General features: G+C 47.9%; 5 protein-coding genes and 1 pseudogene across 5 annotated transcripts; all 6 read left to right on the forward strand.

Annotated features, from left to right (window-relative positions):
- The first annotated feature begins 10,202 nt into the window (after positions 1-10,202).
- On the forward strand, positions 10,203-29,005 carry LOC115081580 (zinc finger protein 850-like). Its single transcript, XM_029586004.1, has 2 exons — positions 10,203-10,257; positions 23,531-29,005. The coding sequence occupies exons 1-2, from the start codon at positions 10,224-10,226 to the stop codon at positions 26,980-26,982; spliced, it is 3,486 nt and encodes a 1,161-aa protein (XP_029441864.1). The 5' UTR covers positions 10,203-10,223; the 3' UTR covers positions 26,983-29,005.
- A 24,077-nt stretch (positions 29,006-53,082) lies between these two features.
- Positions 53,083-74,035, forward strand: LOC115081583 (oocyte zinc finger protein XlCOF6-like). The gene is made up of 2 exons (XM_029586007.1): positions 53,083-53,137; positions 69,477-74,035. The coding sequence occupies exons 1-2, from the start codon at positions 53,104-53,106 to the stop codon at positions 72,086-72,088; spliced, it is 2,646 nt and encodes an 881-aa protein (XP_029441867.1). The 5' UTR covers positions 53,083-53,103; the 3' UTR covers positions 72,089-74,035.
- Positions 74,036-98,279: 24,244 nt separating this feature from the next.
- LOC115081586 lies at positions 98,280-102,314 on the forward strand. The gene is made up of 2 exons (XM_029586009.1): positions 98,280-101,912; positions 102,178-102,314. Exon 1 carries the CDS (start codon positions 99,421-99,423, stop codon positions 101,440-101,442), a length of 2,022 nt encoding a protein of 673 aa, XP_029441869.1. The 5' UTR covers positions 98,280-99,420; the 3' UTR covers positions 101,443-101,912; positions 102,178-102,314.
- LOC115081589 (zinc finger protein 850-like) lies at positions 102,087-241,393 on the forward strand. The gene is made up of 7 exons (XM_029586011.1): positions 102,087-102,372; positions 104,367-104,729; positions 125,706-125,838; positions 154,992-157,029; positions 239,865-239,939; positions 240,003-240,070; positions 240,134-241,393. Exons 1-7 carry the CDS (start codon positions 102,346-102,348, stop codon positions 241,258-241,260), a joined length of 3,831 nt encoding a protein of 1,276 aa, XP_029441871.1. The 5' UTR covers positions 102,087-102,345; the 3' UTR covers positions 241,261-241,393.
- A 207-nt stretch (positions 241,394-241,600) lies between these two features.
- LOC115081588 (zinc finger protein 501-like) lies at positions 241,601-243,159 on the forward strand. Its single transcript, XM_029586010.1, has one exon. The coding sequence runs from the start codon at positions 242,300-242,302 to the stop codon at positions 242,582-242,584; it is 285 nt and encodes a 94-aa protein (XP_029441870.1). The 5' UTR covers positions 241,601-242,299; the 3' UTR covers positions 242,585-243,159.
- Positions 243,160-272,470: 29,311 nt separating this feature from the next.
- The window catches only part of LOC115081584, a 34,345-nt pseudogene continuing 28,383 nt past the window's right edge, over positions 272,471-278,432 (forward strand).

The following is a 278,432-nucleotide window of genomic DNA, read 5'->3' on the forward strand; positions in this document are numbered from 1 at the left end:
GCAGGGAGGGAGCCGGGGCTGGAAATCCTGCTCTGGAGAAGGGGCAGGAGAATGGCTGCAGGGCTTTCTGCTCAGCAGGTAGGAGGGGGGCAGGGGATGCAGCCTGGGACTGATCCCATCCGCCCCCACCCCAGAAGCTGAATCCTTTCTCTGCTTCTCCTCCCTTCCATTGCAGTGGCTCCTCTGCTTCCTACAGATTTTCTTTCGCTTCCCCTCTACCCTTCCCTCACCTCTTTCCTTGTACACGGAGAGGTTTTGATTCACAGGGTTTGCCTGAATCGGAGATCTGAGTATTTCGCCCCTGCTGTCCCATTCTGCTCCGGACAGTGTAGCCAGATGCCAAACAGTTTTAGACCCCCAACCGAATCCCCAAATCTTGCCCAGACTGTAAAGCTTCTAGCACAGGCTATAACTGCTGTGCAGAAACTAAACAAATTCACATCACATTTTAAGGATGCAAGGTTCTGTGCAAAGTCCTGCATTGCACCCCAGGCAAACTGACAACATAGCCTGCGTCTAGTAACTATGGATATAAAACAAAAAAAAAAAGTCCCAAACAAGGCTAGAAGAGCCTAGAATAATCTATTCCTCTCATTGTTACTGCCTAAATTATTCCTCCTTCTCCTCTTCTCCTCCTAGTTCCCACTACCCCTGTTTTATTGGAACTTTTACTTCTTTGCCGCTCAACACCTGTTTATCGTTCAAAGTTATCACCCCCCCCCCCCTGTTTCCTGTAAACCGGCATGATGTGATTGTATCATGAATGCCGGGATAGGAAAAAAAGCTTTAAATACATAGATAGAAAGCTTGGTAGGTGAAATGTACTATTATCGCTATCATTCATTTTTCCTCCAGGCCAAACCCGGGTTCCAAAGGTCTCATTTGCAGGGTTTTCTGTAGGGCAAACGGGTGCCGGCCTCAGGGCCTGGCTGGCACCGATGTTATGTAAGCGGTAGGTGGGGCAGGAACACTTGGCAGTCGTTCCTGCACAGTTTAGGGACGTTGAACGCACGGATGGGGGTAAAATAGGTTCAGAGGCTGTGTCGGGTTTGAGTGTTTGGATTACCATAGGGAGCAGGGTGTTTTGTTTGTTTGTTTTTTTCAGTGGGTGAAAGGGGGCCCGGGCTAGAGAACGACAGTTTCTATTGTGTGCTGGTTATTGGGGGAAACCCCCAAAACTTTTGTGTTTACAAAAAAACCCCAAAAGCCAGAACAGAGGAAGGGAGCAGCACAAGGCAGCAAAAAATGCGATCACCGGCCCTGCTATCCTATAGATCTGGGTGGGCGACGGTCAGAGTTAGGATGCTGGGCTCGAGGCCTCCCAGCCCGCCTTAATTCTCAATCTTGCACAAGCTTTGCCATGGAAACGAAATCGTACGGGCCAGTCCCACCCAGGACCACTTCAGACGGTACTGCCCCCCGCCTACACTGGCTGGGCCCCCACCCGGGAAGATCTGAAACAGTCAAAAAAAACGAATACCGACACTGGCCAACCCGTGGAAGACGGAGGAGACGCGCCCACGCCACAGCCAGAAAACCAAGAAAAGCGGAGGCCTGGATGACAATTGAAAGCCGCGCCTTGTGTGTGCTTAAGGTTACCCCGTTACATTTCAAGAGGAGTGGGTCTCACGTGGAGTCGGCGTCGGTGCCGAGCCAATCCTTCCAGAGCCAGGAAGTGTCCGCTGACCACTCAGCATAAACGCTTCAGCAGAGCAGGTGGAAGTGACCTGGTGGAGAATAGCTGCATCTCTGCTTTACCAGCACCATCTGATTGATGCGTTTGAAAGCTTCAGAATGACACATTGCTCCCCAAAAAACACACACACACACATCCTTAAAAGTAGCCCAAAATACTGCAACTCACAAAAGCCCCAAACTTCTTGAAAACTAGCCTAACTGGGTGTGAAATCCACCCCGCTGGAAATAGGGTGCGGGCCGAGAAGCCTGAAACGTAGACAGCCTACAGTGTCCTCCTTGCTGGGGCTGTTGGGAGAAATAATGCAGATGAGCCTTCCAGTCCTCTGCTACAGGCGGGCGCCACTATCTGTAGATGCGCTTAGGAGGAAGTGGGGGGTCTGTAAGTCCGTCTGTAGCAGAGGACGGGAAGGCTGATCTGCATACTTTCTCCCAGCAGCCCCAGCAGAGCATTCCAGAGGACAGCACGAGCATCCTAGGCTTCAGCTTCCATAGCACTCAAACCGTTTCCAGTAGCAGAGCATTAGAAGGCTTATTTGCATTTCCTTCTGAGCAGCCCCATTGGAGAAATTGAGAGGGCACTGTAAACCATGGTGGTTTCAGTTTTCACAGCCTCTGTGCTCTTTTGCGCACCAAAGGATCTGTAGGCTTATTTGCGTGCTTTCCCCAGCACAGAATTCCGAAGAGTGCCACGAGCGGTTAATGCTTCACCTTCCTTAGCGCCCCAGAGTGTTTACACCTGCAGAAAATCTGAAGGCTCATTTGCATAGTTTTCTCAGAAGAGAAGAGGTTAAAGCTTTCACAGTCCTTAAGCTCTGTATAATCCAGAGGCCTTGAGGCTCATTTGCGTACTTGTCCCAGCAGCTCCAGCAGAGGACTCCAAAAGACACTGCGAGCTGTCTAGGTTTAAATTTCCAAAGCCCCTGCACTGTTGCCAGCAACAAAGAGCTGGAAGGTTCATGTGCATACTTTTCCCAGCAGAGAGCTCCAAGCCCTCTAAGTTTCAGCTTTCATAGTCCCCCACACACAGATATACACTTCTTGGTTGCAGAAGACAAGAAAGTTCATCTGTATGCTTTTCCCAGCAGATTAATTCAGGGGACATTATAAACCATCTAGGTTTCAGCTTTCACAGCCCCTGCACTCTTTCAAGCAACAGAGGACTTGAAGGCTCATCTGAATACTTCTCTCAGCAGCCCCAGCAGAGGATTCTACAGAACATCATGAGCCATCTAGACTTCAGCTCCCACAGTCCTGCTTCTACATCTCCTTTCTTTCCATGAACAGTTAACTGGAAGGCATGCAGAAAAACGCCACTTCCTAAACATTTTTAACCACGGATTTGTTTATTTGATATAATAACGGGAAAATGGGTAAATAAAAATGTGTAATTGGATACTTAGTAGATTCGTTGTCAGTGTCTGCTTCAGGATCACACTAACCCCTCCTCGAGGGGGAGGGGGGACAGAAGGGGAGGGTCTGGATTAGGGAGCAGAGCGGCTCTTTCTCTGCTCTGTCTCCTCCCTTCTTCCCTGCAGGATTCCTGGAAGGGGAGGGGCTGGATTAAGAAGCAGAGCGGCTCTTTCTCTGCTCTGTCTCCTCCCTTCTTCCCTGCAGGATTCCTGGAAGGGGAGGGGCTGGATTAGGGAGCAGAGCGGCTCTTTCTCTGCTCTGCCTCCTCCCTTCTTCCCTGTAGGATTCCTGGAAGGGGAGGGGCTGGATTAGGGAGCAGAGCGGCTCTTTCTCTGCTCTGTCTCCTCACTTCTTCCCTGCAGGATCCTGGAAGGGGAGGCTTGCAGCGGAATGCCCCAGCTGTTCTGCATCTTATATCTGAAAAGAAGTGGAGGAACTCCGTTCCAGGCCACTCCCCCAGAAATTAAGCTCTGATGCTCTGTTACTGTTGCGGTCCCAGTCGCGGCAGCCGCGACTAGGCCCTTACCTCCTTGGTCCCGGCCCATCTCCGAGGGTCTGCGGCCTGCTTCGCAGCATCCCGTGGGGGGGACGCCGCCGAGAAGCCCTGCCTGGACGCCTTCTCCCTAGGCGCGCGCGCACAAGCCACGCTTATGAAGGCCGTTTCCCCGCCACTGAAGGCTCCGCTCTATCTGTGACGTCAGACGCCGCGGCCTATGTAAGGCAGCCACGGAGCCCAGGACTTTGCCTTGCAACGGGGTTCCTTGCGGTTCTCTGTTGCGCCGTGCCCCGGAGTGTGCTATTGCGTTAGCAACTCCGTTCCTGCCTGAGACTTGCTTCGCTCCGTGCCCAAGTCTTGCTTCTGTCTGGCTTACTTGCAGTAACCTGTTCTGCTTCAGTTCCAGCTTGGTTCCAGTAGCCAGTCCTGCTTCAGCTCCTGTCTGGTTCCAGTAGCCAGTCCTGCTTCAGCTCCTGTCTGGTTCCAGTGGCCAGTCCTGCTTCAGCTCCTGTCTGGTTCCAGTGGCCGGTCCTGCTTCAGCTCCTGTCTGGTTCCAGTGGCCGGTCCTGCTTCAGCTCCTGTCTGGCTCCAGTGGCCAGTCCTGCTTCAGCTCCTGTCTGGTTCCAGTAGCCAGTCCTGCTTCAGCTCCTGTCTGGCTCCAGTGGCCGGTCCTGCTTCAGCTCCTGTCTGGCTCCAGTGGCCGGTCCTGCTTCAGCTCCTGTCTGGCTCCAGTGGCCGGTCCTGCTTCAGCTCCTGTCTGGCTCCAGTGGCCGGTCCTGCTTCAGCTCCTGTCTGGCTCCAGTGGCCGGTCCTGCTTCAGCTCCTGTCTGGCTCCAGTGGCCGGTCCTGCTTCAGCTCCTGTCTGGCTCCAGTGGCCGGTCCTGCTTCAGCTCCTGTCTGGCTCCAGTGGCCGGTCCTGCTTCAGCTCCTGTCTGGCTCCAGTGGCCGGTCCTGCTTCAGCTCCTGTCTGGCTCCAGTGGCCGGTCCTGCTTCAGCTCCTGTCTGGCTCCAGTGGCCGGTCCTGCTTCAGCTCCTGTCTGGCTCCAGTGGCCGGTCCTGCTTCAGCTCCTGTCTGGCTCCAGTGGCCGGTCCTGCTTCAGCTCCTGTCTGGCTCCAGTGGCTGGTCCTGCTTCAGCTCCTGCTTGCTTCAGTCCCAGTCTACTTCAGTCCCTGCCTGCCTGCCCGCTCCAGTTCCAGCTTCTGGGATCTCCTAAGTTCCAGCGGCCGGGCTCCTATGGGCTCCTCCCGGGGGAGTACCGGCTTCCAGGGTGAAGCTCACGTCCAGCTCCTGCCTGGTATCCGCCTCCCGACCTGTCATTCACTAGAGACTATAGTACACCTCTCCCCAGTCTCCCACAGGTCGGCCCAAGGGTCCATTAAACAGCTCATTCACAACAGATTGCAAGGCCATGGACTCGGCCAAGGTACCAGGACCCCAGGATCTTCCTGGGTTGGCTTTACGGCTACAACAGCAACAACAATACCTGGATGTCCTGGCCGGATCCGTTGGGCAACTGGCTGCCTGAATGGATGCCCATGATACTCGTCCTTCGCCTGCGGTGGGTTCGAGACCCGAGGATGCAGCCTCACCCGTGACTCAGCTGCCGCCGCCTGCTCGCTATGCTGGAGATGCTAGGATCTGCTGTGGGTTCTTGAACCAGTGCTTCATGCGCTTCTCTCTATTGCCCCGGCAGTTTCCCATGGATTCCGTCAAAGTAGCGTACATTCTGTCCCTTCTCGATGGAAAGGCCCTGGTGTGGGTCTCCCCCCTTTGGGAGCGTAATGACTCCTCCTTGGATGACTTGCAGCAGTTTGTCACCAACATTCGCCAAGCCTTTGACGAACCAGCCCGCCAGGCCTCTGCCACATTGGATTTACTACAGCTTCGCCAAGGATCCCGTTCTCTGGTGGACTTTGCTATGGACTTTAGAACTCTCACTCAGGAAGTAGGTTGGCAGGACGATAGCCTTAAAGACATTTTCTTGGAGGGGTTGTCAGGGCGCATCAAGGACGAGATTGCCGCCTGGGATCTCCCGGAAGATCTTAATGCCCTCATTAACAGGGCTGCCCGCATCGATCGCCGCCTGCAACAGCAAGCACGAGAGTTATGCACGACAAAGCACAGCCTTGCCCGCAGTTCTCCACGCCCGCTGCCTTCACCCAGGCCTGCCCGTCCTGAGGTTTCTGCCTCTGAACCCATGCAGTTGGGTCGTGCCCCGCTCTCCCTTTAGGAGAGACAACGCCGCCACTCGATGGGCTTGTGCCTTTACTGTGGTCAGAAAGGCCATTTCTTGGCACGCTGCCAGGAGCGTGCGGAAAACTCCAGAACCTAGGAGGTCGGGAGGAGCTCCTCCTAGGTTGTGCCACAGCTCCTCAGAGTATGATACCTATTACCTTGGAATTTCCCGGAGGGTCTTTGGAAACCTTCGCCTTCCTGGATTCTGGAGCCGGAGGCAATTTTATCCAGCAAGCTTGGTCTCTCAACTGCAGATTCCTACGCAGAAACGAGAGGTTCCGCTTCGAATTACCTCCATCCAGGGAACGCTCCTTCCAGGTTGCATAGTGACTGCCACAGCTCCCATCACAGTCCACACCGGGGCGATCCACTCGGAGGAGATAGCCTTCCTGATTCTCGAAAAGGCTGTCCACCCCGTGGTGCTAGGGCTGCCGTGGCTCCAAAAGCACTCGCCTGTGATCCAGTGGGATACTCTGCAAATCACTAAGTGGAGTCCCTATTGCCTCTCGCATTGTATGAAGGTTCCCAAGCCTCCAGCACTCCTGCTTTTGCACTCCGCCCTTGGACCTCCAGCTCCATACGAGGACTTTACCGATGTCTTCTCGAAGACGAAAGCAGAAATCCTTCCGCAACACCGTCCATATGACTATGCTATTGACTTGTTGCCCGGAACCATGCCATCTCGGGGTAGGGTGTATCCCTTGTCCCTGCCTGAGACACGGGCCATGTCCGAGTACATCACTGAGAATCTGGCGCAAGGATTCATTCGCCCATCAAAGTCGCCCGCCGGGGCAGGATTCTTTTTCGTCAGCAAAAAAGATGGCTCCCTGAGGCCCTGTATCGACTACCGAGGGCTCAACGCGATCACGAAATGGGACCGCTACCCTCTCCCGTTGATCACAGAGCTGCTTGATCAGCTCCAAGGCGCAAGAGTCTTTACTAAGTTGGATCTACGCGGGGCCTACAACTTAGAATCCATCCCGGAGACGAATGGAAGACCGCGTTCAATACCAGGGATGGGCATTACGAATACTTCGTAATGCCCTTTGGCCTTTGTAACGCCCCAGCGGTCTTCCAGCACCTGATGAAAGAGGTGCTATGGGATTTACTCAACATCTGTGTGATCGTCTACCTCGACGATGTCCTGATCTACTCCCGTGACCTGCCACCGCCAGCATGTTCGCCAGGTGCTCCAAATCCTCAGAGAGCACAGTTTATATGCTAAGCTTGAGAAATGCAGCTTTGAAAAAACTTCCTTGCCGTTCCTGGGGTATATTGTTTCGGCTGACGGCTTCCAGATGGATCCGGAGAAAGTCGCTGCAATTAGGAACTGGCCGCAGCCGAGGAGCCTCAAGGCGTTACAATGTTTCCTCGGCTTTGCTAACTTTTATCGGCATTTCATCCCCGGCTATTCCCACATAGTGGCTCCTCTGACTGCCCTCACCCGCAAGGGAGCCAATGCGGTGGACTGGCCTGCCCAAGCCTGCCAAGCCTTCGAAGATCTGAAAAGCTCTTTCCTACAAGACACATGCCTCCGCCATCCTGATCCCAGTTGGCCATTCGTAGTTGAGGTTGATGCCTCGAATGTGGCTGTTGGAGCAGTGTTGAGCCAGCACTCTGACATGGGACAGCTTCTCCCGTGCTCCTATTATTCAAGGAGGTTCTCCCCAGCTGAGAATAATTACGGGGTCGGCGACAAAGAACTCCTTGCCGTGAAACTCGCCCTGGAGGAATGGACGCAGTGGTTGGAGGGAGCCAATCACCCCTTCACCATTTACACGGATCATAAGAATCTCTCTTTCCTACGCCAAGCCCGGTGGTCTTTGTTCTTTGACCGGTTTGATTTCACTCTGCGATATCGCCCTGGCTCAAAAAATGTGCGAGCAGGCGCCCTGTCATGGTCCACCGAGGTTGAAGAGACTCCTGAGACACCCCAGTCTCGCCGCCACCTCTGTGTCTTCCGAAGAAAAGACCGTAGTCCCACGCCGCTCTCGAAGGGTCATGCTGGCATGGGCCCACGAATCCCTCACTGGAGGACATGCGGGCCACACCGGGACCCTAGACCTCCTCAACCGGTATTATTGGTGGCCAATGGTAAGACAAGATGTTCGTCTCTTCGTCGACTCCTGCCCCACCTGCGCATTGCAGAAACCGCTTGGCGGGAAACCTAGAGGATTGTTACACCCTTTGCCTATCCCAGTGGAGCCCTGGACGCACATCTCCACTGACTTTGTGGTGGACCTCCCAGCATCAGACGGGAACACGGTCATCTGGGTTGTTGTGGACTGGTTCTCCAAAATGGCACATTTTGTTCCCCTGTCGAAATTGCCTTCAGCGCCCGACTTGGCCAATCTGTTTGTTCAACATGTGTTCCAACTTCATGGTCTTCCCCAGGACATTGTATCAGACCGAGGACCACAATTCACCGCCTGCTACTAGAAGGCGTTATGTAAACGCTTCAAGGTCCAGTTGAGTCTCTCATCAGCCTTCCACCCTCAGAGTAACGGGCAGAGGAACGTACAAACCGGACTCTGAAGACCTTCCTGTGTTCCTTTGTAAACGAAAGACAAGATGATTGGGCCAAACTACTCCCATGGGCAGAATTTTCATACAACAATCAGACACACTCCGCTACAGGAAGTTCTCCCTTCCTAGCTGTCTTTGGGAAGCAACTTCGGCCGCACTTGCCCTCGCCTGAACCCAGCGCACTGCCAGCAGTGCAACTCTCTGCCCGTCAGCTACTTGCCGTCTGGACGTCCATCCAAAAGAAAATGCAAAGAGCTGCCCGCGCTGCCAAAAAATGGGCAGACAGCCACCGTCAGCTAGCACCAGTCTACCTCCCAGGGGACCGTGTTTGGCTGAGTACAAAGAATCTACAACTTCGGATTCCTTCCCACAGACTCGCCCCCAGATTCTGCGGACCATTCCGCATTGCCGAGCACGTAGGAGCTGTTTCCTTTCGCTTGCGCTTACCCTCCTCTATGCATGTGCACAATGTCTTCCATGTGTTGCTTTTGAAGCCTCTCATCCTCTCCAGGTACCATCCCCGAGCTCCCGAATCTACGGATCCTTCCGTGCCAGGAGATACCACCTACCAAGTTCGGGAGGTTCTAAATGTCAGATTTCATCAACGCCGCTGGGAGTACCTCATCGCCTGGGAAGGTTCTGGATCTGAGGATAACACGTGGGAGCCAGCCCGCAACATCCTTGATAAGGACTTACTGAAAGCCTTCCATCAAGACCATCCAGGTAAACCCGGGCCTGCTAAGAGGGGGCGTAAGAGGGGAGGTACTGTTGCGGTCCCAGTCACGGCAGCCGCGACTAGGCCCTTACCTCCTTGGTCCCGGCCCGTCTCCGAGTGTCTGCGGCCTGCTTCGCGGCATCCCCGCGGGGGGGGACCCGCCAAGAAGCCCTGCCTGGACGCCTTCTCCCTAGGTGCGCGTGCGGGCACAAGCCGCGCTTATGAAGGCCGTTTCCCGCCACTGAAGGCTCCGCTCTATCTGTGACGTCAGACGCCACGACCTATGTAAGGCCGCCGCGGAGCCCAGGACTTTGCCTTGCAACGGGGTTCCTTGCGGTTCTCTGTTGTGCCGTGCCCCGGAGTGTGCTATTGCGTTAGCAACTCTGTTCCTGCCTGAGACTTGCTTCGCTCCGTGCCCAAGTCTTGCTTCTGTCTGGCTTGCTTGCAGTAACCTGTTCTGCTTCAGTTCCAGCTTGGTTCCAGTGGCCAGTCCTGCTTCAGTTCCTGCTTGCTTCAGTCCCAGTCTACTTCAGTCCCTGCCTGCCCGCTCCAGTTCCAGCTTCCGAGATCTCCTAAGTCCCAGCGGCCGGGCTCCTACGGGCTCCTCCCGGGGGAGTACCGGCTTCCAGGGTGAAGCTCACATCCCACTCCTGCCTGGTATCCGCCTCCCGACCTGTCACTCACCAGAGACTATAGTACACCTCTCCCCAATCTCCCACAGGTCGGCCCAAGGGTCCACTAAGCAGCTCACTCACAACAGTTACAGCGTCTGTTTAATTTTACAGTGATTTATTCAGGCAATGACATTTGATATTCTGTGTTTCTGGTATTAGAGAATCTCTTTGAAATTTGATTGGCAGACCCTGGGGTCAATGGAGGAAAATGACTGTAGGGGCATAACCGGAGGGGAACGTGTGACAGTGCCTGGGGGAGAGGGGAGCTGGGATCCTCTCTTCCATGATAAAACGTGAGGAGAATAAATCCAGCTGAGATCTAATGCACGCTGAGCCCCTCCACGTGTCTCTGAGTGTTTCTGGTTTGTGTTTCAGGTGCCGGTGACGTTTGAGGACATCGCTGTCTCTTTCTCCCAGGAGGAGTGGGGGTATTTAGATGAAGGGCAGAAGGAGCTTTACAGGGAGGTGATGAAGGAGAATTATGAGACCCTGATCTCCCTCGGTAAGGATTGCATTATCTGCATTTTTAAGAGGCCCAGAAACTGATTTACTGAAGATTATTAGTCCTTTTTCTCCTGACTGCAGATCCTGCATTGCTCTGAGTCTGGGCCGGTACCTGAGATTGGTTATTTGGGTCTTTTTCACTTTGGAGCAGCCCCTGACTGTCACTCTGTTATTGATCCCATGTTTCTGCTGAGATAAGGACACTCAAAACACATTTAAATGTATTTTGATATCTCACCTGAGAATACTTGCTGCTGAGCTTCCATAAAGTTAAGAATATAAGAAGTGTCATGCTGGATCAGACCAAGGTCCATCGAACCCAGCATCCTGTCTCCGACGGTGGCCATTCTAGGTCACAAGAAGCAGGCAGATCCCCAATAGTTGAACTATATTTTTTATCTCACTCCCAGGGTTATATGATGGCTTTCCCAAGTCTACCTGATTAATAACTGATTATGGATTTTTGTTCAGTAATTTGTCCAATCCTCTTTTGAACTCCACTAGGTAAGCTGCCTCCCCCACGTCCTCTGGCAACAGATTCCATAGCTCGATTGTGCTCCGAGTGAAAACATTCTTCCTGCAATTTCTTTTAAATCTGCCAATTGCTAGGTTCATGGAATGTCCCCTAGTCCTAGTGTTTGAAAGGGTAAAAATCCATTCCCTATTTACCTATTCTGATGTGGGCTATTAATGTAACTCTTAATACCAAACACGAGGAAAGTCTTTTATTAAAAAAGCAAATAAAAACTTCTGGAGAGTATCTACAAGTTTAGCATGCAAGATGAACAGGAACAGTCTCTCTGTGATCACTTGTTGATACAAAGGGTTACATAGTTTGACACCTCTAATCCATACACCAATGAACCAGCTACTTCATAAGCAAAACATTTTTTGAAGTGGTTGATACGAATAACATTTATACAAGTGGCTAATGCAAATTTTCTTACCTTTAATGTGTAAATCTGGCCCTTACGGTTTTATCTCTGGAACGTCTTAACCTTGTTTTGCCACCCTTAAGACAGTTTTAACCTACATGTACTGTAACAGCAAGGGACCAATGAGAAACAGGCAAGGGAAAGCAGGCAGAGAAACAAAGCAAAACAGGACAGATGCAATAAGGAGCTAAGAATCATTCAAAAGACAACCCAGCGGGAGGGAGAGCTCTATAACAAGCACAGGACTGAAGCTGTGCAATAGCGATAAAACGACACAGAGTGACGGCATGATTAGGAAACGGATATACATACATTTAAGTACACTGCAGAGGCAGAACACTAGGTCAGCTTTTATTGGTATGCAGGCTGTATTTTCTTTTTCTTTTCCATTATGTGGTCTCTTTCTGCCTTTGTATAACTAATACATTTGTACTGATGTAATGTGAAATATCCTCCTTTGCACTGGTTGTAATGTCCAAAAACCTTTTTCAAAGTAAAGAGTTATAAAAAAAAAGGAAATATACAAAGCTGGCTGCAAGGCCCTCCCCACCCATAGTCCTGAACTTTAATTCCAATTTTCAGTACAATGACAGCTAACAAGCTTCTAAATAGCCATTTCCAGAAACTTCTGTTTCATATTGTCTTTGCCGTACAAATACTGTATTAATACGAAGCAAAATGCAATCCATTACTCATGAATGATGGCTCATACTGTGGCCTTTATATTGCTCCTCTGTGCTTCACTGCTTAGGGATGTACCTTTTACAGGTTTATTTATCATAAAATCTCTGCAGGGTACCTCTACATTCCTCCCTGTATCATATTTAATATTGTGACATAATGCAGTAAGCTCCAGAACCACTGCCCTCCCTCCTGTGTCCTAGGTTGGCCCTAAGCATGCCTGACCCATGGAGCTATTGGTAGGCTACGATCATAAGAACATAACATAAGCTATGCCATACTGAGCAGACTAAGGGTCCATCGAGCCCAGCATCCTGTTTCCAACAGTGGCCAATCCAAGTCACAAGCACCTGGCAAGTACCCAAACATTAGATAAATCTCAAGCTACTATTCCTTACTGATTAACAGCAGTTTAAGGATTTTTCCTCTAGGAACTTACCCAAACCTTTTTCAAACCCAGTTGCACTAACTGCTGTAACCACATCCTCTGGCAATGAATTCCAGAGCTTAACTATGCGCAGAGTGAAAAAGAATTTTCGATTTGTTTTAAATGAGCTACTTGCTAACTTCATGGAGTGCCCCCTGGTCCTTCTATTATCCGATTTACTATAACCGATTTACATTAACTTGTTCAAGTCCTTTCATGATTTTGTAGACTTCTATCATATCCCCCCTCAGTCGTCTCTTCTCCAAACTGAATAGCCCTAACTTCTTTAGCCTTTCCTCATAGGGGAGCTATTCCATTCCCCTTATCATTTTGGTAGCCCTTCTCTGTACCTTCTCCAGTGCACCTATATCCTTTCTGAGATGCGGCGACCAGAATTGTACACAGTATTCAAGGTGCAGTCACACCATGGAGCGATACAGAGGCATTATGACATTTTCCGTTGTATTCACCATTCCCTTCCTAATAATTCCTAACATTCTGTTTACTTTTTTGATTGCCACAGGACTCTGGGCTGACGTTTTCAATGTATTATCCACTCTGACACCTAGATCTCTTTCCTGGCTGGTAACTCTTAAGACAGAACCTAACATTGTGTAATTACAGGAAGGGTTATTTTTCCCTATATGCATCAATTTGTACTTGTCTATGTTAAATTTCATCTGCCATTTGGAAGCCCAATCTTCCTATCTCGCAAGATCCTCTTGCAATTCATTACAATCCACTTGAGATTGTGCATAATTGTGTGTCATCCACAAATTTGATCACCTCACTCATTGTACCCCTTTCCAGATCATTTATGAATATATTAAAAAGCACCAGTCCAAGTACAGATCCCTGAGGCACTCCACTGTTTACCTTTTTGCACTGCAAAAACTGACCATGTAATCCTATTTTCTGTTTCCTGTCTTTTAACTAACTTGCAAGCCACAAAAGGACATCACCTCCTATCCCATGACTTTTTAGTTTTCTAAGAAGCCTCTCATGTGGGACTTTGTCGAACGCCTTCTAAAAATCCAAATTCACCATCTACTGGTTCACCTTTGTCCACATGTTTATTCACCCTTTCAAAAAAAATGTAGGAGATTTGTGAGGCAAGACTTCCCTTTGGTAAATCCATGCAGGCTGTGTCCCAACAAACCATGTCTATCTAAATGTTTTGTGATTTTATTCTTTATACCAGTTTCTACAATTTTTCTCGCACTGAAGTCAGGCTCACTGGTCTATAGTTTCCTAGATCACCCCTAGATCCTTTTAAAATATCGGGATTACATTAGCCATCTTCCAATCTTCAGGTACATCGGATGATTTTAATGATAGTTTACACATTTTTACTAATAGATCTGAAATTTCATTTTTGAGCTCCTTCAGAACCCTGGGTATATACCATCTGGTCCAGGTGATTTATTACTCTTCAGTTTGTCAATCAGGCCTACCACATTTTCAGGTTCAACGTGATTTGATTCAGTCCATCTGAATCATTACCCATGAAAACCTTCTCCAGTACGGGTACCTCCCCAACATCCTCTTCAGTAGACACCGAAGCAAAGAAATCATTTAATCTTTCCGCGATGGCCTTATCTTCTCTAAGTGCCCCTTTAACCCCTCGATCATCTAACGGTCCAACTGACTCCCTCACAGGCTTTCTGCTTCGGATATATTTAAAAAGATTTTATTGTGAGTTTTTGCCTCTATGGCTAACTTCTTTTCAAATTCTCTCTTAGCCTGTCTTATCAATGTCTTTCATTTAACTAGCCAACGTTTATACATTATCCTATTTTCTTCTGTTGGATCCTTCTTCCAATTTTTGAATAAAGATCTTGTGGCTAAAATTGCTTCTTTCACCTCCCCTTTTAACCATGCCGGTAATCGTTTTGCCTTCTTTCCACCTTTTTTAATGTGTGGAATACATCTGGACTATGCTTCTAGGATGGTATTTTTTAACAATGTCCACGCCTCTTGCCCACTTTTTACCTTTGCAGGTGCACCTTTCAGGTTTTTTCTAACTAGTTTTCTCATTTTGTCAGTTTCCCTTTTGAAAGTTTAGTATGAGAGCTGTGGATTTGCATACTGTCTCCCTTCCAGTCATTAATTCAAATTTGATCATATTATGATCACTATTGCCAAGCAGCCCCACCACCATTACCTCTCTCACCAAATCCTGTGCTCCACTGAGAATTAGATCTGAAATTGCTCCCTCTCTCATCGGCTCCTGAACCAATTGCTCCATAAAACTGTCATTTATTCCATCCAGGAACTTTATCTCTCTAGCACAGCGATTCTCAACCAGTGTGTTGCCAAGCACCGGCAGGTATGTGGCGGCTCCCGGTGTCCCACTGCCCCAGTTGGGCTTCCCCGTTCCCTGCCCCCACGAGCCAATAGCAAGCCTCTTCCATTCTTTCTGCCTCCGCACAGGCCAATCGGAAGTGTCCTCCCTTCTACCAGCCAGTAGAAGTAGGAAAAAGAGAGGAAGCTTCTAATTGGCTAGTGAGGCAGGAAGAAGGGACATAGCATAGGCCGGGGGTGAGGGGTTGGGAAGAGTGGCAGTGTCGAAGTGAGGCTGCCACAGGAGCTCATCCCCATGGCAGCGAAGAAGAAACCCGACCCCCGACAAATCAAGGCTGCCACGGGATCCCATACCTGTGGCGGTGAAAAAGAGGTCCCGCTGGAGTAAAGCTGCAGTGAAACTGGAGCCCATCCCTGCAGCAAAGGAAGAAGAGGTTTGGCGGTGAGGCCTGGTACATGCATGTGTGAATGGGAGCTTGGGTGTGGGTGTGAATGGGAGCCTGGGTGAAGGCTGGTGTGTGTGGGTGTGAGTGGATGCCAGAGCATTTGTGTGTGATTGAGAGCTTGTATATAAGAGACCATGAGTGTGATTGAGAGAGAGACTGGTCAGGGAGGTGATGTGTTTGTGTGAGAGAGAGAGATTGGTCAGGAAGATGACTGGTGTGAGAGAGACCGAGACTGTTCGTGGGGGTCTAATTTGGAGGGGTGTGTGTCTGTGTGTGAGAGTGACTGGTTGTGGGCGCTAAGGAAGAGGACTGTGAGGACAGAGCTTCAGCAGCCCTTGCTGCTTCTGGTGAATGCTATTGGCCTGGAAGGGAAAGGAGTAGGAGAGTTGCTGGAGAGGGTAAGTAAAGGTGGCTTTTTTAATTTATTTTTCTTGATTGACTGGGTATTATGTAATCTGTCTGTTTTGAAATATTTACTTGGTATTTGGACAATTTTTAAATAATTTTTATGAGTTTTAATTGTTTGACCTTATTCTGTTCATCAGCTGTTTTGAAACATTTATTAGTATAACTTTACAATTATTTCTGCGTGGGGATCTATAGCAGCTTGGCTTGTTCTGTTTTCCTAATAGGAGGTGTATTGGTATTTAGGGCCTGATTTAATATTTGTAGTGTTGCCTTTTCATAGATAGGGTTGTTATTGTTGGAGTGCATGCCATAATGCAGATAACGTTGTGCAGATTAGTTTGTGTGCATTATTGCAGATCCTGACAGTCTGTTAGGTGCTATATTTCTCTTTCCATTTCTCCAGGTTCGCACTGCATGCAGAGTGGCTTTTTTGGTTTTCCATTCCAGTTTCTCTCTCCATATTTATAATTTGTGGTTTTTCTATACTTGGTGAAGGGTGTGTGACCGAGGAGAGGTATTTAACTAGCATGTAGGCATTTGTATCAATCTTATTTGTTGTATTTTCTCAATAGGATATGCATTAGTGGTAAATTACTGTCTTTTCATAAGGAAGGCTATTGTGCCTGGTAGTAAAGGGAGTTTGTTTTGCTTTTACTGAGATGTCACCAGAACCAGAATATCTTTTTTGTAGGGTGAGTTGTATGGATAATGACCTAGTTCCGTTCTGACCCATTGTTGGTAGTCGAGGGGGTTCCTGTGGATGCAGAGTGTATATTTACATTTAGCCCCATGTTGGTCACATGTTCAGTGTGTCACGCATGTGAGAACCATCTGTCCAGTGTGTCCCAGCCGAAAAAAGGTTGAGAACCACTTCTCTAGCATGCCCTGATGTTTCATTTACCCAGTGAATATTGGGGTAATTGAAATCTCCCATTATTACCGCACTGCCAGTTTGGTTAGCTTCCCCAATTTCTCTTAGCATTTCACTGTGCGTCTCACCATCTTGGCCTGGTGGATGGTACTATACTCCTATCGCTATACTCTTCCCCAACACATAAAGATTCGATTGTGCATATAGAGGTAGATTTTAAAAGGTGCGTTTGTGTCCATGTGCACACCGATTTTATAACGTGCATGCGCCAGCGTGTGCACGTTATAAAATCCGTGGGCCGTGTGCACATGCGTGCCGGATTTTATTATCCGCGCGCACAGGGGGGCCTAATTTTGTAAAAGTACATGTGGTGACGAGATTGGGCCTCTCCCAGTTCCGCCCCAGTCTGCTCCATTTAAGGTGCGGACTGGGAGAGAACTTTTCAACCCACCTAACTTACCTTCCTCCCTCTTCCCCTCTCCTCCCTGCCCCTATCCTATCTAACCCCCCAATTTTTTATTCATCTTTTGCTCCTCTTCATGAGCAGTAGCAACTTGCATGCGCCGGCAGCCTGCCGGCGCTCGCTTCCCCAGCACAGCGGCAAATGGCTGCTGTACCGGCTGCCTCCAGCCCTGCCCAGGACTGCCACTCCTCGCCCCCTCCCCGCCCCTTTCTCTGGGCCCGACACTTCTGCACGCAACAGGGGTTACACGCGCGGCCAAGCCCCTTTGAAAATGCATGCAGCGCTTGCAAGGGCCAGCCACGCCCATAACCCCCATTTTTTAAGCACATGGCCGTTTTAAAATTCGGCCGTTAGTCCCATGTTGGATCTTTATCCTGTTGGACTCTATGCCATCCCGGACATAAAGGGGTAGATTTTCAAAGGGTACTCCCCGAAAACCTACCCCAAACCCCCCCTGCGCACGCCGAGCCTATTTTGCAAAGGCTCGGCGGCGTGCGCAAGCCCCAGGACATGCGTAAGTCCTGGGGCTTGCATGGAGGAGCGTGTCGGGGGCATGCCGCGAGTGACGCAGCATTTCGGGGGCGGGCCTGGGGGTGTGGCGCCGGCCCAGGGGCGTGGTCGAGGCCTCCGGACCAGCCCCCGGGTCGGGTGAGGGCGTGCCAGCAGCCCGCTGGCGCGTGCAGATTTACACCTGCTTTCCGCAGGCGTGCGCAGGTTGCACAAATGTGCACCCCCTTGCGCGCGCCGACCCTGGATTTTATAAGATACGCGCGGCTACGCGCGTATCTTATAAAATCCAGCGTACTTTTGTTCACGCCTGGTGCACGAACAAAAGTACGCCCGTGCATACATTTATAAAATCTACCCCAAAGCGGCACACCGCCTCCCGGGTGCTCCTCTCTGTCATTGCGATATAATTTGTACCCCGGTATAGCACTGTCCCATTGGTTATCCTCTTTCCACCATGTCTCTGAGATGCCAATTAAGTCTATGTCATCATTTACTGCTATACATTCTAATTCTCCCATCTTACTTCTTAGACTTCTGGCATTAGCATACAAACATTTCAAAGTCTGTTTTTTGCTTGTGTTTTCATTCTGCTTTCTAATTGATAGGGATAAATTGGAATCTTTTAGCTCAGGTGAGTTTTTAATTATAGGCACTTGTGAGCAATAATGCCAATCGTTAAGGCTTCAAACCTGGTCTTGATGAATGGCACTACTGCCCACATCTTCAAAATGATGCTAATTCACCCCCTTTTTGTGTCCATTACTGAGGGGTTAATTTCTGGCAAAACAACCCAGAACAGTGTTCTGCCACCTTTTTTCTGGAGCCTGGAACAGACCCAGTAGTTGCATGTAGAACCCTGGTCTACATCAATTTTGCCGGCTACAAGATAACATGTGATCATTATGTATTTTAGTGTGCTAAATCCAAAAATCACATCCGTTTCCTCCAGTCACGTCCGTTTTTTCTGCAAAATGCTGTCTACTCATAAACTCTTATAGCAATAACGTAATATTATTATTTCGATATGCTGAATACGCAAAAAGATAATTAAGGCGCAGAAAGACCTGCTGAATTTCCAGATTTCCTGCTCTTTCACAGGAGAAGTTGAAAGCTGGCATATTTGATGGCCCGCATAATAGGCTTCTAATCAAAGACAGAGAATTCCTCAATACCATGAAAACCATAGCAAAGGATGCTTGGTCTGTTTTTTCTGACGTGATTACAGACTTTCTTGGCAACTTCAGGGCTGAAAATTATAACCTTTGAGTTCAAAATGTGTTGATTGCTTTTCAAAGACTGGGAGCAAACATGAGTGTCAAATTGCATTTCCTTGATAGCCACCTGAATTACATCCCCTCAAATCTTGGAGCTATGAGTGAAGAACAAGAAGAACGCTTCCACCAAGACGTCAAGACCATGGAACATAGATATCAAGGCAGATGGAACACAAACGTGATAGCAGACTACTGCTGGTGTTTACAGCGTGACAACTCTGATCATAACTATTCCAGTGTTGCGCCAGTAAGTGGACCCTTGGCCCGGTGCAGGGTTGGTAGACCCTCCGGTTGGACCCGGAGAGCGCCTGCCACCAGGAGGCGGAGCACAGGAGGAGACAGAGGCTAGCTGGAGTTTCACCAATAGCAACCCGGGGTTCCCTTGGGTTGAGCCCTCGGATACCCGGGCCGCCTGGTCTTAGGTGGGCCTTGCAGGGTCTCCCCGAGAGGAAGCGCAGGGGCTTGCCCACCAGCAACAAGGGTGCGCAATCAAGGCTCAGGTCAGAAAGTCCAGGAGCTGCAATAGGCCAGAATAGAGAGTCCAAGTGGATAGCGAGGTAAGGCCAGAGTAGAGAACAGGGAGGTCAGCCGAAGCAAGGGTCAATACCAGACTTCAGTCCAAGCATGGTCAGGTGAAGGCAGTGGTCAAGTTCCAGGCAGCGATCAGGCGTAGTCAGTATCCAAAAAATCACTAGTTGATGTAACCAATATTGACACAAAATTAAATCCCAGAGGTTGAAGTTATATTGTAAGAATAAAATATTCTTTTTATTATTGTGTGATTAAAACTGCTGTCTCATCTTTAATAATTTGTAATGATATCTATGGAAAAAAATCTTTTTATTTAGAAAGATAAGACCTCAGCACCGGCATAGAATCTGATATTTAACAGAAACTAATTGACCGGTCGGTACAATCACTGGTCTATTATCTTCCTTTTGTTTTTTCTTTTTTTTATAAAAACAGTCTCTCAATTTTCCATTAAAGTGCTGGAACTTGTGTTGAAGCTATATATTAAACAATAAGCAACTTCAAAATGTTGGTCTTGAGCTTTAAACTATAATAGTTTTGAGCTGTGCCGCCCGACTAAGCATTTGCAAAGTGAGCAAAATTACTTTCAATTTTCCTGTACTCCCGCATGGAGAGTTACTGTCCCGACATAAATACACTTATCTTAGCAACTTGTTCAATTTCTTATGAACTAGTTGTGTACTGTTGAGCCCAAGTGTGTTTCTTCGGCTAACACAACCGCTATGTTGTTTTCTTTTAGAACCGCCAAACTGCCGACGTTGTCAACGTTTCGTAACCTGCATCAGGGCGGGCTCTACGACATGAAAAAACAAGCGAATAGAATTCACATAACCTGTGACAGCCCTTATGCTTGATTTTCTAGTGAAATTTATTACTCCGAAATGCTGTCATGGATTTATGCCGTTACTACTTACTTTTTTTGCAGTGGACTTGCCGTCTCAGTAGTTGGGTTAAATCAAGGCATATCAACATGGCCGCCTCTATTTAAACAACAAACTTGCTTGAAGGTGACCAATCATTGTGCTCGTACAGACTTCACTACATGATGACGTATAAGGTTTAAATGTCCTTCAAACACTTCTTCTCCTGTCCTGTCAAAATACGCGTATCGGTGAAAAAGAATAAAATTGGATATTCTTCAAACAATTCTTTTTTGAATGTTGATTCAATTACATTCAGTGATGAATTAAACTGTTCTGAGGTGCTGAGGTCTTATCTTTCTATACAAAAAGATTTGTTCCATAGATATCATTACAAATTATTAAAGACTAGCCGTTTAAGCCCGTAACAACGGGCTACATTAACATTTTTTTTTTCGGTCCATTTCCTTACCCCTCCCTCCCCTCATTCTCCCCCTCACCCTCTAGTCTCCCTCCCCTCACTCCCTCCTCCCTCCCCTCTCTCAATCCCCTCCCAGCTCATTCACAACCCCTTCGGATGGCGCAGACGGAAGATCTCCGGGGGAGGTCCCTCCCTCGCACGCGCCGCTGCTACTGCTCCTCGCCGCGCCAGAGGTCCCTCCCTCCCTCGTGCGCGCCGCCGCCACTACTGCTACTGTTCCTCGCCACGCCAGAGGTCCCTCCCTCGCGCGTGCTGCCGCTACTGCTCCTCGCCGCGCCAGAGGTCCCTCCCTCTCTCCCTTGCACCGCCACCGCTACTGCTTGCCGCCGCCCCCGCTACTGCTCCTCGCTGCGCCATTTTTGTTACAGGCAAGCTCTGACCGACGTGCTGCCCGCGCATGCGTGGTAGAGTTGCTCTCTACTGCGCATTTGCAGCACGTCGATCAAGCTTCATTTATCTAGTAGATGAGACAGCAGTTTTAATCACACGATAATAAAAAGAATATTTTATTCTTACAATATAACTTCAACCTTTGGGATTTAGTTTTGTGTCAATATTGGTTACATCAACTAGTGATTTTTCGGTCTAATTATTAACTAGTTACTCCCTTATTTTCTTGCTGTAGTCAGTATCCAGGCAGAGGTCAGTTCCAAGCGGCGGTCAGGCAGGGTTAGTTTCCAGGCACAGGACGGTTCCAGGTGGCGGTCAAATGAGGTCGAGAAGCAGGCTAAGGTCAGTACCAAGAGATCAGTCTGGAACTGACCTTAGGGAGACAAGATGAGACGAAGGAACTGGAGACACAGAAGACCCAGGAACAGGAGATGCTGGAACTGAAGACAGAGGAGAAGCTGGAACTGAAGATATGGGAACTGAAGACACTGGAACAAGGATTCAGGAACGCAGAGACAAGGAATGCTGAGGCAAACTAGAGACACCGAGGTGCAGACCCGATTGCCAAGGCCCCAAGCTAGGGGCCGGGCCGTGGTATATATACCCGGAGCAGATGACGTCAGAATCGGGCACTGCCCGATGACTTCCCGCACTTGGCCCTTTAAATCAGCGGGAGTTCTGCGAGTGCGCACTAAGGGGCTGGACCGACATCAAGGAGGATGCCGAGCCCCAGCGCGAGGAGAGCTGAGACGAGGTAGGCTGCGAAGGAGCCGGTGAAACCCATGAATGTCGTGAGCCAGCAGCAGCAGAGGCAGGTGGAATGCCAGTGCTCGAGGAGGGGAGCGCGAGGTGAGCAGGTCCGGCCGCGGAGCGGACGCGGCCGGGACGCGCAACATCCAGAGCATCCAAAAAGAGAGAATTTCTCCCTAACAATTAAAATTTATACAACTGTTGCTCTCTTAGTTAAACGATACTCGTTTTTTTTGCATGAAACAAATATATTACGTGCTATTGCTTCTTCAGAACTTATTACGCTTGATATTCGACTTTACAATCTTTAATCAAACATTTCTCATTTGTGAAAAAATGTGACGTATTGCATATTTTTTGACTTCATATTTGGAATCAGCACATTTCATTTGGGTAAAACCAGCAAAAATAATTAGGTCAGCAGAAAACATTTTTTCAAATGTAGACCAGTGTAATTTATGGCCCTCTGCCCCATGGAGGAAGCAGACAAAGGCAGCCACATGGCTTTGATTCGGGGTCCTAGTCCCATCCCTTTGCACAGGTCTAACCTGGCCCTGGTCCCCTCTCCACATTTCCACTTATTTTTGTTTACAAATTAATCCCTGATAAAACCACTAATCTAGAGCCCAAAATAGACTACAATGCTTCACCTATTGACTTTAATGGAAAATTAATGAACAAATGAAACTTTTTTTTTTTGTTTTGAAACTAATGAAACGAATTTGGGTCCCAATGAAATGAATGAACAAACTGAAATGAATTTTTTTCATTCTGCACATCCTGAGGATGTGAATCAAACAGTGGCTAGTTGTCCAGGAATGAGTACTCTCGCCTTCTCATATCAAGTAAGTGACATTTGCAAATTCACAGTTCTAACAATGGCAAACAAATACTCACCTTAAAACTTGCACACAATATAAACATCCAATAATAGTTTAACTCTCCAACAATTTATTTGTCATGGTTTAAGTGCTGTTTCCCAGCAAGTCCAACTTACCAGCTGCAGATGAAGGTTCTGCTTTCAACACTCCCTCTAATCCCTGACTGAACCCACATCAGTAGAACCAGGACTACAGATCCCACAAGCCCAGATACAGAGTAGAATATGAACAGCAGGATACAAGAGGATAGACCTCCATAGTGGTCATTACCCCTGTGACATATTTAGCCATGCAGAAATACACTGGGGAGGTTGCAGCTTGTCTACATATCTCTAGCTGTCTCACTTATGGACTTCTGAGGACACAGAGACCACCTAGTACTTGGTTTTTTGCCACCCTGTACTCCTTTGACCATTAAGCCTGATACTAGGGAGGTTTGCAGCTCAGCTACATGTTGTGGACTCTCGTGGATCATTTTTCTCTTCTCTTTGGTTCTTAAGGCTCTATGACATTTCTTTTTCCTGATGCAAATCCTCCCCAACTGTATTCCCCAATGTAGTCCAATAGAAGCATCACATGCACAGTCCCCTTTCTCTATATTCTCAATCTCGCCAACCATTCTGTCTTCTGCCCTGTCTACTGTACTTTTTCCTCCTCTCATTCAGCCATCACCTCTCACCCTGAGAGCTTCTCAGCTTGTCACTGTCATCTCATCTCCCTGGTTCTTCTACCCTCTTTTCTCTTCTTCCTCTCAGCTGGGAGTATCAATCTCAGTCCTGTCCTTTTATGGTAACTCTTATTCTATCTGGGCACTTCAACTTGCTTCCACTCCAGGCTTATCCTATCCCCCGCTTTCCCCCTCTTCTATCTCTCTCTAATTTTCTCTATGGAATACCCACTCTGATTCCAAGAAGCTTGCCTACATTCATGACCTCTTTATCTCTCATTCTCTCCATCTCCTCACTTTTAGACTTTGTGACAATTCCAGAGCAATGATTATAGGTTCACAAACATTTATCTGGTCACTAATACTTGGTTAATTTTTTCTTTTTTCACCAGCAAGTGATAAGATCACACAGAATATAAAGGAGGAGAATGATGCAGAATATCCTGTGGAAGTAGGACTGATCCCAAGAGAATCAGGAAATGCCTGTGAGAATGCTTCACAGGGGACAGAGAGGGGGAACACAAGGAGTAGTCTACAGGAATTGGACAAGAAACTGAGATACTCTGCAGGAGACTCACCGGATGGAGTCACTGAGTGTGAGAGGGACAGCACAATCATCCCTATGCATCAGCGACACTTATGTGCAGAGAGAACTTTCCAGAGTAATAACCATGATCTAATGACTTCTGACCTCCAACCGAGGGAGGGAAAAGGGAAGAAATCCTTTCTGTGTGACTCATGTGGAAAAAGCTTTGATAAGGAATCACATTTAATATTATGCCAGAAATCACATATACTCAAAATTCCAATTCTATGCAATCAATATGAGAAAAGCATCAGTCAGAGGAACAATCTAAATGTCCACCTAAGTATTCACAGAAGAGAGCGAGCCTTTCCCTGCATTGAATGCAGCAAAAGCTTCATGTGCAAGGATGAGCTAAGACAACATAAAAAAATGCACAGTAGAGAGAGGCCATTCTCATGTTCTAAATGTACACAAAGCTTTTTTAGTGAGAACATGCTAATATCACATCAGAAAATCTGCACAGGGGACAGACCATTCTTATGTACTGAATGTGGAAAATGTTTCAGTAGAAAGACACACCTCTCCCAACATCAGAAAATCCACACAGGAGAGAAAAAATTCTCATGCACAGAATGCAGTAAAAGTTTCATTATGAGGACATACCTCTCACAACACCAGAAAATCCACATAGGAGAGAGACCATTTACATGTACTGAGTGTGGAAAATGTTTCAGTACAAAAACACACCTCTCAAGACACCAGAAAATGCACACAGGAGAGAAAAATTTCTCATGCACTGAATGTGGTAAAAGTTTCACTACGAAGACAAGCCTCTCACACCACCACAAAATACACACAGGCGAGAAACCATTTACATGTACTGAGTGTGGTAAAAGCTTCATTGCTAAGTATAAACTAATCTTGCACCAGAAAATCCATACAGGAGAGAGACCATTCTCATGTAGTGAATGTGGAAAATGTTTCAGTGTAAAGGCATACCTCTCTCGACATCAGAAAATGCACACAGGAGAGAAAAATTTCTCATGTACTGAATGCAGTAAAAGTTTCATTACAAAGACAGACTTCTCACGGCACCAGACAATACACACAGGAGAGAAACCATTTACATGTACTGAGTGTGGAAAATGTTTCAGTAGAAAGACATTCCTCTCACGACATCAGAAAATGCACACAGGAGAGAAAAATTTCTCATGCACTGAATGCAGGAAATGTTTCACTACAAAAGCAAGTCTCTTACAACACCACAAAATCCACACAGGAGAGAGGCCATTTATATGTACTGAGTGTGGGAAAAGCTTCATTATTAAGCATAAACTAATCTTGCACCAGAAAATTCACACAGGAGAACGACCATTCTCATGTACTAAATGTGGAAAATGTTTTATTAGGAAGAGAGACCTCTCACAACACCAGAAAATCCACACAGGAGAGAGACCATTTAAATGCACTGAGTGTGGGAAAAGCTTCAGTAGTAAGTATATACTTATCGCACATGAGAGAATCCACAAAGGAGAAAGACCCTTTACATGTACTGAGTGTGGGAAAAACTTCATTACTAAGTATATACTAATCTTGCACCAGAAAATCCACACAGGAGAGAGACGATTTAATTGTACTGAATGTGGAAATTGTTTCAGTACAAAGACACACCTCTCACAACATAAGAAAATGCACACAGGAGAGAAATATTTCTCATGCACTATATGCAGTAAAAGATTCACTATGAAGACAAACCTCTCACAACACCAGAAAATCCATACAGGGGAGAGACCATTTCTATGTACTGAGTGTGGGAAAAGCTTCATTACTAAGTACACACTAAACTTGCACCAGAAAATCCACACAGGAGAGAGACCATTCTCATGTTCCAAATGTGGAAAAAGGTTCATTAGGAAGGCACACCTCTCACAACACCAGAAAATCCACACAGGAGAGAAAAATTTCTCATGCACTGAATGCGGTAAAGGTTTCACTACGAAGACAAGCCTCTCACACCACCACAAAATACACACAGGCGAGAAACCATTTACATGTACTGAGTGTGGTAAAAACTTCATTGCTAAGTATAAACTTATCTTGCACCAGAAAATCCATACAGGAGAGAGACCATTCTCATGTAGTGAATGTGGAAAATGTTTCAGTGTAAAGGCATACCTCTCTCGACATCAGAAAATGCACACAGGAGAGAAAAATTTCTCATGTACTGAATGCAGTAAAAGTTTCATTACAAAGACAGACTTCTCACGACACCAGACAATCCACACAGGAGAGAGACCATTTATATGTACTGAGTGTGGAAAATGTTTCAGTAGAAAAACATTCCTCTCACGACATCAGAAAATGCACACAGGAGAGAAAAATTTTTCATGCACTGAATGCAGGAAATGTTTCACTACAAAAGCAAGTCTCTTACAACACCACAAAATCCACACAGGAGAGAGGCCATTTATATGTACTGAGTGTGGGAAAAGCTTCATTATTAAGCATAAACTAATCTTGCACCAGAAAATTCACACAGGAGAGCGACCATTCTCATGTACTAAATGTGGAAAATGTTTTATTAGGAAGAGAGACCTCTCACAACATCAGAAAAGCCACACAGGAGAGCGACCATTTAAATGCACTGAGTGTGGGAAAAGCTTCAGTAGTAAGTATATACTTATCTCACATGAGAGAATCCACAAAGGAGGAAGACCCTTTACATGTACTGAGTGTGGGAAAAGCTTCATTAGTAAGTATATATTAATCTTGCACCAGAAAATCCACACAGGAGAGAGACGATTTAATTGTACTGAATGTGGAAATTGTTTCAGTACAAAGACACACCTCTCACAACATAAGAAAATGCACACAGGAGAGAAATATTTCTCATGCACTATATGCAGTAAAAGATTCACTATGAAGACATACCTCTCAGAACACCGGAAAATCCATACAGGAGAGAGACCATTTCCATGTACTGAGTGTGGGAAAAGCTTCATTACTAAGTATACACTAAACTTGCACCAGAAAATCCACACAGGAGAGAGACCATTCTCATGTTCTAAATGTGGAAAAAGGTTCATTAGGAAGGCACACCTCTCACAACACCAGAAAATGCACACAGGAGAGAGACCATTCTCTTGTTCTGAATGTGGTAAAAGCTTTATTCGGAAGGATATGCTAATATCTCACCAGAAAATCCACACAGGAGAGAGACCATTTTCATGTTCTAAATGTAGTAAAAGCTTTATTCGGAAAGATATGCTACTATCTCATCAGAAAATCCACATGAGAGAGACCATTTACATGTATTGAGTGAGGGAAAAGCTTCATTAGTAATTATTTACTAATCTTGTACTAGGAAATCCGCCCAGGAGAGAACATTCTCATGTTCTAAATGTGCTAAAAGCTTTATTCAGAATGATAAGTTAATATCTCACCAGAAAATCCACCTAGGAGAGAGACCATTCTCATGTACTAAAAGTTTAGAGTGTTTCATTAGGAAGGGAGACTTCTCACGACATGAGAAATCTACAAAGGCAACAAACCATTTACATGCATGGAATGTGGGAAAAGCTTCCTTCAGAAGGCAAAGCTCCAATACACACTGGTGTGAGACTATTTTCCTGTTCTGAATGTGAAAAAAAAAAAGTTTCATCATGAAAGATAGGTTAATATCTCACCAGAAATTCCATACAAATCATGAAGTGATTATAATAAAGGCTTCCTTATGAAGAGCGACCTTACATGACATGAAGCAATGCATTCTATCGAGAGACCATTTTCATGTTGTGGAGATAAGAAAAGTTTCACAGGGGAGGAAGACCTCTCCCAGCACAAAAAAAACCCAAACAAATAGGCAAGAAGCTATTTAAATGCACTTAGGGTGGTAAAATACTATTTAAATTGCTATTTTGACTGTTTAAATGCACTTAGAGTGGTGAAATACTATTTAAATTGCTATTTTGACTATTTAAATGCACTTAGGTTGGTAAAAAAAGAAATTCACTCAACACCAAAATATTAACATTAATGAGCAATCATTCCCATTTACCAAATGTGGACAAGGTTTCATTAGGGCAAAACTCATAACTCCTAAGAAATCCACACAGGCGACAAATCATTTACATGTACTGACAGACCATTGTAGAAAGGAGCGTTCATTTGAACGCACAGGTTTACCTGCTCTTGAATGCACATTTTGTGAGATAAATCTTATTGACTATGCAGAAAGGAGTTTTACCTGTACAAAATAAGCATTCAAAAATGTGCAGTTAGTTCAGCGCCCACCCATGGCTGAGCATACATTTCTTAATGCTAGAAATGGTACAGAAGTGGAGTAAAGTTTCTAACGCTGGATCTGCCACTGGAGCTTCCCCCTACCCATGAGGAAAAGTGGAGAACCTCAATGCTGTGTTTATGTTTTAAGTCTAAATGAGGCCAGATAGTGGGCAAGGAGCACATGAAGAGATCTGTACCTATAACCTCTCTCCCATTCAACCCCTCCCCTCCCGAGTTAAAATATGTGCTCAATCTCTGTTGACCTCACACTTTACCTCAGTTTATGCACATTTTAACCCTAATGCATTAGCATAACATTAGCTTTGTTAATGGGACTTAAAAAAAAAATTAACCTGTGTGTTAAAACTGTGTGCTGAATTTCAGTGCATAGGCTCTTAACCCACATTAACCTCACAACACCAAAATATCCACACAGGAGAGTGACCATTCTCATGTACTGAGTGTGGGAAAACCTTCTGTTAGACTTAAAACCTCGCAAAACACCAAAATATCCACACCGGCGAGGAACCATTTTCATGTGTGAAAATAATAAGATCAGTAAAGAGTACTGTAGGAGAGTGAGGCGTGACATAAGACAAAGCAATTAAGCAGCTAGCAATCCCTGCATTATCATACAGTTTGAAACAATAGACTGGCCTCATCAATATCCTGAATAATTGGATGTAAAAATAAGAAAGCTCCTCCACCCCCCATCGGATAGATTATAAGAACCAGTGCGTGCTGAGATTGTGTGTCCCTAGTGCTGAAGTGGTAAATTGATTACACCCATAGAGCTATTGTAAAAGGCCTTCAGGCATACTTAGTGGCATCAGCGGACCCCTAATGCTCAAATAGTGCTGAAGTATGAAGGCAAGCAGGCATTGATAGATGGAATGTCTGAAGATCCAGCAGCACACAAAGGTAAAGAAGCTTCAGAATTAGCAAGACAAGAGAAGAAACTCTTTAAAAAAAAAAAAAAAAAAAATCAGACCAGCAAACAAGGAAGGATAATTGGCAGATATGCATCTGCTGCTTATGTTTTGTCCTCCGTAGATTTGGGATGTCACTCTTATGTTAATGGAGTCAAGTCTTTTGAGCGATGTTAAAAGTATGGTACATTACTAATTACAATTTTTTTTCCAAGGAATAGTGAGAGGATTCCAATTCATTGCTGCGAGAGAGCATTTACCATTAAAGGTGTAGTGACAGTATATGATACTAGGAACAATAGTACGGTTGAGCATTATCTGAAATACTCCGCCTACAGGTTGGGAAGCAGGAGCGCCCAGGCATGTCGCACATGTTCTATTCATCACTTTGTTTAGTGTCCCACTTCAGGGGGGCTGCATGACACAGAAAAGAAAGTTTATAAAGGGATATGTCAATGGGATGCATTACCACAGAAGATTTAGTAGGCAGAAGGGATTTTTTCAAATGTTGTTGGTACAATTGTAACTTTGTGCTCTTGTAGTTCAGTAAAGCTGAAGGAACGGAAGCTCGTTGCAACAGAGTTAAATGGTTACAAATAACATGATAATATCCTATGCATATGACTCTGTCGCATGTTTTACGTTGCAGGATGGAGTAAGAACTTTCATCAGTCAGTGCCTATACTAGGTGAAGAGCCTTTTGTGACTGTAAAGCTCAAAATCATGATAGAAATTAGTTAACTTTACACTTCTTGTATGTTCGTATTTTGTGTCTTGTGATAACTGTACAGTATATTTGTGATTTCATTCCAAATTTCCAAAAATACAGGGGAGAGTGTAGGGATCCTGTTAGTCCCCTACTAGAGTTAGGTCAAAGAATATACCCAATGGTATGGAGAGAGACTTAATGATAATATTAAGGGTACAGCTTCCCCCATGTGGAAGCTAGTGAATGGTATGTTCCTCTTGTTCTTGGAGCCAGTGCACCATTTTGATTGTGGATTTCCTTTTTGCTTTTGGAGAAGCAGCATGTTCTCTTATTTTACTATTGATTCATTTCTGTGTCCATGGCGCAAATAATTTGGATGAGAGTTTCTTTCCACCCTCCCTATCCACCTTAAAGTCTTTACTTAAAATTATTTAATTTTTTGGAGTTCCCAGTACTTTGAGACTCAGTTAGGCTAATCTAATTTTTGCTCTGCTATCAACTGGGAGAGGTTCATTTCTCACAAGATGGACCTGAGCTCATTAAGATCCAAGAAGAGGATGACTTTCAGCCATCCTATGGAGAGGAAGAAGGAGAGAGGGGAGAAAGCAGTTGGAGTGGACCTCAATCAGGCCCATGATTGAGGTCCATACAGCATATAAGGAGAAGAGGAGCGTTAGCTAGCGTCATGATACTGAACTGGAGAGGAAGGGGAGTGATGTGTGACTTTCAGGTACAGTGATGACATGAAAGAATTCAAAGAAGATTACAGGAAGGAGACAGGAGTTAAAATGTGTGTCTATCTATCTGTCTACATATATCTGTGTAATATAAATTCCATCCAATGATATTCCACCTACACTGGGAGGGAAGCCATTAACTTGCCCTATATCCAAATGGGAGGGAAAAGAGAAATCAACTTAAGATGTAACTTAAATTGCTTTAACATCTTGAACAAGAGAGACATCAATGACTTAAAGAACTGAATAAATTGGCTTTGCTATCTGAATGATTGGAAGACTAAATGAAGTCACACACTTACTAAAAAGCACTGGTAACATATAACAAGAGAACACATCAGCTATAAAGACTTTATTTCTTCAATTGTATCTTATCAGTAAAGAGAAATGTTGGAAACCATCAAAAACTCTCAAGTCTTTCTCCGAGTTGTGACTTTAGTGATTATCTATGCTGTGATTATCACTGCTGTGTACAAGTACTTAAAATTGTGACTGAAAGCTAAGCAATATGAAGGGCCTTTAACGAAGCTCACACACACACACGCAAGAAACCCTGGAAATCCCATCTTATGGCACCGGAACAGGGTTCCACTTAAAATATAAATTTGTGGAACTGTTACCCTGGTTCAACCATCACAGGGCTTAACAAAAGGTACAATCAAAGACCTAGAAAAGGTGACAGAAAGACACAGAAATTGTTTGAATTATATTGGAACACCATGGGCCTGATGTGAAATAAGTTCCAGGTGTACTGTGTGAGTGCAGAGCTTAAAGCGGTGATCGACTGGCATTTAGGGGATGGGAGGAAGAGACGGGTGTCTTTGGAACAGGCAATGCTGCAGGGGACAGCTCTGTCTGGGCTTGTTTGGCTCGTGTCAGAGAATGCCTAGAGTTCTGCCCCCCCACTGTCACCTCAACATTGAAAGTCTGCGAGAAATGGAAGGTCAAGTTGGTGGGGAATCGACAATATGTAAGAACATAAGAAAATGCTATACTGGGTCAGACCAAGGGTCCATCAAGCTCAGCATCCTGTTTCCAACAGTGGCCAATCCAGGCCATATGAACCTGGCAAGTACCCAAAAACTAAGTCTATTCCATGTTACCATTGCTAATGGCAGTGGCTATTCTCTAAGGGGCGGATTTTAAAAGGCCCGCGCGCGCTGGCGCGCCTATTTTGCATAGGCCTCCAGCGCGCGTAAAGCCCCGGGGTGCGCGTAAGTCCCGGGGCTTTCGAAAAGGGGTGGGAGGGGGCGTGTCCAGGGGCGTTCCCGAAACGATGCAGCGTCTCGGGGATGTGCCGCGGCGTTTCAGGGGTGGGCCTGGGGGCGTGGCGCCAGCCCGGGGGCGTGGTCGAGGCCTCCGGACCAGCCCCCAGGACCGGAGGACGGAGCGGGGCTGCCTGCCGACGTGCGCAAAGTTACGCCTGCTTTCAGCAGGCGTAACTTTGCCGACAAAGGTAAGGGGGGGTTTAGATAGGGCCGGGGGGGTGGGTTAGGTAGGGGAAGGGAAGGGAAGGTGGGGGGAGGGCGAAGGAAAGTTCCCTCCGAGGCCGCTCCGAAATTGGAGCGACCTCGGAGGGAACGGAGGCAGGCTGCGCGGCTCGGCGCGCGCAGGCTGCCGATTTTGCGCAGCCTTGCACGCGCCGACCCCGGATTTTATAAGATACGCACGCTACGCGCGTATCTTATAAAATCTGGTGTACTTTTGTTCGCGCCTGCTGCGCGAACAAAAGCGGCGCGAACAAAAGTACGCGCTCGCGTAGATTTTGAAAATCTACCTCTAAGTGAACTTAATAGCAGGTAATGGACTTCTCTTCCAAGAACTTATCCAATCCTTTTTTAAACACAGCTATACTAACTGCACTAACCACATCCTCTGGCAACAAATTCCAGAGTTTAATTGTGCGTTGAGTGAAAAAGAACTTTCTCCGATTAGTTTTAAATGTGCCCCATGCTAACTTCATGGAGAGCCCCCTAGTCTTTCTACTATCCAAAAGAGTAAATAACTGATTCACATCTACCCATTCTAAACCTCTCATGATTTTAAACACCTCTATCATATCCCCCCTCAGCCGTCTCTTCTCCAACACCTCTATCATATCCCCCCTCAGCCGTCTCTTCTCTAAGCTGAAAACTCCTAACCTCTTTAGTCTTTCCTCATAGGGAAGCTGTTCCATCCCCTTTATCATTTTGGTTGCCCTTCTCTGTACCTTCTCCATCGCAATTATATCTTTTTTGAGATGCGGCGACCAGAATTGTACACAGTATTCAACTCTAAGTTCCTACCAGGCTGTTCTAAAGGAGTGGCCAGCAGATGGGAGGGCAAGGGATGTGCAAGACTGGAACATGTCTGGGATGGTGTATATTTAAAGTCCTTTTCAGAAGTGGAATACTCTTTTCAGCCTGACTCTTCTGATTTTGATCTTTATTTTCAGCTGGGTCAGCTTTTAATCCAGAAGAGAGGTGAAGACTGATTTATATAAAGGGAGATCCTTATTTGAGGGTTACTGTGAGAGGGCCCACTCCATCACCAAGGGAATTTTCCAAGCTTTACATCATGATGAATAAAGAACTGGACCAACCTCCTCCACGTGTGGTGAAATGGGAATGCAACCTGAAAGTAGGGGATTGGGAGAAAAGTTATGGGATACTTGCTACCTTAATATAGCCAAGAGCTCTATATCAGCTGCTATTATAGAGATGGTGCCTCCCACCGATGAGACTAGCAAAAGGTCTATCCCAGTTTCAGCAAATTCTGCTGGCGAGGATGCGGGATGGAAGGTTCCTTTTACCACATGTGCTGGCAGCGCCCAAGGGTAAATCTTATTCTGGGTCACGGTGGTGGACCTGATTGTAGAAATCTTGGAAGTAAAAGATACCGAAGGATCCTGCTTCTTTTTTTTTCTTTTGAATGTACATCCTCGTGATGTGGAGCAGGAAGTGGTATTTCTGCTCAGCAAAGCAATCCCGGCTGCCAGAGGAGGAATGGCATTCGCTGGGAAAGAAACCCCAATTGCCATCAATGCAAAAAGTGATACAGAGGCTGCATAACGTTTATTACTTAAATCATCTCACAGCAATCAGGCATAAATGGACAGGCTGTGGCATCCTGATACTCGCTGGCCAACAATGTACATCAAGTAAACGTATAGGATGTATGGAGGGAGGTGGAATCTTCCCACGCTATGGACTTTGTCTTTTAAATTCAGGGGATAGAATTCGGAGGGGGTGTGGGAACGGGGGTAAGTTCATTAAGGATGAGGAATGATATTTCCAATGTGTCCTCCATACTATTATTTCTGGTTTGATGGGAAATATGTTGTTCTGAAGCTACGGGTGCTAGTAACCACAGTGCCTAGATGAGTCACAAACATAACAAGGCATTCTTGATTTCAAGAACTTTATGAAGACATTTCCTCAGAAATACTATTAAGACATTTGCAGAGACTAAGGTAATTTTGACAATGGCAAGGCTGTAAGTTTGTGACAAACCAAATCCAACTTGCATGGGACGACCAATCGTCCTGTGGGAACTGCCAACAGATTAGAACTCCCAACTCAAAATATCAATGATATTCCCGAAAAATCATACAGGATCATATCAGACGCCATTATTGACCGTCATACTAGGCATCATCGTCTAGTTCTGACAACTTTAACTCTCTGCCTTATATATAATCATTGGTCAGATAACAACACTTTTTTAAAAACTTTTATATCGCTGAAAGTGTAACACCTCCACCTTTTAAAATTTACAAATATGCCAGTTCATGTAATTACACATAATTTTACTTCTCTTTGGCATGTAGAAGTCAATTCATGCCCCAAAATTTGCAAGGTAACAATACCAATGCCCGACACGGGGCCGTGTTTCGGACAGCAAGGATCCTTTATCAAGGGCTCATATTAATCAGGGCAGTATCATGGCATTTCTTATATATAAGGCAGAGTATTAAAGTTGTCAGAACTAGACGATGATGCCTAGTATGACGGTCAATAATTGCATCTAATATGATCCTGTATGATTTTGGGGAATATCATTGATATTTTGAGTTGGAAGGCTGTAAGTTTGACAGATTGTACAAGTGTTGCCTATGCAATATGCAATTGGTTATTTTTGTAGATTGACACGTTTGTTATATTTGTTGAATTTAATAATACAATAAACTGCTAATTTAAAAAAAAAAAAGTTCCAGGGGCATGGAGACATGTTGCCTGTGCATAGAACTCCCCATGGACTCCAGCAGGAAATTCCCTTTCACACAATGCGAGTGCTAAGAGGGCATTAGCAGTGAATTGGAGAGACTAAGATCTGACTCGGCCAGGGCCACTTTCACCCAGCAGTCTCCTCCATCTCTTCTGCCCCATTAATCTGATGCTGCTGTAGCTTTACTCCTTGTTGGCTGATGGGAGGGCAGTCGCATGCTGCCTCCTCATTCTGGCCATGCTGACCAATGCACGTACATCTCTACTTTCTTCCAGCCCTCGCAGGACCATGCAAGAGCAGCATGAGGCTACTTCCACCTTCTGACCCTTGCAGGCTGCTGCCAGTGTGGTGATAAGGGCTTTGTGCTATGGGCAGAGCTGGTACAAGAGTATTAAATACCCTAAGTGAACCTTCAGCCTTGTACCCCTTTCTCCCAAAATAACTTCAGGTTCAAGGACCCTCCCCTGAGATAATTACATTCATTATGACCCCCAGCACCACCATCTCTGCACCCTCCTATAAAAACAGATACTTTAAAATATTAAACTCTGTATTTTATATATAAACTAGCCTTTAAGCCCGTAACAACGGGCTACATTACATTTTTTTTTCAGTCCATTTTCGAACACAGCACCCTCCTACACTTTTTCTCCCTCACTCCCCCTTCCCCTCGTTCACTCCTCCCCTTCCCTCCACTCAGTCTTACTCACCCTCTGTCTCCCACTGCCTCCTTCCCCTCACTCTCACCTCCCTCCCCTTCCCTCAGTCACTCCCACCTCTCTCCTCTTCCCTCAGTCACTCCCCACCCCCTCTCCCTCATCCCTCCTCCACTCCCTTTTTCTCTGCTCCACAACTTCTTACCCTTCCACTTACTCACATCCCTGTCTCTCACCTCTCCCTCATTCTCCCTCTCCCCTCACTCTTCCCCACCCCCTACCTCCCTCCCTCCCACACACTCACCCACTCCTCCCTCCCTCCCTCTCACTCAGTCCCTCCCCCTCCCTCAGTCCCTCCCTCCCACTCAGTCCCTCCCTCCCCCTCACTCAGTCCCGCCCTCTCACTCAGTCCCTCCCTCCCCCTCCCTCAGTCCCTCCCTCTCACTCAGTCCCTCCCCCTCCCTCCCTCTCACGCAGTCCCTCCCTCCACCTCCCCCAGTCCCTCCTTCCCACTCAGTCCCTCCCTCCCCCTCCCTCAGTCCCTCCTTCCCACTCAGTCCCTCCCTCTCACTCAGTCCCTCCCTCGCTACTGGCCGCCGCTGCCACCGCTCCTCGTCGTCGCCGCTCGCCGCTGCCGCCCGCCACTGCCGTTCACTGCCGCCCGCCGCCGCCCGTCACCGCCCGTCGCCACCACTGCTGTTCGCCGCTGCTCCCGTTCGCCGCCGCCCGCCGCTCCCGTTCGCTGCCGCCCGCCGCTCGCTGCCATTCGACGCCACCATGTTTTTTTTTTCCACTGATGCTTACCCGCACATGCGCAGTAGAGCTGCTCTCTACTGCGCATTTGCGGCACGTCGGTTCGGGCTCCCTTATAGGTATGATGTAATTAAAATATGTGTCGGAAATCATGTCTGATGAATGTGCAGCTGTGTTTTATTTTTTTTGGGGGGGAGAGGGGGTTAGATAAAGGTTACCAACTTTTCCATAGACCAGGGCTGGACACTTGGGGACCAGGTGCCTCCCCATATTTGCATACATTTACATATATTTGCCCCCAGCCCCTGATCTTCCCTCCTCTCTCAGGCTTCCATCTGTTCCTTCTGCAACCACTGCCTGTCTTCCCTCTCCTCTCTCCCATGTGCCTTCGCGCTCTCTCTCTTTCTCGTCTGTGTTTCTCTCCCTTCTCCATGCCCTGTCCCCCACTCTTTCTGTCTCCCCTCCATTTCCTGTGGAGGAAGCAGAAAAACAATCAAGAAATATAAGTCTCCCAGTCTCACGAGGTGAAACTTAATGACTCAGAACTGTTTTGTATCATCTGCAAATCTCGTTACCTCACTCCTTGATCCAGATCATTTATGAATATGCTAAATAGCACAGGTCCCAATACAGACCCCTGAGGCACTCCACTAACGACCTTTCTCCATTCAGAAAAGCTGTACATTTAGTCCTACCCTCTTTCTCCTCTGTTACACCCAGTTACTAATCCTCAATAGAACACTGCCTCCGACCCCCATGACCTCACAATTTTCTGAGGAGTCTCTTATGAGGGATTTTGTCAAATGCCTGAAGAATGCTGGGGTTACACAGAGAGAGGAATAACCAGTAAGAAAAAGGAGGTGATAATTAGGATTGTACATTTGTTTCAAACAAATTTAAAAAATGCGACGAATAAGGGCAGTTTGTTTCATTAGGGGAGGCCCCAAAACAATTGTGTCCCCCCCCCCCAAATGAAACAAACCTTATTCATTGCATTTGTTTGAAATGTATGCATTGAACCTAGGCCTAGGCCCAAAGCCTCAACTAGGGCATAGGCTGACGCCCAAAGCAGGGGGCCGTGTCTACACCAGAGTGCGATGCTGATAACTTAGCCTAGGCCCGAAGCCGGGGCCTCACCTAGGGCACAGGCCAAGGCCCAAAGCGGAAACAGTAGCCTAGGCCCAAGCATGATGCTAGGGTTTCGCCTAGGCACAAGCCAACACTGGGGTCTTGGCTGAGGCCCGAAACCTTGAACAGGTTCTACCTGATCCATAAAATATCTGATAGAGAGGCCAGGTCTTGGCTCAGACCTCACGCTGTGACAATGTGGCCCAAGTATCAGGTCCCAGCCTCCAGGCCAGGCCATGGTGATGGACCTGGGCCTGGTCTCCAGCCTAGGCCCAGGCTCAGGTGTCAGGACCCAGCCTCTAGGACAGGTCTGGGCCCTGGCCCTGACCTCGTCTGGGGCCCAGGCGTCGGAACCCAGCCTGGGCCCCAGACGGGCTGGGTCCTGACACCTAGGTCTTGGCCTAGGCTGGATTCCGGGCCCAGGCTCAAGACCACAGCCTGACTCAGAGGCTGGGTTCCGACGCCTGGGCCCCAGACGAGGTCAGGGCCAGGGCCCAGACCTGTCCTGGAGGCCGGGTCCTGACACCTGAGCCTGGGCCTAGGCTGGAGCCCAGGCCCAGGTCCATCACCATGGCCTGGCCTGGAGGCTGGGACCTGATACTTGGGCCACATTGTCAGGCCTGGTTCTGGGCTCCAACCTAGGCTGAGTCCCCGTTGTCGAGAACTGAGCCTGGATCCAGGCTGTGGCCTAGGCTAAAGCCCAGGCGTCAACCTCATGTAGGTCAAGGTCATGGCGATGTACCATGGCCTCGGCCTACGCAAGGCCAAGGCTTTAGCCTGGGCGTAGCCCTCACTAAATGGGTGCTGTATGGAGCCTGGGCCTGGCATTTTTCTAGATGGGTGGGAGACCGTAGGAGGCTCTGTTTTTGTTTTTTGGCAGGTTTTTTTTATGTTTGATTCGTTCTTTTCACTCAAATGAAACGAATCATACATTCTATGAACCAAAATTTGTGGGGAAAAAAAATCCTGAAAAGGAACCAAAAAACAAACAATTTTTTTTTTCCTTGCACATCCCTAGTGATAAGCCCTTGTATAGGTTCTTGGTGAGGCCTCACCTGGAGTACTTAGGGTGGCCAACTGGACACCCCACTAAACTTAAGACATTGGGATGGTGGGGGATGGGGGAGGTTCTGGACTACCATCAGATGTTGATCTACTCATTACTTGACTTTAAGCATGCCCCCTCAATATATTTGTTATTTCAACCATTCTCATAAACACATCAACCACAGCCTGCTCTCTAATAAAACTAAAGCCTTTTTAATACATATGCAAACTCACTTCAATACTCCCCATAAGCACAGAACCTCCTCTCATACACTTCCAAATGCACAACTTCCTCTCTCATACATACACACACTCCCAAACACACAGCCTCCTTTCATACACATATACATACTCCCAAACACAATACCTCCTCTCTCATACACACATGCACACTCCCAAACACACACACACACGCCCAAACACACAGCCTTCTCATATACACATGCACTCTCCCAAACACACAGCATCCTCTCATACACACACACTCCCAAACATACAGCCTCCTCTCTCAAACACACACATTCCCAAACACACAGCATCCTCTCTCATATACACACAGTCCCAAACACACAGCATCCTCTCTCATACACACACACACTCCCAAACAGCCTCCTCTCTCTGACGCAATCACATATACATTCCCAAAGTCACAGCCTTCTCATATACATATGCACACTCCCAAACACAATACCTCCTCTCTCATACATACACACACCCTCCCAAACACACAGCATCCTCTCTCATACACACACACACACACATACTCCCAAACACACAGACTCCTCTCTCAGAAAGGCCACAGACACAAACTTTTATTTATTTATTTATATTTTATTTTGCAGCCTCCTTTCTCATACAGTTGATTCTCTCTCCCTTTCCTTAAAACCTTCCCAGCCTTTCATCTGTCTCCCTTTTGCCACCTGTCTCTCAATATGCCCTCTTCCTCCTCTCTGTAGCCCTCTCTTGTACCGGCCTCCTGTCTCTAATCCCCCTCTCTCCCTCTCTCCCCATGCTCTTGTCTTTTTCTCCCTCTTCCTTCCCTCCTCTCTCCCTCTCCTCCCCAGTGCCTTCCACTTTCCTTATCTACTTCCCTCTTGTGTCCCCCTGACTCCTTTATGCCTCTTCTGTCTAGTCCTTCCTTTCCCCCATTGCTCCCTCCTTCCCTCATGCCTCCACTGTGCTTCTCTCCTGTGACCTTCCTTCCATCCATAGCACTTCTGTGTCTCTTTCCTCCCTTGCTCCACATGGGTCTATCTTCCGTCCCCTCCCCTTGTCTCTCCCCCTTTCCCCACCCTGTAACTCTGTTCCTGTCTCCCTAAGCTGGATCCCTGCAGCCCCTCTCTCGGGTATTGGGCCAGCACTCAGCGAGGGCGGGGGGAGGGTCCCAGAGCCCCGTAGCTGCAAAGAGTTGTGGAGCCACTTCGAAATGAGGGCTGTCCTCTTGCCCCGCCTCCTCTCCTCTCCCCATCCCACCCAGTCACAACACAGGAAAGGAGGTATGGGGGCAGGGACACAGCTCAGCTCTCGGCTTTGTCTTTCTCTCCCTATGGGAGAAAGGAGGAGCCTCCTGCAAAATTCGGATTTTCAGCACCCGGTCAGTACATCTGACCGGACACTGCACAGCATAACTGAAAACCGGTCAGTTGGCAACCCGTATCTCAAAAAGGACAGAGAAAGGATGGAGACGGTCTGGAGAAGGGCAACCAAAACGCTGTGTGAATGAAAGACAATAGCCCTGTGTGGGGGTGTGGTGTGTGTGTGTGTGAAAGGTGTAAGAGGTTGCGCTTGCGCCGACGGCCACCAGATGTCGCTGTTTTGTGTAAGCAATTTTTAAACTTGTATTACCTGTCACAGGTGTGACCTATATGTAATGTAAGTGTATAAGATCCTTCCCGTATGGGAAGTGAATGTTGTGTGCAAATTTGAATGCATTCGGTTAAGCGGTTGGTGAGATTAGCGACGACGTACAAACTATTTAACATTTTTATTTATATAGATGAAGGATATGTTGCTTTCATCAGTCTCTCAAGTTTGATTTATTGAATCCTTTAAAACTTGGATCCATGAACCTCTATAGTGCTATACTCTCTTCTATGGTGGTGAGAGACTTTGGCATATCTATCTATCTATTTATATACCTCTTCAGATCAAAACCAATACCTCCCTCAATAATTATTCAATCAGTATTAGACCTTTGTTACAATATTTTCAAAACAAATTTGACTAACTACGTTGATTTTTATAAAAACTAGTCTGTTGCCTTTTCTTGCATGTAGAGAATACTTCGATTTTGGTTTTATTTCAAACATCCCACAAATCACCCACTCACACATACACACACACACCCACTCACACATACACACACACACTCACACACACACTCTCTCACACACACACTCACTCACACACACTCTCTCACACACACACACACACATATTCTCACACACACATACTCACTCACACACTCACTCACACGCACACATATTCTCACACACACACAACCACACACTCACACACATACACACTCACACACTCGCATACTGTTTTGCTGGAGGTGGATTCTTGGGCTGAGGTGGGGTTGACGCAACCCGGGGGCAAGAACTCATGGGTCCCCACTGCCAGCAGGTGGAGTGGGTTAACGTTAGAAGCCACTGGAACTTCACCTATACCAGCCCACGTTCCCCTCGGGTTGAGCCTTTGGGTACAGGGGCCGGCAGGACTTAGGTGGGCCTCTGGATAACGCAGTAGAGATAAGCGGTTCAGCCCAGAGACAGCAGCCAGCAGGTGGCGTAGTTCTACGCTGGACGGGTTGTGGAACTGAAACTCAGGCACCAAGGGACCTGGGGTTACTGAGGGTGCATGAGCAAGGAAAGGCCGAAGCCTTAAGAGTCCACAGTTCTTTGGGTGCTGGAAGTGGTTGTAACAGTCCCCACGGTCGCCCGACCGGAGGTTTTTGTTGTGCACAAACAATACAGGATTCAACATAATCAAACTTAACAGTAATAACACCAAGAACTCAAACAAGAACCCTGCCTGTGAAAAAGCAGCGCTGTAAATATTACACTGGGCCCCAGAATACAAATGCACCACCTTCTGGGGAAATAAAACAAACCCGCTCGCTATAGATCCCTACACAGACAGTGCACACTAGCAGAATCTCTCACCTTAATCACACACGCACAAGGCAGAGACAGATCCTCACCAGATACAGAATAAAGGATCACAAATTAGAACCAGCGATATGCAGACAAAAACTGGAATGGAAACTCCAAGAAGCCAGACTCTTTGTGTAACTGTTACGATTCGGCCCTGGCCCGCCTCTCCATCTCTTTTTTTTCTCTTCTTTTGCAGCCCGGAGGATGCTGATGTCTGCCCCACCCGGCGGGAGCCGGGCTATTTTTAGCTCTCGCGGTCCGGAGACCGCCGAAGCTCCTTTACGTGGCTGGAGCTGCGCTGTTTCAACTGGCGCAGTCTGGAGGCCGCTGGCACTTCTCATGGCTGGGAGCCGCACTGCTGCCTTCTATGCGGTGGGGAGAACATAAGAGCATAAGAAATTGCCATGCTGGGTCAGACCAAGGGTCCATCAAGCCCAGCATCCTGTTTCCAACAGAGGCCAAAACCAGGCCACAAGAACCTGGCAAGTGCCCAAACACTAAGAAGATCCCATACTACTGATGCAATTAATAGCAGTGGCTATTCCCTAAGTAAAATTGATTAATAGCCATTAATGGACTTCTCCTCCAAGAACTTATCCAAACCTTTTTTGAACCCAGCTACACTAACTGCACTGACCACATCCTCTGGCAACAAATACCAGAGCTTTACTGTGCATTGAGTGAAAAAGAATTTTCTCCGATTAGTCTTAAATGTGCTACATGCTAACTTCATGGAGTGCCCCCTAGTCCTTCTATTATTCGAAAGTGTAAATAACCGAATCACATCTACTCGTTCAAGACCTCGCATGATTTTAAACACCTCTATCATGTCCCCCCTCAGCCGTCTCTTCTCCAAGCTGAACAGCCCTAACCTCTTCAGCCTTTCCTCATAGGGAAGCTGTTCCATCCCCTTTATCATTTTGGTTGCCCTTCTCTGTACCTTCTCCATCGCAACTATATCTTTTTTGAGATGCGGCGACCAGAATTGTACACAGTATTCAAGGTGTGGTCTCACCATGGAGCGATATAGAGGCATTATGACATTTTCCGTTCTATTAACCATTCCCTTCCTAATAATTCTTAACATTCTATTTGCTTTTTTGACTGCTGCAGCACACTGAGCCGACAATTTTAAAGTATTATCCACTATGATGCCTAGATCTTTTTCCTGGGTGGTAGCTACTAATATGGAACCTAACATCGTGTAACTACAGCAAGGGTTATTTTTCCCTATATGCAACACCTTGCACTTGTCCACATTAAATTTCATCTGCCATTTGGATGCCCAATCTTCCAGTAGTGCAAGGTCCTCCTGTAATGTATCACAGTCTGCTTGTGATTTAACTATTCTGAATAATTTTTATCATCCGCAGATTTGATAATCTCACTCGTCGTATTCCTTTCCAGATCATTTATATATATATTGAAAAACACCTGTCCAAGTACAGATCCCTGAGGCACTCCACTGTTTACCCTCTTCCACTGAGAAAATTGACCATTTAATCCTACTCTCTGTTTCCTGTCTTTTAACCAGTTTGTAATCCACGAAAGGACATCACCTCCTATCCCATGACTTTTTAGTTTTCATTGAAGCCTCTCATGAGGGACTTTGTCAAACGCCTTCTGAAAATCCAAATACACTACATCTACCGGTTCACCTTTATCCACATGTTTATTAACCCCTTCAAAAAAATGAAGCAGATTTGTTAGGCAAGACTTCCCTTGGGTAAATCCATGTTGACTGTGTCCCATTAAATCATGTCTTTCTATATGCTCTACGATTTTGATCTTGAGAATAGTTTTCATTATTTTTCCCGGCACTGAAGTCAGGCTCACTGGTCTATAGTTACCGGGATCACCCCTGGAGCCTTTTTTAAATATTGGGGTTACAATGGCCAACCTCCAGTCTTCAGGTACAATGAATGATTTTAATGATAGGTTACAAATTTTAACTAATAGATCAGAAATGTCATTTTTTAGTTCCTTCAGAACTCTGGGGTGTATACCATCCGGTCCAGGTGATTTGCTACTCTTTAGTTTGTCAATCTGGCCTACTACATCTTCCAGGTTCACAGTGATTTCATTCAGTTCCTCTGACTCATCACTCCTGAAAACCATCTCCGGAACTGGTATCTCCCCAACATCCTCATTAGTAAACACGGAGGCAAAGAATTCATTTAGTCTTTCTGCAATGGCCTTATCTTCTCTAACAGTCCCTTTAACCCCTCTGTCATCTAAAGGTCCAACCAACTCCCTCACAGGTTTCTTGCTTTGGATATATTTTAAAAAGTTTTTATTATGAGTTTTTGCCTCTATGGCCAACTTCATTTCAAATTCTCTCTTCGCCTGCCTTATCAATGTTTTACACTTACCTTGACAATGCTTATGTTTTATCCTATTTTCTTCAGATGGATCCTTCTTCCAATTTTTTAAGGATTTTTTTTGACTAAAATAGCCTCTTTCACCTCACCTTTTAACCATCACGGTAATCATTTTGTCTTCTTCCACCTTTCTTAAAGCACGGAATACATATGGACTGTGCCTCTAGGCTTGTATTTTTAAACAATGTCCAAGCCTGTTGAACACTTTTAACCTTTGCAGCTGCATCTTTCAGTTTTTTTCTAACTATTTTCCTCATTTTATCAAAGTTTCCCTTTTTAAAATTTAATGTTAGAGCTACAGATTTACTTATTGTCCCCCTTTCAGTTATTAGTTTAAATTTGATCATGTTATGATCACTGTTGCCAAGTGGCCCCACCACTGTTACTTCTCTCACCAAATCTTGTGTTCCACTAAGAATTAAATCTAAAATAGCTCCCTCTCTTGTTTGTTCCTGAACCAATTGCTCCTTGAAGCAATCATTTATTACATCCAGGAACTTTATGTCTCTAGCAAGTCCTGATGTTACATTTACCCAGTCAATATTGGGGTAATTGAAATCTAGGACCAAAAGTACATGCCAGAGCAGACTGCACTTTGAAGCAAAATCACATAGTACGAGAAGTGCAGATAAATTGTCAATCCTGACGGAGGACTCAAAGCTGGTTTCAAAGGTGATTTTGACAGGGAGCGCTCCCTGTCAAAATCAAGCACATTAGCTGTCAGTATTTCGTATGTGAATTCCTGCTGGCGTGCCCTCCCGATGCAGCCCTAGGCGAAACACGGGACCGTGTCGGGGGACGCCGTAAAGCTTCTTGCGATTTAAACCAGTGGAGCTGCCTAATGAATTAATAAAAACTTATTTCACCTTTGAAACCAGCTTTGAGTCCTCTGTCAGGATTGACAATTTATCTGCACTTCTCGTACTATGTGGTAATTGAAATCTCCCATTATTATTGAACTGCCAAATTGGTTTGCTTCCCTGATTTCTCTTAGCATTTCATCATCTGTCTGACCATATTGTCCAGGTGGATGGTAGTATACTCCTATCACTATACTCTTACCCAACACACATGGGATTTCTACCCATATAGATTCTACTGAGCATTTAGTCTCTTGTATGATCTTTATCCTGTTGGACTCTATACCCTCCCAGACATAAAAGTGCCACACCCTCACCAAGTTGATCCTCCCTATCATTGCGATATAATTTGTACCCTGATATAGCACTGTCCCATTGGTTATCCTCCTTCCACAAAGTCTCTGTGATGCCAATTATGTCAATCTCATCATTTGCTGCTATACACTCTAACTTTCCCATCTTACTTCTTAGACTTCTGGCATTACAACATCTTTGTGCGGCCCAGAAGCCGCCAACATTACCTTTTCCCCTCCGGGGGAGAGGGCCTGAAGCCCCGGGCTCCCCTGCGGCAAGGAGCCGTTCTTCCTCCACCTCCTGTGGCTGGGAGGCTGCCTACCAGCGTCGGGCCTGCTCCTCCTCCTGCGCTCAGAATCACAGCAGGGCCACTGGCCAAGGTCCTGGACTTCCTGCTTCCTCCTAGGGGGCGAGGCCGGCTCTTCTTCCCCTTCTTAAAGGGACAGCGAGGGAGAGGTCCACGAGGGATGTCATCAGGGAGTCGCCTCTTCTTCAGTATAAAAAGGTCCAGGCTTCATTTTAACCTTGCCTTCCAAAGGGGCCAGTCCTCCCTGGGACTTCTCTGTCATCCAGCTTCTCAAGGCTTATGGTTTTCATTGGAATTCCATGTCTGTCTTCATCGTCCTTGGTCTCACGCCTTCACGCATCCAGACCGTCTTCGTCTTCAGATGTCGTCTCATCCTTTCGTCCTCCTCCACGATGGACTTTCCTAACCTGCACCTTGGCATTCCCTTGCTTTGTCTTCACTGGCGGTGCAAGGCACGCTCCGGTTCAGGCCTCGTCTGAGTCATCGTTGGATCTCTCTCTTTTCTCTACCTGTTTGGGGAAACCACCTACGTGGTCCGCGACCAGCCATATCGGGCTGTGTAGGGCGCTCCGGCCGGCATGGTCCGCGATCAGCCTCTCATCAGTTGTGTAGAGCGCGTGTCATGGTAGTACCTTGTGACTCTTCGTGAAGTCCTCATGTTCGTGAAGTCCTCATGTACCTGGAGTCATCCTTTTAATTCTCCAAGCAACCTTGTCTGTGAAGCCCTCACATATCCGGTGTGTTGTTCATTCTATTCGTCTTCGTCTGATGTCTTCATCCTTCGACAATCCATTCGCCCTGTTGCAGTTGCTGCTCCATGCGGCAGGTCCGAAAGGGCTAGGAGTAGTCGGAGGACCACTCATGAGACCAAACATTGCGTTGTCTGGGTCTCTCTACTGCGTACAGGTGCGGCAGTGGTCAAGGTCTATCTTCTCCAGCCTGCACTCGGACGCCTCTCACCTGCCTCGGCGCTTGCTGGAGTTCCTCTTCAGTTGCATCATCGCCCAGGGGTACACGTATACCATCAGAGATGGGATCGCTCCCGCGCTCCCATAACAGTAACAATGACAGAACCACCATTCAAAACAATAAAATCAAGAAACATAAAACATCAGTTATAATAGTAGAATCATACTAATAAAAGAATAAATATTTCAAAACTACTGACAAATAGAACATTTATTAAAGTCATATACATCTTTTTACAATTTCCCAAGTACCAATAAAATATTTTAAAACAGCACACATATGAAATAACATCCAATAATTAAAACTAATGACTAGAACCATGCATTATAAAATTCAGATCCCAGCTAAAAATGTGGCTCTTTAAACAAGACTTCCCCCAAAACCCTTAACAATCCTTTAAATCGTATTGTTATAATGTGTTGTACTCGTATTGCTTTAATGTGTTGATCTGACCCTCCTTTGGCATTTAGGCTCTCAATCTCACATGTTGGTTATTATTCCTGCACCTTCTTTGCTTTCCTTTTGGTTCGTTTACCCCTGCCCCTCCCCCTGTTTATTGTAATTTCATTCACTTGGTTTTGATGTAAACTGATATGATGTTTCGACTAATATCGGTATATAAGTCTCTTTAAATAAATAAATAAATAAATAAATAAGCCCCTGCTGCCCATACCTGGGAACCTGATTTCCAGTCATCCTGAGATTGTTGAGGATTAGGGGACTAGGGGGACACCCAAACTTTATCCTCTCTCGCTCACATACACACCCACATGTTCAATCTCTCTCACACATATACATACTTACATGCTCTCATACATACCCACACACTCTCATACACAGGCTCTAAGTCCCTCTCCCTCCCCCATGCACACAAAAGCACTTACTCCCCCAGATTCCTTCATACACAGACAGACTCTCACCCACACAGACCCCCCAGGCAGGCACCCATTCTCTCTCACACATACATATACACAGACTGACCCCCAGGCAGGCACCCATTCACTCTTTCTCTCACACACACACAAGCTCCCATTTATACTCATACACTGAAGGCAGGCCCCCTCTGTTTTGCCAGCAGCCTCAGAGTCTCTCTCATTCCTGTAGCCGCTGCCACCGTGTGGCTGTTGGGGAGGAGCCGATTGCTCGTCACTCCTTCTGGTACTGAACCCATTCTGCTGCCTCCTCCTCTGTGCAGGCCCTGCGATATTAAACATTGGATGGACTTGCGCTTCCTCCATGCTGATCTCATGCATTGCGAGATCTGCTCAGAGAAAGTGCTACTCTCGCCAGATCTAATACATTATCTGCACAGACGGGGGGTCCTTCTCTGCTCAGCTGCCGGTGGGATGAGATCCACTGCCGGCTGCACAGCCTCTCTCTCTCTGTTTTTCGGCCACCGGTGGGATTGGGTCCACCAGCGACTGCATGCACCTTCCCCCGCGGTACCACATTTGCAGCCCCCCCGGAAACTCATCCTCAGTGCCCCTCGTTTGCACATCTCTGCCCTAGAGGAAAGGTAGAACGGGGAAAATATGACAGAGAAATTTAAATACCTCCAAGGTTTCCATGCAGAGAAGGATCTAAAATAAGGAGTCATGGGATGAGGTGAAAGGGGACAGACTCAGGAGTAATCTAAGGAAATATTTCTTTACAGAGAGGGAAGTGGATGCCTGGAGCAGCCTCCCTGTGCAAGTGGTGGAAATAAGGACAGGATCTGACTTCAGGAAAGCATGGGATACACACAGAGGATTTCTGAGGGAGGGGAAGGGATTGTAACTCTGAATAGTTGGTGTGGGTGGGCAGACTCCATAGGCTGTGGAGCCTTTTCCTGCTGTCAGGTTTCTATGATTCTCTGTTATTTCTATAAATCAGATAATGTATGAATCTGAGCTCCCAGTCTGCCAGTCCCAATATTCCTGAGAGTGCAGTCCCAGCTGATCCTGAATCCTGCAGCCTCGTGTGCAGCCTCAGCTCCTGCTGTCAGTGCTGGGCGGGGGAGGCAGAGGGCAGCAGTCACAGGCCGCTCAACCCCCAGGATCCCTCCCTCTCCTGCTTCACCTCTCCCTTCAGAGTTACCATTTTGCTTATTATAAATGAGACTTGGCTTACTATCAGCGAATTACAGCAAACCGTGCCCTGGGACTACACTTCCCACAATTCCCAACCTCGCCTTCCCCTTCCTCTTACTTGCACTTCTCCTTGCTTTGCTCTCCTCCTCTTCCTTCATCCATTAAGGGAGAAGCTGATGATTGAGAAGGGGCAGGAGAATGGCTGCAGGGCTTTCTGCTCAGCAGGTAGGAGGGGGGCAGGGGATGCAGCCTGGGACTGATCCCATCCCCCACCCCAGGGACCGTGCAGGGAGGGAGCCGGGGCTGGAAATCCTGCTCTGGAGAAGGGGCAGGAGAATGGCTGCAGGGCTTTCTGCTCAGCAGGTAGGAGGGGGGCAGGGGATGCAGCCTGGGACTGATCCCATCCCCCACCCCAGGGACCGTGCAGGGAGGGAGCCGGGGCTGGAAATCCTGCTCTGGAGAAGGGGCAGGAGAATGGCTGCAGGGCTTTCTGCTCAGCAGGTAGGAGGGGGGCAGGGGATGCAGCCTGGGACTGATCCCATCCCCCACCCCAGGGACCGTGCAGGGAGGGAGCCAGGGCTGGAAATCATCCTGACATACATAATATGCATTGACAAGTGCTATCACTTAATGTGTTCATATAACATACAATTTAAAGATCGACACATACGATGACTAAAGCTGGCTGGAGTTATCGGGGGTGAGCAGACAGGCAGGGAGGAGCTAGCATTTTTAACTCAAGGTACCAGAGGGATAGGAGGGTGGTGGAAAAGAAAAAGGTTTCAGTTTCAGGTTTATTTATTTGGGAGGGGTTGGGGAGTGATGCGATAATGAGGATTTGAAAGATCTGTGGTATCGAGTTCACGAGTCAGGATCTTCATGAATTTACCCATGATGGGGGAAGCATTGAGATCAGAAAAGGTTTAGGTTGGGTTGCAGGCATTTTAGGTCCCGTTTGAATTTTTTGTTTCTGGAGTCGGTCGTAAGGCCTCAGGTAGAGAGCTCCATGGTCTCGGGCCTGCAGTGAAGAACACGCGGGCTCTTATTTTTGATAGATGCGTATTCTGTGATGAGGGCACAGCTAGTAATCCTTTTGTTTTGAGATCTTAATGATCTCTGTGGCTCGTAGGGTTGTAACACTACCCCAACCAGACCAGTGTTGTTAGAGTGGAGGGCGGTATGTATTAAGGTTAGGACCTTGTAAGGGATTCGGGATTGCACAGATAGCCAATGAAGAGCTATCAGTGATTGCGAGATGGGATCACATTTTCTGGATCCTGGTAAGAGTCCAAGTGCGGCATTTTATAATATTTATAGGTTTGGGTTTTTTTTTAGAAAACAATTAGGTACTCTCAAGTAGGAGTGAGATGCACTAGTAGAGGTTTGAAGAAATGAGGATTTGCAGGACCGTGCAGAAGTCTGTGTGAGTCAGCAGCGGTTTCAGTCTGACCTAAGCTTCAGCTGGAGGTGGAACAGAAGGGGAGGGGCTGGATTAGGGAGCAGAGCGGCTCTTTCTCTGCTCTGTCTCCTCCCTTCTTCCCTGCAGGATTCCGGGAAGGGGAGGGGCTGGATTAGGGAGCAGGGCGGCTCTTTCTCTGCTCTGTCTCCTCCCTTCTTCCCTGCAGGATTCCTGGAAGGGGAGGGGCTGGATTAGGGAGCAGCGCGGCTCTTTCTCTGCTCTGTCTCCTCCCTTCTTCCCTGCAGGATTCCTGGAAGGGGAGGGGCTGGATTAAGGAGCAGAGCGGCTCTTTCTCTGCTCTGTCTCCTCCCTTCTTCCCTGCAGGATTCCTGGAAGGGGAGGGGCTGGATTAGGGAGCAGAGCGACTCTTTCTCTGCTCTGTCTCCTCCCTTCTTCCCTGCAGGATTCCGGGAAGGGGAGGGGCTGGATTAGGGAGCAGAGCGGCTCTTTCTCTGCTCTTTCTCTTCCCTGCAGGATTCCTGGAAGGGGAGGGGCTGGATTAGGGAGCAGAGCGGCTCTTTCTCTGCTCTGTCTCCTCCCTTCTTCCCTGCAGGATTCCTGAAAGGGGAGGGCTGGATTAGGGAGCAGAGCGGCTCTTTCTCTGCTCTGTCTCCTCCCTTCTTCCCTGCAGGATTCCTGGAAGGGGAGGGGCTGGATTAGGGAGCAGAGCGGCTCTTTCTCTGCTCTATCTCCTCCCTTCTTCCCTGCAGCATTCCTGGAAGGGGAGGGGCTGGATTACGGAGCAGAGCGGCTCTTTCTCTTCTCTGTCTCTTCCCTTCTTCCCTGCAGGATTCCTGGAAGGGGAGGGGCTGGATTAAGGAGCAGAGCGGCTCTTTCTCTGCTCTGTCTCCTCCCTTCTTCCCTGCAGGATTCCTGGAAGGGGAGGGGCTGGATTAAGGAGCAGAGCGGCTCTTTCTCTGCTCTGTCTCCTCCCTTCTTCCCTGCAGGATTCCTGGAAGGGGAGGGGCTGGATAAGGGAGCAGAGCGGCTCTTTCTCTGCTCTGTCTCCTCCCTTCTTCCCTGCAGGATTCCTGGAAGGGGAGGGGCTGGATTAGGGAGCAGAGCACCTCTTTCTCTGCTCTGTCTCCTCCCTTCTTCCCTGCAGGATTCCTGGAAGGGGAGGGGCTGGATTAAGGAGCAGAGCGGCTCTTTCTCTGCTCTGTCTCCTCCCTTCTTCCCTGCAGGATTCCTGGAAGGGGAGGGGCTGGATTAAGGAGCAGAGTGGCTCTTTCTCTGCTCTGTCTCCTCCCTTCTTCCCTGCAGGATTCCTGGAAGGGGAGGCGCTGGATAAGGGAGCAGAGCGGCTCTTTCTCTGCTCTGTCTCCTCCCTTCTTCCCTGCAGGATTCCTGGAAGGGGAGGGGCTGGATTAAGGAGCAGAGCGGCTCTTTCTCTGCTCTGTCTCCTCCCTTCTTCCCTGCAGGATTCCTGGAAGGGGAGGCGCTGGATAAGGGAGCAGAGCGGCTCTTTCTCTGCTCTGTCTCCTCCCTTCTTCCCTGCAGGATTCCTGGAGGGGAGGCGCTGGATTAGGGAGCAGCGCGGCTCTTTCTCTGCTCTGTCTCCTCCCTTCTTCCCTGCAGGATTCCTGGAAGGGGAGGGGCTGGATTAAGGAGCAGAGCGGCTCTTTCTCTGCTCTGTCTCCTCCCTTCTTCCCTGCAGGATTCCGGGAAGGGGAGGGGCTGGATTAGGGAGCAGGGCAGCTCTTTCTCTGCTCTGTCTCCTCCCTTCTTCCCTGCAGGATTCCTGGAAGGGGAGGGGCTGGATTAGGGAGCAGCGCGGCTCTTTCTCTGCTCTGTCTCCTCCCTTCTTCCCTGCAGGATTCCTGGAAGGGGAGGGGCTGGATTAAGGAGCAGAGCGGCTCTTTCTCTGCTCTGTCTCCTCCCTTCTTCCCTGCAGGATTCCTGGAAGGGGAGGGGCTGGATTAGGGAGCAGAGCGACTCTTTCTCTGCTCTGTCTCCTCCCTGCTTCCCTGCAGGATTCCGGGAAGGGGAGGGGCTGGATTAGGGAGCAGAGCGGCTCTTTCTCTGCTCTTTCTCTTCCCTGCAGGATTCCTGGAAGGGGAGGGGCTGGATTAGGGAGCAGAGCGGCTCTTTCTCTGCTCTGTCTCCTCCCTTCTTCCCTGCAGGATTCCTGAAAGGGGAGGGCTGGATTAGGGAGCAGAGCGGCTCTTTCTCTGCTCTGTCTCCTCCCTAATTCCCTGCAGGATTCCTGGAAGGGGAGGGGCTGGATTAGGGAGCAGAGCGGCTCTTTCTCTGCTCTATCTCCTCCCTTCTTCCCTGCAGCATTCCTGGAAGGGGAGGGGCTGGATTACGGAGCAGAGCGGCTCTTTCTCTTCTCTGTCTCTTCCCTTCTTCCCTGCAGGATTCCTGGAAGGGGAGGGGCTGGATTAAGGAGCAGAGCGGCTCTTTCTCTGCTCTGTCTCCTCCCTTCTTCCCTGCAGGATTCCTGGAAGGGGAGGGGCTGGATAAGGGAGCAGAGCGGCTCTTTCTCTGCTCTGTCTCCTCCCTTCTTCCCTGCAGGATTCCTGGAAGGGGAGGGGCTGGATTAGGGAGCAGAGCACCTCTTTCTCTGCTCTGTCTCCTCCCTTCTTCCCTGCAGGATTCCTGGAAGGGGAGGGGCTGGATTAAGGAGCAGAGCGGCTCTTTCTCTGCTCTGTCTCCTCCCTTCTTCCCTGCAGGATTCCTGGAAGGGGAGGGGCTGGATTAAGGAGCAGAGTGGCTCTTTCTCTGCTCTGTCTCCTCCCTTCTTCCCTGCAGGATTCCTGGAAGGGGAGGCGCTGGATAAGGGAGCAGAGCGGCTCTTTCTCTGCTCTGTCTCCTCCCTTCTTCCCTGCAGGATTCCTGGAAGGGGAGGGGCTGGATTAAGGAGCAGAGCGGCTCTTTCTCTGCTCTGTCTCCTCCCTTCTTCCCTGCAGGATTCCTGGAAGGGGAGGCGCTGGATAAGGGAGCAGAGCGGCTCTTTCTCTGCTCTGTCTCCTCCCTTCTTCCCTGCAGGATTCCTGGAGGGGAGGCGCTGGAGATTATTTTCCCTGCTTTTCTTGCTCTTATATCTGAAGAGAAAAATTATAGGGGCTCCGTTCCAGGCAATTCCCCCAGATATTAAGCTCTGATGCTCTCTTACAGCTTCGGTTTTATTATACAGTGATTTATTCAGGCAATGCCATTTCATATTCTGTCTTTCTGGTATTAGAGAATCTCTTTACAGTTTGATTTGCAGACCCTGGGGTCCATGGAGGAAAATGACTGTAGGGGCATAACCGGAGGGGAACGTGTGACAATGCCTGGGGGAGAGGGGAGCTGGGATCCTCTCTTCCATGATAAAATGTTAGGAGAATAAATCCAGCTGAGATCTAATGCACGCTGAGCCCCTCCTCGTGTCTCTGAGTGTTTCTGGTTTGTGTTTCAGGTGCGGGTGACGTTTGAGGACATCGCTGTCTATTTCTCCCAGGAGGAGTGGGGGTATTTAGATGAAGGGCAGAAGGAGCTTTACAGGGAGGTGATGAAGGAGAATTATGAGATCCTGAGCTCCCTCGGTAAGGATTGCATTATCTGCATGTTTAGCAGACCCTGGGACTGATTTATTGAAGGTCGTTTCTGACTTTTATCCTGAATGCAGCTCTTACATTGTTCTGGTCTGGCCTGGTACCTGAGATTGGTTATTTTGGTCTTTTCTCTTGAGCAAGTCCTTTCCAATCCGTCTGAAATGAATCCCATGTTTCTGCTGAGATAAGGAGCCTCAGAACAGATTTACATATATTTTGATATCTCACATGAGGACACTTGCTGGAGAGTTTCCACAAAGTTAAGAACATAAGAAATGCCATGCGGGGTCAGACCAAGGTCCATCAAGCCCAGCATCCCGAGTCTGACAGTGGCCATTCTAGGTCACAAGTAGCCGGCAGATCCCTAATAGTTTAACTATGTCTTGTATCTCAGTCTCAGGGATAAGCGATGGCTTTCCCAAGTCTACCTGATTAATAGCTGTTTCGGGGCTTTTCCTTCAGTAATTTGTCCGATCCTCTTTTGAAGTCCACTAGGTAAGCTGCCCCACCCACGTCCTCTGACAACAGATCCCATAGCTCGATTGTGCACCGAGTGAAAACATTCTTCTTGCAATTAGCTTTAAATCTGCAGGTTACTATTTTCATGGATTGCCCCCGAGTCCTAGTGGTGTTTGACGGGGTTAAAAACCGTTCCCTATTTACCCATTCTGATGAGGGCTATTAATGTAACTCTTAATACCGACGACATAGAAAAGAAAAATCTTTTATTAAAAAAGCAAATAAAAGCAAATTTGCTTACCATAAACGGCGTTTTCCGTAGATGGCAGGATGATTTATTCATGCTGTCTTTGTGACGTCATCCCACCGGCTCTTCACCCTTCCAAGTAGTATAGGGCAAGCAGCCCCCTCCCTCCCTCTGCCCGTTCCCGTGACCATCCCTTCACCGGCCGCCCAGCTGTCCTCCAGGGAACTGCATCGACTTTGCGCCTTCACACAACGAACTTTGCTCAAAGCCAGCCAGGCCGCCAAAAGATTTTGAGATCTCCACCAAACACCTATCCCCACCTCGTCGTCCCGGCCAGTTTATCCGCCTGAAACTACCGTCCATGCGCCTCGCTCCCCGCTTCATCGGTCCATTTCTGAATCTCTGCCGCGTAGATTCGGTACCTTTACCAGCTTCAACTCCCATCCTCCCTTAAAATTCTCAACACTTTTCATGTGTCGCTCTTAAAACCAGCGGTGCCGACATGGCCATCCGGGACTCTGCCCGAACCACAGCCTCCTCCGAGGACGACGCCACCTACCAAGCCCGGGAAGTTCTAGGTGTTAGAAAACGCAGGAGGAAGTGGGAGTACCTGCTGGCATGGGAAGGTTTCGGACCTGAGGAAAATACTTGGGAACCGATCACCAATATCCTGGACAAGGATCTCCTCGCTCAGTTTCATGCAGCGCACCCTTCCAAACCGAAACCCCTGGGGAGGCGCCATAAAAGGGGTGGATGCACTGGCTGAGGCCATCTGCAGCCGGCCCCTCTCACCCTCTCTGCAGGCATCAGGAGCGCAGTGGGGCGACGCCCCCACCGCTTGCAGCCGCCGCCATCAAGGCTGCACCATCTCCCGCGGCTGGAGAGCCGACGCCGGACCCTGTCTTCACGGCTCAAAGCCGCAGGCCAGCACCAATGGTAGCCCCTTCTGGGCCAGGCCCTCCCTAGGTGTGCGGCTGCACCTCCTGCAGGCTTAAAGGGCCAGTTACGAACATCTCCTGTCCAGCCCCCTAGATGACGTCAGAGACCGGGGCTATATGAAGAAGCTTCCTCTTCCTGTTCCTTGACTTGGCAATGAGTTTGCTTCACCTTGGTGAGGTTTCTGTGCTTCTTTTGGTACTCCAAGTCCTGTTCCTGTTCCTGCTCCATCCCTTGGCTCTCACAGACGGATCTTTTGGCTTTCGACGACTCCCTGGCTCCTGACCTCGGATTGGCTATCAGTGACTCTCTGCATCTGACCCCGGACTGGCTATCAGTGACCCTCTGGCTTCCGACCTTGGATGGTCAATTGGCGATACTTCTGGCTGTAATTCCACCATCTTTGCAGGGGCCCACCTAAGACCAGCCGGCCCTATGCACCCAAAGGCTCAACCCGTGGGGAATGGGGCTGGTATTAGTGAAGCTCCAGTCAGCCCCTGCGTCAGCTCAGCCTCGCCTCCCGACGGTGGAGACCTGTAGGGGTTCACCCTCTCAGGTAGCGTCAACTCCCCCTCGGGCAAGGGGTCCACACCCATCCTCGTCACCATAACAATACCCACAAAGTTGTGAGTTTAAAGCCCCGCCCAGTCCCTAGGGACATATACCAAGATACTTGAAACCCTCAGTGACCAACTGAAGTAACCCAAACAGTCAGGGAGACAAACCTTCCCCCCCCCCAAAAAAAACACCTTCGATTTGTCCCAATTGATCTTATAACCCCATGAATGTCAGGTCAGAAGCAAATTGCAGCAACCAGGGGTTCAATAGTCAAATCAAATAATAAGGGCAAAAGGGGGCCGCCCTGTCTAGTCCCACGCACTGTGGAAAAAAAAGGAAGTGAGTGAGCCATTAATCAAAAACCGAGCTCTCGGTTTAGCATGCATAGGTCAGACCCAACTGGCAAACCATTCGGGCAAAGCAACCTGTTGCAAAACCACAAATAAGAATGGCCACGAAATCCAGTCGAAGAACTTCTCCACATCTAAAGATAAAACAACCCCAGAAAGCTCTCGATGTTCAGCCAAGTGGAGAACATTAAACAATTGCCAGGTATTAAAGATGGAAACCCGCCCTTTAACGAAACCTATCTGTCCCTGTGCAACAGGGAGGGCAGAACCAACTCCAAATGAAGCTGCAGCACCTGTTACGTTCGTGGACCCTTGGACCGGTTGGAACAAATGATGGAATGCTGTAGAAGTCCACAGCAGGTGTCTCAACCGGAAGGCGGTTCGGGGAACTCGGAGCAAGCTGCGATACTGGACTACAGTGGAATCCTATGCGACCAAGGACTCGGTACCCAGAGGAAGGATGGATGACTTTGGGCCCTGGTGATTGAAGAGTCTTCACCCTGGAGACCGGCACTCCCCCGGGAGGAGCCCTTAGGAGTCCAGCCACTGGGACTTTTGGAGATTCACCCTGGAAGCCGGAGTCCCCCCAGGAGGAGCCCGTAGGGACACAGCCGCTGGGACTTAGGCGACTCCCTGAAGACTGAAGAGGGTCTGGATGCAGGCACCTTCTGCAGGTCGTAGGTTCCAGACGGCTGGCGCCTGCAGCAGGTCGTAGGTAGTCTCTGTAGAGAAGTTGAAGAAAATCCAAAAGCCGGTCCAGGAGTCTGAGTCCAAAGAGCGGTCCGCAGCCAATCCAGGGGTCAATGTCCAGAGAGCGGTCCAAAGCCAGTCCAGAGGACAGGGTCCAGAAGAATCAATCCAGCAAGGAGGACAGAGCAGAGGCGGGACGAAGAACCAGAACCAAGGATGAAGCGGAGGAGAGTCAGGAGACAAGCCGGGTCGAGACACAGAGCAATCCAGGAATGCAGCAACAGCAGACTGGAGACCAGGAACCTTGTTGCAAGGCGAAGATCTTCTCTGGGCTGCAGACCCTGCAGCGTCTGACGTCATCTGCCGGCAGTCCTTGGTTTTCCCGCACTGGCCCCTTTAAGAGAGGAGTCCCCGCGCGCCTGGGGGGCGGGGCCAGCGACGGGAGTCGGCGGCGTCTCCCTCGCGGTGGAGACGCCGCGGCAGGCAGCAGGACAGGCCCAGGGGGCTGAAGAGAGCGTTGCATGGGCCGGGCCGGCTCCGAGGTGAGTGGAGGGATAGGGGCACGGCCCGGTCCCGTAACAGTACCCCCCCTCCTACGCCCCCTCCCTGGAGGCCTGGGTTTACCTGGGTGGTCGAGATGGAACTGGCGGAGGAGGTTCTTGTCCAGGATATTGGAGGACGGCTCCCAGGAATTTTCCTCAGGGCCATACCCCTCCCACGAGAGGAGGTATTCCCACCGGCGGTGGTGGAATTGAACATCCAGGACATCTTTTACGGTGTAGATGACATCAGGATCCGCCGTGGCGGCAGCCAGCTCGGGCGGCTTCGTATGAAACTTTGAGAGGATCACAGGCTTGAGTAGGAAGACGTGGAACACATTGTGGATCCTCAAAGTGGAGGGCAGACGCAATCGATAGGAGACTGCCCCGACCCGCTCGAGTACTACGAATGGACCAATGTACTTAGGGGCTAGACGCATAGAGGGAGTCCGTAAGTGAATGTTTCTGGTACTTAACCACACCTTCTGCCCCGGAAGAAAGACCGGAGCAGGCCGTCGGGACTTATCCGCAAATTTCTTAGCTTTGGCTGCTGCCAGACGGAGCTTTTCCTGAGTGTTTTGCCATAAGTGGTGCAACTGCCGTGCTGTAAATTGGACCGCTGGAGACGGCACCGCCAGAGGCAGAGGTAGAGGAGGTCTCGGAACCTTCCCATAGACCAACTGAAATGGGGATTGGTCCGTCGCAGAGTGCCTGTGCCAGTTTTAGGAGAACTCCGCCCATGGTAGCAAGGACACCCAATCGTCCTGGAGATCTCCCACGAAGGAGCGAAGGAATGTCTTCAATGTCCTGTTGGTGCGCTCGCTTTGCCCATTGGCTTGGGGATGGAAGGCCGTGGTCAGATCAAGCTGCACACCAAACTTCCTGCAGAGAGCCTTCCAATACTTTGCAGTAAACTGCGGGCCACGGTCAGAGGTTATATGCGCCGGGAGACCATGGAGTCGGAAGACATGTTGAGTAAAGAGGGTGGCCAATTCTGGAGCCGATGGTAGTTTAGCGAGAGGCACGAAGTGGGCCATTTTAGAAAAACGGTCGACTGTGACCCAGATTACGGTCTTGCCGTCAGAAGCCGGTAAGTCGACGATGAAATCCGTGGACAAGTGAGTCCAAGGCTCGGTAGGAACTGCTAATGGCTGAAGAAGACCCCAGTGGTGTCCATGCAGAGGTTTTTGCCGTGCGCAGACGGGACATGACTGGCATAGAGTCGCACATCCTTCTTCAGTTGCGGCCACCAGTAGAATTCTGATAGAAGGTTCAAGGTTCTTGCTATTCCTGGGTGCCCGGCAGTCAGGGAATCGTGGGCCCAGGCTAATACTCTCCTCAGAGAGCAAACAGGAACTACAGTCCTCCCCGCGGGAGCCACCTCTGCGGCCGCTAAGAGGACCTTGGCTGGATCTAGGATGTACTGTGGCGGCGGGGAATCCTCTTCAGTTTCGGTAGTGCGCGAGAGGGCATCCGCCCGGATGTTCTTGGAGGCAGGTCGATAACGCAGACTAAAATCGAACCGGCTGAAGAAGAGGGACCAGCGTGCCTGCCGTGGGTTAAGGCGCTGGTCATGACATAGGTATTCCAGGTTCTTGTGATCGGTATAGACGGTTATCGGGTGTTGGGCCCCCTCCAGCCATTGCTGCCGTTCCTCAAAGGCGAGTTTGATGGCCAGCAGCTCCTTGTCCCCAATGCCATAGTTCCTCTCAGCTGGTAAGAATTTGCGGGAATAATAGGAGCATGGCAAGAGTCTCCCCTTCTCGGATAACTGACTCAAAACAGCCCCAACCGCTACGTCGGAAGCATTGACCTCCACGATGAATGGCCTTTGGGGATCTGGATGGTGAAGGCAGGTGACTTGGAGGAAGGTCTCCTTTAAGTCCTGGAAGGCTTGTATAGCCGTCTGCGGCCAGTGTTTAGCGTCGGCGCCCCTCCTGGTAAGAGCCGTCAGCGGAGCCACCCTTTGGGTGTAGTGCGGGATGAACTGCTGGTAGAAATTGGCAAAACCCAGGAAGCATTGGAGTGCCTTCACTCCCAGTGGTTGTGGCCAGTCCTTGATCGCGGAGACCTTCTCAGGGTCCATAAGAAACCCAGTGGAGGACACAATATACCCTAGGAATGGTAAAGAATCTTGCTCAAAAGTGCACTTTTCAAGCTTGGCGAATAGTCGATTATCTCGCAGCTTCTGTAGTACTCATCGAACATCCTGGCGGTGCGTCTCCAGATCCTTGGAGTAGATAAGGACATCGTCTAGGTAAACTATGACCGAAGAGTGAAGCATGTCTCTGAGGACCTCATTCATGAGGTTTTGAAAAACCGCCGGGGAGTTACAGAGGCCGAAGGGTATAACCAAGTATTCATAATGACCGTCCCGTGTGTTGAATGCGGTCTTCCATTCGTCTCCAGGACGGATCCACACCAGGTTATAGGCTCCTCGGAGATCCAGTTTAGTAAATATCTTGGCCCCTTGTAACCTGTCCAGGAGTTCCGGTATCAGAGGCAGAGGGTACCGATCACGGCGGGTAATGCTATTCAAGCCACGGTAGTCTATGCAGGGGCGGAGTGACCCATCTTTCTTGGCCACGAAGAAAAAACCTGCTCCCGCCGGGGACTTGGATGGCCGAATGAACCCTCGTTCCAGGTTCTCCCGGATATATGCAGACATGGCTTGGGTCTCAGGAAGAGACAAGGGATATACCCGACCACGTGGGGGTGTGGTACCGGGCAGAAGGTTTATCGCACAATCGAATGGGCGATGTTCGGGAAGAATCTCGGCTTTCTCCTTGGAGAAGACATCATGGAACTCCTGATAAGGCGGAGGCAGCGCCAAGGAAGTCGTCAGGAGCGGCACCGGGGCCCGAAGCACCTTAGACAGGCAGGAGCGAAAACAGGTTGGCCCCCAGGAAGTTACCTGGAGGGAGTCCCAAGCAATGACAGGCGAGTGTCTCCGAAGCCAGGGCATTCCTAGAATGATTGGGTGCATAGATCTCTCTAAAATGAGAAAGGAGATCTCCTCCTGGTGCAGGACGCCAGTATGTAGGATGAGCGGTTGGGTGCGGGTAGAAATGGTACCTGGAAGAAGTCCTCCCTGGATGGAGGAAATGCGAAGCGGAGGATTTTGGGGTCGCACCACAATCCGAAGTTGCCGAGCTAGCTCCTGAAGGATGAAGTTCTCTCCTGCGCCAGAGTCAATTAGGGCCTGAGTCTCAAACTCTCCCTCCGGAAGAAGCAAGGTCACTGGAACGAAGCATGGGGAGTCAGTAGTGGTATGACCTAGGGGGAGCTCCCCAATATTTCCTAGGTCCGAGCGTTTCCTGGGAGCTCGCTACACTGGGCAAGGAAGTGGTCCCTTCCACCGCAGTACAGGCAAAGACCCAGCGAGCGACGTCTCCTTCTTTCTTGCTGGGAGAGAGGTCCTCGACCCACCTGCATGGGTTCAACCTCTTGAGCCCCAGAAGGGGCTGGCGGGGAACTTCCCCGGTGTGACGGAGCAGGTCCAGGGGCAGCAGATCTATGAACCGCCCTCTTCTCTCGAAAGCGACGCTGGATGCGGTGGTCCACCCTGCCGGCTAAGTCAATAAGTTCGTTCAGATCATCAGGAAGATCGCAGACTGCCAGTTCGTCCTGTAATCTCGGGAAGAGACTCTCCAAGAAGATACCATGTAAACTGTCGCTTCCCCAGTTTAGCTCCGCAGCGAGAGTCTGAAACTCCATGGCATGTTCTGCTAGGGGCCGATTGCCCTGTCGCAGCTGAAGCAACTCGGAGGCAGCAGTGGGTTTGCGAGCGGCTTCATCGAAGACCTGCCTAAATGCAGAAACAAACTGGACCAGATTGTTCAGGCGGGAATCCTGGCGTTCCAGGAGATTGGAGGCCCAGGCCAAAGGTCTCCCATCCAGTAAGGAAATAATATAGCTGGTCTTGACTCTGTCGGTAGGAAACTGAAGCGGGAGAAGATCGAACCGAATATAACACTGGTTTAGGAATCCTCGGCAGCGCCCTGCATCTCCTGAGAACCGTGAAGGTGCCGGCATCTTGACCTGGACTGTAGCTGCAGGAGAGGGCCCAGCTCCAGACGACGAAGAACTGGCAGCAGTGGCTCCACCAACGCGTTCGGCTAAGGCTTGTACCATTGCCGTCAAGGTGTCAAGACATGCTTGCTGTTGTTGTAGCCTCTGAGCTATACCGGGAATGGCCTTCAAGCCTGCAAGGTCCGCCGGGTCCATGGCCTTGCAAACTGTTACGTTCATGGACCCTTGGACCGGTTGGAACAAAGGATGGAGTGCTGTAGAAGTCCACAGCAGGTGTCCCAACCGGGAGGCGGTTTGGGGAACTTGGAGCAAGCTGCGATACTGGACTACGGTGGAATCCTATGCAACCAAGGACTCGGTACCCAGAGGAAGGACGGACGACGATGGGCCCTGGTGATTGAAGAGTCTTCACCCTGGAGACCGGCACTCCCCCGGGAGGAGCCCTTAGGAGTCCAGCCGCTGGGACTTTTGGAGATTCACCCTGGAAGCCGGAGTCCCCCCAGGAGGAGCCCGTAGGGACACGGCCGCTGGGACTTAGGCGACTCCCTGAAGACTGAAGAGGGTCTGGATGCAGGTGCCTCCTGCAGGTCGTAGGTTCCAGATGGCTGGCGCCTCCAGCAGGTTGTAGGTAGTCTCTGTAGAGAAGTTGAAGAAAATCCAAAAGCCAGTCCAGGAGTCTGAGTCCAAAGAGCGGTCCGCAGCCAATCCAGGGGTCGATGTCCAGAGAACGGTCCAAAGCCAGTCCAGAGGTCGGAGTCCAGAGAGCGGTCCAAAGCCAGTCCAGAGGTCGGGGTCCAGAAGAATCAATCCAGCAAGGAGGACAGAGCAGAGGCGGGACGAAGAACCAGAACCAAGGATGAAGCGGAGGAGAGTCAGGAGACAAGCCGGGTCAAGACACAGAGCAATCCAGGAACGCAGCAACAGCAGACTGGAGACCAGGAACCTTGTTGCAAGGCGAAGATCTTCTCTGGGCTGCAGGGTGATATACCCTGCAGCGTCTGACGTCATCTGCCGGCAGTCCTTGATTTTACCGCGCTGGCCCCTTTAAGAGAGGAGTCCCCCGCGCGCGCGCCTGGGGGGCGGGGCCAGCGACGGGAGTCTGCGGCATCTCCCTCGCGGTGGAGACGCCGCGGCAGGCAGCAGGACAGGCCCAGGGGGCTGAAGAGAGCGTCGCACGGGCCAGGCCGGCCCCGAGATGAGTGGAGGGACTGGGGCATGGCCCGGTCCCGTAACAGCACCTTAGCTAAGATCTTCACGTCGGAATTAAGGAGGGAGATAGGCCTATAAGACCCACGCTCCGAGGGATCACGCCCGGGTTTGAAAATGAGAGACATAGTGGCATCAGCGAGAGTCCCCAGACCAGCAATATTAAACACAGGTACTAAAAAGGGTACAATCTCTAGCAAGTATTTTCTGAAAAAGTCAATAGAATAGCCATCCAGGCCCGGACACTTCATTCCAGGCAACAACTTAATCACATTCTGTACCTCAAGGGAGGTAATGGGGGCCAGCAACATATCCTTCTGGGCTGCTGAAACTTGCGGGAGCCCTAAAGGCTCAAAAAACTGACTAATTTCTTCAGAGGAAGCCGGAGTTGAGGGCAGCTTAATAAGCTCATGTCCAAGCCCTACCAGAGGGATCCCACTGTGAAAGCGTAAAACAGAAGCCCTTTCAAAAGTTACAAGAAATTTAAACCCTGCGCCAACCTTGCAAGTCTCAACAGAAATCTTCCAACAACAATACCCCCCAACCCTGAACCTACCCGACAAAAACACCCATCAGAAAACTCCAGGGAAATCCCACCTACCCACCCAAACCAGGACCGAAACAGAACCTCAGCCCACCCCCAGAAATGGCTTACACTTCGGTGAGATAACCATCCAGACCATAGAGGAACAGCCACAACCCTAGTAACGACCAACTGCCCATCCAAGCACATTCCATCCCCATCCCCTCCCAACTCAAAATACCCTGGCAGGGATACAACCCACCCAATGCCTAAAGCAACCAAACCCAGATACTCCTGCTCCCTCCCAGCATGACCAGCTTCATAGAAAACCTTCCAGAGAAAGGAGACCAAAGAAAAAGTAAGAGATTGTAAGGTAAAGGAACATTGCACAGGAAAAGAAAAGTGCGCATGAGAAGCAGGCATAATCCCCAATGTCCCAATGATTGAAAACAATAATAAAAAAAAATCATCGAGGCCATCATGTGCGCACAGTCCCTCCTAGTCCAAGACATAGAAATCAGGGCCAAGAAAAACCATAGCAGTGGGCAAAAATTGGAAGTTGCAGAACAAGTTCGCAAATCTGCGCTATCAGGGTAAATGATCCACAAAAAATAAAATAGAATACTATCCCCAAAATAGAGAGTCAACCAAAAGGCAACAGATCAGAAAAGAAAAAATGAGATAAGGCTTAGGCGCACTGGAGAGGGAAATGGAGCTGAAACCTCCACTCAGTGTCGATAAGAAAAGCGCCAACTGAAGCTCCTACAAAAATTGTAACTCATTGCCATGAAAAATAAACTCTGAAGAGCACAGCAAACAGTATCTACCGGTTGGAATGAGAAGTGTTGTAATCCTGCAGCCATTTCTCAACGTCCTTCACCATGTTCATAAGAGAGGATTTGCCATTAGGAACAATCTTCAACTTCGCTGGGTAGAGTAAAGCATACTTCAAATTCAGCTTTTGTAAATCCTTTTTAACATCGGCAAACACTTGCCACTTGCACTGAAGCTCCACAGAGCAGTCTGGGAAAAACATAACCTTGCTGCCCAGAAACGATAAATCCTTCAGTTCCCGTGCCGCTGTAAGAACCTTCTTCTTATCAGTATAATTATGGAGCATGACGATTACTGCTCTTGGGTGATTCCCATTTGCCGGGATGGGCACCAAGGCGCGATGATCCCCTGTCAAGCTTAAGAGCCGCCCCATTAGCCTCATGACGCAGGATAGTCGGCAGCCATGTGGAGAAAAACACTACTGTGTCGGGATCCCTCTGCTCGCTTGGGCGCACCAATAATACGAATATTGCATCATCATCACCTATTTTACAGGTGGTCACGTTTATAAAAAATGTGTTTATAATTGGGGTCCACTTTACCCATTTTTGCACTCACTGTCGACATCATCTCCAGGTCCACCATCTTGGTTTCTTGCTCCTCAAGACGAGCCGCGTTGTCCTGTCCTAGTTTCACCAGATCAGCCACCTTTTCTACAATCATGCCCAAGCGCGAGTCCCATTTATGGGACATTTTCTCTGCAAATTGTTCCAGCAGATCCTGTATGAACGTTTCCTGCTCTGGCAAGACCACTGGTGGAAGGTCAGTGTTGCTCTCTGAGACCGAGTCCTCCGCCTCTGACTGCTAATGCCGTTGCAGCTTCAAGCAGATTTAGGACTCTTAGAGAGTTTATCAGCTCATAATTCTGAAATAAAGCATTTGCCCGTCTCCTTGGAGCATGACATTGCGACAGCAGAAACTAAATTTGGCACTTATTCAGGGAAATTAGGGCAGCTTCCGGGTATAACCGGAAGGATGTTTTCTTAAGCTTTAATGGCCGAGCACGGTAACAAGAAAAGAGAAAATTCAAGTATTTCCCTCAAACGCAGGCCATCTAGCAGACCTGATGTGGGATTCAGCGGGTTCTCCTGGGAGAGAGGAAAATGGAGCAGCAGCTATCAGCCCCATGGTGAAGAGTGAGGCAACAAAAGGGTCACCAACCCCCCTGCTCCTCCACCTCAAACCAGAGAGGATGGCTCCACCAGTACCTAACAACTCCCTGGGAGGAATCCTGAAGACTATATATATATATATATATATATATATATATATACACACACTCCAGACTGCAGGTTTTACACCTCTATCACCACCTCTATCATCTGCTGGAGACAGAGAAATACTGAGAGACTACAGGTGGTACAGTAGGTTATATGCAGTGACACTTTATTTCTCTGTTTCTATCTGCTGGCGGTGGGGGGCGCAATATCCAGGGGTCTGGACTGATCTGGGTAGGAACAGGAACAGACTTGCAGACACACTCAGACTTTACACCTTGGGTTCCTTTCTGCCACACACCAGACTTTACACCTTGAGGAGTTCCAGGCACTCTGGGGGGGCTGCTTTGCACCTCTCATATTGTGCTGCTTGGCCCATTTATCAGAGGCTTGGGGTTGTTTCTGCCACATTTTATGCTTCATTCCCCCTTCATGGTGCCTTAGGGTGCTGATGCCACTTTTGGTGCCACTCTGCCTCTCATGATGTCATCAAGGCTTCACGTCACTATTGCTGGGGTCCTCTTTTTGCACCTTGCAGTGTTCTTCCTCCTCTTTTTGCTTCGTTGCTGCTCTCATGGTGCCTTGGAGAACTCCTGGCAATGCTGGTACCCCCTTTGCAGAGCCTTAGGCTATTTATGCAACTTTTGGTGCCACTTTGCCACAATCTAAGTACCTTGTGTTATATCCGTGAGGAGCGGTGGATCCTTGGGCCGGCTTGGAGAAAGGAGATATCCTTAGGATAGGCCGGGAGGCGGATAGTCTGATGGCCTGGTGGTGTCTTCACCCAGGAGACCCTGGATCCCCCCAGGAGGAGCCCGTAGGGATCGGGACCGCTGGGACTTACAAGGCTGGAACGGGAGAAGCAAGGGCCGGTCCGAAGTCAAGGCAGGCGGAAGCAAGGAGTGTCAGGAGCAGGCTGGAGTCAGGAACCAGGAATCAGCAGAAGAGTAGAAGACTGAAGCGGAAGAAGACTGGAGCGGGTCCGAGGTCAAGGCAGGCAGCGAGCAGGAGCGTCAGGAGCAAACCGGAGTCAGGAACCAGGAGTCGGCAGAAGAGTGGATGGCTGAAGCAGAAGAAGTCAGGAGCAAGTCCGAGGTCAAGGCAGGCAGCGAGCAGGAACGTCAGGAGCAAACCGAAGTCAGGAACCAGGAATCAACAGCAGACAGGAACAGGAAGGCAACTAAAGTCTCAGAAGAGGAACCTCGTTGCAAGGCGAAGTACTGGAGTCAGACGCCGGCCTATATACTCTGCCGGCGTCTGACGTCATCCCGGGGGCTGTCCAGCACTTCCGGGTGCTGGACCTTTAAATGCCCCGTTCTCGCACGCACTGTGGGCGGAGTCAGCAAGGGACTCGGCGGCATCTCCCACATGGAGAAGCCGCGGCTGTGCAGCCTACCGAGCCGGGAACCTGGCGTTTCTTCCCGCGGCCCGGAGCGGAGGTAAGAGGCCTGACCCCGGTCGTTGGGGAGGCGGTCGGGGCCGCAACACCTTGCAGTTCTTTTCACCTTCTGTTGATTTCTTCCCACAAGTTTCAAGAGAATTAATAAGAAAACCACTATTCTGGAGCCCAAAATAGATTGCAATGTTTCATCTGTTGACTTTAAAGGAAAACCAATAAACAAAATTTTTTTTTTTTCATTTTGAATCTAATAAAACAAACTTGAGTCCCAACGAAATGGATTAATGAATCAAAATGAATTGTTTTGTTCTGCACATCCAGACGGTGAGAATCAAACCAGTGGCTTGTTCCCCACGAATGAGTACTTTCACCATTTCATATCATGTAAGTACCCTTTGCAAATTCACAATTCTAACAATGGCAAACAGATTATAATCTGAAAACTTGCACACAGTACATACAGCCAATATATAATAGTTAAATCCTCCAACAATTTTTTTTTCTCAAGATTTAAGTGCTTTACCTCAGCAAGTCCAACTTACCATCTGCAGATGAAGATTCTGTTTCTGACTGAGTGTACATCAGTAGAACCAGGACTACAGATCCCACAAGCCCAGATACAGAGCAGAATATGAACAGCAGGATAGAAGAGGCCTGAGATTCCTCTATAATGTTCATTACCCCTGTGACATATTTAGCCATGCACAAACACACTGGGGAGGTTGCAGCTTGTCTGCATACTTCTAGTTGTCTCACTTATGGACTCCTGAGGACACAGAGACCACCTGGTATTTGGGTTTTTTGCCAACCTGTGCTCCTTTGACTAGTGAGCCTGGTATTATGGAGGTTGCAGCTCAGCTACATATTGTGGACTCCAAAGGATTATTTTTCTCTTCTCTTTGCGATGGAGAAGGTACAGAGAAGAGCAACCAAAATGATAAAGGGGATGGAACAGCTCCCCTATGAGGAAAAGCTGAAGAGGTTAGGGCTGTTCAGCTTGGAGAAGAGACAGCTGAGAGTGGATATGATAGAGGTCTTTAAGATCATGAGAGGTCTTGAACGAGTAGATGTGAATCGGTTATTTACACTTTCGAATAATAGAAGGACTAGGGGGCATTCCATGAAGTTAGCAAGTAGCACATTTAAGACTAATTGGAGAAAATTCTTTTTCACTCAATGCACAATAAAGCTCTGAAATTTGTTGCCAGAGGATGTGGTAGTGCAGTTACTGTAGCTGGGTTCAAAAAAGGTTTGGATAAGTTCTTGGAGGAGAAGTCCATTAACGGCTATTAATCAAGTTTACTTAGGGAATAGCCACTGCTATTAATTGCATCAGTAGCATGGGATCTTCTTAGTGTTTGGGTAATTGCCAGGTTCTTGTGGCCTGGTTTGGCCTCTGTTGGAAACAGGATGCTGGGCTTGATGGACCTGTTGCGGTCCCGGGCCGTGCCCCGGTCCCTCCACCTACCTCGGGGGTGGCCCGGGCCATTTCCACCCTTACCCGGGCCGTTTCCAGCCTTCTTTGGGCCTGCAGGCCCTCCAGCACGTCTCTCCCTCCTCGGGAGAGATGTCGACGCTCCGGCGCGGCTGGCCCCACCCCCTGACGCGCGTGCGCAGGGAGGAGCCCCATTGAAAGGGGCCAGCACGGGAAAATTTCACTCTGGCTCTGGATGACGTCAGACACCCTCAGGGGATAAGTACCCTGCAGCTAGATCTCTCCAGTGCCTTGCAACAAGGTTCCTGGTCTTCGGCCTGCTGTTGCTGTGTTCCTGGTTTGCTCTTCGTCCCGCTTCTGCTCTGCCCTCCTCGCTGGATTGATTCTTCTGGACTCTGACCCCTGGACTGGCTTTGGACCGCTCTCTGGACTTCGACCCCTGGACTGGCTTTGGACCGCTCTCTAGACTTCAACCCCTGGACTGGCTGTGGACCGCTCTCTGGACACCGACCCCTGGCCTGGCTGCGGACCACCCTTTGGACTCAGACTCCTGAACCGACCTTTGGATTAACTACGACCTGCTGGAGGCGCCAGCCGTCTGGAACCCACGACCTACAGGAGGCGCCTGCATCCGGACCATCTTCCACCTTCAGGGAGTCGCCTAAGTCCCAGTGGCCGTGTCCCTACGGGCTCCTCCTGGGGGGACTTCGGCTTCCAGGATGAATCTCCAAAAGTCCCAGCGGCTGGACTCCTAAGGGCTCCTCCCAGGGGAGTGCTGGTCTCCAGGGCGAAGATTCTTCTATCACCAGGGTCCGACGTCAGCCATCCTTCCAGTGGGTACCGAGTCCTTTGTCACATAGGACTCCACCGTAGTTCAGTATCTCAGCTTGATCCGGGTCTCCGAACCGCCTCCTGGTTGGGACACTTGCTGTGGGCCCTCACAGCACTCCATCCTCTGTCCCAACCGGCCCAAGGGTCCACAAACGTAACAGGACCCTTGGTCTGACCCAGCACAGCAATTTCTTATGTTCTTATGTTCTCCATGACATTTCCTTTTTCTGATGCAAATCCTCCCCAAACTTATTCCCCACTACTGACCATTAGGAACATCACATGCACAGTCCTCGTTCTATATTTCCCATCTCTCCAAACATTCTGTCTACTGCCCTTTCCTCTGCTCTTCAACTTTCTCCTCCTGTCCTTCAGCCATCACTTCTCATCCTCAGAGCTTCTCACCTAGTCACTGTTATCATATCTCCACGTCTCTTGTATCCTCTCTTCTGATCTTCCTCTCAGCTGGAAATATCAATCTCATCCTTGGCTCTTTATGGTAACTCACATCCTATCTGGGCACATCAACTCGTGTCTCCTCCAAACTTATTCTATCCCCCTCTTTCCTCTCTATCTCTCCTCTACCTTTTTCTCTATGGAAAACCTGCTCTGTTTCCAACAAGCTCGCCTACATTCAAGACGACTTTATCTCTCATTCTCTCCATCTTCTCACTTTTAAACTTTGTGACAATTCCTCTGAGAAAGTTCTTTTTCACTCAACGCACTCTGGAATTTGTTGTCAGAGGATGTGGTTAGTGCAGTTGGTATAGCTGTGTTTAAAACAGGTTTGGATAAGTTCTTGGAGGAGAAGTCTATTACCTGCTTTTAATTAAGATGACTTAGAAAATAGCCACTGCTATTATTAGCAACAGTAACATGGAATAGACTTAGTTTTTGGGTACTTACCAAGTTCTTAAGGCCTGGATTGGCCACTGTTGGAAACAGGATGCTGGGCTTTATGGACCCTTGATCTGACCCAGTATGGCATATACTTATGTTTCAGAGCAATGATTATAGGATCACAACCATTTATCTGGTCACTAATAGTTCATTAATGTTTTCTTTTATCACCAGCAAATGAGATCACACAGAATATAAAGGAGGAAAAGAAGAATGAAAAAGAACATCATGTGGAAGTAGGACTGATCCCAAGAGACTCAGGAAATGACTCAGAGAATGTTTTCCAGGGGCCAGAGTGGAGAAACACAATAAATATTCAGCAGGAATCAGAGAAGAAGCAGCAAGACCTTGCAGGAGACTCGCCGGATGGAGTCACTGAGTGTGAGAGGGAGAGCACAGTCACCCCTGAGCATCAGAGATACCTAAGAGCAGAGAGACCCTTCCAGTGTAATAACCATGATCAAATGACTGCAGACCTCAACCAGAGGGAGGGGAACGGGAAGAAATCCTTTATGTGTGACTCCAGTGGGAAAAGCTTTGATAAGAAATCACATTTAATATTGCACCAGAAATCGCACATAATCAAACCAACATTTCTATGCAATAGATATAAGAAAAGTATCAGTCAGGGAAACAATCTAAATATCCCCCTGAGAACACATAGAAGAGAGAAACCCTTTCCATGCACTGAATGCAGGAAAAGCTTCATGAGCAAGGATGCTCTAAGACAACATAAAATAATACACACTAGAGAGAGGCTATTCTCATGTTCTCAATGTACAAAAACTTTTTTAAATAAGCATATGCTCATATCACATCAGAAAATCTGCACAGGGGAGAGATCATTCTCATGTACTGAATGTGGAAAATGTTTCAATAAAAAGACAAACCTCTCACAACATCACAAAATGCACAAAGGAGAGAGAGATTTCTCGTGCACTGAATGCAGTAAAAGTTTCACAACAAAGAAAGACCTCTCACGACATCAGAAAATCCACACAGGAGAGAAATGCTTTACATGTACTGAGTGTGGAAAAAGCTTCATTACTAAGTATCTACTAATTGTACACGAGAAAGTCCACACAGGAGAGAGACCATTCTCATGTACTAAATGTGGAAAATGTTTCAGCATAAAGACAAGCCTCTCACAACATCAAAAAATCCACACAGGAGAAAAAAATTTCTCATGCACTGAATGTAGTAAAAGTTTCACTATGAAGAAATACCTCTCAAGACATCAGAAAATCCACACAGGAGAGAAACCATTTACATGTACTGAATGTGGAAAATGTTTCCTTAGAAAGTCACACCTCTCACAACACCAGAAAACCCACACAGGAGAGAAACATTTCTCATGCACTGAATGCAGTAAAAGTTTCACTACGAAGACAAGCCTCTCTCAACACCAGAAAATCCACACAGGAGATAGACCATTCTCATGTAATGAGTGTGGGAAAAGCTTCATTAGTAAGCATATACTAACTTTGCACAGGAAAATCCACACAGGAGAGAGACCATTCTCATGTACTAAATGTGGAAAATGTTTCATTTGGAAGGGAGACCTTTCACAACATGAGAAAATCCACACAGGAGAGAAAAATTTCTCATGCACTGAATGCAGTAAAAGTTTCATTGCAAAAAAAGACCTCTCACGACACCAGAAAATCCACACAGGAGAGAGACCATTTTCATGTATTAAATGTGGAAAATGTTTTATTAGGAAGACATGCCTCTCAGAACACCAGAAAATCCACACAGGAGAAAGACCATTTTCATGTACTGAGTGCGAGAAAACCTTCATTACCAAGTATATGCTAATATCTCACCAGCAAATCCACAAAAAAGAGAAACCATTCTCATGTACTAAATGTGGAAAATGTTTTATTAGGAAGACATGCCTCTCACGGCACCAGAAACTCCACACAGGAGAGAGACCATTCTCATGTACTAAATGTGGAAAATGTTTTATTGGGAAGAGATGCCTCTCAGAACACCAGAAAATCCACACAGGAGAGAGACCATTCTCATGTACTAAATGTGGAAAATGTTTCATTAGGAAGACATGCCTCTCACAACACCAGAAAATCCACACAGGCATCAAACCATTTACATGCTCTGAGTGTGGAAAAAGCTTCATTACTAAGTATAAACTAGTCTTGCACCAGAGAAACCACACAGGGGAGAGACCATTCTCATGTACTAAATGTGGAAAATGTTTCATGACGAAGACACACCTCTCACAACACCAGAAAATCCACACAGGAGAGAGACCATTCTCATGTACTGAATGTGGGAAATGTTTTATTAGGAAGACATACCTCTCAAGACATGAGAAAATCCACACAGGCATCAAACCATTTACATGCTCTGAGTGTGGAAAAAGCTTTCTTCAGAAGGCAAAACTGAAAGAACATCAAATGATACACACTGGCGAGAGACCATTCTCTTGTTCTGAATGTGAGAAACGCTTCATTAGTAAATATTTGCTAATATCTCACCAGTACATCCACACAGGCAGGAGACCATTCTCATGTGCTAAATGTGGAAAACATTTCCTTAGGGAGACAGACGTCTCAAAACATGAGAAAATCCACACAGGCATCAAATCATTTACATGCTCTGTGTGTGGGAAAAGCTTCCTTTGGAAGGCATGGCTTAAGCGTCACCAACAAATACACAATGGTGAGAGACCATTTTCCTATTCTGAATGTGAAAAAAGTTCCATTATGTACGATATGTTAATATCGCACCAGAAAATCCACACAGGAGAGGAATTGTTTTCATGAAGAGATTGTAATAAAAGTGTTCTCAGACAGCTGGGGTTAAAAAACCCATTACCGAGATTCTCACCCTGTTAAAGGGGATGGTCAGGGGGAAAGCAGCATTCCAAAGGGCGTGGGAGAAGGACCTAGGGATGACTTTGGATGACGGGGAATGGGCCCAAATCTTCTGTCCTGTGAGCAGAAGCTCAGTATCCACCTCTTTAAAGGAGGAACGGGTACAAGGTTAGGTACCGCTGGTACCTGACTCCAGCTAAACTAAGTAAAATGTTTCGGGGCATGCACAATTTGTGTTGGAAGGGCTGCGGTCAGGACGGGGCTTATCTGCACCTGTGGTGGGGGTGTCCGTATGTTCCCAGTTTGTGGGGGGTTATTATTGATTTTATTTATAAGGTCACTCACATTATGGTGCCCACAGACCCTAACGTTTGCCTCTGATATGCCCACATCGAGGAGGGTGACACTCATACTTGGCGATGGGTCCATCGGGTATTTACTGCTGTCAGATGTGAGCTAGCCCCGTGGTGGCGTAAAGCCGAAACCCCTTCCCTGACACAAGTACTAGGTAGATTAGATACTGTATTCCTCGTGGGAAAGCTAACCGCTATCCGAAATGACAGTTTCCATATCTTTGAAAAAATATGGGGCCCCTATGTAACCTGGAAGGCCGGTAATACACACCCTCTCGTCTGCTGTATGTGATGTCTGCTATCAACAAAAGGTATATATCATAGGGAACCCCTCTAATCTGTTCTGGGTACGCTGAGGGAGGGGACCTGAGTTCTGTTCAGAGGTTTCCTTCCATTTCTCACTGTAGGCCCAGTCTTGTTGGACTCCTGTATGTAGCCTACTTCCAGGTGAGACCCAACCAGGCGACCCGAGTCAGCTCTAGTGGACACACCTGGGGGGGGGGGGGGAGGGTGAGGGTGGATGGATGGGGAGATGGTGGGGGAGAGTTATGTATTTACATTTGTTTACTTACATTTGCTTATAAAAGGAAACAAACACACACTATATAGTGCGGATGGCAACGAAGATTAAGAAATGAGCAAGCCACACTACAGCTCTGTTATTGTTCAATTCACGCACTTTCTTTCTTTCGTTTTATTGTAATGTATCTTGTCTCATGCCTCACCATTGCTAGGATCAATGTCATGTTGTTTAGCCACACCAGTTACGTGATTTCAAGAAATTGATTCGGTACGGTAACATTCTGTAAGTGATGCTAATTTAGCGTGTAATGACCACCCTGTATATGGTTTCAACTCGTTCAGTTGATTGTATGACGTTCTTATCCATGGTTGTGTCAATAAACAATAAATTATAAAAAAAATAAAAATAAAAAAGCTTCCTTATAAAGAGCAGGATGAAAGCAAACAAGCATCCTTCTCAGTCCTTAAGCTAGGACAGTTGTTCCAGCGAATGGAGGGAATGAGTGAAGATCCACCAGTACATGAAAGCAAAGAAGCTGCAGAATTAGCAAGACAAGAGAAGAAACTTTAAAGAATCAGACCAGCAAACAAGGAAGGATAATTGGCAGAAGCATAAATACAATACGAAATACAAAGAGCTACTTCAGCAATCCCATGTGGATCAAGATCAAGATGCACTGGAACACTCTACCCCTTAACCTTCGTCTGGAGCCATGCCCTCTTAAGTTCAGAAAAATGCTAAAAACCTGGTGCTTTCACCAGGCTTTCCCTGATTAATTTTCCTCATTTGGCTACTATACACCTTCCCTGCACCTCTTATTCCTCTCGTCGATCCATTACACCTCTCAATTGCTCTCTGATGACTCCATGTAGCCACATACTACTGCTTGTATATTTGTAGATATGTTTTTTACATTTTGCCTACTGTTTCTGTTTAGTTTTCATTTTTCATTTTGCTAAATTTCGCCTCTGTGCTTCCTTTTGTATTTATCAGTTGCCCCGTTCCCTGTTTATTGTAACTTTCCACCTTTTTTACATTAAAATGTAAACCAATATGATGTGTATTTTAATGTCGGTATAGAAAAGCTGTTAAATACATAAATAAATAAATAAATTGACACAGCAGAGGTTAAGGAGAGGTGAATTCAGACCTAAGGATGAGAGATTGCTAACTGCAGCTCAGGAGAGTGGACTATGGACGAGGTAGTTTGCAGCCAGCATAGAAAACACTGGTGAAACGAACAAAAACAGATTCTGCAGAACAGACCTGGAAACCGTTACACATCTTGTTGCTGGATGTGATGTGCTGTATACAGAGAGACACAACAAGGTAGCATGGCCTAGTCATTGGGAGCTGTGTAAATATTATAACATCAACGTTCCAAACTAACATTGGGAGCACAAAGAAGTCGTGATCACCTGGGACATTCCGATTCCCACAGACAGGAAGACTGAGGCAAAAACCAGAGATTGTGGTGAAGGGGAGAAACGGACGAATGGCATTTGTAATAAAAATATATACACTGTGGATCCTATTGAGAAAGCAAAGATCCTTCTTAAGTACAAAGAGATGCAATCAGAGACCAAGAAAATGTGGCAGAAAGCTACAGAAATAGTCCCAATCATAGTGGGTACCACTGGTCTGATTAAGAAGAATTTCCTAGCATGTAGCAGATAGACTCAGGACCAATGGGTATAGTGTACTCCTGTTAGCAGTTGGAGATGGATCAGATTTCAATCTGACGTCAGCCCTAGTACATATACCCCTGCAGGAAGTGCAGCTCCTCAGTATTTTCTGTCTCCATAGCAGTTAGGGACTCTATGAACGCTCTCACAGCGTTAGAACCAAATCCAAAGAAGAAACCCAAATTTAAAGGGGAAAGAACCTACCTGAGGACGAGTCCCGCTCTCCTGCGGTGATACCCTCAGGTCCCTCCCCCAGTTGAGATTCCCGAGGTGATTTCCGTGGTCCCTCGGAGGTGAGCCTCAGTCCGGCGGCTGAATCGCGGCGAGGACCTAGCCCCTGATCTGGGAGATCCACTCGGGCGAGGCTGAGAGGCAGCGGGTGCAACCTCGAGCGCAGCATTGAAGGTATTTGTCCTCTCCCCCCACAGCCAGAGACCGCCCAGGACGAAACCGGGAAGCGCCGAAGACAAGGTAAGGTAGAAATATTTTTCTTGAACCGGTCTCCGAGGATCGAGGAGGAGCACAGGTCACCGATCGGAACCAGTGCCACCGGGTTGATCCGCCTAGCAGGGCCAGGCCCTGGCCATTTCCTAGGGTCTGCCCACATGGAGACCCTCCGAGGAGGTTGCCATATTACCCGCATGCTCACCGTCACCATCTTGGCCCTATTCGCTGCGTCACCCACCGCCCGAGCCGAGCGCACAAATCGACCTAAGTGCACAAGAAGCCTTGTGCGCATAAACTTACGCGCACATAAAACCTTGCGCGCATAAGTTGCACGCACAGATCCGGGCGCATATCTACGGCTAGGCACATATCTATGCGCACATCTCAGGTGCGCTGGAGCGCACAAGAGCTTACGCGTCCACAAGAGCTTACGCGTCCACAGACGCGTCCTGTTTCTGGAGCTTATGCGTCCAGAAACAGGAATTAAAGCTCAAGGCCTCTGCCCTGCATGCCACATCAGAGCCACATAGAGCGAGGAGGCCGACGCCCTGTGCACACACTGAGGAGGCCGTGGGAGATCCAGGTCAGGGCAAGTCCCACCCAGGGCACAGCGCTAGCTCCTCAGGGGGTACCCCAGACCTAGCAGGCCCCAGTGGGTCCGCCCCTCAGTCGGGGACCCCCAGGGAACCTGCGCCCCTCAACTTAGACCCAGCATCGATATCTTGGGTGGAATTATTCAAGGGGATTCACGCCTTTGTCAAAATGCAAACTGAGCCTCTGACTGATCAGCCACATGCTCCACTGGAGGACCCTCATGCCCCAGGACCCTCGAGGCCCAGGCACAGACTCCCACCACCCAGAAGCCCCATCTACGGGGACACGGATTTCTCCGAAGAGGAAGTCGAGCCCCTGGAAGAGGGGGAACTCCCCTCGGGGACAGAGCCACACCGAACCATGAGATGCTTCTTCACAAAGGACGAGCTCCCGGACCTCGTATCCCAATGTCTATCGGAACTCTCTATCCCGGGCCAAGGCACCTCGGAGGAACTTAGAACGAACCCCTGCTGGAGGGCCTTCGCCAGACTTTCCACCATTTTCCTCTCCTACAGGCGGCACAACAGGTAATTGACCTGGATGCTCCGGAATCCACATTCAAAGGGGGACGAGCCTTGTCAGCCATGTACCCCCTGGACCCAGCGACCAAGGAGCTTCTGGCATGCCCCAGAGTGGACGCCATAGTCTGTGCGGTCGCCAAACGCACTACCATCCCAGTGGAGGGAGGAGCGGCGCTCAAGGATGCACATGACCGGCGCCTTGAAGCCATCCTAAAACAGTCATTTGAAGTTGCAGCCATGTCCCTGTATATTGCAGCCTGCTGCACCGTGGTGACACGTGCCTGCTTATCCCAAGCCAGGAACAACATCCCGGGAGAAGACATGGAACCAGCAGTATCATTCCTCACTGACGCTGCCTCCGACCTAGTGCGCACAGCAGCCAGAGGAGTGGCGTCCGCAGTGGCGGCCAGGAGACAACTCTGGCTTCGAAGCTGGTTGGCTGATGCCTCTTCCAAGACGCGCCTCACGAGGATGCCCTTCAAAGGATCCCTCCTGTTCAGCAGCGAACTAGAGAAACTGGCCAACAAATGGGGCGACTCCCCATTACCACGCCTGCTGGAAGACAAGACGAAGAGAAACCAACATCCCTTCCACAGGTCCTCCAGGGGCAGAAGCTCGCAGCGCTTCAACCCTTACAAGAGCAACTACCAAGCCCCCCGCCCTGCGGGCAGGAACCAGTCCTTTCGGAATAAGCACAACAAGAGGGGAACCAGCTTGGGGACAGGCCCCAGCCGCACCCCACAATGAGAATCAGCCGACCCATCCAAGGAAAGAAGCCATAGGAGGCAGACTAGCCTTATTCTACCGCAGATGGGTCGAGATAACTTCGGACAAGTGGGTGCTAGCCATCATCCGAGAGGGGTATTACCTGGATTTCCTTCGAACCCTGCCAGACAGATTTGTAGAATCCCCCTGCCACGACCTCCTCAAGAGGGCGGCAGTGGAAGCTACCCTATCCAGACTTCAGGACCTCGAGGCCGTAACACCGGTGCCTACACAGGAAATGAATACTGGACATTACTCCATCTACTTTGTCGTACCCAAGAAAGAGGGTACATTCAGGCCTATCCTGGACCTCAAGTCGGTCAACTGCCACTTAAGGATCCCCCGCTTCCGCATGGAAACCCTACGATCCGTCATATGTGCAATACAACCAGGGGAGTTCCTCACATCCCTGGATCTTTCAGAGGCCTACTTACACATCTCAATTCATCGGGAACAACAGCGCTACCTACGCTTCAAGGTCCTGGATCGTCACAGCACCGAGGACGTTCACCAAGGTGATAGTAGTGGTGGCGGCAACACTGAGGAGGGAAGGGATCCTCGTTCACCCTTACCTAGACGATTGGCTGATCAGGGCAAAGTCACCGGAGGAAAGCCACCAAGCAACCAGCAGAGTCATAACACTACTGGAAAGCCTAGGATGGGTGGTCAACACAAACAAAAGCTCCCTACAACCCTCACAGTCACTGGAATACCTAGGAGTCCAATTCGACACCAAGGAAGACAAGGTCAGCCTGACACCCTCAAGGAGATCAAAACTGTGGAACCGGCTGCAGACCTTGCTGAACGCTCCTCGTCCCACAACATGGGACTACTTGGAAGTCCTCTGGCTGATGGCATCCACACTGGAAGTGGTGCCATGGGCGCGAGCCCACTTGAGGCCCCTACAATGCTCACTCCTATCGCGATGGAGCCCACAGTCCCAGAACTACACCGTACGTCTGCCACTCCCGGGCAGAATCCGGACCCCACTACGGTGGTGGCTGCAGACCAGCCCCATGAGCCGGGGATCAAGACTATCTTCCCCAACCTGGACCCTGCTCACCACAGATGCCAGTCTACACGGATGGGGAGCACACTGCGAAGAGTTAACCACCCAAGGACGGTGGAACGCAGAAGAGGCGGGATGGAACATCAACCGCCTAGAAGCGCGGGCAGTCAGACTAGCCTGCCTGCGGTTTGCTCACAGACTCCGAGACAAAGTGGTCAGGGTGATGTCAGACAACGCCACGACTGTGGCCTACATCAACTGACAGGGCGGAACCAGAAGCCAACAGGTGTCCCTAGAAATAGAACCCCTGATGGTGTGGGCGGAAGCAAATCTCCAGGAGATCTCTGCCGTCCACATCGCCGGGAAAGACAACATCATGGCAGACTTGCTCAGCAGGGAAAGTCTAAACCCAGGAGAATGGAAGCTGTCGTCCACCGCCTTCCAGATGATAGTGAGTCGGTGGGGGACCCCAGACATGGACATCCTAGCAAGCAGATCCAACGCTCAAGTACCCAGATACTTCAGCCACAGGCGAGATCTGCAGTCCCAGGGGATCGATGCCCTGGTACAGACCTGGCCACCGGGGACCCTGCTATACGCCTTCCTGCCGTGGCCCTTGCTGGGCGCAATCATACACAAGATACAGCAACACAGGGGACTAGTTCTTCTGGTAGCTCCAGATTGGCCAAGAAGACCCTGGTACACAGACATGAGAAGACTACTGGCAGGGAATCCACTACCCCTGCCCCCACACAGAGACCTACTACAACAAGGCCCGATCCTTGACAAGGACCCAGCTCAATTCTCTCTTACGGTCTGGCCATTGAGAGGGCCCGCCTGAAAAAGAGAAGATACTCGGGGGCGGTAATAGATACTCTCCTCTGAGCACGCATGTTCTCCACATCTCTAACGTACATAAGGATCTGGAGAGTTTTTGAGGCCTGGTGCGAAGATCACAACGTCAAACCACGCTCCTCTAATGTTCCCATAAACCTGGAATTCTTACAGAACGGACTACAGAAGGGTCTGTCCCTCAACTCCATCAAGGTACAAGTGGCAGCATTGTCATGCTACGGCTCCGGGAGCGAGGTCGACAGCATAGCCTCGCACTCAGATGTATCACGCTTCCTGAAAGGAGTCAAGCACATCCGCCCACCACTAAAGTGGCCAGTACCTCTATGGAACCTCAACCTCATCTTGGAGTTCCTAGCGGGATCCTCCTTCAGACCCCTCCAAGGACTGTCCCTCCATCTGTTAACCTTAAAGACGGTGTTCTTGCTGGCCGTGTGTTCGGCCCGCCGCATCTCAGAACTACAAGCACTGTCCTGCCATGAGCTGTTCTTCGGACTCACCCCGGGGTCCATCCAACTACGCACGGTGCCCTCCTTCCTCCCCAAAGTGGTCTCACACTTCCACCTTAACCAAACCATCTCACTACCAACATTGGATGGTTTGAAGAATTCGGAAGAAGCCCGTAGTCTACGCCACCTCAACATCGGCAGACTCCTATCCAGATACCTGGAAATGTCAGAACCAGTACGAAAGACGGACCACCTTTTCGTCCTTCACAGCGGAAAGAGGCAAGGAGAAGCAGCCTCGCAGGCAACCATTGCCCGCTGGATCAAAGAAGTCATCAAGGCGGCCTACGGAGAAACGGGAAAACCACCACCTCTTCAGGTCAAGGCCCATTCTACCAGAGCCCATGCGGTATCCTGGGCAGAAACTAGAATGCTGTCACCTGCCGAGATCTGCAAGGCGGCAACGTGGTCCTCCATCCATACCTTCTCCAGATTCTACCATCTGGATGTGCAGGCTCAGGAGGACATGGCATTTGCAAGGGCAATTCTAAGTGGACCACGGGCAGCCTCCCACCCGGTTCGGGAGTAGCTTTTATACATCCCATTGGTCCTGAGTCCATCTGCTACACGCTAGGAAATGGAAAAATTACTTACCTGATAATTTCGTTTTCCTTAGTGTAGACAGATGGACTCAGCATCCCACCCTTGGCTGCCGTTTTACATGGAATTTGTCAAGGAATCAAGGGTAAGCCATGTTTCATCTACCCAGGGCATCCACCCTGCTGAGTGTCGACGCCTTCCGGTTGAGTGCAAGGGCGGTCTCCAGCTATAGTCAATCAACCAATTCAAGTTAATCAAGTTTAAACGTTCTAACAAGTTATGAAGTTATTTAAGTTACTCATATTATTAAGTTAATCAATCAGTCAGTCACACATATATCCACAATGCTTTTCGAGGAGAATACTGAAGAGCTGCACTTCCTGCAGGGGTATATGTACTAGGGGCTGATGTCAGATTGAAATCTGATCCGTCTCCAACTGCTAACAGGAGTACACTATACCCATTGGTCCTGAGTCCATCTGTCTACACTAAGGAAAACGAAATTATCAGGTAAGTAATTTCTCCATTTCGAAGCGCATCTTGATATATTGCCTTTTAAGATTACATCTTATGAACTCCAGAAGGAGACTCTCTTTGGCACAATGCAAGTACCAAGAAGAGTATTAGCAGTAAATACACGTGATTGAGATCATTCCCCGTATACCTGGTTACGAATGAGGTTCATGCCTGTCAAGGTATACTGTGTGCAAAGCAAACTCATCTGAGGACCCTGCCCCAGGAGAGCCCATTCTCATGCATTAATTGTAGAATATGCATCATTAGGAACGCTCACCTCTCACCGTGCCAGAAAATGCTCACAGGTGACATGTGATGACATTTAACAAATGATGCAATCAAACACCAAGAAAATATGCCAGAATGATACAGAAATTGTTTGCATTATACTGAGTGCTACGGGTCTGATGTAAAAGAACGTCCAGGTGCACCGAGATGCTCCCTGTGCATAGAACAATCCATGGACTCCAGCAGGAAATTCCCTTTCACACAATGTGAATGCTAAGAGGGCATTAGCAGTGAATTGGAGAGACTAAGATCAGACTCAGCAGGGCCACTTTAACCACTTGAGGGCCATGGGAAACCTTTAGTAGATGGGGGTCCCCTTTATTTTTAACTTATTGACCAGCATGCTCCCTCTCCTCCCCAATCCCAGCACCCTCCTCCATCTCTCCTGCACCATTAATTTGATGCTGCTGCAGCTTTTCTCCTCTGTGCCGGCTGATGGGAAGGAAGTTGCATACTGCCTCCTCGTTCTGGCCATGCTGACCAATGCACGCACATCTCTACCTTCTTCCAGCCCTCGCAGGACCATGCAAGAGCAGCATGAGGCTACTTCCACCTTCTGACCCTTGCAGGCTGGTGCCAGTGTGGTGTTAAGGGCTTTGTACTATGGGCAGAGCTGGTACAAGGGTATTAAATACCCTAAGTGAACCTTCAGCCTTGTACCCCTTTCTCCCAAAATAACTTCAGGTTCATAGACCCTCCCCTGAGATAAATACATTCATAATTCATTATGACCCACAGCACCACCATCTCTGCACCTGTTGCGTTCGTGCCTGTTCTCGCCCTCGCTCCACCCTCTCTACCTCTGTGGCAACTCCCTCCGGGTCTGACGGAGAGATGCTGCCGCGGCTTCTCCTTGCCACTTCTCCCCGGAGTCCCCGGGCTGGCCTGACTCTGCGGATCCGCCATGTTTCCAATGACGTAGGGCACGCACGCGCTCCAGAGTTTGTACCAGCATGGGTGCGAACCTCGGGGGCATCCCCCCGTAGTGACGTCATCTGCTTCCAACATAAAAGGTCTTTGCTTGCGCTCACAAATTGAGTTAGCAAGGGGAATTCTTTCTCCGCTGCTCTGCCTCCACAAACTTACCAAGGGGTACCCACTCCTCGGGGGCCCTGCTCTCTTCTTGATTTCAGATTGCTAAGACGGGATTCGGTACTCGCTCCTCGAAGGCCTACGTCCCTGAATGCTCAGAAGACTCCCTATTGCCTGGAAGTGATCGCAGACGTGAACACTGTGAGTTCTATTACAGATAGGAACTGGTACTCGCTCCACGAGGGCCCATGTTCCTAAATCCCTCCAAGACTCTCTTCTATTTCAGAAGCCATTGCATACACAGATATTGTAAGTTCATATTCCAGATTGCATAGGAACCAGTGCTCGCCTGGAGGCTCCTGTTCCTGAATATTCTGAAGACTCTCTGTTGCATAGAGAAGCCATTACAGATATCTACAATTGTGAGTGTATCATCTACTATTGGTTATGTAACCAGCATACCCTGTCTACTCACTACCTATAGTCTCTCTCTACAGCTCAGCAACCCAGAGATCACAGTTCCAGTATCTGAGGGACTTCAGCCCTGCCGGGCACATCAGCTCACTACTGCCACCTCTGGTGGTTCTATTACCTGTCTAATAAAGAACTATCTGTGTCTGTCTCCATTCTCCAGCCTAGCCGGTGGTCCCTCTCAGGATATCCTCCTGGGAGCACTGTCATCTGCCATCGGCCCAGGGATTCATCAATTCACATTCAGTGTTCATTCCTTACACTACAAGAGCGGTATTATAACAGACTACCACTCTGTGGGAAGCCAACCCACAACAGATTGCTAGCTCCGCTTGCGGAGTATTATAGATTGTCAGCTCCTCCCCTCTGGAGGAGCTAGTCCGAACATATTGCTAACTCCTTACCAGAGAAGTAACAGATTGCTAACTTCTCCCCTCTGGAGGAGTGGATCGCTAACAACACCCTCCTGTAAAAACAGATACTTTTAAATATTAAACTCTGTATCTTATATATAAATGTAATTAAAATGTGTTGGAAATCATATCTGATAAATGTGCATCTGTGTTTTATTTTTTTGGGGGGAGAGGGGGTTATATAAAGGTTACCAACTTTTCCATAGACCAGGGCTGGACACTTGGGGACCAGGTGCCTCCCCATATTTGCATACATTTACATATATTTGCCCCTCAGCCCCTGATCTTCCCTCCTCTCTCAGGCTTCCATCTGTTCCTTCTGCAACCACTGCCTGTCTTTCTTTCTTTATTTATTTTTTTTTATTTTTATATACCGAGGTTCTTGTATGAAATACAAATCACTCCGGTTTACATAAAACAGTGAAACGCCCAAAAAGGGGGGGGAGGGGCTTTACATAGAACAACAGAACAAAGTACAAATTGAATGTAGTATAGTTACAAGGAAACATTCGAACTCGGTATAATGGTACAGTTACAGAGAACATTTTGACTCGGTAATGAGAACGCCCAAGAAAGGAGGGGGGCTTTACATTGAACAATATAACAAAGTACAAGACTGAACATAGCATGGTTACAGGGAACATTTGAACTCGGTGTAATAGTAAAGATTGCAAAGAGCATATGAACTCAGGATAATGGTACAGATTACAAAAAACAATTGAGCAAAGTAGCTTAAAAAGGGGAGCATGGGAAAAGACAACGTGACAGACTATGGACTAAATGGAGTGCGAGTACACGAGCTTGCGTAAATCGCTCTGTGCTGAAATTTGTTATAGGCATAGGATATAGGATAAGCATAGTGATGTAACATAGTCTTGTGATCTGAAAGAGAATATATCAATGAATTAAGTGGAAGACTGACCAATAGCAGCGAACGAGCGAGAGAGACCGAATAAGATAACTCAGTGAGGAAGTTCATGATTGAGTTTATCAAGACATCTGGGCGGTATTAAGTGTCTGGGAAGGCTTGGCGGAAGAGCCAGGTTTTTAGCTTTTTTTTTTAAATCCTGATGACTTGGTTCCAGTCGTAGATCTGGGGGGAGCGAGTTCCATTGGTGGGGGCCTGCTGAGGATAGTGCTCGTGTCCTTAGTGATGTTTTTGCAGGCGGGGCATACAGTGTGCCTTTGTATGCGCTTCTTATGGGTCTGGAGGATGTATGAGGTTGAAGTTGTGTGCTTAACATGATGGGAGCGAGGTTGTGTGTCGCTTTGTGGATGATTGTAAGAACTTTAAAGAGGATCCTGTGTTTGATAGGGAGCCAGTGAAGGTTCCGGAGGATTGGAGTGATATGTTCTCTTTTGTTGGAGTTTGTGAGGATTTTGGCGGCGGCATTCTGAACCATCTGTAAGGGTTTGATAGAGTTAGAGGGGAGTCCGAGTAGAAGAGAGTTGCAGTAATCGATCTTAGATAGTATGATGGATTGAAGTACTAGCCTGAAGTAATTGAAGTGAAGGAGGGATTTTAGCTTTCTGGGGACTTGCAATTGGTAATGTTTATAAACTTTTTTAGGTTTAGATTGCTGCTAGCCAGGCTCCTAGATTCCTGATGTCAGGTGAGAAATTGATATTTGAGCTTGTTGGTTACGAGGAGCTTGATGAGATGGTGGTAGGGTCATGGGAGATAATGAGCATTTCCGTTTTATCGGTGTTCAAAACTAAGTTGAGGCTAGAGAGTAGGTCTTTAATTGGCTGAAGGCAGTCATTCCAATATGAGATCTTTTTTGAAGGGATTCTGTAATCGGGATAAGGATTTGTATGTCATCCGCATAGAGGTAATGGGTAAGGTTAAGGTTTGCGAGTACGTGGCAGAGGAGGAGGAGGTAGATATTGAAGAGGGTGAGTGAAAGTGAAGCTCCTTGAGGGACACCTTGGTCTGTGAGGATGGGATGAGATTCCTTGTTGTTTATCCTGACTTTGTAGAACCTGTTGCTCAAGAAGGACTGAAACCAACTGAGAGCTGAGCCTTTGATGCCAATGTTGGCTAGTTGTTCTATAAGTATTGTGTGTTTTACCGTGTCAAAAGCTGCGAGGACGACCGCAGCTGCCCGCGAAGATGGACGCCTGCACAGGCAAAAGCGGCTCCTGTTCGTGCAATTGGGCCGCTCAAGGCGTGACGTCACGACGTTAGGCGTCCATCTTCGCGGGCAGCTGCGGTCGCCTCGCCGATGTCCATCTCCGGAGGGGGGCTGCAAAAAAAGTAAGTCGCTTCGTCGCTTTACACTGCCAGTCCTCTCTCCCCTCCTCCCAGAGCAAGGCTGCTTTTCGTGCCTTGCCTCGGGAGGAGGGGAGAGGGGATTGGCAGTCCCGAGCGTAGGATTGCCCGTCCTCTCTCCCCTCTCTCTCTTGCAACTTTTTTTTTCGCTTTTTTTCGCTTTTGTTGCTGCAGGAGGAGGGGAGAGAGGGCTGACAATCCCAAGCGTCAGAGAACTGTCCACTTCCTGGTACCTGTCATTTCAAATGTCATTTGAAATGACAGATACCAGCGTGTCCATGAAGCGTTAGGCCCGCGCACCCAGGTTACTGTATAGGCGCTGTATAGTGCTCTATACAGTAAAACGGGTTGCGCGGGCCTAACACTTCACGGATGCTTTTTAGACGCAGCTTGCATTAGCAAGCTATTTACATACAGGATCGAGCGGTAGGTGAGCTGGACTGTGCATGCGGCAACCGCGGGTGCGCTGGGCACTTAAGCAGCTCTTCCTACCGCTCGTTACTGGATTGACCTGTAAGTGAACTTAATAGCAGGTAATGGACTTCTCCTCCAAGAACTTATCCAATCCTTTTTTAACCACAGCTATACTAAATGCATTAACCACATCCTCTGGCAACAAATTCCAGAGTATAATTGTGCGTTGAGTAAAAAAGAACTTTCTCCGATTAGTTTTAAATGTGCCCCATGTTTACGAGGATGGTGTCTGTGAGTGATAGTAGGATAGATTCGGTGTTTAAGGATTTGCGAAAGCCATACTGAGCCAGAGACAGAATGTTATGGTCTTCAGGTATTCTGATAGTTGCTTGTTGACAACTTTTTCCATCAATTTGGCAATGAGAGGTAAGTTTGCGATTGGTCGGAAGTTGGCTGGATCCGATGGAGAGGCGTTTGGTTTTTTTAGCAGAGGTTTGAGGATTGCTAATTTTAACTGGTTGGGTACTAAGCCTTGAGATAGAGATGTGTTAATAATTTCAGAAATAGGTTTTGAGATGGTGTTCGGGATGGCGGTGAGCAGGTTTGTCGGTAATGGGTCTGATGGGTGGAAGGATGGTTTGAGTTTCTTGAGGGTATTTTCTATCGCTAGCGAAGAGGTGGGCTCAAATGACTAGAGACAAGAGTTTTGATGAGGCAGGGTTATGAGATGGTGAATTGTGGGAAGGTTGTTGGTTGAGAGAGAATAGGTAAGGTTGGAGATTTTAGCCTTGAAATAATCGGCGAGTTCATTGGCTTTGTTGAGTGCTTGGTGGTCTGGAATGGTGGGAGGAGATGGTTTGGTAAGTGAAGAGATGTAGGAGAAAAGCGCCTTTGAGTCAAAAATGAAGTTGTGGATTTTTTTTGCATAGAAATCTTTCTTGGTTCTAAGGATGGCATTCCTGTATGTGTTTAGAAGGGATTTGTAGATGGTATGTGACGCAGTGGTCGGGTTTTTTCTCCAGCTTTGTTCTTTGTTTCTTAGCGTTTGTTTGAGGGATTTGAGTTCAGGGGTAAACCAAGGGTTTCTGTTGTCTAGTGCAGGTTGTATGGTTTTGGTTGATGTTGGGCAGATTTGTTCAGCAATTTTATTGGTGAGATTGATCCATGAAGAGGTTGCTGTGGTTGCGTCTGTGAGGTCTAGTTAGTTTAGTGCTTTGGATAACTTTTCGCTGAGTAGGTCTAGTGAACATGGTTTCCTGAAGTGGATAGTGGATTTGGTCGGGACTTGAGGTGGTTGATTTTTGATCTCAAGGGTCGTGTAGATAACCCGGTGGTCTGACCAGGGAACAGGAGAGCAGGTGGGATTGGAGTAGATAGTAAAGCTATCGTTAATGAAGATGAGGTCCAGTGTATGGCCTGCTTTGTGGGTGGGGCTGTTTACAATTTGCGTGAAACCTAGGTGACTGAGTGAGGAGAGAACTGTTGCGCAGTTGATGGATTGTGGAGAGGCGTCCACATGTAGGTTAAAGTCTCCTAGGATTATTGCGGGTTTATCGGCGTTAATGTGTTTGGCTATAAGCTCAATCAAAGGAGAGGGGTCTGGTTCTAAGGTTCCTGGTGGGGCGTAGATGAGGGCTAATTGAAGTTGTTCAGATTTAAAGAGGGAGAATTCTAGTTTAGTGGAGGTGTTTGTTTGTTGTAAAGTTATGCCTAGTCCTTTTTTTGCTGCCAGGAGGAGCCCTCCACCTCTTTTTTTGGGTCTGGGGACTGAGAAGAGGTCGTAAGATTGTGTGGGAAGCTGGTTTGTTAGTACAATGTCTGTATTTTTTAACCAGGTTTCTGTGATTGCACAGATGTCAGGGTTGACTTCTAGAAGATAATCATTGAGGATGTGCGTTTTTTTGGAGAGCGACTGAGCGTTGAATAGAGTTAGAGTAAACAGAGAGAGACCTAAGAGTTGAGTGATTGGCGAAATCATTATTGATATTAGCCTTTGTTGTCGTGCAACATGATGATATGCAGGTTGTGAGTGCGATCTGTGTTTGTTCCAGATTGTAGGTATGGTGCAGAGGTGCATCTTTGTAGCGAAGTTGATGGGAAATATGTTGCGAGGGGGAAGAGAACTTGTTGTGAATGCTGGAGTTGCTGGACGAGAGCTTGAGTGGCTGGACTGGATGCTGGGGTGGCTGGACTGGATGCTGGAGTTGCTGGGTAAATGCTGGAGTGGTTGGGATAAATGCTGGAGTGGCTGGAATGAATGCTGGAGTGGCTGGAAAGAATGCTGGAGTGGCTGGACGAGTGCTGGAGAGGCTGGAATGAATGCTGGAGAGGCTGGATGAGAGCTGGAGAGGCTGAGATGAATGCTGGAGTGGCTGGAATGAATGCTGGAGTGGCTGGACAAGAGCTGGAGAGGCTGGATGAATGCTGGAGTGGCTGAGATGAATGCTGGAGTGGCTGGAAAGGATGCTGGAGTGGCTGGGCGAGTGTTTGAGGAGAGCTGTTGAAGGAGCGCTTAGGTTAAGAGCGGGTGGATTACCGGTCAGTGTTAGTGTGGGTGGCTTCTGCTTCTATGATCTGTGCGCACTAAGGGGCGCACAAAGGGGCGAGCCCCTTTGTTGTGCTCCTTAGGCGCGCGAAGCCTGGATCCGCCTGAGCCCTTTATGGGGCTCTAGGAAGCAGCGAGAGACATCGGGGCTTCCGGGGTGGGCTTACCGGTTCCTTTTCTTTTTTTTTTTTCTTTAGCTTCCTTTGTTTCTGTTCGCCGCCGTGCCTTTTTTTTTTTTTTTTTATCTTTCAGTGGCGCTGGTTTAATTTTTTAAGGGACCACCTCGGAGGCCTCGCGGGAGGCTTGTCCCGAGTCCACCTCCCCTGGCCCCGATGGGCCTACGCCGACCGCGCGGGGAGGGCCGACCCGAGCCGAGGGTCTTCCCTCTCCTCTCTCCCATGTGCCTTCGCTCTCTCTCGTCTGTGTTTCTCTCCCTTCTCCATGCCCTGTGTTACGATCGTGGACCCTTCGGCCGGCTGAGACAGTGGATGATATGCTGTGGAGGCCCACAGCGAGCGTCACAGCCGGGAGGTGGCACGGAAGAGGCTTCACCACTGGAAGTCCGAGGTCCCCCCAGGAGGAGCCCATAGGGACCCGGACTTCTTGGACTTAGGTGGGACTCTATGCGACCAAGGATCCGGGCTGCGGCCGAAGAGATGGATGGTGGACAGCTGGACCCAGGTAGATGAAGAGTCTTAACCCTTGGAAGCCCGCAGTTCCCCCGGGAGGAGCCCGTGAGAGCCCGAGCCGCTGGGACTTAGGAGAATTCTTTGGGCCAGCAATACTGGATACCTGAGAAGATGGAGGAAGCCGAGGTCGGAGTCCAAGAGCGAAGCCAAGCCAGAAGTCAGAGATCCAAACCAAAGCTAGGGACGAAAGCTGAAGACGGAGTCATGGGACGGAGCCGGGTTAGAAGCCAGAAGTCAGAGGACGAACCAAAACCAGGAGTGGAAGCTGAAGGCGAAGACAGGAGACGAAGCAGGGTCAGAAGCCAGGAGTCAAGAGTCAGCGGAGGCGAACCGAAGTCCAACGCAGCAACTAGAGACACAGAAGACTGTGGAACCTCGTTGCAAGGCAAGGAAGGAGCCTGGCTGCAGGGCTTAAGTAGGGCTGAGCGTCCGACATCATCTGGAGGTAGTCCTGAGGTTTCCCGCGCTGGCCCCTTTAAATCCCCAGCCCCTGCGTGCGTGCGTGCCTAGGGGGCGGGGACAGCCGCGAAGGAACGCCGGCGTCTCCCTCGAGGAGGGAGAGCCGCAGCAGAGGCCTGGGCAGGCGGAATCAGGACCGCGGCGGCCCGGGCCGGCCTCGAGGTAGGTGGGGGACCCGGGGCACGGCCCAGGGCCATAACACCCTGTCCCCCACTCTTTCTGTCTCCCCTCCATTTCCTGTCATTTCTCTGTTCACTTTCCCCTGTGGAGGAAGCAGCTCTCTGCTCTCACCTCCCAGCACACAGCGGGGCTGCCAAAGGTGCTGGGAGTTACTGCAAGGGAGGTGGGAAACATAAAAACATAGAAATGATGGCAGAAGAAGATCAAACGGCCCATCTAGTCTGCCCAGCAAGCTTCACACTTTTTTTTTTCTCATACTTATCTGTTACTCTTGGCTCTTAGTAACCTTTTGGTTCTATGTCTCTTCCACCCCCACCATTAATGCAGAGCTGCATGTAAGTGAAATATTTAGCTTAATTAGTTAGGGGTAGTAACCGCCACAATAAGCAAGCTACTCCCATGCTTATTTGTTTACCCCAACTAAGTAATTCAGTCCTTGTTGGTTGTTATCTGTATATAGATCCACTTTTCTTCATTCTCCCTGCCGTTGAAGCAGAGAGTTATGCTGGATATGCGTGAAGTATCAGACTTTCTCCCCTGCCGTTGAAGCAGAGAGCTATGCTGGATATGCGTGAAGTATCAGTCTTTCTCCCCTGCCGTTGAAGCAGAGAGCTATGCTGGATATGCGTGAAGTATCAGTCTTTCTCCCCTGCCGTTGAAGCAGAGAGCTATGCTGGGTATGCATTGAAACTGAAGAATCAGGCTTATTTGGTTTGGGGGTAAGTAACCGCCATAACAAGCAAGCTACTCCCTGCTTTTTTGTGAATGCAAATCATTTTTTCCACATTCATTCACGTCCTCTAGACTTTATGGATCCACAGTATTTATCCCATGCCCCTTTGAAGTCTTTCACAGTTCTGATCTTCACCACTTCCTCCGGAAGGGCATTCCAGGCATCCACCACCCTCTCCGTGAAGAAATACTTCCTAATATTGGTTCTGAGTCTTCCTCCCTGGAGCTTCAAATCGTGACCCCTGGTTCTGCTGATTTTTTTCTGATGGAAAAGGTTTGTCGTTGTCTTTGGATCATTAAAACCTTTCAAGTCTCTGAAAGTTTGAATCACTAAGATCTGACGACACTAAGATCTGCAACAGAGTGGACACGCCGGAAGGAGTGGAGAGAATGAGACGGGATTTAAGGAAGCTGGAAGAGTGGTCGAAGATATGGCAGCTGAAATTCAATGCCAAGAAGTGCAAAGTCATGCATTTGGGGAGTGGAAATCCGAATGAACTGTATTCGATGGGGGGGGAAAGGCTGATGTGCACGGAGCAGGAGAGAGACCTTGGGGTGATAGTGTCTAATGATATGAAGTCGGCGAAACAATGCGACAAGGCGATTGCAAAAGCCAGAAGAATGCTGGGATGCATAGAGAGAGGAATATCGAGTAAGAAAAGGGAAGTGATAATCCCCTTGTACAGGTCCTTGGTGAGGCCTCACCTGGAGTACTGTGTTCAGTTCTGGAGACCGTATCTACAAAGAGACAAGGACAAGTTGGAGGCGGTACAGAGAAGGGCGACCAGGAAGGTGGAGGGTCTTCATCGGTTGACATACGAGGAGAGATTGAAGAATCTAAATATGTACACCCTGGAGGAAAGGAGGAGCAGGGGTGATATGATTCAAACTTTCAGATACTTGAAAAACTTTAACGATCCAAAGACAATGACAAACCTTTTCCAACAGAAAAAAATCAGCAGAACCAGAGGTCACGAGCTGAGGCTCCAAGGAGGAAGACTAAGAACCAATGTCAGGAAGAATTTCTTCACGGAGAGAGTGGTGGATGCCTGGAATGCCCTTCCGGAGGAAGTGGTGAAGTCCAAAACTGTGAAGCACTTCAAAGGGGCATGGGATAAATATTGTGGATCCATCAGGTCCAGAGGACGCATATAAAGAGCAGGTAGTAAAATACTGCACGGAGCGGCAGTAGCCACAGAGGCATTCACGGAGCGGGATGCCAGTGGCCAGTGGTAGGTGTCCACCTTCATGGAGCGGAAGGATGTAGGGCTGTCATCTCCCAATTAAATAAAAAACAAAAACAAAAAACAAAACAGGGATGGGATCCATCAGGTCTAGAGGACACATATAAAGAGCAGGTAGTAAAATACTGCACGGAGCGGCAGTAGCCACAGAGGCATTCACGGAGCGGGATGCCAGTGGCCAGTGGTAGGTGTCCATATAAAGAGCAGGTAGTAAAATACTGCACAGAGCGGCAGTAGCCACAGAGGCATTCACGGAGCGGGATGCCAGTGGCCAGTGGTAGGTGTCCACCTTCACGGAGCGGAAGGATGGAGGGCTGTCATCTCCCAATTAAATAAATAATAAAAAAACCCAGGGATGGGATCCATCAGTTCTAGAGGACGCATATAAAGAGCAGGTAGTAAAACACTGCATGGAGCGGCAGTAGCCACAGAGGCATTAACGGAGCGGGATGCCAGTGGCCGGTGGTAGGTGTCCACCTTCACAGAGTAGAAGGATGAAGGGCATCCATCTCCCAATTAAAAAAAGAAAAGAAAAAAAGAAAAAAAAACAGGGATGGGTTCATGGGCTTATAGGTATTACCAATTATTAGGCTTTTCAATATTTGATGATAGTTAATGTGACTTTCAAGGCATTCTTCACTTTCGGTGCATGTCCGGCATGACTCCTTGCTTCAATGACAGGGGAAAAGAAAAACTGATACTTCACACATTTCCAGCATTGCCCTCTGCTTCATGGCAGAGAGCTATGCTGCCGCTTACCCAACTAATCAAACTTAATATTTCACTTGGAAGCAGCTCCAGCACTGCTCTCTACATTAATGGTGGGGGTGAAAAGGGAATTAGAACATAAGGTTACTAAGAGCCAAGAGAAACAGTTAAGTATGAGAACAAATGTGTGAAGCTTGCTGGGCAGACTGGATGGACCGGTTGGTCTTCTTCTGCCGTCATTTCTATGTTTCTATGTTTCTATGTTTCTATATCACCTCTGCTCCTCCTTTCCTTCAGGGTGTACATATTTAGATTCTTCAATCTCTCCTCATAAGTCATTTGATGAAGACCGTCTACCTTTTTGGTCGCCCTTCTCTGGACCGCCTCCATCTTGTCTCTGTCTCTTCGGAGATACGGTCTCCAGAACTGAACACAGTACTCCAGGTGAGGCCTCACCAAGGACCTGTACAATGGGATAATCACTTCCCTTTTCTTACTCTCTATGCAGCCCAGCATTCTTCTGGCTTTAGCTATCGCCTTGTCACATCGTTTTGCCGACTTCAGATCATTAGACACTATCACCCCAAGGTCTCTCTCCTGCTCCGTGGACATCAGCCTTTCTCCCCCCATCGAATACAGTTCATTCGGATTTCCACTCCCCATATGCATGACTCTGCACGTCTTGGCATTGAATCTCAGCTGCCCTATCTTCGACGACTCTTCCAGCTACCTTAAATCCCATCTCATTCTCTCCACTCCTTCCGGAGCTAGGGCTCCACCCGTCCTCCCTACACTTCCAGTCACTGCAGGGGAGAGGAGGTGAGGAGGGGGCCGCAGGGAGGGACGGGGAAGGAGCCACATCTCCCCTTTTATGGCTGCTGAGGTGCTGCTGGTTCTGCCTTTCCTCCCCATCTGTAAACAGGAAGTGCCACAGGAACAGGAATTCTAGTGCCCGCTCATTTCTTCTGACCGGACACTGTACAATTCCATAGAAGCTGGACTGTCTCGTAAAAAGCAGGCAGTTGGAAACCCTAAGGTTGACTACAGAAAAAGAATCAAGAAATATAAATCTTTAAAAAGTAAAAGAAATCCATACTTCTTTGGTTGAAGATAATCTCTGAAATGGCTGGTCTGGCTGGCAGGCCTGGCTAAATGGATGCTTCCCCTTGCTACTCATCATAGAAAACAATTCAGATTCTGTTGTGATCTCAGTAAGAGTGAAACAAATTCTCTCCTTTGCCAGACACTTTGTGAAGTAGCGCAAACCCCTGACAGAGAGTCACTCAGAATATATATCTGCCATACCAAAACAGCACTAACTGGTGTTATAATCTGACGTGAGTCGTGGGCCCTTGGGCGTAGCAAGAGATGGTTCCTCCCACAGGGTGGAGCCCTGTGGGGACTTGTTGCGATAGGCTGGCTCTAGTAGTAACGGACATAGAGGAAATAGAATTTATATTGTGCAGCAAATGATGGATATAACCCGAGGAGCGGGCAGAGGACCGTAGCCCAGAGGAGGAGGGTCTCAGATGATGTAGTTCTGTCTGTACTCTGTAGAATGGAAAACGCAGAAGTGGAGTCTCACCAGGTCTTGAGAAGGGTCCGGTAGTGGTCCGCGGAGCGGGGTAGGCCGAGAACCCAGTCCCAGATGGTAGGCCAGAGAGAGGTAGATCCGGTAGTGGTCCCCAGATCGGAGTACGCCGAGAATCCACAGTAGAAGGGAGGCCTGAGAGAGATAGATCCGGTAGTGGTCCGCGAAGCAGGGTATGCCGTGAATCCACTCTGAAGAGGCTTGAAAGCGGTGGTAGAGAGGAACCCCAGTGGAGCGGAGGTCCGGGACGAGGCAAGGCCCCCAAGGTGCGGGTACCTTAGGCGTCCTTGCTGGAAATAGGCTGACCCCGAAGGGTGGATAGGAGTGAGGCAAGGCCCCCGAGGAGCGAGTACCTGAATCATCCTGAAGTAGGAACACAGAACAGCGAGCGTCTGGTAACAAGGCGAAATCAGCAGGAAGGGAATCCTTGCTAACTTGTAGCTGGTTCCTGGTTTAGCAAAGGGAGTTTAAATATCTGTAGACAGTGACGTCATGCGGAGGGGACGCCCCCGAGGTTCCCGCCATGTTGCACGTAAAAGGATGGTCAGCGAGCGAGCATGCCCGAGGTGATCCCAGGAGCAAAATGGTGAACGTAATCGCCCATGCCGGTCCAGGAACGCTGGAGAGGTCGGCGTGTGGAAGCAGAGGCAGCCAACTTACCCACTGGAGCTGAATTAGGCAGGAGAAAGGTGAGCAACAGAGGGCGCAGCCATCTGCGACTGACGGGTGCAACAGTAACCCCCTTCTTAGGGCCCCTTCCAGGGGGTTTTGGTTTCACAGGATGAGTCTGATGGAAACGTCGGATCATGTATTTGTCAGGTATATTGACAGCGGGCTCCCAGGAGTTCTCCTTCCCAGTAGATAAAATACTCCCAACGTTTAACTCTTTTGCGCACATCTAGGATGTCATCAACTGTATAAGCGATATCATCCTCAGCATCAAGCAGCACTGGTTCTGGAGTCTTGTTGGAGAACTCTGAAAGGATGAGCGGTTTCAGCAGTGCCACAAGAAAGGCACTGTGTATCTTCATGGATGGAGGTAATTTTAAACTGTATGTCAATGCTCGAAGGTGTCGGAGAATGGAAAAGTGTCCGACATATCATGGTGCGAAGCGTGCAGACGGTAATTTGAGGTGAAGGAATAGTCTCCTGGCTGGAATCGAGGCGCCTTTCTGTGATGAGAGTCATAAATCTTCTTGACCCTTTGTCACGCCTTGAGCAGTAGATCCTTGGTTTATCTCCAAAGTTATTGCAACTTTACTGCGGTGGTTTGGGATGCTGGAGAAGCCACAGACAGCGGCAGAGGTAATGGTTGGCGACCGTACACAATTTGAAATGGGGTTGACCAGTAGCAGAAGCAGGTTGTGAGTTTAGGGCATACTCAGCCCAGAGAAGTAAATCTGCCCAGTCGCTTTGTCTTGAATTCACATACGAATGTAGGAATTGTTTGAGCGTCCGATTCATTCTCTCCATGTACCCTGTTTCCCCGAAAATAAGACATCCCCCGAAAATAAGACCTAGTAGAGGTTTTGCTGAATTGCTAAATATAAGACCTCCCCCGAAAGTAAGACTTAGCAAAGTTTTTATTTGGGAGCATGCCCGTCGCACAGAACACCAGAGCATGCAGCTGTGATTTTTTTTACCCTGCAGGATTCACAGTTAGTTGTCATCATAAACCAGCATAACCAGACAACTATTCAGAATATAATAAATGTTCATTTTTTTGTTCAACAATATATGTGAATTCTTCTTCATGGAAAAATAAGACATCCCCTGAAAATAAGGCCTAGTGCATCTTTGGTAGCAAAAATTAATATAAGACACTGTCTTATTTTCGGGGAAACACGGTATGTATTGGATTGCGGGTGATAGGCTGAAATTAGATCCAACGAGATGTCGAATTTTCAACAAAGCGCTCTCCAGAACTTGGCAGTGAACTGGACGCCTCTATCCGAAAGGCTGAGTCCTCTGAAAATGCTTGGAGACGACCCCTCATACCAGAGGCATTGCAAGTGCTTCTTATCCTCCAGCAACCGAGGGACTGTAGATTCGCCCCACTTACTGGCCAATTTCTCCAACTCACTCCCAAAGAAGAGCGAGCCTCTAAAAGGCATTTTCGTAAGGTTAGCTTTGCGGACTGCATCAGCTGACCAATTTCACAAAGAAAAAATAGCCCAATTAAAAGCAACCCGCGAATCGGAAAACAAAAACCGCGAATGACTTCAAAAAGAAGCCCAATCTCGCGGTAAATAAGCGAGGTTGGCAACACTGAGTCCGCCAGCAGTCGCAAACTGATGACTCATCGGCAGCAGCAGCTCCACCAGCAGTCGCAGATTGATGACTCATCAGCAGCTCCTCCACAGCAGTCGCAGAATGATGACTCATCGGCAGCAGCAGCTCCCCCAGCAGTCGCAGAGTGATGAGTCATCGGCAGCTCCACCAGCAGTCGCAGAATGATGACTCATCGGCAGTAGCAGCTCCACCAGCAGTCGCAGATTGATGATTCTTAAGCGACTGCAATAAAGCTCAGCACCGGAGAAGGGTTGCCAACTTCGCTTATTTCCCGCGTGATTGGGCTTTTTTTTCCTAGTCATTCGAGGGTTGATTGTAATTGGGCGTTTCTTCTTGCCAATCGCGTTTTTTGTTTGGGGTTTGGTGGGCGGGACCTGTGCTCTGATGTTGCAGTGATTGGCTGCTGCTGCCGGTGAGGCCTGTCCATAGCAGGCGCACCCTAACCTATTGCAGCATTAAGCTAACCAGAGCCAGCAATCCCAGATTAGCAGAATTAGTGACAATTACACTAATTAAAAACAGAATTAGTGACAGTGAGGAGCCTCTGCACGCCCTGGTTGGTTCCTGGCTTGCTGACAGGCTCTTTTTTTTTTTTGTCACTTCTTGCCTCCTCCTTCTTTCCCTTCACCGGGCTGAGGGTGAGTGGTTTTCTTTGCTTGTAGCTTGCCGGGGAGAAACCTGCGTGGCTGCTTGCGGTCCAGGACCTGGGGTGCACGGCGGTGGAGCCCATCTCGCCCCCCCCCCTCCCTCCCTTGCGGAGCGAGAGGCCTCCCGACCCGCGGCCCCACGAAGTGACAATCCCCGGGGCCGCCTGCCGTCGGGAAGTCATATTCGGGGGGGGGGGGGTCCTAATTTTCCTCCTCCTGCCGATGCAGCGACCAATGAACTTCGAGGCCGGCGGCCGTCAGGGGGAACGCCTGTCCCGGGAGGGGCATCGCGCCAGCGTTTCCTCCGAAGGGGAGGACAGCCCCCCTCCAGGGGGGGAGGGGGGGATGCCACGTGGCTTCAGGACCGCGTAGGGAGGAAACGACAGGCTCCGTTCCCGCTCAGCGCGGGAACGGCGGCCATTTTGTTGACTGATTCCAATGCCGGTCTGTCAGAGGAAGAAGCAGAGGCCCCGGTTCCTAGCCTCCGGGGTGGATTCGCAGCCTGATGTTCAGCAGGGGGGGGTCCCTGCGTTTTCTCCGGAGTTTATAGTCCCAATGCATAGGGCTTTTTTACATAGGGTCCCGCTTATGGGGGTAGGGGGTCCTCCTCCCCCCAAACTGGCTAGCCTGGGGGAATCTTCCTCCAGGGTGCTGCTCCACGTCCAGGGGGAGGACCGGGACCTTCTCGGGACACGTCTGTTACTCCGGCGCCGCATCCCTTGGCGGGGGTGGATCCTCTCCTGGATCCGGTCGGGGAGGACCCCACCTTGACGGCCCAGGTGGAGGGCGACGATCCGAGAGTGCTCCGCATTTTTCAAGCTGGGGAGTTGGATGAGCTCATTCCCCACATTCTACAGGAGATGGATATCGACCCTTCTCCGGATCCGGTGGAGCCCGATCCGAAGATCAAGAAGGGGGATCCCCTACTGGCGGGCCTTCGACCACTGGCGAAGGCCTTTCCCACTCATCACACCATCCTACAGCTGATCTCCAGGGAGTGGGATACGCCGGAGGCCAACCTTAGGGTCGGTAGAGCCATGGAGAAATTGTCCCCTCTTCCGTCAGACTTCTTGGAGCTGCTCAGAGTACCCGCCGTGGACTCAGCGGTTACAAAGCATACCACCATTCCCGTCACGGGCGGTACGGCATTGAAGGATATTCAGGATAGAAAGCTGGAAGTGTACTTGAAACGGGTCTTCGAGGTTTCAGCCCTGGGAATGCGGGCTGCTATTTACAGTTCGCTAGCGCAGCGAGCAGGGCTTCGGTGGGTCCAACAGCTTCTCACGTCTCAGACCTTGCCGGAGGCAGAAGCGCAACAGGCGGACAGGTTAGAAGCCGTATTCGCCTACGGAGCTGATGCCTTGTACGATCTCCTAAGAGTCCTAGCCCGTTCGATGGTAGTGGCGGTAGTGGCGGTGTCGACTCGTCTGCTTCTGTGGCTGCGGAACTGCTCGGCTGATGCCTCCTCCAAGACCCGACTGGGGTCCCTTCCTTTTAAGGGCAAGTATCTTTTTGGGGAAGATCTGGACCAGATCATCAAGTCACTCAACGAAAATGCGGTGCATAAGTTGCCGGAGGATTGGCCACGTTCTTCCAGATCATTCAATTCCTCCAGAAGTCGGTACCGAAATCATAAGAACATAAGAAAATGCCATACTGGGTCAGACCAAGGGTCCATCAAGCCCAGCATCCTGTTTCCAACAGTGGCCAATCCAGGCCATAAGAACCTGGCAAGTACCCCAAAAACTAAGTCTATTCCATGTTACAGTTGCTAGTAATAGCGGTGGTTATCTAAGTCAACTTAATTAATAGCAGGTAATGGACTTCTCCTCCAAGAACTTATCCAATCCTTTTTTAAACACAGCTATACTAACTATACGAACCACATTCTCTGGCAACAAATTCCAGAGTTTAATTGTGCGTTGAGTAAAAAAGAACTTTCTCCGATTAGTTTTAAATGTGCACCATGCGCTCTACGAGACAACAGCCGCCCCGGGCGCCATCTTCTCGCTCGCACACCTGGAACCGGTCCTTTCGTGGACGCCGTCATGGTAAGGACGGGCACGGCTTGGGCACCTCCCCGAAGTCTGCCCAATGATGCCAGGGGGACCCAAGAATCGATTCCCCGGCTGGGGGTCGAATTGCTCTCTTCTACGAAGCGTGGGTCCAAATCACGTCAGATGAATGGGTTCTAGATATTCTAAGACACGGCTACGCTTTGGATTTTGTACACGTGCCTCGAGACAGGTTCCTGTTCTCCCCTTGCGGGTCCCTTCTCAAGCAAAGGGCCGTTCGGCAGACCTTAGATCGCCTCCTATCTTTGGGCGCGATAGTGCCGGTTGCGGCCTCCGAGCTGGGTCGAGGTCATTATTCCGTCTATTTTGTGGTTCCCAAAAAGGAAGGTACTTTCCGACCGATTCTGGATGTCAAGCCCGTCAACAAGTCCCTCAGGGTACCGCGATTCCACATGGAGATGCTTCGCTCGGTACTGGCTGCGGTGCGCCCGGGGGAATTTTTGACCTCACTGGATCTTACGGAGGCGTATCTTCACATCCCGATCCATCAGGCCCATCGGCGCTACCTTTGGTTCAAGATCTTGGGTCAACATTTTCAGTTCCAGGCCCTACCATTTGGTCTGGCAACAGCTCCACGAGTATTTACAAAGATCATGGTGGTAGTGGCAGCGGCGCTACGCAGGGAAGGAATCCTGGTGCATCCTTACCTGGACGACTGGCTCATCCGGGCGAAGTCCCGAGCTCAGGGCCTTCAGGCAGTCGACAGGGTGGTACAGCTCCTCCACTCGCTGCGGTGGATCGTCAATTTCTCAAAGAGCAGGCTGGGGCCGTCCCAGTCGCTGGACTTCCTAGGGGCCCATTTCGACACGAGGGCGGCCATGGTGTTTCTACGGCCGGAGAGAGCACAGGCACTGCGCGAACAGGTTCATAGTGCTCGAATCACCCACGGCGTGGGACTACCTGCAGGTGTTAGGAACCATGGCCTCCACCATCGATCTGGTCCCGTGGGCTTTCGCCCACCTGCGACCTCTTCAGAGGGCCTTACTTTCCCGGTGGAAACCAGTGTCGCGGGATTTCCAGGCGGTCCTGCCGATCCCAAGTTCAACGGTGCGCAGCCTCCGCTGGTGGCTGGATCCTCATCGCTTGGCTCGGGGGGGTGTCCCTGGAGGCCCCGGACTGGGTGATAGACACCACGGACGCCAGCCTGGCCGGCTGGGAAGCAGTTTGTCGAGACAGCTCGATCCAGGGCCGGTGGTCGGCGGAGCAGTCTCGCTATGCCATCAACTGGCTGGAGGCCAGGGTGGTCCGTCTAGCTCTGCAGGGATTCTTCCAATTGGTGCACCGTCGGGCGGTCAGAGTTCTGTCGGACAACGCGACCACGGTGGCATACATCAATCGCCAGGGGGGCACGAGAAGTCGTCTCGTATCTTTGGAGATCGACAAGCTGATGGAGTGGGCGGAACTCCACCTACAGCGCCTGGCGGCTTCATACATCGCGGGTGTCGACAACGTACAGGCGGACTTCCTCAGCCGACAACACTTGGATCCCGGGGAGTGGGAACTCTCGGAGATGGCAATGGATCTGATAGTCAAGCGCTGGGGGATTCCACACATGGATCTCATGGCAACTGCCAGAAATGCAAAGGCTGCTCGCTTCTTCAGTCGCAGAAGGGAACACGGCGCGGAAGGGGTCGATGCGCTGGTCCTCCCGTGGCCGCATCAGTGTCTCCTGTATGTCTTTCCACCGTGGCCACTGGTGGGAAAGGTTATCAGAAGAATAGAGGCTCATCAGGGGCCAGTAATTCTCGTGGCGCCGGAGTGGCCCAGGCGGCCGTGGTTCGCAGATCTCCACCTTGCGGTGGAGGATCCGCTTCGTCTCGGTCATCTGCCACGTCTCCTCCGTCAAGTTCCAATATTTTTCGAAGCGGCAGATCGCTTCTGTCTTGCGGCTTGGCTTTTGAGAGGCGCAAGTTGAGACGTCGCGGTTATCCTGAGCCCGCCATATCGACTCTATTGCGGGCGCGTAACACGTCCACCTCTGTCACTTATGTCTGGGTGTGGAAGGTCTTTGAGGAGTGGTGCGACTCGCACACTATCCAGTCGACCCAGGCATCGGTGGCACAGATTCTCTTTTTTCTGCAGGCGGGCCTGGATTTGGGTATGGCCTATAACTCCCTCCGGGTTCAGGTGGCGGCCTTGGGGGCCTTCCTCCAGGGTGGAGACGATGTTCTTCTGTCTTCCCATCCGGATATCTTACGTTTCCTTAAAGGGGTAAGACATTTGAAGCCTCCGATTCGGCCACCCTGTCCATCGTGGAACTTGAACCTGGTGCTCCGGGCTCTCTGTAGTCCACCCTTCAAGCCTTTGGGTTCAGCCTCCATCAAGGACGTCGCCCTCAAGACTATCTTCCTGGTAGTGATCAGCTCTGCACGGAGGATCTCCGAACTGCAAGCACTATCATGCCGGGAGCCATACCTGCGGTTTTCAGTGGGCGGAGTTTCCCTGAGCACAGTACCATCTTTTCTGCCCAAGGTGGTCTCGGCTTTTCATCTCAACCAGTCGGTGGAGCTGCCTTCATTTTCTTCGTCTGATTCGGGGGACCTGTGCAAATTGGATAGTGCAGCAGGCATCGTCGCACATTTGGAGATCACGAATGATTTCCGTCTTTCTGATCATTTGTTAGTCTTTTGGTCGGGTCCCAGGAAAGGTTGCATGGTGTCCAAACAATCCATCGCTCACTGGCTGAAGGGAGCGATCGTAGCGGCATACCTTTGTGTGGGTAAGTCTCCGCCGTTAGCGGTGAAGGCTCATTCCCTTCGCTCCCAATCTACTTCTTGGGCGGAGAGCACGTTGGTGTCCGTTCAAGAGATCTGTAGAGCGGCCACCTGGAAGTCGCTTCATACCTTTGCGAAACATCATCGCCTGGACGTAAGGGCGTCGGTGGGCGGTCATTTTGGGGACAGAGTCCTATGCGCAGGGCTGTCCTCGGCCCACCCATGATGGGGAAGCTTTGGTACATCCCACTGTCTGGACTGGTCCTGGTAGGTACAGGGAAAATAAATCATTCCTTACCTGCTAATTTTCGTTCCTGTAGTACCATGGATCAGTCCAGACACCCTCCCTGTGCCTGGGGGTTTTGGTTGTGGGACATCCCTGCTTAGCTGTCTTCTTCATTTTCTCTCTGTATCTCAGTACTTCAAGATTTTTTAGGCTCACAGTTAATGTTTGCAAGTTCACAGTTAAGGTTTTTGGTTTTAAATCGCGTTGTCTGTTTGGCAACCATTATCAGTCAAATTGGTTACTTGATCCTTCTGTATCGGTCTCTTCTCTTCTTGGCTTTGCTAGTCTAGTTACTGAGAATTGAGGCAGGGGAGGTGAGACTATATAGGACCTCCCCTAGAAGGGAAGACGGGGGACATAATCCACCGTCTGGACTGATCCATGGTAATTACAGGAACGAAAATTAGCAGGTAAGGAATAATTTTCTTATCTGGGGGGGGGGGTAGAGATGTGCTCGGAGGGGGGGATCGGTGTATGGGGGGGCCAGAGATGTGCTCGGAGGGGGGAATCGGTGTGTGGGGGGGCCAGAGATGTGCTCGGAGGTGGGTATCAGTGTATGGGGGGGCCAGAGATGTGCTCGGAGGGGGGTATCAGTGTATGGGGCTGGTGTTTTTTAATTTGTCCTACACCACTTTTAATTTCATGTAATTTTTTTCTCATTTCTTCTCCCTGCAGCAGATCTCCTTTGTAAGAAAGCCTGTCCATACCTACTGTTTCTGTCATTGGCTGCTGCGCTACTGAATGAATTTGATCTCCTATGGCTAAAGTAAGGACCTAAAAGATCCTGCTAAGCGTGGGAAGAGGAATGTGAACTAAAAGCATGGATTCAGTCTGTTGTCAGCAATGAGAGTAAGGCTGTGTGCACATTTTGTAAGTGTGACATTCGTGCACATCATGCAGACCTTCTGCAACATGCAAGAAGTTAAGCTTTCTTTGTCATCTATGCGACTCACAAACATTGGTGTTGCAATTTCACGTGTTTTGGGCTTTTTTTTGGAAAAAAGTGCTTGTTCTTTCATGAAAACCTGGCAACCCTAAGCGGTGTCTTTCCCACCCGTTCTTTTCTGCTGTCCCTGTGATGTTTTCTAGCAAGCAGCGGGACTGAGTGTAAAGGGCTCCAGGTGGGGGCTCTGCACGGGGAGCGTGGAAAGGAAATCAAGGTGGCGATCAGGTCTTTAAGTCGCAATCTATGGGGCCGATGCAATGCAGTGAGCTCAGCCGAGTGCATTGTTTAACCTGCTGTGGGATGTGGGTTAAACAGGCGCTAATCCACCCCCTAATGCAATAGGGGGATTAGTGTCTATTTAACGCGCGTCTGACACGGAGTGAATGAGTTAGCGCTCATCACATGCAAATGCACTCATTCACTCCAAATGCAAAAAGATAAATTGAAAAGAAGGACTGAAAAGCAGACAAAACTGTACTTCTTTTTTAAAGTATATAAAATAACTAAGCAAACAGCAGAGTTATGAACACCGACGTCAGTTTTTATATCCGGCCGTCTGCCAGTAATGAAAACTGCCACTGATAAACTCGGCGGCCGTTTTCATTACTGGCAGACAGGGCAGCGCAGCGGGTCGCGCTAGGAAGGAGGTGCTAAGGTCACGCAAACAACTCTAGCACCTCCTTCCTAGCGTGACCCTGTAATTTAAATATTGCATGGTGCCCCCCCCCCTCCCTGCGGGTGCCATGCGTGTGTTAAGAAAGCGGGTGCTGAAAAGTCATCGCCTTCTTTCTGGGAAGATTTTTGCGTCTGCCCCTATGTTTGCAGCCATTCTTATGAGCTGCTCTGATTGCTGCCCTTAGGATTCACAATAATTTGACTTTCAGAAACTTGAGCATTAAAATGTTAGGATTTAGGGGTCAAAGCTTGAATGGGGGGAGCGCTAAGCACCGCCCTGTAAAGAGAGTAGAGGGGAGTTAGCCTGCAAGAGACTCCTCAAAGCTCACAATTTTACTTGCACACAGAAACAGATTTACCTTTTGTGCTCTCTGTAACCTGTAATTTTACTTTACTATTGTTGTTTTATAATTTGTATTACTTTTTTTTCAATTTGATATTCCCTTATCCTGTATTTGGTGAGGGTCTGTCTGTATATTCCATGTGGGACTGAGGTGAGGGATTCTGCTAGCATTTAGTTTTTGTGTAAGGTTTGTATCAGTCCAGCTTGTTTTGTTTTCCAGCAGGGAATAGATTTTTATTTATTTAAAAACATCTCTAATTCACATATTACATAAAGTTCATTATTTAGCTGCTTTAGGGCAAGTTACCTCATTTCCAGTTTTGTTGTTTCATAGACAGGATGTTGCTGTGTGAGTTTTGGGAGTTAGCGCTGTTTAAATGTGATGGGTTTGATACAAAGGTGCTGAGAGTGTTTTCTGTTAATTCACAAAGTGCTCGGTACAGGAGGGAATTAACTCTGTGTTGATTCTAAAGAAGCACAGCAACAGTTAGTAACTTGAGACTTTTACTTAAAGAAAGACAGAAACAAAGACAAGAGAAGGGGAGGAACAAATTATTTTGTTCCTCGGAGTATCAGGCTTACAGCAATCGTGTGAATACCTTGGTACTCAGTCGTCCAGCAGTATGTCCACACTTTATATATTCCTTAACTGACCAATCAAAGTACATTCAGAGTGTTGTTTCTAGATAACTATAGTCCATTTCATTTGAGAATGTATCAGGCCAATCAGCTAATGGGTCTGGGGTGTTGGCTGACTGCATTCCAGCACGTACACAGGGTCCTCAGTAGTCTTAAACTAAAACTAGCAATCTTGAATACAGCAGAGATGAGGTACTTTAGAAAGTCAATGCACAATATCACATACACTGTCTCCAAATTCTCTCTTTCTCTCATCCTCAGCCCGACCTGTCTCTGCCGACGACATCGAATAGAAAGGGAAAGTCTAAATCTCGCCTGTCTCCCATGGATGGTTTTATGGGTTCTGGGACTTCAGTGGAGCCCAGGAAGGGGGTTCTGCCTTCTCCAGAGCCAGATCCCTCCTCGGTGCAGCCTCTGGCAGAGCCCCCGGGATCAGAGGAGGGGGCAGGGCTGGCTCTGGATCCACTGCAGCCCAGGACTCTGGGCTCTCTGTGGATGGTTGTGGAGCGGCCGGAAGCGACAATGAGCAGCAAGTTGGAAAGGATTGAAGGGGAAATCTCCTCAGTGACCCAGGAGAAGAAAATCTCTGCTCAGGCTAAGCGGCTGCAGGCACTGGAGAGCAAGGTAGGACATTTACTCATTAATTCTCCTGGGTCCATTCAGGATAAAGTTTGTTAGAAGAAAAAGTAAGAATTTGGAAAATGTTGCCAAAAGAGAAATATTTTAGAATTATCAACTTTCCCAAGAGAGAATATTTCACCAGGGGAGATGATTAATAATTATTTAGGGGAGGCTTTGCAAATATCTAAGGAATCTCTTCTTCTAATTAACCCCATTTCTTTTCTAGTGAAAATTAAATGTATAAAGATCTTCTGTCTCTTGTTGCTGATCCACAAATTTCAAGGAAGAAGAAGTTGAACCCCAAAAGTAATTTTCTAAACCTTGGTCATTTTTAGTCTTCAGTTCTCAGCCAGGTCACGTCTACACCTCTCCCTCCCCCGCTTTATTTATTTGGTTTATATTATTTTATATATCGTTTATTCTGATAACAATCATAACAGTTCACAGTATAAATAAAATCTGTACAAAGATTATAAATGCTTTGTCATTATTTGAAAACCAATAAATAAAATCAATTAAAATTATAAATGATTACGTGCCCGGATCAGTGCAGACCATGGGTTGAGCCCCCCTTCCAGCAGGTGGAGACAGACCAGAGTTCTAAGGGCAGCCCATACAAGGCCGGAACCCACCCTGGAACCCTCAGTATTTGTCTGTCTCCAGCAGGAGGTGCAGCTCACCCTTTGGTTCCCTGTTAGCTTGCCCTCTTTCTTCTGAGGCAAGCTCACGCAAGTACGTTTGTAATTTGCTCTTAAGTATTTAAAAAAAAAAAAAAAAAATCGGGGATTTTTCTCTGACTGACTGTGTTAGGGCAGACAGTTCTGTCTCCCTCGCTCTTGGGGTTCCTAGGGGGGCTTTGCCCTTTGATTTTTATCAGCCTAGGTTCCCTTCCCGGTGACCTTGTGTGGGTGACACTGGTGGTGCCAGTCCCTCTCCCCACTTTACTCTGCTGCCGTGCCCCGAGATGCCCATTCCTCGGTTGTGCTTTCAGGGAGGAAGTTCATTCCCCTGCCTCTGTGAATAAAATAAAATATTTTATTGGATTAAGAGTACACAGAGATTCACAGAGTACATTTTTAATAATAATTTCTTTGTTTAAAAAAAAAAAAGGCAGCAGTTTATTTTGTGAGGGGGTATGCTCCAGGTGTCTTTTGGGGGGGGGGGGGGAAGGCTCCTCTTTCGGACCTCCAACTATTAGACCTCAGGGAAGGGCTCCCCGACATACTGCCCAGCCGTTCCCGTCCCGGGAATGCGTGGGAGCGGCGGCCATTGTAGGTGTTTCTGATGAAACACTTCCTGCTTCTCTGGGGGCAGGGAACACAAATTCTCCACTTTTTCCCCCCTGATTTGAGCCCAGTTTGCTCTCGGGGGGGGGGGGCCCCCCCTTGTCAAATTCAGCCTGGACCCGTTTTTCCTCAGATTTTGTTCTTTTGTTACATGAGTCTTACTTGGGCAGCTTACAAAGGGAGGTGGCCCCCCCCCTCCCCGAATTGTCTTCTTTTGCCTGTGCCGTCCCCCGCTTCTATTCCAGACCCTCAGGGCTTGGTCAGGGTTCGGGTGGTCCCGGTAGACCCCCCCTCCCCCCAGCCTTCCGTGGTCCAGTTGGATGAAGGGGAGAATGATATCTCGGCCCAAGCCCCCCCACTGGAAGGCGACGATCCCCATGTTCTGCGCTTGTTTCAACGGGAGGAACTAGAGCCTCTTATTCCTTTTGTTCTCCAGGAATTGGGAATTGAAGCCCCCCCCCCCCCCCCCCAGATGATTCTGTGGCGGCGGCGATGACACCAAATGCGGCCCCGGACCTGGCGGGACTCAGGGTGTTACCGCGTACCTTCCCTTTTCATCCGATGCACCGCTTGCTCCTCCTCTGGGAATGGGAGTCCCCAGAGACGGGTCTTCGAGTTGGTAGGGCTATGGAAAAGCTCTACCCGCTCCCTGAGGACTGCCTGGACATGTTAAAGATTCCAAAAGTGGATTCTTCTGTCACGGCGGTGACAAAATGTACCACCATTCCGGTGGTGGGCGCCACAGCATTACGGGATGTGCAGCACCATAAGCTTGAATTTTATTTGGAGCACATTTTTGAGGTTTTAGCTCTAGAAGTCCGGGCGACAATTTTGCAGCAGTCTCATGCAGCGGGCAAGCCTTAGGTGGATGCAGCAGTTACTCAGCACCCAGGACCTCCCGTCCACAGAGGCTGAGCAAGCTGAACTTTTGGAGGGCGCTATAGCCTATGGTGCAGATGCACTATATGATTTGCTTCGGGTCCAAGCTAAAGTTATGGTTTCGGCGGTATCTGCTAGACGTCTTCTATGGCTACGTAATTGGTCCGCTGATGCTCCTTCTAAGGCTCAGTTGGGCACTCTTCCTTTTATGGGCAAGTTGCTTTTTGGTGAGGACCTGGAGCAGCTTATTAAATCCTTGGGTGGGAACAAGGTCCACAAGCTGCCAGAGGACCGTCCCAAGCAGTCGAAGTCTTTTTTTCCCAACTCGCACTCGCTTCAGGGAGAACCGCCAATATGGTAACAGGTCCCGTGGATCCTTCCCCAGGGGAGGCGTATTCAGGTCACAGTCTTGGTCCCATTCCTTTCGTGGCCGTCGAGGCTTCCGAGATGGCCATCACAACTCACGACTGCTAAGTCAGCTCCCCAATGAGACTCGGCCAGTCCATTCCTCCGCTCGAAACGTAGGTGGGAGTCTTTCTCTGTTTCTCGAGGAGTGGGCTAAAATTACATCCGATCTCTGGGTTCTCGAAGTGATAGAACACGACTACGCGTCAGAGTTTGCCAGGGACCTGCAGGACCTATATATCGAGTCCCGCGGCTGTTCTAAGCGGCCGGCGGTTTGTCACACTCTGAGACTTCAGGAATTGGGGGCGATCCTTCCGGTACCGGTGCAAGAACAGGGCGCCGGCCAGTATTCAATTTACTTCGTTGTTCCCAAAAAGGACGATTCCTTTCGCCCTATTTTGAAACTCAAGAGGGTCAATCTGGCTCTCAGGGTTCCCCGTTTCAAGATTGCGGCGGACCGTCCCGGCGAGTTTCTAGCTTCCCTTGATCTGACGGAGGCCTATTTTCACATCTTCCCCCCCCCCCCCCCCCCCCCCCCAAATCCGTCGGGAACTCCAAAGGTTCCTTCGTTTTCAGATCGTAGCCAGCACTTCCAGTTTCGGGCCCTTCCCTTCAGTCTCGCGACTGCTCCCCCCACCTTCACCAAGATAATGGTGGTCGTTGCGGCAGTTCTCCGACGAGAAGGGATATTAGTTCATCCTTATCTGGACGACTGGTTGGTAAGGGCCAAGTCTGCTGCCCTCTGCGTACTCGCGGTGGACAGAGTATTGGCCCTTCTTACTTCACTCGGCTGGATAATCAATTACTCCAAAAGCAATCTTAGGCCCTCACAAGAGCTAGAATTCCTGGGCGCTCTTTTCAACTCCCAGGCTGGGAAAGGTTTTTTTTTTTTCTCTCGGACTCGCGGGCACTCAGCCTGATCGATCAATTATATAGAAACATAGAAATGACGGCAGAAGAAGACCAATTGGCCCAGCAAGCTTCACACTTCTTTCCTTTCATACTTATCTGTTTCTCTTGGCTCTTAGCCACCCTTGGTCTATTTCCCTTTCACCCCCACCATTAATGCAGAGAGCAGTGATGGAGCTGCATCCAAGTGAAATATCAAGCTTGATTAGTTAGGGGTAGTAACCGCCGCAATAAGCAAGCTACACCCATGCTTATTTGTTTTACCCAGACTATGTTATTCAGCCCTTATTGGTTGTTTTTCTTCTCCCCTGCCGTTGAAGCAGAGAGCTATGCTGGATATGTATTGAAAGTGAAGTATGCATTGAAAGCCACATTAACTATCAACAAATATTGAATAAGCCTAATAATTGGTAATACCTATAGCCTATGAACTCTCCGTTAATTTTACATACTCTTACCCACCCATGTTTTGTTTTGTTTTTTGTTGTTTTTTTTTTAAATTTAATTTGGAGATGGCAGCCCTCCATCCTTCCGCTCCGTGAAGGTGGAAGAACAACCACTGGCATCCCGCTCCGTGAATGCCTCTGTGGCTACTGCCACTCCGTGCAGTGTTTTGCTGCCTCCTCTTTATACACGTCCTCTATACCTGATGGATCCACGATGTTTATCCCGCGTCCCTTTGAAGTCCTTCACAGTTTTGGACTTCACCACTTCCTCCGGAAGGGCATTCCAGGCATCCCCCACTCTCTCCGTGAAGAAATACTTCCTGACATTGGTTCTTAGTCTTCCTCCCTGGAGCCTCAGCTCGTGACCCCTGGTTCTGCTGATTTTTTTTCTGGCGGAAAAGGTTTGTCATTGTCTTTGGATCGTTAGTTTTTCAAGTATCTGAAGGTCTGAATCATATCACCCCTGCTCCTCCTTTCCTCCAGGGTGTACATATTCAGATTCTTCAATCTCTCCTCGTATGACATCCGATGAAGACCCTCCACCTTTCTGGTCGCCCTTCTCTGTACTGCTTCCATCTTGTCTCTGTCTCTTTGTAGATACGGTCTCCAGAACTGTACAAGGGGATAATCACTTCCCTTTTCTTACTCGATATTCCTCTCTCTATGCAGCCCAGCATTCTTCTGGCTTTGCTATCGCCTTGTCGCATTGTTTCGCAGACTTCATATCATTAGACACTATAACCCCTAGGTCTCTCTCCTGCTCCGTGCACATCAGCCTCCCCCCCCCCCCCCCCCCCCCCCCCCACCGAATACAGTTCATTCGGATTTCCATTCCCCATATGCATTACTTTGCACTTCTTGGCATTGAATCTCAGCTGCCATATCTTCGACCACTCTTCCAGTTTCCTTAAATCCAGTCTCATTCTCTCCACTCCTTCCGGCGTGTCCACTCTGTTGCAGATCTTAGTGTCGTCCGCAAAAAGACAAACCTTACCTTCTATCTCTTCCGAAATGTCGCTCACAGATATTGAACAGGACCGGTCCCAACACCGATCCTTGCGGTACACCACTTTACACCGCTCTCTCTTCAGAGAAAGTTTCATTTACCATCTCACATTGTCTTCTGTCTGTCAACCAGTTTGCAATCCAGGTCACCAACTTAGCACTCACTCCTAAGCTTCTCGTTTTATTCACCAGTCTCCTGTGCGGAACCGTATCAAAAGCTTTGCTGAAATCTAAGTAGATGACATCTAGCGCTCTTCCTTGATCCAATTCCTTGGTTACCCAATCAAAAAAGTCAATCAGATTTGTCTAACAGGATCTTCCCCTGGTGAATCCATGCTGCCTCTGGTCCAGCAATTCTCCCGACTGTAGATAGTTCACTATTCTCTCTTTCAACAGTGACTCCATTACCTTTCCCACCACTGAAGTGAGGCTAACCGGTCTGTAGTTACCAGCCTCTTCTCTGTTCCCACTCTTGTGAAGCGGGACCACCAACGCTCTTCTCCAATCACTCGGCACCACTCCCGTTTCTAGGGATCTATTGAACAGGTCACACAGCGGACCCGCCAGCACATCTCTGAGCTCCCTCAATATCCTTGGATGAATCCCATCAGGCCCCATGGCTTTGTCCACTTCCAGTTTCTCCAGCTCTTCCCATAAATGGAGTTACATCTACTCCACTCCCCTCCAGTTTCTTGTTAACTAGTGATGGTCCTTCTCCAGGGTCCTCTTTAGTGAACACAGAACTGAAGTATTCATTTAATATTTCTGCCATTTCTTCGTCTCTCTCCACACATTGATCCTTTCCATCTTTCAATTTAGCTATACCACTTTGAACTTTTCTCTTTTCACTGATGTATCTGAAAAATGTTTTGTCACCTCTCTTTACCTCCTTGGCAATCCTCTCTTCCGCTTGACTTTTTGCCGTCTTGATTAATTTCTTCGTCTCCCTCAGTTCTACCAGATATTCTTCTTTGTGCTCCTCCCTTTGGGATCTTTTATATTTCTTGAACGCTGCTCTTTTAGTCTTTATTTTGTCAGCCACCTCCTTTGAGAACCAGATAGGTTTCATTTTTCTTTTGCTTTTCTTTACTTTTCTAACATTTTTGAACATTTTCATCTCTCTACCGATTACCTGCAGGTTCTAGGGACCATGGCTTCCACGATTGATCTCGTCCCCTGGGTGTTTGCTCATATGCGTCCTTTACAGAAAGCTTTGTTAACCCGTTGGAAGCCAATATCCCAACAATACCAGGAGATTCTCTCTCTCTCCGACTCTGCCATCGCCAATATACAATGGTGGTTCTCTCCGGCTCACCTTCTCAAGGGGATGTTTCTTGGATCATAGTGACGACGGATGCCAGCCTCTCCGGTTGGGGGGCCGTCTGCCAATCTCAAATGACTCAAGGTTTCTGGTCCCCGTCCTAGTCACGGTGGCACATCAATCGTCTAGAAGCCCGAGCGGTTCACCTGGCCCTCAAATATTTTGTTTCTCTGATTCGCCACGAAGCGGTCCGGGTTCTTTCCGACAATTAAGAACATAAGAACATAAGAAAATGCCATACTGGGTCAGACCAAGGGTCCATCAAGCCCAGCATCCTGTTTCCAACAGTGGCCAATCCAGGCCATAAGAACCTGGCAAGTACCCAAAAACTAAGTCTATTCCATGTAACCATTGCTAATGGCAGTGGCTATTCTCTAAGTGAACTTAATAGCAGGTAATGGACTTCTCCTCCAAGAACTTATCCAATCCTTTTTTAAACACAGCTATACTAACTGCACGAACCACATTCTCTGGCAACAAATTCCAGAGTTTAATTTTGCGTTGAGTAAAAAAGAACTTTCTCCGATTAGTTTTAAATGTACCCCATGCTAACTTCATGGTGGCCTACATAAGTCGACAGGGAGGGACTCCAAGTCATCTAATGGCGCTAGAGGCCAGCAAGCTTTTTCTCTGGGCAGAGAGGCACTTGGAACGCCTGGCGGCTTCCCACATAGCAGGCAAGGAGAATGTTCAAGCCGACTTCCTCAGTCGACAGCATCTTGATCCCGGCGAGTGGGAGTTGTCAGACGTAGCGATGGACCTAATCGTGCACAGGTGGGGTCCCCCTCACCTGGACCTCATGGTGACACTATCCAACGCCAAGGCTCCCCGGTTTTACAGCCAGTGGAGGGAGCATTGTTCGGAGGGGGTGGACGCACTAGTTCTTCCCTGGCCCTTCGACGTTCTACTTTACGTGTTCCCACCGTGGCTGTTAGTGGGGAAGGTTCTACGGAGAATAGAGCTCCATCGCGGACTGGTCATTCTCGTGGCCCCGATGGCTGTGGTTCGCAGACCTGGAGAATCTCACTTAGGACGGTCCTCTTCGTCTCGGTCACCTGTCCCATCTTCTGCGGCAGGGTCCCATATTTTCAACCAGGCGGATCGCTTCTGTCTAGCCGCATGGCTTTTGAACGGAGATGTTTGAGACGCAGAGGATATAAGGAAGAAGTTATTGCCACCCTCCTTAGGGCTTGCAAACGGTCAACATCGCTTACCTATGTCCGAGTCTGGAAGGTTTTTGAAAAGTCTGCGAGGAGTTAGATGTTTTGGCACGTTCGCCTTCTGTTGCGGTGATACTCACCTTTCTTCAGCGTGGTCTCTCCAAGGGTCTTTCGGTCAGCTCCCTGCGAGTTCAGGTTTCAGCTCTTGGTTCCCTCCTGGATACCATTGAAGGTCAGGCAGTCTCCTCTCATCTGGATGTTGTACATTTTCTCAGGGGCGCTAAGCACCTGAATCTGCCTGTCCGGTCTCTTTGTCCTTCGTGGAGTTTAAATTTGGTGCTTCGAGCTCTTTGTACTGCGCCGTTCGAGCCTCTCCGTCGTGCCACTCTCAAAGACTTGACTCTCAAGACCATCTTCTTGGTTGCTATTTGTTCAGCCAGGAGAGTGTCTGAGCTCCAAGCTCTATCCTGTAGAGACCCTTTCTTACGTTTCTCGGACTTGGGCGTCTCTCTCAAGACCGTACCTTCTTTCTTACCTAAGGTGGTTTCGTCTTTTCATATTAACCAGTCCGTGGAACTTCCTGCCTTTTCGCCAGAGGATATTGCGGCGTCTGGTGGTAGTGATCTTCGTCTCTCGATGTCAAACGAGTCTTATTGCGTTATTTTGAAGTCACTAATGATTTTCGGGTCTCTGATTATCTTTTTGTCCTGTGGAGTGGACCCAACAGGGGGAAGCAAGCTTCTAAGGCTACGATCGCTCGCTGGTTGAAGGATACGATTTCTTCTGCCTACGTTTGTAAAGGCCGAGCAGTTCCTGAAGGCCTAAAAGCTCATTCTTTATGTTCTCAAGCGGCCTCTTGGGCGGAGTCTCAATCGGTGTCGCCACAAGAAATATGTAGGGCGGCTACGTGGAAATCTCTTCATACTTTTGCTCGTCACTACCAACTTGATGTTCAGGCTCCAGTCTTTGGTTCCTTTGGTCGGCAGGTGCTTCGAGCGGGGATTGTCTGGGTCCCACCCTTTTGTAGGGAAGCTTTGGGACATCCCATGGGCTGGACTGATCCGGGTTCGTACAGGGAAAGGAAAATTAGTTCTTACCTGAATTTTCGTTCCTGTAGTACCACGGATCAGTCCAGACGCCTGCCCGTTCTTCTGTCCGCTCTAATTTTTTTTCCTTCTTACAGGATTTTATTTTTTTATCTCTGCATCGTCTTCCTGGAATTTACTGATAGGCACCGGAAGCATCGTTATGATGATCAGGGGTAGATATACAAGAGCGTTTCGTTACACAGTTCATTCAATTGTTCTCTTATTTTGTTGGTTTAAATTAAATTACTAGTTATCCTGTTACTTGCTTGATCTTGTACTTTCTGCTTTGACAATGGTTATACTGAGGGTTCCTGGGTGGGTTCCATCCTTATATGGGCTACCCTTAGAACTTTGGTCTGTCTCCACCTGCTGGAAGGGGGGCTTAACCCATGGTCCGGAATGATCCGTGGTACTACAGGAACGAAAATTATCAGGTAAGAACTAATTTTCCTTTAAATTCAATATAAATATTATAACATAAATAGTAAAAATATCTATGGATAAAAAAACTATAATGAATAACAAAGTCAATTTAAAAAAACATAAATTTCCTAGTGTGGACCCAGGACAATGGGTTATGTGCTCCCCTGCTAGCAGATGGAGACGGAGTTAGGTTTCAAAGCTGACGTCACCCGGGATACACCCCTGCAGTGACCTCAGCCATCCAGTATCTCCCTGTCTCCTAGCAGATGTGGAGGTGCTATCCCCTTACCAGTTGGAGAAAGATCGAGCCCCGTTCTCCTGCGGTGATACCTAAAGGTCCCTCCCCCAGTTGAGAATTCCTGAGGTGATTTCCGAGATCCCTCAGAGGTTGCCTTGGTCCGGTAGCGGTTTCCAGCATGGACTTTGTTCTAAAGCAGCGGGTGCAGGAAGCCAAGCGTGGCGGTGAACGCCTAATCCCTTTCAGCTGGAGACCATCTCTGTACTCAGCCAGTGAGCCCTGAGCCCGGGTAAGTAGAGAAGAACTCCTCTGATTCAGAGACGTGGAAAGGCTTTGGTAAATCTTTCCTCCGTTCTCCTTGCTCGGTGCGCCATACCGACGATGTTCCCGATCCCGTTGGGGCAACGGAAGGAGGTTTCCGAGCAGGTTTAGTGGCCCCCTGATGGGCCAGGCCCCACTTCAGGTGCGGTGCCATTTCCCCTCCTTGACCGTTAGTACGTGCGGTGCGGGCCGGCCCTGTTGTGCGCCTGACCCCACTCCTTAATGAGCGCACATCTCTGCACATAACCACGCGCATGTGCACGAATGTATGAGCGTGCTTAACTGGATGCTTATGCTTCCGCTCGTCAGGGTGGATTTGCGCGCGCTCGAGTCCGTGCTAGCTGACTGAGCGCACAAGCTACAGTGAACTATGGCTCCGGCAACAAAAGCACAAGCGACACTCTCTGCCGCCTGCCATATTAGGGCTGCGCAGCCTGACCTGGAATCCTTCCTGTGTCAGCTCTGTGAGGAAGCCCAGGGAGGGCCGGACTCTCAGAACTTCTCCCAGTCGGAGGATGGGTCAGCCAGGACCTTATCTGTTAGCACCCGGATCTGAGCAGTCCCGGGGCTGTGTCCTCCTTGGGAGAGGGCAGTTCCGGGGTGCTTACCCCAGTTCCTCCTGGGCTAGGCATGGACCCAGCAACCTTTTCCTGGATGGAATCCTTTCAGGGCCTTCAAAGCCTTTGTTCAGGCGCAGTCGGCTGCTGCCTCTGTCCATTCTGAGCCCCAGCTGGGAAGGCCTCGTCCTCCCAGCCCTATCCGCAGGCTTACCAAGGGTATCCCTGACAGGGATCCAGACCCCACGGATGACGATGGGGATGCAGTCTCATTGGAGGACAGGGAAATCCTTCCAGGCCTGGAGCCGTACCGGCCCATGCTATGATCTTTCCACAGAGATGAATTGCCAGTCCTGGCCTCCCAGACCCTGAGGACTCTGGGAGTTCCCGGCCCAGACCCTGTGTTGGAAGCAAAGAGGAGTCCCATCCTGGTGTCTCTATGGAAAGCCTCTTGCTATTTCCCGATTCTGGAAGCCATCCAGGAGGTGATTGACCTGGAGTGGGACACCCCGGAAGCAGCTTTCAAGGGGGTCTGACCGTGGAGGCCTTGGACCTTCTGGAGCCGGCGGTGTCTCCTCTCTTTGCCTCTTTGGCAATCCTTTCTTCTGCCAGACATTTTGCTTTCCTGATTACTTTCTTGGTCTTTTTCAGTTTAACCAGATGTTCTTCCCTGTGTTCTTCTTCTTCTTTTTGGGATCCTTTATATTTCTCGAATGCGGTTCTTTTTATTTGTATTTTATCAGCCACCTTCTTTGAGAACCAGATCTGCTTCCTGTTTCTCTTGCTTTTGTTTACTCTTTTTTTAAATTTAAGTTTTATTAATCCATATTAATGCAATAACATTTGCATAAACAGATGCAGGATTATAGCAATACAGAAAATCATGACATCTTAATGTAAGCATTAAATATAAAGCAAGCAAATAAATAAATAAGACAAGGGATGCTTTGATTGGGATTCTTAAATTGTCTGAACGTCTGCATTATCCCTCGTCACTAGTAGATGTTGTCACTGAGTCGTAGACTCCACAGGGGCTGGATTTCCCCTCCATTGCAGATATGGATTCCCCGCCTGATTAAATCCAGGAATATTGTGTTGCTTCTGGGCAGTTACCTTGTATAAGATGCACATAGTGTCCAACTTTTGAAGTAAGTTGTCCAAAGAGGGCACCAGATCCTGCTTCCATGTTGCTGCCAGTAATCACCGTGTGCCCAAACAGAATTGGGTAACCAGCTCTTTTTCACTCCCAGAGTCCTCAATGGGGACATTCAGTGAAGCTCGGTCAGGGGACAAAATAATAGCTCTGCCCAAGATCCAGTGTATAATGTCCGATACTTCCTTCCACAGTCTTCCCACCTTAGGGCAATCCCACCACAGGGATAAAAGGACCCGATTGTCCACAACCTTTCCAGCAGAAACCATTGGAGCAGATTTTAGCACAGTGGAGCCTATGAGGGGTAAAATGCCAGCAAAATAGAATTTTCAACCCGTTTTCCACAAGGGAAGCGGATATGGAACACTTCTTGGCATGTAAGAAGATCAGATCCCACTCTTCTCTGGAGGGAGACTTCTCTAGATCTTTCTCCCATGCTTTGATATAGTTTGGTATACATTGAGGAGCATTCTGTAGGAGACCATAAATCTTGGCAAGCCCTCCCTTTAGCCGATCTGCTCACTCACGCCCTCCCTCAAACTGCGGTTTTCCCTGACGCAGTTCCCCTTCTATGGATGCTTTCTTTATGAAATGACATATTTTATTTTATTTATTTAGGTTTTATTTATACCGGCATTCATGAACAAGTCACATCATGCTGGTTTACATAAAAACAAGGGGTGCAAAGAACAGTAGAAATAAACTGGTGCAAAGGGGAAGCAGTTACAAAAGATAAGGGTATTTGCAGATAAGGGTAAACGTTAGGAGATTGTAACTGAAATAGTTCCTGAAGTTGACCAAAGGTCATTTCCTAGCATGTAGCAGATGGACTCAGGACCAATGGGTATTGTGTACTCCTGTTAGCAGTTGGAGACGGATCAGATTTCAATCTGACGTCAGCCCCTAGTACATATACCCCTGCAGGAAGTGCAGCTCTTCAGTATTTCCCGTCTCCATAGCAGTTAGGGACTATCTGCACGCTCTCACTGCGTTAGAACCAAATTCAAAGGAGAAAACCGAAATTTAAAGAAGAAACTTACCTGAAGACGAGCCCCGCTCTCCTGTGGTGATACCATTTGGTCCCTCCCCCAGTTGAGATTCCCGATGTGATTTCCGTGGTTCCTCGGAGGTGAGCCACGGTCCGGCGGCCGAATCGTGGCGAGGACCTAGCCCTCGATTCTCGGATGCGGCTGAGAGACATCCTCGAGCGCGGCATTGAAGGTATTTGCCCTCTCTTCCCCCCCCCCCCCCCCCCCGCAGCCAAGACCACCCGGAACGAAGCCGGGAAGCACCGAAGACAAGGTAAGGTAGAAATCTTCGCTCGATTCCGGTCTCCGAGGTTTGAGGAGGAGTGCAGATCACCGATCGAGACCAGCGCCACCGGGTTGATCCTCCCTAGCAGGGCCAGGCCCCGGCTTTCCCAAGGGTCTGCCCACGTGAAGACCCCCCGATGTGGTCACCATATTGCCCGCGTGCTCGCCATTGCCATCTTGGCCGCTCCGTTCGCCGCTTGGCCGAGCGCACATCTATTTAGGCGCACAAAGTACATGTGTGCGTAGACCTGCGCGCATATAACTCTTGCGGGCATAAGCGGTGCAACAAGGGCCGTGCGCACAGGATACGCGTGCCCCCTCTAGTTGCGCGCATAACTACCCTTTGGGCACACGACTGCACGCACAATCTACACACTTGAGTTAGGCGCACCGGAGCGCATAAGTTTACGTGCCAACAGCCATGGCACCACCAGAAACAGGCATAAAGGCTCAACTTCTCTGCCCAGCATGCCACATCAGAACCTCACAAAGCAAGGAGGCAGACACCCTGTGCACCCAGTGTGAGGAGGCCCTGGGAGATCCAGTTCAGGGCCAGTCCCGCCCAGGGCCGAGTATTAGCTCCTCAGGGGGTACCATGGACTTAATAAATCCCAGTGGGACCTCCCCACAGACGGGGACCCCCAGGGATCCAGCACCCCTCAGCTTGGATCCAGTGTCTATCTCATGGGTGGAGTTCTTCAAAGGGGTCCACGCCTTTGTTCAAATGCAAACTGAACCTATGACTGAGCAACCATATGCTCCACCGGAGGACCCTTATGCCCCAGGCCCCTCAAGATCTAGGCACAGGCTTCCACTACCCAGAAGCCCCACTTCTGGGGACTCTGTCAGAGTCCCAGAAGAGGAGGCCAAGCCCCTAGAAGCGGGGGAACTCCCCCCAGGGACAGAGCCTCACCGAACCATGAGACGCTTCTTCACAAAAGAAGAGCTTCCGGGCCTAGTCACCCAATGCCTGGCTGAGCTCGCAGTCCCGGGCCCAGGTACCCCGGGGGAAGCTAGAACGAACCCCCTGCTGGAGGGCCTTTGCCAGCCTTCCCGCCATTTCCCACTGTTGCAAACCGCACAACAGCTAATGGACCTGGAATGGAATGCTCCAGAGTCCCTCGTTCAAAGGGGGACGAGCTTTGGCAGCCATGTACCCTCTGGATCTGGTAACCAAAGATCTGCTTGCCTGCCCAAGAGTCGACGCCGTGGTCGCCAAAAGCACCACTATCCCAGTAGAGGGAGGACCAGCGCTCAAGGATGCACATGACCGACGTCTGGAATCCATCCTTAAACAGTCCTTTGACGTGACCGCTATGTCTCTACAAATCGCGGCCTGCTGCACCGTGGTGACATGTGCCTGCTTAACCCAGACCAGGAACAACGCCCCGGGAGAAGATATGGAACAGGCAGTATCATTCCTTGTGGATGTTGCTTCCAATCTAGTGTGCACAGCGGCCAGAGGAGTGTCATCGGCCGTGGCGGCCAGGAGACAACTCTGGCTCCGAAGCTGGTCGGCCGATACATCTTCCAAAACGCGCCTTACAAGGATGCCTTTCAAAGGATCCCTCCTGTTCTGCAACGAACTAGAGATACTGGCCAACAAATGGGGCGAGTCCCCACTGCCACGATAAGACGAAGAGAAACCAACGACCCTTCCCCAGATCCTCCAGGGGCAGAAGTTCACAGCGCTTCAATCCATACAGAAGCAGCTATCAAGTGCCCCGCCCTACCGGCAGGAACCAGTCCTTTCGGAACAAGCACAACAAAAGTGGAACCGGCTCGGGTTCAGGCCCCAGCCGTACCCAACAATGAGATTCAGCCGACCCATCCAAGGGAAGAAGCCATAGAGGGCAGACGTGCCCTGTTTTACCGCAGATGGGTCGAGATAACTTCGGACAAGTGGGTCCTAGCCATCATTCGGGAGGGGTACTATCTGGATTTACTACACACTCCTCCAGACTAGTTTGTGGAGTCTCCCTGCCACGACCCCTCCAAAAGGGCGGCAGTGGAAGTTAAACTGTCCAGACTACTGGCCCTCGAGGCCATAACCCCAGTGCCTCCACAGGAAATAAATACTGGGCATTATTCCATTTATTTCATCGTTCTCAAGAAAGAAGGAACGTTCAGGCCCATCCTGGACCTCAAGTCGGTCAACCGACACCTGAAGATTCCCCGATTCCGCATGGAAACCCTACGATCTGTAATAAGGGTGATACAACCAGGAGAGTTCTTCACTTCCCTGGATCTGTCGGAGGCCTACCTACACATCCCAATTCATCAGGTACACCAGCGCTACCTACGCTTCAAAGTCCTGGACCGTCACTACCAGTTCCGGGCGTTACCCTTCAGGTTAGCCACAGCACCCCGGACGTTCACCAAGGTAATAGTGGTGGTGGCAGCAACACTGAGGAAGGAAGGAATCCTCGTACATCCGTATCTGGACGATTGGCTGATCAGGGCGAAGTCGCTAGAGGAAATCCACCAAGCAACCAACAGAGTCAAGACTCTACTGGAGAGCCTAGAATGGGTGGTCAACACGAACAAGAGTTCCCTACAGCCCTCACAGTCGTTGGAATACCTAGGAGTCCAGTTCGACACCAAAGAAGACAAGGTCAGCCTAACTCCCACGAGGAGATCAAAACTGTGGAACCAGTTGCAATCCTTGCTGAGCGATCCTCGTCCACAGCATGGGATTACCTGCAAGTCCTCGGCCTGATGGTATCCACACTGGAGGTGGTCCCATGGGCGCGAGCCCACATGAGGCCCCTACAGCACTCGCTCCTCTCATGATGGAGCCCACGGTCCCAGAACTACTCCATATGTCTTATCACTCCCGGGCAGAGTCCGGACCCAGCTGCAGTGGTGGCGGCAGACCAACCACATGAGTCGAGGATCAGGGCTGTCCTCCCCAACCTGGACCCTGCTAACTACAGATGCCAGTCTACAGGGATGGGGGAGCACACTGTGAAGAGTTAACCGCCCAAGGGCAGTGGAACGCAGAAGAGGCAGGATGGAACATCAATTGCCTAGAAGCACGAGCAGTCAGGCTAGCCTGCCTGCGGTTCGATCACAGATTTCGAGACAAAGTGGTCAGAGTGATGTCGGACAACGCCACAACAGTGGTCTACATCAACCGACAAGGGGGAACCCGAAGCCAGCAGGTGTCCCTAGAAATAGACCCACTGATGGCATGGGCGGAAGCAAATCTCCAGGAGATCTCCACCATCCACATCGCCGGGAAGGACAACATCACGGCGGACTACCTCAGCAGGGAAAGCCTAGACCCAGGAGAATGGAGGCTGTTGCCCACAGCATTCCAATTGATAGTGAACGGGTGGGGGCACCGGACATGGACCTTCTGGCAAACAGATCCAACGCCCAAGTACCCAGATACTTCAGCCGCAGGCGGGAATCATGCCCTGGTACAGACCTGGCCACTAGGGACCCTACTATACGCCTTCCCGCTATGGCCCCTCTTGGGCGCAATCATTCACAAGTTACAGCGACACAGGGGACTAGTCCTTCTGGTAGCTCCGGATTGGCCAAGAAGACCGTGGTACGCAGACATGAGAAGACTGCTGGCAGGGAAACCCCTACCTCTGCCTCCACACAGGGACCTGCTTCAACAGGATCCGATCCTCCTCGAGGACCCAGCTCAATTCTCTCTTACGGTCTGGCCATTGAGAGGGCTCGCCTGAGAGAGTGGATACTGGGGCTGTAATTGACAACCATCTCCGAGCACACAAGTTCTCCACTTCGTTAATGTACATAAGGATTTGGAGGGTACTTGAAGCATGTTGCGAAGACCATGACGACAAACCACGCTCATTTAAAGTCCCCGTGATCCTGGAATTCCTACAGAAAGGACTTCAGAAGGGACTGTCCCTCAACTCCATCAAGGTACAGGTAGCAGCTTTGTCATGCTACTGCTCCAAGAGCGAGGGAGAGAGCATAGCCTCTCACCCGGACGTGTCATGCTTCCTGAAAGGAGTCAAACACATTCGCCCACCCCTAAAGTGGCCGGTGCCCCTGTGGAACCTCAATCTCGTTCTGGACTTCCTAGCGGGAACCACCTTCAGAACACTCAGAAGTCTGTCCCTCCGCCTGCTAACCTTGAAGACTGCGTTCTTACTGGCAGTCTGTTCAGCCCGCCGCATCTCGGAACTGCAAGCACTATCCTGCCGTGAATCGTTCCTCAGGCTCACCCCGAGATCCATCCAGCTACGCACGGTTCCCTTGTTCCTCCCCAAAGTGGTCTCACACTTTCATCTTAACCAGACCATCTCGCTACCATTGGTGGATGCCTTGAAGAATTTGGAAGAAGCCCGTAGTCTACACCACCTCAACATCGGCAAACTCTTATCCAGATATCTGGAAATGTCGGAACCCATACAAAAAACGGACCACCTTTTTGTCCTTCACAGCGGGAAGAGATTATGGGAAGCGGCCTCGCGGGCAACCATAGCCCGCTGCATCAAGGAAGTCATCAAGGCGGCCTACGTAGAAGCAGGCAAACCACCACCTCTACAGGTCAAGGCCCATTCTACCAGAGCCCAGGCAGTATCCTGGGCAGAAACTAGAGTGCTGTCACCTGCCAAGATCTGCAAGGCGGCGACATGGTCCTCCATCCATACCTTCTCCAGATTCTACTGTTTGGGTGTTCAGGCCTGGGAGGACACGGTATTTGCAAGGGCAGCACTAAATGGCTCACGGGCAGCCTCCCACCCGGTTCGGGAGTAGCATTTATACATCCCATTGGTCCTGAGTCCATCTGCTACACGCTAGGAAATGGAGAAATTACTTACCTGATAATTTCGTTTTCCTTAGTGTAGACAGATGGACTCTGCATCCCACCCTTGGCTGCCGTTACGCATCGATTTTCAAAGTGATTTATGGGCGTCCATCGGGCCGGAGAAAGGCAACGTCTGAGGAACCGCAGGGTGAGGTTCAGTCCTTGGTTTGCATTTTCTCCCCATCGCTGGTAAAATGCAGCAAAAAAAGAGACTCAAAGTAAACACGCCCAAGGGGTCCAACGCCGAGCGAGTCTAATGAGCGGCCATCTTGGATCTGCGAGGTTGTAACTGGATTTGAATATGGTCAGAGAGGGAGCAATACACATGGACTCAGGAAGTCTCTTCCAGGCACTCGGCAAAGCAATGTGGAAAGCACAGAATTGAAAAGTGGTAGTGGTGGAGAAAGACACAGATAAGGGCAACTTGCCTGATGAATGGCGTTGACGAGTAAGGAAAAGAAAAGAAAAAGAAAATGAGGAGCTGCAGAGTGAATGCATTTGTAGGGGAGGGAGAGAAGCTTGAACTGTAGGTGGAAGAGGACAGAGAGCCAATGTAGTGACCTGAGAAGAGGGGTTATATGATCATAGAGAGGTCATGCAGCTGAATGTTGAAGAGATGGCAGGGGAGAAAAATGAGTCAGCGGGAGGTCAGCAAAGAGCAAGTTACAGAAGACACAATGTTAGGTTCCATATTAGGTGCTACCACCCAAGAAAGAGATCTAGGCGTCATAGTGGATAACACATTGAAATCATCGGCTCAGTGTGCTGCGGCAGTCAAAAAAAGCAAACAATGTTAAGAATTATTAGGAAGGGAGTGGTGAATAAAACAGAAAATGTCATAATACCTCTGTATTGCTCCATGATCAGACCGCACCTTGAATACTGTGTACAATTCTGGTCGCCGCATCTCATAAGAACATAAGAACATAAGAAAATGCCATACTGGGTCAGACCAAGGGTCCATCAAGCCCAGCATCCTGTTTCCAACAGTGGCCAATCCAGGCCATAAGAACCTGGCAAGTACCCAAAAACTAAGTCTATTCCATGTAACCATTGTTAATGGCAGTGGCTATTCTCTAAGTGAACTTAATAGCAGGTAATGGACTTCTCCTCCAAGAACTTATCCAATCCTTTTTTAAACACAGCTATACTAACTGCACAAACCAAATTCTCTGGCAACAAATTCCAGAGTTTAATTGTGCGTTGAGTAAAAAAGAACTTTCTCCGATTAGTTTTAAATGTGCCCCATGCTAACTTCATGGAGTGTCCCCTAGTCCTTCTACTATCCGAAAGAGTAAATAACCGATTCACATCTACCCGTTCTAGACCTCTCATGATTTTAAACACCTCTATCATATCCCCCCTCAGTCGTCTCTTCTCCAAGCTGAAAAGTCCTAACCTCTTTAGTCTTTCCTCATAGGGGAGTTGTTCCATTCCCCTTATCATTTGGTAGCCCTTCTCTGTACCTTCTCCATCGCAATTATATCTTTTTTGAGATGCGGCGACCAGAATTGTACACAGTATTCAAGGTGCGGTCTCACCATGGAGCGATACAGAGGCATTATGACATTTTCCGTTTTATTCATCATTCCTTTTCTAATAATTCCCAACATTCTGTTTGCTTTTTTGACTGCTGCAGCACACTGAACCGACGATTTCAATGTGTTATCCACTATGACACCTAGATCTCTTTCTTGGGTTGTAGCACCTAATATGGAACCCAACATCGTGTAATTATAGCATGGGTTATTTTTCCCTATATGCATCACCTTGCACTTATCCACATTAAATTTCATCTGCCATTTGGATGCCCAATTTTCCAGTCTCACAAGGTCTTCCTGCAATTTATCACAATCTGCTTGTGATTTAACTACTCTGCACAATTTTGTGTCATCTGCAAATTTGATTATCTCGTCGTATTTCTTTCCAGATCATTTATAAATATATTGAACAGTAAGGGTCCCAATACAGATCCCTGAGGCACTCCACTGTCCACTCCCTTCCACTGAGAAAATTGCCCATTTAATCCTACTCTCTGTTTCCTGTCTTTTAGCCAGTTTGCAATCCACGAAAGGACATCACCACCTATCCCATGACTTTTTACTTTTCCTAGAAGCCTCTCATGAGGAACTTTGTCAAACGCCTTCTGAAAATCCAAGTATACTATATCTACCGGTTCACCTTTATCCACATGTTTATTAACTCCTTCAAAAAAGTGAAGCAGATTTGTGAGGCAAGACTTGCCCTGGGTAAAGCCATGCTGACTTTGTTCCATTAAACCATGTCTTTCTATATGTTCTGTGATTTTGATGTTTAGAACACTTTCCACTATTTTTCCTGGCACTGAAGTCAGGCTAACCGGTCTGTAGTTTCCCGGATCGCCCCTGGAGCCCTTTTTAAATATTGGGGTTACATTTGCTATCCTCCAGTCTTCAGGTACAATGGATGATTTTAATGATAAGTTACAAATTTTTACTAATAGGTCTGAAATTTCATTTTTTAGTTCCTTCAGAACTCTGGGGTATATACCATCCGGTCCAGGTGATTTACTACTCTTCAGTTTGTCAATCAGGCCTACCACATCTTCTAGGTTCACCGTGATTTGATTCAGTCCATCTGAATCATTACCCATGAAAACCTTCTCCATTACGGGTACCTCCCCAACATCCTGCGATGGAGAAGGTACAGAGAAGAGCGACCCTATGAGGAAAGACTAAAGAGGGTTAGGACTTTTCAGCTTTGAGAAGAGAAGGCTGAGGGGGGATATGATAGAGGTGTTTAAAATCATGAGAGGTCTAGAACGGGTAGATGTGAATCGGTTATTTACTCTTTTAGGTATTAGAAAGACTAGGGGGCACTCCATGAAGTTAGCAAGTAGCACATTTAAAACTAATCGGAGAAAGTTCTTTTTCACTCAACGCACAATTAAACTCTGGAATTTGTTGCCAGAGGATATGGTTAGTGCAGTTAGTATAGCTGTGTTTAAAAAAGGATTGGATAAATCTTGGAGGAGAAGTCCATTACCTGCTATTAATTAAGTTGACTTAGAAAATAGCCACTGCTATTATTAGCAATAGTAACATGGAATAGACTTAGTTTTTGGGTACTTGCCAGGTTCTTATCGCCTGGATTGGCCACTGTTGGAAACAGGATGCTGGGCTTGATGGACCTTTGGTCTGACCCAGTATGGCATGTTCTTATGAGGTGATAAGAGAGGGGAGGAGTGCTTTGGTGGCAGGCTCAGAGAGGAAGGGATAGATTTTAGCAGTGTTATAGAGGAGAAACTGACTCACTGTAGCAGTGTTTTGTTGATGCAAAAGGAGGGAGATGCATCAAAGATGACCCAAGGTTAGGGACTGAGCAAACCAGGAGGATGAGAGCACAGTGAGCCCTCCTGATGTGACAGAATCAGATGTTCCTGATGTTGTGGATAATGCTCTGTTAGATCTTGGGTTTTATTATTCAGATTTATCCAGGCAGAGACGATTGATATTCTCTGTCTCTGGGATTAGACTTGTAAACCCTGAGGCCCAGAAAGGAAACTGAGTCCAGGGGAACAAGTCTGGCAGTTCCTGGGGATGAGGGGTCCTGGTGTCCCCTCTTCCATGATAAAATGTTATGGGATTAAAGCCAGCTGAGCCCCTCCACGTGTCCCTGAGTGTTTCTGGTTTGTGTTTCAGGTGCCTGTGACGTTTGAGGACATCGCTGTCTCTTTCTCCCAGGAGGAGTGGGGATATTTAAATGAAGAACAGAAGGAGCTTTACAGGGAGGTGATGAAGGAGAATTATGAGACCCTGAGGTCTCTAGGTCTAGGTAAGGATTGCATTATCTGCATTTCTAGTATACACGGAGAATATTTTACTAAACATCATTGGGTCAGTGCCTCTCAGTAAATGTGCACACAGCCCTGGATTTCCCCCCCTTCTCTTGTGTAGGGAATAGGAAGGGCGAGATTGAGGCAGACAGAGCTGGGGTGAACCCCCTGATAAGAAATTTGCAAGCAGCCCGGTGTATCCCCAGAGCCCTCCGTCTCCTGCGGCATGGAGTATCTCCTTCCCTTTTCTGGGCCACTCTCCCACTCCCCACTACAGCAATAGCAATTTGGATCTCCCTCCCTTGATCTCAGATTCTGTCTGCAGGTAATGGAACCTCCTCTCCTTCTATCTCTCCCCTCCTCCCAATCCCAGATCCTCTTCTCTGAAATCCCTCTTACTCCATCCTCCTCTCTTCTCCTTCCTCCTCCACCCCCATCCTAGATTTCCAAACCTCCCCCTCTTTTTCAAACTTTCTAATCTCCTGTCCTTAATCCTCTCTCCTGATTCTCACCACATCCCTGGTCTTCTCATATTCTTTCCCTCTCCCTCCCATCCCTGAAATCTCCTCCCTGTGCTGATACCTGAGATCCCTTTTCCTCAACAGTAAAAGCAAAATAATTTCTTCAGACACAAGTAAGATTGGGAAACCTATTTTATTTTCTCCCTATATTATAAGATTACTGGGGCTCTGGGAATCATTACGTCGCATCTGAACATCACGCAAAGCAGGAAGAGGGGCTATAGGCAGCAAAGGAGGGGCAATGACACTCACAGCACAGGGACAATCACTGCAGCCACGGCACCATCAATGGAGCAGGGAGCAAGGGAGAAAAACCAGCAGCACCAGGAGAAGAAAAGTGGTGGTGGGGGGGGGTTTCCCGGATCCCCACTGAATAATCTATAATCACTGCTGAAGAGCCCTGCCTACCAGTGCACCCATTGCTCTTTCATTTTTCCTTAATAGTGAGGAATTCCTAATTCTGGAATTCCTCAAGAGGGAAATGTAGAGACAAGACCTGCCCCTTGTAATAGTTTTGCAACAACCTGTGACCTTTTGAGGCCTAAGGGCTGTAAAACTGTGGAAACTTGTACTGTTCTTGTTCCTTTGAGGCAACTCAGGGAAACTTGGGATCTGGCAGAAGACGTATGCATGTGCCTGTGAATCACCGTGAACCCAAAGTTTTGTTTTATCTGTGGGAACTGTGCATGAGAGCACCAAAGGGGAAACAGATGGGAGAAGTTAAGCTATTTGTAGAATGAAGGAAAATGTGTGTCCTGGTGGTCAGAAGGATGACTGCTGACTGCATGCAGAGGACTTGAGGTCAGACAGAGAGAAAAACCTGTATATAAGGTGTGGTTGGAGCACTGGATATTTGGAGAAGGCCTGCACTCTATCAGCATGTACATTGCATTGTACCCTTCTCCCCAGGAAGACGACCATTCTTACAGTTATACTGGAACATTTTATAAAATACTTATAACCTATTTACATATAATGAAATGAATGCTTGCTGTTAAGATTCAATACTAATAAAAGATGAATTATCTGTAAAATTCTAAAAAGAAAAAGTCTTCCTGTGTGTTTCCTGAGACATATATTACAGAAAAGGGATCCAGGAGAGAAGCCTCCCCCTGAAGGTTTAGCCACAGCAAGCAGTCTAATCTAAAAATAAAGATAATTAGGGAACTGAAAGCCTTTGGAATAAGGAACAGTAAGGCTGAGGCTAAACAATTGTACAGCTTAAAGTCAGCGGGTGCAGGAGGCCGAAAGCGGTGGTGCTCTGTACTCACCGGTAAGGGCTGAGCTCAGGTAGGTTTAAAAAAAAAATAAAAATAATTAAAAATTTAGTAAAGACAGACATTACAGAAGAGTCTGCAGGACTTTCTCAGGTCTCCATGCTTGGTTCACCATTCTGGTGTTTGTTCCCGTTCGCGTTGGTGTTAGAGGAACTTGGCAGGTTGAGCGGCACCGGTGCGCTAGGCCCCACAGCAAGCCTTGTTTCTTGCGCTCCGCATGGAAGGCCGCGGCTGCATTTTTGCCGCTTTTGTGCATGATTTACTGCCCTCTAGTGCAACGTTGGTGCTTCTAGTGCATCTGGCTCTGCACACGTGCTGTGCGCCCAGTTCTGGAAGCGACTTTTGTACGCACAAGTTTTGCCGTTTGGTGCGCACATTTTGTGTGTGTGTTTGTGGCACGTACTATTGGTGCGCATAAATTTTGGGCACTTGCAATTTGTCAGTGCGAGCTGGCTGGACATACATTCTCTGTTGGCTGTGCACTGATGGCGCCGGTGACTGAGAAACCTAAGTGCCTTTCTCTCTGTGTTGCCTGTCATTTTTGGGCTTCTCAGCCTAATGTGTCCTCTAACATGTGCTTTGCTGTTTAGAGGCTCAGGGAGAGTTGTCTTCCTCTGATTTCGCTAAGCCTGGATCCTCCCAGCCTGAAGATGGTCTGGTTAAGGATCTTTCTGGAGGATCGCCGGATCTTGGAACTCCCTTGACTGGTTCCTCCGCAGGGGCTGGCGGTTCAGTGGGCCCCGCTCCAGTTCCTTCCGTGTTTGGCCTGGATGCGGCTGCTTTTTCTTGGGTGGAGTTTTTTCAGGGTTTGCAATTCTTTCTTCGCCCAATCCTCTCAGATCGGGCCCTCACCCTCCCTCTTCCAGTTATATGTTTAAGTACCGGAGCACGCCTCAGTTTGCTGCGGGTGTTCCCGAAGGAACCTGGATGGCACTGATGATGAGGCAGATCCTGATTCCCTGGAAGATGGAGAAATTCCTCCAGGACTGGAACCGTATCGAACCAGGTTGCGTTTTTTCCATAGAGATGAACTGCCGGCCCTGATTTCCCAGACATTAAAGATGCCGAGTGTTCTTGGTGCAGATTCCATGTCTGAGCTGAAGAAGAATCCTATTTTGTCTTCCTTGCGTAAAGCCTCTTGTTTTTCCCCTTTTATGGACGCCATTCAGGGGTAACTTGCTGGTGTGGTGGTTACTACCCTTAACCAACAAGCCTTCATACTGTTGATGCAACTCATTATTGCTCTCTGCTTTAACAGCAAGAGGAAAAGGGGACAGCAACCAACAAGGACATGAGTTTTACGGTCTGGGAAACAAGCCTGGGTGTAACTTGCTGATGTGGCTGATACTACCCTTAACCAATAAGCCTTATTCTTGTGATGTAACTCCAACATTGCTCTCTGCTTCAACGGCAAGAGGTAACAGGGAATTGGACTCAGACAGCAACTAAAGAGGGCCCTGAGTTTAGCAGTTTGGGTAACTAAGTATGGGGGTAACTTGTATGCCACGGCAGTTGCCACCCCCTGATGATACCTTTATGGGAGACCTGTATGGCGCGGCTGGTGCTACCATAAGCTTGCTGGGCAGTCTGGCTGGACCATTTGGTCCTTTTCTGCCGTCATTTCTATGTTTTTATGATTGATCTTGAATGGGGCGCCCCAGAGGCAAATTTTAAAGGGTGTCGTTCTTTGGAATGTCTGTATCTCCTGGATCCAGTGGCAAGAGAGCATCTATTTTCCCAAAGTGGATGTGCTTGTCTGTGCCATCTCTAATCAGATGATTATCTCTGTGGAGGGAGGAGTGGCCCTGAGGGTTGAGCATGATAAGGGGATTGAGGCCATCCTTAAGCAAGCCTTTGAAGCAGTGGTGATGACTTTACAGATTGCTTCCTGTTGCACCCTAGTGGCACGATCTTGTCTGCTGCTCTCTCAGGAAGCTGATGATTCTGGAGTGACCTCCAGAGCGGTTCTGGAACTCGCTGCCACCTTTTTAGCAGATGCGAGCTATGAATTGGTCCGTACCTCGGCCAGAGGAGTAGGTTCGGTGGTGGTGGCCAGGCGTCAAGTATTTTTGTGAAATTGGTCAGCTGATGCAGTCCCCAAAGCTAACCTTACGAAAATGCCTTTTAGAGGCTCGCTCTTCTTTGGGAGGGAGTTGGGAGAAATTGGCCAGTAAGTGGGGCGAATCTACAGTCCCTCGGTTGCTGGAGGATAAGAAGCAGTTGCAATGCCTCTGGTATGAGGGGTCGTCTCCAAGCATTTTCAGAGGACTCAGCCTTTCGGTAGGTCTCAGTCCTTTCATCCTAGACAGCCCAAGAGAGGAGTGGGCTCGGGTGGCGCATCCTCCTGAGCTTGCCAACTTACCTTTAGGAACAAAGACAGAGGGACGCCTCTCTCTCTCTCTCTTTTATCAGAGGTGGGTGGAGATCAGATCAGATCAGTAGGTCCTGGAGGTGAGACGAGAAGAATATACGCTGGAATTTCGCAGTATTCAGGATGTATTCATGGTGTCTCCCTACCACTCCCCACAAAAGAAGCAGGCAGTGGAATCTAAGCTTCTAAGGCTCCTTTGGCTGAGGGCTGTCGTTCCAGTGCCTACGTCTGAAGAAAGTATGGGGCGATATTCCATTTATTTTGTTGTCCCTAAGAAGGCGGGCTCCTTTCGTCCCATCCTGGATCTCAAAAGTATTAATCGTCATTTGAGGGTGACTCATTTTTGCATGGAAACCTTATGCTGAGTGATAATGGCTGTGCTGTCGGGGGAATTTCTGAAATCCCCGGATCTGTCAGAGGCCTACTTTCATATTCTCATCCATTTGAAGAGCAGCAGCGTTTTCTGCATTTTGCAGTGTTAGGACGCTGTTATCAGTTTTGGGCGTTGCCTTTTTCACTAGCCACCACCCCCTGGATGTTTTCCAAGATTATGGTGGTATTAGCGGCAGCGTTGAGATGGGATCCTGATACACCTGTTTTTGGACGACCAGCTGATTCGAGCCAGGTCTCTGGAAGAGAGTCACTTGGTGACCCACAAGTTTATCTCCTTGTTACAGTAGCTCAGTTGGGTGGTCAACCTGGCCAAGAGCTGTCTTCAGCCATTTATTTTATTTATTTAACACTTTTATATACCGACATTAGTGTGCAGCAACATATCGGTTTACATCTGAACTGACAGGTGGAAAGTACATAAAACGGTAACAGGGGGTGAGGGGAGAACAAGGGGGCAAAGAATAAGCCGTCTCAGTCATTGTAGTATCTGGGTGTTCGGTTTGACATGGCGCAAGGCAAAGTTTTCCTGCCAGAAGTTTGGATTCAGAAATTGATGTCACAGGTGCATCACTGGGTGAGCACTATATGCCTGACAGTGTGATAAAGGTGAACCGGTAGATATAGTATACTTGGATTTTCAGAAGGCGTTTGACAAAGTTCCTCATGAGAGGCTTCTAGGAAAAGTAAAAAGTCATGGGATAGGTGGCAATGTCCTTTCGTGGATTGCAAACTGGCTAAAAGACAGGAAACAGAGTAGGATTAAATGGACAATTTTCTCAGTGGAAGGGAGTGGACAGTGGAGTGCCTCAGGGATCTGTATTGGGACCCTTACTTTTCAATATATTTATAAATGATCTGGAAAGAAATACGACGAGTGAAATAATCAAATTTGCAGATGACACAAAATTGTTCAGAGTAGTTAAATCACAAGCGGATTGTGATAAATTGCAGGAAGACCTTGTGAGACTGGAAAATTGGGCATCCAAATGGCAGATGAAATTTAATGTGGATAAGTGCAAGGTGATGCATATAGGGAAAAATAGCCCATGCTATAATTACACAGTGTTGGTTTCTATATTAGGTGCTACAACCCAAGAAAGAGATCTAGGTGTCATAGTGGATAACACACTGAAATCGTCGGTTCAGTGTGCTGCGGCAGTCAAAAAAGCAAACAGAATGTTAGGAATTATTAGAAAGGGAATGGTGAATAAAACGGAAAATTCATAATGCCTCTGTATCGCTCCATGGTGAGACCGCACCTTGAATACTGTGTACAATTCTGGTCGCCGCATCTCAAAAAAGATATAATTGCGATGGAGAAGGTACAGAGAAGGGCTACCAAAATGATAAGGGGAATGGAACAACTCCCCTATGAGGAAAGACTAAAGAGGTTAGGACTTTTCAGCTTGGAGAAGAGACGACTGAGGGGGGATATGATAGAGGTGTTTAAAATCATGAGAGGTCTAGAACGGGTAGATGGGAATCGGTTGTTTACTTTCGGATAGTAGAAAGACTAGGGGGCACTCCATGAAGTTAGCATGGGGCACATTTAAAACTAATCGGAGAAAGTTATTTTTTATTCAACGCACAATTAAGCTCTGGAATTTGTTGCCAGAGGATGTGGTTAGTGCAGTTAGTATAGCTGTGTTTAAAAAAGAATTGGATACGTTCTTGGAGGAGAAGTCAGTTACCTGCTATTAAGTTCACTTAAAGAATAGCCACTGCCATTAGCAATGGTTACATGGAATAGACTTAGTTTTTGGGTACTTGCCAGGTTCTTATGGCCTGGATTGGCCACTGTTGGAAACAGGATGCTGGGCTTGATGGACCCTTGGTCTGACCCAGTATGGCATTTTCTTATGTTCTTATCCTATCTACAGGTGCTCAGTCTGATGGCAGCAACCCTGGAAGGGGGTGAATAAATTTGTGGACAAAGGTGAACCGGTAGATGTGGTGTATTTGGATTTCCAGAAGGCGTTCGACAATGTCCCGCATGAGAAGCTTCTAAGAAAACTAAAAATTCATAGGATATGCGGCGATGTCCTTTAGTGGATTGCAAGTTGGTTAAAAGACAAAAAACAGAGTAGGATTAAATGGTCAGTTTCCGCAGTGGAAAAAGGTAAACAGTGGAGTGTCTTAGGCATCTGTACTTGGACTGGTGCTTTATAATATATTTATAAATGATCTGGAAAGGAGTACGAAGAGTGAGGTGATAAAATTTTTGGATGACACAAAATTATGCAGAGTAGTTAAATCTCATGCGGATTGTGATGAATTGCAGGAGGACCTTGCGAGACTGGAAGATTGGGCTTCCAAATGGCAGATGAAATTTAATGTGGACAAGTGCAAAGTGATGCATATAGGGAAAAATAACCCTTCTTGTAATTACACAATATTAGGTTCTATCTTAGGAGTTACCACCCAGGAAAAGAGATCAAGGTGTCATAGTGGATAATACATTGAAATTGTCGGCCCAATGTGCTGTGACGATCAAAAAAGCAAGCAGCGTTAGGAATTATTAGGAAGGGAATGGAAAATAAAATGGAGGATATCATAATCCCTCTGTATCACACCGTGGTGAGACTGCACCTTGAGTACTGGGTGCAGTTCTGGTCACCGCATCTCAAAAAGGACATAGCACATTCTACATACACTGTAGAATGTGCAGGAAAGGGCGACAAAAATGATATGGGGCAAGCAACGGCTAAACTGTTGTGAACCTGCCCGCGACGAACACGGGTAGGCCCGCTACCTTTCATGGCCAATCAGGCCGCTGATGTCTTCGATAGCGCGGCAGTCTGCCGCCATCCTACGCAGCACAGAGGTAGCCTTCTTCTCTTGCTCTGCGCGGCAGGGCCGAGCCACTGGGAGCCTTCCCTCCCGACTGGGATCGCCGCTCCTGCGGACCTCGGATGGTAGGAAGCTGTCCTTGCTGCTGCCCGGGGTCCTTACCAGGCAGGGAAGCCGTCCCAGCCTGTGCCTGCAGCCATCCTGCTCCTCCTGCTTCCTCTTCGCAGCATGGAGCCGCTCCTGCAGCCTGCCTTTCCTCCAGCTTCACGGCAGGGCTGCTCCCACTGCCTGCCTTGCTCGCTGGGCCTTTCACATGGCTGGGGACGCCGCAACAGACTGTCCTGCTCTTCTCCAGCTTCTTTTTAGGCGTGGGCACGCACCTCTCCTCCATTCTTATGGGACCAGCCAAGTGTGGCCCCCTGCAAGCTCCTCCCTGGGCGTAGTCCTCTTCAGCCCTATAAAAGGGGCCCTTTGACAGTCCAGCTTTGCCTTCACAAGGAGTTAGACGCTCCAGGAGTCTTCGCTGTTCCATCGCTTCTTGAATGTCCTGTGTTCCTTGTTCTTCTTGGGAGCTCCTTGTCTTGTCCTGATGTCCATGTTCCAGTCACAATGTCCATCTTCCGCTCCTAAAGTCCACGTTTAGTCTTGATGTCCTTCTTCCAGTTCCTGAAATCCTCGTTCCAGTCCAGATGTCTGTCCTCCGTTCCTGATGTCCATGATCCAGTCCAGATGTCCTGAACCCCCTGGTTCCTCGTCGCCACCTTTCCTGGCATGCCATGTTGTGTTGCGCCACCAGCCCCATGGGCGGGCTGAGTAGGGCGCCTCGTGGCACATCGCCTTCCTCACTACCGCAGCACAAGCCTCCGGGAGACTTCCGCTTGAATCCTTGTCCCTGGTCTATGGAGTTCCTTGTGCCTGCTCCATCCATGCTAAAGACTCTGCCAGAACCTGTACCGTACCAGCGTGGTCCGCGACCAGCCACTGGCGGCTGTGTAGGGCACACCTCGGTGCAGGTCTGTACAGTTTCTGCAACAGGCTCTTCTAAGTTATTCTACTATCTCGTCTAAGAGTCTAGTCAGTTCCAGCGTCGTCCGTGACCAGCCCCGCGGGTGGGCTGTGTAGGGCATGCTGCATCGCAGTCTGAATCCAGCTCTTGATCCTGACTCCGTGTCTTCCGAGCCTTGCTCCTTGTCTTCGTCCAAGTGTCCTCGCCTGAGTCCTCGTCCAAGTACCCACGTCTCTGCCTGAGTCCTCGTCCAAGTACCCACGTCTCCGCCTCAGTCTTCGACTGAATCTCCATGTTCCGGTCTTCGTTTTCCCCTGGCCTCCATCCGGCCTGCCGCTTCTTGCCGTTACGCAGCAGCAGGTCCGATAGGGCTTGGAACGGTCGGAGGACTGTTCAGAAGACCACCATTGCGTTGTGGGTCTTCCCGAGTCCAGCAGTCTGCACTAAGGAAAACAAAATTATCAGGTAAGTAGTAATTTCTCCTACAGGCCTTACTGTTCAGCTTGGCTATATCACCCAGAACCCTTTTTTTTCCCAAGGGAATGGTGATAGTGCATGTGTTTTTCAAGGAGGGCATCCTAATTAATCCTTATCTGGATGGCTGATTAATTAGCGTCAAGTCAGCAGCGGATAATCATGCCTGGTCTCGCAGAATGGTTCAGTTGCTAAGAACTCAGATGAGTTTTCAATCTGGCCCAAGAGCAGCTTAAATCTTCAGATGCTAGACTACTTAGGTGCTGGGTTCATCACATTTCAGGGCAAGGTATTCCTTCCGGAGCAGCGTATTGAAAAGCATTGGATACGGATATGAGTTCTGTGACTGACGGATCAGTTGTCTGTGTGGGCTTACTTGCAGACGTTAGGTTCCATGCTGCTACCTTGAAGTTAGTTACGTGGGCCAGAGTTCACATGCGACCACTGATGCACCTATTAGTGGTGAAGGAGGAGTTACTCTGGTGGATACAGAGAGATCATCTCACTGTTGGAATGGATTGGGATATTTCTGATTGAATAGTGGTCCCCACAGATGCAAGTTTTCAAGGTTGAGGAGCTCATTGCCAGGAATTGGTGGTGCAGGGGCAGAGGTCCCCAGAGGAGATGGGTTGGTCCATCAATTGATTTAAGCCTTGAGTGGTTTCGGTTAGTGCTGCTGAAGTTTGCAGTCCAGTTGAACAGGAAACCTGTGAGGGTCAGGTCAGACAACGCTGCTGCTGTGGTCTATATTTACCTCATAAAGGGGGGACCCTGAATCAGCACGTTCTCTGTAAGTAGATGTCTTCCTGGCGTGGGGGATATAGCATCTCTGAGCATAGTCGACATCTCACCTAGTGGGAGTTGACAATGTTCAGGTGGATTGTCAGTCATAATGTCATTGATCTGGGGTGCATGGGACTGGCAAACTAGGCCTTTCAGTTCATTCTTTCCCAATGCGGTTGGCCCTTTTTTGGATCTGATGGGTCCGCGAGAAGGTGAAGATGTCTCACTTTTATAATCACAGATGGGACTCTCAGGCATTCGAGCTTGATGTTGTTGGTCAAAGTAGATCGCGGAACCAGATGCAATGTGTCTTTTCCGTGGCCCCTGATTGATAGATTGCTACAGGAGACAGGCCGTCACCCGAGCTTAGCTGTTCTGGCGGCCTCGGACTGGCCAAGGGGCCTTGATATAGAGATCTTCAGCAGCTGGTCGACCACAGCTTGTGGCAACTATTGTTGCGCAGGGACTTTCTGCAACAAAGGCTGATTCTCCATGAGACTCCAGATCGATGTCATCTTACGGGTGATCCCTGAGAGGTCTAAACGATTGAAGCGGCATCATTCCATGTCTGTAGTGAGTGCTATGTTGCAAGATGGGGGGGGAAGGATTTTCTGTATCCTTGGCGTCTGTGCGTCTCTGGAGGTTCTTTGGGAATGGTTCTCTGTTCCCACCACAGCGGTGATTTCTTTGATTTTGGTATTTCAGCAGGAAGGTTTGACTAACAGGCTGGTGCTAAGTATGCTGAAGTTAGAAGTGGCTGCTTTGAGAGCGGTGACGTCACCCGCAGAGATGGCCGCCTGAGCTCTGTGCTCTCCCCTCCGCCGCAAGCAATCTTCCCCCATCGCGGGACTATCCGGGAAATACCTCTCCAAACTTAGCAAATTTGAATCGCCAGCTGAACGTGATGTCTACCCCGCGGAAAAAGCCTGACTTAAATAGATTCTCCTTCGCAGCGGCGACCGCAGCGGCGGCCCTGAACAGCGAGGAAGGAACCAAGATGGCGCCGGCGCGTGACCCCGCGGACTCCCCGGAGGTGTCGGACGAGAAAGGCGATCTGGAGGTACCCACTAGACAGGAATTTCGGATGTGGTTCCAGGAGATCAGGGGAGATATGGCTCGCTACCGGGAGGAGCTGGGAGCCATGTTTGCAGGCATCCAGAAGGAGGTCCGTGACATAGGACAAAGGGTGGATGAAGCGGAGGCGGGGCTGCAGGAGACGCAGACGGAGCTGGAAAGGCTGCAGGATGAACAGGGGAAGGTTAGAGAACTGCAGGAGGAACTCCAGCGGCAAGTGGAAGATTTGGAGAACAGAGCAAGGAGGGTAAACCTCCGGTTCCGTGGCATACCAGAAGGAGAGGATTACAGAGACTGTGCAATGGCAGTGCAAAGCATATGTGCTCAGTTGTTGGACCCGGAGGGTAAAGCAGAGCGGCCCCGGGAGGTTGTGCTGGAACGGGCCCACAGGATCTTTGGCAGCCCCCGAAATAATTTGCCTAGAGACATTGTAGTGTGTTTTCACAGCTTTTTGGTGAAAGAGCAAGTAGCACAAGCTGCCAGGGCAATGGGCGCCGTCACTTGGAAGGGCCACAAAATTGAAATCTTCCAGGATTTAGCCATTTCCACCATAAAGAAGAGGAGGGCCTATCGTGATGTTGTTCAAATTTTGAGGGCTCACAATATTAGATACAGACAGCTTTTGCTAAAGGATATGGCCTTACTAAAGGCGGACATTATATTCAGCCAAGAAACTCATATCAGGAAACGCTATGAGCGATTGCTTTCCTCTGTAGGGTACCCTCAGGTGTTTCATGCTGCAGCGACCGTGCAACACAAATACACTGGAGTGGGAATTTTCTTTGCCAAAGCTATGGTAGTGGATATTATGTCAGTAATCAGGATGTGGAGGGACGAAACATTCTAGTGAAAGCTAAAATTAATGAAGTGCTGTTTACATTATTGAATGTCTATGCCCCGAATACGGATCAGTCCTCGTTCTTTACTAAACTGTCTACAGTCCTAAGTGAATGGGCGGAAGTGCATCTTGTAGTGGGGGGTGATTTTAACTTTACCCGTTACCCTTATTTAGACAATACGGGAAGAGGAGGAGAAGGGAGTAAGAATATCAGGCAAGCTCTAAAAAACTTGATAGCTGACAGGGGACTAGTAGATATCTGGCGGCTTCGCCATCCTACGTCCCGCAACTACACTTTCTTTTCGACTCCACATAAATCCTACTCCCGGATCGACTACTTTCTGGTAGATAGGGATATGGTGGGCATCATTAGGGATGCGGATATTGGTATTATCTCCTGGTCGGACCATGCCCCAATTTGGATCAAGCTTTACCTAGGAAGTCCTCAAGCGGGTGTAAAATTCTGGAGGTTGAACGACAGGTTATTGGATGATAAGCCATTTGTGGATACGATAAAGGATAAGTTAGTCCAAAATCTAGAAATCAACGATAATGGGGAAGTCACACCTGGTGTATTATGGGACAGCATGAAGGCCTATGTGAGGGGTCTTTTTATAGCCAGGGCCACGTATGTGAAAAAGGAGAGGGAGCGCTGCTCGCTAATGGACAAGATAGCCCGCCTGGAGTTGCAACATAAACGTACCCTTGACCCGGGCCTTCTAGAGAAATTGGCGGAGGCTAGAGGGGCACTACAGGCCCTAGATAAGGATCAGATAGCCTTTTTGATACAGAGATTGAAGCAGCAACATTATGAATGGGGAAACAAAGCGGGGCGGCAATTGGCAAGGAAGCTAAAAGAAAGAGAATCGCAATCCAACATTATCAAGATAAAGGGGCCCCAGGGTAAATATGTATATTCACAGCAGGAAATAGGGCAGTGCTTCAACAAATTCTACCGCACACTATATGATTCAGAGCAATTGAGTACTCCGGAGATTGACCAGTATCTTCGGGATATACCTCTTCCTGTTCTGTCAGATGATCAGAGGACTCAGATTAATGAAGAGATCAGAGAGGGAGAAATATCCCTAATCATCAAAGATCTTAAATTGGGGAAAGCCCCGGGCCTGGATGGGCTAACTGGGAAATTCTACAAAACTTTCTGCTTGGAATTGACACCCACCTTAATGTCCATGTATAATGCATTACGCAGAGATGGTAAGCTTTCCACTGAGTCCAATACTGCGGGCATTACGATATTGGCCAAGCCGGGAAGAGATCACACCCTTTGTGGCTCATACCGACCCATATCACTGATTAATATAGATATGAAGATTTTAGCGAGAGCTTTGGCTATCAGGCTTGGGAGGGTAGTACCTGGGCTGGTTCATAACGATCAGTCGGGGTTTATACCAGGGAGGCTGGCGTCGGACAATGTGCGCCGGGTGGTGGAATTGATGTGGTGGGCCCAGAATAACAGCATTCCTGCAGTACTACTCACTATTGACGCCGAAAAGGCATTTGATCGTGTACACTGGCCTTATTTATTTAAAGTCATGGAGGTTATGGGCCTAGGGGAGCACTTTATCACTTGGATTGCAAAATTATATGGGAACCCACATGCCCGAATTAAAATTAATGGGGCATATTCTGACCCCTTTGAGGTGAAACGGGGCACGAGGCAGGGGTGCCCTTTATCTCCATTATTGTTTGCCCTATCATTAGAGCCGTTCGCGGAGCAAATTAGAGGTCATCCAGATATTCGGGGCATTCCCATTAATGATGTATCATATTTATTTATTTTATTTATTTATTTAACACTTTTTTTATACCGACCTTCGTAGTAATAACCATATCGGATCGGTTTACAATTTATAATCATATAAATTTATAATCGGTTTACAATTTATAATCATATAAATTTATAATCATATAAATTTATAATCATATAAATTATCGCTCTTCGCTGATGATTTGTTATTTACAGTCGCCCAACCGGAGGTCTCCTTAAAGCCTCTGTTGGAGGAAATGCGCATATTTAGCAGATTATCTGGTTTCAAAGTTAACGCTGATAAATCTGAATTGCTAAATGTCTCGCTGTCTAATGACCAGTATGCAGCGCTGGGGAGCGCGTTGCCTTTCCGACTGGCTAGAGAGGCCATAAAGTATCTGGGGGTTAAAATAGGGACACACTTGGCTGATTTATATAGTTTAAACTATGATGCATTACTGACCCGCATACAACAAGACTTAGACAGATGGGACAGGTTTGACTTAACTTTGGTTCGGGAGGGTGGCAGCAATTAAGATTAATGTCCTGCCCCGCTTTTGCTATCTGTTCCAAACGCTACCTGTAGCGATCCCGGAAGGAGCCATGAGAGCATGGCAACGGAAACTCTTTCAGTTTATTTGGAAGAGGAAACCCCCTTGGGTTTCCCGTAACATTTTATATAAAGATAAGGCATGAGGAGGCCTCAATATACCCAACCTCCAGTGGTATTACTCAGCCATCATGCTGGGAGTGATTATTAGTTGGCATCTCAAAGGCAGTCCCAAACCATGGGTGGTCATAGCGCAGGCGGGTTCAGAGCCCGTTTCCTTAGCCTCTCTGGTTTGGTGTAGAGATATGGGAAGGTGCACGTTCCAGTCACTCACGCCGTTCCCGCAAGCTGTCTTGCGGCACTGGGGGAAATGGAGGGGGCGTATGGTGGGAGACAAGAGTATATATTCACTTACACCTTTTTAATGCACCCTAGATTCCCACCAGGGTAGGATCTTGTTTATGTCCGGAGATGGCGACAATTGGAGGTCACTACGGCGGGTCAATTCTTTCATGGGTCTCAGCTGATTCCAGCCGTAGAATTACAAGATACATATGATTTATCACCTAGAGACCTGTATGCCTATCGGCAAATCATACACTTTCTTCGGTCCGAAGGGGCATCTGGTGCATTGTCGCAGGGTAAATCTCTTTATGAATCGCTTTGTGAACAGGCAAAGCCGGTATCCAAGCCCTTTTCTCGACTATATATGCTTATTAATAGTGGCCCTAAGGTAAAGATGGGTTATCAGACCAAGTGGGAAAGAGATCTGGGAGAATCTCTCTAGGATGCAGAATGGGATCAATGCCATATGATTATGGGACGGGGATCTATTTCTGCTACCCTTAAAGAGAATGGTTATAAACTAATGTACAGGTGGTATATGGCCCCGGAAAGAATACACTGCATCCAACCCCAGTTGAGTGACCGTTGCTGGCGTCAGTGTGGTGAGAAGGGTACATTCTTTCATATGTGGTGGCTATGCAACAAAATATGGGCTGAAGTGACCCGGCTTGCATCCAACATATTGGGGGTAGATGTCCCGCTCGACCCCAAGGGATGTCTGCTAGGGCTGCTGGGGGCAACTGGGGGCGAAAAACAGAGGAGATTAGCACTCCATATCTTTATTGCCACCAGGTGTGAAATTGCATTTAAATGGAAAGGGGATGCCGTGCCTATCCTCACACATGTATTATCAAGATTGGATAGAGTATACCAGTTGGAATATCTGACTGCAGTAACACATGACCGGGTCAATAAATTCAACGCCATTTGGGAACCGTATCGAGTTTGGAAACATAACCAGCAGTGACTCCCCTTCCTTTGTGAGCCTGGTTGGGGTAGCGTAATATGGACAACAGGGTGGGTGAGGTGGGGGAGGAGGGTAGGGGGGGAAACACGGGGGGGACAAAAACAGGGGGAGATGTTCAATGAAACACGGAACACTTGTTGACTATTCCAGAACAGTTTATTATGATTGAGTACACAATTCTGTTAAATTTGAATGAGTAGAGCGCATATTTACTGAACAATTGTGCAACGGGCTGAGTTTATAATGTCTGTGCTGTTGAATGTTCTTCTTCTGAAGATATGTTGTATTTCTTGTTCTGTAAGAGATTAAATAAAAAATTAAAAAAAAAAAAAAAAGAAGTGGCCGCTTTGGCCTGGTATAGAGGTCGAGTTCAAGGGAGACCTTTTTTCATCGCATCCAGAAGTGTCTAGATTTTTTAAGGGTGTTAAGCGTATTCAGCTGCCACTGTGGACACTTATATGCTTTAGGACCTGACCTTGGTGTTGACCTTTTTGGCAGGCTCCACATTTCTTCCTCTGTGGTAGCTTCCCTTTTCTGGTGCTTACACTGAACAGCGTACAGGTTAGGACTGTACCTTCCTTCATGTCCAAGATGGTAGCTGACTTTTTTTTTCAATCTGCCCATATTCTGCTTTTCTGCTGCCACAAGGCAGTGAAGAAATAGCAGCACAGGTCAGGAAACCTGCACCGTTTTGGCAATTAATCGGGGTAAGAGATCCCTTACTTACATCGCCACCACCTCGAAGTTCAGCCCCCACCGCTCTGAGGCTGCCTGAAGCCGCGCCCACACCATACCAACAGCCAATCGGAAGCCCCGAACCCCGGGAGCGGCAGCCCTTTAAACTAGCATCATTACCTCGGCGTCACACGCCAAAGGAGTGCAACAAAGGGGCCTTCCCCTTTGAGCGCCCCTTTGTGTGACCCAGTACACGAACCAGTACTCAGCAGTGGCTATTGGTCTCAACTTCTCTCCTTTCATTTCCTAGCAGACTGATCCAAAATTGACGGAGGTTATCTCACTCTCTCTACATACCAGCTCACCTTCAGGACCGTCTCTGCCAATCTACTCTCATTTATATTCTAGTAGGGAACTACCCTAGACTTCCGTGACGCAAGGCTACTCAGTACCCATCGTATACTACAACTACTTCACTAGGGTGAACACACCCATGCAGCACCGAAGTCACCCCAACAGAACCCTTATTCCCATCATGATCTCCCCTATTACCCAACTTCTTGGACTTGCCCTATTCACCCTCACTCTATTCAATGCCCAATCGATCACCAAGAAAACCCATATCCTCCATGACTATTTACTTGACGCCAAGCCAGATATCTGTGCGATTACAGAAACCTGGCTCAAACCGATGGACACAGCCTTGATAAATCAGCTCCCTACTCACCTATATGATGTCTTCTCACTCCCTAGACAAAAGAAAAGAGGTGGAGGCCTCCTCTTACCGGCCAAAAAAGATCTTAATCTAACCCTACAACGCACCAAAACGGTATCTAAACTAGAAGTAGGCTTGTTTAGATCCAGTTCGCTCCAAATCCTCCTCACATACGCTCCGCCAGGATTTCTAGACTTGGATGCTTCACCTTTGATAGAAACCATAGCCAAATACTTAAACCTGGACTCCCCAGCCATAATTTTAGGGTATTTCAATCTACACATTGTTTCGAGAAATTAGGGAAGCTAACCAAATTGGTAGTGCGGTAATAATGGGAGACTTCAATTACCCCAATATTGACTGGGTAAATGTATCATCGGGACACGCTAGAGAGATAACGTTCCTGGATGGAATAAATGATAGCTTTATGGAGCAATTGGTTCAGGAACCGACAAGAAAGGGAGCAATTTTAGATCTAATTCTCAGTGGAGGACAGGACTTGGTGAGAGAGGTAACGGTTATGGGGCCACTTGGCAATAGTGATCATAATATGATCAAATTTGATTTAATGACTGGAAGAGGAACAGTGTGCAAATCCAAGGCTCTCGTGCTAAACTTTCAAAAGGGAAACTTTGATAAAATGAGAAAAATTGTTAGAAAAAAACTGAAAGGAGCAGCTACAAAAGTAAAAAATGTCCAAGAGGCATGGTCATTGTTAAAAAATACCATTCTAGAAGCACAGTCCAGATGTATTCCACACATTAAGAAAGGTGGAAAGAAGACAAAACAATTATCAGCATGGTTAAAAGGGGAGGTGAGAGAAGCTATTTTAGCCAAAAGGTCTTCATTCAAAAATTGGAAGAAGGATCCAACAGAAGAAAATAGGATCAAGCATAAACGTTGGCAAGTTAAATGTAAGACATTGATAAGACAGGCTAAGAGAGAATTTGAAAAGAATTTGGCTGTAGAGGCAAAAACTCACAGTAAAAACTTTTTAAAATATATCCGAAGCAGAAAACCTGTGAGGGAGTCAGTTGGACCGTTAGATGATCGAGGGGTTAAAGGGGCACTTAGAGAAGATAAGGCCATCGCGGAAAGATTAAATGATTTCTTTGCTTCGGTGTTTACTGAAGAGGATGTTGCGGAGGTACCCGTAATGGAGAAGATGTTCATGGATAATGATTCAGATGGACTGAATCAAATCATGGTGAACCTAGAAGATGTGGTAGGCCTGATTGATAAACTGAAGAGTAGTAAATCACCTGGACTGGATGGTATACACCCCAGAGTTCTGAAGGAACTAAAAAATGAAATTTCAGACCTATTAGTAAAAATTTGTAACCTATCATTAAAATCATCCATTGTACCTGAAGACTGGAGCATAGCAAATGTAACCCCAATATTTAAAAAGGGCTCCAGTGGCGATCTGGGAAACTACAGACCGGTTAGCCTGACTTCAGTGCCAGGAAAAATAGTGGAAAGTGTTTTAAACATCAAAATCACAGAACATATAGAAAAACATTGTTTAATGGAGCAAAGTCAGCATGGCTTTACCCAGGGCAAGTGTTGCCTCACAAACCTGCTTCACTTTTTTGAAGGAGTTAATAAACATGTGGATAGAGGTGAACCAGTAGATATAGTATACTTGGATTTTCAGAAGGTGTTTGACAAAGTTCCTCATGAGAGGCTTCTAAGAAAAGTAAAAAGTCATGGGATAGGTGGCGATGTCCTTTCGTGGATTGCAAACTGGCTAAAAGACAGGAAACAGAGAGTAGGATTAAATGGACAATTTTCTCAGTGGAAGGGAGTGGGTAGTGGAGTGCCTCAGGGATTTATATTGGGACCCTTACTTTTCAATATATTTATAAATGATCTGGAAAGAAATACGACGACTGAAATCATCAAATTTGCAGATGATACAAAATTGTTCAGAGTAGTTAAATCACAAGCAGATTGTGATAAATTGCAGGAAGACCTTGTGAGACTGGAAAATTGGGAATCAAAATGGCAGATGAAATTTAATGTGGATAAGTGCAAGGTGATGCATATAGGGAAAAATAACCCATGCTATAGTTACACAATGTTAGGTTCCGTATTAGGTGCTACAACCCAAGAAAGAGATCTAGGCGTCATAGTGGATAACACATTGAAATCGTCGGCTCAGTGTGCTGCGGCAGACAAAAAAACAAACAATGTTGGGAATTATTAGAAAGGGAATGGTGAATAAAACGGAAAATGTCATAATGCCTCTGTATTGCTCCATGGTGAGACCGCACCTTGAATACTGTGTACAATTCTGGTCGCCGCATCTCAAAAAAGATATAATTGCGATGGAGAAGGTAGAGAGAAGGGCTACCAAAATGATAAGGGGAATGGAATAGCTCCCCTATGAGGAAAGACTAAAGAAGTTGGGACTTTTCAGCTTGGAGAAGAGACGACTGAGGGGGGATATGATAGAGATGTTTAAAATCATGAGAGGTCTAGAACTGGTAGATGTGAATCGGTTATTTACTCTTTCGGATAATAGAAAGACTAGGGGGCACTCCATGAAGTTAGCATGGGGCACATTTAAAACTAATCAGAGAAAGTTCTTTTTACTCAACGCACAATTAAACTCTGGAATTTATTGCCAGAGGATGTGATTAGTGCAGATAATATAGTTGTGTTTAAAAAAGGATTGGATAAGTTCTTGGAAGAGAAAACCATTACCTGCTATTAAGTTGACTTAGAAAATAGCCACTGCTATTACTAGCAATGGTAACATGGAATAGACTTAGTTTTTGGGTACTTGCTAGGTTCTTCTGGCCTGGATTGGCCACTGTTGGAAACAGGATGCTGGGCTTGATGGACCCTTGGTTCTGACCCTGTATGGCATATTCTTATGTTCTTATTCCTAACCTCCCTTACCGCCATGGGCTTCCAGCAACTTGTCAGCAAGCCTACGCATAAAGCCGGACATACGCTTGACCTCATTTTCATTAACTCCGGCTTCACACAGCCCACTCCCCCCTTGTGCCTCCCAGTTCCATGGACTGACCATTCTCTTATCACCTCTACCCTCAAGATGAAAGGAAGATCTTTATCTCATCCCTCCCACACCACATTGCATTATAGGAAATCCTGCACTTCAGAAGTCCTCAGCAATTCATTGGTCAAAGAACTCTCTAACCTTGATTTATCAAATCCCAACTCAGCCCTACTCTCTTGGCACAAAATCATGGAAGCAGTAGCTAACAGCGTATGCCCCCTATTGACAAAGAAAATTAACCCTACTCAAAAAAATAAACCATGGTTCTCAAAGGAGCTCCGATTACTAAAACAAGACCTCAGAGAGAGAGAAAATGGCGGAAGACCCCTAATCCTCACACTCTAGCTACATATAAAGCTGCTCTTCACTATTACAGAAACGCAACACTACGAACAAAAAGGGATTTCTACGCCCTCAGAATCCACGACCTGGTATTCGACGCGAAGGCCCTCTTCTCTTACGTATCGGAACTTACTAAAACCACCCCCCTCTCCCTTTCCGGATGACCAAGCGCAATCGAAAGCCAATGATCTGGCACTATTCTTGCAAAATTAAAATTTCCAACATTCTAACACGACTGCCATCCAACCCTAACACGCCGCCCAGCTCCTCATCCTCCTTCTCTAACTTGGAAGCTTCGTTGGAAACCTTCAAAACCACTTCTGCTATGGAGATTGAATCCCTCCACACACACCCTTGACCAAATTCCAACCAAACTACTACTTCTAGTGCCGGACTCTCTCTCCAAACATCTAGCCGATATTATTAACTGTTCACTTTCACATGGAATTTACCCAGATGCTCTCAAACTGGCCACTCTTAAACCCATACTCAAGAAACCGAACCTGGACCCTGGTGTCCTTATCAATTTCTGCCCTATTTCCAATATACCGTTTGTACCCAAGCTCATGGAAAAAATGGTTAACAACCAACTATCGGAGTATCTTGAGGAACATCAAATTCTCCACGCTTCACAATACGGATTCCGTAAATCACATAGCACTGAAACCCTCCTCATCTCCCTCACTGACCACCTCAGCATAGGCCTTGACAAAGGACATTCCTTCTTGTTAGTGCTCCTCGATATCTCCGCAGCATTCGATACAGTTAACCATTCCATCTTATTACATCGGCTTTCAGACATAGGGATAATAGGATCAGCATTCAGATGGTTTGACTCATTTCTCAGCGACAGAGGCTATAAAGTCAAAGTCAATAATAAGGAATCTCCATGCATCAACTCTCCACTTAGAGAGGAGCCCTGGGGAACTCCATCTCCCACCCTGCTCAATGTCTACCTCCTTCCTCTCTGCCAACTACTTAAGACTTTAAATCTGAAATACTACATATACGCGGACGATGTACAAATTTTGATCCCCGTAACTGAATCCCTGGCAAAATCACTCAAGCAATGGGACAACTGTCTACAAATGATTAACCTCCTCCTTACTGGCTTAATGCAGCCAAGACGGAACTCCTTCTTATCACTCCAGAAGACAGTGACCTACACCAGCAGTCGCTCCCTAACTCTCAAATCCCACAAGCAAGAGACTTAGGAGTTATAATCAATAGACATCTGAGTTTAAAGAAGTTCATAAACCACACTACCAAGGTGCTACCAAGACTCAAGCCTCTACTACACTTCCACAACTTCAGATCTGTTCTCCAGGCCATTCTGTTTTCTAAGGTAGATTATTGTAATGCTATTCTTCTAGGTCTCCCAGCATCTACCATAAAACCCCTTCAGATGCTCCAGAACACAGCAGCAAGAATACTAACCAACACCAGTCGGAGAGATCACATTACGCCTATCCTCAGGGATCTGCATTGGCTCCCAGTTAGTTTTAGAATCCTTCACAAATCTCTCACTATTATGCACAAAAGCATCCACCACCAGGTCCCCCTTGACTTGCAATTTCCACTCAAACTTCACACCTCAGCTAGACCCATTAGAGAAGCTTATAAGGCAGTGGTTCTCAACCTTTATAGTTCTGTGACCCTTTTAATACAATTCCCCACTATGTGGCGACCCCAACCGTAAAATTATTTTCGTTCATAGGCCTAAGTAACTGTACTGTATATACCGTATTTTCCGGTGTATAAGACAACCCCCAACTTTTACAGTTAAAATATAGAGTTTGGGATATACTCGCCGTATAAGACTAACCCTCTTCCAACGCATTCCAACATTTACAGCAGGAGGGAGTGACTCGAGGAGTGAGGGCGTGCTGCCCGATTGGCCGGTGCTGGGCAAAAGGGGCTTGCTTCGGCAAGCCCCTTTTGCCCAGCACTGTCGAATCGGGGAGTGAGGGAGCGCAGAATGAACTTTTTTACTGCATCCGGTGAGGGGAGAGAGTGACTCGAGCGACAAAAAACCCATATTTCCAATGGTCTCTTAGGCCAGTGGTCCCCAACCTTTTTTGCACCAGGGACCGGCTTCAAGCAAGACCATTTTTCCATGGCCCGGCAGGGGCGGAGCTTTGGTCATTTGGGGGCAGGGTTATGGAGGGGGTTGGATTTTTAGTGCACACTTATCATTTAATTATGACATTTATAATGTGAATGTGACTCAACTCACCATAGGTTCTCACATGCATGGCACACTGACCCATGATCGTCACGGGGCTAGATGTAAAAGTACAGTTTGTATCCACGGGAACCCCCCTGACCCACAATAATGGATGTAAAGCAGAATTATGACATTCCCCATACAACTCACCCTACAAAAAAGATATTCTGGTTTTGGTGTCATCTCAGTAACAGCAACTCAAACTCCTTCTACTTCCAGGCTCAATAGCCCTACTTATGAAAAGACAGCAGTTTACCACCAATGCATGTCCTCTTGAGAAAATACAACAAATAAGACCGATACAAACACTTACATGCTAGCAAAATAGCTCATCTCGGTAACAGACACAGAACCGACCTAACATACTCCCAGGATCTGTAGTAATGCACATAAACTAATCCACACACAGTTACACCTGTATTATGGAATACACTCAAACAGGAGCAACCCTATCTATGAAAAGGCAACATTACAAATATTAAATCAGGTCCTAAAAACCAATACACCTCTTATTAGGAAAACAGAACTAGCAAGCAGATATAGATCCCCACACAGAAATAATTGTAAAACTATACTAATAAGCAGAATAAATGTTTCTAAACAGCTATGAACAGAATAACATCCAACAATTAAAAACTCATAAAAACTATTAAACATTCTCCAAACACCAATAAAATATTTCAAAAAAGCAGACATCACACAATTAAAATGGCAGTCAAGAAAAATAAACTTAAAAAGCCACCTTTACTTACCCCCTCTAGCAGCTCTCCTACTCCCCTTCCCTGCAGGCCGTGGCACACACCAGAAGCAGCAGTAGAAGCTAAGCTCTATACTTATGGTCCTCTTCCTTAGTGCCCATGTCTCTCTCTCTCTCTCACACACACACACACACACACACACACACACACTCACTCACCAGTCTCTCACTCCCATGCTTGTTCTCTCCACATGCACAGGCTTCTCATTCCCATAATCACTTTCTTTCTCTCTCTCTCTCACAAACACACACACTCACCAGTCTCTCACTCCCTGGTTCTCTTTCAGATATACAGGCTTCTCCCTCCCATGATGTGTCTCACACACACCCAGGTTTCTCACTCCCATGCTCACTCTCTTCACATGCACAGGCTTCTCGTTCCCATAATCACTTTATTTCTCTCTCTCTCTCTCTCACACACACACCAGTCACCTGATTTCGCTCATGCATACACACACACAGGCTTCCCACTCCCATGTTCTCTTTCAGATATACAGGCTTCTCCCTCCCATGCTGTGTCTCACACACACTCAGGTTTCTCACTTTCATGCTCACTCTCTTCACATGCACAGGCTTCTCGTTCCCATAATCACTTTCTCTCTGTTACACACACACCAGTCTCTCTCATTTCCATGCTCACTCTCCACGTGCACAGGCTTCTCATTCCCTGAATCACATTCTCTCACATTCACACACACCAGTCTTTTTCTCTCACACACACCGTCACCTTACCAAGCAGTCTCTCTCTCTCATGCATGCACACTACCCAGGTTTCTCACTCCCATGCTTTCTTTCACCCCCACAACACCAGGCTTCTTACACCCATGCTTTCCCACATACCCAGACTTCTCACTTCCATGCTTTTTCTCTTTCTCACACACACACATCAGTCACCTCCCTGACTGTCTCACACTCTCACATACGCATCAGTCATCTCCTTGAGTAGTCACTTTCATTGTCTCTCACATACACACACACATCAGCTCTCTGACCAGTCAATCACACACAGGCTGGCTGGCTGCTTCTCTCTCTTTCTCTCACTCACTTCCTCTTCTCCCCCCCCCCCCCCCGGAGCACAAATGGGAGCTGCAGCAGCCCCCGCAGGCCAAGAAAGAAGAATCCCATCGGCCGCGGGAGGCTCATGCTGCTGTCTCGATTACCGGCTGCTTCAATTGCTCAGGGACCGATGCTGCAGCCGCCGCTGCTACTTTATCACGTGGCACGGCTCTTTCTCCTTCCCGCGCACCGCTCCGTGTATCACTTCCTGTTCCGGGTCACGGGAGGGGGGGGGGCGCGGGAAGAAGAAAAGGCCAGCCGCGGGTGCCACAGCTTCTTCTAGCACCGCTGCCATTCCCACTGGGCTTGAACGTGCTGACAGCCCGGCGGCAGCAGGAGAGACCGGGAGCGTGCGACACACTTGGCCAGTGCTTGGCGGCGCTGCGGACCGGCAAAAAACTCCCACGGCCCGGTCCCGGTCCGCAGACCGGTGGTTCGGGACCCCTGCCTTAGGCGACCCCTAGCAAATCGTCATTCGACCCCCAAAGGGGTCGCGACCCACAGGTTGAGAACCGCTGTTATAAGGGATCTTTACAAGCCCTTCCTAACAAAGTTGTTAACCGATCAACCATCAGAGAACGGGCTTTCTCAACAGCAGGACCTTCCATCTGGAACGCCATACCCCCGGACCTCAGACAGGAATCTTGTCTTTTGACTTTAAAAAAAAAACAAAACTTAAGACATGGTTTTTTAGACAAGCCTACCCCTCATCTAGGCTAGCATTGCCATACCTTTGTCATGTCATAGATCAGATGTTGACCACTCTAGCACCCTCCATCTCTACAGTTGTATTCATTTTATCGAGTTCTTTCCCCCCTCTGCTTTTTCATCTTCCCAGTTATATTCCCCTGTTTTATTGTAACTTTTGCTCCTTCTGGTTATGGTTATCGTTTTTAATGCCTCTGTTGCCGGTAAACTGACCTGATTTGTTTGGATCAAGAATGTCGGTATAGAAAAGCTATAAATAAATAAATATTGTTGCCCTCGTTGGATGGAGCGGTGGATGTGGCATCCCTTGGATGTGCGGAGATATCTGTTGCATTAACTTACAGTTAATGAGACCTTGCGGAGAACAAATCATCTCTTCGTATTTCATGAGAGTGAAGAAGGGAGAAACAGCTTCTCGTACCACAGTGGCAGTTTGGATTAAAGATGTGATCACAGCAGCTTCAGTGGATGTGGATATGACATTACCCAGGCTAATTAGGGCTCGTTCGACAGCACAAACGGTATTTATTAAAAACATGGCTCTGTAATCAGGCATTCAAGGAAGGCTCAGGCTAATCACAATAGACATTATATGTCTCCTGCCCACCTAAACTATGAATCTGCAATGCTCCACTTGGTCTTTTTTGTTTTATTGGTTACTTTTAGATATTTTACTTATTTTGTTTATTTTGGATGCTTTTACATATTATTTAACTTGTAATATAAACTGAATTTAGTATTAACTTGGCTTGTATGAAATTTTTTATGTTATTATGTTGATAAATGTACTTGTATGCCTTTCATAATTGTATTATTGTAAACCGATGCGAAGGTCCCTGGTCCAAACACCGGTATAGAAAACTTTACAAATAAATATTTATTTAGGGGGGGGGTGCTCTTCTGCCGGCAACGGAGATAGTCGCATGAACTCGTGCTCTCCCTCCCAGATCTAATTTCTGCAACTTAAATTAAGCTTGGAAACCGGTGATTACCAGGATAAAGTGGTCACAAGCTCCCGGAACAGCAACCATGGCTGCAAAAAGATTTAAAGCAGTTTTCTTTTACCAAAGTACTGCCGGACATTCCTACTGACATTCCTGAGCAGGCCGCTGTGGATGGCACTGTGGTAAATTCTGAACCGTAGCACCCCACGTTTGTCAAACAGCTGAGAGATGAGATTTGGGGGTGGTTTGTGGAGTTTCAAGCAGACCTCAAGAACCACAAAAAAGAACTATTGGCTTCTCTTTCAGATTTGCGAGATGATTTTGTAGCACTGGGGCAGAGAGTAGATGAAGTCGATGTTAGGCCCGAGAACCACGCAGCAGCGCTGAAAACTTTAAATCTGCAGCAGGGACATCTAGAAGCTGAATTCACCACACTACAGGACAAGATTGAAGATCTTGAAAACCGCACACGGAGGTGCATTATGCGAATAAGAGGAGTAATTGAATCTCCTGCATACTCCAACTTCTCAGAGGTGGCTGAGAAAATCTGCAACTTTATACTACTGGGAGAAACTTACCTAATGGAGAGGAGGCTGAACAAGCAACTTGCATAAAGCTGGAGAGAGCACATAGAGCTCTAGGACCCAGATCAGACGCTAAACCGTGAGACATCGTGATCTGCTTCCATAGCTATGCCCAAAAGTCCTCAGTAATGGACGCTGCTAAAAAGCAAAATACCTGGCTGTGGGAGGGCAACTCATTGCCATTTTTCAAGACTTGGCTTCCTCGATGCTTAAAAGGAGATTTGAAATGAGAGAGAGAACCTCCTTTATGCGAAATGAAAACATAAGGTATAAATGGACTTTTCCGTTTGGATTACAGTTTGTGGTGAAAGGTACGACACACAGAGTCAAGATGCAGAGCGCAGCAGTGGAGGCTCTAGAAAAGGCCGGCTAGAGCCTCAATACAGAAGCCACCCGGCCCTCATCAAAACCACAGAGAATTGTGGATCAACCGAGATGCCACAGAGTTGGCAAGGGCGGCAGGAGACTTAGGAGGCGTTCGGAAGATTTGAGAGCGGCCCTCTCAGACCAAGGATGAAAAGATAAGGACCCAGTTGATTTATAGCCCGCCAGGCTTCTATTATTTATTATTATTTATTTAAAGCTTTTCTATAGCGGCATTCATGATACAATCATATCATGCTGGTTTACAGGTAACGGGGTGTAGAATCTTAAGCAAATAACATGTGGAAAGGAACAAAAGTTACAATAAAACAGGGTAGTAGCAACTGGAGAAGGAAGAAACAAGAGTAGGAGTAACTTACAGTAATTTTACAGTAAAAAACTACATAGGGCTGAAATGTCTCTTAATAGTTTTCTTGGTAGTTGTTGTTGTTATGGGGTCAGTTAGACGTTATTATGGCCGTCCTGTCCATCTGTGGGGCTTTTGATCCAATATTTGACCGCCTTAACATTACATAAGAACATAAGAATATGCCATACTGGGTCAGACCAAGGGTCCATCAAGCCCAGCATCCTGTTTCCAACAGTGGCCAATCCAGACCAGAAGAACCAGGCAAGTACCCAAAAACTAAGTCTATTCCATGTTACCGTTGCTAGTAATAGCAGTGGCTATTTTCTAAGTCAACTTAATTAATAGCAGGTAATGGACTTCTCTTCCATGAACTTATCCAATCCTTTTTTAAACACAGCTATACTAACTGAACTAACCACGTCCTCTGGCAACAAATTCCAGAGTTTAACTGTGCATTGAGTAAAAAAGAACTTTCTCAGATTAGTTTTAAATGTGCCACATGCTAACTTCATGGAGTGCCCCCTAGTCTTTCTATTATCCGAAAGAGTAAAAAACTGATTCACATCTACCCGTTCTAGACCTCTCATGATTTTAAACACCTCTATCATATCCCCCCTCAGCCATCTCTTCTCCAAGCTGAAAAGTCCCAACCTCTTTAGTCTTTCCTAATAGGGGAGCTGTTCTATTCCCCTTATCATTTTGGTAGCCCTTCTCTGTACCTTCTCCATCGCAATTATATCTTTTTTGAGATGCGGCGACCAGAATTGTACACAGTATTCAAGGTACGGTCTCACCATGGAGCGATACAGAGGCATTATGACATTTTCCGTTTTATTCACCATTCCCAACATTCTGTTTGCTTTTTTGACTGCCGCAGCACACTGAGCCGACTATTTCAATGTGTTATCCACTATGACGCCTAGATCTCTTTCTTGGGTTGTAGCACTTAATATGGAACCAACATTGTGTAACTATAGCATGGGTTATTTTTCCCTATATGCATCACCTTGCACTTATCCACATTAAATTTCATCTGCCATTTTGATGCCCAGTTTTCCAGTCTCACAAGGTCTTCCTGCAGTTTATCACAATCTGCTTATGATTTAACTACTCTGAACAATTTTGTATCATCTGCAAATTTGATGATTTCACTCGTCGTATTTCTTTCCAGATCATTTATAAATATATTGAAAGTAAGGGTCCCAATACAGATCCCTGAGGTACTCCACTGCCCACTCCCTTCCACTGAGAAAATTGTCCATTTAATCCTATTCTCTGTTTCCTGTCTTTTAGCCAGTTTGCAATCCACGAAAGGACATCACCACCTATCCCATGACTTTTTACTTTTCTTAGAAGCCTCTCGTGAGGAACTTTGTCAAACGCCTTCTGAAAATCCAAGTATATTACATCTACCGGTTCACCTTTATCCACATGTTTATTAACTCCTTCAAAAAAGTGAAGCAGATTTGTGAGGCAAGACTTGCCTTGGGTACAGCCATGCTGACTTTGTTCTATTAAACCATGTCTTTCTATATGTTCTGTGATTTTGATGTTCAGAACACTTTCCACTATTTTTCCCGGCACTGAAGTCAGGCTAACCAGTCTGTAGTTTCCTGGATTATGTATTGGTCTGCCTCACTCTAGCCTGCGAGCCTTGCAAACACTCCAACCGTCCAGGGCCTGTTTAGTTATAAGAAGCTTTCCTTGGGATCATGTGACTCTGCTGCTGCATGAATTACTTTAGTTGCTGCTCCAGCAGTGGATTAAATTTTAACTCTTGTTTTTAGATCTCTGAAGTTTAATGGTCCAATATTTTTTATTCTAATGTTTAGTTTGGCAGATCCACTATAAGCAGGTTATAAATGTTATTAAATAAATAGTAGATAAGCCCAGAGGAACCAGACCTATAGGAATCCTAAAGGAGGGACCTGAATGATTTCCAAAGTTCCTGTATTGCATCAGCTTTATTTCTGTATCCTACACAGTATGGTAAAGAGAACCCACTGATTTTCTTAACTTAACTTCCGAATATTTCTATAGAGAGATCATAGAGAAGTTTTCATAGGCATCACATAAAGCTTCTGCTAAGTCACAGAATTCTTTAATATCAAGAGATCTCATGCATTCATTATGTGATCCTTCTAAACATCTCATCTCAGGTTATTGGTAGCGTTCCATGCCATTGTCTCTTACACATGATTAATTCCTTCTTTTTATATCCAGCAGACAATGAGGTCATACAGAAAGAGAAGAGGGAGGAGCATCGAGAAGAACACCCTATAGTATTGGCACTTACACCAAGAAAATCAGGAAATGTCTGTGAGAATCTTGCCCAGAGTACTGAGGGGGGAGACATTAGCCAAAGACAGCATGAATCGGAGAAGAAGGAGCAAGTCTCTGCAGGAGAGTCACCGGTTGGAGTCACTGCTTGTGACATCCCTGAGCACCAGAGACATCTGAGAAGAGAGAATCCCTTCCAAAGTAATAACAGTGATCAAATGAGTTTTGAACACCGCATGAGAAATCTGAGAATAGAGAGACTTTTCCAGAGTAATAACAGTGATCAAATGACTTCTGACTTCCAGCAGAAAGAGGAGGAAGGGAAGAAATCCTTTCACTGTGACACTTGTGGGAAAAACTTTAATAGAAAATGTCATTTTGTCTTGCACCAGAGAAGTCACCCAGGAGAGAGACCTTTTCCATGCAAACAGAAGTTAACCCTGAAATTACACCAGACAATCCACACTGAAGGGAGCACTTTCACTTGTATCGAATGCAAGAAAACCTTTTCTTGCAGGGAATCCTTAGTAATACACCAAAGAATGCATACAGGTAAGAGACCCTCTCATTGCCCTCAAGATGGGGAATCTTACAGTTCTGAGTTCTCTTTATTAGAAAAACCATTTAAATGTACTGAATGTGGTAAAAGCTTCAATAACAAGGCAGGTCTCAGACAGCATCAGAAAATCCATACTGGAGAAAAACTATTTAAATGTACTGATTGTGGTAAAAGCTTCCCTCGGAAAGCGAATTTAATATTGCATCAGAGAATGCATACTGGAGAAAAACCATTTAAATGTACTGAATGTGGTAAAAGCTTTAGTCAGAAGACCAATCTCAGCCAACATAAAAAAACTCATACTGGAGAGAAACCATTTAAATGTACTGAATGTGGTAAAAGCTTTAGTCAGAAGGCCAATCTCAAGCAACATCAGAAAATTCATAGTGGAGAAAAACCATTTAAATGTACTGAATGTGGTAAAAGCTTCAGTGACAAGGCATGTCTCAGACAGCATCAGAAGATCCATACTGGAGAAAACCCATTTAAATGTACTGAATGTGGTAAAAGCTTTAGTCAGAAGGCCAATCTCAAGCAACATCAGAAAATTCATAGTGGCGAAAAACCATTTAAATGTACTGAATGTGGTAAAAGCTTTAGTCAGAAGACCAATCTCAAGCAACATCAGAAAATTCATAGTGGAGAAAACCCATTTAAATGTACTGAATGTGGTAAAAGCTTTCGTCAGAAGTCCTATCTCAAGCAACATCAGAAAATTCATAGTGGAGAAAAACCATTTAAATGTACTGAATGTGGTAAAAGCTTCAGTGCCAAGGCACGTCTCAGGCGGCATCAGAAAATCCATACTGGAGAAAAACCATTTAAATGTACTGAATGTGGAAAAAGCTTCAGTGACAAGGCACGTCTCAGGCGGCATCAGAAAATCCATACTGGAGAAAAACCATTTAAATGTACTGAATGTGGTAAAAGCTTCTCTTGGAAAACGCAATATGAAATACATCAGAGAATCCATACTGGAGAAAAACCATTTAAGTGTAGTGACTGTGGTAAACGCTTCACCGACAAGGGATGTCTTAAAAAGCATCAGAAAATTCATACTGGAGAAAAACCATTTAAATGTACTGAATGTGATAAAAGCTTTTCTCAGAAGGTGTATCTCATATTGCATCAGAGAATCCATACTGGAGAAAAACCATTCAAATGTGCTCAATGTGGTAAAAGCTTCTCTCAGAAGGTGTATCTCATATGGCATCAGGGAATCCATACTGGAGAAAAACCATTTAAATGTACTGAATGTGGTAAAAGCTTCTCTGGAAAGGTGGGTTTCATATTGCATCAGAGAAACCATACTGGAGAAAAACCATTTAAATGTACTGAATGTGGTAAATGCTTCGGTGACAAGTCAGGTCTCAGACAGCATCAGAGAATCCATACTGGAGAAAAACCATTTAAATGTACTGAATAGTGGGTAAAAAGCTTCTCTTGAGAAGACGCAATATGAAATACATCAGAGAATCCATACTGGAGAAAAACCATTTAAGTGTAGTGAATGTGGTAACACTTCACCGACAAGGGATGTCTTAGAAGGCATCATAAAATTCATACTGGAGGAAAACCAAGTTAATGTACTGTGTCTGATAAAAACTTCAGTAGAAAGGAAGACCTTGTAAGCCTCCAGAATAGTTTGCACAGGAGTCAAATTCAGTTCACATGCTTTCATATAGTTTTGGAATAGAAGGAGTGGCCTAATAAAGATATTAAATGCCGGATGCAAGAACAATAAAACTTCTCCATTTCCATCAAGTAAGCTATAAGAATCAGGGAGGTTGATATTCAAATGCCAGAAAGTTGGTTAAGTAGGATTTATCCTTCTATCTCACTGCTGCTGAATATCCAGTTATGTTCAATGGCTGAGAAAGCTGTGGGTGGGCAGTGGGTGGATCAGAGCGGTGCTCCTTAGCTGGAAAGTTATTCAGCTAAGTAGCGATTTTGGCAACATTGGGTGTTTTGCATGATTTGTAGTTTATTTTTTCTGCCCTGTGACAGTTTTCCCCAGAGAGCTCATTCCCTGTGTTGCTGGCTTGCAGGTAGTGTTTGACCGCTGCACTGTAGTTTCAAGCAGAGGCTTTGGATGCTGCCATGACTGAAGGTGGTTTGATCAGCAATCACATCCCCTGATGCATAGAGAGAGGAATATCGAGTAAGAAAAGGGAAGTGATAATCCCCTTATACAGGTCCTTGGTGAGGCCTCACCTGGAGTACTGTGTTCAGTTCTGGAGACCGTATCTCCAAAGGGACAAAGACAGGATGGAGGCGGTCCAGAGAAGGGCGACCATAAAGGTGGAAGGTCTTCATCGAATGACTTATGAGGAGAGATTAAAGAATCTAAATATGTACACCCTGCAGGAAAGGAGGAGCAGGGGTGATATGATTCAAACTTTCAGATACTTGAAAGGTTTTAATGATCCAAAGACAACGACTAAATTTTTCCATTGCAAAAAAATTAGCAGAACCTCGGGCGCGGCTGAGAGGCAGCGGGTGCACCCTAGATTGCGGCGGTGAAGGTATTTGCTCTCTTCCCCCCGCAGCCAGAGACCGCCCGGGTCGAAACGGGGAAGCACCGAAGACAAGGTAAGGTAGAAATCTTCAGGTTTGAACCGGTCTCAGAGGATCGAGGAGGAGCACAGGTCACCGGGTTGATCCGCCCTAGCAGGGCCAGGCCCCGGCCCCGGCTATTCCATGGGTCTACCCACGTGGAGACCCTCCGAGGTGGTCCCCATATTGCCCGTGTGCTCGCCGTCTCCATCTTGGCCCTATTCGTCACTCCGTTCGCCCCGGGCGCACAAAGCACATGTGCGCGTAGACTTAACACGCACATAATCCTTGTGTGCATAAGTTGTCTGCACAAGGGCCGGGTGCACAAGAATACGTGCGCCCTGCATGCCTCCCGAACTGTGCGCATAACTACGACTTGGGCGCACAACCCACACGCTCGTCTTAGGCGCACCAGAGCACATAAGAGTTTAAGCGCCGACAGCCATGGCACCACCAGAAACAGGGATAAAAGCTCAAGGCCTCTGCCCAGCATGCCACATTAGAGCCGCACAAAGCGAGGAGGCCAACGCCCTGTGCTCCCAGTGCGAGGAGGCCCTGGGAGAACCAGGCCAGGGCCAGTCCCACCCAGGGCCGAGTAATAGCTCCTCAGGGGGTACCCTGGACCTAGCAAATCACAGTGGGGGACCCCCAGGGAACCAGCGCCCCTCAGCTTGGACCCAGCTTCTATCTCATGGGTGGAGTTCTTTAAAGGGATTCACGCCTTTGTTCAAATGCAAACTGAGCCTCTGGCTGATCAGCCACATTCTCACCAGAGGACCTTTATGCCTCAGGCCTTCTTAAGACCTAGGCAAAGGCTTCCACTACCCAGAAGCCCCACCTATGGGGACACAGACAACTCTGAAGAGGAAGCCGAGCCCCTAGAAGAGGGGAACTCCCCCCGGGGACAGAGCCTCACCGAACCATGAGACGCTTCTTCACAAAGGACGAGCTTCCGGACTTGGTCACCCACTGCCTGAGGGAGTTCGCTATCCCGGGCCCAGATACTTCGGGGGAACCTAAGCCGAATCCCCTGCTGGAAGGTCTTCGCCAGACCTCCCCGCCATTTCCCTCTATTAACAAGCCGCACGACAGCTAATTGACCCGGAATGGAATGCTCCAGAGTCCACATTCAAAGGGGGACGAGCTTTGGCATCCATGTACCCCCTGGATCCGGCAACCAAGGACCTTTTGCATGCCCAAGAGTTGATGCCATGTGTCTGCGCGGATCTCGAAGCGCACCACTATACCGTGGAGGGAGAGAGCAGCGTTCAAAGATACACATGACCGGCATCTGGAAATCATCCTTTAAAAGTCATTTGACGTAGCCGCTATGTCCCTACAAATTGCAGCCTGCTGCACCGTGGTGACATGTGCCTGCTTATCTCAGAGCAGGAACAACACCCCTGGAGAAGTCATGGAACCTGCAGTATCATTCCTTGCGAACGCTGGTTTCCGATCTGGTGCGCATGGCAGGCCAGAGGAGTGTCATCAGCGGTGGCAGCCAGGAGGCAACTCTGGCTCCGAAGCTGGTCGGCTGACCAACATCTTCCAAAACACGCCTCATAAGGATGCCCTTCAAATGATCCCTCCTGTTCGGCAGCGAGCTAGAGAACTGGCCAAGAAATGGGCGAGTCCCCATTGCCACGCCCTGCCAGAGGACAGGATGAAGAGAAACCAGTGACCCTTCCCCCGGCCCTCCATGGGCAGAAGTTCACAGCGCTTCAACCCATACAGAAGCAACTATCAAGCGCCCCACCCTACAGGCAGGAATCAATCCTTTCGGAAACAAGCACAACAAGAGGGGAACCAGTTCAGGTACAGGCCCCAGCCGTACCCCACAATGAGATTCAGCAGACCCGTCCAAGGGAAGAAGCCATAGGGGGCAGACTAACCCTATTCTACCGCAGATGGGACGAGATAACTTCGGACAAGTGGGTCCTAGCCATCATTCGGGAGGAGTACTGCCTGGATTTTCTACGAACCCCTCTGGACAAGTTTTTGGAGTCTCCCTGCCACATCCTCTCCAAGAGGGCAGCAGTGGAAGCTACAATGTCCAGACTACTGGCCTTCGAGGCCATAACCCCAATGCCTCCACAAGAAACAAATATTGGTCATTATTCCATTTATTTTATCATCCCCAAGAAAGAGGGAACGTTCACACCCATCCTGGTCAACCACCACCTGTGGATTCCCTGCTTCCGCATGGAAACCCTACCATCCGTAATAAGGGCGATATAACCGGGAGAGTTCCTCACATCCCTGGATCTTTCGGAGGCCTACCTACACATCCCAATTCATCAGGAACACCAGCGCTGTCTACGCTTCAAAGTCCTGGACTGTCACTACCAGTTCCGGGCACTACCCTTCGGGTTAGCCACAGCACCCCGGATGTTCACCAAGGTAATAATGGTGGTGGCGGCAACACTGAGGAAGGAATGAATACTCGTTCATCCCTACCTGGACGATTGGCTGATCAGGGCAAAGTTACCAGAGGAAAGCCACCAAGCAACCGACAGTCAAAACTCTACTGGAGAGCCTAGGATGGGTGGTCAACACAAACAAACGTTCCCTACAGCCTTCACAGTCGTTGGAATACCTAGGAGTCCGATTCGACACCAAGGAAGACAGGGTCAGCCTGACCCCCACAAGGAGATCAAAACTGTGGAACCGTTACAAACCTTGCTGAGCAAATCCCTCGCCCCACAGCATGGGGCTACCTGCAAGTCCTCGGGCTCATGGCATCCACACTGGAAGTTTGTGCCTTGGGCACGAGCCCCACATGAGGCCCCTACAGCGCTCACGTCTTATCATGGTGGAACCCACGGTCCCAGAACTACATCTTACGTCTATCACTCCCGGCAAAGTCCGGACCCAGCTACGGTGGTGGCTGCAGACCAGCCACACGAGTCGGGGATCAAGGTTTTCCTCCCCAACCTGGACCCTGCTCACCACAGATGCCAGTCTACGGGGATGGGGAGCACACTGCGAGGAGTTAACCGCCCAAGGGCAGTGGAATGCAGAAGAGGCAGGATGGATCATCAATCGCCTAGAAGCACGAGCAGTCAGGCTAGCCTGCATGAGATTCGAGACAAGCGGTCAGAGTGATGTCGGACAACGCCACAACAGTGGCCTACATCAACCGACAAAGGGGCACCAGAAGCCAACAGGTGTCCCTAGAAATAGACCCTCTGCTGGCGTGGGCGGAAGCAAATCTCCAGGAGATCTCCGCCGTCCACATCGCCGGAAAAGACAACATCACGGCGGACTACCTCAGCAGGGAAAGCCTAGACCCAGGAGAATGGAGGCTGTCGCCTGCAGCCTTCCAAATGATAGTGAACTGGTGGGGACACCAGACATGGACCTTCTGGCAAACAGATCCAATGCCCAAGTACCCAGGTACTTCAGTCGCAGGCGGGAACCGCAGTCCGAGGGGATCGATGCCCTGGTACAGACCTGGCCCCTGGGGACCCTACTGTATGCCTTCCCGCCATGGCCCCTAGTGGGGACTAGTTCTCCTGGTGGCCCTGGATTGGCCAAGAAGACCGTGGTACGCAGATACTCGGGGGGCTGTAATTGACACCCTCCTCCGAGCACGCAAGTTCTCCACATCTTTAACGTACATAAGGATTTGGAGAATATTTGAAGCCTGGTGTGAAGACCACGACATCAAGCCACGCTCATTGAAAATTCCCGTTATCCTGGAAGTCCTACAGAAGGGGCTGTCCCTCAACTCCATCAAGGTTCAGGTGGCCGCCTTGTCCTGCTATGGCTCAAAGAGCGGGGACGCCAGCATAGCTTCTCACCCGGATGTGTCACGCTTCCTAACAGGAGTCAAACACATCCACCCACCACTACAGTGGCCGGTATCGCTGTGGAATCTCAATCTCGTCCTGGATTTCCTAGCGGGAACCACCTTCAGACCCCTCCGAGGTCTGTCTGTCCGCCTGTTAACCTTAAAGACCGTTTTTCTGCTGGCAGTTTGTTCTGCCCGCCGCATCTCGGAACTACAGGTACTGTCCTGCCGTGAGCCGTTCCTCAGAATCATCTCGGGATCCATCCAACTACGCACGGTCCCCTCGTTCCTTCCCAAAGTGGTCTCACACTTCCATCTTAACTAGATCATCTCGCTACCATAGACGGATGACTTGAAGTATTTGGAAGAAGCTGGGAGTCTGCGCCACCTCAACATTGGCAGACTCCTCTCCAGATATCTGGAAATGTCGGAACCCGTACGAAAAACAGACCACTTTTTCGTCCTTCACAGCGGGAAGAAGCAAGGGGAAGCAGCCTCGCGGGCAACCATAGCACGCTGGATCAAGGAAGTTATCAAGGCGGCCTACGTAGAAGCAGGCAAACCACCACCTCTACAGGTCAAAGCCCATTCGACCAGAGCCCAGGCGGTGTCCTGGGCAGAAACTCGAATGCTGTTACCCGCCGAGATCTGCAGGGCGGCGACATGGTTCTCTATTCATACCTTCTCCCGATTCTACCGTCTGGATGTTCAGGCTCGGGAGGACACGGCGTTTGCAAGGGCAATACGAAGTGGGTCACGGGCAGCCTCCCACCCAGTTCGGGAGTAGCTTTTATACATCCCATTGGTCCTGAGTCCATCTGCTACACGCTAGGAAATGGAGAAATTACTTACCTTATAATTTCGTTTTCCTTAGTGTAGACAGATTGACTCAGCATCCCACCCACGGCTGCCGTTACTCATGGAATTCTAGGGAGACAACCCTGGGAGCGAGTGATTCAAGGGTAAGCCATGCTTTCCTTCATCTAGGACACCCATCCTACCGGGTATCGATGCTTCTCGGTTGAGGGCACTGGCGGTCTCCTGCTATAGCCAATTCAACCAGATCAAATTAAATCAAGTTAATCAAGGTATGAAGTTAATCAAGTTATTCAGATTACTCAGTCACATGTATATCCACAATGCTTTTCAAGGAGAATACTAAAGAGCTGCACTTCCTGCAGGGGTTTATATACTAGGGCTGACAGATTGAAATCTGATCCGTCTCCAACTGCTATCACGACTACACTATACCCATTGGTCCTGAGTCCATCTGTCTACATTAAGGAAAACAAAATTATCAGGTAAGTAATTTCTCCAATCTAAGACAAATGAGGGTGAGTTTCTGGGCTGATTGGATCACAGATATAAGGTAAAATAAGTGTTACGTTCTGTGCACTGCTAGTTCCCTCAGGAAGGGGGGACGAGGGCAGAGTCCAGACTGCAGCCTACGCTTATAAATTTCCTGCACACTCCTGGAGAGCACTGGATCTTTGTGTGATGTTATGAATCATTTCTGTGGGTCCTTTAAAAGGTGTCTCAGGAATAAGGGCATTAAGAACATAAGAAAATGCCATACTGGGTCAGACCAAGGGTCCATCAAGCCCAGCATCCTGTTTCCAACAGTGGCCAATCCAGGCCATAAGAACCTGGCAAGTACCCAAAACCTAAGTCTATTCCATGTTACCATTGCTAATGGCAGTGGCTATTCTTTAAGTGAACTTAATAGCAGGTAATGGACTTCTCCTCCAAGAACTTATCCAATCCTTTTTTAACCACAGCTATACTAAACTGCACTAACCACATCCTCTGGCAACAAATTCCAGAGTTTAATTGTGCGTTGAGTAAAAAAGAACTTTCTCCGATTAGTTTTAAATGTGCCCCATGCTAACTTCATGGAGTGCCCCCTAGTCTTTCTTCTATCCGAAAGAGTAAATAACCAATTCACATCTACCCGTTCTAGACCTCTCATCATTTTAAACATCTCTATCATATCCCCCCTCAGTCGTCTCTTCTCCAAGCTGAAAAGTCCTAACCTCTTTAGTCTTTCCTCATAAGGAAGTTGTTCCATTCCCCTTATCATTTTGGTAGCCCTTCTCTGTACCTTCTCCATCGCATTTATAATATCCAACCTCTGGGCTTAAATAAACTGCATATATTTAAGTTTTCTTTGGGGGATTAGATTCCTGCATCTCTTTTAATGCACACTTCGCAGTCCCAGAGTCTCAATGCGTGGATGAGACGCTGGGGCAGGGATGAGGGATTCAGTTTTGTAAAGAACTGGGGAACCTTTTGGGGAAGGAGCAGACTTTTCCAAAGGGACGGGCTCCACCTTCACCAAGGTGGAACCAGGCTTCTGGCGCTTTAGAAAGGAGATGGAGCAGCTTTTAAATTAGAACAAAGGGGAAACCGACAGTCGCTCAGCAGTGCATGGTTCGGAGGGAGGTATCTTCAAAGGATACTAATGATGCATTAGAATTAGGGCATCCAGACAGTGAGGCTCCAATAATAAGAAAAGTAGTCCAAGTGCCTGTAACTAAAATCTCACCTGAGCTAAAAGATTCCAAATTATCTCTATCACCTGAAAAGCAGGTTGTTAATACAAACAAAAAACACACTTTGAAATATCTGTATGCCAATGTCAGAAGTCTAAGAAGTAAGATGAGAGTGCATAGCTGTAAATGATGAGATTGACATAATTGGCATCTCAGAGACTTGGTGGAAGGACCAATGGGACAGTGCTATACCGAGGTACAAATTATACCACAATGACAGGGAGGATCAACTTGGTGGGGGTGTAGCACTTTATGTCCAGGAGGGTATAGAGTCCAACAGGATAAAGATCCTGCAAGAGACTTAAGTGCACAGTAGAATCTTTATCAAGGAAATCCCATGTGTGCTGGGGAAAAGTATAGCGATAGGAACATACTACCATCCACCTGGCCAAAATGGTGAGATGGACGGTGAAATGCTAAGAGAAATTAGGGAAGCTAACCAAATTGGCAGTCAAGTCATAATGGGAAATTTCAATTATCCTAATATTGACTGGGTAAGTGTCACATCAGAATATGCTAGAGAGATAAAGTTCCTGGATGTAATAAACAAATGCTTCATGGAGCATTGGTTCAGGGACCAACAAGAGAGGGAGTAATTTTAGATGTAATTGTTAGTTGAACACAGGATTTCATGAGAGAGGTAACGGTGGTGGCACCACTTGGTAATAGTGATCTTAACGATCAAATTTGAATTAATGACTGGAAGGGGGAAAAATGATAAAATGAGGAAAATAGAAAGAAACTGAAAGGTGCAGATGCAGAGGTTAAAAGTGTTCAACAGGGACCTGTGAGGACGTGCGGGCTGCACTTCTCGGTTGATGAAAATTCTTATCGAGCTATACCTCAGGAAAATTGCCTTTTCGCCTTTCTAAATAATGCCTCACACAAAGAGGAAAGCTCGAGTCCGTGAAGTTACCGCTACGCCTGACCATTTACACCAACAGAGGATCGAAGCAGCCTTCGCGAGGACGCCTTCAACTAACCCAGAAGCTGTAGTCGCTGGGGCAGGCAAGGAGCAGCTGCCGAGCCCCTTGACGCTGGAGACATCGTTGAGCCCGGGATATCCAACTGTACCAGAGCCACCCATGAGATTGTCTACTAGTGTGGATTTACTCGAGCAGTCTTTTTCTGTAATAAGTGGTGCCCAGAGAAGAGAGGAGGAAGTCTCTTTGGGGAACCGATGGAAACGGGTTCCAGGAGCCACGAGAATTTGGCACAACATTGCCCGGAACAACTAAGAAAAAATGGTGAAGGACCTTTGGAGGTAGGAAGTACGATGAATAATATACCTTTTCTTTTTTATATTTTATCAATTTTTATTGGCAACCAATAAAAGCATGTACAACGTGTATTGCATATTAAGGTAATTGACATACTGAAAGAGTCCAGTGGGCAAAGTTACAGAAAAGTTATACACGAAATTGAAACTGTAACAAAGGGTCACCAACATTTTGACAATATAGAGGAAAAAACCTCACCCCTCCTTCCCTCCCACCCCCCACATGGTCATAGTCACTGCTTTCTTGAAGTGTGGAAGCCAGAAATACCTTGTCCTAAATTACACCAGAGAAGGAGGAAACATAAGAAGGCATTGGTACGGTGTCTGCTGCTGTGCTAAGTCAGGAATCGCTTCTGGACGACACTATGACTGAGAGCATAAGGAACCGCATGCCCCTGTAAGGGTGAAGTAGTTATTAGTAATCTGCAAGGGAATGCAGGACTCAAGACACAAATGGCATCACAAATATGTTTTCCTTAACAGGCAGCCATTTAAGGCGTAGCTGAGGCCCGTGCCTCACCTTGGTTCTGTAGCCAAGTACAATATGGTTCCCAAACTTTTTGGAAAGCTCCAATTCGGTCCCGGTGAACAGCTGTCAGCTGACCCAGGTAATAATATGAATGTAAGCGCTTATGGACATGTGCTAATGAGGGAGCATGGTCTCTCTTCCAGTGTAGTGCGATCTCCGCTCTTGTTGCAATAAAAACTTGTAAAATCAATTGCTGTGTGTGTTTTGGGGTATCGCTGGTGGGGAGACCAAGCAACACATGCCACGGTTGAACATTAAGGGGGATGGAAATGATCTGACCCACCCATTCTAGAACCCTCGACCAACATTCCATGACCTTCGGGCATTCCCACCATATATGATAATAAGTACCCTTCGCCCCACAACCTCTCCAACAGACATCAGGAATCGATGGTACAAATTTATGAAGGGCTTCAGGTGTTCTGTGCCATCGATATATCAATTTATAACAATTCTCCTGTGGCCAACTGAGATAGAACATTTAGAGGCTGTAAGGTAAATTTTTTCCCAGTCTTCATCTTCTAGGGAAACCCGAAAGTCTGCTTCCCATAATGTTCTATGCCGCTGAACCCCTAGTCGGCGACCATTAATAAGGGCATATATTTTTGATATAACTCCCTGAATGGAAGAGGCGTTCTTACAGAAAGTTTCAAAAAGGGTGTTCTTCGTTCGCAATGTGCCCTCCCTAATCCCCTTGAGAGTGAAATGGTATACTTTAGCATACAAAAGGAAATCAATCCGTTCAAGAGCATTCGTAGCGCCTAACTGTTCTTTGGTCAACAGAGCATCTTGTTGTAACACATGCCCCACCCGATGTATTCCAGCCTTCTCCCACTGGTGCTGGGACCTGGTACGTTCAAGCCCCACAGCCGTAGGATTTGTGAAAATATGTGTCATCAGGGAATAAGGCTCGGGTCCCACCAGAGTAGTTTTCCACCGCCGCCACACCGGTAGGGTAGCTCGTAATACAAACGGTACATACATGTTCTTAGTCCACTGTGCTGGGGGCTGCCATGGGAGCGCATCTATGGGAAAGGAACCTATTTGCGCCTGCTCCAGCCGAACCCACTGTGGTTTATCCTGGGTACTGTGGAGCGCTACTAGTGCTCGCAATTGTGCTGCGCAGTAATAGCATTCCAGGTTGGGAAGTTGAAGACCCCCCCTAGCCTTGGTTTGATATAATGTGGCTCTAGCTATCCTTGGTGGACGCCGGCACCAAATAAAACTGCATAATAGCTGTTGCCATTGCTTAAGTTGCTGTGAGGGAATAAAGATCAGAATAGTAGCGAAGAAGTATAAAAAGCGTGGGAGAATGTTCATTTTAACAATAGCCAATCTACCTAGCCAGGAGTGGGTGTGTTCTAACCACTGGTCCAAATTCTTTCTAATATTCTTGGTAAGCGGTCGGTAGTTCAAGTCATACAATAGTTTATTATGCGAGCCTAAACTGACCCCCAGATACTTAAGGGAAGTAGTGGCCCATTTAAAGGGGAAACGTTGTTGTAGATCGGAGGCTAAAGGAGGGGGTAGAGTCAAATTAAGAATCTCCGATTTATCAAAATTAATTTTCATCCCAGAGGCCGCAGTAAATTTGTCTAGTTCCTCTAGAATCCCCTTAAGTGACCGTTCTGGGTCAGTGAGGGTAAACATAATGTCATCAGCAAAAAGGGAAATCTTAAAGTGGTCTTTCCCCTTGCGCACCCAGCAGATTTCCTCAGCTCCCCTAATTCGGATGGCAAAGGGTTCTAGGAATAAGGCAAAAAGCAATGGGGAAAGTGGGCAGCCTTGCCTAGTCCCTCTCTTAATATGAAAGGGGTTCCCATAGCTACCATTAACTTTCACCCTGGCTGCAGGATTCTCGTAAAGTTTACAAATCAAAGAAATAAAGGGCGTCCCAAACCCCATCGCTTGCAGTGATTGAAATAAAAACTCCCAGTGTACAAGATCGAATGCCTTTTCGGCGTCCAGGGCTAAGAGCACTGATGGTAAGTTATTCCTATGAACTAAGTCTACAATATCAACTATCCTGCGTACATTGTCAGCTGCTAATCGCCCCGGTACAAACCCCACTTGATCGTTGTGTACTAAGCCAGGAAGGACCCCATTTAAGCGTGCAGCCAAAACCCTTGCCAGAATCTTTAAATTGAGGTTAATTAGTGATATTGGCCTGTAGGAGCTACATCTGGTGGGATCCCTTCCAGGTTTTGCCAGTATGGTAATACCCACAGTGTTGGCATCAGTGGTGAAAGAGGAACCTGTCAAAAGTGAGTTAAATGTAAGGGTTAAAGGTTCCACGATAAGCGATGCAAACCTACGGTAAAACTGACCCGTGAAACCATCCAGTCCTGGGGCCTTGCCGGGTTTCAGCTTTTTAATGGCTGCCAGTACCTCCCTGGGTTCGACGGGCTTGTCTAAAAATTCTTTTTGCATTGGTGTAAGTTGAGGCAAACGTACTGCTGATAGATAGTCTTGTATAGCTCCGTGAGCTATAGACTCATCCTTGGAATATAATTGGGAGTAAAAAGCAGTGAATGAGTGCTAAATCTCTTCCTCAGAGGTGACCACCTGTCCGTTATGACTAAACATCTTGGCCACAACCGTTTTAGCCTGCACGGCTCCGAGTCTCCTAGCCAGATACCTCCCCGCCTTGTTGCCCCCTTCAAAGTGTTGCTGCTTAAGCATATTCAGATAATGACTAATAGCAGTATCCTCAAGTGCCCGAAGCCGATCCCGGACTGCTAGAATCTTCTGATATAACCCCTCAGATTTCATAATGCTATGGCGCTGCGTTAAGGTAGCCAGCTCAAGCATTAAGCTCTTCCTTTGAGCAGCCCTCTCCCTGTTACAATATGCAGCCCTTGCTATACATGTTCCCCGAATTACAGCCTTTGCACATTCCCAAATGGTGAGTGGAGACATACCTTCTGTTTGATTATCCCGAAAATAATCTTTCAGGTGGTCGTCCACCTTAACACAAAAAGACAAGTCCTTAAGAGGGCTCTCGTTAAGTCTCCAGGAACAGAATCCCGTACCTGAGTCCCCCAATCTACACGCCAACCACACAGGGGCGTGGTCCGACCATGTGATATTATCTATGTCTACGGCTTGGGTTCTGGGTTGCAGAGAGGAGGAGATAAAAAAATAGTCTATCCTCGTATAAGAAGCATGTGGGCACGAATAAAACGTGTATGATCTGGAATGCCCATGTCTGATCCTCCAAACATCTACAAGGCCCCATTTACTCAAGAAGGCATGCCACTCTCGCCTCCCCGCAGAATGCGAGTAGCGGCCAGAACTGGAGTCCTTCGACGGGTCCATCACCAGGTTAAAGTCCCCTCCCACTATTAATTCCCCATCCGCGTGTTGGTGTAACAATGCTTGGAGGCGGTGAATAAAAGACTCCTGATGAGTGTTGGGGAAATACACATTTAGCAAAGTAATAATCCTTTTGTCTACTTTAAGTTTAACTAGAAGGTACCTGCCTTGAGGATCTCGTTCGGTCAAGAGCAGCTCATGAACAAAAGAAGAGGATATGATTATGCCCACCCACCCCCGTATCGAAGGTCCTGAGTTCTGGCTGCCCAAAAAGCAGTTGGGTATTGCGAAAAGACCAGCAGCCTCTCGTGATGCCTCCGGATGTAGGTTTCCTGCACAAACACTATCCCAGCTGACTGTCTCTGCATCTCCCTTTTAAACAATAAACGCTTCCGTGGTGTATTTAAACCCTTAACATTTAAGGATAACAATTTAGTGGCCATTTACCATGTGTATGTATGTCCCCCGCTCCATCTGTCCCTGAACAGTCCACATTCCCTCCCCCCTACAAACTTCATCATTATATGCCTTCCCTGATGTAAGAATACACCAATTTTTCCCACTACTTCACCTGTAAAAAGAATCGTACTGCTGATCATGGCCCCACAATATCCTACATTATCCCAGAGTCCTCCATGGGACAACCTTCTCCAGTGGACCTGCTGCATCCGTCACGGAGCCCGACCCGCCCACCCCCCCCCCCCCCCCCCCGAGCACTCGCCCATTATCCTATACAGGAAACACCAAAACAGTAATTAACCCCTTCTTAGAGAAACTGTAAAAAGTCTCAACCCAGCAACAGTTATAAAACGAATCCTGGATCAGCATTAACCAACAATATAAAACCTCTTGGTTTTAAGTCCAAAACCGGTAACCTTTCAGACCTCCATCTGTGGAAGATTTAGAACCTCAAGTCCCGCTTAGGGACTCAGTGTGCAATTAAGTCCATACTGCTTCAACCCTGGTCCACGGGGTGTGCGCGGCCCTCCTCAGGCTGGTGGCGAAGCCTCTTACCCCCTTTCCCGGCTCGTTGCCAACGAGGGGCAGTGTCTCTCGCAGTAATCTTATCCACCAGCTTGGGGGGTTGAAAGGTAACTGGCAGTTGGGCCTTATGGAAAGCCTCTGTTGCCTCTACGATGGTGGTGATCCGATGGGTGACCCCCTGAATCTGAAAGGCCAGTCCAAAAGGAAATGTCCAACGATACTTAATATCCTTCTCTCGTAATGCTGTGGTAACTTCCCTAAGCTCAAATCGTTTCTTAAGTGTGATCGGAGCAAGATCCTGGTATATGGAGAGATGATAGTTACGCCACTGAATATCCTTCATTTGGCGGGATAGCGTATGAATACGCTCCTTCATAGTAAATCTAGTGAAACACAGGACGATATCCCTTGGCTTTTGATCCCTGCGTGGGCCCAGAGCACGATGTGCGCGCTCAAATTGCACTGCAGGGTGTAGTCCCTCGCTATCTGATGGGCCCTCTCCCCCTCTGAGCAGAATATCCTTACAGATCAGGGCTGCTGTTTCCGCCGCATCCGCAAACTCTGGATCTTCGGTCAAGAGCAGCAAATCCTTAGATTATTTCTTCTGCTCCGATTTTCCAAATATTCAACTTTAGCTTGTAATGCTTGAAGTTCAGATGCAGAGGTTTCCTGCCGGTTAGTCAAGGAGTTAATCGCATCTCCATGACTGTCTATCCGGGTCTCTACTTCGTCCACGCGATGGCCCATAGCTGCCAGGTCTTCTTTTAGATCTGCCATCGACGCCATTAGGTCCGATCTATGCTGTTTTAAATCCGCCCGCAGGTCAATGAACCACTGTCGGGCCTCCTCCTGGGTAAGAAGTGCAGCTAAATTCGCCGCTCCAGAGCCCTCCGAATCACTAGCCCTGACTGCTGATTCTGCTGTTTCTTCTTGCGCTGGGCTCTGCAGATCGGCGCCATCTTGTTCGGGCTCCGCGGCGGGCTTTCCATATGAAAATTGGCGGAGATCCGTAGGTTTTCGTTTGGAGGTCATCATTAGATGCTCGGTACTCTCCCTTAGTTGGTTCGGTGCTCAAATTGCTGGAAACTGGTTTAAAATCGGCTGTTTACCGGGGTTTTTAGGCTCAGGGAGGGAGGAGCAGAGCCGGCACACGTCCTCTCACATGAGCTGCAAACAGCGCCCCCAATATACCTTTTCTCAGTACTACTTCTGTTCTTGTGCTGTCATTAGAAGAAATAAAGAACATTTTAAGAATTATGCAGAAATCTATTAACACACTTACCGCCACTGTGCAGGAAGCAATGACTAAATCTCATAAGGTTGAAGAAACATTGATATTGGTTGAGAAAAGAACTGTTATTTTGGAAGGGAAAGTGAAAAAAGTGGAAGATGTACAAATAAGTTTGATAAAATGGGAGAAAATGGTCGAGAACAAAATGGAGTTCTTTGAGAACCAATCAAACAGGGCCAATTTGTGATTTTTGAACTTTCCTAAAACCAAATTGCAGTCTCCTATGGACTTGTTGAAAAGTTACTTTGTAAACATATTGAAACACCCATTAGAAAGAATATTGGCTATAACTGCAACTTACTATCAAATGCAACGTACATCTTTGGGAGAAAATCTTATTTAGCAAGGAGAGGCAACGTTGGATCTAACAGATTTCCTGGAAAAATCCTTTGCAATGGATATTACCTCAAGAGCCCCATTACTTGTGTAGTTTTCCTCACAGCTGGACAGAGATAATGTCCTAAAGCAGGATTTCAGATTTCAGAAATTGACATTTTTTGGACAGCCTATTCGAATCTTTCCAGGTATCGTAAGGATAACACAAATGAAAGGGAAACAATTCTTAGAAATGAGAGAAGAGGGAGTAGAAAGAGGGGCAGGGTTTATGTTCTGATTTCCCTGTCGTTGTTTATTATACTGTGGGGATGTAAAGTTTGTATTTATAGATCCGACACAACTGCGGAGTTATCGAGATTCTTCAGCGTGATCCTAGGATAAATCCAAAGGGAGTTGGAAATAGGAGATTTTTGGGTTTTGGTGTCACTTACAGGGTATCAGCAGGTTATCTTTCTGAAGTTGTAAGATTACTTTTACCTATCTGCTATATTCATCCTTGGGCTCCCGTATTTCTTTATGGTATGATTTCAATGTGCATATGACCAGGTGATATTATATGATTTATATCATTTTGAAAAAAATGTGAAAGATGGAATTGTATTTGCCTACCTGGAATATGATAACACATTGGAAAACATTTCTTGTAATTAAAACAAAAACTCAATAAAGTATAAATTAAAAAAAAAAGTGTTCAACAGGCATGGACATTTTTTAAAAATACAATCCTAGATGTGCAGTCCAGATATATTCCATGCATTAAGAAAGGTAGAAGGAAGGAAAAACGATTACCGGCATGCTTAAAAGGTGAGGTGAAAGAGGCTATTTTAGCCAAAAAAAATCCTTAAAAAATTGGGAGAAGGATTCATCTGAAGAAAATAGGATAAAGCATAAGCATTGTCAAGTTAAGTGTAAAACATTGATAAGACAGGCAAAGAGAGAATTTTAAATGAAGTTGGCTGTAGAGGCAAAAACTCATAATAAAACCTTTTGTAAAATATATCCAAAACTGGAAGCATGCGAGGGAATCAACTGGACAGTTAGATGATCAAGGGATTTAAGGGGCACTTAGGGAAGATAAGGCCATCGCAGAAAGACTAAACAAATTCTTTGCTTCCGTGTTTACTAATGAGGATGTTGGGGAGATACCAGTTCTGGAGATGGTTTTCAAGGGTGATGATTCAGATGAACTGAACCAAATGACTGTGAACCTGAAAGATGTAGTAGCCCAGACTGACAAACTGAGGAGTAGCAAATCACCCGGACCAGATGGTATACATGCCAGGATTCTGAAAGAACTAAAAAACGAAATTTCAGATCTAATGCAAGTAATTTGTAAGCTATTATTAAAATCATCCATTGTACCTGAAGATTAGAGGGTGGCCAATGTACCCCAATATTTAAAAAGGGCTCCAGGAGGGATCCAGGAAACTATAGACCTGTGAGCCTGCCTTCAGTGCTGGGAAAAATCCTGGAAACTATTCCAAAGAACCAAAACCCCAAACATATATAGAGACATGATTTAATGGGGCACAGCCAACATGGATTTACCCAAAGGAAGTCTTGCCTCACAAATCTGGTACATTTTTTGAAGGGGTTAATAAACATGTGGATAAAGGTGAACCAGTAGGTGTAGTGTATTTGGATTTTTAGAAGGTATTTGACAAAGTCCCTCATGAGAGGCTTCTAAGAAAATTAATAAGTCATGGGATAGGAGGTGATGTCCTTTTGTGGATTGCAAGTTGGTTAAAAGACAGGGAACAGAGAGTAGGATTAAATGGTCAGTTTTCACAGTGGAAAAAGGTAAACAGTGAAGTGCTTCAGAGCTCTATACTTGGACATGTGCTTTTTAATATATTTATTAATGATCTAGAAAGGGATACAACAAGCAAGGTAAACAAATTTGCAGATGACACAAAATTATTCAGAGTAGTTAAATCTCATGCGGTTTGTGATAAAATGCAGGAGGACCATGCGAGACAGGAAGATTGATTGTATGGTAGTTGAAATTTAATGTGGACAAATGCAAGGTGATGCATATAGGGAAAAATAACCCATGCTATAAGTTACACAATGTTAGGTTCCATATTAGGAGTTACCACGCAGGAAAAAAACCTGGGCATTATAGTGAATAATACATTGAAATTGTCAACTCAGTATGCTGTGGCAGTCAAAAGCATACAATGCAAAAAGCAAACAATGTTAGGAATTATTAAGAAGGGAATGGTGAATATAATGGAAAATGTCATAATGCTCCATGGTGAGACCACACCTTGAATCTGTGTGCAATTCCAGTTTCAATAAAGAGATGGTTGTACTGGAATACTGAGAAGGGCGACTAAAATGATAAAGGGAATGGATTGGCGGCTCCCCTATGAGGAAAGGTTAAAGAGATTAGGGGGTAGATTTTCAAACCGCGCGATTTGGCGTACTTTTGCTGGCGCATCAGGCGCAAGCAAAAGTACGCGGGATTTTAGTAGATACGCGCGTATCCGCTAAAATCCTGGATCGGCGCGCGCAAGGCTATCAATTCCGTATAGCCGGCGCGCGCCAAGCCGCGCAGCCTACCCCCGTTCCCTCCCCTCACCTTCCCCTCCCTTCCCCTACCTAACCCACCCGCCCGGCCCTGTCTAAACCCCCCCCTTACCTTTGTCAGGGGATTTACGCCTCCCAGAGGGAGACGTAAATCCCCGCGCGCCAGCGGGCCGCTAGCGCACCGGGACGCGACCTGGGGGCGGGTCCGGATGGTGCGGCCACGCCCCCGGAACGCTCCCGACACGCCCGAAAACGCCGCGCGGTTCGGGCCCACCCCCGACACGCCCCCCTCAGAAAACCCCGGGAGTTACGCGAGTCCCGGGGCTCTGCGCGCGCCGGTAGGCCGATGTAAAATCGGCTCACCGGCGCGCAGGGCCCTGCTCGCCTAAATCCGCCCGGATTTGGGCAGATTTAGGCGAGCAGGGCTCTTAAAATCCGCCCCTAGGGCTCTTTAGATTGAATAGACAGCTGAGGGCTATAAAATCATTAAAGGCCTTGAAGGAGTAAATCTGAATTGGTTATTTACACTTTCAGATAATAGAATAACTAGAAGTTAGCAACTAGCACATTTAAAACAAATCAGAGAAAATTATTTTTCACTCAATGAACAATTAAGCTGTTAAATGTATTGCCAGAGGATGTGGTTAAAGCAGTTAGTTTTGCTGGGTTTAAAAAAAAGATTTGGAGAAGTTCCTGGAGAAGTCCATAAACCACTCTTAATCATGTTAATTTAGGGAATAGCCACTGCTTATTACTGGCATTAGTAGCATGGGATCTTTTTAATGTTTGGGTATTGTAATCTTGATTGGCCACTGTTGGAAACAGGATGCTGGGCTTGATGGACCCTCTGTCTGACCCAGTTTGGCAACTTATGTTCTTATTTAGGGGAAAATGCTTGTCTAGGTTTTTGTTTACTGCAAGGACAGGTTTGGGGCTGTAGGGCCAGTGCAAGGGTATGAGATGCCCTGCGTAAGACTTCAGCCATGCATTCACTCCCCCTCCAGCCCCAGAAAATTTAACTTCCTCTATCTCCTAACCCCCCATCCTCCCCCAGCTCCAGGAGTGTTCTTGCCAATTCCCACAATCTCAGATGTGGTTCTGGGAGCACAGGTGGCAGTATCAGCGCTGCCGTGAAGTTGGGTTACGGCGCTACTGAAAGCCACTACAATGGGAGACAACCATTTGGGCAAGGGTGGTAGAAGAAGCAACAGGGAGCTCGCTCCCACTGATGCAGCAAGGCTTGGGCCTTAGCTTAATCCAGCCTGATCCAGTCCTGCTGCTGCTGTCGCCCTAAAAACTGTAGAACTTTAGGCAACTACCTAGTACATCTAGTGCTTCCACTGTCCCAGACTGTGAGGCCAGCCCTGAAAATCTGCTGCCTAAAATTGCTCCCTCTTGGCACTCCATGAAGTTAAAAGTAGCAAATTTAAAACAAACTGGAGAAAATGATTTTTCAATGCACAATTAAGCTCTGGAATTCGTTACTAGAGCATGTAATTAGGGCACTTAGTGTAACTGGGTTTATAAAAAGTTCGGAAGAATTCCTGGAGAAGTTCATTAACTGCTATTAATCAGGTTGACTTAGGGAATAGTCACTGCTATTACTGGCAATAGTAGCATGGGATCTATTTTATGTTTGGGTACTTGCCAGGTACTTGTTGTAACCTGGTGGAAACAGGATGCTGGGCTGGATGGACCCTTGGTCTGACTCGTTATGGCATCTTTCTTATGTTCTTATGAAGTGGAGGAATGAGAGCGTGAACAGTGTGAGCTGAGTTTTTTTCACAGGAATAAAGAGTAAATAGTGGCTGCAGGGAAGGGGCAAGGAAAGGTCATGCTGTATTTTATTTAAAAAGCACAATGTGCTGATGCGATCATTTTACTGAGTTACTAGCAGGCCGGCAGAGCGCACTGTTAACCCGTGCTTGGACGCGCGTTTTCGACGCGCTAGCTTTACCATTTATTCAGTAAGTGGTAATAGTGCGTCGAAAACGTGCGTCCAACCCCCCCCCCCGAACCTAATAGAGCCCGCAACATGCAAATGCATGTTGATGGCCCTATTAAGTATTCCTGCGCGATTCAGAAAGCAAAATGTGCAGCCAAGGTAGGCGTTAATTTCTCCGAGCACAGGGAAACTGCACAGAAAAGCAGTAAAAACTGCTTTTCTGTGCACCCTCCGACTTAATATCATGGCGATATTTATTTATTTATTTATAACTTTTATATACCGAGGTTCAATTAACAGAATTAATTATCACTTCAGTTTACATTACAACCAGTAAAAAACAACAGTGACAAAGTCTTGTCGTACATTGAACAGGGTAAAGAATGGAGAAATTACTTACCTGATAATTTTGTTTTCCTTAGTGTAGACAGATGGACTCAGGACCAATGGGTATAGTGTGCTCCTGATAGCAGTTGGAGACGGATCAGATTTCAATCTGACGTCAGCACCTAGTACATATACCCCTGCAGGAAGTGCAGCTCTTCAGTATTCTCCTCGAAAAGCATTGTGGATATATGTGTGACTGACTGAATGATTAACTTAATGAGTTTAACTCTGATGATAAGTTTGGTGCAACGGTAACATTTTTATTAATTTTGAATACTTGATTGGTTGATTGACTATAGCTGGAGACCGCCAGTATCCTCAACCAGAAAGCGTCGACACTCGGCAGGGTGGATGCTCTACGTAAAGGAAAGACATGGCTTACCTTGATTCGATGAACAACCATGTATAACGGCAGCCGAAGGTGGGTTACTGAGTCCATCTGTCTACACTAAGGAAAACGAAATTATCAGGTAAATAATTTCTCCATTTTCTAGCGTGTAGCAGATGGACTCAGGACCATTGGGATTTATAAAAGCTACTCCCGAACTGGGTGGGAGGCTGCCCGAGGTCCGCTTAGGATAGCTCTTGCAAATGCTGTGTCCTCCCGGGCCTGAACATCCAGAGGGTAGAATCTGGAGAAGGTATGGATGGAGGACCACGTTGCCGCTCTGCAGATCTCGGCAGGCGACAGCATTCTAGTTTCTGCCCAGGAGACCGCCTGGGCTCTGGTGGAGTGGGCCTTGACCTGTAGAGGTGGTGGTTTTCCCGCTTCTACGTAGGCCACCTTAATGACTTCTTTAATCCAGTGAGCAATGGTTGCCCGCGAGGCCGCTTCCCCTTGCTTCTTCCCGCTGTGAAGGACGAACAGGTGGTCCGTCTTTCGTACTGGTTCCGACATTTCCAGGTATCTGGATAGCAGTCTGCCGATGTCGAGATGACGCAGGGCTCGGCCTTCTTCCAACTTCTTCAAACCTTCCATCGTTGGTAATGATATGGTTTGGTTGAGGTGGAAGTGTGAGACAACTTTGGGTAAGAAGGAGGGAACCGTGCGTAGATGGATGGTCCCTGGGGTGATTCTGAGGAATGGATCCCGGCAGGACAGCCTTGTAGCTCTGAGATGCGGCGGGCCGAGCAAGAACACCATCTTCAGGGTTAGTAGACAGAGAGACAGGCCTCGGAGGGGTCTGAAGGCGGGTCCCGCTAGGAATTCCAAAACTAGGTTGAGGTTCTGGAGGGGCACTGGCCACTTCAGTGGCAGACGAATGTGTTTGACCCCTTTCAGGAATCGTGAAACATCTGGGTGCGTGGCAATGTTGTTGTTGCCCTTGCTCCTGGGACCGTAGCATGATAGCGCTGCCACTTGAACCTTGTTTGAGTTGAGGAACAGGCCCTTCTGAAGTCCATTCTGTAAGAAGTCTAAGATTATGGGAACTTTAGCGGAATGTGGTTTGGTGCTGTGGTCTTCGCACCAGGCTTCAAACACTCTCCAGATCCTTATGTACGTTAGTGATGTGGAGAACTTGCGTGCTCGGAGGAGGGTATCTATTACTGTCCCCGAGTATCCCTTCTTCCTCAGTCGGGCCCTCTCAATGGCCAGACCGTAAGAGAGAATTGAGCTGGATCCTCGTGGAGGATGGGGCCTTGTTGTAGTAGGTCCCTGTGTGGGGGCAGGGGTAGGGGATCCCCTGCCAGTAGTCTTCTCATGTCTGTGTACCAGGGTCTTTTTGGCCAGTCTGGGGCCACCAGAAGAACTAGGCCTCTGTGTCACCGAATCTTGTGAATGATTGCGCCCAGCAGGGGCCATGGGGGAAAGACGTATAGCAGGGTCCCCGGTGGCCAGGTCTGTACCAGGGCGTCGATACCTTGTGACTGTGGGTCTCGACTGCGACTGAAGTATCTGGGTACTTGAGCGTTGGATCTGTTTACTAGAAGATCCATGTCTGGAGTCCCCCACCGCTCCATTATCATCTTGAAGGCTGTGGATGACAGCTTCCATTCTCCCGGGTTTAGTCTTTCTCTGCTGAGGAAGTCTGCCGTGGTGTTGTCCTTCCCGGCGATGTGGACGGCGGAGATGTCCTGGAGATTTGCCTCCGCCCAGGTCATCAGAGGGGCTATTTCTAAGGATACCTGTTGGCTTCTGGTTCCGCCCTGCCGGTTGATGTATACCACCGTGGTGGCGTTGTCCGACATCACTCTGACCACTTTGTTTCGAAGTCTGTGGGCAAACCACAGGCAGGCTAACCTGACTGCCCGTGCCTCTAGTCGGTTGCTGTTCCACCCTGACTCGTCTTTGTTCCACCGCCCTTGGGCGGTTAGCTCTTCGCAATGTGCTCCCCATCCGCTTAGGCTGGCATCTGTGGTGAGCAGGGTCCAGGTTGGGGAGGATATTCTTGATCCCCGGCTCATGTGGTTGGGTTGTAACCACCACCGTAGCTGGGTCCGCACTCTGGACAGTAGAGGTAGATGTACGGTGTAGTTCTGTGATCGTGGACTCCACCGAGATAGGAGTGAAACATATAGAAACATAGAAATGACGGCAGAAGAAGACCAAATGGCCCATCCAGTCTGCCCAGCGAGCGTTGTAACGGTCTCATGTGAGCTCGCGCCCATGGTACCACTTCCAATGTGGATGCCATTAGACCGAGGACTTGTAGATACTCCCAAGCTGTGGGCCGGGTGGCGCTCAGCAGGGTCTGGAGTCTGTTCCGCAGCTTTGATCTCCTCGTGGGGGTCAGGCTGACCTTGTCCTCCTTGGTGTCGAACCGGACTCCTAGGTATTCCAGCGACTGCGATGGCTGTAGGGAACTCTTGTTTGTGTTGACTACCCATCCTAGGCTTTCCAGAAGAGTTATGACTCTATTGGTTGCTCGGTCGCTCTCCTCCGGTGACTTTGCCCTGATCAGGCAATCGTCCAGGTAGGGATGGACGAGGATTCCTTCCTTCCTGAGTGTCGCCGCTACCACTACTATTACCTTGGTAAAGGTCCGCGGTGCGGTGGCTAACCCGAAAGGTAGTGCCCGGAATTGGTAGTGTTGCTTCAGGACCTTGAAGCGTAAGTAGCGCTGGTGTTCCTGATGGATTGGGATGTGCAAGTAGGCCTCTGACAGGTCCAGGGATGTGAGGAACTCTCCTGGCTGTATTGCACGTATGACTGACCGCAGGGTTTCCATGCGAAATCTTGGGACCCTTAGGTGTCGGTTGACTGACTTGAGGTCCAGGATGGGCCTGAAGGTGCCCTCTTTCTTGGGTACGATGAAGTAAATGGAGTAATGTCCAGAATTTGTCTCCCGTGCAGGCACCGGGGTTATGGCCTTTAGGGTCATGAGTCTGGTCAGAGTAGCCTCCACTGCCACCCTCTTGAGGGGGTCGTGGCAGGGAGATTCCACGAACTTGTCCGGAGGGGTTCGGAGGAAGTCCAGGTAGTACTCTTCTCTGATGATGGCTAGGACCCACTTGTCTGAAGTTATCTCGACCCATCTGCAGTAGAATAGGGTTAGCCTGCCCCCTATGGCTTCTTCCCTTGGATGGGTCGGCTGATTCTCATTGTGGGGTGCAGCTGGGACCTGAACCCGAGCCGGTTCCCCTCTTGCTGTGTCTGTTCCGAAAGGAATGGTTTCTGGCCGGAGGACGAGGTGCTTGGTAGCTATTCCTGTAAGGGTTGAAGCGTTGAGAGCTTCTGCCTCTGGATGGCCTGGGAAAGGGATGCTGGTTTCTCTTTGACTTGTCTTCTGGCAGACGAGGTAATGGAGAGTCGCCCCATTTGTCAGCCAGTTTCTCTAGTTCGCTGCCGAACAGGAGGGATCCCTTGAAGGGCATTCTTGTGAGGCGTGTCTTGGAGGAGGAGTCGGCCGACCAGTTTCGCAGCCAGAGTTGTCTTCTGCATGCCACTGAGGATGACACTCCCCTGGCTGCTGTGCGTACAAGATCGGAGGCAGCATCAGTGAGGAACGAGAGAGCTGATTCCATTTCTTCTCCCAGGGTGTTGTTCCTGGCTTGAGATAAACAGGAACGCGTCACCACGGTGCAGCAGGTCACAATTTGTAGGGACATGGCTGCCACCTCAAAGGTTTGTTTCAGTATGGCTTCCAGGCACCGGTCATGTGCGTCCTTGAGGGCTGCCCCTCCCTCCACTGGTATGGTGGTGCGCTTCGCGACTGCGCAAACTATGGCATCCACTTTGGGACACGCTAGCAGCTCCTTAGTTGTTGGGTCCAGAGGGTACATGGAGGATAGGGCTCGATCCCCTTTGAATGAGGACTCCGGCGTATTCCACTCCAGGTCGATTAGCTGTTGTGCCGCCTGTAAGAGGGGAAAATGGTGGGCCGTCTGTCAAAGGCCCTCTAGCATGGGGTTCATTCTGGGTTCCCCCGGGGTGCCTTGGCCCGGAATAGCAAGTTCCGATAGGCATTGAGATACCAGGTCCGGAAGGTCCTCCTTTGCGAAGAAGCATCTCATGGTTTGATGTGGTTCTGTCCCCGAGGGAAGTTTTCCCTCCTTGAGGGGCTCAACTTCCTCTTCGGAGTAATGCATGTCCCCGTAGGTGGGGCTTCTGGGTGGTAGGGTCCTGTGCCTAGGCCTCGAGGGTCCTGGGGCATGAGGGTCTTCCGGTGCATATGATTCAGACTGCATCCTGACAAATGCGTGAATCCCTTTGAATAATTCCACCCAGGAGAGCGATGCAGGATCAAAGTTGAGGGGCGGCAGGTCTCTTGGGTTCCCCGTCTGAGGGATGGACTCACTGGGGCCTGCAAGGTCTGGGGTGTTCCCTGAGGAGTTAGCACTTAATCTTGGGTGAGACTGGCCCTGGCCTGGAGCTCCCAGGGTCTCCTCACATCGGGCGCATAGGGCGTCTGCTTCCTCGCTCAGTGTGGCTCTGAGGTGGCATGCTGAGCAGAGGCCTAGAGCTTTTATGCCAGATTCTGGAGGTGCCACTTCTGTGGACGCGTGGGCTCTTACGCGATCCATTGCGTCCAATATATATGTGCGCCGGTGCTCTCCCAGTCGAAATATGCGCTTTGCAGTGTGCACGAAGCTTATGGGCGGAGATTCTTAACGTGCGCCTAAGATTGTGCGCCTGAAACGCGTGCCCAACTATCGGCGCCTATAATACGCGCCCAATTGTTGGCGCCTATAATACGCGCTTAATATGTGCCCAACTATTTTCGGGTGCCTAGGATACGCACCTGTTAACTTGTGCGCTTAGCTTTATTTGAGCGCTCGATCGGGTGGAGGGCGGCGAACAAGAACAAGATGGCGACGGCAAGCAGGCAAGCAAGATGGCGACCTCCTTGGAGGGTCTCCACGTGGGCAGACCCTGCTAATCCTCGATCTTCGGAGACCAGTAAATAAAGGATGTACGCCTTACCTTGTCTTCAGCGCTTCCCGCTTGCGACCCGGGCGGTCTCCGGCTGCGGGGGAGAGGGTGATTACCTTCATCGCCGCGCTCGAGGAAGTGCGCCCGCCGCCTCTAAGCCGCGCCCGAACTCATCTTGCTTGGGGGCTAAGTCCTCGCCGCAAACGGCTCCGGACAGAGGCTGCCTCTGTGTCGCGCCCGAGCCCTTCTCACTCGGGGGCTAGGTCCCTGCCGCGATTTGGCCACCGGACCAAGGCTCTTACCTCCGAGGGACCACGGAAATCACCTCGGGAAACGCAACTGGGGGAGGGACCTGAGGGTATCACCACAGGAGTGCGGGGCTCGTCTTCAGGTAGGATTTTTCTTAAAATTTGGAAGAACGCTCAGCGAGCGTGAGATAGCTCCTAACTGCTTTGGAGACGGTAAATACTGAGCTTCTGCACTTCCTGCAGGGGTATATGTACTAGGTGCTGACGTCAGATTGAAATCTGATCCGTCTCCAACTGCTAGCACGAGTACACTATCCCCATTGGTCCTGAGTCCATCTGCTACACGCTAGGAAAACCTGGATAATCATAACTTGGGCGAAAGCAGTAATAGAGTCTTGACTTACATTGAACGGTGTAGAGAAGACTTGGATAAACATCATTTGGGAGAATGTAAACTGTAAAATGCAGAATATATCCGAGGTGAGATGTACAAGAAGGGAGAAAAACCAGGATGGCAGTGTTGGTTAAAGGGGGATAAGGGTATTAAGTCAGAGGTCCTGAAAGTTAAGGGTATTAAGTCAGAGGTCCTGAAAGTTAAAAAAAAATTTTGAAAACCGGGCCCTAATTTAAATAAATTAATTTAGTGAATCGCACGCACAGGAGCGTGGCTTTTACTGTATCGGCCGGTAGGTTAGGTTAATGTATTTTTGAAAATTGTATTTTTCTTCTTTCCCTTCAAGATTTCTCCAGGTGTAGTTTTTTTGCAGTATATATTGCATTTCTCTTAATGAGACAATTTCCAATTTCTTTATGTATATTTTCTTTGGCATAAATATTCCTCCGACACACCTAGAGGAGGGGGGAGGGAGATTCCTCCTAGCTCACCTGCAAACATGGCCCCATAGTAGGGCACACATTGTTGGCAGCTCGGGCTATTTCACACTCAGCTGGGCTATTTCTTTTCCATTCTGCAGGAAAAAAAAAAACCCGTTTGTGCGGCTGCGTTAGATCTGGGCTGGCCCCCTGACTGCCAACCACCCGCAAGGTTGCCGTGGTTTCCTTTGCTGCACAGTCCCTCCAGCAGTCACAGATTGATGATTCTTAAGCGATTGCAATAAAGCTCAGTACAGGAGAAGGGCTGCCAACCCAGTGTTGCCAGGTTTTCACGAAAGAACAAGCACTTTTCCCCAAAAAAACAAGCCCAAAACACGTGAAATTGAAACTTTTTTTTTCTTATAACATTGAACACTTGAAATACTTTTGTAATGCACACATAATGGATGACTTTATTGTAATAAATTGTACCTCTCACAGTTAACTAAGACAAGTCTGACAATTATTGATATCAGCCAGTTCTTCATCTGCTGCAGGGAGAAGAAATGAGGGAAAAAAAAGCTAAATTAGATGAAAGCAAAAGTGGTATAGAACAAATAAAAAATAGCATTACAAGTTTCCATGTCACATTTCTTACCTGTAGTCAGCTGGTATAGCAGTGTTGCCAACCTCGCTTATTTACCTCCAGATTGGGCTTCTTTTTGAAGTCATTCGCGGGGTTTTTTCCCAATTCGTGGGTTGCTTTTAATTGGGCTATTTTTTTCTTTCGGTCACTTTTTTTTGGGCTTGTTGGGCGGGACCTGTGCGCTGAATCATGTTACACTGATTGGCTGCTGCGATGAAGCCTGTGTCCATAGCAGGCGCACCCTATCCCTATATTGCACCAGTAAGCCATTCAGAGTGAGCAGACAGAGCTTTATTGCACGCCACGTTTTGTGGGTAGAGTAGACCCAGCCAGCTGAGCAACGTCTATCCAGCACTGCATCGCACGTGGGCAGAGCAGCAGACTGTCCTGGAAGGGGAAGGCCAGCAGTACGGCACTGGAGAGCTCAGAGCAGCAACATCAACGGAATCAGACTGCAGCTACAGCCCGGTATCAGGAGGAGGGAATGAGGGGGTGGGGGATGATTATGTGGGGGCCAGAAATGTGCTCAGAGGAGGGAAGGAATGAGAGGGGCAGGTATTTTTTAATTTGTTCTACTCCACTTGATTTCATCTATTTTTTTTCCTCATTTCTTCTCCCTACAGCAGATGAAGAACTGGCTGATATCAATAATTGTCAGACTTGTTTTAGTTAACTGTGAGAGCTACAACTTATTACAAAAAAGTCATCCATTATGTGTGCATTACAAAAGTATTTCAAGCGTTCAATGTTATAAGAAAAAAAAAGTTTCAATTTCACCTGTTTTGGGCTTGTTTTTTGGGGGAAAAGTGCTTGTTCTTTCGTGAAAACCTGGCAACACTGTGGTATAGACAAGCTTTTTTTTTGCCAAAATAAGGTTTTTTTTTTATAAAGGTGATCTGCTGCAGGGAGAAGAAATGAGGAAAAAAAGATGAAATCAAGTGGAGTAGAACAAATTAAAAAATACCTGCCCCTCATTCCTTCCCTCCTCTGAGCACATTTCTGGCCCCCACATAATCATCTCCCACCCCCCACCCCCTCATTCCCTCCTCCTGATACCGGGCTGTAGCTGCAGTCTGATTCCTTTGATGTTGCTGCTCTGAGCTCTCCAGTGCCCTACTGCTGGCCTTCCCCTTCCAGGACAGTCTGCTGCTCTGCCCACGTGCGATGCAGTGCTGGATGGACGTTGCTCAGCTGGCTGGGTCTACTCTACCCACAAAACGTGGCGTGCATTAAAGCTCTGTCTGCTCACTCTGATTGGCTTACGGGTGCAATATAGGGATAGGGTGCGCCTGCTATGGACACAGGCTTCATCGCAGCAGCAGCAGCAGCCAATCAGTGTAACATGATTCAGAGCACAGGTCCCGCCCAACAAGCCCAAAAAAACGCGACCGAAAGAAAAAAATAGCCCAATTAAAAGCAACCCGCGAATCGGAAAAAAAAACCGCGAATGACTTCAAAAAGAAGCCCAATCTCGCGGGAAATAAGTGAGGTTGGCAACACTGTGCCAACCTCACTTATTTCCCGCGTGATTGGGCTTTTTTCTTTCTTTGTCATTCGCGGGTTGCTTGTAATTGGGCGTTTTTTCCTGCCAATCGCGTTTTTGTTTGGGCTTGGTGGGCGGGACCTGTGCTCTGGTGTTGCAGTGATTGGCTGCTGCTGCCGGTGAGGCCTGTCCATAGCAGGCGCACCCTAACCTATTGCAGCATTAAGCTAAGCAGAGCCGGCAATCCCAGGAGCGCGTGGGCAGACCCGGCCTGGCATTGCAGGAAGCAACAAGCGTCGTGGGTGACCAAGAAGCTTCTGTGCAGCTGCAGCCCTGAATGCTGAAAGGTGTGGAGCACTCAGCTGCCTACAACCAGGGATCAGGAGGGGAGAATGAGTGTGGGGGGATTGAAGACGGGTTTGTAGGGAGTGGGGAGGGGGAAATGAGTGTTATGGGGCCAGTGTGGGAAGTAAAACAACATACTTTTCCCTTGCGGGAAAGATAAAACAGTGAACAAATTCAGCGAAACGAAGTCTTTATTGTAACATTTGGAAATGGCTGCAAACAAAGCCAACCCCAGCAGGTGTCAGTAATGAGGCATAAGCTTGCTATTAAAATACAGGGGTTTATAGATCCCCCTTTAGTTCCTTGCGGTTAACTTGTTTTTCTGCCTTGGTACATATTGGGGGGGCTGTAAGGGGGAGGTTAGGAGAAGGGGGGTTGGAGGAGGCTTGTGGTTGTTGCTTTTCTTGTACTTTCCTAATTCTGGTCTGGAACAAGAGGAAAAGGGGGAAGGGCTATGGGGGCTGCTTTCAACATCTCTTAACGGTTTCTGCAGAAAGATTTGACTTTAGTTCATTACTTAGGCCTGCTCATGGTCTTAATGACAAGGGGATTTTTATTCAGGTATTGTGTGTCTCTAAGAGGGGATTTCTGGAGAATATGTTTTAATACTAATCTTTCTGTTATAACAAAGCTTTCTAGTTAAACTGTTTCCAGCAGCTTCTAACTTTCTCTTTTTATAGTAACTGCCCCATAGTTTTTCACAGCTTCTAACTTCCTCCTTTTATAGTGACTGCGCCATAGTTTTTCACAGCTTCTAACTTCCTCTTTTTATAGTCACTGCTTCAAACTACATGATTTCTCTTATAACTTGTACATAAAAGTTACAATTTTGATTATTCACTTTAGCTCTATGTTCAGCAAAGCTTTGAGTACAATTCTAGCAGTCAAGTCTTCCCACCCTATCTATAGCACCATCCTGATCATAGGGTTATAGCAGTATAGAGTAGGCCACACAAAGCATTTTATATTTATCATTATTACTGTAATAATAACATTCAAATTCCATTTCTTACACCAGTGATGTGCTCAGAGGGTGGAATCTGTGTGTGTGTGTGGGGGGGGGGCAGAGATGTGCTCGGAGGGGGGAATCGGTAGTGGGGGGCCAGAGATGTGCTCGGAGGGGGTAGGGAGGGGGGGAATCTGTGTGTGGGGGGCCAGAGATGTGCTCGGAGGGGGGAGTCTGTGTATGGGGCTGGTGTTTTTTTTAATTTGTCCTACACCGCTTTTAATTTCATGTAATTTTTTTCTCATTTCTTCTCCCTGCAGCAGATCTCCTTTGTAAGAAAGCCTGTCCATACCTGCTGTTTCTGTCATTGGCTGCTACGCTACTAAATGGATTTGATCTACTATGGCTAAAGTAAGGAACTAAAAGATCCTGCTAAGCCTGGGAAGAGGAATGTGAACTAAAAGCATGGATTCAGTCTGTCAGCAATGAGAGTAAGGCTATGTGCACATTTTGTAAGTGTGACATTCGTGCACATCATGCAGACCTTTTACAACATGCAAAACGTTAAGCTTCCTTTGTCATCTATGCGACTCACAAACATTGGGGTTTCAATTTCATGTGTTTTGGGCTTGTTTTTTTGGAAAAAAGTGCTTGTTCTTTCATGAAAACCTGGCAACCCTAAGCGGTGTCTTTCCGACCTGTTCTTTTCTACTGTCCCTGTGATATTTTCTAGCAAGCAGCGGGACTGACTGGGGGGGCTCTGCATGGGGAGCGTGGAAAGGAAATCAAGGTGGCAATCAGGTCTTTAAGTTGCAATCTATGGGGCCGATGCAATACAGCTCAGCCGAGCGCATTGTTTAACCTGCTGTGGGACATGGGTTAAACAGGCGCTAATCCACCCCCTAATGCAATAGGGTGATTAGTGTCTATTTAACGCGCGTCGGACACGGAGTGAATGAGTTAGTGCTCATCACATGCAAATGCACTCATTCACTCCAAATGCAAAAAGATACATTGAAAAGCAGAAAAAGCCGTTTTCATATCTGGCAGACAGGGCAGCTCAGCGGGTCGCGTTAGGAAGGAGGTGCTAAGATCGCACAAACTACTCTAGCACCTCCTTCCTAATATGACACCCCCCCCCCCCACGCGGGTGCCATGCGTGCGTTAAGAAAAGTCAGCGCCTTCTTTCTGGGAAGATTTTTGCATCGGCCCCTATGTTTGCAGCCATTCTTATGAGCTGCTCTGATTGCTGCCCTTAGGATTCACAAGAATTTGACTTTCAGAAAGTTGAGCATTAAAATGTTACGATTTAGGGGTCAAAGCTTGAATGGGAGGAGCACTAAGCACCACCCCGTAAAGAGAGTAGAGGGGAGTTAGCCTGCAAGAGACTTCTCAAAGCTCACAATTTTACTTGCACACAGAAACCTGAGATTTATCTTTTGTGCTCTCTGTAACCTGTAATTTTACTTTACTATTGTTGTTTTATAATTTGTATTACTTTTTTTTTCAGTTTGATATTCCCTTATCCTGTATTTGGTGAGGGTCTGTCTGGATATTCCATGTGGGACTGAGGTGAGGGATTCTGCTAGCATTTAGTTTTTGTGTAAGGTTTGTGTCAGTCCAGCTTGTTTTGTTTTCCAGCAGGGAATAGATTTTTATTTATTTAAAAACATCTCTAATTCACATATTACATAAAGTTCATTATTTAGCTGCTTTAGGGCAAGTTACCTCATTTCCAGTTTTGTTGTTTCATAGATAGGATGTTGCTGTGTGAGGTTTGGGAGTTAGCGCTGTTTAAATGTGATGGGTTTGATACAAAGGTGCTGAGTGTTTTCTGCAGGGTTTTCTGTTACTTCCCAAAGTGCCCGGTACAGGAGGGAATTAACTCTCCAGATTCTCTCTTTCTCTAATCCACAGCCCGACCTGTCTCTGATTCTGACTACAACGAATAGAAAGGGAAAGTCTAAATCTCGCTCGTCTCCCATGGATGGTTTTATGGGTTCTGGGACTTCAGTGGAGCCCAGGAAGGGGGTTCTGCCTTCTCCAGAGCCAGATCCCTCCTCGGTGCAGCCTCTGGCAGAGCCCCCGGGATCAGAGGAGGGGGCAGGGCTGGCTCTGGATCCCCTGCAGCCCAGGACTTTGGGCTCTCTGTGGATGGTTGTGGAGCGACCGGAAGCAACAATGAGCAGCAAGTTGGAAAGGATTGAAGGGGAAATCTCCTCAGTGACCCAGGAGAAGAAAATCTCTGCTCAGGCTAAGCGGCTGCAGGCACTGGAGAGCAAGGTAGGACATTTACTCATTAATTCTCCTGTGTCCATTCAGGATAAAGTTTGTTAGAAGGAAAATTAAGAATTTGGAAAATGTTGCCAAAAGAGAAATATTTTAAAATCATCAACTTTCCCAAGAGAGAATATTTCACCAGGGGAGATGATTAATAATTATTTAGGGGAGGCTTTGCAAATATCTAAGGAATCTCTTCTAATTAACCCCATTTCTTTTCTAGTGAAAATTAAATGTATAAAGATCTTCTCTCTTGTTGCTGATCCACAAATTTCAAGGAAGAAGTTGAACCCCAAAAGTAATTTTCTAAACCTTGGTCATTTTTAGTCTTCAATTCTCAGCCAGGTCACGTCTACACCTCTCCCTCCCCCGCTTTATTTATTTGGTTTTTATATTTTATATACAGTTATTCTGATAACAATCATAACAGTTCACAGTATAAATATAAATAAAATCAATTAAATTATAAATGATTAAAAACAAAACATTAAATTCAATTTCCCTGTACGTACCAGGATCAGTCCAGACTGCTGGGTTATGCCTCCCGTCCAGCAGATGGAGTCAGAGAGAAACTGAAAAGGCACCACTGATATACCCTGGTGCGCCCCCTGCGATCCTCCAGTATATCTCTGACTCCAGCAGATGAGAGAGCATAACCTTGCGGTCCTGATCTCCTGTAAATTGAATTGTGAAGGGATTTCCCTATCAGGTTTGACTTAATATAGAGGAGAAATCCTGTGACTAGATCAATTAGTGATTTGTACCTAATTTGGTAATAATAAGTGGAGCCATAGCAGGCCAGGCAGGGCACTGCCCTACAGCCTTTTCCCGGGGTTTTTTCAGTCTTACCCAGTGAGAGGAGGGGAGGATTAATCGGTGGGCCGGTCACTCTCCCTATCCGCCTCCTGAGAAGTTTCATTCCTCGGAGAAGAAAGTTCAGTCGGGTGTGCTACACCCCCTGCAGGCTCCACCAGCCAATTGTCTGTGAGGTACTTTAGCTGCCGGTGGCAGCGCTATTAAAAAAAAAAAAAAGATTAAAAACGAGGTAATTGTGTCCACTGCCTGCGTTCCTCACTGTGGTCTCCGGAAGGGGTGGCTTGTCACCCAGCCCTTACTCGCGCCGTTTTTTGGTGTTAAAAAAAACAAACAAAAAAAAACCATGCCCCGAGGAACTGTTTGTACGGCATGTGGGGAGCCGGGCCGTCGGCTCTCCCGCGAGGGCCTTTGCTCCCGGTGCCTTCCCGGGGGTGAGGGTTCCTCGCGGGGGTCAGCCGCGGCCGGGAGCTCCCCTTCCCCGCGGCGTGGGGCACGGCCAGCGTCGGCCAAATCTCGGCAGTCCGCGCTACCGATACCGGGGGCGGCGGCCATTTTAAATGACTCAGATCGCGAGGCGGTTTCGTCGGAAGAAGGGGATGACCCCCCCCCCCCTGTCCCCACCGGATCTTAGCCCCCGCGGGTTACCAGGGCCTGTTAATTTGCCACCTGTGGGAGCAAAAGGAGGTTCTTTGAAGAGGCCTTATCCCTTTTCCTCACAATTTGTACTTTTGCTCCACAAGGCTTATATGGAGGCCGAAGCGGAATGGGAGCAGGGTACTCCTGCCCCAGATAAACGGGGGAGACTTTCTACTGGTCTCTTTGGCTTGGGGGATGCAGCCCCGGCTCCTCCTCAACCTCCGCAGCAGGCTGCTCCAGCTCCTTCGGCTCCCCCCTCCAAAACCTCCTCAGCATGTAGCTCCGGCCCCCCTTTCACAGGATCCGTCCACGCCAGATCCTGATTTGGATGTAGGGGGTACGGACCCGGTTGAGGGGGATGATCCTCAGATACTCCGGTTATTTCATAAGGAAGAACTGGATCCCTTGATTGCCCATGTTCTTCAGGAACTAAAGATTCCAGTACCCCAGGTTGACTCCAATTCCCAGCCAGGGGATTTTGAATTAGACGGGTTCAGCACGCCTGCGCATGCCTTTCCTTTTCATAATAAACTGTTTCAGCTTGTATCCCGGGAATGGGATAATCCGGAGGCAACTCTTAGGGTCAGCCGCGCTATGGATAAGCTTTACCCTCTCCCTGCGGATTCCTTGGAGCTCCTTAGGGTGCCAAGGGTGGATTCGGCGGTCACTGCCATGGCTAAACATACCACCATTCCCGTAACAGGGGGTACAGCCCTTAAGGATCTTCAGGATCGGAAGCTGGAGACGTTGCTTAAGCGCATCTTTGAGGTTTCGGCTTTGGGAGTACGGGCGGCCGTTTGCAGCTGCATGGTACAAAGGGCTACCCTTCGTTGGGTACAACAGATGTTGACATCTCAAGATCTGCCTCCGGATGAAGCAGAGCATGCAAACCGTATAGAATCCGCGGTGGCTTACGCCGCGGATGCCTTTTATGACCTCCTCCGCACTTCGGCCCGGTCTATGTCTTCGGCTGTGTCGGCACGGAGGTTACTCTGGCTGCGTCATTGGGCGGCAGACTCTTCCTCCAAGGCCCAACTCGGTTCCTTTCCCTTTCGGGGCAAGTTGTTATTTGGCACCGAGTTAGAAGACCTTATCCGATCTTTGGGGGAGAATAAAGTGTTTAAGTTGCCAGAGGACAAGCCTAGATTTTTTCGCCCTTCGGGTACCTTCCGCGGATGGTTTCGCGGGCAACGCCGTTTTCGCTCGGGAAGGGGGTCCTCTTTTGCTACCCGACAGCAGTCTCCGCGTTCCCAGTCATGGACTCCTTCCTTTCGTGGTAGAAGGCCGGCACGCGCAGGGGCGTCTCATATCTTCGCCACCTCTAAGGCGGCTCAATGAAGGGACGCCGGTCCATTCCTCCGTCCCGGAGGTAGGAGGACAACTCTCTTACTTTCGGGAGGAATGGGCCACAATTACCTCAGACCAATGGGTCCTCGACATTATCTCACGGCTACGCCCTAGATTTTGCAAGGCCCCTGCGCGATTTGTTCCTTATCTCTCCCAGCGGTTCTCAGGTAAAGCAACAGCGAATTGCTCAGACCCTGGAGCGATTGCAGGCGCTGGGTGCAATAGTGCCTGTGCTGCCCGCCGAGCAACGCACGGGCCGTTATTCCATCTATTTCATCGTTCCCAAGAAGGAGGGCACATTTCGGCAGATTCTGGATCTCAAGCGAGTCAACAGGGCGTTGCGCATACCGCGGTTTCGGATAGAGACCCTGCGCTCGGTCATAGCGGCGGTACACAAAGGCGAGTATTTGGCTTCCTTAGATCTCACGGAGGCTTACTTGCACATAGGGATACAAGAGTTCCATCAAAGATTTCTGCGCTTTATGGTCCTGGGATCTCACTTCCAGTTTTGTGCTCTTCCGTTCGGTCTGGCGACAGCTCCGAGGGTGTTCACCAAGGTAATGGTGGTGGTGGCGGCGAGTCTTCGGAGAGACGGAGTGTTGGTACACCCGTATTTGGACGACTGGCTCATCCGAGCAAAATCGTGACGTCTCTGCGAAGATGCGATTCAGGCAGTCCTTCACCGGCTCCACTCCTTGGGGTGGGTTGTCAATTACACCAAGAGCCATCTGATCCCCTCCCAGAATTTGGAATTTCTGGGCGCCTCGTTCGATATGAAAGTGGGAAAGGTTTCTCTCCCACAGGCAGGGATGGAGCGTCTGATGGCGCACGTTCGCCGTCTCCTCGCCCTTCCCCTGCCTGTGGTATGGGATTACTTACAGGTTCTTGGATATATGGCATCCACACTGGATTTGGTTCCGTGGTCATTTGCGCATATGCGGCCGCTACAGAGGGCGCTTCTGTCTCGTTGGGACCCCAAATCGGAAGAGTTTCAGATACCTTTGCCACTCTTACCCCCAGCAAGGACCAGTCTACAATGGTGGTTGGATCCGGTCCACTTGCTCCAAGGCACCGATTTGGATCCACCTCAATGGATCATTGTCACGACCGATGCCAGTCTGACGGGCTGGGGAGCAGTCTGTCAGTCTCAGTCTGCTCAGGGACGTTGGACGCCTCCTCAGACCAAGTGGTCGATCAATCGTTTGGAAACAAGGGCGGTTCGCCTAGCGTTACAGCACTTTCTGCCTTTGATTCGGGACAGAGCAGTTCGGGTAGCGTATATAAATCGGCAAGGCGGTACACGGAGTCTACCGGTAGCAGCCGAAGCCAGCCAGTTGATGGTGTGGGCAGAGCAGCACCTGTCTCGGATTGCGGCGTCCCACATCGCAGGAGTCGACAACGTTCAAGCAGACTATCTCAGCCGGCAACGACTAGACCCGGGAGAGTGGGAACTATCTCCCGAGGCACTCAGACTCATCTGTCGCCGGTGGGGAACTCCCCGGTTGGACCTCATGGCAACTCGTTTGAATGCCAAGGCAGCTCGCTTCTTCAGTCGCAGAAGGGAACACGGGTCGGAGGGTGTAGACGCGCTAGCTCTTCCCTGGCCCGCGCACGTTCTTCTGTATGTGTTTCCACCGTGGCCATTGGTGGGGAAAATATTGCGTCGCATAGAATCCCACACGGGACCCGTCATTCTCGTAGCTCCGGAGTGGCCGAGGAGGCCGTGGTTCGCCGACCTCATCAATCTAGCGGTGGACGGCCCCTTGCGGCTCGGTCATCTGCCTCGACTCCTTCGGCAGGGTCCAGTATTTTTCGACCAGGCCGATCGCTTTTGTCTAGCGGCTTGGCTTATGAGAGGCGGCAATTGAGAAGGAAAGGATATTCCGAGTCGGTCATTACTACTCTTCTGCAGGCTCGTAAGCCCTCTACCTCGGTTGCTTATGTCAGGGTATGGAAGGTTTTTGACTCCTGGTGTCAGGGTCTGGAAGTGCCGTCGCGGAAGGCTACGGTGTCTCATATTCTGACTTTTTTGCAAGAGGGTCTAAAGAAGGGTTTATCCTATAATTCTCTGCGTGTGCAGGTAGCGGCCTTAGGCTGTTACCGCGGTAAACTTGATGGAGTTTCCATTGCCATGCATCCGGACGTTGCACGATTTTTAAAGGGAGTTAAACATTTGCGACCCCCGGTGCGACCTATCTGTCCTTCTTGGAGTTTAAATTTGGTTCTCCGGGGTCTTTGTACTTCTCCGTTTGAGCCTCTACGAAGGGCTACTCTCAAGGATCTCACTCTCAAAACTGTTTTTCTCATCGCTATTTGTTCGGCTCGCCGAATCTCGGAACTTCAGGCGTTGTCTTGTAGGGAACCTTTTCTCCATATTTCTAATTCGGGGGTTTCTCTACGTACCGTTCCTTCGTTTTTGCCTAAGGTAGTTTCCGCCTTTCACGTCAACCAGACGGTGGACCTACCGGCATTTGCGGTGGACGGGGCTGAGGCGTCGCAGCAACCGGAACTTCGCAAGTTGGATGTTCGAAGGACGCTCTTGCGGTACCTGGACGTTACCAACCCCTTTCGGTTGTCTGATCATCTGTTTGTCTTGTGGGGTGGTCCAAAGAAGGGCAGGCCTTTCCTAACTCCAACATTATGTAACTTCTCATCAATCAACACGCTCCGCTAGTAATAGCGTTAATTTTTGCTGTATTGATTTCACGGACGCTGCACGGCATAGTCAGCTCTATACCCTAACCCAGTTATTACCTCCTTGTTCTCAGTTACATGTAAGGGCCCAGCCCAAAAGTTAAACTGTTTTTTCAATGTTATATGTAAGGGCTCTGCCCAATTGTTCCTTTTTAACTGTAAACCAATGCGATGTGTAAACGGTCATCGGTATAAAAAACTTTAAATAAATAAATAAAATAAATAATAGCCACCCCTTACAATGTTATTTATACATATATATAATTATCTGATCTTCATTTTCCTTCTCACTCCAAGTTATTGATTTCCTTGTTATATGTAACTGCTTTTCTGCACTATTGTTCAAATTGTAAAGATTGTTATATTTGCACCCCTGTTTCTTGTGAACCAGCATGATGGGACTTCTGTCTTGAATGTTGGTATATAAAAAACTTAAATAAAAATAAATAAAGCTTCAAAAACTACGATCGCACGCTGGTTGAAAGAGGCGATTGTGTCTACTTACATTTCCCAAGGTCGCGCCGTTCCGGAGGGTCTTAAGGCTCATTCTCTGCGCTCCCAGGCGTCGTCGTGGGCAGAGAGTGGGTTTATTTCCTCGCAGGTACTATAGGAATGAAAATTATCAGGTAAGTCCTAATTTTCCTATAAATATTACAACATAAATAGTAAAAACATCTAATCATAAAACACTATAATGAACAACAAAGTCAATTTAAAAAACCATAAATTTCCTAGTATGGACCCAGGACAATGGGTTATGTGCTCCCCTGCTAGCAGATGAAGACGGAGTCAGGTTTCAAAGCGGACGTCACCCTAGATACCCCCCTGCAGTGACCTCAGCCATCCAGTATCTCTCTGTCTCCTAGCAGATGTGGAGGTGCTATCCTCAAACCAATTGAAGTAAGATCGAGCCCCGTTATCCTGTAGTGATTCCTAAAGATCCCTCCCCCAGTTGAGAATTCCTGAGGTGATTTCCGAGATCTCTCAGAGGTTGCCTTGGTCCGGTAGCGGTTCCCAGGGTGGACTTTGTTCTAAAGCAGCGGGTGCAGGAAGCCGAGCGTGGCGGTGAACGCCTAAGCCCTCTCACCCCTCGGCCAGAGACCATCTCTGTACTCTGCCAGTAAGCGCTGAGCCTCGGTAAGTAGAGAAGAACTCCTCCGATTAAGAGACATGGAACTGTTCCAGTAAGTCTTTCCTCCAGTCTCCTTGCTCAGTGCACCATACCGATCCCACTGGGGCAAGGGAAGGAGGTTTCAGAGCGGGTTTAGTGGCCCCCTGATGGGCCAGGCCCCACTTCAGGCTCGGTGCGGTGCCATTTCCCCTCCTTGACCGTTAGTACGTGCGGTATGGGCCGGCCCTGTTGTGCTCCTGACCCCACCCCTTAATGAGCGCACATCTCTGCACATAACCGCGCGCATAAGCACACTCCTACATTCGTGCACAACTGGATGCTTATACCACGCTCGTCAGGATGGATTTGCGCGCGCTAGAGTCCGTGCTAGAACATAAGAACATAAGAAAATGCCATACTGGGTCAGACCAAGGGTCCATCAAGCCCAGCATCCTGTTTCCAACAGTGGCCAATCCAGGCCATAAGAACCTGGCAAGTACCCAAAAACTAAGTCTATTCCATGTAACCATTGCTAATGGCAGTGGCTATTCTCTAAGTGAACTTAATAGCAGGTAATGGACTTCTCCTCCAAGAACTTATCCAATCCTTTTTTAAACACAGCTATACTAACTGCACGAACCACATTCTCTGGCAACAAATTCCAGAGTTTAATTGTGCGTTGAGTAAAAAAGAACTTTCTCCGATTAGTTTTAAATGTGCCTCATGCTAACTTCATGGAGTGCCCCCTAGTCTTTCTACTATCCGAAAGAGTAAATAACCGATTCACATCTACCCGTTCTAGACCTCTCATGATTTTAAACACCTCTATCATATCCCCCCTCAGCCGTCTCTTCTCCAAGCTGAAAAGTCCTATCCTCTTTAGTCTTTCCTCATAGGGGAGTTGTTCCATTCCCCTTATCATTTTGGTTGCCCTTCTCTGTACCTTCTCCATCGCAATTATATCTTTTTTGAGATGCTGCGACCAGAATTGTACACAGTATTCAAGGTGCGGTCTCACCATGGAGCGATACAGAGGCATTATGACATTTTCCGTTTTATTCACCATTCCCTTTCTAATAATTCCTAACATTCTGTTTGCTTTTTTGACTGCCGCAGCACACTGCACCGACGATTTCAATGTGTTATCCACTATGATACCTAGATCTCTTTCTTGGGTTGTAGCACCTAATATGGAACCCAACATTGTGTAATTATAGCATGGGTTATTTTTCCCTATATGCATCACCTTGCACTTATCCACATTAAATTTCATCTGCCATTTGGATGCCCAATTTTCCAGTCTCACAAGGTCTTCCTGCAATTTATCACAATCTGCTTGTGATTTAACTACTCTGAACAATTTTGTGTCATCTGCAAATTTGATTATCTCACTTGTCGTATTTCTTTCCAGATCATTTATAAATATATTGAACAGTAAGGGTCCCAATACAGATCCCTGAGGCACTCCACTGCCCACTCCCTTCCACTGAGAAAATTGCCCATTTAATCCTACTCTCTGTTTCCTGTCTTTTAGCCAGTTTGCAATCCACGAAAGGACATCGCCACCTATCCCATGACTTTTTACTTTTCCTAGAAGCCTCTCATGAGGAACTTTGTCAAATACCTTCTGAAAATCCAAGTATACTATATCTACCGGTTCACCTTTATCCACATGTTTATTAGCTCCTTCAAAAAAGTGAAGCAGATTTGTGAGGCAAGACTTGCCCTGGGTAAAGCCATGCTGACTTTGTTCCATTAAACCATGTCTTTCTATATGTTCTGTGATTTTGATGTTTAGAACACTTTCCACTATTTTTCCTGGCACTGAAGTCAGGCTAACCGGTCTGTAGTTTCCCGGATCGCCCCTGGAGCCCTTTTTAAATATTGGGGTTACATTTGCTATCCTCCAGTCTTCAGGTACAATGGATGATTTTAATGATAAGTTACAAATTTTTACTAATAGGTCTGAAATTTCATTTTTTAGTTCCTTCAGAACTCTGGGGTGTATACCATCCGGTCCAGGTGATTTACTACTCTTCAGTTTGTCAATCAGGCCTACCACATCTTCTAGGTTCACCGTGATTTGATTCAGTCCATCTGAATCATTACCCATGAAAACCTTCTCCATTACGGGTACCTCCCCAACATTCTCTTCAGTAAACACCGAAGCAAAGAAATCATTTAATCTTTCCGCGATGGCCTTATCTTCTCTAAGTGCCCCTTTAACCCCTCGATCATCTAACGGTCCAACTGACTCCCTCACAGGCTTTCTGCTTCGGATATATTTTAAAAAGTTTTTACTGTGAGTTTTTGCCTCTACAGCCAACTTCTTTTCAAATTCTCTCTTAGCCTGTCTTATCAATGTCTTACATTTAACTTGCCAATGTTTATGCTTTATCCTATTTTCTTCTGTTGGATCCTTCTTCCAATTTTTGAATGAAGATCTTTTGGCTAAAATAGCTTCTTTCACCTCCCCTTTTAACCATGCCGGTAATCGTTTTGCCTTCTTTCCACCTTTCTTAATGTGTGGAATACATCTGGACTGTGCTTCTAGAATGGTATTGTTTAACAATGACCACGCCTCTTGGACATTTTTTACTTTTGTAGCTGCTCCTTTCAGTTTTTTTCTAACAATTTTTCTCATTTTATCAAAGTTTCCCTTGTGAAAGTTTAGCACGAGAGCCTTGGATTTGCACACTGTTCCTTTTCTAGTCATTAAATCAAATTTGATCATATTAGGATCACTATTGCCAAGCGGCCCCACCACGTTACCTCTCTCACCAAGTCCTGTGCTCCACTGAGAATTAGATCTAAAATTGCTCCCTCTCTCGTCGGTTCCTGAACCAATTGCTCCATAAAGCTATCATTTATTCCATCCAGGAACGTTATCTCTCTAGCGTGACCCGATGATACATTTACCCAGTCTATATTGGGGTAATTGAAGTCTCCCATTATTACTGCACTACCAATTTGGTTAGCTTCCCTAATTTCTCTTAGCATTTCACTGTCCATCTCACCATCTTGACCAGGTGGACGGTAGTATACCCCTATCACTGTAGTCTTCCCTGACACACAAGGGATTTCTACCCATAAAGATTCAATTTTGTATTTAGTCTCATGCAGGATGTTTGACTGAACGCACAAGCTACAGTGAACTACGGCTCCGGCAACAAAGAAGCCCAAGCGCCCCCCTCTGCCGCCTGCCATATTAGGGCTGCGCAGCCTGACCTGGATCCTTCCTGTGTCAGCTCTGTGAGGAAGCCCAGGGAGGGCTGGACTCTCAGAACTTCTCCCAGTAGGAGGATGGGTCAGCCACTACCTTATCTGTTAGCACCCGGATCTGAGCAGTCCCGGGGCTGTGTCCTCCTTGGGAGAGGGCAGTTCAGGGGTGCTTACCCCAGTTCCTCCTGGGCTAGGCATGGACCCAGCAACCTTTTCCTGGATGGAATTCGTTCAGGGCCTTCCAAGCCTTTGTTCAGGCGCAGTCGGCTGCTGCCCCTGCCCGGTCTGGGAAGGCCTCTTCCTCCCAGCCCTATCAGCAGGCTTACCAAGGGTATCCCTGACAGGGATCCAGACCCCACGGATGACGATGGGGATGCAGTCTCATTGGAGGACAGGGAAATCCTTCCAGGCCTGGAGCCATACCGGCCCATGCTATGATCTTTCCACAGAGATGAATTGCCAGCCCTGGCCTCCCAGACCCTGAGGACTCTGGGAGTTCCCGGCACAGACCCTGTGTCAGAAGCAAAGAGGAGTCCCATCCTGGTGTCTCTATGGAAAGCCTCTTGCTATTTCCCGATTCTGGAAGCCATCCAGGAGGTGATTGACCTGGAGTGGGACACCCCGGAAGCAGCTTTCAAGGGGGTCTGACCGTGGAGGCCTTGTACCTTCTGGAGCCAGCGGTGTCTCCTCTTTGCTTCTCTGGCAATCCTTTCTTCTGCCAGACATTTTGCGTTCCTGATTACTTTCTTCATCTTTCAGTTTATCAGCCACCTTCTTTGAAAACCAGATCAGTTTCCTGTTTCTCTTGCTTTTATTTACTTTTTTTTAATTTAAATTTTATTAATCCATATTAATACAATAGCATTTGTATAAACAGATGCAGGATAATAGCAATACAGAAAATCATGACATCTTAATGTAAGCAATAATAAGACAAGTGCTGCTTTGATTGGGATTCTTAAATTGTCTGAACGTCTGCATTATCCCTCGTCACTGAGTCGTAGACGCCACAGGGGCTGGATTTCCCCTCCATTGCAGATACGGATTCCCCGCCTGATTAAATCCAGGAATGTTGTGGAGGACTTCCTGGATGTCATCACTGGGGTCGACAGCACTGTGAGCTGGCTCTAGGCCCTCCCCCCTTCGAATCGGCCGCCATCCCTCCCTTAAAATTATAAAACATTTTTTTTTCTCGGCTGGATGTAGTGCAGGATGTCGAGGGCTGCTATCTCGCTGCAGTTTGGCGAAAAAACGAGCATCCAGAGACCCGCAGTGAGCCCGAGATTGGTGCGGCCTTCCTGGCTCCCCTGGTGAGTTTGCTCCGGAGCACCTCTGTTCCAATCGGCCGCCATCCTCCCTCAGTCTGTTTTTCTTTTGCCTATCTGGCGCTTGGTGGTGATAGAGGACGTGTGGGACTGTCGATTTTCCCCACGGCTGGGGACCAAAACGAGCGCTCTGCGACCTGATATGCGCCAAAGATCGGCGCGGACTCCCCAGAAGAAAAGGCATAGTGTGGCCAAGATGGCTGCCGCCACCGCAGGAGACAGCACAGCTCCGGTGGCAGAGGTCTCTGAGACGGCCCTCCTAAAAATCTCTGCTAGGGTTGCTGAAGTGCTGGATGCCAGGCTGTTCAAAATTCAATTCTCCATGGAGGAAATAAAGAATGCAGTAGAGGGGCAGGCTAAAAGGCTGGACGAGACGGCGCATAGAGTATCTGATCAGGAAGACCGGCTGCATATTGTGGAAAGGCAAGTACAAGGCCTAACCACGCAAAATTCCTCACTGCTGGAGCGTTTAGAGGATCAAGAGAATAGGAACCAGCGTAACAATATCAAAATTGTCCTTCCAGAATCCGTGTCAGACCAAGAACTGTATGATCTTATTTGAAGTCTGGCTGCCGGCTCAGGTGGGTCTGACTTTGATTTCTGGTCGCTTGCGCTGTGAAAGGGTACACAGAATGGGGCCCACCAGGGAAGCGACGAGCAAGCCTCGGCCTGTGATGGCCACAATTTTAAACTGGTCCCACAAAATTCAACTTCTTTTATTGGCATCTGAAACAATAACATAGCCATATTCGCTTCAAATACAGAACAATTAAACTGACGACAAAGCTTTTACAACCAATGTCTTGCCATACATTTTCATTTTTCTCCCCCCCCTCCCCCCCCCCTGTGTCATTCTCCCTGGTTGAGAATTGCTCCGTTTATGAGAATGAAGGAATTGGCTGCCTACATCTCGTCCTGTGGGAGCCCAACAATGTCAACATGTCCTTATATTCCAACCACTCCGGACCACATTTCCCACGTGAACTTTCACGTCCCCTGTACTCTCCCTCGTCTCAGAGCGCATTATACCAATGTAAAAAGGGCTCCCATATTAAAGCATGTTTTGCCACTGTATCCTGTTGTTGGGCCCTTATGTAAAACCACGAGTGCATTAGCCACAGCCGCTGTAGAACAGACTCCGCGGCCGGCGGCCTGTCCTGCCTCCAATGTGCCGCCAGTTCCTGGCGCGCCGCGCTAAGCACGTGATGTGCCAACTTTCTCACCCTCCTCGGCCACGCCTCTGGAAAGTCTGACAGCAAGAAAAGTGCCGGGTCATCAGACACCGGAATACGTAGCATCTGTGTTATCGCCTGCCGGATCCATTGCCAAAATGGTGTTATCTTGGAAAATTCAACTTCTGAGAGCCTTTCGGCAGCACAGGGGTGTGGAATACCAGGGCCACCGGATCAGGCTGTTCCATGATTTCTCATCACAGCGTAAAGCTGTCTCTCCTGCGTGCACAGAGTTACACAAAAGGGGGATTCAGTTTGCACTACATTTTCCTGCCAAACTCCGAGTGCAGCGCAATGGTACTACCCTGTTTTCCTCTAAAAAGGAGGAAGCCAGTTCTTTTATATCCTCGCTGGAACAAGCCAGTGCTACTTGAATGACGCAGCTCTGCTGGACTGAAATTCGCCAGCAAAGTCCGGTCTTCACATTCCTCGCGGTGTGAGCCTGCTGGCTCTGCATTTGCAAAAGACTTTGGTTTTCAATTCACTGTAGTTACCCTATGACTGACTTTGGGCCCCTAATTAAGGGTACAATTCTCATCTCCTCACAGGTTTATTTTTTTCATTAGTTCACTGTTCTTTGAGGGGCGGTTCAGTGGTTTAGTAAACTTCAAAGTGTTTGTTTCATTGTCACCAGCTGTAGTGCCTTCAGTATAAGGAAGGGGGATGGTGGTGGCGAAGGCTTGGGGGGGACAGAGGGAAGCCCAAGGCCCTATGGGGCAGATGGGTATTTTGTGCCTCTTGTGGAGCAAAAAGTTATGGGGTTGGATGAGACCCGTGTGTGGGGAAACAGGTTGGGGGGGAGGGGAGGGTTCACAGATACGCCCAGGAGCCCTTTCGGTTTCTTAAATCTGTCTGGAAAGTTTTCTATTGTTTCGGACGTGGGAGGCGGGGCGCCCAGGCTGGGGGGCGCTCGGTCCCACTGTCATTGTCACTTCTGTGCTATCTGCTATCATTATGTTCCCTTTAAACAGCTGACATAGTATCGGGTAAGATAACTTTCCTAGCGTGCAGCAGATGGACTCAGGACCAATGGGGTATAGTGTACTCCTGATAGCAGTTGGAGACGGATCAGATTTCAATCTGACGTCAGCCCCCAGTACATATACCCCTGCAGGAAGTGCAGATCCCCAGTATTTTCCATCTCCGAAGCAGTTAGGAGCTATCTGCACGCTCGCCGAGCGTTAGACCAAATTTAAAGAACAAATCCTACCTGAAGACGAGCCCCGCACTCCTGCGGTGATACCCTCGGGTCCCTCCCCCAGTTGAGTTTCCCGGAGGTGAGAGCCTCGGTCTGGTGGCCGAATCGCGGCGAGGACTTAGCCCCCGAGCGAGAGGAGTTCGGGCTCGGCTGAGAGGCAGCGGGTGCACCCCCTCGAGCGCGGCGGTGAAGGTATTTACCCTCTTCCCCCCGCAGCCAGAGACTGTCCGGGATGAAACTGGGAAGCGATGAAGACAAGGTAAGGCATACATCTTCTACTTTAACCGGTCTCCGAAGATCGAGGAGGAGCATGGTTCGATCGGAACCAGTGCCACCGGGTTGATTCACCCTAACAGGGCTAGACCCCGGCTGTTTCAGGGTCTGCCCACGTGGAGACCCTCCAAGGAGGTCGCCATATTGCTCGCCGTTGCCATCTTGGCCTTGTTCGCCGCCCGCCGTCCGATCAAGCGCACAAATTAAGCTGGGCGCATATTATAGGCACACATTCCTAGGCGCACATAAAATTTTATGCGCATAAGTTACGCGCACAGTACAAGGTGCATATCTACGGCTAGGTGCACACCGGCGCGCACATGTCAGACGCAATGGAGCTCATAAGAGCTTACGCGTCCACAGAAATGGCACCTCCAGAAATAGGAATAAAAGCTCAAGGCCTCTGCCCAGCATGCCACATCGGAGCCGCACAGAGCGAGAAAGCAGACGCCCTATGTGCACACTGTGAGGAGGCCCTGGGAGGTCCAGGCCAGGGCCAGTCCCGCCCAGGCTAGCTCCTCAGGGGGCACCCCGGACCTAGCAGACCCCAGTACTTTCATCCCACAGACGGGGACCCCCAGGGAACCGGCACCCCTCAACTTAGACCCAGCATCGATCTCCTGGGTGGAATTATTTAAAGGGATTCATGCCTTTGTCAAGATGCAGTCTGAAACCCGGACGGACCAGCCATATGCGACGCCGGAAGACACCCAGAAGCCCCACCTACGGGGACACGGATTTCTCCGAGGAAGAAGTCGAGCCCCTTGAGGAGGGAGAACTCCCCTCGGAGACAGAGCCCTATCGAACCATGAGACGCGTCTTCTCAAAGGATGAGCTTCCGGACCTTGTATCCCAATGCCTATCGGAACTCGCTATCCCGGGCCAAGGCACCCAGGGGGAACCTAGAATGAACCCCCTGCTTGAGGGCCTTCGACAGACGTCCCGCCATTTTCTCCCTCTTACAGGCGGCACAACAGCTAATTGACCTGGAGTGGAATGCACCGGAGTCCTCATTCAAAGGGGGTCTAGCCTTATTGTCCATGTATCCCCTGGACCTAGCAACCAAGGAGCTTCTGGCGTGCCCCAAAGTGGACTCCATAGTTTGCGCGGTCGCTAAGTGCATCACCATTCCAGTGGAGGGAGGAGCGGAGCTCAAGGATGCACACGACCGGCGCCTGGAAGCCATACTAAAACAAGCATTTGAGGTGGCAGCCATGTCTCTGCAAATTGCGACCTGCTACACTGTGGTGACACGTTCCTGTTTATCCCAAGCCAGGAACAACACCCCGGGAGAAGACATGGAACCAGCACTATCATTCCTCACTGACGCTGCCTCTGATCTAGTACGCACAGCAGCCAGAGGAGTGTCATCCACAGTGGCAGCCAGGAGACAACTCTGGCTTCGAAATTGGTCGGCTGACTCCTCCTCCAAGGCACATCTCACAAGAATGCCCTTCAAGGGATCCCTCCTGTTCGGCAGTGAACTAGAGAAACTGGCTAACAGATGGGGCGACTCTCCATTACCTCGTCTGCCAGAAGACAAGACTGAGAGAAACCAGCATCCCTTTCCCAGGCCCACCAGAGGCAGAAGCTCACAGCGCTTCAACCCTTACAGGAATAACTATAAAGTGCCCCGCCCTAAGGGCGGGAACCAGTCCTTTCGGAACAAACACAGCAAGAGGGGAACCAGCTCGGGTCCAGGCCCCAGCCGCACCCCACAATGAGATTCAGCCGACCCATCTAAGGGAAGAAGCCATAGGGGGCAGACTAACCCTATTCTACCGCAGATGGGTCGAGATAACTTCGGACAAGTGGGTCCTAGCCATCATCCCAGAAGGGTACTACCTGGACTTCCTTTGAACCCCGCCGGACAAGTTCGTGGAATCTCCCTGCCACGACCCCTACAAGAGGTCGGCAGTGGAAGCTACTCTGACCAGACTCCTGACCCTAGAGGCCATAACCCCAGTACCTGCATGGGAAATAAATTCTGGGCATTACTCCATTTACTTCATCGTACCCAAGAAAGAGGGTACATTCAGGCCCATCCTGGACCTCAAGTCGGTCAACCGACACCTAAGGATCCCAAGATTTCGCATGGAAACCCTGCGGTCAGTCATACGTGCAATACAGCCAGGAGAGTACCTCACATCCCTGGATCTGTCGGAAGCCTCCTTGCACATCCCAATTCATCAGGAACACCAGTGCTATTTACGCTTCAAGGTCCTGAATCATCACTATCAGGTCCGGGCACTACCCTTCGGGTTAGCCACTGCACCGCGGACCTTCACCAAGGTAGTGGTGGCGGCAACACTCAGGAAGGAAGGAATCCTCGGGCATCCCTACCTGGACGATTGGCTGATCAGAGTGAAATCACCGGAGGAGAGCCACCGAGCAACCAACAGAGTCATAACTCTACTGGAAAGCCTAGGATGGGTAGTCAACACAAACAAGAGCTCCCTACAGCCATCGCAGTCTCTGGAATACCTAGGAGTCCGATTCGACACCAAGGAGGACAAGGTCAGCCTGACCCCCCCCCCCCCCCCCCCCCCCCACGAGGAGATCAAAGCTGCGAAACCGACTCCAGACCTTGCTGAGCGCCGCCCGTCCCACAGCATGGGATTACCTACAAGTTCTCGGCCTAATGGCATCCACATTGGAAGTGGTACCATGGGCGCGAGCCCACTTGAGATCCTTGCAGCGCTTACTTCTATCATGGTGGAGTCCATGATCCCAGAACTACACCGTACATCTACCTCTACCAACCAGAGTCCGGACCCAGCCTACGGTGGTGGCTACAGACCAACCACATGAGCCGGGGATCAAGACTATCCTCCCCAACCTGGACCCTGCTCACCACAGATGCCAGTCTACACGGATGGGGAGCACACTGCGAAGAGCTAACCGCCCAAGGGCGGTGGAGCGAAGACGAGTCTGGGTGGAACATCAACCGCCTAGAGGCACGGGCAGTCAGGTTAGCCTGCCTGCGATTTGCCCACAGACTTCGAAACAAAGCGGTCAGAGTGATGTCGGACAAAGCCATCATGGTGGCCTACATCAACCGGCAGGGCGGAACCAGAAGCCAGCAGGGTATCCTTAGAAATAGCCCCCCTGATGTCTTGGAGATTTGCTTCCGCCCAGGTCATCTCTGCCGTCCACATCGGTAGGAAGGACAACACCACGGCAGACTTCCTCAGCAGGGAAAGTCTAAACCCGGGAGAATGGAAGCTGTCAACCACAGCCTTCAAGATGATAGTGGATCGGTGGGGGACTCCAGACATGGATCTTCTAGCAAACAGATCCAACGCTCAAGTACCCAGATACTTTAGTTGCAGGGGAGATCTGCAGTCCCAGGGGATCGACGCCCTGGTATAGACCTGGCCACCGGGGACCCTACTATACGCCTTTCCCCCATGGCCCTTGCTATGCGCAATCATTCACAAGGTTCAGCGACACAGAGGACTAGTTCTTCTGGTGGCCCCGGACTGGAAAAGAAGACCCTGGTACGCAGACATGAGAAGACTACTGGCAGGGAATCCACTACCCCTGCCTCCACACAAGGACCTACTACAACAAGGTCCCATCCTCCACGAGGATCCAGCTCAATTCTCTCTTACGGTCTGGCCCCTGAGAGGGCCCGACTGAGAAAGAGGGGATACTCGGGGGCAGTAATAGATACTCTCCTCCGAGCACGCAAGTTCTCCACATCTCTAACATACATAAGGATCTGGAGAGTATTTGAGGCCTGGTGCGAAGATCACAACATCAAACCACACTCCTCTAAAGTCCCCATAATTTTGGAATTCTTACAGAATGGGCTACAGAAGGGACTGTCCCTCAACTCAATCAAGGTACAGGTGGCAGCGCTGTCATGCTACGGCCCCAGGAGCGAGGACGACAGCATAGCAGCGCACCCAGATATATCACGATTCCTGAAAGGGGTCAAACACATTCGCCCACCACTAAAGTGGCCAGTGCCCCTGTGGAACCTCAACCTCGTCTTGGAATTCCTAGCGGGACCCGCCTTCAGACCCCTCCGAGATGGTGTTCTTGTTGGCTGTATGCTCGGCCCGCCGCATTTCAGAGCTACAAGCACTGTCCTGCCGTGATCCATTTCTCAGAATCACCCCGGGGACCATCCAACTACGCACGGTCCCCTCCTTCCTCCCCAAAGTGGTCTCACACTTCCACCTCAACCAAACCATCTCATTACCGATGATGGAAGGTTTGAAGAAGTCGGAAAAAGGCCGCTCTCTTCGCCATCTCGACATCGGCAGACTCCTATCCAGATACCTGGAAATGTCAGAACCAGTACGAAAGACGGACCACCTGTTTGTCCTTCACAGCGGGAAGAAGCAAGGGGAAGCGGCCTCACGGGCAACCATTGCTCGCTGGATCAAAGAAGTCATCAAGGCGGCCTATGTTGAAATTGAAAACCTGGCTTTTCGCAGAAGCCTACCGCTGAAGGATCTCCTCAACCATCACTGACTCTCACTCCCCCACCCCTCCCCTATCCCTTCCCCCCACCCAACCTCACCCTTTCCTTCTCCCTCTGGACATACCAGGCTAATAACTGCCTAGGACAAACCTATGTTTTGTATCTTACAGTTTTTGTTGATTTATATATTTATCTCTCTCTAATTGTTTCTTAGTTTAAACTCTGCACTGTCTTCCATTGCCCAGGTTCTATGCTCCCTGTTTAATGTAACTTTACTTTCTACCTTGATGTTAATTGGTTTCCCCTCAGTTACATTGTAAACCGGTACGATAAGACCTAGTCTTGAGCATCGGTATAGGAAAAGAAATTAAATAAAATAAATAAATAAATATGTAGAAGCGGGAAAACCACCACCTATACAGGTCAAGGCCCACTCTACCAGAGCTCAGGCGGTCTCCTGGGCAGAAACTAGAATGCTATCACCTGCCGAGATCTGCAGGGCAGCAACGTGGTCCTCCATCCATACCTTCTCCAGATTCTACCGTCTGGATGTTCAGGCTCAGGAGGACACAGCTTTTGCAAGAGCAATCCTAAGCGGACCTTGGGCAGGCTCCCACCCAGTTCGGGAGTAGTTTTTATACATCCCATTGGTCCTGAGTCCATCTGCTACACACTAGGAAATGGAGAAATTATTTACCTGATAATTGCGTTTTCCTTAGTGTAGACAGATGGACTTGGCAGCCCACCCTCGGCTGCCGTTATACATGGTTGTTCATTGAATCAAGGTAAGCCATGTTTTCCTCACATAGGGCATCCACCCTGCCGGGTGTCGACGCTTTCCGGTTGAGGACACTGGCGGTCTCCAGCTATAGTCAATCAACCAGTTCAAGTTAATCAAAATTAAGCAAAATTTTAACCTTACAACAAAGTTATCAGAGTTAAACACATTAAGTTAATCAATCGGTCAGTCACACATATATCCATAATGCTTTGCAAGGAAGAATACTGAGGAACTGCACTTCCTGCAGGGGTATATGTACTAGGGGCTGACGTCAGATTGAAATCTGATCAGTCTCCAACTGCTAGCACGAGTACACTATACCCATTGGTCCTGAGTCCATCTGTCTACACTAAGGATAACGAAATTCAGGTAAGTAATTTCTCCAATCTCTGAATGTGGATGGCATACATTCTCCAATCAATCGAAATCCTTAAGAAATTTTAAATATCAATTATTTAAACATGGGAATGTTCCGGGTAGGCTTCTCGCGAACTTAACCAGACCTCGCAAAACCAAGTCTTTTATTGCAGGGGTCAAGGGTAGTGAGGGTGCCTATCATACTGATCCACAAAATATTGAAGCGAGTTCTGTACAGTATTACAAGTTGCTGTGTGCATCTAAACCTTTCCTTCGATTGCAGTCTGAAGCTTTTTTTCGACATCTAAATTGGCCAAACCTGCCTGGAGACACCCTCCATACATTAAATGCCCCCATTGTGGACTCTGACATTTTTGCTATCGTACAAAAACTGAAAAAGGGCAAGGCAGCTGGTCCTGATGGGCTAAGTAAAGAGTTTTACAAGATCCTAAAGTTCCCATTATTGACTAGTTTAACCTCATATTATAACTCTCTCCTTCAGAGTAAGAACCTCCCACCGGATGAAAATTGTTCCACTATCATTTTATTGCCAAAACAAGGGAGGGATTTACAAGAGGTGGGATCATACCGGCCCATTTCTCTAATAAATGTAGACATCACAATTCTTGCAGCAGTTTTGGCAGCTCGGCTCAGCATTATTTTGCCCACCTTGGTGCACTCAGATCAGACTGGCTTTGTTTCTCATCGCCAAGGGGTGCAAAATGTGAGACGGCTCATCGCTGCCCTAAACTACTATCCCCAGGAGGAAGCTCTTATTCTAAGTTTGGATGCCGAAAAGGCTTTTGACTCCTTATCCTGGGACTATGTGTTTTGGGTGCTTCAGCAATATGGGATAACTGGGGACTTTGTTACGTGGCTACAAGTTCTGTACAACAATCCTAGTGCCAAGATTCTTATTAATGGAGGTTTATCTGTCTCCTTCCCTCTGCAATGTGGGGTTCGGCAAGGGTGTCCACTTCCCCCCCCTACTATTTGTACTGGCGATAGAGCCACTAGCTGAGAAGTTATGACAGGACAAAGGATTTTGGGGAATCAGGTTGAGTGGACATCCCGTCAAACTTGCTTTGTTTGCGGATGACATTCTGCTTTTTGTCGGACGACCCCGGCAGAGTGTGCCCGTAATTCTCTCTCTATTTTTACAGTTTCGGGATATAGCGGGCCTTTGCATTAATTTTTCCAAGTCCGAAGCATTGGCCCTACATTCACGGCTTCCACAGACGTGGCCTGACTCCTTCCCCTTCAAATGGGCACCTGGGAAACTAAAATATTTAGGGGTATGGATCCCCAGAGAGTTGGATAAGCTCTATGAGTGTAACATATGTGAAACCTTGGCATCCTTGGAGTGGCAGTTGCAGGCCTGGCAGTCTCTTCCCCCTCAATTTTTCAGGGCGTTGTGCTCTAGTTAAAATGATTGTTCCTAAATTGCTATACAAGTTACACATGCTTCCCCTTTGGCTTAAGGTTTATGATCTTAATAAATTGCAGAGGGGTTTGATCCAATTTATATGGGCGGGTAAGCGTGCACGGATTGCCTATCAAACACTGGTGCACCCGAAGGCTCGGGGTGGGTTGGGCCTGCCCGATTTCCATGCTTACAATGTTGCTTGTCAGATGCGTTTTATTGGGGAATGGATTCTTGATGAATATACTTACTGTGTTAAATCGTATGACTTGGCCCTGGTCTCCTCTCTATGTGGTCCAAGCTCCTGCGGCCACAGTACAATCTCTCAATATTCCCAAATGTTTTTTTTATCCAGGCCGCAGGGCCTGGCGGTGGCTCCGTCAGCTGTATGGATTGCCAGGCTTTTTCTCGTTATTTACCCCGCTGGTGGGTAACTGTGATTTTCAGCCTGGTATTACCACCAGTGGCATCTTCAAGACTTGGACTCGCTGTGGACTTAGGTATGCCTTTCATTACTTTGCAGAAGACGTCCCTCAAGTGTTACAATACACAACTATGGTTGAGAATTACAAGTTACCCCGTAAGTTTTTCTTTGCCTCCCTACAAGCTCATCACTACTTGCAGGCTTTTCCCTGGCAATCGGAGGAGTATGCACGTGAAACTGCTTTTGCTAAAACACTGGTTGAGTGGGCGTGCTTACATAATTCTATACAGGGCTGGAGTAGATTGATTTCAAATACGCGGCTGACTCCTCATCTTGATCTTCTGGCCCACTACTGGATGCCGTTTTGTGCAAAGGATGTTACAGTTCCCTTCCTTACCTCATGCTTCACTTCTCTACATAAACGATTGAAGGACTGCGGGTTGCGTGACCTGCAATTTCGGATTATCCATCATACTAATTGTGACGATGTGCGCCGTTTTCGAATGGGTCGTCTCTCCTCTCCACTACGTATTAAATGTTCCACAACAGAGGGTACCATATTGCATCGGCTAATTCTTTGCTCTTCCCTGGAGACTTTCTGGAAACACATACTGGCCTGCGTCAATAAATGTATTCAGCCACCATTACGATTGGCAGGACCGCAGGCGCTCCTTGGGAAATGTACGGGGGCACAGGATCGCTTTGGCAGGACTGCTTTTCTACTAGCTCGCCGAACAATACTTGCTGTGTGGATTGAGCCTGCGAGTACACCCTCACTTGTGGCCTGGCACCATCGCATGATTTTGCCGGAACGCATGGATTTTCCCAAGTCTCCTCAGCCTAGGGATAAGTGATATGCAGATTGCTGGGCTTGCTATTACTCTTCTCTCACCTTGGATTTCCAGACTCAATTGCTTACAGCAGGATATATTGAAACTTGGTTCACCAACTCTCCTGGGGCGAGTAACTCCTGAGTAGCCTTGCTGCTAAATTCTCTTGAGCAGGGTTTCTCTTTCCCTAAATGGTTTTTTAGGGCTCTTGGGCGGGGGTTGGGGGGAGGCGCGAATGTGGTTGGAAGGTGAGGTGGTTGTCTGAATGGGGTGTATGTGGTGTGCTTGGGTTGTGCAGTTTGAATGTGTTGGGAGTGGTGGAGGTTCTGGTTACTTATTGGGGTGGGTATTGTTACTAAACAGGAGGCCCGCATCACTACTGTACTTAGAAACATAGAAATGACGGCAGAAGAAGACCAAACGGCCCATCCAGTCTGCCCAGCAAGCTTCACACATTTTTTCTCTCATACTTATCTGTTTCTCTTAGCTCTTGGTTCTATTTCCCTTCCACCCCCACCATTAATGTAGAGAGCAGTGATGGAGCTGCATCCAAGTGAAATATCTAGCTTGATTAGTTAGGGGTAGTAGGGGTAGTAACCGCCGCAATAAGCAAGCTACACCCATGCTTATTTGTTTTACCCAGACTATGTTATACAGTCCTTATTGGTTGTTTTTCTTCTCCCCTGCTGTTGAAGCAGGGAGCTATGCTGGATATGCATCGAAAGTGAAGTATCAGACACATACTGTTTGTTCTCTTGTTGCTATTGTTTTTCAATATGTTGCAGTGCTAGTGGAAATGCTTGTCTTTACAATAAACATGATTTTGCAAAAAAAAAAAAATAGTGAGCGAAGGGTGCACGAAGGAGCGCACAACGCCGGAACCCAGCGTCGGTGCTTATGGCCCCTTCGGCGCCCTTATGATGTCATCAGTGGGCGGATCCAGCAGCCGAAGGAAGGGGCAGCAGTGCGCGTCCTAGGAGGCCTCAGGGAGAACATGACGAATGCAATCGCCCATGCCGGTCCGGAGGGGTCGGCGTAGTGAAGCGGAGGTAGCCATCTTTCCCAGAGGAGAAGAGAGAGCGGAGAAAAAGGTGAGACAGAGAGGGTGCAGCCATCTGCGGCCGATGGGCGCAACAACATCTGGGAATGCTCTGACTTTATATCCCAAGAAATAATCCTTTCTATTCCTAAAGCACAGTCTCATTAACCAGTCTTTATCCGGTTCAAGGGCTAAAGTCACTATAAACGGTGCAGGAACTGGCACTTCAGTATCCGAAGTCTCCAAAAGGACTGAAATATCCGGGTTTTGCTCGTGAACTGGTATCAAGGTTGTTATTCCTTTGCTTTGTTCCTCCCTTTTTTTTAAACTTTGGCAAAAAGAAGATTTTTGAGATTGGCGGAATTAAATTCTCAGTAACCTGAAGCGTTTCCATAAGATATCTCCGGAACAACTCCTTAGGGGGAGTTATTGGTATTTGAGGAAAATGTATACATCTCAAATTTCTATTTTTGACCACATTTTCGATTTTCAAAGACAGGTTGTTTCTTTCTCCAGTCATTGCTGACTGGACCCGCTGGATTCCATTAACTCTCTAATCTCCACCAGCTTTTCTTTACCACGACCAGACTCCAAGCTCGACTTAGGACCCTCTTTCCTCTACAGAAAACCTTGCAACTCAGAACACTTCAGCAAGCTTCTGCCCCAGATCTACAACTCATCGATGTTTCTACACCTAACTCTGCACTCCAATCCTGGTCCAAAATAACAAAATCAGTAGCAAACACTCTTTGCCCCCTGACAACCAAAAAAACAGACTTCAAATGCATCCAAAAGACAACCCTGGTTTAATGATGATCTGCGCAATCTCAAACACCTACTTCGGCAGAAAGAAAGAAAATGGCGCAAAGCCCCTTCACCGGCCTCACTCTCGGATTACAAACGCACACTCCACCAATACAAGAGCATTACTCTGAAAACCAAAAGAGACTACTATGCCCTTAAGGTTCACCACCTCATCTTTGACTCAAAAGCTCTTTTCACCTTCGATTCCAGTCTCACTAAACCTATCACTCCAGATATCCCACCCGAACTATCCCAGACTAAAGCAGACGAACTGGCTCTTCATTTCAGCAAAAAAATCTCTGACCTCCTCAATCAGCTGACACCAAACACTAGCTCTCCCGATAACATATATCTTCTTCCAAACAAAGATATTCAGCTTAACGCATTCGAACCCATCACAATCACAGAGATACAATCTGTGCTGAAGAAAATGAAACCTTCATCACACCCTTTTGATCAAATCCCTGCCACAATGCTTCTTCTCATCCCAGATACTATATCAAAAACCCTAGCCGAAATTATAAACTGTTCCCTGTCACAGGTATCTACCCAGATGAGCTAAAACCAGCCTCAATCAAACCCCTCCTAAAAAAACCGAATCTAAAGGCATGTGATCCCAACAACTTGCGCCCTATTTCCAACCTCCCATTCATAGCCAAAATTATGGAAAGATTGGTGAACACTCAACTTTCCAACTACTTGGAAGACCACAGTATTCTGTCTCCAAACCAATATGGTTTTCGCAAAGCCGCAAGCACCGAAATGCTGCTCCTCTCACTCACGGACTTCCTTCTCTCCGGAATCGATAAAGGCAAAGCATTTCTACTAATCCTCCTCTACTTCTCGGCGGCCTTTGACACCGTCAACCATTACCTCCTTCTAAAACAGCTGGCAAACATAGGAGTGACAGGTACTTCACTAACTTGGTTCAAAACCTTCCTGGAAAACAGAGGATATAGGGTCAAAATTCATAATACAGAATCCTAATATCACCCTTCCACCAGAGGGGTGCCGCAAGGTTCATCGCTTTCACCCACGATTTTTAATGTCTACCTTCTACCACTATGTCAACTACTCACAAAATTAAGCCTGAAATACTTCCTCTTTGCAGACGTACAGATTGTGATCCCTATAAAAGAATCAATCTCGATAACAATGGAATTCTGGGATAATTGCTTATTAGAAATCAAACACCTCCTCACCAGCCTAAACCTAGTCCTCAATGCGTCAAACGGAATATCTGCTTATATCACCGGAAAACAACACACATTCAAAGCCACCAGCCCTCCTTCAAACCGCTCACGTAAGAGACCTAGGAGCCATCTTAGATAACCGTCTTAACCTCAAACCATTCATTAACCAAACCACCAAAGATTGCTTCCACAAATTACATATTCTGAAAAGAATAAAGCCACTTTTCCACGCTCAGGACTTTAGAACAATCCTGCAAGCAATAATCTTCTCCAAACTAGATTATTGCATCTCACTACTATTAGGCCTCCCAGCTTCCTATACCAAGCCTCTACAAATGGTACAGAACACAGCAGCCAGAATCCTTACAAACTCCAGGAAAATCGACCACATATCCCCGATCCTCAAAGACCTTCATTGGCTACCGATCCACTACAGAATTATGTATAAATCCATCACTATCATCTACAAGACCATCCACCAACACACTCAACTCGACCTACAAATCCCATTTAAAAAATACACATCCGCCAGACCCATCAGGGAATACTACAAAGAATCACTTCAGGTTCCACATGCCAAAACCTACCAACATAAATCCTACAGTCTCAGAGCTTTCTCCTCAGCAGGTCCAACTCTTTGGAACTCTATCCCACCTGACTTGAGACAAGAACCATGCACTCTAACATTTAGGAAAAGACTAAAAACTTGGCTTTTTAAAAAAGCATTCCCAGGCCTTGATTAAAACCTCCACCCATCAGCACAAACTCGTATTCAAAAATTGGACTGAATTAAAAATCCACCAACCTCACACTTATACTCAGCACCATATTATCATCTTTCACAACTGTATCATATATATACATTATGCTATTCAACTATATATATATATATACACAATATAATATATATTTATTAATTGATGCAATTGGCTGAAATGTAAATATCTCTTTGTTCAGTTTCTCCCCCTTTCCAGATCCTAGTTAATTTCCCCTGTTTTATTGTAACTTTCTCACATCCATAATATTGTTTACTGTATTTGAAGTTTGAATTGGGAATATTGATTACTATGTTACTCTCTGCCTTACACACATTGTTAATTGTAAACCGGGTTGATGTGATTCCAGTCATGAAATTCGGTATAATAAATAAAATAAATAACTTGAGTTCTGATAACAGACACTTGTTTTTCCAGTTCTACAGTTGTATTAGACAACACTTTTATTTTATCTTCCACCTCTTTAATTTTAGTATTTACTGGAAGTAACTGCTGCAGAATAGAAATTCTCATCTCCACTATGCTTTCCCATGTAGTCTCAAGGGAGAAAACTGCAGGCCTTACCATGGAAGGTATTCTCAACACGGGAGATTCTCCGACAGCACCAGCAGGCTCCTCCAGCAACGCCTTCTTCCCACACCGGTTTGCCCTGGTGATAATTCTGGGCTCCCTGCCGCTGTCGCTGCCCAAGCGAACCCTGCACAGCCCCGCCCTCTGGCACTTTGGTCTGGTGGCGTTTTCTTCGTTTCCGGGGCACCTCTCATCGCGGCAGGGTCATCCGGTGGCGTTCCCCCAGCGGGGCGGAGTGGCGATATTGAGCCAGGGAGAGAGGGGAGCTTGAATTCCCCTCCCCCACTCTCCAACAGCTGAAGCCCTGACCTCATGTTGCTGCGCACCACATGGGAGTCCATCGGGCCGGAGAAAGGCAACGTCTGAGGAACCGCAGGGTGAGGTTCGGTCCTTGGTTTGCGTTTTCTCCCCATCGCAGGTAAAATGCAGCAAGAAAAGAGACTCAAAGTAAACACGCCCAAGGGATCCAACGCCGAGCGAGTCTGTCGAGTGGCCATCTTAGATCCGCCCCCAAGAAGGCGAGTTTTTAAACTGGATTTGAATATGGCCAGAGAGGGAGCAATACACATGGACTCAGGAAGTCTCTTCAAGGTACTCGGCATCGCAAGTTGGAAAGCACAGAATTGAAAAGTGGCAGTGGTGGAGAAAGACACAGATAAGGCAACTTGCCTGATGAATGGTGTTGACAAGGAAAGAAAAGAGAGAAAATGAGGAGCTGCAGAGTGTAGGGGAGGGAGAGAAGCTTGAACTGTAGGTGGAAGAGGACAGAGAGCCAATGTATTGACCTGAGAAGAGGGGTTACATGATCATAGCGAGGTTAAAGAAAGAGAAGTCATGCAGCTGAATGTTGAAGAGATTGTAGTGGAGAAAAACAATTCAGCAGGCTAGCAAAGAGCAAGTTACAGAAGACACAATGTTAGGTTCCTTATTAGGTGCTACCACCCAAGAAAGAGATCTAGGTGTCATAGTGCATAACACATTGAAATCATCAGTTCAGTGTGCTGCGGCCGTCAAAAAAGCAAACAATGTTGGGAATTATTAGAAAGGGAATGGTGAATAAAATGGAAAATGTCATAATGCGGTCTCACCATGGAGTGATACAGAGGCACCTTGAATACTGTGTACAATTCTGGTCACCGCATCTCATAAAAGATATAATTGCAATGGAGAAGGTATAGAGAAGGGCGACCAAAATAAGGGGAATGGAACAGCTCCCCTATGAGGAAAGACTAAAGAGGGTTAGGACTTTTCAGCTTTGAGAAGAGATGGCTGAGGGGGGATATGATAGAGGTGTTTAAAATCATGAGAGGTCTAGAATGGGTAGATGTGAATCGATTATTTACTCTTTCAGGTATTAGAAAGACTAAGGGGCACTCCATGAAGTTAGCAAGTAGCACATTTAAAACTAATCGGAGAAAGTTCTTTTCAATCAACGCACAATTAAACTCTGGAATTTGTTGCCAGAGGACGTGGTTAGTTCAGTTAGTATAGCTGTGTTTAAAAAAGAATTGGATAAGTTCTTGGAGGAGAAGTCCATTACCTGCTATTAATTAAGTTGACTTAGAAAATAGCCACTGCTATTACTAGCAACAGTAACATGGAATAGACTTAGTGTTTGGGTACTTGCCAGGTTCTTATGGCCTGGATTGGCCACTGTTGGAAACAGGATGCTGGGCTTGATGGACCCTTGGTCTGACCCAGTATGGCATTTTCTTATGAGGTGATAAGAGCGGAGGAGTGTTTTGGTGGCAGGCTCAGAGAGGAAGGGATAGATTTTAGCAGTGTTATAGAGGAGGAACTGACTCACTTTAGCAGTGTTTTGGATGGGTAGAAGGAGGGAGAGGCATCAAAGATGACCCAAGGTTAGGGGCTGAGCAAACCAGGAGGATGAGAGCACAGTGAGCCCTCCTGATGTGACAGAATCAGATGTTCCTGATGTTCTGGATAATGCTCTGTTAGATCTTGGGTTTTATTATTCAGATTTATCCAGGCAGAGACGATTGATATTCTCTGTCTCTGGGATTAGATTTGTAAACCCTGAGGCCTAGCAAGGAAACTGAGTCCAGGGGAACAAGTCTGGCAGTTCCTGGGGATGAGGGGTCCTGGTGTCCTCTCTTCCATGATAAAATGTTATGGGATTAAAGCCAGCTGAGCCCCTCCATGTGTCCCTGAGTGTTTCTGGTTTGTGTTTCAGGTGCCTGTGACGTTTGAGGACATCGCTGTCTCTTTCTCCCAGGACGAGTGGGGGTATTTAGATGAAGAGCAGAAGGAGCTTTACAGGGAGGTGATGAAGGAGAATTATGAGACCCTGAGCTCTCTAGGTCTAGGTAAGGATTGCATTATCTGCATTTCTAATATACACGGAGGATGTTTTACTAAACGTCATTGGGTCAGCGCCTCACAGTAAATGTGCACACAGCCCTGGATTTCCCCCCTCTCTTGTGTAGGGAACAGGAAGGGCGAGATTGAGGCAGACAGAGCTGGGGTGAACCCCCTGATAAGAAATTGGCAGCTTATCACTGATGCTGTAAGAATGAAGCAGCCCGGTGTATCCCCAGAGCCCTCCGTCTCCTGCGGCATGGAGTACCTCCTTCTCTTTTCTGGGCCACTCTCCCACTCCCCACTACAGCAATAGCAATTTCGATCTCCCTCCCTTGATCTCAGATTCTGTCTGCAGGTAATGGAACCTCCTCTTCTCTCCTTCCTACCTCTCCCCTCCTCCCGATCCCAGATCCTCTTCTCTGAAATCCCTCTTACTCCATTCTCCTCTCTTCTCCTTTTTCTTCTACCCCCATCCTAGATTTCCAAACCTCCTCCTCTTTTTTTCAAACTTTCTAATCTCCTGTCCTTAATCCTCTTTCCTTATTCTCACCCCATCCCTGGTCTTCTCATACTCTTTCCCTCTCGATCTCCTCCCTGTGCTGATACCTGAGGTCCCTTTTCCTCAACCAGTAAAAGGAAAATAATTTCTACAGACACAAGATTGGGAAAACTATTTTATTTTCTCAATATATTATAAGATTACTAGGGCTCTGGGAATCCTTACGTCTCATCTGCACATGCGTGATATAATGACATCACCCGGAGCGGGAGGAGGGGCTAAAGGCAGCAAAGGAGGGGCAAGGACACTCACAGCACGGGGACAATCACTGCAGCCACGGCGCCATCAATGGAGCAGGGATCAAGGGAGAAAAACCAGCAGCACCAGGAGAAGAAAAGTGGTGGGTGGGTTTCCCGGAACCCCACTGAATAATCTATAATCACTGCTGAAGAGCCCTGCCTACCAGTGCACCCATTGCTCTTTCATTTTTCCTTAATAGTGAGGAATTCCTAATTCTGGAATTCCTCAAGAGGGAAATGTAGAGACAAGACCTGACCCTTGTAACAGTTTTGCAACAACCTGTGACCTTTTGAGGCCTAAGGGCTGTAAAACTGTGGAAACTTGTACTGTTCTTGTTCCATTGCAGCAACTCAGGGAAGCTTGGTATCTGGCAGAAGACGTATGCATGTGCCTGTGAATCACCGTGAACCCAAAGGTTTGTTTTATCTGTGGGAACTGTGCATGAGAGCACCAAAGGGGAAACAGATGGGAGAAGTTACGCTATTTGTAGAATGAAGGAAAATGTGTGTCCTGGTGGTCAGAAGGATGACTGCTGACTGCATGCAGAGGGCTTGAGGTCAGACAGAGAGAAAAACCTGTATATAAGGGGTGGTTGGAGCACTGGATATTTGGAGAAGACCTGCAATCTATCAGCATGTACATTGCATTGTACCCTTCTCCCCAGGAAGACGACCATTCTTACAGTTATACTGGAACATTTTATAAAATACTTATAACCTATTTACATATAATGACATGTATGCTTGCTGTTATGATTCAATACTAATAAAAGATGAATTATCTGTACAATTCTAAATAGGAAAAGTCTTCCTGTGCGATTCCTGAGACATATATATTACAGAAAAGGGATCCAGGAGAGAAGCCTCCCCCTGAAGGTTTAGCCACAGCAAGCAGTCTAATCTAAAAATAAAGATAATTAGGGAACTGAAACCCTTTGGAATAAGGAACAGTAAGGCTGAGGCTAAACAATTGTACAGCTTAAAGTCAGCGGGTGCAGGAGCCCGAAAGCGGTGGTGCTCTGTATTCAGCCGGTGAGGGCTGAGCTCAGGTATTTTTAAAAAAAAATAAAGAATTTAGTGAAGACAGAGAGATTACAGAAGTGTCTGCATGACTTTCTCATGTCTCCATGCTTGGTGCACCATTCTGGCGTTTGTTCCCGCTCCCGTTGGTGTTAGGGGAACTTGGCAGGTTGAGCGGCACCGGTGGGCTAGGCCCTGCGGCAAGGCTTGTTTCTTGCGCTCCGCATGGAAGGCCGCGGCTGCATTTTTGCCGCTTTTGTGCTGCTTTACTGCCCTCTAGTGGAACGTTGGTGCTTCTAGTGCATCTGGCTCTGCACACGTGCTGTGCGCCCAGTTCTGGAAGCGACTTTTGTACGCTCGGGGTAGATTTTCAAAAAGCGCGATTTGGCGTACTTTTGTTGGCGCAAACAAAAGTACGCTGGATTTTAGTAGATACGCGCGTAGCCGCGCAAATCCTGGATCGGCGCGCGCAAGGCTACCGATTCCGTATAGCCGGCACACGCCGAGCCGCGCAGCCTACCTCCATTCCCTCCGAGGCCGCTCCGAAATCGGAGCGGCCTCGGAGGGAACTTTCTTTTGCCCTCCCCCCCTTACCTTTGTCGGGGGATTTATGCCTCCTGGAGGGAGACGTAAATCCCTGCGCGCCAGCGGGCTGCTAGCGCGCTGGGAGGCGACCTGGGGGCGGGTCCGGAGGGCGTGGCCATGCCCCCGGGCCCGCCCCCGAAATGCTACATCCCGCCCCGAAAATGCTGTGTGATCGGGCCCATCCCCCGACACGCCCCCCTCGGAAAACCCCGGGACTTACGCGAGTCCCGGGGCTCTGCGTGCGCCGGTAGGCCTATGTAAATTAGGCCTACCGGCGCACGCAGAGCCCTGTTTGCGTAAATCCGGGCGGATTTACACGAGCAGGGTTCTTAAAATCCGCCCCACAGGTTTTTCCGTTTGGTGTGCCCAGGTTTAGGTGCACAGTTTGTGTCTGTGTTTGTAGCACGTACTATTGGTGCGCCTAAATTTTGGGTGCTTGCAATTTGTCAGTGCAAGCTGGCTAGACGTACATTCTCCGTTGGCTGTGCACTGATGGTGCCGATGACTAAGAAACCTAAGTGCCTTTCTCTCCTTGTTGCCTGTCAGAAGACACATCAGGCTGAGATGCCCGAATATAACAGGAGAGTTGTCTTCCTCTGATTTCGATAAACCTGGATCCTCCCAGCCTGAAGATGGTCTGGTTAAGGATCTGTCTGGAGGATCGCCGGATCTTGGAACTCCCTTAACTGATTCTTCCACAGGGGATGGTGGTTCAGTGGGCCCTGCTCCAGTTCCTTCCGTGTTTGGCCTGGATCCAGCTGCTTTTTCTTGCGTGGAGTTTTTTCAGGGTTTGCAATTCTTTCTTCGCCCAATCCTGTCAGGTCGGACCCTCACCCTCCCTCTTCCAGTTCTATGTTTAAGTGCCGGAGCTCGCCTCGGTTTGCTGCGGGTATTCCCGACAGGAACCTGGATGGCACTGATGATGAGGCAGATCCTGATTCCCTGGAAGATGGGGAAATTCCTCCAGGACTGGAACCGTATCGAAACGTATTGTGTTTTTTTTTCATAGAGATGAACTGCCGGCCCTGATTTCCCAGACATTAAAGATGCCGAGTGTTCTTGGTGCAGATTCCATGTCTGAAATGAAGAAGAATCCTATTTTGTCTTCCTTGTGTAAAGCCTCTTGTTTTTCCCCTTTTATGGATGCCATTCAGGGGTAACTTGCTGGTGTGGTGGTGACTACCCTTAACTAACAAGCCTTCATACTGTTGATGCAACTCATTATTGCTCTCTGCTTTAAGAGCAAGAGGAAAAGGGGACAGCAACCACCAAGGACATGAGTTTTTACAGTCTGGAAAAACAAACCTGGGGGTAACTTGCTGATATGGCTGTTATACCCTTAACCGATAAACCTTATACTTGTGATGTAACTCCAACATTGCTCTCTGCTTCAACGGCAAGAGGTAACAGGGAATTGGACTCAGACAGCAACTAAAGAGGGCCCTGAGTTTAGCAGTTTGGGAAACTAAGTATAGGGGTAACTTGTATGCCACGGCATTTGCCACCACCTGATGATACCTTTATGGGGGAAACCTGTTTGGCACGGCTGGTGCTACCATAAGCTTGCTGGGCAGTCTGGATGGACCATTTGGTCCTTTTCTGCCGTCATTTCTATGTTTCTGCGATTGATCTTGAATGGGGTGCCCCAGAGGCAAATTTTAAAGGGTGTCGTACATTGGTACACCTGTATCTCCTGGATCCAGTGGTGAGAGAGCATTTATTTTCCCAAAGTGGATGTGCTGGGATGTGCCATTTCTAATCAGATGATTATCTCTGTGGAGGGAGGAGTGGCCTTGAGGGTTGAGCATGATAGGGGGACTGAGGCTATCCTTAAGCAAGCCTTTGAAGCAGTGGTGATGACTTTACAGATTGCTTCCTGTTGCGCCCTAGTGGCACGATCTTGTCTGCTCCTCTCTCAGGAAGCTGATGATTCTGGAGTGACCTCCAGAGCGGTTATGGAAGTTGCTGCCACCTTTTTAGCAGATGCGGGCTGTGAATTGGTTCGTACCTCGGCCAGAGGAGTGGGTTTGGTGGTGGTGGCCAGGTGTCAAGTATTTTTGCGAAATTGGTCAGCAGATGCAGCCCCCAAAGCTAACCTTACGAAAATGCCTTTTAGAGGCTCGCTCTTCTTTGGGAGGGAGTTGGAGAAATTTGCCAGTAAGTGGGGCGAATCTCCAGTCCCTCTGTTGCTGGAGGATAAGAAGCAGTTGCAATGCCTCTGGTATGAGGTGTCGTCTCCAAGCATTTTCAGAGGACTCGGCCTATCGGTAGGTCTCAGTCCTTTCATCCTAGACAGCCCAAGAGAGGAGTGGGCTCGGGTGGCGCATCCTCCAGAGCTTCCCAATGATGGTTTGCCAACTTACCTTCAGGAACAAAGACAGAGGGATGCCTCTCTCTCTGTTATCGGAGGTGGGTAGAGATCAGATTGGATCAGTAGGTCCTGGAGGTGAGAGGAGAAGGATATGCGCTGGAATTTCGCAGTATTCCTCGGGATGTATTCATGATGTCTCCCTACCACTCCCCACAGAAGAAGCAGGCAGTGGAATCTGAGCTTCTAAGGCTCCTTCGGCTGAGGGCTGTCGTTCCAGTGCCAACGTCTGAAGAATGGGGCGATATTCCATTAATTTTGTTGTGCTTAAGAAGACGGGCTCCTTTCGTCCCATCCTGGTTCTCAAGTCTCAATCGTCATTTGAGGGTGACTCATTTTTGCATGGAAAACCATAGGCTCAGTGATAATGGCTGTGCTGTCGGAATTTCTGAACTCCTTGGATCTGTCTGAGGCCTACTTTCATATTCCCATCCATTTGAAGAGCACCTGCATTTTGCAGTGTTAGGACGCTATCAGTTTTGGGCGCTGCCTTTTTCACTAGCCACCACCCCCTGGATGTTTTCCAAGGTTATGGTGGTATTGGCGGCAGCGTTGAGAACAGATGGGATCCTGGTACACCTGTATTTGGATGACCAGCTGATTCGAGCCAGGTCTCTGGAAGCGAGCCACTTGGTGACCCGCAAGGTTTTCTCCTTGTTACAGTAGCTCGGTTGGGTGGTGAACCTGGCCAAGAGCAGTCTTCAGCTATCTGTCATTGGAGTATCTGGGTGTTTTGTTTGACACGATGCAAGACACAGTTTTCCTGCCAGAAGTTTTGATTCAGAAATTGATGTGACAGGTGCATCACTGGGTGAGCACTATATGCCCGACAATGTGGTCCTATCTACAGGTGCTCAGTTTGATGGCAGCAACCCTGGAAGGGGGTAAATAAACTTGTGGACAAAGGTGAACCGGTAGATGTGGCGCAGTTAAGTGAAGAGGATTGGGACATTATGTTTCAGCGGACAACCAAAAGCTCTATCTCTGCAGCAATTCAAGAGCACTGTTATAAACTACTGTATAGGTGGCATTTGACTCCTGTTAAATTACATGCTATGTACCCTCATATATCTGATAAATGCTGGCGGCATGGCGGTCAAGCGGGCTCATATAGCCATGTCTGGTGGACATGCCCTTTGGTGATTCCTTTCTGGGACCAGGTCAGAGGGTGGCTGAGGGAATTGACCATTGTGGACGTACTGATGCAACCTGTTCATGTTTTGTTGAATCTCCCAAGTAAGGGTATGGATAAAGCACCACAATCATTCATTTCACAAGTCTTTATAGCGGCCCGCTGTGAACTAGCCAAAGCATGGAAACTTCCTAACCCTCCATCTCTTTCAGCAGTAATCCACGGACTTCATTCGAGTTATCGGATGGCACATCTCACCGCAGTCAGACAGGACAAATTGTCTGCAATCCAACAATCGTGGGAACCCTTCGTTAACTGGATAATTGCTCAAACCTCATCTGGATGAGCTCAGTTTTATTTTCTAAAGGTTTAGAGAAATAACCACCAAGAGTCATGTTTAAGGCATGTTTGGGTTTATTATCACATGTACAGAGAAGAGAATCACTTGGCTGTACTCACTAGTCAAATGTTGGACTGGACAATGTTTTCATGTCTGTAGCAACAGTTAATCTTCATAGATAACATGTGGTGTATTTAAGGGACGAGATGGGAAGGTGGGGGGTAGGGATCACAAGGTTTTCTCATTTGATAACTGTATGGACCTAACATTGTTGATGTCACACTATGATTCTTTATCTTGGTCAATAAAAATTTACTTTCGTAGCGTGATGGACTCAGGACCAGTGGGTATAGTATACTCCTGTTAGCAGTTGGAGACGGATCAGACGGATCGGATTTCAATCTGACGTCAGCCCCTAGTACATATACCCCTGCAGGAAGTGCAGTTCCTCCAGTATTTTCCGTCTCCAAAGCAGTTAGGGACTATCTGCACGCTCTCAGAGCGTTAGAACCAAATTCAACAAGAAAACACAAATTTTAAAGAAGAAACCTACCTGAAGACGAGCCCCGCTCTTCTGCGGTGATACCTTCGGGTCCCTCCCCCAGTTGAGATTCCCAAGGTGATTTCTGTGGTCCCTTGGAGGTGAGCCTCGGTCTGGCGGCCGAATCACGGCGAGGACCTAGCCCCCGAGCGAGATGAGTTCGGGTGCGGCTGAGAGGCAGCGGGTGCACCCTCGAGCGCAGCGGTGAAGGTACTTACCCTCTCCCCCCGCAGCCGGAGACCACCCGGAATGAAGCCGGGAAGCGCCGAAGACAAGGTAAGGTAGAAATCTTCGCCTGATTCCGAGGATCGAGGAGGAGCGCAGGTCACCGACGAGACCAATGCCACCGGGTTGATCCGCCCTAACAGGGCCAGGCCCTAGGTATTTCCAAGGGTCTGTCCACGTGGAGACCCTCCGAAGTGGTCGCCATATTGCCCGCGTGCTCGCCCTCACCATCTTGGCCTCACTCGCTGCTCCGTTCGCCGTACGGCCCAAGCGCATAAATTTACCTACACGCAGAAAGTACATGTGTGCGTAGATTACACGCCCAAAGGCCGCGCGCATAAGATACGCGCGCCCCACTAGCTGAGCACATATCCACCTTGAGCGCACATCCACTCACACAACCAGAGCGCATAAGGTTTACGTGCCGACAGCCATGGCACCACCAGAAACAGAGATAAAAGCTCAAGGCCTCTGCCCTGCATGCCACATCATAGATGCACAAAGCGAGGAGGCCGACGCCCTATGCACTCAGTGTGAGGAGGTCCTGGAAGATCCAGTTAAGGGCCAGTCCCACCCAGGGCCGAGCAGTAGCTCCTCAGGAGGTACCCCGGACCTAGCAAATTCCAGCGGGACCCCCCTACAGACGGGGATCCCCATGGCACCAGCACCCAGCCTGGACACTGCGTCTATTTCCTAGGTGGACTTCTTCAAAGGGATTCACAACCTTATTCAAATGCGAACTGAGCCTCCACAGCGACGTGCCTCACCGGAGGAACTTGATGCCCCAGGTCCCTCAAGACCTAGACACAGGCTTCCAATACCCAGAAGCCCCATTGATGGGGACACTGACATCTCTGAAGAGGAAGCCGAGCCCCTAGAAGAAGGGGAGCTCCCCACGGGGACAGAGCCCCACCGGACCATGAGATGCTTCTTCACAAAGGACGAGCTCCCAGACCTGGTCACCCAATGCCTGTCTGAGCTCGCTATCCCAGGCCCGGATACCTCAGGGGAACCTAAGCCGAATCCCCTGCTGGAGGGCCTTCGCCAGACCTCCCGCCATTTCCCTCCTATTACAAGCTGCGCAACAGCTAATTGACCTGGAATGGAATGCTCCGGAGTCCACTTTCAAAGGGGGATGAGCCTTGGCAACCATGTACACCCTGGATCCGGCAACCAAAGAACTCTTTTCATGCCCAAGAGTTGATGCCATGGTATGCTCGGTCTCGAAGCGTACCACTATCCCAGTTGAGGGAAGAGCAGCGCTCAAGGATGCAGATGACCGTCGTTTGGAAGCCATCCTTAAACAGTCTTTTGACGTAGCCGCTATGTCTCTTCAAATTGTGGCTTGCTGCACCGTGATGACACGTGCCTGTTTATCTCAGACCAGGAATAACACCCCGGGAGAAGTCATGGAACCAGCAGTTTCATTCCTTGCAGACGCTGCCTCCGAGCTGGTACCAACGGCGGCCAGAGGCATGTCTTCCGCAGTGGCGGCCAGGAGGCAACTCTGGCTCCGAAGCTGGTTAGCTGACGCATCTTCCAAAACACGCCTCACAAGGATGCCCTTCAAAGGATCCCTCCTGTTCGGCAGCGAACCGGAGAAATTGGCCGACAAATGGGGAGAGTCCCCACTGCTGCGCCTACCGGAAGATAGGACGAAGAGAAACCAGCGACCCTTTTCCAGGGGCAGGGGCTCACAGCGCTTCAACCCTTACAGGAGCAACTATCACGCGCCCCGCCCTACGGGCAGGAACCAGTCCTTTCGGAACAAGCACAACAAGAGAGGAACCAGCTCGGGCTCAGGCCCCAGCCGTACCCCACAATGAGATTCAGCCGACCCGTCCAAGGGAAGAAGCCATAGGGGGCAGACTAGCCCTATTCTACCGCAGATGGGTGGAGATAAATTCGGACAGATGGGTCCTAGCCATCATTCAGGAGGGGTACTATCTGGATTTCCTGTGAAACCTCCCCCCCCCCCCCCCCGGACAAATTCGTGAATTCCCCCTGCCACGACCCCTCCAAGAGGGTGGCGGTGGAAGCCACACTATCCAGACTACTGGCCCTAGAGACCATCACCCCGGTACCTCCACAAGAAATACATACTGGGCATTATTCTATTTACTTATCGTTCCCAAGAAAGAGGGAACATTCAGACCCATCCTGGATCTCAAGTCAGTCAACCGCCACCTGAAGATTCCCCGCTTCCGCATGGAAACCCTACGATCAGTATTAAGGGCTATACAACCGGGAGAGTTTCTCACTTCACTGGACCTTTCGGAGGCCTACCTACGCATCCCAATCCATCACGAACACCAGCGCTATCTACGCTTCAAGGTCCTGGACAGTCACTACCAGTTCCGGGTGCTTCGCTTCGGGTTAGCCACAGCACCCCGGACGTTCACCAAGGTAATAGTCGTGGTGGCAGCCACACTGAGGAAGGAAGGAATCCTTGTACAGCCTTACCTAGACGATTGGCTGATCAGGGCGAAGTCACCAAGCAACCAGCAGAGTCATAAATCTACTGGAGAGCCTAGGATGGGTGGTCAACACAAACAAAAGCTCCCCTACAGCCCTCAGTCACTGGAATACTTAGGAGTCCGATTCGACACCAAAGAAGGCAAGGTCAGCCTGATCCCCACAAGGAAATCAAAGTTGTGGAACCGGCTGCAAACATTACTAAACAACCCTCGTCCCACAGCATAGGATAAGAACATAAGAACATGCCATACTGGGTCAGACCAAGGGTCCATCAAGCCCCGCATCCTGTTTCCAACAGTGGCCAATCCAGGCCATAAGAACCTGGCAAGTACCCAAAAACTAAGTCTATTCCATGTAACCATTGCTAATGGCAGTGGCTATTCTCTAAGTGAACTTAATAGCAGGATTATTTATTTATTTTTACATTTTTTTTTATACCGGTGTTCCTGTATGAAATACAGATCACATCGGTTTACATTGAAACTGAACATACATTTTTGCCTAGAGGCATTACATAGAACAAGGTTGTAGAACTTATTATTTGCAAGTCCTCGAGTTGATGGCATCCACCCTGGAAGTAGTGCCATGGGCACGAGCCCACATGAGGCCCCTTCAACGCTCACTTCTGTCAAGGTGGAGCCCACGGTCCCAGAACTACGCCGTACGTCTATCACTCCCGGGCAGAGTCCGGACCCAACTACGGTGGTGGCTGCAGACCAGCCACATGAGTCGGGGATCAAGTCTGTCCGCCCCAACCTGGTCCCTACTCACCACGGATGCCAGACTACGAGGATGGGGAGCACTTTGCGAGGAGTTGACTGCCCAAGGGCAGTGGAACACAGAAGAGGCAGGATGGAACATCAGTCGCCTAGAAGCACGGGCAGTCAGACTAGCCTGCCTGCGGTTCACTCACAGACTTTGAGGCAAAGCGGGCAGCGTGATGTCGGACAATGCCACAACAGTGGCCTACATCAACCGACAAGGGGGCATCAGAAGCCGGCAGGTGTCCCTAGAAGTAGACCCGCTGATGGCGTGGGCGGAAGCGAATCTCCAGGAATTCTCCGCCGTCCACATCGCCGGGAAAGACGACATCATGGCGGACTACCTCAGCAGGGAAAGTCTAGATCCCGGAGAATGGAGGCTGTCATCCGCAGCCTTCCAAATGGTAGTAAACCGAAGGGGGACACCGGACATGGATCTTCTGGCAAGCAAATCCAACGCCCAAGTACCCAGATACCTCAGCCGCAGGCGAGAACCGCAGTCCCAAGGGATCGATGCCCTGGTACAGAACTGGCCACCGGGAACCCTGCTATATGCCTTCCCACCATGGCCCCTGTTGGGCGCAATCATTCACAAGATACAGCTACACAGGGGACTAGTTCTTCTGGTGACACCAGATTTGCCAAGAAGACCGTGGTACGCAGACATGAAAAGACTACTGGCAGAGAAACCTCTTCCTCTGCTCCCACACAAGGACCTACTACAACAAGGTCTGATCCTCCACGAGGACCCAGCTCAATTCTCTCTAACGGTCTGGCCATTGAGAGGGCTTGCCTGAGAGAGAGCGGATACTCGGGGGCTGTAATCGACATCCTCCTCCAAGCACGCAAATTCTCCACATCATTAACTTACATAAGGATTTGGAGAGTATTTGAAGCCTGGTGCGAGAACCACGACATCAAGCCACGCTCATTTAAAGTTCCCGTGATCTTGGAGTTCCTACAGAACGGACTTCAGAAAGGCCTGTCCCTCAACTCCATCAAGGTACAGGTGTCCACATTGTCATGCAACGGCTCCAAGAGCGGTGGTGACAGCATAGCTTCTCACCCAGACGTATCTCGCTTCATAAAAGGAGTCAAACACATCCGCCCGCCACTAAAGTGGCCGGTACTTCTGTGGAATCTCAATCTCGTTCTGGATTTCCTAGCGGGAACCGCCTTCAGACCCCTCGGAAGTCTGTCCCTCCGCCTTTTGACCTTAAAGACTGTGTTTTTGCTGGCAGTCTGCTCAGCCCGCCGCATCTCGGAACTGTCCTGCCGTGAGCCGTTCCTCAGACTCACCCCGGGAACCATCCAGCTCCGCACAGTTCCCTCGTTCCTCCCCAAGGTGGTATCACGCTTCCATCTTTACCAGACCATCTCGCTTCCATCGGCGGATGCCTTGAAGAATTCTGAAGATGCCCGTACTCTACGACATCTCAACATCGGCAGACTCCTATCCAGATCCCTGGAAGTGTCAGAACCAGTACGAAAGACAGACCACCTTTTCGTCCTTCACAGTGGGAAGAAAACAAGGGGGAAGCGGCCTCACGGGCCACGATAGCCCGCTGGATCAAGGAAGTCATCAAAGCGGCCTACGTAGAAGCAGGAAAGCCCCTGCCTCTACAGATCAAGGCCCATTCGACCAGAGCCCAGGCAACTTCCTGGGCAGAGGCCAAATTGATGTCACCTGCCGAGAGATGCAGGCGGTGACATGGTCCCTCGTCCATACCTTCTCCAGATTCTATCGCCTGGATGTTCAGCTCGGAGGATATAACGTTTGCAAGGGCAGTACTGAGTGGGTCACAGGCAGCCTCCCACCCGGTTCGGGAGAAGCTTTTATACATCCCATTGGTCCTGAGTCCATCTGCTACACGCTAGGAAATGGAGAAATTACTTACCTGATAATTTCATTTTCCTTAGTGTAGACAGATGGACTCAGCATCCCATCCTTATCCCTCTCATAACTTTCTCCAAAAATACTACATCCACTTGTAAATTGTCCCATTAACACTGTGTAATTAATCTGAACACTACGTAATTAATTTATTGTAATTGACTAAATTGTTCCAGCTACTCTTCTTCTCCAAGTTCTAATTTTCCCTTGTTTATTGTAACTTTCTTCGCTACATATCAACACCAGTTTTCGTTCAATGTTATCACTCCCCTGTTTTCTGTAAACCGGCATGATATGATTTTATCATGAATGCCGGTATAAAAAAGCTTTAAATAAATAAATAAATCCTTGGCTGCCGTGCACATTGATTTCAAACGATTCAATGGTAAGCCACGTTTCGTTTACCTAGGATTTCCACCCGGCCGGGTGTCGACGCTTTCCTGTTGAGCTCACTGGCGGTCTCCAGCTATAGTCAATCAACCAATCCAATTTAATCAAGTTAATCGAGTTATAACCTTAACCAAGTTATGAAGTTATGCGAGTTAATCAAGTTACTCATGAAGTCAGTCACACATATATCCACAATGCTTTTCGAGGAGAATACTAAAGAACTGCACTTCCTGCAGGGGTATATGTACAAGGGGCTGACGTCAGATTGAAATCTGATCCGTCTCCAACTGCTAACAGGAGCATTGTGATATATGTATGACTGAATAATTCGAATAACTTGATTAACTTTATAACTGTTAACTTAATTAATTTGAATTGGCTGTAGCTGGAGACCGCCAGTGCTCTCAACCAAGAAACGTCGACACCCGGTAGGATGGGTGTGGTAGATGAAGGGAAGCATGGCTTCCCTTTGAATCACTCGCTCCTGGGGATGTTCCCCGAGAATTCCATGAGTAACAGCAGCCGTTGGTGGGATGCTGAGTCCATCTGTCTTCACTAAGCAAAACGAAATTATCAGGTAAGTAATTTCTCCATTTCCTAGCGTGTAGCAGATGGACTCAGGACCAATGGGATGTATAAAAGCTACTCCCGAACCGGGTGGGAGGCTGCCCATGACCCACTCAGTTCTGCCCTTGCAAACGCTCTGTTCGCCCGAGCCTGAACATCCAGGCGGTAAAACCTGGAGAAGGTGTGGATGGAGGACCATGTCACCGCCCTGCAGATCTCGGCGGGGTGACAGCATCTTGGTTCTCCGCCCAGGACATGCCTGGCTCTAATAGAATGGGCCTTACTTGTAAGGCGATGGCTTGCCTGCTTCCATGTAGGCCACCTTGATGACCTCTTAATCCAGCGGCCTATGGTTGCTCCCGAGGCCGCTTCCCCCTGCTTCTTTCCCGCTGTGAAGGACGAATAGATGGTCTGTCTTTCGAATGGATTCCGATCTTTCCAGGTATTGGGCTAGGAGTCTGCCGACGTTGAGATGTCATAGACTTCGAGCCTCTTTCGAATTCTTATGCTCATCTGGCGATGGTAGAGAGATGGTTTGGTTGAGATGGAAGTGAGATACCACTTTCGGGAGGAGCGACGGAACTGTGCATAACTGAATTGTTCCTGGGGTGAGTCGGAGGAACGGCTATCGGCAGGACAGTGCTTGTAGCTCGGATATACGACGGGCTGAACAGACTGCCAGCAGGAAGGATATCTTCAATGTTAATAGTCGGAGAGACAGGCTGCGGAGCGGTCTGAAGGAGGTTCCCTGCTAGGAAATCTAGGGCCAGGTTAAGGTTCCAAGAGGCACCGGCCACTTTAAGGGTGGGTCTGATGTGTTTGACTCCTTTCAGGAAGGGGGAGACATCCGGGTGAGTGGCTATGCTGCCGCTCTCGCTATTGGTTCAAGAACATGACACGTACCTTGATGAAGTTGAGGGACAATCCTGTCTGTAGTCCATTCTGTAGGAATTCCAAAATTACAGGAATTTTGACTGAGTGTGGTATGATGTCGTGGTCCTTGCACCAGGATTCGAATACTCTACAAATCCTTATGTATGTTAGGGATGTGGAGAACTTGCGTGCTCGGAGGAGGGTGTCAATTACTGCCCCCGACTGTCCTCTCCTCCTTAGGCGAGTCCTCTCGAGAGAATCGAGCTGGATCCTCGTGGAGGATCGGCTCCTGTTGGAGCAGGTCTCTATGTGGAGGTAGCGGCAGGGGCTCCCTGTTAGCAGTCTTCGCATGTCTGCGTACCATGGTCTTCTTGGCCAGTCCGGGGCCACTAGAAGTACTGTCCCCCTGTGGTTTCTATCTTGTGGATGATCCCGCCCAATAGGGGCCACGGTGGGAAGGCATATAACAGTCTCCTGTAGCCAGGTCTATACCAGGGCATCGATTACCTGGGACTGGGGTTCCCGCCTGCGGCTGAAGAAACTGGGTACCTGGGCGTTGGATCTGTTTTCCAGGAGGTTCATGGTTGGTGTTCCCCAACGGTTTACTATCAATTTCAATGCTGTTGTTGACAGTTTCCATTCTCCTGGATCTAGACTTTCTCTGCTGAGGTAGTCCGCTGCGACATCGTCTTTCCCGGCAATGTGGACGGCCGAGATCTCTTGAAGATGCATTTCCGCCCATGACATTAAGGGGTCTATTTCCAGAGACACCTATTGGCTTCTAGTTCCTCCCTGACGGTTGGTGTAGGCCACTGTTGTGGCGATACCCAACATTACTCTGACCACTTTGCCTCTGAGTCTGTGACCGAACCTTAGGCAGGCTCGTCTGACTGCCCGGACTTCTAGGCAATTGATATTCCATCCCGACTCTCCTTTGTTCCATAGCCTTTGGGCGGTTAGCTCCTGACAGTGTGCTCCCCATCCTTGTAGGCTGGCATCCGTGGTGAGTAGGATCCAGGTTGGGGAGGATAGTCTCGTTCTCTGGCTCAGATGGGCTTCTTGTAGCCACCATCGTAGTTGGGCCTGAACTCTGTCCGGGAGCTGAAGCCATACGATGTAGTTCTGGGACAGAGGATTCCATCGTGATAATAGTGAGCATTGTAGGGGTCTGATGTGAGCCCGTGCCCATGGGACTACTTCCAGTGTGGATGCCATGAGGCCGAGAACTTGTAGGTAATCCCGTGCTATGGGGCGAAGTTCGCTCAGCAGGGTTCGTAACTGGGTCATCAGGTTTGATCTCCTTGTCAGTGTCAGGATGACCTTGTCTTGTTTGGTATCGAACCGGACTCCCACGTATTCTAGAGATTGGGAAGGCTGCAGGCAGCTCTTGTTTGTGTTGACCACCCACCCGAGGCTCTCCAGTAGAGTTTTGACTCTGTTGGTTGCCTGGTGGCTTTCCTCTGGGGATTTCGCTCTGATCAGCCAATCGTCTAGATAAGGATGCACGTGGATTCCTTCCTTCCTCAGTATTGCCCCACCACTATGATCTTGGTGAATGTCCGGGGTACAGTGGCTAACCCGAAAGGTTGTGTCCCGAATTCCTAGTGATGGTCCAGGATCGAGAAGTGTAGAAAATGCTGATGCTCTTGTTGGATCTGAATGTGTAGGTAGGCTTCCAACAGATCCAGGGAGGTAAAAAACTCTCTTGGTTATATCGCCCTTATTACCAAGCGTAGGATTTCCACGTGGAAGCGAGAAATCTTCAGGTGACTGTTGACCGCCTTGAGGTCCAGGATAGGTCTAAATGTTCCTTCCTTCTTGGGATCGATAAAATAGATGGAATAATGGCCAGTATTTATTTGTTGTGGAGGCACCGGTGTTCTAGCCTCTAAGGCTAGTAATCTGGTCAGTGTAGCTTCCACTGCCATTCTCTTGGAAGGGTCATGGCAGGGAGATTCCACAAACTTGTCCGGAGGGAGGTGGTGGAAATCCAGGTAATATCCTTCTCGAATGATGGATAGGACCCACTTGGCCGAAGATATCTTGACTCATCTTCGGTAGAACAGAGCCAGTCTGTCCCCTATGGCTTCTTCCTTTGGATGGGCCGGTTGGTCTTCATTGTGGGGTGCGGCTGGGGCCTGGACCCAAGCTGGCTCCCATTTTATTGTGCTTGTTCCGAAAGGACTGGCTCCGGGTCTGCAGGGTGGGCCGCTTGAAATGAGCTTCTATAAGGGTTGAAGCGCTGTGTGATCATCTGTCCCTGGAGGTCTGGGGGAAGGATTGCTGGTTTCTCACATGACAAGCAGGATGGTAGTCCTCACAAATGGGAGACATCATCAGGATGGAGCCCAATCACGGAAAACTTCTGTCAAAGTTTCCAGAACTTTGACTAGCCCCTACTGGGCATGCCCAGCATGGGACTAACCCTGCAGCCAGCAGGGGTCCCCTTCAGTCTTCTTTTTTCCGCGCAGCAGTAGCCTATTGGCACAAGGAGCTCTATAGAGATTCCTGACAGGAATTTTCCTCACGGAATTCTTAAAGTTTAAAATTGCCCCCAGGGGTCTGTCCTCTGACTTTTCTCTGACCGCGGTACTCCGCTAAGTTTTACATGGTTTTCCATCTATTACCGTTAAGTTTTGGCCCTCACGGCCTACCGGCCATCGACAGTACCGCGGCTCGATTTTTTTTCAATGGCCATAGCTTCGGGGTTCCGTCAGTGCCCGGACTGTTCACACACCATGTCTATCACAGACCCCCATGGAGTCTATGTAATGTGTTTAGGCCGTGAGCATGATGTCCTGACACCAAAAGGTCGCAAAGCCAGAATGGAGAAGATGGAACTCCTCTTCTGTGCTCAAACCCCGACTCCGTCTATTGCATCGACGTCGGAACCGGCACTATTGACTTCGTGTCAACATCGACCAGTGACCGACCGCCATCGACATCTTCACGGCCATTGACACCCTCTACTCCTCCTCAGGATCGAGGAGATCGCAGGGAAAAACATCGCCATCGTAAGACTTGGACCATAGAGGGAGCGAAACCATCGACCTCGCCGTTGTCGAAGAAGCCCACTCCAGGAACGGCACCGTCTATTCCTGCGACCAGGTCACAGAGGCAACCCTCACCCGATCGGGGTTTGGGAGCCACGATTCCGCCTGTAAAGGTGGTCCCTCCGGCTATGCCTCTGCTCCCTCTTCCATTCCGGAGCCGGGGCTCCTTGCTCAAGGTCTCCGAGAGGAACTGGACCAGCTGGTTCAGGAGGCCATCGACAAGGGCGATGCAACGTCTTCAGGTTCCTCCGGCACAGATTTGTGGAACCTGTCATCGACCCGATTCCGGCAGCACTGGCACCGCTGCTATCCAGAATGGAGGCTCTGATGGCTGCCCTTCCACCGGTGGATCCTGGGTCTCCGATGACTATGATGCCCTCCCCGATGACAGCATCATCGGGAGGAGAAACACCGTTCCGCATCCCTCCTTCGGGGGTGTTGCCTCAATCTTCGATGCCGATATGTCCCTCGCCATTGATTCATCCATCGGTGCCGATACGTTCGGCGCCATTGAGTAATCCATCGATGCCCTCGATGCCTGCACCGATGCCTTCGATGTCATCATCGGTGCCTCCGGCGATTCCTCCGATTTTTTTTCGGAGCCTCGACTGGGACCCTCAGGTACCCAAACTCCTTCATTTCCTAAAGGGAAGTCTGCTGATCCTTATGACACTTGGGGGAATGATACTTCCACAGACACCGATGACTTACCTTCACCACCTTCTCCCACTGAGAGCAGAAACCATTCTTCTCCAGAGGACCTCTCATTTATAAATTTTGTTAAGGAAATGTCTGAGTTGATTCCTTTTCAACTACAGACTGAACAAGATGATAGGCACCAGATGATGGAGTTGCTCCAATTTCTGGATGCCCCCAAGGTGGTCACTTCTATTCCCATTCATCAGGTCCTTCTTGATCTCAAAAAGAACTGGGAAAATCCTGGATCAATTGCTCCAGTACACGGAACGGCTGATACTACTTATTTAGTCCAGTCAGCCCCAGGCATCCAAAAATCCCAGCTTGATCACCACTCTGTTGTGGTAGAATTTGCACAAAAAAGGGCAAAAGGTCAAAACCTCACTCCTCTACCCCTCCTGCTAAGGAACAAAAATTCCTAGACAACATTGGTCGACGAGTATTCTAAGGAGCCATGCTTATCTACCAGATTGCTGCCTATCAGCTTTATATGACCCAATATAACAGGGTCATCTTTAAGCAAATACAAGACTTCTCCGATTCCCTACCTCAACAATTCCAAGACCAGCTACAAACCCTTGTAAGCAAAGGCTTTGAAGCAGGAAAGCATGAGATTCGGACATCTTATGACATTTTTTACACCGCTACCAGAGTGTCGGCAATGGCTATCTCGGCAAGACGGTGGGCCTGGCTAAAGTCTTCTGACCTTCGTCCAGAAGTGCAAGACCGTTTTGTCCAACCTACCATGTATCGAAGATAATCTGTTCAGTGAACAAATCCAACGGATGGTGGCTGAATTAAAAGACCATCATGAGACCCTCAAACAGCTCTGTTCGATGCTTTGACTTCTTCTCAAAGCAGCCCTTCAGGAAGGACTCTAAGAAGTCGTTCTATCGTCCAAAAAAGGCCAACCCGCCACCACCAAGGTCCCGTGCTACGAGACTTTATCAAAAACCTCAGCCTCACCAAGCCCGAAAACAAAAACCACAAGCAGCTCCCCAGCCAGGGCTGCTTCAGCTTTTTTACTTCCGCTTGGAGAGCAGCAGCCAGTTTCCTCTATGTCACATACCAGTGGGAGGTTGATTATGCCACTTCCACAACATGTGGACTTCAATCACATCCGACCAATGGGTATTGACAATGGATGCTCAAGGTTACCTTCTAAACTTCCTTTCCCTGCCACTGGACTCCCTGCCTCTGCAGACGTGGAGAACGTCCGACAATTCTATTCTTCTGGATCAAGAGGTTTCCCTTCTTCTCTAGTCAAGGGCAATAGAACCCATTCCGCACTCACAGCAAGGCCTAGGGTTCTATTCCTGGTACTTTCTGATCCCCAAAAAATCGGGGGGGGGGGGGTGTTTGTCCAATTCTGGACCTACATGCTCTCAGCAAGTACCTCCAGCGGGAAAAGTTCAAGATGGTAACCTTGGGATCGCTTCTACCCCTTCTTCAAAGAGGAGACTGGCTCTTCTCTCTGGACCTCCAGGATGCATACACCGCATTGCGATAGCTCCAGCTCATCGCAAGTATCTCAGGTTTTTAGTAGGCCCCAAGCACTATCAATATCAAGTGCTTCTGTTCGGCCTAGTGTCTGCACCACGGGTCTTCACCAAATGTCTCGGGGTTGTAGCAGCTTTCCTCAGAACCCAAGGTGTTCACGTCTACCCCTATCTGGATGACTGGTTAATCAGGGCTTCAACTCAGCAAGCTGCTTGGTCGTCCCTCGAATTAACTCTACACACTCTAATTTCACTAGGATTTCTCGTCAATTATGAAAAATCTTATTTAGTCCCATTTCAAACCTTGTCGTTCATTGGAGCAGACTTGGACACCTTGCGGGCAAAAGCTTTTCTTCCTCAGCAACGAGCACAAACTCTCGTGTCTTTCGCTCACCAGTTACAGTCTCAGCATGCTGCGACAGCTCGCCAGTTCCTCATCCTTCTGGGACACATGGCATCCTCAGTCCATGTCACACCAATGGCCCGCTTGGCTATGAGACTCATGCACTGGACTCTCAGGTCACAATGGATACAGGCCACTCAGCCTCTGTCAACCATCGTCTACATCACCGACTCACTCCGTCTGTCTCTCGCATGGTGGAAAAATCAGAACAATCTCCTCCAAGGACTGCCCTTTCAAATTCCAAACCTCAAGTCATTCTCACCACCGATGCTTCCAACCTCAGGTGGGGAGCCCACATGGCCAATCTACAGATACAAGGATCTTGGTCTCTAGAGGAAGCTAAACACCAAATAAATTTGCTGGAGCTTCGAGCAATATGATACGCTCTCAGGGCATTCCAGGATCGCCTCTCAAATCAAGTCATCTTGATTCAGACGGACAACTAGGTGGCCATGTGGTACATCAACAAGCAGCTAGGCACAGACTCCTTCCTTCTGTGTCAGGAAGCTGCGCAGATATGGGCGGAGGCTCTCTCCCACTGGATGTACCTCAGGGCCACCTACTTGCCAGGAGTGGACAATGTACAAGCAGACAAGCTGAGTTGTGTCTTCCAACTGCACAAGTGGTCTTTCAACCCCTCGGTAGCAAACTCCATCTTCAGACACTGGGGATATCCTCAGACAGACCTCTTTGCGTCCCCTCAGAACCACACAGTGGACAATTACTGCTCCCTCATTCGCAGCAAACACTCTCAGCCCAGAGATGCATTCTCCCTGTCATGGGCAACCGGTCTACTTTATGCATTCCCTCCGCTTCCTCTTCTCTCAAAGACTCTCGTGAAGCTACGTCAGGACAAGGGAACCATGATCCAGATAGCACCTCACTGGCCACGCCAAGTGTGGTTTCCCATACTCCAGGTTTCTGTCTCCATCTGCTGGTAGGCGTGCATAACCCACTTATGTGCACTGGCTTGCCTATCCTAGAGGAAAGAAAATTATCATCTGAGTAGTAATTTCACCTTCCTGGGTTTTTGAATCCTGGATGTCTGACTTCTGTGTGGGAGTAGTGGGGTGGATATATAGGACGCTGCAAAGTTGGGGAAATTGGGTGTCTCAGAGTTACAGGTTTTGTTCTACCAGAGCCCACTGTAACCCATTTATTCCTGGGTTTCTGAATCCTCTGAGAGAACTGGGAGAGGCAATCTGGATGTACAGCAGATTATGGATTGGTCTGCCTCACTCTAGCCTGCGAGCCTTGCAAACGCTGCAAATTTCCAGGGCCCATTTAGTTATAAGAAGCTTTCCTTGGGATCATGCGACTCTGCTGCTGTGTGAATTACTTTGGTTGCTGCTATTGCAGAGGATTAAATTTTAAATTTTAACTCTTGTTTTTAGATCTCTGAAGTTTAATTGTCCATGATTATTATTATTTTAATTTGTTATTATAATGTGTAGTTTGGCAGATCCGCTATAAGCAGATTATAAATGTTATTAAATAAATAGTAGATAAGCCCAGAGAACCAGACCTACAGGAATCCTAAAGGAGGGACCTGTGTGATCTCCAAAGTTCCTGTATTGCATCAGCTTTATTTCTGTATCCTACACAGTATGGTAAAGAGAACCAACTGATTTTCTTAACTTCTCTGAATATTTCTATAGAGACATCATAGAGAGATTTTCATAGGCATCACATAAAGTTTCTGCTAAGTCACAGAATTCTTTAATATGCATTCATTATGTGATCCTTCTAAACATCTCATCTCAGGTTATTGGTAGCTTTCCATGCCATTGTCTCTTACACATGATTAATTCCTTCTTTTTATATCCAGCAGACAATGAGGTCATACAGAAAGAGAAGAGGGAGGAGAATCGAGAAGAACACCCTATAGTATTGGCACTTACACCAAGACAATCCAGAAATGTCTGTAAGAATCTTGCCCAGAGAACTAAGGGGGGAGACATTAGCCAAAGACAGCAGGAATCAGAGAAGAAGGAGCAAGACTCTACAGGAGAGTCACTGGATGGAGTCACTGCTTGTGAGAGAAGTGGCAGGGAGTTTACAGACATCCCTGAGCACCAGGGACACATGCGAAGAGGGAATCCCTTCCAGAGTAATAACAGTGATCAAATGAGTTTTGAACACAGCATGAGAAATCTGAGAGCAGAGAGACCTTTCCAGAGTACTAACAGTGATCAAATGACTTTTGACTTCCAGCAGAAAGAGGAAGGGAAGAAATCCTTTCACTGTGACACCTGTGGGAAAAACTTTAGTAGAAAATGTCATTTTGTCTTGCACCAGAGGAGTCACACAGGAGAGAGACCTTTTCCATGCAACCAGAAGTTAACCCTGAAATTACACCAGAGAATCCACACTGAAGGGAGCACTTTTACTTGTATTGAATGCAAGAAAACCTTTTCTTGCGGGGAATCCTTAGTAATACACCAAAGAAAGCACACAGGTAAGAGACCCTCTCATTGCCCTCAAGATGGGGAACATTACAGTACTGAGTTCTCTTTATTAGAAAAACCAATTAAATGTACTGAATGTGGTAAAAGCTTCTCTCTGAAGGCCAATCTCAGAAGGCATCAGAAAATCCATACTGGAGAAAAACCATTTAAATGTACTGAATGTGGTAAAAGCTTCAGTGTCAAAGACAACCTCAGACAGCATCAGAAAATCCATACTGGAGAAAAACCATTTACATGTACTGAATGTGGTAATAACTTCAGTGACAAGGCATGTCTCAGACAGCATCAGAAAATCCATACTGGAGAAAAACCATTTAAATGTACTGAATGTGGTAAAAGCTTCTCTCTGAAGGCCAATCTCAGAAGGCATCAGAAAATCCATACTGGAGAAAAACCATTTAAATGTACTGAATGTGGTAAAAGCTTCAGTGTCAAAGACAACCTCAGACAGCATCAGAAAATCCATACTGGAGAAAAACCATTTACATGTACTGAATGTGGTAATAACTTCAGTGACAAGGCATGTCTCAGACAGCATCAGAAAATCCATACTGGAGAAAAACCATTTAAATGTACTGAATGTGGTAAAAGCTTCAGTGTCATAGCCCACCTCAGGCGGCATCAGAAAATCCATACTGGTGAAAAACCATTTAAATGTACTGAATGTGGTAAAAGCTTCAGTGTCAAGGCCCACCTCAGACGGCATCAGAAAATCCATACTGGAGAAAAAACTTTTAAATGTACTGAATGTGGTAAAAGCTTCAGGGAGAAGGCATGTCTCAGACGGCATCACAAAAGCCATACTGGAGAAAAACCATTTAAATGTACTGAATGTGGTAACAGCTTCAGTGTCAAAAACAACTTCAGACAGCATCAGAAAATCCATACTGGAGAAAAACCATTTAAATGTACTGAATGTGGTAAAAGCTTCAGTGTCATAGCCAACCTCAGGCGGCATCAGAAAATCCATACTGGAGAAAAAACTTTTAAATGTACTGAATGTGGTAAAAGCTTCAGGGACAAGGCATGTCTCAGACGGCATCACAAAAGCCATACTGGAGAAAAACCATTTAAATGTACTGAATGTTGTAAAAGCTTCAGTGACAAGGCATATCTCAGACAGCATCACAAAAGACATACTGGAGAAAAACCATTTAAATGTACTGAATGTACAATGTAAAAACCTTGCCTCCCCACATTCAGAAAAAGACTTAAAACCTGGCTATTCTTGAATGCCTTTCCAGATACCAACTGAACCCACTCTCAACTCAAGCAACTAAGAACTCCCGTCAGGGCAATCAACAACCTTTGACAACTCAATAATGTTCTTTTTAATTTGGCAGGTTTTATTTACCTTGGTTATTCTTTTGTTATCTCATTGTTCATCTCTCTTTTGCCTTCTCTACATTCCAAGTTCCATTTTATCCCTGTTTTATTGTAACTGCTACCTTATTCTTCTATCACATGTTAATGTCTTAAGTTATTAAGTATTTATTCTTTTGTCACACCTTGTTATTTGTAAACCGGCATGATGCGACTCCCATCGCGAATGCCGGTATATAAGAAATTTAAATAAATAAATAAATAAATGTACTGAATGTGGTAAAAGCTTTATTAACAAGGCATGTCTCAGACGGCATAAGAAAATCCATACTGGAGAAAAACCATTTAAATGTACTGAATGTGGTAAAAGCTACATGGACAAAGCATGTTTCAGACGGCATCAGAATAACCATTCTTGCGAAAAACCATTTAAATGTACTGAATGAGGTAAAAGCTTCAGTGACAAGGCATGGCTCAGGCAACATCTGAAAATCCATACTGGAGAAAAGCCATTGACATGTACTGAATGTGGCAAAAGCTTTAGTCAGATGTCATCTGTCATGCAGCATCAGAAGATCCATACTGGAGAAAAACCATTTAAATTTATTGAATGTGGTACAAGCTTTTCTCAGAAGGTGCATTTAATATTGCATCAGATAATCCATTCTGCAGAAAAACCATTTAAATATACTGAATATTGTAAAAGCTTCAGAGTCAAGGCATGATTCAGACCGCATCAAAAAATCAATACTGGAGAAAAATAATTTAAATGTACCGAATGTGGTAAAAGCTTTTCTCAGAAGGTGCATTTAATATTGCATCAGAGAATCCATATTGGATAAAAACCATTTAAATGTAGTGAATGTGGTAAAAGCTTCAGTCGGCCGTCATCTCTCATGCAGCATCAGGAAAACCATACTGGAAGAAAACCATTTAAATGTAGTGAATGTGGTAAAAGCTTCTGTCAGAAGGACAATTTTATATTGCATCGGAAAATCCATACTGGAGAAAAACGACTTAAATGTACTGAATGTGGTAAAATGCTCAGTGACAAGGCATGTCTCAGACGGCATCAGAAAATCCACCCTGGAGAAAAATCATTTAAATGTGGTAAAAGCTTTTCTCAGAAGGTGCGTTTAATATTGCATCAGAGAATCCATACTGGAGAAAAACCAAGTTAATGTACTGTGTCTGGTAAAAACTTAAATGGAAAGGAAGATCTTGCAAGCCACCAGAAAAGTTGCACAGGAGTCAAATTCAGTTAACATGCTTTCATACAGTTTTGGAATAGAAGAGTGGCCTAATAAAGATATTAAAATGCCGAATGCAAGAACAATAAAACTTCTCCATTTCCATCAAGTAAGCTATAAGAATCAGGGAGGTTGATATTCAGATGCCAGAAAGCTGGATAAGTAGGACTTATCCTTCTATCTCTCTGCTGCTGAATATCCAGTTATGTTCAATGGCTGAGAAAGCTGTGGGTGGGCAGTGGGTGGATCAGTGCGGTGCTACTTAGCTGGAAAAGTTATTCAGCTAAGTAGCGATTTTGTCAACATGGGTGTTTTGCATGATTTGTAGTTTATTTTTTTTACCCTGTGACAGTTTACCCCAGAGAGCTCATTCCCTGTGTGCTGGCTTGCAGGTAGTGGAGACCGTATCGCCAAAGGGACAAAGACAGGATGGAGGTGGTCCAGAGAAGGGCGACCAAAAAGGTGGAGGGTCTTCATCAAATGACTTATGAGGAGAGATTGAAGAATCTAAATATGTACACCCTGCAGGAAAGGAGGAGCAGGGGTGATATGATTCAAACTTTCAGATACTTGAAAGGTTTTAATGATCCAAAGACAATGACAAACCTTTTCCATTGCAAAAAAATCAGCAGAACCAGGGGTCACGATTTAGAACTCCATGGAGGAAGACTCAGAACCAATGTCAGGAAGTATTTCTTCACAGAGAGGGTGGTGGATGCCTGGAACACCCTTCCGGAGGAAGTGGTGAAGACCAAAACTGTGAAGGATTTCAAAAGGGCGTGGGATAAACACTGTGGATCCATAAAGTCTAGAGGATGTGAACGAAGAGAAGAGACTCGGGGGTGGCTTGCTTGCGGGAATGACAGCTACTACCTGGAGGTTAATATCCTTATTCAATAAACATACACATAGTTAATGCGACTCCAACATTGCTTTATGCTTCAATGGCAAGAGGAAATGTGGAAAAAAGGATTTGAATCCTCAAAAAAGCAGGGGAGTAGCTTACTTGTTACGGCTGTTACTACCCCAAATCAATTAAGCCCGATACTTCACTTGGAATACGTATCCAGCGCAGTTCACTGCTTCAATGGCAGGGGGGAATGAAGTAAAGAGGATTTATATTCAGACAACCAACAAGGACTGAATTGCACAGGCAGGGTAAACAAGTGTGGGAGTAGCTTGCTTATTACGGCAGTTACTACCCCAAACCAATTAGCTAGATACTTCACTTAGATGCAGCTCCAGCACTGCTCTCTACATCAATGGTGGGGGTGAAAGGGAATTGGAACCAAAAAGTTACCAATAACAGCCCTGACTTCAGCGGTCAGAGTAACAGATAAGTATGAAAACAATTAGGTCTGAGAGCTTGCTGGGCAGACTGGATGGGCCGTTTGGTTTTCTTCTGCCGTCACTTCTATGTTTCTATATGTTTCAGCCCTGGGTACATGTAACACTGGAACACCCTGCCGTGCCATTGGCCAGAAAGCTCACTGTTAATACTGTGTTTCCTGATTGGCCCTGGAGACAGAGAACTCGCTCTGAGGGTTCTGGACAGGGATTCCAACCTGCCTTATTTTTTTAGTTTGCGGCTTCCTTATTATTGGGCGTTTTTTTCTGTCAATTGTGGGTTTTTTGGACTTGGTGGGTGGGACTTGAGCCCAGCTGTTCCTGTGATTGGCTGCTGCTGCCGATGAGGCCTGTTAATGTCCGAGGAGCACTTGGGCAGGCACTGATGGCAAGCAACAGAGTTGAAGATTTTATGCAGCAGGGCAGGCTTGAAGGCTGAAGGGAGGGAAGCTCTCAACTGGCAACAACACAAAGAAGAGGGAGCTGGAGGGGGAGGAAGGAGAGAATAAGGGTGTGGGAGCCAGACATGTGCTGCGGGGAGGAGAATGAGTGGTTGGGATCAGTGTGAGGGGCTGTTCTTATTTTCCCCTTTGGAGGAGCTGCAGAGCTCAGTGGCTGAGACAGGAGGGGGGTGCACCCCTCAGCCATACAACTGGGCTAGAAGCCATTACAGAAGAAGGAAGTGTGAGTTTGAAGATTTTACTTCTAGCACATTCTGGGGCCGAGCGCACTGAATAACCCGCAGTCGGACGCGGGTTAAATAGGCGCTAATCCATGCAAACGCAATTATCGCCATCGGTGTTCATAACTGGCAGAACGCCGGTGACCCTAGCGCCTCCTTGCTAACGCAACCCCCTAATTACAATACAGCAGGGCCCCTCCCTTGCAGGCGCAATGCTATATTGTAATAATTTTTTTAATTCTGCTTTTTTTTTTTTTTATTTCATCAGCCCCTCTGTCTGGGACAATCTGTGTAATGTCAGGTAATCCACAACAATCTGATGGACATTTTAGGGGGTTAAATATTATTCCAAGCCACTGTGTTTCCTCCATTACAATCACAAAATTATTTTAAAGTGTTTTCTGTGTAAAAATACCTTCTAATAAAAGCAGTTTTAATCTCAGGTGTTTTGGGCTTGTTCTTTCATGAAAACCTGGCTACCCTGGTTCTGGAATTCGCCAGTCTGGGCAGGGAGTGCAGAGGAGCAGACCTCTGCGTTGAGGCCTTGTTCAGCTCCTGTGCTCAGCCTTTTCCTGACCTCCCCAGGCACTGGTAACATAGTGAAAAGCGTTTAGTTAGTTTCTACTCTTTAATCCTTGTTATTTTACTTGTTTCTGTTTGCACCTTAAAACTTTTATCTGTTCACTGTTCATCCTTTTTCCTAATAAACCTATTAGTTTGTTAGCTCTGCCTGTCATGGCCTGACTATCGCTCCTGGTGTTGTGTATATTTGGTCTCTGATTGTATTTTTAGGAACTGTGTGTCCCTTGTGTCCCTAGATAGCACCAGGGGATAGCTTGCGGGCGGGAGACCTTGCTCAGATGCAGGCAGGAGCCCAGGTGGGGGTGAGAGGTTGCCAGTGTAGAAACGCGTGCGCAGGTGCAGGGGGGCCGGGCAGTGCTTGGTGGGGCCCTCCAAGAGGCCACAGGGTTACCCTGAGTGGGTATTAGGGGTGGCTCTGCAGCATTACATGAGGGCGATATTCAGCCTTAGACGGATCACTTCTCCGAGTTAGTTAGACCTGCTCCAAAACAGGTCTAACCTTAGACAAAGAAGACTTATCTGGGTATTTAGCAATGGTTTTTCCTAAAAGCTTTAAGGAACTAACAGCTTAACAAGAAGCAGAGAACAGCGTATGCTAATTTTATCAGTTTAATTATCTTCTGTTCCCAAGCCTATATTCCAAGGCTCTGGAAAAATAAGTGTAAATCAAATTACATAGAAATGACGGCAGAAAAGAACCAAATGGTCCATCCAGTCTGCCCAGCAAGCCCATTATAGCACCAGCCCCACCCTACAGGTCTCCCCATAAAGGTAGCAGCAGGGGGTGGCAATTGCTGTGCTGTACAAATTACTCCCATACTTAGTTTCCCAAACCGTTAGTCAGGGCCCTTGTTGGTTTCTGTCTGAGTCCAATTCCCCATTATCTCTTGCCATTGAAGCAGAGAGCAATGTTGGATTACATTACAAGTATCAGGCTTATTGGTTTAGGGGAGTAACCGCCGCACCAGCAAGTTACCCCCATGCACTCTTTTCTCATTTCCATCCTCAGCCTTTAGGGAGCCCCAGTGTTTATCCCATGCCCCTTTGAAATCTTTCACCATTTTTTGTCTTCACCTCCTCTTCCGGGAGGGCATTCCAGGCATCCCCCACCCTCTCCGTGAAGAAATATTTCCTGACATTGGTTCTGAGTTGTCCTCCCTGGAGTTTCATTTCATGACCCCTTAGTTCTACTGATTTTCTTTCCAACGGAGGTTTGTTTAATGTGCATCATTAAAACCTTTCAGGTATCTGAAAGTCGTTATCCTATCTTCCCTGCACCTCCTCTTCTCCAGGCGATACAGATTTAGGTCCTTCAACCTCTCCTCATAAGTCATTTGATGGAGACCCCCACACCATTTTGGTCGCCCTTCTCTGCATCGCCTCCATCCTGCCTCTGTCCCTCTTGAGATTTGGGCTCCAGAACTGAACCCAGTATTCCAGGTGAGGCCTCACCAAGGCCCTGTACAAGGGCATCACCACCTCCATTTTCTTCCTGGTTATTCCTCTCTCTATGCAGCCCGGCATTCTTCTGGCTTTAGCGACACTGCTGAGTCCCGAAGTCCCGGCAGGTGAGCCGCAGAGCCAGCAGAGGACTCATCGTTCCTCAGCAGTCTGGGCAGGAGTTGGCTGACTTCTCTTTTAGTGACTATGACAGGAAGCTGCTCTTGCTTCCTTCTCCTCTTCCTGGCCAGTGAGAGGTTGTTTCCTCCGCCTGCACCCAGATCAGAGCACGATATCACCACCTCCTGCTCATATGGGCCCGGCAGGACACCAACTTTATCTTCCTCGGCCTGGCCTGGCAGTGAGGCTGCTGATGCTCTCTTCCCCCCATAGGGTCTGGATATGAAAGAAGGAGCATAAGGGAGAAAGGTGCCTGCTCTGTAGATCTGCTGCTGCTGCCTCCTCATCTTCCTCTCCTAAGTGCTTCTTACCCTCATCTGTTGCTGATAACGAGGGAGGGAGACTCTGGATTGGACTGAAGGCTTTTCTGCTGGCTGGGAGCCAGGAGGAGGGGGAATTGTACTGCGCAGGAAGGCCTTGTGAGATAGGGAGTCAGGGGTGGGGGAAAGGAGGTTGGGCTTGCTGGGTATGGAGAGATGGAGGAGGGAAGGATTGGGGGCTGCTGGGCAGGGAAGAGAGAGATGGAAGTGGAGAGAGTTCTGCTCTGCACTCATTCAGGTCGATACAGTAAGGCCGCGTTAGAAAGAGTGCAGCAGTGCCGGGCGCACCCTCGTTTGCCGCACTGTTGTAATCACATACCGCTCGATACTCCTATTTAAATTGCTTGCAAATGCAAGCCGCGTCTGTGAAGCGTTAGGCCCGCGCAACCCATTTTACTGTATAGGCGCTGTATTAAGCGCCTATACAGTAAAATGGGTGCGCTGGTACCTGTCACTTCAAATGACAGGCACCAGGAAGTGGATCCCAACTTTAACCCATGAAAACCTAAAAACCGAAAATCCCCTCCTCCCGAAGCGGCTCGACATGTGCCAACTTACCTTTTGTTGCTTTTTAGCCCCTTCCCTTCTCTGCCCCCCTCCGGAGGGGGCAGCCGGCGGCGAAAGCGGCTCGCAGCGGTCCCCCCCCCGCGCAGGTCCCGGTTCTCCTGGCTCGGCAACAGCAGTACAGTGGCCACCAATTAAAGCAACTTGTCCAGTCTGGCACAAGTTTCCATATCCATTCCCCCTTGTATTCACATTCTCCACCTGCAGCCACAGCTAGGGCTCCATCCACCCCAATCCTTCCTTCCTTCCTGGCTCGGCCAAATTGTGAAGCGGCTTGCAGCGTTCCTCCCCCGCGCAGGTCCCGGTTCTTCTGGCTCGGCGTGAGGTGAGAGCCCACTGTTCTGTGCCCGCTCCGGTACGAGTGGAGCGAAGCGTTCTTTCATTGGCCGGAGCGCCCGTCGATTTGGGCGCTCCGGCCAATGAAAGCACATAGACGGCACACGTGATGTCACTGCACTAACCACATCCTATGGCAACAAATTCCAGAGCTTAATTGTGCGTTGAGTGAAAAAGAATTTTCTCTAATTAGTCTTAAATGTGCTACTTGCTAACTTCATGGAATGCCTGACCAAAGAGATTATTTCCCCCCAGTCTTTCGTGCTCACTTGAGTGCCTAGGTCAGTGTCCCATTGGAGCCTGTGTTTGCGCGGTAACAGAGGGGTCGGCATAATTAGTTGGTAAAGTTTGGAGATTGTCCCCTTTATTGCATCACTGTGAAGGCATCGTCCTGCCCGGTCCTGGAGAGTTGGAACATTGAATGAATTGTACAAAGTGAGAGGCTCGCTCATGGACCAAGAAGTCTCGGGAGTCTAAATGTTGTAAATCAAATAATTGGTCTCGAGATAAAAGCAGGCCTTGATGGAGTAAATTGCCTACAGTGGTTATGCCCTTTTCCCTCCAGATTTGCATACATTTTGTTTGATATCCAGTAGATAAATGCACATTATTGAATAGAGAGGATTGATAAAAATAATCATATGGGCCAACCAATGTCCGTTTATTATGTGCCCAAACATTTAGTGTGATTCCTAGGGACCACGGGATATTTTACATCGGTTGCCAGGTATTGCGCGGTTGCCATAATAAAGCAGTTAATTTCATAGGACCTACTATTGTTTGCTCAATGTGCGCCCATTGTTTAGGGGCTGCCTGGCGATGAAAATCTAAGATTGCTCTCAATTGAGACGCACTATAATACCAAGATAGATTTGGTACCGCCATCCCGCCCAGAATTTTTGGTTAGTATAGCACGGCTCTAGCCACCCTAGGAGGCCGTCTCCTCCAAATACAGTCAAAGATCTTTTTCTGCCAACTGCGGAGTATGTGTGAGGGAATATACAACTGGTAAAGAGGAGAATAAGTACAGGAATTTTAAGAACATAAGAAAATGCCATACTGGGTCAGACCAAGGGTCCATCAAGCCCAGCATCCTGTTTCCAACAGTGGCCAATCCAGGCCATAAGAACCTGGCAAGTACCCAAAAACGAAGTCTATTCCATGTTACCATTGCTAATGGCAGGGGCTATTTTCTAAGTGAACTTAATAACAGGTAATGGACTTCTCCAAGAAATTATCCAATCCTTTTTTAAGCACAGCTATATTAACTGCACTAACCACATCCTCTGGCAATAAGTTCCAGAGTTTAATTGTGCGCTGAGTAAAAAAGAACTTTCTCCGATTAGTTTTAAATGTTCCCCATGTTTATGGAGTGCCCCCTAGTCTTTCTACTATCCGAAAGAGTAAATAACCGATTCACATCTACCCATTCTAGACCTCTCATGATTTTAAACACCTCTATCAGATCCCCCCTCCGTCGTCTCTTCTCCAAGCTGAAAAGTCCTAACCTCTTTAGTCTTTCCTCATAGGGGAGTTGTTCCATTCCCTTTATCATTTTGGTTGCCCTTCTCTGTACCTTCTCCATCACAATTATATCTTTTTTGAGATGCAGTGACCAGAATTGTACACAGTATTCAAGGTGCAGTCTCACCATGAAGCGATACAGAGGCATTATGACATTTTCCGTTTTGTTCACCATTCCCTTTCTAATAATTCCCAACATTCTATTTGCTTTTTTGACTGCCGCAGCACACTGCACCGACAATTTCAATGTGTTATCCACTATAACACCTAGATCTCTTTCTTGGGTGGTAGCACCTAATATGGAACCTAACATGGTGTACCTATAGCATGGGTTATTTTTCCCTATATGCATCACCTTGCACTTATCCACATTAAATTTCATCTGCCATTTTGATGCCCAATTTTCCAGTCTCACAAGGTCTTCCTGCAATTTATCACAATCTGCTTGTGATTTAACTACTCTGAACAATTTTGTGTCATCTGCAAATCTGATTATCTCACTCGTCGTATTTCTTTCCAGATCATTTATAAATATATTGAAAAGTAAGGGTCCCAATACAGATCCCTGAGGCACTCCACTGTCCACTCCCTTCCACTGAGAAAATTGTCCATTTAATCCTACTTTCATTTTTCCTCTTATTGAAGGACATCCCACCCTCATCGCCAAATGTAAGAAGTATGCCCGAATGGGAGGTAGGCAGACCTGCACAATACTAAACATGTGGGAAATATGCGCTTGCCAGCAAGCCATTTCATCAGGGTTTAAACATTAACTTCCCTTCTCCCTGACATTTGCCTGATTAAAAGCATCACTTGTGCTTAGGCCTCTCTGCCTAGGAAAGGATACCTGACTGTCATGTATTTCTCTGGCTTATAATTATTCCTGATAGCCTGAAAGTAGGGCTGGGTGTTCCCTAGTCAGAGGCAGGACAAAAGTCAGGAGGTATAGATTTCAGCAGCCAATGAGATGATCCGTGCACACCCCCTGAGCCAAAGCCAATAGTGTAGGGACTCGTCTGTTGCTAGGGGAAAGTAGCCAATCATGTAATGACACATCATCTGCCTTTGTATGAATGTACAATAAAGGAGAGTGCAAAAGCGTGCTCCAGCCCTTTTGACCTGCCTGCGATGAAAGCTGCCTCAAGTGTGTTCGATGCCTCCATACTCTACATCTGGTGAACCCCGACCGTGATACTCCATGCTTATTTCGGCTGGTCATAGCCTAGGTACGTACCGTTCAACAGATTTGCAATCGTAAATATTTTTAAGGTATTTTTTAGTATTTTTAAAGTATTTCTCAGCAAGTTTGTTCCCCACACTCGTGAGCATGGGCAATGATTTGACTGTACAGCAGAGGCTACATGCCAGAGAGCTGCAGCAAATCATCAATAATCATTATTTCATCACCAGAAGAAAAATAGCGCAAGTCAGCCTGGGGGACTTAGAAAAATTAATAAGTGAAATAGCTTGCCGTTGCCCTTGGTATTCTATGGAGGCTGGAACTCTAAAAACTCTAAATACCCAGGAATGGATTTCAATCGGCAATTGTCTTCATACGGCTCCCAGAGCTCCCATAAAGCAAAGATTAATCTGGCAAAAATGTACAGAGGCCATCGAACACATAGAAAAAAAAAGTTTAAAGACAGCAGTTTCAAACCATGTGCTTTTAGAAGCAGGCAGACTCAATCAGAATACCCTTCCCCCATCTTATGCTCAGTCTTCCTCAGAGACAGCAAATTCTTTGTATCAGCTCTCCATACCCACACCCAAGCCCATTCACACCTTCCCCATTTCTTTAGAAAAGCAACCCTTGAGAACAATAGAGCCACAACCTGGCCTGGGTGGGGCGATTAGCATTGAATTTCAGCAGAAAGAAAACTTTACAGAAGAAGAATTATTAGAAGGACTTCAAGCCTTCCCCATCACAGAAAAGAACCATGAACAAAGGGGGACAGAAAATGAAATAGAACATCTGGGGACACACACTCACATGGCTCCTGTGGCTTCCTCTGCGTCCATCTCAGAGAAAAGGCCCCAGGAAACTGAAAACACTGAGGTCAGAAAAACTAGCCTTCCTCCATCTTGCCTGCAACCCCCTTCCCCCACTAACCACTCCCTGTACCCCCATTTGCCATTGCCTGAGACAGTCATTGATTCTGCATCATCAATTTGTCCAGGTAAATTACCATCTCAAACCACTGCTCCCGGTAACAATTTATGTGCCGCGGTCAGCATGGGATTTCACCTAGAACATGGAAATCTCACAAGAGAGGAATTATTGAAAGGGATTCAAGCTTTTCCTATTACAAAAGGGATTAAAGAGCTGGGTGTGGCAGCAATAGAGTTGAGTGCAGCCCGGAATGCCATGAGCAGTGGCTATGCCCCCAGGTCTTCAAAGAAATCAGTGTATAAGACCTTGGGCCAAGCAGCTGCACTCCTGCGTTACAAGCAAAGAAAATATCAATATGAAAAAAAGGATTTAATTAGACTCCTGCGTTACAAGCAAAGAAAATATCACTATGAAAAAAAAAATGGTTTCTCTTAACAAACAGTACAGATTTGAAAAAAAATGGTTTCTATTAACAAACAGTACAGATTTGAAAAAAAAATGGTTTCTATTAGTCTTTGAATTCAGTTACAAAAAATCTGCATACTTTGAGAGTATTTCCCCCCACAAAGTGTATGCACAGCCTTATGTTAAAACTGTACTGAAATTTGAACAATTACTGTGTAAATTACATGTGAAAGTTTCCCTTTTGCAAAGTTTATTTGGCTCACATTTAAAATGACTCCATTTCTCTGAGATTTAAGTTTATAAGCAATTGCTTGAATTGCCAGCACACAGAACTTATATTTTTACTGTGATTCTCCCTTTCAGGACAAAAGTAAATTAAAATAGTATCTGTCTGCAAGGAATCAGCAAATCCTCGGCCAGCCATTGTCTGTGGTCGATGTTATCAATTGTTAAACAATGCTATCTTTAAGTTCCTATTGACTGAAGGATTAACTCCTTGGGTGCAGTTCTTTTCTGTTGAGAAACACTGCTCCTCCCCCCCTTTACTGTCTTTCTTGCTTGCCACTCATGGGGGAGGGAGAACTTTTGAAAAGAAAAAAAACTGGACTTAGTACTGCAGTTTCTCTCTAGTTTATATATGTTATAACTCAGACAGTTCAGATATCCTGCTGATCCAAATCTTTTCCCTCAACTTTCAATGCATTCCTGCACTAGCCCTTCCTTGTCATATGTTAGTTAATCTTTTAATACTTTCAAACTTTAGCGTGCAGCAGACAGAGCTGAGCAAACAGCGTGTTTAATTTCCTATTCTAATAATTATAAGAAGAAATTCTATTCTGATATTCCACATTGAAAGTAAGCTCAGAGTATTATTGATTGCAACCTGGAACAATAGTTGCAATCTATAAAGTAATGATGGGGTCTCCACTAGGAGGCGCTATGTTATTCTACAAGTTATATTATATTATTGTTTTAATAATTCTGTTGTATACTAGTTTTTATTTTTCAGATCTGCGGTCCTCATGTCTTAAGGACACTTCAGTTTTATTTTCTTTTTCACAAAATTTATACAAAATTCTGAACCTTAAAATTTTTACTGATAGAGGTTGCTACATCATTCTAAAGCAATCCCTCACAAACCTTTTCTTGCAAATCCAAATTGATTTTATTAAATTGAATAATAGAATTGATTCTCCAAGGTTAAAAAAGTAAGAATTTCACTTTAATCCTTACCTTAGTAATTTTTTGCTGTATGCCAGTTTTTAATATTTTCCAGATTTACAGCCTTCCTGCCATGAAGAGATGTGAAGATGAACACTTTGCAGTTTATTTTAACATTTTTCTAACGCCTTTTGACTTTTGATCCTTGATCTAATTTTGTTTTTGATAACTTTTTGATAAGATTTTTAGCTCAAATTATGTGTTTTCTGTTGTCTGTCCAGATGCCAAGAAGACTATGAATGAACATTTGCAGAATGAATGAATATGTGTCAGTCTTGTGTAACATATGTTTAATATAATGTATAATATACTTGTCATTTGATTCTGCTTACTGCAAATGACTTTTCCTTTAAATGATTAATTTACACTTATTGCTATTTTACTGAATGAAAATTGATCACTGCATAAAAACTTTCTTGATAATGGTGCTACCCTCTGTTATGAAAACTAATAATGGCTCTGCTTACTGCAGCCATTCCTTTGCATGAATTTTGTCAATAATTGAACTTTAAATACTTATTTGGCATCCCCTACAACACCACAGGGCAAGCCATTGTGGAGAGAGCCAATCATAACCTTAAGAGCTCTGGACCAAACAAAAAGAAAAAAGGGGGATTGCCCCTGGATTTTCCCCTAAGAAGGACTGGCTGAACATAGTATTGTTTACTTTAAATCATCTAAACATATCAGGTTCACATAAGACCACAGCCATGAGTAATCATTATGGGACTAGGGTTAGTCACCCACAGCCATCAGTTTTGTATAGAATATTTAATGTCTGGTACGGTCCCGTTCCCTTAAAATGGGGAACGAGGATATGTTTCTCTGCTTGCTTCCACAGGTATCAAGCCGTGGAGAGATGGAAAGGTGTCCAGGTCTACAGGACCCGCTCACCAACTTCTCCCTGAGCCTCCACAGCCCTCAGAAGGACAGAGACCGGACTCCTTGCAAAAAGCAGCACCACATGACCTGGGGACAGATCAAGGCCCTATCCAACCAATCTGCACAACTCTTAGAACAGCAAGGCCTTGAGAAAACTCCAGAGAACTTATTAGCCGCTTTTTCTTGCCTGAATGCCAACTCATTAACAATTGTGTTCTGCACCCTCATCCTTTGCCTTATTTCTCCAGCTATGGTGATTTCAGAACAAGGACTCTGACAGAACAACATGTACATCCTCTTTTCACACCAGTTGAATCGAACAGACTGTTGGACCTGCACACACATGCCAACCCAAGCCTGCGGAGAATGACTGATGCACGCTGTACCATTTAACCTTACAGTGTGGACTGATTATCCTTTACAGAGAGGTGTTTTCATTAACTCTCCAGTTACTAATACCATACTACACATTGGTAGCCGTATTCAAGAGACTGCCGCTCTTTGTTGGGACTAATGATACAGGGGATGGAAAGGGAATTCAGGTGGGAAATATCCATATTGTAACCGAACCTTTGTATTAATCACTGAACACTTACATAATTATACCACATATATGTATGCAATTGGCAGATTTCAGGATGTGCAGTGGGAAACCCAAGCAGGTACAGAAAGTATAGAGGGGATGAAGGATTTACCCTTTGTAGTTATATAACCCAAATGATATGAATTACAGAGACTTACACGTCCTAGCTAACTGGACTACTGCCCTATTTTAATCAGACAGTCCATGCATTAAAACTACTCACAACAGAAGTTTCTCAGATTAGAGAAGTAGCATTACAGAACAGCTATACCTTAGAAACCATTTTAGCCTTAAAGGGTGGTGTTTGTGCATTAATTGGATCTCATTGCTGTGTGTACATATCAGACTATAAAGCAAACCTCACACATACCATAGAGCAGATAGAAACCATGGTTGCTGATGCACCACTTTCAGACAGAATACCAACTTCTCCAAGGGACTGGCTATGGTCCTGACTCCCTGATATTTCTGGTCTCAAAAGGGTGATTTCTATTATAATGACCATAATTGTCTTAATTATCTGCCTGTGATGCTATATTCAGTGCATACCCAACCCTCATATCCATATTGAAACCTTGCTCTCAGCCCGGATATAAAGATGTCTTGTAAGATGCCTAATAGGGAATCATGAGCCCTGCAGCGTTGGCACACCACCTGCACCAGCTCTGGGTGATATGGAGATTCAGGAGCTCATCGGCAGCTGACACACCACGTCAAATAAGCTTTCTTCTCTCCATAATCCCCCTTCCCCTATTTCCAGCCCATACCAAGACATAACAGATTTCAGTAAGGGTCTAAAGCTTTATTGAGCTGCCTAAACAAAAACAGAAAGGGTGAGATGTGGGAAATATGCGCTTGCCAGCAAGCCATTTCATCAGGGTTTAAACATTAACTTCCCTTCTCCCTGACATTTGCCTGATTAAAAGCATCACTTGTGCTTAAGTCTCTGCCTAGGAGAGGATACCTGACTTCATGTATTTCTCTGGCTTATAATTATTCCTGATAGCCTGAAAGTAGGGCTGGGTGTTCCCTAGTCAGAGGCAGGACAAACGTCAGGAGGTATAGATTTCAGCAGCCAATGAGATGATCCGTGCACACCCCCTGAGCCAAAGCCAATAGTGTAGGGACTCGTCTGTTGCTAGGGGAAAGTAGCCAATCATGTAATGACACATCATCTGCCTTTGTATGAATGTACAATAAAGGAGAGTGCAAAAGCGTGCTCCAGCCCTTTTGACCTGCCTGCGATGAAAGCTGCCTCAAGTGTGTTCGATGCCTCCATACTCTACAAACACACACACACTATGATACAAGATAGGAGATATATAGTAATGGAAATATAGCTTTATTTACAGCACACACACTTCATTTCCCGTGACTATAATACATACCAAATCAGCATCCTGCCACTCATCAGGTCAGGGAACCCCGGTGCGACCGAAAAACAGGAGCACACAGCTTCAACGGGAAAGATCCTGCGCCACTCGTCAGTGCACAGGTGAGGCTCCAAGTTCCCACTGAAGGAGTTCGATTCCATGAACCCCTGAAGACTGCACAGCTGTGACGCCTCTCATCTCATCATGCTGCAGTGAAACGCACAGCCATTTTGATTTACTAACATTTGCAACGCAAACGGAACATAACACGTAATGACGTACTTACGCACTAACATTTAGTGAACGTGACTCCATTTTGGATTCATATTTTGTATTGTATTAATACGGACGCCGTCGCAAATGTCTAACCCGTCAATTAAATGACGAAACAATAGTCTGATCATAAGCTACACCTACTAGAGACCACGCTAGCTATTGCTTGTTCAGCAGTTTGTAAAATGTTTGTTCAGCAAAACCAGAACGCATGTGTGAAAGATAAGAACTGTAAAGTGTATAAAGGTTTGCTCCGAAGGGGGCGTGGCATGCAGTTGTACTAAGCCGTTGTCTTAGCTGCATCTTGCTGGCAATAAAAGTCTATCTTTACGGATCAGTTGTCTGGGCCTCCTTACTGACAAAAAAGAGACGGTTACATTGGCGAGCCAGCCAGGAGGTACCGGAGACGCTATTTTAGCTCTCCAGAAGGTCCGGTAGTTTGGTGGCGGAGCAGTCCCCCTGATACACCTGGTGAGTGGCCACCGCTGAGTTCAGCGATCAGGTTTCTGAGGGGATCGTTCCACAGGAATTCTGCCGGGACCTCTGGGTTGATGATCCGGGAAGAAGGCTTTCATGACGATCGGAAGACCCCTGCAGGCGAGTATTATGGGAATATGGAAATAAGTAAAGACTAGCTAGCTAAGGAAATAGCCCGGTCTTTTCTGGCTGACCGAGGGGGCCTTGATCACACCCCACGCAGTGTGTTAGTAGGAATTACGCTCCGAAGACCACGCGGATGATATGTATGGAAATAATAAGTAAACGTATACGATAGTGGGAATAGGTTTCTTGTTGTGTGAAAGAGAGTGAATGGCCTCGCAGTTCTAGGCCGGGCTGACCGCGTCCTAGTCGGGGCGATTGTGACCCTTTGTGTCTGACGGATACGGACCCCTTACCTATCCGTCTTCCCTTCCCTCCTTTGTCTGTGACTCTATCCTAATGGGAGGGAGCGGGTCGACTCCGTTAAAAGTCATGACGGAACACTATAGCGAAGTGTTCGATGAACATAAATGTACAAAACCCGGAATGATTCAACGATGCATCCATAAATGGCCTGGTTTCTGTGTAAATTGGCCCCCTACAGGAACTTTTAATTTCCAAACGGCCACAATGGTCCATAAAATAGTGATACGAGAAGGGAACCCGGGTTGCCCTGAGGATATACCATACATAACCGCGTGGATCGCAGTTATTGAAAATCCTCCATCATGGGCAAAGAAACTAGTGGAGGGAGCCGCCCTCGTAATGGTGACTCAAGCATGTAAGATGGGAGACCGGAAATCCCCAAACCGGAAGAGAAAGGGCAAAGCGGCCATATTGGACTCTACAGAGCATGCGTCAGCTGAAGCGGCCATATTTGTAGTACAAGGGAATCCACGGACTCCAGAAAAAAAAATTAAACCCCTGCCGCCTCCAGCATTGCCCGACGCTGAAAATATTTTGCCGCCGCCATATGCCCCTAGTTATCCCCCCACATATCCCACGCCACCAAGCCCCCTAGTTCCCTCCAATGCGCAAGCTGATCCAAGAATGGCACTAGCTCATGAAGAACGACCCGGAACGGCGACCGCAAAGGAAGAAGGCGGCGGCGAGGCATCCGTGTCAGACGGAACTCGCAGTAAGACCCAAGCCGCAGCTAGTTTGCAATTACCAATCAGGGAAACATCAACTGTTGTTCCCATAGTCCCAACTGAAGAAAACGAGCATCGTACTACGCAAACAATAAGATTATTTACCTACATACCTTTCACATCCAGCGATCTTTTTAATTGGAAACAGCTGGGGCCATCATACGCTGAAAAACCAGAACAGATGATAGACTTTTTACGGGGCATTTTCGCTGCCCATAATCCCAACTGGGCTGACATTCGGCACCTAGCCTCCATTCTTTTCACCACCGAAGAACGCCGACAGATACAATTAAACATGGAGGAGGCAGCTCGATTAGGAGCCGGATCAGACGGGCGTCCCGAAGACGCAGTAAGAGACTTAGCCCCGACTGCAGATCCTAACTGGGATTTCCAGACCGCGGCAGGGCGGGAGCGCATTACCGCCTATCAGACCGCATTTCTTGAAGCTTTAAAGAAAGGGAAGCAGAAAGTTGTAAATATGGGAAAAATCCAAGACGTGGTGCAGCAGAGAGATGAGTCCCCCGGAAACTTTTTGGAGCGATTAATGGACGCATACCGTCAATACAGCCCATTTGACCCAGAGGATCCCAGATATCAATCCATCATACTGATGAGCTTCGTTAGTCAGTCCTGCCCAGATATCCGCCGGAAGTTGCAAAAGCAGGAAGGGTTCGAGGGCATGAATATCAGCCAATTAAAGGTGATGGCTGATAAAGTGTATGTAAACCGAGAACCGGATGGAGACAACAAGGAAAAGAAAGAAACTAGAAAGTTAAGAGAACGTGTTAGTTTGCTAGCCGCAGCGTTGGAAGAAACTAATTTCGGGAACCCGTCTAGGCAGTATCACGGGTATCCCGGATTCCGAGGGAGGGGCAGATCACCCTCAAGAGGGCTGCCAAGAGGACGAGCGAATAGAGGAGGATTGGTTAGAGGTGGAAGAGTGCCATTGGGAACCAACCAATGCGCATATTGTAAACAAGAAGGGCATTGGAAGTCTGAGTGTCCGGTGCCCCTGCAAGCAAAGCAGGAAGAATATGCACCGCCCAAATCTAAAGAAACGGAATGGCAGATGACTATAGGCGAAACTTCCGGCGAGGATAGTGAAACATGACTAGATAGGGGAACTCTTCCTATAGACCCCCTAGTGGAGATAAAAGTGGGGGCTGAAACGTTCAGAGGACTGTTGGATACGGGGGCTCAACGATCTGTGATGACCACAGCCATCACCACGCCTACTTCAAAAAACATCTCTATAGTTGGGGCTTCCGGAAAACCACTAACTGCTCCCTTCCTTCAGAAACGGCAGGTTACAATAGGAGGACAATTAGTGTCCCATCAATTCCTCTACGTGCCAGGGTGCCCAGTACCACTCATAGGAAGAGACCTCCTATGTAAATTAAGGGCTACCTTGCAGTTCGAACCTACCGGTGAAATCAAGGCATCCTTTGCCGATAGTCCAGTTTCCCTTATATGTCCACTACAAGAAGAATGGAGACTACATCTCCCCGTTCTTGAACAAATCACTCTGCATCGATACGAAGGGGACACCCCTCTTAACGAACAGCGCAGACAACTGATGGATAGTGTGCCCCAAGTATGGTCCGAGCAGAACCCGGGAGGAATAGCTATCGACGCTACCCCCATATGGATAGAGATGAAGCAGAATGCACAGGTGATCAATCAACCTCAATACCCCATTCCATACATGGCCAGAGAAGGAATTGAAGTACACCTGCAGAGACTGTATGATTTGGGAATTCTCAGGCGAATCCGATCTGCTTGGAACACCCCTCTACTGCCCGTAAAGAAACCCGGTTCTTCTGACTACCGACCTGTACAAGATTTACGGAAAGTGAATAATCAAGTAGCAGATCTAGTAGCCCTCGTACCAAATCCATACTCAATCTTGGCTCAAGTTTCCCCTACATCCAAGTGGTACAGTGTCATTGACCTCAAAGATGCTTTCTTCTCCGTTCCAGTAGCAGAAGAATGCCAGAAGATCTTTGCCTTCACATGGGAAAATGCACAAACTGGAATCAAGCAGCAGTACACATGGACTCGCTTACCGCAAGGATTTAAGCACTCACCCACGATGTTCGGGGAGCAACTGGCAAAAGACTTGAAGATGTACCAAGTCACGTATGGGCCAGTAATACAGTATGTGGATGACCTTCTGTTGTTTCGTGAAACGTATCACGAATGTGCTATAGCCACACTCCACTTACTAAAGACGTTGTACTCAAAAGGATACCGTGCAAGTAAAAAGAAGGTGCAAATTTGTGAATTGGAAGTAGAATACCTGGGATTCCAAATCCGGGAAGGTACCCGCTGCCTTGGAATATCCCGTACCAGTTCAATACGAGGTCAACCTGTACCCACTTGCAAGAAAGAGCTCCGAGCGTTCCTTGGAGCTGCAGGATACTGTAGGCTGTGGATTGCTAACTATGCTGTTATCGCCCAGTCCCTGTACGACAAGCTGCGGGGAAAGGAGGCAGAATCTCAGCCTTTTCAGTGGGAAACCCATGAACTGACAAGCTTACAACAACTGAAAGATGCTTTGATTGAACCACCTGCTCTAGGATTGCCAGATGTAATGAAACCATTCCATCTATTCGTTGATGAAAAGAAAGGCATGGCCATTGGGGTATTGACTCAAACTCTAGGCTCATGGGAAAGACCTGTTGCATATCTGTCAAAAGGAATGGACAATGTTGCAAAAGGATGGCCAGGTTGTCTAAGAAGCATTGCTGCTGCATGCTTACTAATTCCAGAAGCAGTCAAATTAACTTTTGGACAAATCTTGAATGTAACGACCCCCCACACCATTCAAGGACTGCTAGAAACTCATGGACCAAAATGGATGACTAATTCACGTCTTGTAAAGTACCAAGCTCTGCTATGTGAAACTCCTGAAATCCAAATACAGGACAGCAAAAACTTGAACCCGGCCACTCTTATGCCGGCACCTGAACCCGTCGCACATGACTGTGAGGAGGTCATGACTACAATACATTCCAGCAGACCAGACTTGAGAGATCAACCATGGCAGGGAGCATGGACATTATTTACTGATGGAAGCAGCCAAGTTATAGATGGAATTCGAGTTGCTGGATATGCCGTGGTTTCTGAAGACGACATTATTGAAGCTGAGCCCCTACCTCCTGGGACATCAGCCCAAAAAGCTGAACTAATCGCTCTCACTCGAGCTTTACAATTGGCGGAAGGACAGACTGTGAATATTTATACAGATTCCAAATATGCTTTCCTCACAATCCAGGTACATGGAGCCCTATATAAGGAGCGAGGGTTTCTAACAGCTGAAGGAAAGCAATTGGCCAATGCGTCTGAAATACATCAATTACTAAATGCTGTATGGGCACCACAAAAGGTAGCTGTCATGCATTGTAAGGCCCATACCGGAAAGTCAGATCCCGTTGCAAAAGGAAACCAATGGGCAGACAAAACAGCAAAAGAAGCAGCTCGTGCACATTTATTATCAATCTCAACTACAACATGTCCACTTCTGCAATTCCCAACAGAAACTCCTACCTATTCGACAGAGGAGAATGACTGGGCACAGGCTGAACAAATCCACCATCACAATGGCTGGTGGATTCTGCAAGATAACAGAGTATGGATACCAGAAACATTAGCTTGGACTATTGTAAAGGAAGCACATAACAAAACCCATCTCGGACGAGATGCATTAATAAAGTTGCTGGGAAAAACGTACTACATCAATAAAATCATCCAACTAACAAAACATGCAATCAGCCAATGTGTCACGTGCGCCAAAAATAATCCTAGAAGTGGACCTGGTCCATCACCTGGACATATTCTAAGAGGAACTACACCATTTCAAGTTTGCCAAATTGACTTCACTCACATGACTCCGTCCAAAGGCTACAAAGCAATGCTGGTGGCTGTCTGCACCTATACCGGATGGATCGAAGCCACACCAACACGAACTGAAACCTCCAAAGAAGTTGCGTCCCTGCTCCTTCACCAAATCTTACCACGCTACGGATTACCAAGACAAATCAATTCAGACAATGGACCAGCATTCACCAGCGATGTTATCCAAAGATTAAGTAAAATCCTCGGTATTACATGGCATTTGCACTGCGCATGGCGACCGCAGAGCAGTGGATCTGTTGAGCGAGCTAACAGAACACTTAAGAATCAGATAGCTAAACTATGTCAAGAAACAAGGACCAAATGGCCAGACATCCTACCCTTAGCCTTGCTACACATCAGATGCAGTCCAAAACGATCAGGGCTAACACCGTATGAGATGATGTATGCAAGACCTCCACCTCTCCCTTCTTTTCCTGAATCACTGCAGATACAAGGGGAGTTGTCACTCAGTAATCAGCTCAAAGGACTATATAACACAGTCATTGCAATTCAGGACTATACATGTGACGTTGAACCATTAGTTTTGTTAACCCCAATTCATCCATTCCAAGTTGGAAATTCTGTATGGATGAAGGACTGGGATGAATCCGATTTCCTTAAACCACGTTGGAAGGGTCCATACACAGTACTACTCACCACTCCTACTGCTGTAAAGGTCTCTGGATGTCCTTCCTGGATTCACTGGACTCGCCTAAAACCTGCTGCCCCCAACTGGCAGGTCTCCAGGATTGGAGACCACAAATTAAGATTTACTCAAAACAGGCAACAAGATAGTCCAGATTAGATGATTATAGTACTTTGCTAAAGAGTACTAACATATACATTTTTCTTCCTTTCAGAATTAATCTACTGAACTACTTACAACTCAAGTCCAACGTGTTCACCCTCAACTTTCGGCTATGACAACCAGACTACTACAAGTTATTCTACTAATTTCCTGTTCTAAAGCTACATCTCTTGTTCTACCCCTAAGCAAAAACTGCACTGAATGTGTCAAGTTAATCCGTACCACTACTCCAGATGGATTCCAGATCGTCTCTACCATTATACACCAATCTCAGCCACCCGACTCATGTGCAGCTCAGCCTGCGTGCTCATTGAATACCACTCAAGGATACCAGTCTTTTCACCGGTGCCTACAAAATGACAAAGTCATTTGTCATACACCTACAACTCCCAAGTACTATAATATTACCTTGACCGCCGGATTACCAAAGAGCTATACCTCAACTATCGTTCCGGAAGGAAAAGGCATCCTGTACTACATCAACTCGACCAAAGTCCTTATCGGAGGAGAATCTACTGCTACCATAAACTTCGACGCCTGTGAAGCCATTGGAAAACACCCTAACGCCCTCCATTGCGGATCTAAGGCCTGGAAAAAGTCCTATGCTCACAACCACAAGTATCTTTGCCCTTACAATCGGGTGGCCAATCCATCTAAATGGCTACCATGTCAAGGAGACTTAATTTTATCAGGATGGGCTCTGGTATGTGACTATACAGGAGGAGGATATCATGGCTGCCATGGAATTGGCCGGTTAACTGCAGTAACTGGTAATACCATGTCCATACAATGGCCCATACGGGGTGAAGGATATCCCTGGCAAGATACTTGGGGCTTTGGAATCGATGGAACCGGGAAAGACCCCATGACTTATATAACAATTACCCAGCGTCGAGACAAACCTCGACCAATCATTCATCAGACTACTGTTGTAGGCTATCAGTCCTTCTTTGATGAAATATCCCACGCATCAGAAGAATTGAAAAAACATGCATTCTCCAATCAAGCAAAGAATATGTTTGTCAATCTGGCTGAGAATATAGCTCTCTCTCTTGAAGTTAAAAATTGTTTTGTCTGCGGGGGAACGCACACCGGAGAACAATGGCCATGGGAAGCCAAAGAGGTCTTCCAAACCGATCTCAATCAATTAAACACGACTATAACTTACAAACGGAAACCACACCCATATGAATGGGCTCTCCAGACAGATGTCATTGGCAGACATTGCATATCTCGACAACATTCCCGAGTATATACTACCTCTGTTGGTAATTCCCCATGTACGGGGGTGCTTACTGCTAACCTAACCAAACAAACCTGGTGGCAAACTGAGAATTTGACAATGCCCACCACCATGTGGACTGATGCAATCCTCAACAAAACATGGACTAATGCTGGAGTGCCAACCACCCTCTTCGCTGCACCAGACGGCTATTACTTCGTTTGTGGCCGCCGGGCATATGAATTACTGCCACTCAACTGGTATGGCACCTGTTTCCTGGCCACCATACGACCAAGTTTCTTTCTCTTACCAATCACAGCGGGTGAAACATTAGGTGTACCTGTCTACAGCCCTATGAAGCCAAACAAGCGTCGCAGAAGTCCTAAAGTTTCTATTGGTGATTGGAAAGATCAGGAGTGGCCTCCTGAACGGATTGTACAATACTACGGCCCTGCCACATGGGCTGAAGATGGCTCATATGGATATAGAACTCCAATATACATGTTAAATCGCATCATTCGCCTACAAGCCGTACTAGAACTTCTGACTAACGATTCTGCTATGGCCCTCAATATCCTTGCCAAACAAAACACCAGAATAATTACAGCTGTCTACCAAAATCGTTTAGCCTTGGACTACCTCCTTGCACAAGAAGGTGGTGTCTGTGGCAAATTTAATCTCTCCAATTGTTGTTTACAGATCGATGATAAGAGCAAAGTTATCGAAGAGATTACTGATCGCATGATCCGATTAGCTCATGTCCCTGTGCAGACTTGGACCGGTATCCTTGATTGGACTTCCTCACTACCAAATTGGCTTACTTCAATCCCCGGATTGAGGGACATTCTCTTTCCTCTTCTGTTTTTTATTCTGACTTGCATTTTGTTCCCTCTTTGTTTACCTCTTATTTTCAGAAATCTACGATCTATGATTGAAACCATTGCTGATCGCAGGGCTGCAGCTCATATTATGATGATCAATAAGTATGTGTCGATTTCCTCATTCCCTGATTCTGACGAATCTGACTCTGATGATATCTCTTTTGATTCTGATAACGATTATTTTGATACTAAACTCTAATCCCACCTAATTCACCGACAGGACCACTTTTGTTGCTAGGGTAAGCCGGGCTACAAAGGGGGTTGACGCCATTAGGGCCCATCCGTCTCAAACCCGTGAAGAAACCAACGACCTAGCAGCATCTTAGGGTCCACCTTGAAAGTTATTAGTATTAATTCTTGCTTCTCTTTTCAGTTCCTTAACAGCTACAAGTGATACTTCCACTTTCCATCGACGTTGAAGTATCAAAGGGGGGAATGAAGGAGTTCGATTCCATGAACCCCTGAAGACTGCACAGCTGTGACGCCTCTCGTCTCATCATGCTGCAGTGAAACGCACAGCCATTTTGATTTACTAACATTTGCAACGCAAACGGAACATAACACGTAATGACGTACTTACGCACTAACGTTTAGTGAACGTGACTCCATTTTGGATTCATATTTTGTATTGTATTAATACGGACGCCGTCGCAAATGTCTAACCCGTCAATTAAATGACGAAACAATAGTCTGATCATAAGCTACACCTACTAGAGACCACGCTAGCTATTGCTTGTTCAGCAGTTTGTAAAATGTTTGTTCAGCAAAACCAGAACGCATGTGTGAAAGATAAGAACTGTAAAGTGTATAAAGGTTTGCTCCGAAGGGGGCGTGGCATGCAGTTGTACTAAGCCGTTGTCTTAGCTGCATCTTGCTGGCAATAAAAGTCTATCTTTACGGATCAGTTGTCTGGGCCTCCTTACTGACAAAAAAGAGACGGTTACACCACCGCAGGACCCTGAACTTTATAGGGCTTTGTAAACAAGTGTGCGTGTCAAACTAAACTGTGTGTATGTGGGACAGGATTACTCACTATCTTAGAATCAGGCCTGTGCCAGCAGTCCCAGTCTAAACAATGCATTCCAGACTCAAGGATGGTCATCCCTTCTCTGGGCCACATGTCAGTGCTGCAAACATGCTGTACTTAGCTGATTCTGCAGTGTCCCTTACAGTAGCTGAACGGCTTCTATTTTTGTGCTTTGCTTAGTGTAGGAGGAAAGGTTTTTTCTGTTTCTAGCTCTCCGGTTTGGCAGTACAGGATGACTGTAACTTGTGGTCTTTTATTCTGAACTTAGTGAAGGCAGCTCTGGGGGTGTGACTGAGGTATGGAGGCACTTGTGTCAGTCTCACTTGTTGTGTTTTCTCACTAGGACATGCATTGGGCTGCACTGCTGCCTTTTCATTGCTAGGGCTATTGATCTTAGACTTCTCAGAGTCACTGCTGCTCTGCTATTCCAGGTTTGCTACGCATGTGCTGAGTGTTTTCTGTTTTTTTCAGGTTTTGTATTCTACCATGCTCCTGGTAGTAGAGAGAGTTTGTGTTGCTGTTACTGAGATGACACCAGAATCCAAATTTTTTTTTTATATGGTGAGCCATACAGAGAAATATTCTAGTTTTATTTATTTTTAATTATAAAATTTATAAACTGCACTATTGACTCATTGTAGGAGGTCACACACAGATCAACCCCAGGCAGGCACCCATTCTCTCTCACACACACAGACAGACCCTCAGGCAGACACTCATTCTCTCACAGACCCCCAGGCAGGCACTCATTCTCTCTCACACACACAGACAGACCCTCAGGCAGACACTCATTCTCTCACAGACCCCCAGGCAGGCACTCATTCTCTCTCACACACACAGACAGACCCTCAGGCAGGCACTCATTCTCTCTCACACACACACACACACAGATCAACCCCCAGGCAGATACTCATTCTCTCTCACACACACACACAGATCAATCCCCAGGCAGGCACCCATTCTCTCTCTCACACACACACAGATCAACCCCCAGGCAGGCACTCATTCTCTCTCTCACACACACACAGATCAACCCCCAGGCAGGCACTCATTCTCTCACAAACACACTGACAGAGCCCCAGGCAGGCAGTCATTCCCTCACAGACCCCCAGGCAGGCACTCATTCTCTCTCTCTCTCTCTCTCTCACACACACACAGATCAATCCTCAGGCAGGCACTCATTCTCTCACAAACACATAGACAGACCCTCAAGCAGGGATTCATTCTTTCACAGACCCCCAGGCAGCCACTCATTCTCTCTTACAAACACAAATAGACTCCCAAGCAGGAACTCATTCTCTCTCTCTCTCTCACACACACACACACACACACAGACCCCCAGGTAAGCATTCATTCTCTCTCTCATACACACAGACACCCAGGCAGGAAGTCATTCTCTCTTTCACACAAACACACACACACACATATAGATGAGATCCACTGCTGGCTGCACAGCCTCTCTCTCTCTGTTTTTCGGCCACCGGTGGGATCGGGTCCACCAGCGACTGCATGCACCTTCCCCCGCGTTAGGACATTTGCAGCCCCCCACAGGAGTAATCAAATATTTCTTTACAGAGAGGGGAGCGGATGCCTGGAGCAGCCTCCCTGTGCAGGTGGTGGGAATGAGGACAGGATCTGAATTCAGGAAAGCATGGGATACACCTAGAGGATTTCTGAGGGAGTGGGAGGGACTGTAACTCTGAATAGTTGGTGTGGGTGGGCAGACTCCATAGGCTGTGGAGCCTTTTCCTGCTGTCAGGTTTCTATGATTCTCTGTTATTTCTATAAATCAGACAATGTGTGAATCTGAGCTCCCAGTCTGCCAGTCCCAATATTCCTGAGAGCGCAGTCCCAGCTGATCCTGAATCCTGCAGCCTCGTGTGCAGCCTCAGCTCCTGCTGTCAGTGCTGGGCGGGGGAGGCAGAGGGCAGCAGTCAGAGGCCGCTCAATCCCCAGGATCCCTCCCTCCCTCCCTCCCTCTCTCTTACACTTCTCCTTGCTCTGCTCCTCTCTCCTTTTCTTCCTTCCTCCTTTTTGTTTCCTTTTGTGGCCGTTAAGAGAGAAGCTGATCGTGGGCACCCAGCAAAGCCCAAAGCTGCCCCCACCCCGGGGACCGTGCAGGGAGGGAGCCGGGGCTGGAAATCCTGCTCTGGAGAAGGGGCAGGAGAATGGCTGCAGGGCTTTCTGCTCAGCAGGTAGGAGGGGGGCAGGGGATGCAGCCTGGGACTGATCCCATCCCCCCACCCCAGGGACTGTGCAGGGAGGGAGCCGGGGCTGGAAATCCTGCTCTGGAGAAGGGGCAGGAGAATGGCTGCAGGGCTTTCTGCTCAGCAGGTAGGAGGGGGGCAGGGGATGCAGCCTGGGACTGATCCCATCCCCCACCCCAGGGACCGTGCAGGGAGGGAGCCGGGGCTGGAAATCCTGCTCTGGAGAAGGGGCAGGAGAATGGCTGCAGGGCTTTCTGCTCAGCAGGTAGGAGGGGGGCAGGGGATGCAATGCAGCCTTCCCGTCCTCTGCTTCTGAAAATCCCCCCTTTATATCGCTGGGCTTAGGAGGATGCGGTGTCTGTAGGTTCATCTGAAAGCTTCTCCCAGCAGCCTGAGCAGAGCAGGGCAGAGGATCCCATCAGCTTTCACAGCAATGAACTCTTTCCAACAGCAGAGAACTGGAAGGCTTAAGCCCAGAAATGAGAGCAGAGAAGGAGCCTGCAGTCTGCCCCGCAAGCTTAGGGTAGGATCTGCCGCAGGCTGCAGGTTCCCCCCGCGCTGATCCCTTTCCCAGACTGGAAACGTCAGGGCCCTCCTCGGTTGCTGCTTGAATCCATTCTCCCTCCCTGGGCTGGGCAGAGAGCAGGACCAGCAAACAGGGCTCGCTGGGCCTGTAAAAGAACAAAAAGCTTAACTCTCTTTCCCACTGAACTCTGTCCTAAACTCAGAGGCCTGTCTCCCAAAGCTGTGGCATGGGCGCGGTTATATCCAGTTACAAATGGGCTGGCCAGGAGGAGGGGCGGTGTCTGAATGCATCCTGCACTAGCTCGCTGACACCTGACACACAGACCTTCATGGGAACAGAACAAAGGGTCTGCCACACAAATCTCTCTCATGCATATTCATCGTGGCTCCCATGCTTGTGGCTCTCGAGGACCAGGGTTGAGCCACCTGCTCTACAGGATACCATGAGCCCTATAGGCCAGGGCTTCCCAAACCTGTCCTGAGGATCCCCCACAGCCAGTCGGGTTTTCAGGATGTGCACATTTGAGTGTGCATGAGATAAATTTGCATACACTGAGACTCCATAATATGCAAATGACCCTCATGCACAGTCAATGTGGATATCCTGAAAACCCAAGGGCCTATGGGGTCCCCAGGACAGGTTTGAGAAGCCCTGATCTAAGCTTCAGCTGGAGGTGGAACAGAAGGGGAGGGGCTGGATTAGGGAGCAGAGCAGACTATAGTGATAGGGGTATACTACCATCCACCTGGTCAAGATGGTGAGACGGACAGTGAAATGCTAAGAGGAGTTAGGGAAGCTAACCAAACTGGTAGTGGGTAACAATGGGAGACTTCAATTACCCCGATATTGACTGGGTAAATGTACTGGGTCACGCTAGAGAGATAACGTTCCTGGATGGAATAAATGATAGCTTTATGGAGCAATTGGTTCAGGAACTGACGAGAGGGGGAGCAATTTTAGATCTAATTCTCAGTGGAGCACAGGACTTGGTGAGAGAGGTAACGGTGGTGGGGCCGCTTGGCAATAGTGATCATAATATGATCAAATTTGAATTAATGACTGGAAGAGGAACAGTGTGCAAATCCACGGCTCTCGTGCTAAACTTTCAAAAGGGAAACTTTGATAAAATGAGAAAAATTGTTAGAAAAAAACTGAAAGGAGCAGCTACAAAAGTAAAAAAATGTGCAAGAGGCATGGTCATTGTTAAAAAATACCATTCTAGAAGCACAGTCCAGATGTATTCCACACATTAAGAAAGGTGGAAAGAAGGCAAAACGATTACCAGCATGGTTAAAAGGGGAGGTGAAAGAAGCTATTTTAGCCAAAAGATCTTCATTCAAAAATTGGAAGAAGGATCCAACAGAAGAAAATAGGATAAAGCATAAACATTGGCAAGTTAAATGAAAGACATTGATAAGACAGGCTAAGAGAGAATTTGAAAAGAAGTTGGCCATAGAGACAAAAACTCACAGTAAAAACTTTTTAAAATATATCCGCAGCAGAAAGCCTGTGAGGGAGTCAGTTGGACCGTTAGATGATTGAGGGGTTAAAGGGGCACTTAGAGAAGATAAGGCCATCGCGGAAAGATTAAATGATTTCTTTGCTTCGGTGTTTATTGAAGAGGATGTTGGGGAGGTACCCGTAATGGAGAAGGTTTTCATGGGTAAAGATTCAGATGGACTGAATCAAATCATGGTGAACCTAGAAGATGTGGTAGACCTGATTGACAAACTGAAGAGTAGTAAATCACCTGGACCGGATGGTATACACCCCAGAGTTCTGAAGGAACTAAAAAATGAAATTTCAGACCTATTAGTAAAAATTTGTAACCTATCATTAAAAACATCCATTGTACCTGAAGACTGGAGGTTAGCTAATGTAACCCCAATATTTAAAAAGGGCTCCAGGGGCGATCCGGGAAACTACAGACTGGTTAGCCTGACTTCAGTGCCAGGAAAAATAGTGGAAAGTGTTCTAAATATCATAATCACAGAACATATAGAAAGACATGGTTTAATGGAACAAAGTCAGCATGGCTGTACCCAAGGCAAGTCTTGCCTCACAAATCTGCTTCACTTTTTTGAAGGAGTTAATAAACATGTGGATAAAGGTGAACCGGTAGATATAGTATACTTGGATTTTCAGAAGGCGTTTGACAAAGTTCCTCATGAGAGGCTTCTAGGAAAAGTAAAAAGTCATGGGATAGGTGGCGATGTCCTTTTGTGGATTGCAAATTGTCTAAAAGACAGGAAACAGAGAGTAGGATTAAATGGACAATTTTCTCAGTGGAAGGGAGTGGACAGTGGAGTGCCTCAGGGATCTGTATTGGGACCCTTACTGTTCAATATATTTATAAATGATCTGGAAAGAAATACGACAAGTGAGATAATCAAATTTGCAGATGACACAAAACTGTTCAGAGTAGTTAAATCACAAGCAGATTGTGATAAATTGCAGGAAGACCTTGTGAGACTGGAAAATTGGGCATCAAAATGGCAGATGAGATTTAATGTGGATAAGTGCAAGGTGATGCATATAGGGAAAAATAACCCATGCTATAGTTACACAATGTTAGGTTCCATATTAGTTGTTACAAGCCAAGAAAGAGATCTAGGCGTCAAAGTGGATAACACATTGAAATCGTCGGTTCAGTGTGCTGCGGCAGTCAAAAAAGCAAACAGAATGTTAGGAATTATTAGGAAGGGAATGGTGAACAAAACGGAAAATGTCATAATGCCTCTGTATCGCTCCATGGTGAGACCGCACCTTGAATACTGTGTACAATTCTGGTCACTGCATCTCAAAAAAGTTATAATTGCGATGAAGAAGGTAAAGAGAAGGGCAACCAAAATGATTTTATTTATTTATTTATTTATTTATTTATTTAACATTTTTATATACCGACCTTCATGAAAGAAAATTCATATCAGATCGGTTTACAGATAACATGAGGGGAATAACAAAGTCAACCATATAACAAGAAATGAAAGTTACATATAACAAGGGGAATGGAACAGCTCCCCTATGAGGAAAGACTAAAGAGGTTAGGACTTTTCAGCTTTGAGAAGAGACGGCTGAGGGGGGATATGATAGAGGTGTTTAAAATCATGAGAGGTCTAGAACGGGTAGATGTGAATCGGTTATTTACTCTTTCAGGTATTAGAAAGACTAAGGGGCATTCCATGAAGTTAGCAAGTAGCACATTTAAAACTAATCGGAGAAAGTTCTTTTTCACTCAATGCACAATTAAACTCTGGAATTTGTTACCAGAGGATGTGGTTAGTGCAGTTAGTGTAACTGTGTTCAAAAAAGGATTGGATAAGTTTTTGGAGGAGAAGTCCTTTACCTGCTATTAAGTTGACTTAGAAAATAGCCACTGCTATTATTAGCAACAGTAACATGAAATAGACTTAGTTTTTGGGTACTTGCCAGGTTCTTATGGCCTGGATTGGCCACTGTTGGAGACAGGATGCTGGGCTTGGTCTGACCCAGTATGACATGTTATTATGAGGTGATAAGAGAGGGGAGGAGTGTTTTGGTGCCAGGCACAGACGATTGATATTCTCTGTCTCTGGGATTAGACTTGTAAACCCTGAGGCCCCGAAAGCAAACTGAGTCCAGGGGAACAAGTCTGGCAGTTCCTGGGATGAGGGGTCCTGGTGTCCCCTCTTCCATGATAAAATGTTATGGGATTAAAGCCAGCTGAGCCCCTCCCCGTGTCGCTGAGTGTTTCTGGTTTGTGTTTCAGGTGCCGGTGACGTTTGAGGACATCGCTGTCTCTTTCTCCCAGGAGGAGTGGGGGTATTTAGATGAAGAGCAGAAGGAGCTTTACAGGGAGGTGATGAAGGAGAATTATGAGACCCTGAGCTCTCTAGGTCTAGGTAAGGATTGCATTATCTGCATTTCTAGTATACACAGAGGATGTTTTACTAATCATCACTGGGTGAATGCCACACAGTAAATGTGCACACAGCCCTGGATTTCCCCCTTCTCTTGTGTAGGGAACAGGAAGGGCGGGATTGAGGCAGACAGAGCTGGGGTGAACCCCCTGATAAGAAATTGGCAGCTTATCACTGATGCTGTAAGAATGAAGCAGCCCGGTGTATCCCCAGAGCCCTCAAGTCTCCTCCGGCATGGAGTATCTCCTCCTCTTTTCTGGGCCACTCTCCCACTCCCCACTACAGCAATAGCAATTTGGATCTCCCTCCCTGGATCTCAGATTCTGTCTGCAGGTAATGGAACCTCCTCTTCTCTCCTTCCTACCTCTCCCCTCCTCCTGATCCCAGATCCTCGTCTCTGAAATCCCTCTTACTCCATCCTCCTCTCTTCTCCTTCCTCCTCTAACCCCCATCCTAGATTTCCAAACCTCCCCCTCTTTTTCAAACTTTCTAATCCCCTGTCCTTAATCCTCTCTCCTTATTCTCACCCCATCCCTGGTCTTCTCCTACTCTTTCCCTCTCCCTCCCATCCCTGAAATCTCCTCCCTGTGCTGATAACTGAGGTCCCTTTTCCTCAACCAGTAAATGGAAAATAATTTCTACAGGCACAAGTAAGATTGGGAAACCTATTTTATTTCTCCCTATATTATAAGATTACTAGCGCTTCAGGAATCATTACGTTGCATCTGCACATGCGTGAAATAATGACATCACCCGGAGTGGGAGGAGGGGCTAAAGGCAGCAAAGGAGGGGCAAGGACACTCACAGCACAGGGACAATCACTGCAGCCACGGCGCCATCAATGGAGCAGGTAGCAAGGGAGAAAAACCAGCAGCACCAGGAGAAGAAAAGTGGTGGGGGGGTTTCCCGGATCCCCACTGAATAATCTATAAGCACTGCTGAAGAGCCCTGCCTACCAGTGCACCCATTGCTCTTTCATTTTTCCCTAATAGTGAGGAATTCCTAATTCTGGAATTCCTCAGAGGGAAATGTAGAGACAAGACCTGCCCCTTGTAACAGTTTTGCAACAACCTGTGACCTTTTGAGGCCTAGGGCTGTGAAACTGTGGAAACTTGTACTGTTCTTGTTCCACTGCAGCAACACAGGGAAGCTTGGGATCTGGCAGAAGACGTATGCATGTGCCTGTGAATCACCGTGAACCCAAAGTTTTGTTTTATCTGTGGGAACTGTGCATGAGAGCAGCAAAGGGGAACAGATGGGAGAAGTTAAGCTATTTGTAGAATGAAGGAAAATGTGTGTCCTGGCGGTCAGAAGGATGACTGCTGACTGCATGCAGAGGGCTTGAAGGTCAGACAGAGAGAAAAACCTGTATATAAGGGGTGGTTGGAGCACTGGATATTTGGAGAAGGCCTGCACTCTCTCAGCATGTACATTGCGTGTACCCTTCTCCCCAGGAAGACGACCATTCTTACAGTTATACTGGACATTTTATAAAATACTTATAACCTATTTACATATAATGAAATGAATGCTTGCTGTTATGATTCAATACTAATAAAAGATGAATTATCTGTACAATTCTAAAAAGAAAAAGTCTTCCTGGGCGATTCCTGAGACATATATTACAGAAAAGGGATCCAGGAGAGAAGCCTCCCCCTGAAGGTTTAGCCACAGCAAGCAGTCTAATCTAAAAATAAAGATAATTAGGGAACTGAAAGCCTATGGAATAAGGACAGTAAGGCTGAGGCTAAACAATTGTTCAGCTTAAAGTCAGCGGGTGCAGGAGGCCGAAAGCGGTGGTGCTCTGTACTCAGCCGGTGAGGACTGAGCTCAGGTAAGTTTAAAAAAAAATAAAATACTAAAAAATGTAGTGAACACAGAGAGATTACAGAAGTCTGCAGGACTTTCTCAGGTCTCCATGCTTGGTGCGGCATTCTGGCGTTTGTTCCCGCTCCCATTGGTGTTAGGGGAACTTGGCAGTTGAGCGGCACCGGTGGGCTAGGCCCCGCAGCAAGGCCTTTTTTCTTGCGCTCCGCATGGAAGGCCGCGGCTGCATTTTTGCCGCTTTTGCGCTGCTTTAACTGCCCTCTAGTGGAACGTTGGTGCTTCTAGTGCATCTGGCTCTGCACACGTGCTGTGCGCCCAGTTCTGGAAGCGACTTTTGGTACGCACAAGTTTGTTTCATAGAGATTAACTGCCGACCCTGATTTCCCAGACATTAAAAATGCCGAGTGTTCTTGGTGCAGATTCCATGTCTGAGCTGAAGAAGAATCCTATTTTGTCTTCCTTGCATAAGCCTCTTGTTTTTCCCCCCTTTTAATGGATGCCATTCAGGGGTAACTTGCTGGTGTGGTGGTTCTACCCCTTAACCAACGAGCCTTCATACTGTTGATGCAACTCATTATGCTCTCTGCTTTAACAGCAAGAGGAAAAGGGGACAGCAACCAACAAGGACATGAGTTTTACGGTCTGGGGAAACAAGCCTGGGGTAACTTGAATTGGCTGTTACTACCCTTAACCGATAAGCCTTATCTTGTGATGTAACGCCAACATTGCTTTCTACGTCAACGGCAAGAGATAACAGGGAATTGAACTCAGACAGCAACTTCTGTTCTCTCCCTTACGGCTGGGATCGCCGCTCCAGTGGTCCTCGGATGGTAGGAAGCTGTCCTTGCTGCTGCCCGGGGTCCTTACCAGGCAGGGAAGCCGTCCCTGCCTGTGCCTGCAGCCGTCCTGCTCCTCCTGCTTCCTCTTCGCAGCATGGAGCCGCTCCTGCAGCCTGCCTTTTCCTCCAGCTTCACGGCAGGGCTGCTCCACCTCCTGCCTTGCTTGCTGGGCCTTTCACGTGGCTGGGGACGCCGCCACAGACGTTCTGCTCTTCCTCCAGCTTCTTCCTAGGCGGGGGCGAGCACCTCTCCTCCATTCTTATGGGGCCAGCCAGGTGTGGCCCCCTGCAAGCTCCTCCCCGGCGAGTCCTCTTCAGCCGTATAAAAGGGGCCCTTTGACAGTCCAGCTTTGGCCTTCGTAGGATTAGACACTCCTGGGATCTTCCTGTCCTTTGCTCCAGGAGTCTTCGCTGTTCCACATCGCTTCTTCAAGGTCCTGTGTTCCTTGTTCTTCGTGGGAGCTCCTTGTCTTGTCCTGATGTCCATGTTCCAGTCTCAATGTCCATCTTCCGCTCCTAAAGTCCATGGTTTGTCTTGATGTCCGTCTTCCAGTTCCTGAAATCCGTGTTCCAGTCCAGATGTCTGTCTTCCATTCCTGATGTCCATGATCCAGTCCAGATGTCCTGAACCCCCTGGTTCCTCGTCGCCACCTTTCCTGGCATGCCATGTTGTGGTCCGCCACCAGCCCCATGGGTGGGCTGAGTAGGACGTCTCGTGGCACATTGCCTTCTCACTACCGCAGCACAAGCCTCCGGGAGACTTCCGCTTGAATCCTTGTCTCTGGTCTATGGAGTTCCTTGTGCCTGCTCCATCCATGCTAAAGACTCTGCCAGAATCTGTACCGTACCAGCATGGTCTGCGACCAGCCACTGGCGGCTTTGTAGGGCGCGCCCCGGTGTAGGGGCTGTACAGTTTCTGCAACATGCTCTTCTCAGTTATTCCACTAGTCTCGTCTAGAGTCTAACGTCGGTTCCAGGTTCATCCGCGACCAGCCCCGCGGGTGGCTGTGTAGGGCGCGCTGCATCAGTCTGAACCCAACTCTTGATCTTGACTCCGTGTTTTCAGAACCTCGCTCCTGACTCCATGTCTTCAGAACCTTGATCCTTGTCTTCGTCCAAGTATCCTCACTCCTGACTTCTCGTCCAAGTACCCACGTCTTCGCCCCAGTCTTCGTCCAAGTACCCACGTCTATGTGCCGGTTTGTAAACCGTTGCGATGGTATATTTATTTATTTATTTATTTATTTCACATTTTTCTATACCGAGCTTCATGGTTGAATACCATATCAGATCGGTTTACATCGAACGAGGGATAGAGAAACTTGTAACAAAAAACGGAACAGTAAATTATAATCAGAAAGAGAGCAGAAAAATTACATTGAACAAGGACTATAACTTGGAGGCTTTACAGCTTGGAAGTAAATAGAGTAAAAAGGCCCGAGCAGGGCAGTAACTTAAAACTCAAAAGTCATAATGAGCTCGGTTCGAGCAAGATAGTTAAATTGCAGAGGTATTGGATAAGAGGCATCTCACGGAGAGGCATGGTTCCATGGCTCGTGAGTAGGTTGATAGATTATTGTGTGTCTGATGGATCCGAGAAGGCTAGTCGGAACAGCCAAGTCTTAAGATTTTTTTGAAAGTTAGTAGGCATGGTTCCAACCTGAGTTCTGCGGGAAGGCTATTCCAGATGTTGGACCTGCTAAAGAAAAAGCTCGGACCCTGGTCGAGACTAGGCGAATGGCTTTGGTTGGAGGGGATTGTAACTCTCCTTTGTGGATTTCTCTAACCGGTCTGTTGGATGTATGGAGTTTGAGGGGAAATTCAAGGTCAAGATGAAAAAAGTTATGAATGGACTTGTGTATCAGGGTGAGAGATTTGTGAAGGACTCTGTGGTAGACTGGTAACCAGTGTAGGTTTCGGAGAGTGGGTGTAATATGATCTCTTCGGTTGGTACTGGTTAAGATTCTGGCTGCGTACATATATAACTTAGGCGACGGTATAGAAAAGTTTTTAAATAAATAAATAAATGAGAGGTTCCATCAGGTCCGCGGCTTCAACAAGGGCAAGTCTATGAGCAGTTCTCTGTCAGGTCGGATACTACTTTTGACGTCAGCAGGGACTGTCCCATCAGTGAGAAGCACATTAACCTGTTTGAAGTTTAGAATGGTCCCTTCTTTTTTTTTTTCAGAATTTTCCATAATTACACTACAATATGCAATTTAGAACACTGTACATATTCAAACATAATATATGTTATTATTCATGAAATGGACACAACATTTTCTTGGGTATTTTAAAACATAACGGGCACCCATCCTTAAAACCTGCTTATCATCCCAGAAACTCTTTTCTTCGATCCTGAGTAGTTTTAACAATATCAGGGTATATCCAGATTTGTGCCCCATAGAATTTGGTCAGCCTGTTCCTAAAGAATAGTTTCAAAACATTATTGCGATCTGTAACGAAGGCGAAAGAAACTAACAAAGGTTTTCTTTCGGTAATTTCAGATTCAACTGAGAGATCAAGCAATTCAGATATATTCAATGGATTCTCCTGACCTTCTTCTCCTGTAGAATTTCTTTGAGGCAGATAGTAAATTTTTGTGCATACAGAAAGATGATTCTCAGGTATTTTTAATATCTGCTTCATATAGGTTTTAAACAATTCTAAGGGTGAGATAGATCTTATTACAGGAAAATTTATAATTCTCAGATTAAGTATCCTCATTGTGTTCTCCAACTTTTCTATTTTCTTCTCAAGTATAGTGTCAGACTTTACAATTTGTTTTTGTACATTTTCCAATTGAGCAATCCTTTGCTCATGATTTTTTATCTTAGAATTAAAGTATATAATCAAAGAGTTATTTCGCATAGTCTGTTTCTGTGTTTCCAATGTAGTAGCTGTTAATATCTAGTCTAGCTTCTATTCCCTTCAAAGCAGACCACACATATCAAAGAGATTTGTTCAGGCTGTCCCAGCCGAATACTCACTGCTCCAAGTTCTGGTTGTTCACTTCCCACCTCTCCAGGGTTTCCAGGCAACTTTATCCCCGCTGGTTTTATTGTTGTTTCTTCGGCTCTCCCTTGTCCGTCCGATTCAGCCAGCCTTCTCCTCGTCGTGGGGTTCCCCCCTCTTCCTCTCCGCCTTCCAGCCCGACCAGCTCTTCTCTAAGTCAGATTATCCTGACTGTTGGC

This window comes from Rhinatrema bivittatum, unplaced genomic scaffold (assembly GCF_901001135.1).
Source record: "Rhinatrema bivittatum unplaced genomic scaffold, aRhiBiv1.1, whole genome shotgun sequence".
NCBI lineage: Eukaryota > Metazoa > Chordata > Amphibia > Gymnophiona > Rhinatrematidae > Rhinatrema > Rhinatrema bivittatum.

Bases quoted from the DNA above. Each gene is read 5' to 3' on its own strand.
- LOC115081583 (XM_029586007.1), top strand. From the start codon at position 53,104: ATGAAGGAGAATTATGAGATCCTGAGCTCCCTCG. The intron at 53,138-69,476 runs GTAAGGATTGCA...TTTTATCACCAG, and splicing joins TGAGATCCTGAGCTCCCTCG to CAAATGAGATCACACAGAAT.
- LOC115081588 (XM_029586010.1), top strand. From the start codon at position 242,300: ATGCAGCATCAGGAAAACCATACTGGAAGAAAACCATTTAAATGTAGT.
- LOC115081580 (XM_029586004.1), top strand. From the start codon at position 10,224: ATGAAGGAGAATTATGAGACCCTGATCTCCCTCG. The intron at 10,258-23,530 runs GTAAGGATTGCA...TTTTTTCACCAG, and splicing joins TGAGACCCTGATCTCCCTCG to CAAGTGATAAGATCACACAG.
- LOC115081586 (XM_029586009.1), top strand. From the start codon at position 99,421: ATGGCCTCCACCATCGATCTGGTCCCGTGGGCTTTCGCCCACCTGCGA.
- LOC115081589 (XM_029586011.1), top strand. From the start codon at position 102,346: ATGAGAGTAAGGCTGTGTGCACATTTT. The intron at 104,730-125,705 runs GTAGGACATTTA...TTTGTGTTTCAG, and splicing joins TGCAGGCACTGGAGAGCAAG to GTGCCTGTGACGTTTGAGGA. The intron at 125,839-154,991 runs GTAAGGATTGCA...TTTTATATCCAG, and splicing joins CCTGAGGTCTCTAGGTCTAG to CAGACAATGAGGTCATACAG.